The sequence below is a fragment of the Oryctolagus cuniculus genome, chromosome 8 (genome assembly GCF_051225735.1).
Source record: "Oryctolagus cuniculus isolate XC-2025 breed Fujian yellow rabbit chromosome 8, ASM5122573v1, whole genome shotgun sequence".
NCBI lineage: Eukaryota > Metazoa > Chordata > Mammalia > Lagomorpha > Leporidae > Oryctolagus > Oryctolagus cuniculus.
The window spans coordinates 141252007-141533499 of NC_142874.1; the positions used below are offsets into that span (position 1 = coordinate 141252007).

The window sequence follows — 281493 nt, forward strand, 5'->3', positions numbered from 1 at the left end:
TCCAACCCTTCTCCTCATTCATCTGCCATTCCCCGTCCCATTCTCCATTAAGATATATTTTCTTCTTTTTTAAATGGTTCTTTATTTATTGGAAAGTCAGAGTTACACAGAGCGAGGAGAGGCAGAGAGAGAGAGAGAAAGAGAGAGAAAGAGAGAGAGAGGGTTCCATCCGATTACTCACTCCCCTACTGGCCTAAAAAGCAAGAGTTGCACCAATCTGAAGCCAGGAGACAGAGGCTTCCTCCATGTCTCCCATGCAGGAACAGTCGGCCAAGGGCTTGGGCCATCTTGTCCTGCTCTCCAAGGCCATAACAGAGAGCTAGATTGCAAGTGGAGCAGCCGGGTCTCAAACCAGTGCCCATACGGGATGCTGGCATTTCAGGACAGGGCGTTAACCCACTGCACCACAACGATGGCCCCTATACTACTTTTCTAAGATTTCCATATGAATTTGAAAGGTGCTGTTATGTAGAGGCACAGGGAGGGACGCATGAAGGGAGAGAGACTGAGAGAGAGAGAGAGAGAGAGAGAGAGAGAGAGAGAGAGGTTGTCCTTCCAATGGTTCACTCCCCAAATTGCCACAACACATGATCTGTGCCTATCCACATCCTTGAGCCAGAAGCTTCTTCCAGGTCTGCCATGTGTGTGCAGAGGCCCAAGGTTGCAAGCCACCTTGTCCTGCTTTCCCAGGCCATAGCAGAGAGCTGGATCGGAAGTCAAGCAGCTGGGACTTGAACCGGCGCCCATATGGGATGCCAGCACGGCAGGCGGCGGCTTTCCCTGCTCTGCCACAGTGCCGGCCACTCCATGATGTGCCGGTATGTGCTTCCATTTCTGAAATGCAAACAAAGAAGAACGCTGGAAAGACTAAGAGTGGAAAATAGGTTTCTTTATTTGGTAAACCCTTAGAAAGGCATACTTTAATTTCCTTGGTTTAGTTTTACAGTTTTAATTTAGTTACTTTATTTCAAACAAGGTACACACACACACACACACACACACACACAACTGTTTGTAAACACATTTCACAGTTAACTCTCCTAATGCAATTCATTCAGGACAGAGGTCCTGTGTGGGAGGTTAGTACGCTGTGATTTCAGTTGTGAGTTTAACAAACACAAACTGTGGCGATTCTGGAGGATGAAGGGCTCCTGTTCAGGAGCTTGGGATGATCACACAATGTGGTTGATGCTTCAAGACAATGGTTGATTTCCAGAGGCTCCTAGTAGGTGCAACGAAACTCCCGGGGACTGTGACAACCTGAGGTCATACATTGTGGTAAGAGAGAGGGCCATGAGGTTCGCCCTCACGATTGACTTGGAGAAATCTGTCACCAAGACTTCCATGAGAGGTGATGGAGAGGAAAGCATGAAGCAGGATTGTTTGTAGCCAAAGGAGAAGGAGGCCATTATTCCCCATCTTTCTCAGCTGCTTCAGAATTCCTTCATGAAGCAGAGAGTTCTGTGCCTCCAATCTCAACAATTGCCTAGCGACATGACACGCTGGAAAGCACACATCTCGATCCAACATTGTGGCCTCACACAAAACACAGTCTCTCACCCCTTGCAAATGCAGAAGACATAGACATTTGGTTCCAACCTAAGCTTCCAATTCACACCTAGGACAGTTCATAAGGACAAACCCTTTGCCCTTGCAAATGCAAACACTTAACTCGTGCACTGTCACCCAACCACATAATCGTGAAGTCCTCTTGCACTAACGTCAGCGGAACAGCAACAACAGAGGCCTCTTTGCAGGTTTGTTCTTCCTCTTGGGAGGTTTGCTCCTTCCTCCCGGACAAGGGAGGTTGCCAGGATTCATGGCTACCTGCTGAGTGATGTGCCCAGCTGCCCCGTGCAGCAGGGCCCTTTCCTGGTCAGGATGGTGCTTCCTCATCCCTGCGGCAGATCTTGCCTGGTGAATTACGATCGCATTGCTGGGCAGCGTGGGCTCCACTGTCCTGAGGCTGAATGCACTCCTTGCTCTGTTCTGGGCTTGGAGGGCTTGCCACGCATCCAAGGTCAAGTCCTGAGTTGTTTGCTCCAAGTGCTCCTCTGACTCTCCAGCTTCAAGAGGGGAAGGCCTTTCAAGCTCTCCTGGTGTATGGCCACGTGTGTTTGCAGCCTCCAAGTCGGAGGGTCCCCTGCCTGGAGACACTGTCCCATGTTCTCCTCCAACTCCACTCTTGCGGACATAAAATAGCACGTAGGCACTTTGATTCAGGACACAAGTGGTGTCACAGGCAGTGACCTTCGCATCATCCATTTTATACCAGTGGCCACTGCCAGCTTTGACATAGCAGAAGTAGTGTCCTGATTGACACCTCAAGCCAACGTGGACGAGAACCGCATAGAGAACATAGTCCAGTGGCCTCCCGTTCTGCTGAGACATGTAAGGTCTCATGTCCAGGCACTCGGGATAGTGCACTTGTCCTCCAAGTTTCTCACCCGTGAACTCAGAAAACCGTTTCAATACAAAGAGAAGCACCTTGCCAGCCGATTGCAAGGTGAGTGTCTTGGAAGCAGCTGTCTTCTGTAGGCAGGTAGCACAGTGATAGGCGTTTTCTCCAGCTAGCTCTTCAGGTTGCACCAAGTGCTGCAAAGCTTGCTCCACACTGTCGGCTGTCTTGATATCCAATGCGATCTCCAGGTAAGGGTCCAAGGTTTCTGAAATGCCTTGGCACTGGAGACATTGGATTTGAGACCTCCAGTGTCCTCCCACTATCTTCTGGGATGGAGATTGGTCCTCTTGGGGACCCACCCCGTCCGTGAGCCCAGGCAGACCTGCTGCCTTCAGGACATCCAGAGCAAACATCAGAAATTCGTGGGCGTCTTCCTGCCTGTTTGTGTGAAAGCCAGCAGCCAGCACTTGACAGGGCTGGATCACGTCGCCAGGACTGTGGAGGGCCCAGAGAAAGTGCGTTTCCACGGCACACAGAATGCAGCGATCCGAACGACGACAGCTTTGAGAATGCACCTGGGACAGCATATAGTTGGCGAGGGGTGGGGTATACGTGAGACACTGCAGGGCTGCATTCAGGTAGCAGGTGTTTCCCGTATTCTGCAGACCGGCCCCAATGCCATAAGGTCTCTTCCAGCTGCAGCTCAGAGAAGCTCCTCCACTGGGAGCCAGATGGGTCGCCCCCGAAGCCAAATCACTTTGCAGCGGGAGCTCTTTCTGAGGTGAGGGTGGTGATTTCCCTGGGAGACAAACACCACCATGAGTATCATCCCCCTCTGAGCTAGAATGGGAAAGTTGGCGTGTTGGCAAGTCATTAAAGTGGAACTCACCTTCCTTGAGAGGTGAAGCAGCCATCATGTCTCCAGGAGCCACTGTCACAAGGCAGCAAGATGCTTCCACCTCTGAGACTGGCATCCAAGGACCACCTGTTCCTCTCCCCCCTCCTTTTATAGTCCACACTGCATGCCACACCCTGGACCTGCTACAGGACCCACCCATCCGCTTCCAGCCCTTGATGGGATTAGGGGCTTTAGGGTGTGGTTTCACGCCCTCACAGCCTCTGGGCCTTCACCGCTTGATTCCACTACCTGGGGAAGATGCATGTGAAGGATAAGGCTTTCATGTGCCTTGTGGAACTTGGTGATGTGCCATGATGTGCTTCTATGTGCCTTGGAGTTCTTCAAGGAAAACAAAGAAGAATGCTGGAGAGACTGATGGCTGAAAGCAGGTTTTGGGTTTTAGTTTGCTGAGCCCTTATAAAGGAACATTTTAACTTTTGTTTAGTTTTGCAATTCTGTACATATTCTCCAAAGAAGCTTTTTACGTATGGAATACAACCCTTCCAACCCTTCTCCTCATTCATCTGCCATTCCCCGTCCCATTCTCCATTAAGATATATTTTCTTCTTTTTTAAATGGTTCTTTATTTATTGGAAAGTCAGAGTTACACAGAGCGAGGAGAGGCAGAGAGAGAGAGAGAAAGAGAGAGAAAGAGAGAGAGAGGGTTCCATCCGATTACTCACTCGCCTACTGGCCTAAAAAGCAAGAGTTGCACCAATCTGAAGCCAGGAGACAGAGGCTTCCTCCATGTCTCCCATGCAGGAACAGTCGGCCAAGGGCTTGGGCCATCTTGTCCTGCTCTCCAAGGCCATAACAGAGAGCTAGATTGCAAGTGGAGCAGCCGGGTCTCAAACCAGTGCCCATACGGGATGCTGGCATTTCAGGACAGGGCGTTAACCCACTGCACCACAACGATGGCCCCTATACTACTTTTCTAAGATTTCCATATGAATTTGAAAGGTGCTGTTATGTAGAGGCACAGGGAGGGACGCATGAAGGGAGAGAGACTGAGAGAGAGAGAGAGAGAGAGAGTGAGAGAGAGAGAGAGAGAGGTTGTCCTTCCAATGGTTCACTCCCCAAATTGCCACAACACATGATCTGTGCCTATCCACATCCTTGAGCCAGAAGCTTCTTCCAGGTCTGCCATGTGTGTGCAGAGGCCCAAGGTTGCAAGCCACCTTGTCCTGCTTTCCCAGGCCATAGCAGAGAGCTGGATCGGAAGTCAAGCAGCTGGGACTTGAACCGGCGCCCATATGGGATGCCAGCACGGCAGGCGGCGGCTTTCCCTGCTCTGCCACAGTGCCGGCCCCTCCATGATGTGCCGGTATGTGCTTCCATTTCTGAAATGCAAACAAAGAAGAACGCTGGAAAGACTAAGAGTGGAAAATAGGTTTCTTTATTTGGTAAACCCTTAGAAAGGCATACTTTAATTTCCTTGGTTTAGTTTTACAGTTTTAATTTAGTTACTTTATTTCAAACAAGGTACACACACACACACACACACACACACAACTGTTTGAAAACACATTTCACAGTTAACTCTCCTAATGCAATTCATTCAGGACAGAGGTCCTGTGTGGGAGGTTAGTACGCTGTGATTTCAGTTGTGAGTTTAAGAAACACAAACTGTGGCGATTCTGGAGGTTGAAGGGCTCCTGTTCAGGAGCTTGGGATGATCACACAATGTGGTTGATGCTTCAAGACAATGGTTGATTTCCAGAGGCTCCTAGTAGGTGCAACGAAACTCCCAGGGACTGTGACAACCTGAGGTCATACATTGTGGTAAGAGAGAGGGCCATGAGGTTCGCCCTCACGATTGACTTGGAGAAATCTGTCACCAAGACTTCCATGAGAGGTGATGGAGAGGAAAGCATGAAGCAGGATTGTTTGTAGCCAAAGGAGAAGGAGGCCATTATTCCCCATCTTTCTCAGCTGCTTCAGAATTCCTTCATGAAGCAGAGAGTTCTGTGCCTCCAATCTCAACAATTGCCTAGCGACATGACACGCTGGAAAGCACACATCTCGATCCAACATTGTGGCCTCACACAAAACACAGTCTCTCACCCCTTGCAAATGCAGAAGACATAGACATTTGGTTCCAACCTAAGCTTCCAATTCACACCTAGGACAGTTCATAAGGACAAACCCTTTGCCCTTGCAAATGCAAACACTTAACTCGTGCACTGTCACCCAACCACATAATCGTGAAGTCCTCTTGCACTAACGTCAGCGGAACAGCAACAACAGAGGCCTCTTTGCAGGTTTGTTCTTCCTCTTGGGAGGTTTGCTCCTTCCTCCCGGACAAGGGAGGTTGCCAGGATTCATGGCTACCTGCTGAGTGATGTGCCCAGCTGCCCCGTGCAGCAGGGCCCTTTCCTGGTCAGGATGGTGCTTCCTCATCCCTGCGGCAGATCTTGCCTGGTGAATTACGATCGCATTGCTGGGCAGCGTGGGCTCCACTGTCCTGAGGCTGAATGCACTCCTTGCTCTGTTCTGGGCTTGGAGGGCTTGCCACGCATCCAAGGTCAAGTCCTGAGTTGTTTGCTCCAAGTGCTCCTCTGACTCTCCAGCTTCAAGAGGGGAAGGCCTTTCAAGCTCTCCTGGTGTATGGCCACGTGTGTTTGCAGCCTCCAAGTCGGAGGGTCCCCTGCCTGGAGACACTGTCCCATGTTCTCCTCCAACTCCACTCTTGCGGACATAAAATAGCACGTAGGCACTTTGATTCAGGACACAAGTGGTGTCACAGGCAGTGACCTTCGCATCATCCATTTTATACCAGTGGCCACTGCCAGCTTTGACATAGCAGAAGTAGTGTCCTGATTGACACCTCAAGCCAATGTGGACGAGAACCGCATAGAGAACATAGTCCAGTGGCCTCCCGTTCTGCTGAGACATGTAAGGTCTCATGTCCAGGCACTCGGGATAGTGCACTTGTCCTCCAAGTTTCTCACCCGTGAACTCAGAAAACCGTTTCAATACAAAGAGAAGCACCTTGCCAGCCGATTGCAAGGTGAGTGTCTTGGAAGCAGCTGTCTTCTGTAGGCAGGTAGCACAGTGATAGGCGTTTTCTCCAGCTAGCTCTTCAGGTTGCACCAAGTGCTGCAAAGCTTGCTCCACACTGTCGGCTGTCTTGATATCCAATGCGATCTCCAGGTAAGGGTCCAAGGTTTCTGAAATGCCTTGGCACTGGAGACATTGGATTTGAGACCTCCAGTGTCCTCCCACTATCTGCTGGGATGGAGATTGGTCCTCTTGGGGACCCACCCCGTCCGTGAGCCCAGGCAGACCTGCTGCCTTCAGGACATCCAGAGCAAACATCAGAAATTCGTGGGCGTCTTCCTGCCTGTTTGTGTGAAAGCCAGCAGCCAGCACTTGACAGGGCTGGATCACGTCGCCAGGACTGTGCAGGGCCCAGAGAAAGTGCGTTTCCACGGCACACAGAATGCAGCGATCCGAACGACGACAGCTTTGAGAATGCACCTGGGACAGCATATAGTTGGCGAGGGGTGGGGTATACGTGAGACACTGCAGGGCTGCATTCAGGTAGCAGGTGTTGCCCGTATTCTGCAGACCGGCCCCAATGCCATAAGGTCTCTTCCAGCTGCAGCTCAGAGAAGCTCCTCCACTGGGAGCCAGATGGGTCGCCCCCGAAGCCAAATCACTTTGCAGCGGGAGCTCTTTCTGAGGTGAGGGTGGTGATTTCCCTGGGAGACAAACACCACCATGAGTATCATCCCCCTCTGAGCTAGAATGGGAAAGTTGGCGTGTTGGCAAGTCATTAAAGTGGAACTCACCTTCCTTGAGAGGTGAAGCAGCCATCATGTCTCCAGGAGCCACTGTCACAAGGCAGCAAGATGCTTCCACCTCTGAGACTGGCATCCAAGGACCACCTGTTCCTCTCCCCCCTCCTTTTATAGTCCACACTGCATGCCACACCCTGGACCTGCTACAGGACCCACCCATCCGCTTCCAGCCCTTGATGGGATTAGGGGCTTTAGGGTGTGGTCTCACGCCCTCACAGCCTCTGGGCCTTCACCGCTTGATTCCACTACCTGGGGAAGATGCATGTGAAGGATAAGGCTTTCATGTGCCTTGTGGAACTTGGTGATGTGCCATGATGTGCTTCTATGTGCCTTGGAGTTCTTCAAGGAAAACAAAGAAGAATGCTGGAGAGACTGATGGCTGAAAGCAGGTTTTGGGTTTTAGTTTGCTGAGCCCTTATAAAGGAACATTTTAACTTTTGTTTAGTTTTGCAATTCTGTACATATTCTCCAAAGAAGCTTTTTACGTATGGAATACAACCCTTCCAACCCTTCTCCTCATTCATCTGCCATTCCCCGTCCCATTCTCCATTAAGATATATTTTCTTCTTTTCTAAATGGTTCTTTATTTATTGGAAAGTCAGAGTTACACAGAGCGAGGAGAGGCAGAGAGAGAGAGAGAAAGAGAGAGAAAGAGAGAGAGAGGGTTCCATCCGATTACTCACTCGCCTACTGGCCTAAAAAGCAAGAGTTGCACCAATCTGAAGCCAGGAGACAGAGGCTTCCTCCATGTCTCCCATGCAGGAACAGTCGGCCAAGGGCTTGGGCCATCTTGTCCTGCTCTCCAAGGCCATAACAGAGAGCTAGATTGCAAGTGGAGCAGCCGGGTCTCAAACCAGTGCCCATACGGGATGCTGGCATTTCAGGACAGGGCGTTAACCCACTGCACCACAACGATGGCCCCTATACTACTTTTCTAAGATTTCCATATGAATTTGAAAGGTGCTGTTATGTAGAGGCACAGGGAGGGACGCATGAAGGGAGAGAGACTGAGAGAGAGAGAGAGAGAGAGAGTGAGAGAGAGAGAGAGAGAGGTTGTCCTTCCAATGGTTCACTCCCCAAATTGCCACAACACATGATCTGTGCCTATCCACATCCTTGAGCCAGAAGCTTCTTCCAGGTCTGCCATGTGTGTGCAGAGGCCCAAGGTTGCAAGCCACCTTGTCCTGCTTTCCCAGGCCATAGCAGAGAGCTGGATCGGAAGTCAAGCAGCTGGGACTTGAACCCGCGCCCATATGGGATGCCAGCACGGCAGGCGGCGGCTTTCCCTGCTCTGCCACAGTGCCGGCCCCTCCATGATGTGCTGGTATGTGCTTCCATTTCTGAAATGCAAACAAAGAAGAACGCTGGAAAGACTAAGAGTGGAAAATAGGTTTCTTTATTTGGTAAACCCTTAGAAAGGCATACTTTAATTTCCTTGGTTTAGTTTTACAGTTTTAATTTAGTTACTTTATTTCAAACAAGGTACACACACACACACACACACACACAACTGTTTGAAAACACATTTCACAGTTAACTCTCCTAATGCAATTCATTCAGGACAGAGGTCCTGTGTGGGAGGTTAGTACGCTGTGATTTCAGTTGTGAGTTTAAGAAACACAAACTGTGGCGATTCTGGAGGATGAAGGGCTCCTGTTCAGGAGCTTGGGATGATCACACAATGTGGTTGATGCTTCAAGACAATGGTTGATTTCCAGAGGCTCCTAGTAGGTGCAACGAAACTCCCAGGGACTGTGACAACCTGAGGTCATACATTGTGGTAAGAGAGAGGGCCATGAGGTTCGCCCTCATGATTGACTTGGAGAAATCTGTCACCAAGACTTCCATGAGAGGTGATGGAGAGGAAAGCATGAAGCAGGATTGTTTGTAGCCAAAGGAGAAGGAGGCCATTATTCCCCATCTTTCTCAGCTGCTTCAGAATTCCTTCATGAAGCAGAGAGTTCTGTGCCTCCAATCTCAACAATTGCTTAGCGACATGACACGCTGGAAAGCACACATCTCGATCCAACATTGTGGCCTCACACAAAACACAGTCTCTCACCCCTTGCAAATGCAGAAGACATAGACATTTGGTTCCAACCTAAGCTTCCAATTCACACCTAGGACAGTTCATAAGGACAAACCCTTTGCCCTTGCAAATACAAACACTTAACTCGTGCACTGTCACCCAACCACATAATCGTGAAGTCCTCTTGCACTAACGTCAGCGGAACAGCAACAACAGAGGCCTCTTTGCAGGTTTGTTCTTCCTCTTGGGAGGTTTGCTCCTTCCTCCCGGACAAGGGAGGTTGCCAGGATTCATGGCTACCTGCTGAGTGATGTGCCCAGCTGCCCCGTGCAGCAGGGCCCTTTCCTGGTCAGGATGGTGCTTCCTCATCCCTGCGGCAGATCTTGCCTGGTGAATTACGATCGCATTGCTGGGCAGCGTGGGCTCCACTGTCCTGAGGCTGAATGCACTCCTTGGTGTGTTCTGGGCTTGGAGGGCTTGCCACGCATCCAAGGTCAAGTCCTGAGTTGTTTGCTCCAAGTGCTCCTCTGACTCTCCAGCTTCAAGAGGGGAAGGCCTTTCAAGCTCTCCTGGTGTATGGCCACGTGTGTTTGCAGCCTCCAAGTCGGAGGGTCCCCTGCCTGGAGACACTGTCCCATGTTCTCCTCCAACTCCACTCTTGCGGACATAAAATAGCACGTAGGCACTTTGATTCAGGACACAAGTGGTGTCACAGGCAGTGACCTTCGCATCATCCATTTTATACCAGTGGCCACTGCCAGCTTTGACATAGCAGAAGTAGTGTCCTGATTGACACCTCAAGCCAACGTGGACGAGAACCACATAGAGAACATAGTCCAGTGGCCGCCCGTTCTGCTGAGACATGTAAGGTCTCATGTCCAGGCACTCGGGATAGTGCACTTGTCCTCCAAGTTTCTCACCCGTGAACTCAGAAAACCGTTTCAATACAAAGAGAAGCACCTTGCCAGCCGATTGCAAGGTGAGTGTCTTGGAAGCAGCTGTCTTCTGTAGGCAGGTAGCACAGTGATAGGCGTTTTCTCCAGCTAGCTCTTCAGGTTGCACCAAGTGCTGCAAAGCTTGCTCCACACTGTCGGCTGTCTTGATATCCAACGCGATCTCCAGGTAAGGGTCCAAGGTTTCTGAAATGCCTTGGCACTGGAGACATTGGATTTGAGACCTCCAGTGTCCTCCCACTATCTGCTGGGATGGAGATTGGTCCTCTTGGGGACCCACCCCGTCCGTGAGCCCAGGCAGACCTGCTGCCTTCAGGACATCCAGAGCAAACATCAGAAATTCGTGGGCGTCTTCCTGCCTGTTTGTGTGAAAGCCAGCAGCCAGCACTTGACAGGGCTGGATCACGTCGCCAGGACTGTGCAGGGCCCAGAGAAAGTGCGTTTCCACGGCACACAGAATGCAGCGATCCGAACGACGACAGCTTTGAGAATGCACCTGGGACAGCATATAGTTGGCGAGGGGTGGGGTATACGTGAGACACTGCAGGGCTGCATTCAGGTAGCAGGTGTTGCCCGTATTCTGCAGACCGGCCCCAATGCCATAAGGTCTCTTCCAGCTGCAGCTCAGAGAAGCTCCTCCACTGGGAGCCAGATGGGTCGCCCCCGAAGCCAAATCACTTTGCAGCGGGAGCTCTTTCTGAGGTGAGGGTGGTGATTTCCCTGGGAGACAAACACCACCATGAGTATCATCCCCCTCTGAGCTAGAATGGGAAAGTTGGCGTGTTGGCAAGTCATTAAAGTGGAACTCACCTTCCTTGAGAGGTGAAGCAGCCATCATGTCTCCAGGAGCCACTGTCACAAGGCAGCAAGATGCTTCCACCTCTGAGACTGGCATCCAAGGACCACCTGTTCCTCTCCCCCCTCCTTTTATAGTCCACACTGCATGCCACACCCTGGACCTGCTACAGGACCCACCCATCCGCTTCCAGCCCTTGATGGGATTAGGGGCTTTAGGGTGTGGTCTCATGCCCTCACAGCCTCTGGGCCTTCACCGCTTGATTCCACTACCTGGGGAAGATGCATGTGAAGGATAAGGCTTTCATGTGCCTTGTGGAACTTGGTGATGTGCCATGATGTGCTTCTATGTGCCTTGGAGTTCTTCAAGGAAAACAAAGAAGAATGCTGGAGAGACTGATGGCTGAAAGCAGGTTTTGGGTTTTAGTTTGCTGAGCCCTTATAAAGGAACATTTTAACTTTTGTTTAGTTTTGCAATTCTGTACATATTCTCCAAAGAAGCTTTTTACGTATGGAATACAACCCTTCCAACCCTTCTCCTCATTCATCTGCCATTCCCCGTCCCATTCTCCATTAAGATATATTTTCTTCTTTTTTAAATGGTTCTTTATTTATTGGAAAGTCAGAGTTACACAGAGCGAGGAGAGGCAGAGAGAGAGAGAGAAAGAGAGAGAGAGGGTTCCATCCGATTACTCACTCCCCTACTGGCCTAAAAAGCAAGAGTTGCACCAATCTGAAGCCAGGAGACAGAGGCTTCCTCCATGTCTCCCATGCAGGAACAGTCGGCCAAGGGCTTGGGCCATCTTGTCCTGCTCTCCAAGGCCATAACAGAGAGCTAGATTGCAAGTGGAGCAGCCGGGTCTCAAACCAGTGCCCATACGGGATGCTGGCATTTCAGGACAGGGCGTTAACCCACTGCACCACAACGATGGCCCCTATACTACTTTTCTAAGATTTCCATATGAATTTGAAAGGTGCTGTTATGTAGAGGCACAGGGAGGGACGCATGAAGGGAGAGAGACTGAGAGAGAGAGAGAGAGAGAGAGTGAGAGAGAGAGAGAGAGAGGTTGTCCTTCCAATGGTTCACTCCCCAAATTGCCACAACACATGATCTGTGCCTATCCACATCCTTGAGCCAGAAGCTTCTTCCAGGTCTGCCATGTGTGTGCAGAGGCCCAAGGTTGCAAGCCACCTTGTCCTGCTTTCCCAGGCCATAGCAGAGAGCTGGATCGGAAGTCAAGCAGCTGGGACTTGAACCGGTGCCCATATGGGATGCCAGCACGGCAGGCGGCGGCTTTCCCTGCTCTGCCACAGTGCCGGCCCCTCCATGATGTGCTGGTATGTGCTTCCATTTCTGAAATGCAAACAAAGAAGAACGCTGGAAAGACTAAGAGTGGAAAATAGGTTTCTTTATTTGGTAAACCCTTAGAAAGGCATACTTTAATTTCCTTGGTTTAGTTTTACAGTTTTAATTTAGTTACTTTATTTCAAACAAGGTACACACACACACACACACACAAACACAACTGTTTGTAAACACATTTCACAGTTAACTCTCCTAATGCAATTCATTCAGGACAGAGGTCCTGTGTGGGAGGTTAGTACGCTGTGATTTCAGTTGTGAGTTTAAGAAACACAAACTGTGGCGATTCTGGAGGATGAAGGGCTCCTGTTCAGGAGCTTGGGATGATCACACAATGTGGTTGATGCTTCAAGACAATGGTTGATTTCCAGAGGCTCCTAGTAGGTGCAACGAAACTCCCAGGGACTGTGACAACCTGAGGTCATACATTGTGGTAAGAGAGAGGGCCATGAGGTTCGCCCTCACGATTGACTTGGAGAAATCTGTCACGGAACAGCAACAACAGAGGCCTCTTTGCAGGTTTGTTCTTCCTCTTGGGGGGTTTGCTCCTTCCTCCCGGACAAGGGAGGTTGCCAGGATTCATGGCTACCTGCTGAGTGATGTGCCCAGCTGCCCCGTGCAGCAGGGCCCTTTCCTGGTCAGGATGGTGCTTCCTCATCCCTGCGGCAGATCTTGCCTGGTGAATTACCATCGCATTGCTGGGCAGCGTGGGCTCCACTGTCCTGAGGCTGAATGCACTCCTTGCTCTGTTCTGGGCTTGGAGGGCTTGCCACGCATCCAAGGTCAAGTCCCATATTTTCTTTATCCAGTCTACCGTTGATGGGCATTTAGGTTGGTTCCAGGTCTTGGCTGTTGTGAATTGTGCTGCGATAAACATTAGGGTGCAGACCGCTTTTTTGTTTGTCAATTTAAACTCCTTTGGGTAAATTCCAAGGAGTGGGATGGCTGGGTCGAACGGTAGGGTTATATTCAGGTTTCTGAGGAATCTCCAGACTGATTTCCATAGTGGCTTGACGAGTTTGCATTCCCACCAACAGTGGGTTAGTGTCCCTTTTTCCCCACATCCTTGCCAGCATCTGTTGTTGGTAGATTTCTGTATGTGAGCCATTCTAACTGGGGTGAGGTGAAACCTCATTGTGGTTTTGATTTGCATTTCCCTGATTGCTAGTGACCTTGAACATTTTTTCACGTGCCTGTTGGCCATTTGGATTTCCTCTTTTGCGAAATGTCTATTGAAGTCCTTGGCCCATCTCTTAAGTGGGTTGTTGGTTTTGTTTTTGTGGAGTTTCTTGATCTCTTTGTAGATTCTGGTTATTAACCCTTTATCTGTTGCATAGGTTGCAAATATTTTTTCCCATTCTGTCGGTTGTCTCTTCACTCTCCTGACTGTTTCTTTTGCAGTACAGAAACTTCTCAATTTGATGCAATCCCAATAGTTGATTTTGGCTTTGACTGCCTGTGCCTCCCAGGTCTTTTCCAGAAATTCTTTGCCTGTGCCAATATCTTGAAGGGTTTCTTCAATGTTCTCTAATAACTTAATGGTGTCAGGACGTAGATTTAGGTCTTTAATCCACGTTGAGTTGATTTTTGTGTAAGGTGTAAGGTAGGGGTCTTGCTTCATGCTTCTGCACGTGGAAATCCAGTTTTCCCAGCACCATTTATTGAATAGACTGTCCTTGCTCCAGGGATTAGTTTTAGATCCTTGATCAAATATAAGTTGGCTGTAGATGTTTGGATTGATTTCTGGCGTTTCAATTCTGTTCCATTGGTCTATCCATCTGTTTCTGTACCAGTACCATGCTGTTTTGATTACAACTGCCCTGTAGTATGTCCTGAAATCTGGTATTGTGATGCCTCCGGCTTTGTTTTTGTTGTACAAGATTGCTTTAGCTATTCGAGGTCTCTTGTGCCTCCATATGAATTTCAGCATCATTTTTTCTAGATCTGAGAAGAATGTGTTTGGAATCTTGATTGGGATTGCATTGAATCTATAAATTGCTTTTGGGAGAATGGACATTTTGATGATGTTGATTCTTCCCATCCATGAGCATGGAAGATTTTTCCATTTTTTGGTATCCTCTTCTATTTCTTTCTTTAAGATTTTGTAATTCTCATCGTAGAGATCTTTAACGTCCTTGGTTACGTTTATTCCAAGGTATTTGATTGTTTTTGTAGCTATTGTGAATGGGATTGATCTTAGCAGTTCTTTCTCAGTCATGGCATTGCTTGTGTATACAAAGGCTGTTGATTTTTGTGCATTGATTTTATATCCTGCCACTTTGCCAAACTCCTCTATGAGTTCCAATAGTCTCTTAGTAGAGTTCTTTGGATCCTCTAAGTACAGAATCATATCGTCTGCAAAGAGGGATAGTTTGACTTCTTCCTTCTCGATTTGTATTCCTTTGATTTCTTTTTCTTGTCTGATGGCTCTGGCTAAAACTTCCAGAACTATGTTAAATAGCAGTGGTGAGAGTGGTCATCCCTGCCTGGTGCCAGATTTCAGTGGAAATGCTTCCAACTTTTCCCCATTCAATAGGATGCTGGCTGTGGGTTTTTTATAAATTGCTTTTACTATATTGAGGAATGTTCCTTCTACACCCAATTTGCTTAGAGTTTTCATCATGAAAGGGTGTTGAATTTTATCAAATGCTTTCTCTGCATCAATTGAGATAATCATATGGTTTTTGTTTTGCAGTCTGTTAATGTGGTGAATCACATTGATTGATTTGCGAATGTTGAACCATCCCTGCATACCAGGGATGAATCCCACTTGGTCTGGGTGGATGATTTTCCTGATGTGTTGTTGTACTCTATTGGCCAGAATTTTATTGAGGATTTTTGTGTCTATGTTCATCAGGGATATTGGTCTGTAATTTTCTTTCAGTGCTGCATCTTTCTCTGGCTTAGGGATTAAGGTGATGCTGGCTTCCTAAAAAGAATTTGGGAGGATTCCCTCTTTTTTGATTGTTCTGAATAGTTTGAGAAGAAATGGGATTAGTTCTTCTTTAAATGTCTGGTAGAATTCAGCAGTGAATCCATCTGGTCCTGGGCTTTTCTTTGTTGGGAGGGCCTTTATTACTGTTTCAATTTCTGTTTCAGTTATGGGTCTATTTAGGTTTTCTATGTCTTCATGGTTCAATTTTGGTAGATTGCATGTGTCCAGGAATCTATCCATTTCTGATAGGTTTTCCTGTTTGCTGGCATACAGGTCCTTGTAGTAATTTCTGATGACTCTTTTTATTTCTGTGGTGTCTGTTGTTACGTTTCCTTTTTCATCTCTGATTTTATTGATTTGGGTCTTTTCTCTTCTTTTTTTAGTTAGTTGGGCCAATGGGGTGTCAATTTTGTTTATTTTTTCAAAAAACCAGCTTCTCGCTTGGCTGATTTTTTGTAGTGTTTTTTTTGGATTCAATCCTGTTAATTTCTTCTCTGGTTTTAATTATTTCTCTTCTCCTACTAGATTTGGGTTTGGTTTGCTGCAGTTTTTCTAGGTCCTTGAGATAGGCTGAAAGCTCATTTATTTGGTACCTTTCCAATTTCTTGATATAGGCACCTATTGCTATAAATTTGCCTCTCAATACTGCTTTTGCTGTATCCCATAAGTTTTGATATGTTGTGTTGTTGTCTTCATTTACTTCCAGAAAGTTTTTGATATCTCTTTTGATTTCTTGAATGACCCAGTGTGCATTCAGGAGCATGTTGTTCAGTCTCCATGTGTTTGCATACTTTCTGGGGTTTCCTGAGTTGCTAATTTCCAGCTTCATTCCGCTGTGGTCTGAGAAGCTGCATGGTATGATTCTAATTCTTTTAAATTTGCTGAGACTTGCTTTATGGCCTAGTATGTGATCATTCCTGGAGAAGGTTCCATGCGCTGCTGAGAAGAATGTGAAGTCTGTAGATGTAGGGTTGAAAGTTCTGTAGATATCTGTTAGATCCATTTGGGCAATAGTGTCAATTAAATCTGCTGTTTCCTTGTTGATCTTCTGTCCGGATGATCTGTCTATTTCTGAGAGTGGAGTATTGAAGTCCCCCAGTACTATTGTATTGGAATCTAAATCTCCCTTTAAGTCCCTTAACATATCTTTTAAATAGACTGGTGCCCTGTAATTAGGTGCATATACATTTATAATAGTTACATCTTCCTGTTGAATTGAACCCTTAATCATTATATAGTGTCCCTCTTTGTCTCTCTTAACAGTTTTTGTATTAAAGTTTATTTTGTCTGATATTAATATGGCTACACCTGCTTTTTTTTTGGTTTCTGTTGGCATGGAATATCTTTTTCCAACCTTTCACTTTCAGTCTGCTTGCCTCTTTGTTAGAGAGATGTGTTTCTTGTAGGCAACAAATAGTTGGGTTGTGTTCTTTGAGCCAGTCAGCCAAACGGTGTCTTTTACCTGAAGAATTCAGACCATTAATGTTCAATGTGACTATTGATACGTAGTGACTTTGCCCTGCCATTTTCCCGGAAATATTTTCTAGTATATGCTTTGAGCTTCCCATGCTCTTTTACTGGTAGGTGTTCTTCCTTTCCCTTCTTTCATATTGATGGCCGTGTTTCTGTGTTTCTGAGTGTAGCACATCTTCAAGTATCTTTTGCAGGGCCGGACGAGTGGCCACAAAGTCCTCCAATTTCTGTTTGCTATGAAAGGTCTTTATTTCACCTTCATTCACAAATGAGAGCTTGGCAGGATATAATATTCTGGGCTGGCAATTTTTTTCTCTTAGCACCTGTGCTATGTCTCGCCATTCCCTCCTAGCCTGTAGTGTTTCTGATGAGAAGTCTGCTGTGAGTCTGATTGGAGATCCTCTGAGAGTAATCTGACGTTTCTCTCTTGCACATTTTAGGATCTTTTCTTTATGTTTCACTGTGGTAAGTTTAATTACCACGTGTCGTGGTGAGGATCTCTTTTGGTCATGTTTATTGGGGGTTCTATGAGCTTCCTGTACTAGGATGTCTCTGTCCTTCTCCAAACCTGGAAAGTTCTCTGCTAGTATCTCACTAAAAAGGCCTTCTAATCCTTTCTCCCTCTCCATGCCTTCAGGAACTCCTAGAAATCGAATGTTGGTTTTTTTAATAGTATCCTGTAGATTCCCAACAATATTTTTTAGATTTCTAATTTCCTCTTCTTTTCTTTGGTTTGACTGTATGTTTTCCTGTGCTCTATCTTCTAAGTCCGATATTCTCTCTTCTGCTTCACCCATTCTGTTTTTAAGGCTTTCTAATGTGTTTGTCATTTGATCTATTGAGCTCTTCATTTCATTTTGATTTCTCTTCACTATCACACTTTCCTGTTCTACTAGTTTCTGAGTTTCATTTTGACTCTTCCTTAAAATTTCATTTTCACGAGAGAGATTTTCAATCTTGTCCAATAAGGATTTCTGTAGTTCAAGGATTTGCTTTTGAAAACTTCTAAATGTTCTTATCATAAATTTTTTGAAATCCGTATCTTGCATTTCTTCTATCTCATCATCTTCATAATCTTGGCTTGGGGACTTTTGCTTATTTGGAGGCATCATAGTGTCATCGTTGATCTTGTTCCCTCTATTTCTGTGTTTGTTACTCGGCATAGTTAATTCTTCTTGCGTCACTGTGCGTTTTTTTTTTTTTTTTACTGTGTCCGTGTTAAGTGGACTGCCTGCTGATGGAGGAGCCTTGTAGGCTTGAGATGGGTGCTGCCTGAGAGCTCTGCCTGGTTCTTCCTGGTTAAGGGTGTGCAAAGGTGACACCCTCAGGTTATGCGTGGTAAATCTCTCTCTTTTTATTTATTTATGTATTTTATTTATTCAGGGGGTAAGTAACACCGCAGGGCTTCCAGTCTTTGGCTTCTACCCACAGAGTCCCAGAGTCCCTTAGGCTCCTCTGGAGTCCCACTGGGTTGCCTAGGCTACTGAATTGTAGTGACTCAGTTCCTTAGCTCTCCCCCATTGGTATGTAAATCCAGAGAGGGGGCCTGCTCTTTGTCTCTTGGGAATTCTTCAAGCCTTGCAGCCTTGTAACCTTTGCAAGGTTAGGGGGAAGAGAAACCTGGAAGCTTTTTTTCCTTCTTTCCGGTAGTGAGTTTGCTGCACTTTCCGGCCCCCCTCTAGATTCTGACCCCGTTTCCCCACCAATGTCTCGGGTTATTGAGCTCACCTCCCCTTCCAGCGCCGATGTGAGGACTCGGAGCCCTGAACATCCCAAGTCTCACCACTGTTGTGTGTGTGGCATGCACTCCCCTTTGAGCACTGGCGCGCAGACCCTGCTCGGTCCCGCGGCTTGGCTTCCACGCGGTGCGCGACCTTGTTCTCCCAGTAGATCCTCCGATTCACGGCCACTGGATCCAGAAGAGTTTCCCCTGCAACATTTTCCTGGTTCTTTTTTCTGAGGCTACCGTAACTCCCCTTTTATTAAACTAAATTTTCCCGGACTATCGGTGCGCGCCCTCACTATTCCGCCATCTTGGCTCCACCCCCTACTTGGTTTAGTTTAGCCTTGGCACTGGAGACATTGGATTTGAGACCTCCAGTGTCCTCCCACTATCTGCTGGGATGGAGATTGGTCCTCTTGGGGACCCACCCCGTCCGTGAGCCCAGGCAGACCTGCTGCCTTCAGGACATCCAGAGCAAACATCAGAAATTCGTGGGCGTCTTCCTGCCTGTTTGTGTGAAAGCCAGCAGCCAGCACTTGACAGGGCTGGATCACGTCGCCAGGACTGTGGAGGGCCAAGGGAAAGTGCGTTTCCACGGCACACAGAATGCAGTGATCCGAACGACGACAGCTTTGAGAATGCACCTGGGACAGCATATAGTTGGCGAGGGGTGGGGTATACGTGAGACACTGCAGGGCTGCATTCAGGTAGCAGGTGTTGCCCGTATTCTGCAGACCGGCCCCAATGCCATAAGGTCTCTTCCAGCTGCAGCTCAGAGAAGCTCCTCCACTGGGAGCCAGATGGGTCGCCCCCGAAGCCAAATCACTTTGCAGCGGGAGCTCTTTCTGAGGTGAGGGTGGTGATTTCCCTGGGAGACAAACACCACCATGAGTATCATCCCCCTCTGAGCTAGAATGGGAAAGTTGGCGTGTTGGCAAGTCATTAAAGTGGAACTCACCTTCCTTGAGAGGTGAAGCAGCCATCATGTCTCCAGGAGCCACTGTCACAAGGCAGCAAGATGCTTCCACCTCTGAGACTGGCATCCAAGGACCACCTACCTGTTCCTCTCCCCCCTCCTTTTATAGTCCACACTGCATGTCACACCCTGGACCTGCTACAGGACCCTCCCATCCGCTTCCAGCCCTTGATGGGATTAGGGGCTTTAGGGTGTGGTCTCATGCCCTCACAGCCTCTGGGCCTTCACCGCTTGATTCCACTACCTGGGGAAGATGCATGTGAAGGATAAGGCTTTCATGTGCCTTGTGGAACTTGGTGATGTGCCATGATGTGCTTCTATGTGCCTTGGAGTTCTTCAAGGAAAACAAAGAAGAATGCTGGAGAGACTGATGGCTGAAAGCAGGTTTTGGGTTTTAGTTTGCTGAGCCCTTATAAAGGAACATTTTAACTTTTGTTTAGTTTTGCAATTCTGTACATATTCTCCAAAGAAGCTTTTTACGTATGGAATACAACCCTTCCAACCCTTCTCCTCATTCATCTGCCATTCCCTGTCCCATTCTTCATTACGATACATTTTCTTCTTTTTTGAATGGTTCTTTATTTATTGGAAAGTCAGAGTTACACAGAGCGAGGAGAGGCAGAGAGAGAGAGAGAAAGAGAGAGAGAGGGTTCCATCCGATTACTCACTCCCCTACTGGCCTAAAAAGCAAGAGTTGCACCAATCTGAAGCCAGGAGACAGAGGCTTCCTCCATGTCTCCCATGCAGGAACAGTCGGCCAAGGGCTTGGGCCATCTTGTCCTGCTCTCCAAGGCCATAACAGAGAGCTAGATTGCAAGTGGAGCAGCCAGGTCTCAAACCAGTGCCCATACGGGATGCTGGCATTTCAGGACAGGGCGTTAACCCACTGTACCACAAAAATGGCCCCTATACTACTTTTCTAAGATTTCCATATGAATTTGAAAGGTGCTGTTATGTAGAGGCACAGGGAGGGACGCATGAAGGGAGAGAGACTGAGAGAGAGAGAGAGAGAGAGAGAGAGAGAGGTTGTCCTTCCAATGGTTCACTCCCCAAATTGCCACAACACATGATCTGTGCCTATCCACATCCTTGAGCCAGAAGCTTCTTCCAGGTCTGCCATGTGTGTGCAGAGGCCCAAGGTTGCAAGCCACCTTGTCCTGCTTTCCCAGGCCATAGCAGAGAGCTGGATCGGAAGTCAAGCAGCTGGGACTTGAACCCGCGCCCATATGGGATGCCAGCACGGCAGGCGGCGGCTTTCCCTGCTCTGCCACAGTGCCGGCCCCTCCATGATGTGCTGGTATGTGCTTCCATTTCTGAAATGCAAACAAAGAAGAACGCTGGAAAGACTAAGAGTGGAAAATAGGTTTCTTTATTTGGTAAACCCTTAGAAAGGCATACTTTAATTTCCTTGGTTTAGTTTTACAGTTTTAATTTAGTTACTTTATTTCAAACAAGGTAAACACACACACACACACACACACAACTGTTTGAAAACACATTTCACAGTTAACTCTCCTAATGCAATTCATTCAGGACAGAGGTCCTGTGTGGGAGGTTAGTACGCTGTGATTTCAGTTGTGAGTTTAACAAACACAAACTGTGGCGATTCTGGAGGATGAAGGGCTCCTGTTCAGGAGCTTGGGATGATCACACAATGTGGTTGATGCTTCAAGACAATGGTTGATTTCCAGAGGCTCCTAGTAGGTGCAACGAAACTCCCAGGGACTGTGACAACCTGAGGTCATACATTGTGGTAAGAGAGAGGGCCATGAGGTTCGCCCTCACGATTGACTTGGAGAAATCTGTCACCAAGACTTCCATGAGAGGTGATGGAGAGGAAAGCATGAAGCAGGATTGTTTGTAGCCAAAGGAGAAGGAGGCCATTATTCCCCATCTTTCTCAGCTGCTTCAGAATTCCTTCATGAAGCAGAGAGTTCTGTGCCTCCAATCTCAACAATTGCTTAGCGACATGACACGCTGGAAAGCACACATCTCGATCCAACATTGTGGCCTCACACAAAACACAGTCTCTCACCCCTTGCAAATGCAGAAGACATAGACATTTGGTTCCAACCTAAGCTTCCAATTCACACCTAGGACAGTTCATAAGGACAAACCCTTTGCCCTTGCAAATACAAACACTTAACTCGTGCACTGTCACCCAACCACATAATCGTGAAGTCCTCTTGCACTAACGTCAGCGGAACAGCAACAACAGAGGCCTCTTTGCAGGTTTGTTCTTCCTCTTGGGAGGTTTGCTCCTTCCTCCCGGACAAGGGAGGTTGCCAGGATTCATGGCTACCTGCTGAGTGATGTGCCCAGCTGCCCCGTGCAGCAGGGCCCTTTCCTGGTCAGGATGGTGCTTCCTCATCCCTGCGGCAGATCTTGCCTGGTGAATTACGATCGCATTGCTGGGCAGCGTGGGCTCCACTGTCCTGAGGCTGAATGCACTCCTTGGTCTGTTCTGGGCTTGGAGGGCTTGCCACGCATCCAAGGTCAAGTCCTGAGTTGTTTGCTCCAAGTGCTCCTCTGACTCTCCAGCTTCAAGAGGGGAAGGCCTTTCAAGCTCTCCTGGTGTATGGCCACGTGTGTTTGCAGCCTCCAAGTCGGAGGGTCCCCTGCCTGGAGACACTGTCCCATGTTCTCCTCCAACTCCACTCTTGCGGACATAAAATAGCACGTAGGCACTTTGATTCAGGACACAAGTGGTGTCACAGGCAGTGACCTTCGCATCATCCATTTTATACCAGTGGCCATTGCCAGCTTTGACATAGCAGAAGTAGTGTCCTGATTGACACCTCAAGCCAACGTGGACGAGAACCGCATAGAGAACATAGTCCAGTGGCCTCCCGTTCTGCTGAGACATGTAAGGTCTCATGTCCAGGCACTCGGGATAGTGCACTTGTCCTCCAAGTTTCTCACCCGTGAACTCAGAAAACCGTTTCAATACAAAGAGAAGCACCTTGCCAGCCGATTGCAAGGTGAGTGTCTTGGAAGCAGCTGTCTTCTGTCGGCAGGTAGCACAGTGATAGGCGTTTTCTCCAGCTAGCTCTTCAGGTTGCACCAAGTGCTGCAAAGCTTGCTCCACACTGTCGGCTGTCTTGATATCCAACGCGATCTCCAGGTAAGGGTCCAAGGTTTCTGAAATGCCTTGGCACTGGAGACATTGGATTTGAGACCTCCAGTGTCCTCCCACTATCTGCTGGGATGGAGATTGGTCCTCTTGGGGACCCACCCCGTCCGTGAGCCCAGGCAGACCTGCTGCCTTCAGGACATCCAGAGCAAACATCAGAAATTCGTGGGCGTCTTCCTGCCTGTTTGTGTGAAAGCCAGCAGCCAGCACTTGACAGGGCTGGATCACGTCGCCAGGACTGTGCAGGGCCCAGAGAAAGTGCGTTTCCACGGCACACAGAACGCAGCGATCCGAACGACGACAGCTTTGAGAATGCACCTGGGACAGCATATAGTTGGCGAGGGGTGGGGTATACGTGAGACACTGCAGGGCTGCATTCAGGTAGCAGGTGTTGCCCGTATTCTGCAGACCGGCCCCAATGCCATAAGGTCTCTTCCAGCTGCAGCTCAGAGAAGCTCCTCCACTGGGAGCCAGATGGGTCGCCCCCGAAGCCAAATCACTTTGCAGCGGGAGCTCTTTCTGAGGTGAGGGTGGTGATTTCCCTGGGAGACAAACACCACCATGAGTATCATCCCCCTCTGAGCTAGAATGGGAAAGTTGGCGTGTTGGCAAGTCATTAAAGTGGAACTCACCTTCCTTGAGAGGTGAAGCAGCCATCATGTCTCCAGGAGCCACTGTCACAAGGCAGCAAGATGCTTCCACCTCTGAGACTGGCATCCAAGGACCACCTGTTCCTCTCCCCCCTCCTTTTATAGTCCACACTGCATGCCACACCCTGGACCTGCTACAGGACCCACCCATCCGCTTCCAGCCCTTGATGGGATTAGGGGCTTTAGGGTGTGGTCTCACGCCCTCACAGCCTCTGGGCCTTCACCGCTTGATTCCACTACCTGGGGAAGATGCATGTGAAGGATAAGGCTTTCATGTGCCTTGTGGAACTTGGTGATGTGCCATGATGTGCTTCTATGTGCCTTGGAGTTCTTCAAGGAAAACAAAGAAGAATGCTGGAGAGACTGATGGCTGAAAGCAGGTTTTGGGTTTTAGTTTGCTGAGCCCTTATAAAGGAACATTTTAACTTTTGTTTAGTTTTGCAATTCTGTACATATTCTCCAAAGAAGCTTTTTACGTATGGAATACAACCCTTCCAACCCTTCTCCTCATTCATCTGCCATTCCCCGTCCCATTCTCCATTAAGATATATTTTCTTCTTTTTTAAATGGTTCTTTATTTATTGGAAAGTCAGAGTTACACAGAGCGAGGAGAGGCAGAGAGAGAGAGAGAGAAAGAGAGAGAAAGAGAGAGAGAGGGTTCCATCCGATTACTCACTCGCCTACTGGCCTAAAAAGCAAGAGTTGCACCAATCTGAAGCCAGGAGACAGAGGCTTCCTCCATGTCTCCCATGCAGGAACAGTCGGCCAAGGGCTTGGGCCATCTTGTCCTGCTCTCCAAGGCCATAACAGAGAGCTAGATTGCAAGTGGAGCAGCCGGGTCTCAAACCAGTGCCCATACGGGATGCTGGCATTTCAGGACAGGGCGTTAACCCACTGCACCACAACGATGGCCCCTATACTACTTTTCTAAGATTTCCATATGAATTTGAAAGGTGCTGTTATGTAGAGGCACAGGGAGGGACGCATGAAGGGAGAGAGACTGAGAGAGAGAGAGAGAGAGAGAGAGAGAGGTTGTCCTTCCAATGGTTCACTCCCCAAATTGCCACAACACATGATCTGTGCCTATCCACATCCTTGAGCCAGAAGCTTCTTCCAGGTCTGCCATGTGTGTGCAGAGGCCCAAGGTTGCAAGCCACCTTGTCCTGCTTTCCCAGGCCATAGCAGAGAGCTGGATCGGAAGTCAAGCAGCTGGGACTTGAACCCGCGCCCATATGGGATGCCAGCACGGCAGGCGGCGTCTTTCCCTGCTCTGCCACAGTGCTGGCCCCTCCATGATGTGCTGGTATGTGCTTCCATTTCTGAAATGCAAACAAAGAAGGACGCTGGAAAGACTAAGAGTGGAAAATAGGTTTCTTTATTTGGTAAACCCTTAGAAAGGCATACTTTAATTTCCTTGGTTTAGTTTTACAGTTTTAATTTAGTTACTTTATTTCAAACAAGGTACACACACACACACACACACACACACAACTGTTTGAAAACACATTTCACAGTTAACTCTCCTAATGCAATTCATTCAGGACAGAGGTCCTGTGTGGGAGGTTAGTACGCTGTGATTTCAGTTGTGAGTTTAAGAAACACAAACTGTGGCGATTCTGGAGGACGAAGGGCTCCTGTTCAGGAGCTTGGGATGATCACACAATGTGGTTGATGCTTCAAGACAATGGTTGATTTCCAGAGGCTCCTAGTAGGTGCAACGAAACTCCCAGGGACTGTGACAACCTGAGGTCATACATTGTGGTAAGAGAGAGGGCCATGAGGTTCGCCCTCACGATTGACTTGGAGAAATCTGTCACCAAGACTTCCATGAGAGGTGATGGAGAGGAAAGCATGAAGCAGGATTGTTTGTAGCCAAAGGAGAAGGAGGCCATTATTCCCCATCTTTCTCAGCTGCTTCAGAATTCCTTCATGAAGCAGAGAGTTCTGTGCCTCCAATCTCAACAATTGCTTAGCGACATGACACGCTGGAAAGCACACATCTCGATCCAACATTGTGGCCTCACACAAAACACAGTCTCTCACCCCTTGCAAATGCAGAAGACATAGACATTTGGTTCCAACCTAAGCTTCCAATTCACACCTAGGACAGTTCATAAGGACAAACCCTTTGCCCTTGCAAATACAAACACTTAACTCGTGCACTGTCACCCAACCACATAATCGTGAAGTCCTCTTGCACTAACGTCAGCGGAACAGCAACAACAGAGGCCTCTTTGCAGGTTTGTTCTTCCTCTTGGGAGGTTTGCTCCTTCCTCCCGGACAAGGGAGGTTGCCAGGATTCATGGCTACCTGCTGAGTGATGTGCCCAGCTGCCCCGTGCAGCAGGGCCCTTTCCTGGTCAGGATGGTGCTTCCTCATCCCTGCGGCAGATCTTGCCTGGTGAATTACGATCGCATTGCTGGGCAGCGTGGGCTCCACTGTCCTGAGGCTGAATGCACTCCTTGGTCTGCTCTGGGCTTGGAGGGCTTGCCACGCATCCAAGGTCAAGTCCTGAGTTGTTTGCTCCAAGTGCTCCTCTGACTCTCCAGCTTCAAGAGGGGAAGGCCTTTCAAGCTCTCCTGGTGTATGGCCACGTGTGTTTGCAGCCTCCAAGTCGGAGGGTCCCCTGCCTGGAGACACTGTCCCATGTTCTCCTCCAACTCCACTCTTGCGGACATAAAATAGCACGTAGGCACTTTGATTCAGGACACAAGTGGTGTCACAGGCAGTGACCTTCGCATCATCCATTTTATACCAGTGGCCATTGCCAGCTTTGACATAGCAGAAGTAGTGTCCTGATTGACACCTCAAGCCAACGTGGACGAGAACCGCATAGAGAACATAGTCCAGTGGCCTCCCGTTCTGCTGAGACATGTAAGGTCTCATGTCCAGGCACTCGGGATAGTGCACTTGTCCTCCAAGTTTCTCACCCGTGAACTCAGAAAACCGTTTCAATACAAAGAGAAGCACCTTGCCAGCCGATTGCAAGGTGAGTGTCTTGGAAGCAGCTGTCTTCTGTAGGCAGGTAGCACAGTGATAGGCGTTTTCTCCAGCTAGCTCTTCAGGTTGCACCAAGTGCTGCAAAGCTTGCTCCACACTGTCGGCTGTCTTGATATCCAACGCGATCTCCAGGTAAGGGTCCAAGGTTTCTGAAATGCCTTGGCACTGGAGACATTGGATTTGAGACCTCCAGTGTCCTCCCACTATCTGCTGGGATGGAGATTGGTCCTCTTGGGGACCCACCCCGTCCGTGAGCCCAGGCAGACCTGCTGCCTTCAGGACATCCAGAGCAAACATCAGAAATTCGTGGGCGTCTTCCTGCCTGTTTGTGTGAAAGCCAGCAGCCAGCACTTGACAGGGCTGGATCACGTCGCCAGGACTGTGCAGGGCCCAGAGAAAGTGCGTTTCCACGGCACACAGAATGCAGCGATCCGAACGACGACAGCTTTGAGAATGCACCTGGGACAGCATATAGTTGGCGAGGGGTGGGGTATACGTGAGACACTGCAGGGCTGCATTCAGGTAGCAGGTGTTGCCCGTATTCTGCAGACCGGCCCCAATGCCATAAGGTCTCTTCCAGCTGCAGCTCAGAGAAGCTCCTCCACTGGGAGCCAGATGGGTCGCCCCCGAAGCCAAATCACTTTGCAGCGGGAGCTCTTTCTGAGGTGAGGGTGGTGATTTCCCTGGGAGACAAACACCACCATGAGTATCATCCCCCTCTGAGCTAGAATGGGAAAGTTGGCGTGTTGGCAAGTCATTAAAGTGGAACTCACCTTCCTTGAGAGGTGAAGCAGCCATCATGTCTCCAGGAGCCACTGTCACAAGGCAGCAAGATGCTTCCACCTCTGAGACTGGCATCCAAGGACCACCTGTTCCTCTCCCCCCTCCTTTTATAGTCCACACTGCATGCCACACCCTGGACCTGCTACAGGACCCACCCATCCGCTTCCAGCCCTTGATGGGATTAGGGGCTTTAGGGTGTGGTCTCACGCCCTCACAGCCTCTGGGCCTTCACCGCTTGATTCCACTACCTGGGGAAGATGCATGTGAAGGATAAGGCTTTCATGTGCCTTGTGGAACTTGGTGATGTGCCATGATGTGCTTCTATGTGCCTTGGAGTTCTTCAAGGAAAACAAAGAAGAATGCTGGAGAGACTGATGGCTGAAAGCAGGTTTTGGGTTTTAGTTTGCTGAGCCCTTATAAAGGAACATTTTAACTTTTGTTTAGTTGTGCAATTCTGTACATATTCTCCAAAGAAGCTTTTTACGTATGGAATACAACCCTTCCAACCCTTCTCCTCATTCATCTGCCATTCCCCGTCCCATTCTCCATTAAGATATATTTTCTTCTTTTTTAAATGGTTCTTTATTTATTGGAAAGTCAGAGTTACACAGAGCGAGGAGAGGCAGAGAGAGAGAGAGAGAAAGAGAGAGAGAGGGTTCCATCCGATTACTCACTCCCCTACTGGCCTAAAAAGCAAGAGTTGCACCAATCTGAAGCCAGGAGACAGAGGCTTCCTCCATGTCTCCCATGCAGGAACAGTCGGCCAAGGGCTTGGGCCATCTTGTCCTGCTCTCCAAGGCCATAACAGAGAGCTAGATTGCAAGTGGAGCAGCCGGGTCTCAAACCAGTGCCCATACGGGATGCTGGCATTTCAGGACAGGGCGTTAACCCACTGCACCACAACGATGGCCCCTATACTACTTTTCTAAGATTTCCATATGAATTTGAAAGGTGCTGTTATGTAGAGGCACAGGGAGGGACGCATGAAGGGAGAGAGACTGAGAGAGAGAGAGAGAGAGAGAGAGAGAGAGAGAGAGGTTGTCCTTCCAATGGTTCACTCCCCAAATTGCCACAACACATGATCTGTGCCTATCCACATCCTTGAGCCAGAAGCTTCTTCCAGGTCTGCCATGTGTGTGCAGAGGCCCAAGGTTGCAAGCCACCTTGTCCTGCTTTCCCAGGCCATAGCAGAGAGCTGGATCGGAAGTCAAGCAGCTGGGACTTGAACCCGCGCCCATATGGGATGCCAGCACGGCAGGCGGCGTCTTCCCCTGCTCTGCCACAGTGCCGGCCCCTCCATGATGTGCTGGTATGTGCTTCCATTTCTGAAATGCAAACAAAGAAGAACGCTGGAAAGACTAAGAGTGGAAAATAGGTTTCTTTATTTGGTAAACCCTTAGAAAGGCATACTTTAATTTCCTTGGTTTAGTTTTACAGTTTTAATTTAGTTACTTTATTTCAAACAAGGTACACACACACACACACACACACACAACTGTTTGAAAACACATTTCACAGTTAACTCTCCTAATGCAATTCATTCAGGACAGAGGTCCTGTGTGGGAGGTTAGTACGCTGTGATTTCAGTTGTGAGTTTAAGAAACACAAACTGTGGCGATTCTGGAGGACGAAGGGCTCCTGTTCAGGAGCTTGGGATGATCACACAATGTGGTTGATGCTTCAAGACAATGGTTGATTTCCAGAGGCTCCTAGTAGGTGCAACGAAACTCCCAGGGACTGTGACAACCTGAGGTCATACATTGTGGTAAGAGAGAGGGCCATGAGGTTCGCCCTCACGATTGACTTGGAGAAATCTGTCACCAAGACTTCCATGAGAGGTGATGGAGAGGAAAGCATGAAGCAGGATTGTTTGTAGCCAAAGGAGAAGGAGGCCATTATTCCCCATCTTTCTCAGCTGCTTCAGAATTCCTTCATGAAGCAGAGAGTTCTGTGCCTCCAATCTCAACAATTGCTTAGCGACATGACACGCTGGAAAGCACACATCTCGATCCAACATTGTGGCCTCACACAAAACACAGTCTCTCACCCCTTGCAAATGCAGAAGACATAGACATTTGGTTCCAACCTAAGCTTCCAATTCACACCTAGGACAGTTCATAAGGACAAACCCTTTGCCCTTGCAAATACAAACACTTAACTCGTGCACTGTCACCCAACCACATAATCGTGAAGTCCTCTTGCACTAACGTCAGCGGAACAGCAACAACAGAGGCCTCTTTGCAGGTTTGTTCTTCCTCTTGGGAGGTTTGCTCCTTCCTCCCGGACAAGGGAGGTTGCCAGGATTCATGGCTACCTGCTGAGTGATGTGCCCAGCTGCCCCGTGCAGCAGGGCCCTTTCCTGGTCAGGATGGTGCTTCCTCATCCCTGCGGCAGATCTTGCCTGGTGAATTACGATCGCATTGCTGGGCAGCGTGGGCTCCACTGTCCTGAGGCTGAATGCACTCCTTGGTGTGTTCTGGGCTTGGAGGGATTGCCACGCATCCAAGGTCAAGTCCTGAGTTGTTTGCTCCAAGTGCTCCTCTGACTCTCCAGCTTCAAGAGGGGAAGGCCTTTCAAGCTCTCCTGGTGTATGGCCACGTGTGTTTGCAGCCTCCAAGTCGGAGGGTCCCCTGCCTGGAGACACTGTCCCATGTTCTCCTCCAACTCCACTCTTGCGGACATAAAATAGCACGTAGGCACTTTGATTCAGGACACAAGTGGTGTCACAGGCAGTGACCTTCGCATCATCCATTTTATACCAGTGGCCACTGCCAGCTTTGACATAGCAGAAGTAGTGTCCTGATTGACACCTCAAGCCAACGTGGACGAGAACCGCATAGAGAACATAGTCCAGTGGCCTCCCGTTCTGCTGAGACATGTAAGGTCTCATGTCCAGGCACTCGGGATAGTGCACTTGTCCTCCAAGTTTCTCACCCGTGAACTCAGAAAACCGTTTCAATACAAAGAGAAGCACCTTGCCAGCCGATTGCAAGGTGAGTGTCTTGGAAGCAGCTGTCTTCTGTCGGCAGGTAGCACAGTGATAGGCATTTTCTCCAGCCAGCTCTTCAGGTTGCACCAAGTGCTGCAAAGCTTGCTCCACACTGTCGGCTGTCTTGATATCCAACGCGATCTCCAGGTAAGGGTCCAAGGTTTCTGAAATGCCTTGGCACTGGAGACATTGGATTTGAGACCTCCAGTGTCCTCCCACTATCTGCTGGGATGGAGATTGGTCCTCTTGGGGACCCACCCCGTCCGTGAGCCCAGGCAGACCTGCTGCCTTCAGGACATCCAGAGCAAACATCAGAAATTCGTGGGCGTCTTCCTGCCTGTTTGTGTGAAAGCCAGCAGCCAGCACTTGACAGGGCTGGATCACGTCGCCAGGACTGTGCAGGGCCCAGAGAAAGTGCGTTTCCACGGCACACAGAATGCAGCGATCCGAACGACGACAGCTTTGAGAATGCACCTGGGACAGCATATAGTTGGCGAGGGGTGGGGTATACGTGAGACACTGCAGGGCTGCATTCAGGTAGCAGGTGTTGCCCGTATTCTGCAGACCGGCCCCAATGCCATAAGGTCTCTTCCAGCTGCAGCTCAGAGAAGCTCCTCCACTGGGAGCCAGATGGGTCGCCCCCGAAGCCAAATCACTTTGCAGCGGGAGCTCTTTCTGAGGTGAGGGTGGTGATTTCCCTGGGAGACAAACACCACCATGAGTATCATCCCCCTCTGAGCTAGAATGGGAAAGTTGGCGTGTTGGCAAGTCATTAAAGTGGAACTCACCTTCCTTGAGAGGTGAAGCAGCCATCATGTCTCCAGGAGCCACTGTCACAAGGCAGCAAGATGCTTCCACCTCTGAGACTGGCATCCAAGGACCACCTGTTCCTCTCCCCCCTCCTTTTATAGTCCACACTGCATGCCACACCCTGGACCTGCTACAGGACCCACCCATCCGCTTCCAGCCCTTGATGGGATTAGGGGCTTTAGGGTGTGGTCTCACGCCCTCACAGCCTCTGGGCCTTCACCGCTTGATTCCACTACCTGGGGAAGATGCATGTGAAGGATAAGGCTTTCATGTGCCTTGTGGAACTTGGTGATGTGCCATGATGTGCTTCTATGTGCCTTGGAGTTCTTCAAGGAAAACAAAGAAGAATGCTGGAGAGACTGATGGCTGAAAGCAGGTTTTGGGTTTTAGTTTGCTGAGCCCTTATAAAGGAACATTTTAACTTTTGTTTAGTTGTGCAATTCTGTACATATTCTCCAAAGAAGCTTTTTACGTATGGAATACAACCCTTCCAACCCTTCTCCTCATTCATCTGCCATTCCCCGTCCCATTCTCCATTAAGATATATTTTCTTCTTTTTTAAATGGTTCTTTATTTATTGGAAAGTCAGAGTTACACAGAGCGAGGAGAGGCAGAGAGAGAGAGAGAGAAAGAGAGAGAGAGGGTTCCATCCGATTACTCACTCCCCTACTGGCCTAAAAAGCAAGAGTTGCACCAATCTGAAGCCAGGAGACAGAGGCTTCCTCCATGTCTCCCATGCAGGAACAGTCGGCCAAGGGCTTGGGCCATCTTGTCCTGCTCTCCAAGGCCATAACAGAGAGCTAGATTGCAAGTGGAGCAGCCGGGTCTCAAACCAGTGCCCATACGGGATGCTGGCATTTCAGGACAGGGCGTTAACCCACTGCACCACAACGATGGCCCCTATACTACTTTTCTAAGATTTCCATATGAATTTGAAAGGTGCTGTTATGTAGAGGCACAGGGAGGGACGCATGAAGGGAGAGAGACTGAGAGAGAGAGAGAGAGAGAGAGAGAGGTTGTCCTTCCAATGGTTCACTCCCCAAATTGCCACAACACGTGATCTGTGCCTATCCACATCCTTGAGCCAGAAGCTTCTTCCAGGTCTGCCATGTGTGTGCAGAGGCCCAAGGTTGCAAGCCACCTTGTCCTGCTTTCCCAGGCCATAGCAGAGAGCTGGATCGGAAGTCAAGCAGCTGGGACTTGAACCCGCGCCCATATGGGATGCCAGCACGGCAGGCGGCGTCTTTCCCTGCTCTGCCACAGTGCTGGCCCCTCCATGATGTGCTGGTATGTGCTTCCATTTCTGAAATGCAAACAAAGAAGGACGCTGGAAAGACTAAGAGTGGAAAATAGGTTTCTTTATTTGGTAAACCCTTAGAAAGGCATACTTTAATTTCCTTGGTTTAGTTTTACAGTTTTAATTTAGTTACTTTATTTCAAACAAGGTACACACACACACACACACACACACAACTGTTTGAAAACACATTTCACAGTTAACTCTCCTAATGCAATTCATTCAGGACAGAGGTCCTGTGTGGGAGGTTAGTACGCTGTGATTTCAGTTGTGAGTTTAAGAAACACAAACTGTGGCGTTTCTGGAGGATGAAGGGCTCCTGTTCAGGAGCTTGGGATGATCACACAATGTGGTTGATGCTTCAAGACAATGGTTGATTTCCAGAGGCTCCTAGTAGGTGCAACGAAACTCCCAGGGACTGTGACAACCTGAGGTCATACATTGTGGTAAGAGAGAGGGCCATGAGGTTCGCCCTCACGATTGACTTGGAGAAATCTGTCACCAAGACTTCCATGAGAGGTGATGGAGAGGAAAGCATGAAGCAGGATTGTTTGTAGCCAAAGGAGAAGGAGGCCATTATTCCCCATCTTTCTCAGCTGCTTCAGAATTCCTTCATGAAGCAGAGAGTTCTGTGCCTCCAATCTCAACAATTGCTTAGCGACATGACACGCTGGAAAGCACACATCTCGATCCAACATTGTGGCCTCACACAAAACACAGTCTCTCACCCCTTGCAAATGCAGAAGACATAGACATTTGGTTCCAACCTAAGCTTCCAATTCACACCTAGGACAGTTCATAAGGACAAACCCTTTGCCCTTGCAAATACAAACACTTAACTCGTGCACTGTCACCCAACCACATAATCGTGAAGTCCTCTTGCACTAACGTCAGCGGAACAGCAACAACAGAGGCCTCTTTGCAGGTTTGTTCTTCCTCTTGGGAGGTTTGCTCCTTCCTCCCGGACAAGGGAGGTTGCCAGGATTCATGGCTACCTGCTGAGTGATGTGCCCAGCTGCCCCGTGCAGCAGGGCCCTTTCCTGGTCAGGATGGTGCTTCCTCATCCCTGCGGCAGATCTTGCCTGGTGAATTACGATCGCATTGCTGGGCAGCGTGGGCTCCACTGTCCTGAGGCTGAATGCACTCCTTGGTCTGCTCTGGGCTTGGAGGGCTTGCCACGCATCCAAGGTCAAGTCCTGAGTTGTTTGCTCCAAGTGCTCCTCTGACTCTCCAGCTTCAAGAGGGGAAGGCCTTTCAAGCTCTCCTGGTGTATGGCCACGTGTGTTTGCAGCCTCCAAGTCGGAGGGTCCCCTGCCTGGAGACACTGTCCCATGTTCTCCTCCAACTCCACTCTTGCGGACATAAAATAGCACGTAGGCACTTTGATTCAGGACACAAGTGGTGTCACAGGCAGTGACCTTCGCATCATCCATTTTATACCAGTGGCCACTGCCAGCTTTGACATAGCAGAAGTAGTGTCCTGATTGACACCTCAAGCCAACGTGGACGAGAACCGCATAGAGAACATAGTCCAGTGGCCTCCCGTTCTGCTGAGACATGTAAGGTCTCATGTCCAGGCACTCGGGATAGTGCACTTGTCCTCCAAGTTTCTCACCCGTGAACTCAGAAAACCGTTTCAATACAAAGAGAAGCACCTTGCCAGCCGATTGCAAGGTGAGTGTCTTGGAAGCAGCTGTCTTCTGTAGGCAGGTAGCACAGTGATAGGCGTTTTCTCCAGCCAGCTCTTCAGGTTGCACCAAGTGCTGCAAAGCTTGCTCCACACTGTCGGCTGTCTTGATATCCAACGCGATCTCCAGGTAAGGGTCCAAGGTTTCTGAAATGCCTTGGCACTGGAGACATTGGATTTGAGACCTCCAGTGTCCTCCCACTATCTGCTGGGATGGAGATTGGTCCTCTTGGGGACCCACCCCGTCCGTGAGCCCAGGCAGACCTGCTGCCTTCAGGACATCCAGAGCAAACATCAGAAATTCGTGGGCGTCTTCCTGCCTGTTTGTGTGAAAGCCAGCAGCCAGCACTTGACAGGGCTGGATCACGTCGCCAGGACTGTGCAGGGCCCAGAGAAAGTGCGTTTCCACGGCACACAGAATGCAGCGATCCGAACGACGACAGCTTTGAGAATGCACCTGGGACAGCATATAGTTGGCGAGGGGTGGGGTATACGTGAGACACTGCAGGGCTGCATTCAGGTAGCAGGTGTTGCCCGTATTCTGCAGACCGGCCCCAATGCCATAAGGTCTCTTCCAGCTGCAGCTCAGAGAAGCTCCTCCACTGGGAGCCAGATGGGTCGCCCCCGAAGCCAAATCACTTTGCAGCGGGAGCTCTTTCTGAGGTGAGGGTGGTGATTTCCCTGGGAGACAAACACCACCATGAGTATCATCCCCCTCTGAGCTAGAATGGGAAAGTTGGCGTGTTGGCAAGTCATTAAAGTGGAACTCACCTTCCTTGAGAGGTGAAGCAGCCATCATGTCTCCAGGAGCCACTGTCACAAGGCAGCAAGATGCTTCCACCTCTGAGACTGGCATCCAAGGACCACCTGTTCCTCTCCCCCCTCCTTTTATAGTCCACACTGCATGCCACACCCTGGACCTGCTACAGGACCCACCCATCCGCTTCCAGCCCTTGATGGGATTAGGGGCTTTAGGGTGTGGTCTCACGCCCTCACAGCCTCTGGGCCTTCACCGCTTGATTCCACTACCTGGGGAAGATGCATGTGAAGGATAAGGCTTTCATGTGCCTTGTGGAACTTGGTGATGTGCCATGATGTGCTTCTATGTGCCTTGGAGTTCTTCAAGGAAAACAAAGAAGAATGCTGGAGAGACTGATGGCTGAAAGCAGGTTTTGGGTTTTAGTTTGCTGAGCCCTTATAAAGGAACATTTTAACTTTTGTTTAGTTGTGCAATTCTGTACATATTCTCCAAAGAAGCTTTTTACGTATGGAATACAACCCTTCCAACCCTTCTCCTCATTCATCTGCCATTCCCCGTCCCATTCTCCATTAAGATATATTTTCTTCTTTTTTAAATGGTTCTTTATTTATTGGAAAGTCAGAGTTACACAGAGCGAGGAGAGGCAGAGAGAGAGAGAGAGAAAGAGAGAGAGAGGGTTCCATCCGATTACTCACTCCCCTACTGGCCTAAAAAGCAAGAGTTGCACCAATCTGAAGCCAGGAGACAGAGGCTTCCTCCATGTCTCCCATGCAGGAACAGTCGGCCAAGGGCTTGGGCCATCTTGTCCTGCTCTCCAAGGCCATAACAGAGAGCTAGATTGCAAGTGGAGCAGCCGGGTCTCAAACCAGTGCCCATACGGGATGCTGGCATTTCAGGACAGGGCGTTAACCCACTGCACCACAACGATGGCCCCTATACTACTTTTCTAAGATTTCCATATGAATTTGAAAGGTGCTGTTATGTAGAGGCACAGGGAGGGACGCATGAAGGGAGAGAGACTGAGAGAGAGAGAGAGAGAGAGAGAGAGAGAGAGAGGTTGTCCTTCCAATGGTTCACTCCCCAAATTGCCACAACACATGATCTGTGCCTATCCACATCCTTGAGCCAGAAGCTTCTTCCAGGTCTGCCATGTGTGTGCAGAGGCCCAAGGTTGCAAGCCACCTTGTCCTGCTTTCCCAGGCCATAGCAGAGAGCTGGATCGGAAGTCAAGCAGCTGGGACTTGAACCCGCGCCCATATGGGATGCCAGCACGGCAGGCGGCGTCTTCCCCTGCTCTGCCACAGTGCCGGCCCCTCCATGATGTGCTGGTATGTGCTTCCATTTCTGAAATGCAAACAAAGAAGAACGCTGGAAAGACTAAGAGTGGAAAATAGGTTTCTTTATTTGGTAAACCCTTAGAAAGGCATACTTTAATTTCCTTGGTTTAGTTTTACAGTTTTAATTTAGTTACTTTATTTCAAACAAGGTACACACACACACACACACACACACAACTGTTTGAAAACACATTTCACAGTTAACTCTCCTAATGCAATTCATTCAGGACAGAGGTCCTGTGTGGGAGGTTAGTACGCTGTGATTTCAGTTGTGAGTTTAAGAAACACAAACTGTGGCGATTCTGGAGGATGAAGGGCTCCTGTTCAGGAGCTTGGGATGATCACACAATGTGGTTGATGCTTCAAGACAATGGTTGATTTCCAGAGGCTCCTAGTAGGTGCAACGAAACTCCCAGGGACTGTGACAACCTGAGGTCATACATTGTGGTAAGAGAGAGGGCCATGAGGTTCGCCCTCACGATTGACTTGGAGAAATCTGTCACCAAGACTTCCATGAGAGGTGATGGAGAGGAAAGCATGAAGCAGGATTGTTTGTAGCCAAAGGAGAAGGAGGCCATTATTCCCCATCTTTCTCAGCTGCTTCAGAATTCCTTCATGAAGCAGAGAGTTCTGTGCCTCCAATCTCAACAATTGCTTAGCGACATGACACGCTGGAAAGCACACATCTCGATCCAACATTGTGGCCTCACACAAAACACAGTCTCTCACCCCTTGCAAATGCAGAAGACATAGACATTTGGTTCCAACCTAAGCTTCCAATTCACACCTAGGACAGTTCATAAGGACAAACCCTTTGCCCTTGCAAATACAAACACTTAACTCGTGCACTGTCACCCAACCACATAATCGTGAAGTCCTCTTGCACTAACGTCAGCGGAACAGCAACAACAGAGGCCTCTTTGCAGGTTTGTTCTTCCTCTTGGGAGGTTTGCTCCTTCCTCCCGGACAAGGGAGGTTGCCAGGATTCATGGCTACCTGCTGAGTGATGTGCCCAGCTGCCCCGTGCAGCAGGGCCCTTTCCTGGTCAGGATGGTGCTTCCTCATCCCTGCGGCAGATCTTGCCTGGTGAATTACGATCGCATTGCTGGGCAGCGTGGGCTCCACTGTCCTGAGGCTGAATGCACTCCTTGGTCTGCTCTGGGCTTGGAGGGCTTGCCACGCATCCAAGGTCAAGTCCTGAGTTGTTTGCTCCAAGTGCTCCTCTGACTCTCCAGCTTCAAGAGGGGAAGGCCTTTCAAGCTCTCCTGGTGTATGGCCACGTGTGTTTGCAGCCTCCAAGTCGGAGGGTCCCCTGCCTGGAGACACTGTCCCATGTTCTCCTCCAACTCCACTCTTGCGGACATAAAATAGCACGTAGGCACTTTGATTCAGGACACAAGTGGTGTCACAGGCAGTGACCTTCGCATCATCCATTTTATACCAGTGGCCACTGCCAGCTTTGACATAGCAGAAGTAGTGTCCTGATTGACACCTCAAGCCAACGTGGACGAGAACCGCATAGAGAACATAGTCCAGTGGCCTCCCGTTCTGCTGAGACATGTAAGGTCTCATGTCCAGGCACTCGGGATAGTGCACTTGTCCTCCAAGTTTCTCACCCGTGAACTCAGAAAACCGTTTCAATACAAAGAGAAGCACCTTGCCAGCCGATTGCAAGGTGAGTGTCTTGGAAGCAGCTGTCTTCTGTCGGCAGGTAGCACAGTGATAGGCATTTTCTCCAGCCAGCTCTTCAGGTTGCACCAAGTGCTGCAAAGCTTGCTCCACACTGTCGGCTGTCTTGATATCCAACGCGATCTCCAGGTAAGGGTCCAAGGTTTCTGAAATGCCTTGGCACTGGAGACATTGGATTTGAGACCTCCAGTGTCCTCCCACTATCTGCTGGGATGGAGATTGGTCCTCTTGGGGACCCACCCCGTCCGTGAGCCCAGGCAGACCTGCTGCCTTCAGGACATCCAGAGCAAACATCAGAAATTCGTGGGCGTCTTCCTGCCTGTTTGTGTGAAAGCCAGCAGCCAGCACTTGACAGGGCTGGATCACGTCGCCAGGACTGTGCAGGGCCCAGAGAAAGTGCGTTTCCACGGCACACAGAATGCAGCGATCCGAACGACGACAGCTTTGAGAATGCACCTGGGACAGCATATAGTTGGCGAGGGGTGGGGTATACGTGAGACACTGCAGGGCTGCATTCAGGTAGCAGGTGTTGCCCGTATTCTGCAGACCGGCCCCAATGCCATAAGGTCTCTTCCAGCTGCAGCTCAGAGAAGCTCCTCCACTGGGAGCCAGATGGGTCGCCCCCGAAGCCAAATCACTTTGCAGCGGGAGCTCTTTCTGAGGTGAGGGTGGTGATTTCCCTGGGAGACAAACACCACCATGAGTATCATCCCCCTCTGAGCTAGAATGGGAAAGTTGGCGTGTTGGCAAGTCATTAAAGTGGAACTCACCTTCCTTGAGAGGTGAAGCAGCCATCATGTCTCCAGGAGCCACTGTCACAAGGCAGCAAGATGCTTCCACCTCTGAGACTGGCATCCAAGGACCACCTGTTCCTCTCCCCCCTCCTTTTATAGTCCACACTGCATGCCACACCCTGGACCTGCTACAGGACCCACCCATCCGCTTCCAGCCCTTGATGGGATTAGGGGCTTTAGGGTGTGGTCTCACGCCCTCACAGCCTCTGGGCCTTCACCGCTTGATTCCACTACCTGGGGAAGATGCATGTGAAGGATAAGGCTTTCATGTGCCTTGTGGAACTTGGTGATGTGCCATGATGTGCTTCTATGTGCCTTGGAGTTCTTCAAGGAAAACAAAGAAGAATGCTGGAGAGACTGATGGCTGAAAGCAGGTTTTGGGTTTTAGTTTGCTGAGCCCTTATAAAGGAACATTTTAACTTTTGTTTAGTTGTGCAATTCTGTACATATTCTCCAAAGAAGCTTTTTACGTATGGAATACAACCCTTCCAACCCTTCTCCTCATTCATCTGCCATTCCCCGTCCCATTCTCCATTAAGATATATTTTCTTCTTTTTTAAATGGTTCTTTATTTATTGGAAAGTCAGAGTTACACAGAGCGAGGAGAGGCAGAGAGAGAGAGAGAGAAAGAGAGAGAGAGGGTTCCATCCGATTACTCACTCCCCTACTGGCCTAAAAAGCAAGAGTTGCACCAATCTGAAGCCAGGAGACAGAGGCTTCCTCCATGTCTCCCATGCAGGAACAGTCGGCCAAGGGCTTGGGCCATCTTGTCCTGCTCTCCAAGGCCATAACAGAGAGCTAGATTGCAAGTGGAGCAGCCGGGTCTCAAACCAGTGCCCATACGGGATGCTGGCATTTCAGGACAGGGCGTTAACCCACTGCACCACAACGATGGCCCCTATACTACTTTTCTAAGATTTCCATATGAATTTGAAAGGTGCTGTTATGTAGAGGCACAGGGAGGGACGCATGAAGGGAGAGAGACTGAGAGAGAGAGAGAGAGAGAGAGAGAGAGAGAGGTTGTCCTTCCAATGGTTCACTCCCCAAATTGCCACAACACATGATCTGTGCCTATCCACATCCTTGAGCCAGAAGCTTCTTCCAGGTCTGCCATGTGTGTGCAGAGGCCCAAGGTTGCAAGCCACCTTGTCCTGCTTTCCCAGGCCATAGCAGAGAGCTGGATCGGAAGTCAAGCAGCTGGGACTTGAACCCGCGCCCATATGGGATGCCAGCACGGCAGGCGGCGTCTTCCCCTGCTCTGCCACAGTGCCGGCCCCTCCATGATGTGCTGGTATGTGCTTCCATTTCTGAAATGCAAACAAAGAAGAACGCTGGAAAGACTAAGAGTGGAAAATAGGTTTCTTTATTTGGTAAACCCTTAGAAAGGCATACTTTAATTTCCTTGGTTTAGTTTTACAGTTTTAATTTAGTTACTTTATTTCAAACAAGGTACACACACACACACACACACACACAACTGTTTGAAAACACATTTCACAGTTAACTCTCCTAATGCAATTCATTCAGGACAGAGGTCCTGTGTGGGAGGTTAGTACGCTGTGATTTCAGTTGTGAGTTTAAGAAACACAAACTGTGGCGATTCTGGAGGACGAAGGGCTCCTGTTCAGGAGCTTGGGATGATCACACAATGTGGTTGATGCTTCAAGACAATGGTTGATTTCCAGAGGCTCCTAGTAGGTGCAACGAAACTCCCAGGGACTGTGACAACCTGAGGTCATACATTGTGGTAAGAGAGAGGGCCATGAGGTTCGCCCTCACGATTGACTTGGAGAAATCTGTCACCAAGACTTCCATGAGAGGTGATGGAGAGGAAAGCATGAAGCAGGATTGTTTGTAGCCAAAGGAGAAGGAGGCCATTATTCCCCATCTTTCTCAGCTGCTTCAGAATTCCTTCATGAAGCAGAGAGTTCTGTGCCTCCAATCTCAACAATTGCTTAGCGACATGACACGCTGGAAAGCACACATCTCGATCCAACATTGTGGCCTCACACAAAACACAGTCTCTCACCCCTTGCAAATGCAGAAGACATAGACATTTGGTTCCAACCTAAGCTTCCAATTCACACCTAGGACAGTTCATAAGGACAAACCCTTTGCCCTTGCAAATACAAACACTTAACTCGTGCACTGTCACCCAACCACATAATCGTGAAGTCCTCTTGCACTAACGTCAGCGGAACAGCAACAACAGAGGCCTCTTTGCAGGTTTGTTCTTCCTCTTGGGAGGTTTGCTCCTTCCTCCCGGACAAGGGAGGTTGCCAGGATTCATGGCTACCTGCTGAGTGATGTGCCCAGCTGCCCCGTGCAGCAGGGCCCTTTCCTGGTCAGGATGGTGCTTCCTCATCCCTGCGGCAGATCTTGCCTGGTGAATTACGATCGCATTGCTGGGCAGCGTGGGCTCCACTGTCCTGAGGCTGAATGCACTCCTTGGTCTGCTCTGGGCTTGGAGGGCTTGCCACGCATCCAAGGTCAAGTCCTGAGTTGTTTGCTCCAAGTGCTCCTCTGACTCTCCAGCTTCAAGAGGGGAAGGCCTTTCAAGCTCTCCTGGTGTATGGCCACGTGTGTTTGCAGCCTCCAAGTCGGAGGGTCCCCTGCCTGGAGACACTGTCCCATGTTCTCCTCCAACTCCACTCTTGCGGACATAAAATAGCACGTAGGCACTTTGATTCAGGACACAAGTGGTGTCACAGGCAGTGACCTTCGCATCATCCATTTTATACCAGTGGCCACTGCCAGCTTTGACATAGCAGAAGTAGTGTCCTGATTGACACCTCAAGCCAACGTGGACGAGAACCGCATAGAGAACATAGTCCAGTGGCCTCCCGTTCTGCTGAGACATGTAAGGTCTCATGTCCAGGCACTCGGGATAGTGCACTTGTCCTCCAAGTTTCTCACCCGTGAACTCAGAAAACCGTTTCAATACAAAGAGAAGCACCTTGCCAGCCGATTGCAAGGTGAGTGTCTTGGAAGCAGCTGTCTTCTGTCGGCAGGTAGCACAGTGATAGGCATTTTCTCCAGCCAGCTCTTCAGGTTGCACCAAGTGCTGCAAAGCTTGCTCCACACTGTCGGCTGTCTTGATATCCAACGCGATCTCCAGGTAAGGGTCCAAGGTTTCTGAAATGCCTTGGCACTGGAGACATTGGATTTGAGACCTCCAGTGTCCTCCCACTATCTGCTGGGATGGAGATTGGTCCTCTTGGGGACCCACCCCGTCCGTGAGCCCAGGCAGACCTGCTGCCTTCAGGACATCCAGAGCAAACATCAGAAATTCGTGGGCGTCTTCCTGCCTGTTTGTGTGAAAGCCAGCAGCCAGCACTTGACAGGGCTGGATCACGTCGCCAGGACTGTGCAGGGCCCAGAGAAAGTGCGTTTCCACGGCACACAGAATGCAGCGATCCGAACGACGACAGCTTTGAGAATGCACCTGGGACAGCATATAGTTGGCGAGGGGTGGGGTATACGTGAGACACTGCAGGGCTGCATTCAGGTAGCAGGTGTTGCCCGTATTCTGCAGACCGGCCCCAATGCCATAAGGTCTCTTCCAGCTGCAGCTCAGAGAAGCTCCTCCACTGGGAGCCAGATGGGTCGCCCCCGAAGCCAAATCACTTTGCAGCGGGAGCTCTTTCTGAGGTGAGGGTGGTGATTTCCCTGGGAGACAAACACCACCATGAGTATCATCCCCCTCTGAGCTAGAATGGGAAAGTTGGCGTGTTGGCAAGTCATTAAAGTGGAACTCACCTTCCTTGAGAGGTGAAGCAGCCATCATGTCTCCAGGAGCCACTGTCACAAGGCAGCAAGATGCTTCCACCTCTGAGACTGGCATCCAAGGACCACCTGTTCCTCTCCCCCCTCCTTTTATAGTCCACACTGCATGCCACACCCTGGACCTGCTACAGGACCCACCCATCCGCTTCCAGCCCTTGATGGGATTAGGGGCTTTAGGGTGTGGTCTCACGCCCTCACAGCCTCTGGGCCTTCACCGCTTGATTCCACTACCTGGGGAAGATGCATGTGAAGGATAAGGCTTTCATGTGCCTTGTGGAACTTGGTGATGTGCCATGATGTGCTTCTATGTGCCTTGGAGTTCTTCAAGGAAAACAAAGAAGAATGCTGGAGAGACTGATGGCTGAAAGCAGGTTTTGGGTTTTAGTTTGCTGAGCCCTTATAAAGGAACATTTTAACTTTTGTTTAGTTTTGCAATTCTGTACATATTCTCCAAAGAAGCTTTTTACGTATGGAATACAACCCTTCCAACCCTTCTCCTCATTCATCTGCCATTCCCCGTCCCATTCTCCATTAAGATATATTTTCTTCTTTTTTAAATGGTTCTTTATTTATTGGAAAGTCAGAGTTACACAGAGCGAGGAGAGGCAGAGAGAGAGAGAGAGAAAGAGAGAGAGAGGGTTCCATCCGATTACTCACTCCCCTACTGGCCTAAAAAGCAAGAGTTGCACCAATCTGAAGCCAGGAGACAGAGGCTTCCTCCATGTCTCCCATGCAGGAACAGTCGGCCAAGGGCTTGGGCCATCTTGTCCTGCTCTCCAAGGCCATAACAGAGAGCTAGATTGCAAGTGGAGCAGCCGGGTCTCAAACCAGTGCCCATACGGGATGCTGGCATTTCAGGACAGGGCGTTAACCCACTGCACCACAACGATGGCCCCTATACTACTTTTCTAAGATTTCCATATGAATTTGAAAGGTGCTGTTATGTAGAGGCACAGGGAGGGACGCATGAAGGGAGAGAGACTGAGAGAGAGAGAGAGAGAGAGAGAGAGAGAGAGAGGTTGTCCTTCCAATGGTTCACTCCCCAAATTGCCACAACACGTGATCTGTGCCTATCCACATCCTTGAGCCAGAAGCTTCTTCCAGGTCTGCCATGTGTGTGCAGAGGCCCAAGGTTGCAAGCCACCTTGTCCTGCTTTCCCAGGCCATAGCAGAGAGCTGGATCGGAAGTCAAGCAGCTGGGACTTGAACCCGCGCCCATATGGGATGCCAGCACGGCAGGCGGCGTCTTTCCCTGCTCTGCCACAGTGCTGGCCCCTCCATGATGTGCTGGTATGTGCTTCCATTTCTGAAATGCAAACAAAGAAGGACGCTGGAAAGACTAAGAGTGGAAAATAGGTTTCTTTATTTGGTAAACCCTTAGAAAGGCATACTTTAATTTCCTTGGTTTAGTTTTACAGTTTTAATTTAGTTACTTTATTTCAAACAAGGTACACACACACACACACACACACACAACTGTTTGAAAACACATTTCACAGTTAACTCTCCTAATGCAATTCATTCAGGACAGAGGTCCTGTGTGGGAGGTTAGTACGCTGTGATTTCAGTTGTGAGTTTAAGAAACACAAACTGTGGCGTTTCTGGAGGATGAAGGGCTCCTGTTCAGGAGCTTGGGATGATCACACAATGTGGTTGATGCTTCAAGACAATGGTTGATTTCCAGAGGCTCCTAGTAGGTGCAACGAAACTCCCAGGGACTGTGACAACCTGAGGTCATACATTGTGGTAAGAGAGAGGGCCATGAGGTTCGCCCTCACGATTGACTTGGAGAAATCTGTCACCAAGACTTCCATGAGAGGTGATGGAGAGGAAAGCATGAAGCAGGATTGTTTGTAGCCAAAGGAGAAGGAGGCCATTATTCCCCATCTTTCTCAGCTGCTTCAGAATTCCTTCATGAAGCAGAGAGTTCTGTGCCTCCAATCTCAACAATTGCTTAGCGACATGACACGCTGGAAAGCACACATCTCGATCCAACATTGTGGCCTCACACAAAACACAGTCTCTCACCCCTTGCAAATGCAGAAGACATAGACATTTGGTTCCAACCTAAGCTTCCAATTCACACCTAGGACACTTCATAAGGACAAACCCTTTGCCCTTGCAAATACAAACACTTAACTCGTGCACTGTCACCCAACCACATAATCGTGAAGTCCTCTTGCACTAACGTCAGCGGAACAGCAACAACAGAGGCCTCTTTGCAGGTTTGTTCTTCCTCTTGGGAGGTTTGCTCCTTCCTCCCGGACAAGGGAGGTTGCCAGGATTCATGGCTACCTGCTGAGTGATGTGCCCAGCTGCCCCGTGCAGCAGGGCCCTTTCCTGGTCAGGATGGTGCTTCCTCATCCCTGCGGCAGATCTTGCCTGGTGAATTACGATCGCATTGCTGGGCAGCGTGGGCTCCACTGTCCTGAGGCTGAATGCACTCCTTGGTCTGCTCTGGGCTTGGAGGGCTTGCCACGCATCCAAGGTCAAGTCCTGAGTTGTTTGCTCCAAGTGCTCCTCTGACTCTCCAGCTTCAAGAGGGGAAGGCCTTTCAAGCTCTCCTGGTGTATGGCCACGTGTGTTTGCAGCCTCCAAGTCGGAGGGTCCCCTGCCTGGAGACACTGTCCCATGTTCTCCTCCAACTCCACTCTTGCGGACATAAAATAGCACGTAGGCACTTTGATTCAGGACACAAGTGGTGTCACAGGCAGTGACCTTCGCATCATCCATTTTATACCAGTGGCCACTGCCAGCTTTGACATAGCAGAAGTAGTGTCCTGATTGACACCTCAAGCCAACGTGGACGAGAACCGCATAGAGAACATAGTCCAGTGGCCTCCCGTTCTGCTGAGACATGTAAGGTCTCATGTCCAGGCACTCGGGATAGTGCACTTGTCCTCCAAGTTTCTCACCCGTGAACTCAGAAAACCGTTTCAATACAAAGAGAAGCACCTTGCCAGCCGATTGCAAGGTGAGTGTCTTGGAAGCAGCTGTCTTCTGTAGGCAGGTAGCACAGTGATAGGCGTTTTCTCCAGCTAGCTCTTCAGGTTGCACCAAGTGCTGCAAAGCTTGCTCCACACTGTCGGCTGTCTTGATATCCAACGCGATCTCCAGGTAAGGGTCCAAGGTTTCTGAAATGCCTTGGCACTGGAGACATTGGATTTGAGACCTCCAGTGTCCTCCCACTATCTGCTGGGATGGAGATTGGTCCTCTTGGGGACCCACCCCGTCCGTGAGCCCAGGCAGACCTGCTGCCTTCAGGACATCCAGAGCAAACATCAGAAATTCGTGGGCGTCTTCCTGCCTGTTTGTGTGAAAGCCAGCAGCCAGCACTTGACAGGGCTGGATCACGTCGCCAGGACTGTGGAGGGCCCAGAGAAAGTGCGTTTCCACGGCACACAGAATGCAGCGATCCGAACGACGACAGCTTTGAGAATGCACCTGGGACAGCATATAGTTGGCGAGGGGTGGGGTATACGTGAGACACTGCAGGGCTGCATTCAGGTAGCAGGTGTTGCCCGTATTCTGCAGACCGGCCCCAATGCCATAAGGTCTCTTCCAGCTGCAGCTCAGAGAAGCTCCTCCACTGGGAGCCAGATGGGTCGCCCCCGAAGCCAAATCACTTTGCAGCGGGAGCTCTTTCTGAGGTGAGGGTGGTGATTTCCCTGGGAGACAAACACCACCATGAGTATCATCCCCCTCTGAGCTAGAATGGGAAAGTTGGCGTGTTGGCAAGTCATTAAAGTGGAACTCACCTTCCTTGAGAGGTGAAGCAGCCATCATGTCTCCAGGAGCCACTGTCACAAGGCAGCAAGATGCTTCCACCTCTGAGACTGGCATCCAAGGACCACCTGTTCCTCTCCCCCCTCCTTTTATAGTCCACACTGCATGCCACACCCTGGACCTGCTACAGGACCCACCCATCCGCTTCCAGCCCTTGATGGGATTAGGGGCTTTAGGGTGTGGTCTCACGCCCTCACAGCCTCTGGGCCTTCACCGCTTGATTCCACTACCTGGGGAAGATGCATGTGAAGGATAAGGCTTTCATGTGCCTTGTGGAACTTGGTGATGTGCCATGATGTGCTTCTATGTGCCTTGGAGTTCTTCAAGGAAAACAAAGAAGAATGCTGGAGAGACTGATGGCTGAAAGCAGGTTTTGGGTTTTAGTTTGCTGAGCCCTTATAAAGGAACATTTTAACTTTTGTTTAGTTTTGCAATTCTGTACATATTCTCCAAAGAAGCTTTTTACGTATGGAATACAACCCTTCCAACCCTTCTCCTCATTCATCTGCCATTCCCCGTCCCATTCTCCATTAAGATATATTTTCTTCTTTTTTAAATGGTTCTTTATTTATTGGAAAGTCAGAGTTACACAGAGCGAGGAGAGGCAGAGAGAGAGAGAGAGAAAGAGAGAGAAAGAGAGAGAAAGAGAGAGAGAGGGTTCCATCCGATTACTCACTCCCCTACTGGCCTAAAAAGCAAGAGTTGCACCAATCTGAAGCCAGGAGACAGAGGCTTCCTCCATGTCTCCCATGCAGGAACAGTCGGCCAAGGGCTTGGGCCATCTTGTCCTGCTCTCCAAGGCCATAACAGAGAGCTAGATTGCAAGTGGAGCAGCCGGGTCTCAAACCAGTGCCCATACGGGATGCTGGCATTTCAGGACAGGGCGTTAACCCACTGCACCACAACGATGGCCCCTATACTACTTTTCTAAGATTTCCATATGAATTTGAAAGGTGCTGTTATGTAGAGGCACAGGGAGGGACGCATGAAGGGAGAGAGACTGAGAGAGAGAGAGAGAGAGAGAGAGAGAGAGAGGTTGTCCTTCCAATGGTTCACTCCCCAAATTGCCACAACACATGATCTGTGCCTATCCACATCCTTGAGCCAGAAGCTTCTTCCAGGTCTGCCATGTGTGTGCAGAGGCCCAAGGTTGCAAGCCACCTTGTCCTGCTTTCCCAGGCCATAGCAGAGAGCTGGATCGGAAGTCAAGCAGCTGGGACTTGAACCGGCGCCCATATGGGATGCCAGCACGGCAGGCGGCGTCTTTCCCTGCTCTGCCACAGTGCCGGCCCCTCCATGATGTGCTGGTATGTGCTTCCATTTCTGAAATGCAAACAAAGAAGAACGCTGGAAAGACTAAGAGTGGAAAATAGGTTTCTTTATTTGGTAAACCCTTAGAAAGGCATACTTTAATTTCCTTGGTTTAGTTTTACAGTTTTAATTTAGTTACTTTATTTCAAACAAGGTACACACACACACACACACAACTGTTTGAAAACACATTTCACAGTTAACTCTCCTAATGCAATTCATTCAGGACAGAGGTCCTGTGTGGGAGGTTAGTACGCTGTGATTTCAGTTGTGAGTTTAAGAAACACAAACTGTGGCGATTCTGGAGGACGAAGGGCTCCTGTTCAGGAGCTTGGGATGATCACACAATGTGGTTGATGCTTCAAGACAATGGTTGATTTCCAGAGGCTCCTAGTAGGTGCAACGAAACTCCCAGGGACTGTGACAACCTGAGGTCATACATTGTGGTAAGAGAGAGGGCCATGAGGTTCGCCCTCACGATTGACTTGGAGAAATCTGTCACCAAGACTTCCATGAGAGGTGATGGAGAGGAAAGCATGAAGCAGGATTGTTTGTAGCCAAAGGAGAAGGAGGCCATTATTCCCCATCTTTCTCAGCTGCTTCAGAATTCCTTCATGAAGCAGAGAGTTCTGTGCCTCCAATCTCAACAATTGCTTAGCGACATGACACGCTGGAAAGCACACATCTCGATCCAACATTGTGGCCTCACACAAAACACAGTCTCTCACCCCTTGCAAATGCAGAAGACATAGACATTTGGTTCCAACCTAAGCTTCCAATTCACACCTAGGACAGTTCATAAGGACAAACCCTTTGCCCTTGCAAATGCAAACACTTAACTCGTGCACTGTCACCCAACCACATAATCGTGAAGTCCTCTTGCACTAACGTCAGCGGAACAGCAACAACAGAGGCCTCTTTGCAGGTTTGTTCTTCCTCTTGGGAGGTTTGCTCCTTCCTCCCGGACAAGGGAGGTTGCCAGGATTCATGGCTACCTGCTGAGTGATGTGCCCAGCTGCCCCGTGCAGCAGGGCCCTTTCCTGGTCAGGATGGTGCTTCCTCATCCCTGCGGCAGATCTTGCCTGGTGAATTACGATCGCATTGCTGGGCAGCGTGGGCTCCACTGTCCTGAGGCTGAATGCACTCCTTGGTCTGCTCTGGGCTTGGAGGGCTTGCCACGCATCCAAGGTCAAGTCCTGAGTTGTTTGCTCCAAGTGCTCCTCTGACTCTCCAGCTTCAAGAGGGGAAGGCCTTTCAAGCTCTCCTGGTGTATGGCCACGTGTGTTTGCAGCCTCCAAGTCGGAGGGTCCCCTGCCTGGAGACACTGTCCCATGTTCTCCTCCAACTCCACTCTTGCGGACATAAAATAGCACGTAGGCACTTTGATTCAGGACACAAGTGGTGTCACAGGCAGTGACCTTCGCATCATCCATTTTATACCAGTGGCCACTGCCAGCTTTGACATAGCAGAAGTAGTGTCCTGATTGACACCTCAAGCCAACGTGGACGAGAACCGCATAGAGAACATAGTCCAGTGGCCTCCCGTTCTGCTGAGACATGTAAGGTCTCATGTCCAGGCACTCGGGATAGTGCACTTGTCCTCCAAGTTTCTCACCCGTGAACTCAGAAAACCGTTTCAATACAAAGAGAAGCACCTTGCCAGCCGATTGCAAGGTGAGTGTCTTGGAAGCAGCTGTCTTCTGTCGGCAGGTAGCACAGTGATAGGCATTTTCTCCAGCCAGCTCTTCAGGTTGCACCAAGTGCTGCAAAGCTTGCTCCACACTGTCGGCTGTCTTGATATCCAACGCGATCTCCAGGTAAGGGTCCAAGGTTTCTGAAATGCCTTGGCACTGGAGACATTGGATTTGAGACCTCCAGTGTCCTCCCACTATCTGCTGGGATGGAGATTGGTCCTCTTGGGGACCCACCCCGTCCGTGAGCCCAGGCAGACCTGCTGCCTTCAGGACATCCAGAGCAAACATCAGAAATTCGTGGGCGTCTTCCTGCCTGTTTGTGTGAAAGCCAGCAGCCAGCACTTGACAGGGCTGGATCACGTCGCCAGGACTGTGCAGGGCCCAGAGAAAGTGCGTTTCCACGGCACACAGAATGCAGCGATCCGAACGACGACAGCTTTGAGAATGCACCTGGGACAGCATATAGTTGGCGAGGGGTGGGGTATACGTGAGACACTGCAGGGCTGCATTCAGGTAGCAGGTGTTGCCCGTATTCTGCAGACCGGCCCCAATGCCATAAGGTCTCTTCCAGCTGCAGCTCAGAGAAGCTCCTCCACTGGGAGCCAGATGGGTCGCCCCCGAAGCCAAATCACTTTGCAGCGGGAGCTCTTTCTGAGGTGAGGGTGGTGATTTCCCTGGGAGACAAACACCACCATGAGTATCATCCCCCTCTGAGCTAGAATGGGAAAGTTGGCGTGTTGGCAAGTCATTAAAGTGGAACTCACCTTCCTTGAGAGGTGAAGCAGCCATCATGTCTCCAGGAGCCACTGTCACAAGGCAGCAAGATGCTTCCACCTCTGAGACTGGCATCCAAGGACCACCTGTTCCTCTCCCCCCTCCTTTTATAGTCCACACTGCATGCCACACCCTGGACCTGCTACAGGACCCACCCATCCGCTTCCAGCCCTTGATGGGATTAGGGGCTTTAGGGTGTGGTCTCACGCCCTCACAGCCTCTGGGCCTTCACCGCTTGATTCCACTACCTGGGGAAGATGCATGTGAAGGATAAGGCTTTCATGTGCCTTGTGGAACTTGGTGATGTGCCATGATGTGCTTCTATGTGCCTTGGAGTTCTTCAAGGAAAACAAAGAAGAATGCTGGAGAGACTGATGGCTGAAAGCAGGTTTTGGGTTTTAGTTTGCTGAGCCCTTATAAAGGAACATTTTAACTTTTGTTTAGTTTTGCAATTCTGTACATATTCTCCAAAGAAGCTTTTTACGTATGGAATACAACCCTTCCAACCCTTCTCCTCATTCATCTGCCATTCCCCGTCCCATTCTCCATTAAGATATATTTTCTTCTTTTTTAAATGGTTCTTTATTTATTGGAAAGTCAGAGTTACACAGAGCGAGGAGAGGCAGAGAGAGAGAGAGAGAAAGAGAGAGAGAGGGTTCCATCCGATTACTCACTCCCCTACTGGCCTAAAAAGCAAGAGTTGCACCAATCTGAAGCCAGGAGACAGAGGCTTCCTCCATGTCTCCCATGCAGGAACAGTCGGCCAAGGGCTTGGGCCATCTTGTCCTGCTCTCCAAGGCCATAACAGAGAGCTAGATTGCAAGTGGAGCAGCCGGGTCTCAAACCAGTGCCCATACGGGATGCTGGCATTTCAGGACAGGGCGTTAACCCACTGCACCACAACGATGGCCCCTATACTACTTTTCTAAGATTTCCATATGAATTTGAAAGGTGCTGTTATGTAGAGGCACAGGGAGGGACGCATGAAGGGAGAGAGACTGAGAGAGAGAGAGAGAGAGAGAGAGAGAGGTTGTCCTTCCAATGGTTCACTCCCCAAATTGCCACAACACGTGATCTGTGCCTATCCACATCCTTGAGCCAGAAGCTTCTTCCAGGTCTGCCATGTGTGTGCAGAGGCCCAAGGTTGCAAGCCACCTTGTCCTGCTTTCCCAGGCCATAGCAGAGAGCTGGATCGGAAGTCAAGCAGCTGGGACTTGAACCCGCGCCCATATGGGATGCCAGCACGGCAGGCGGCGTCTTTCCCTGCTCTGCCACAGTGCTGGCCCCTCCATGATGTGCTGGTATGTGCTTCCATTTCTGAAATGCAAACAAAGAAGGACGCTGGAAAGACTAAGAGTGGAAAATAGGTTTCTTTATTTGGTAAACCCTTAGAAAGGCATACTTTAATTTCCTTGGTTTAGTTTTACAGTTTTAATTTAGTTACTTTATTTCAAACAAGGTACACACACACACACACACACACACAACTGTTTGAAAACACATTTCACAGTTAACTCTCCTAATGCAATTCATTCAGGACAGAGGTCCTGTGTGGGAGGTTAGTACGCTGTGATTTCAGTTGTGAGTTTAAGAAACACAAACTGTGGCGTTTCTGGAGGATGAAGGGCTCCTGTTCAGGAGCTTGGGATGATCACACAATGTGGTTGATGCTTCAAGACAATGGTTGATTTCCAGAGGCTCCTAGTAGGTGCAACGAAACTCCCAGGGACTGTGACAACCTGAGGTCATACATTGTGGTAAGAGAGAGGGCCATGAGGTTCGCCCTCACGATTGACTTGGAGAAATCTGTCACCAAGACTTCCATGAGAGGTGATGGAGAGGAAAGCATGAAGCAGGATTGTTTGTAGCCAAAGGAGAAGGAGGCCATTATTCCCCATCTTTCTCAGCTGCTTCAGAATTCCTTCATGAAGCAGAGAGTTCTGTGCCTCCAATCTCAACAATTGCTTAGCGACATGACACACTGGAAAGCACACATCTCGATCCAACATTGTGGCCTCACACAAAACACAGTCTCTCACCCCTTGCAAATGCAGAAGACATAGACATTTGGTTCCAACCTAAGCTTCCAATTCACACCTAGGACACTTCATAAGGACAAACCCTTTGCCCTTGCAAATGCAAACACTTAACTCGTGCACTGTCACCCAACCACATAATCGTGAAGTCCTCTTGCACTAACGTCAGCGGAACAGCAACAACAGAGGCCTCTTTGCAGGTTTGTTCTTCCTCTTGGGAGGTTTGCTCCTTCCTCCCGGACAAGGGAGGTTGCCAGGATTCATGGCTACCTGCTGAGTGATGTGCCCAGCTGCCCCGTGCAGCAGGGCCCTTTCCTGGTCAGGATGGTGCTTCCTCATCCCTGCGGCAGATCTTGCCTGGTGAATTACGATCGCATTGCTGGGCAGCGTGGGCTCCACTGTCCTGAGGCTGAATGCACTCCTTGGTCTGCTCTGGGCTTGGAGGGCTTGCCACGCATCCAAGGTCAAGTCCTGAGTTGTTTGCTCCAAGTGCTCCTCTGACTCTCCAGCTTCAAGAGGGGAAGGCCTTTCAAGCTCTCCTGGTGTATGGCCACGTGTGTTTGCAGCCTCCAAGTCGGAGGGTCCCCTGCCTGGAGACACTGTCCCATGTTCTCCTCCAACTCCACTCTTGCGGACATAAAATAGCACGTAGGCACTTTGATTCAGGACACAAGTGGTGTCACAGGCAGTGACCTTCGCATCATCCATTTTATACCAGTGGCCACTGCCAGCTTTGACATAGCAGAAGTAGTGTCCTGATTGACACCTCAAGCCAACGTGGACGAGAACCGCATAGAGAACATAGTCCAGTGGCCTCCCGTTCTGCTGAGACATGTAAGGTCTCATGTCCAGGCACTCGGGATAGTGCACTTGTCCTCCAAGTTTCTCACCCGTGAACTCAGAAAACCGTTTCAATACAAAGAGAAGCACCTTGCCAGCCGATTGCAAGGTGAGTGTCTTGGAAGCAGCTGTCTTCTGTAGGCAGGTAGCACAGTGATAGGCGTTTTCTCCAGCTAGCTCTTCAGGTTGCACCAAGTGCTGCAAAGCTTGCTCCACACTGTCGGCTGTCTTGATATCCAACGCGATCTCCAGGTAAGGGTCCAAGGTTTCTGAAATGCCTTGGCACTGGAGACATTGGATTTGAGACCTCCAGTGTCCTCCCACTATCTGCTGGGATGGAGATTGGTCCTCTTGGGGACCCACCCCGTCCGTGAGCCCAGGCAGACCTGCTGCCTTCAGGACATCCAGAGCAAACATCAGAAATTCGTGGGCGTCTTCCTGCCTGTTTGTGTGAAAGCCAGCAGCCAGCACTTGACAGGGCTGGATCACGTCGCCAGGACTGTGGAGGGCCCAGAGAAAGTGCGTTTCCACGGCACACAGAATGCAGCGATCCGAACGACGACAGCTTTGAGAATGCACCTGGGACAGCATATAGTTGGCGAGGGGTGGGGTATACGTGAGACACTGCAGGGCTGCATTCAGGTAGCAGGTGTTGCCCGTATTCTGCAGACCGGCCCCAATGCCATAAGGTCTCTTCCAGCTGCAGCTCAGAGAAGCTCCTCCACTGGGAGCCAGATGGGTCGCCCCCGAAGCCAAATCACTTTGCAGCGGGAGCTCTTTCTGAGGTGAGGGTGGTGATTTCCCTGGGAGACAAACACCACCATGAGTATCATCCCCCTCTGAGCTAGAATGGGAAAGTTGGCGTGTTGGCAAGTCATTAAAGTGGAACTCACCTTCCTTGAGAGGTGAAGCAGCCATCATGTCTCCAGGAGCCACTGTCACAAGGCAGCAAGATGCTTCCACCTCTGAGACTGGCATCCAAGGACCACCTGTTCCTCTCCCCCCTCCTTTTATAGTCCACACTGCATGCCACACCCTGGACCTGCTACAGGACCCACCCATCCGCTTCCAGCCCTTGATGGGATTAGGGGCTTTAGGGTGTGGTCTCACGCCCTCACAGCCTCTGGGCCTTCACCGCTTGATTCCACTACCTGGGGAAGATGCATGTGAAGGATAAGGCTTTCATGTGCCTTGTGGAACTTGGTGATGTGCCATGATGTGCTTCTATGTGCCTTGGAGTTCTTCAAGGAAAACAAAGAAGAATGCTGGAGAGACTGATGGCTGAAAGCAGGTTTTGGGTTTTAGTTTGCTGAGCCCTTATAAAGGAACATTTTAACTTTTGTTTAGTTTTGCAATTCTGTACATATTCTCCAAAGAAGCTTTTTACGTATGGAATACAACCCTTCCAACCCTTCTCCTCATTCATCTGCCATTCCCCGTCCCATTCTCCATTAAGATATATTTTCTTCTTTTTTAAATGGTTCTTTATTTATTGGAAAGTCAGAGTTACACAGAGCGAGGAGAGGCAGAGAGAGAGAGAGAGAAAGAGAGAGAAAGAGAGAGAAAGAGAGAGAGAGGGTTCCATCCGATTACTCACTCCCCTACTGGCCTAAAAAGCAAGAGTTGCACCAATCTGAAGCCAGGAGACAGAGGCTTCCTCCATGTCTCCCATGCAGGAACAGTCGGCCAAGGGCTTGGGCCATCTTGTCCTGCTCTCCAAGGCCATAACAGAGAGCTAGATTGCAAGTGGAGCAGCCGGGTCTCAAACCAGTGCCCATACGGGATGCTGGCATTTCAGGACAGGGCGTTAACCCACTGCACCACAACGATGGCCCCTATACTACTTTTCTAAGATTTCCATATGAATTTGAAAGGTGCTGTTATGTAGAGGCACAGGGAGGGACGCATGAAGGGAGAGAGACTGAGAGAGAGAGAGAGAGAGAGAGAGAGAGGTTGTCCTTCCAATGGTTCACTCCCCAAATTGCCACAACACATGATCTGTGCCTATCCACATCCTTGAGCCAGAAGCTTCTTCCAGGTCTGCCATGTGTGTGCAGAGGCCCAAGGTTGCAAGCCACCTTGTCCTGCTTTCCCAGGCCATAGCAGAGAGCTGGATCGGAAGTCAAGCAGCTGGGACTTGAACCGGCGCCCATATGGGATGCCAGCACGGCAGGCGGCGTCTTTCCCTGCTCTGCCACAGTGCCGGCCCCTCCATGATGTGCTGGTATGTGCTTCCATTTCTGAAATGCAAACAAAGAAGAACGCTGGAAAGACTAAGAGTGGAAAATAGGTTTCTTTATTTGGTAAACCCTTAGAAAGGCATACTTTAATTTCCTTGGTTTAGTTTTACAGTTTTAATTTAGTTACTTTATTTCAAACAAGGTACACACACACACACACACACACACAACTGTTTGAAAACACATTTCACAGTTAACTCTCCTAATGCAATTCATTCAGGACAGAGGTCCTGTGTGGGAGGTTAGTACGCTGTGATTTCAGTTGTGAGTTTAAGAAACACAAACTGTGGCGATTCTGGAGGACGAAGGGCTCCTGTTCAGGAGCTTGGGATGATCACACAATGTGGTTGATGCTTCAAGACAATGGTTGATTTCCAGAGGCTCCTAGTAGGTGCAACGAAACTCCCAGGGACTGTGACAACCTGAGGTCATACATTGTGGTAAGAGAGAGGGCCATGAGGTTCGCCCTCACGATTGACTTGGAGAAATCTGTCACCAAGACTTCCATGAGAGGTGATGGAGAGGAAAGCATGAAGCAGGATTGTTTGTAGCCAAAGGAGAAGGAGGCCATTATTCCCCATCTTTCTCAGCTGCTTCAGAATTCCTTCATGAAGCAGAGAGTTCTGTGCCTCCAATCTCAACAATTGCTTAGCGACATGACACGCTGGAAAGCACACATCTCGATCCAACATTGTGGCCTCACACAAAACACAGTCTCTCACCCCTTGCAAATGCAGAAGACATAGACATTTGGTTCCAACCTAAGCTTCCAATTCACACCTAGGACAGTTCATAAGGACAAACCCTTTGCCCTTGCAAATGCAAACACTTAACTCGTGCACTGTCACCCAACCACATAATCGTGAAGTCCTCTTGCACTAACGTCAGCGGAACAGCAACAACAGAGGCCTCTTTGCAGGTTTGTTCTTCCTCTTGGGAGGTTTGCTCCTTCCTCCCGGACAAGGGAGGTTGCCAGGATTCATGGCTACCTGCTGAGTGATGTGCCCAGCTGCCCCGTGCAGCAGGGCCCTTTCCTGGTCAGGATGGTGCTTCCTCATCCCTGCGGCAGATCTTGCCTGGTGAATTACGATCGCATTGCTGGGCAGCGTGGGCTCCACTGTCCTGAGGCTGAATGCACTCCTTGGTCTGTTCTGGGCTTGGAGGGCTTGCCACGCATCCAAGGTCAAGTCCTGAGTTGTTTGCTCCAAGTGCTCCTCTGACTCTCCAGCTTCAAGAGGGGAAGGCCTTTCAAGCTCTCCTGGTGTATGGCCACGTGTGTTTGCAGCCTCCAAGTCGGAGGGTCCCCTGCCTGGAGACACTGTCCCATGTTCTCCTCCAACTCCACTCTTGCGGACATAAAATAGCACGTAGGCACTTTGATTCAGGACACAAGTGGTGTCACAGGCAGTGACCTTCGCATCATCCATTTTATACCAGTGGCCACTGCCAGCTTTGACATAGCAGAAGTAGTGTCCTGATTGACACCTCAAGCCAACGTGGACGAGAACCGCATAGAGAACATAGTCCAGTGGCCTCCCGTTCTGCTGAGACATGTAAGGTCTCATGTCCAGGCACTCGGGATAGTGCACTTGTCCTCCAAGTTTCTCACCCGTGAACTCAGAAAACCGTTTCAATACAAAGAGAAGCACCTTGCCAGCCGATTGCAAGGTGAGTGTCTTGGAAGCAGCTGTCTTCTGTCGGCAGGTAGCACAGTGATAGGCATTTTCTCCAGCCAGCTCTTCAGGTTGCACCAAGTGCTGCAAAGCTTGCTCCACACTGTCGGCTGTCTTGATATCCAACGCGATCTCCAGGTAAGGGTCCAAGGTTTCTGAAATGCCTTGGCACTGGAGACATTGGATTTGAGACCTCCAGTGTCCTCCCACTATCTGCTGGGATGGAGATTGGTCCTCTTGGGGACCCACCCCGTCCGTGAGCCCAGGCAGACCTGCTGCCTTCAGGACATCCAGAGCAAACATCAGAAATTCGTGGGCGTCTTCCTGCCTGTTTGTGTGAAAGCCAGCAGCCAGCACTTGACAGGGCTGGATCACGTCGCCAGGACTGTGCAGGGCCCAGAGAAAGTGCGTTTCCACGGCACACAGAATGCAGCGATCCGAACGACGACAGCTTTGAGAATGCACCTGGGACAGCATATAGTTGGCGAGGGGTGGGGTATACGTGAGACACTGCAGGGCTGCATTCAGGTAGCAGGTGTTGCCCGTATTCTGCAGACCGGCCCCAATGCCATAAGGTCTCTTCCAGCTGCAGCTCAGAGAAGCTCCTCCACTGGGAGCCAGATGGGTCGCCCCCGAAGCCAAATCACTTTGCAGCGGGAGCTCTTTCTGAGGTGAGGGTGGTGATTTCCCTGGGAGACAAACACCACCATGAGTATCATCCCCCTCTGAGCTAGAATGGGAAAGTTGGCGTGTTGGCAAGTCATTAAAGTGGAACTCACCTTCCTTGAGAGGTGAAGCAGCCATCATGTCTCCAGGAGCCACTGTCACAAGGCAGCAAGATGCTTCCACCTCTGAGACTGGCATCCAAGGACCACCTGTTCCTCTCCCCCCTCCTTTTATAGTCCACACTGCATGCCACACCCTGGACCTGCTACAGGACCCACCCATCCGCTTCCAGCCCTTGATGGGATTAGGGGCTTTAGGGTGTGGTCTCACGCCCTCACAGCCTCTGGGCCTTCACCGCTTGATTCCACTACCTGGGGAAGATGCATGTGAAGGATAAGGCTTTCATGTGCCTTGTGGAACTTGGTGATGTGCCATGATGTGCTTCTATGTGCCTTGGAGTTCTTCAAGGAAAACAAAGAAGAATGCTGGAGAGACTGATGGCTGAAAGCAGGTTTTGGGTTTTAGTTTGCTGAGCCCTTATAAAGGAACATTTTAACTTTTGTTTAGTTGTGCAATTCTGTACATATTCTCCAAAGAAGCTTTTTACGTATGGAATACAACCCTTCCAACCCTTCTCCTCATTCATCTGCCATTCCCCGTCCCATTCTCCATTAAGATATATTTTCTTCTTTTCTAAATGGTTCTTTATTTATTGGAAAGTCAGAGTTACACAGAGCGAGGAGAGGCAGAGAGAGAGAGAGAAAGAGAGAGAAAGAGAGAGAGAGGGTTCCATCCGATTACTCACTCGCCTACTGGCCTAAAAAGCAAGAGTTGCACCAATCTGAAGCCAGGAGACAGAGGCTTCCTCCATGTCTCCCATGCAGGAACAGTCGGCCAAGGGCTTGGGCCATCTTGTCCTGCTCTCCAAGGCCATAACAGAGAGCTAGATTGCAAGTGGAGCAGCCGGGTCTCAAACCAGTGCCCATACGGGATGCTGGCATTTCAGGACAGGGCGTTAACCCACTGCACCACAACGATGGCCCCTATACTACTTTTCTAAGATTTCCATATGAATTTGAAAGGTGCTGTTATGTAGAGGCACAGGGAGGGACGCATGAAGGGAGAGAGACTGAGAGAGAGAGAGAGAGAGAGAGAGAGGTTGTCCTTCCAATGGTTCACTCCCCAAATTGCCACAACACATGATCTGTGCCTATCCACATCCTTGAGCCAGAAGCTTCTTCCAGGTCTGCCATGTGTGTGCAGAGGCCCAAGGTTGCAAGCCACCTTGTCCTGCTTTCCCAGGCCATAGCAGAGAGCTGGATCGGAAGTCAAGCAGCTGGGACTTGAACCCGCGCCCATATGGGATGCCAGCACGGCAGGCGGCAGCTTTCCCTGCTCTGCCACAGTGCCGGCCCCTCCATGATGTGCTGGTATGTGCTTCCATTTCTGAAATGCAAACAAAGAAGAACGCTGGAAAGACTAAGAGTGGAAAATAGGTTTCTTTATTTGGTAAACCCTTAGAAAGGCATACTTTAATTTCCTTGGTTTAGTTTTACAGTTTTAATTTAGTTACTTTATTTCAAACAAGGTACACACACACACACACACACACACACACAACTGTTTGAAAACACATTTCACAGTTAACTCTCCTAATGCAATTCATTCAGGACAGAGGTCCTGTGTGGGAGGTTAGTACGCTGTGATTTCAGTTGTGAGTTTAAGAAACACAAACTGTGGCGATTCTGGAGGATGAAGGGCTCCTGTTCAGGAGCTTGGGATGATCACACAATGTGGTTGATGCTTCAAGACAATGGTTGATTTCCAGAGGCTCCTAGTAGGTGCAACGAAACTCCCAGGGACTGTGACAACCTGAGGTCATACATTGTGGTAAGAGAGAGGGCCATGAGGTTCGCCCTCACGATTGACTTGGAGAAATCTGTCACCAAGACTTCCATGAGAGGTGATGGAGAGGAAAGCATGAAGCAGGATTGTGTGTAGCCAAAGGAGAAGGAGGCCATTATTCCCCATCTTTCTCAGCTGCTTCAGAATTCCTTCATGAAGCAGAGAGTTCTGTGCCTCCAATCTCAACAATTGCTTAGCGACATGACACGCTGGAAAGCACACATCTCGATCCAACATTGTGGCCTCACACAAAACACAGTCTCTCACCCCTTGCAAATGCAGAAGACATAGACATTTGGTTCCAACCTAAGCTTCCAATTCACACCTAGGACAGTTCATAAGGACAAACCCTTTGCCCTTGCAAATACAAACACTTAACTCGTGCACTGTCACCCAACCACATAATCGTGAAGTCCTCTTGCACTAACGTCAGCGGAACAGCAACAACAGAGGCCTCTTTGCAGGTTTGTTCTTCCTCTTGGGAGGTTTGCTCCTTCCTCCCGGACAAGGGAGGTTGCCAGGATTCATGGCTACCTGCTGAGTGATGTGCCCAGCTGCCCCGTGCAGCAGGGCCCTTTCCTGGTCAGGATGGTGCTTCCTCATCCCTGCGGCAGATCTTGCCTGGTGAATTACGATCGCATTGCTGGGCAGCGTGGGCTCCACTGTCCTGAGGCTGAATGCACTCCTTGCTCTGTTCTGGGCTTGGAGGGCTTGCCACGCATCCAAGGTCAAGTCCTGAGTTGTTTGCTCCAAGTGCTCCTCTGACTCTCCAGCTTCAAGAGGGGAAGGCCTTTCAAGCTCTCCTGGTGTATGGCCACGTGTGTTTGCAGCCTCCAAGTCGGAGGGTCCCCTGCCTGGAGACACTGTCCCATGTTCTCCTCCAACTCCACTCTTGCGGACATAAAATAGCACGTAGGCACTTTGATTCAGGACACAAGTGGTGTCACAGGCAGTGACCTTCGCATCATCCATTTTATACCAGTGGCCACTGCCAGCTTTGACATAGCAGAAGTAGTGTCCTGATTGACACCTCAAGCCAACGTGGACGAGAACCGCATAGAGAACATAGTCCAGTGGCCTCCCGTTCTGCTGAGACATGTAAGGTCTCATGTCCAGACACTCGGGATAGTGCACTTGTCCTCCAAGTTTCTCACCCGTGAACTCAGAAAACCGTTTCAATACAAAGAGAAGCACCTTGCCAGCCGATTGCAAGGTGAGTGTCTTGGAAGCAGCTGTCTTCTGTCGGCAGGTAGCACAGTGATAGGCATTTTCTCCAGCCAGCTCTTCAGGTTGCACCAAGTGCTGCAAAGCTTGCTCCACACTGTCGGCTGTCTTGATATCCAACGCGATCTCCAGGTAAGGGTCCAAGGTTTCTGAAATGCCTTGGCACTGGAGACATTGGATTTGAGACCTCCAGTGTCCTCCCACTATCTGCTGGGATGGAGATTGGTCCTCTTGGGGACCCACCCCGTCCGTGAGCCCAGGCAGACCTGCTGCCTTCAGGACATCCAGAGCAAACATCAGAAATTCGTGGGCGTCTTCCTGCCTGTTTGTGTGAAAGCCAGCAGCCAGCACTTGACAGGGCTGGATCACGTCGCCAGGACTGTGCAGGGCCCAGAGAAAGTGCGTTTCCACGGCACACAGAATGCAGCGATCCGAACGACGACAGCTTTGAGAATGCACCTGGGACAGCATATAGTTGGCAAGGGGTGGGGTATACGTGAGACACTGCAGGGCTGCATTCAGGTAGCAGGTGTTGCCCGTATTCTGCAGACCGGCCCCAATGCCATAAGGTCTCTTCCAGCTGCAGCTCAGAGAAGCTCCTCCACTGGGAGCCAGATGGGTCGCCCCCGAAGCCAAATCACTTTGCAGCGGGAGCTCTTTCTGAGGTGAGGGTGGTGATTTCCCTGGGAGACAAACACCACCATGAGTATCATCCCCCTCTGAGCTAGAATGGGAAAGTTGGCGTGTTGGCAAGTCATTAAAGTGGAACTCACCTTCCTTGAGAGGTGAAGCAGCCATCATGTCTCCAGGAGCCACTGTCACAAGGCAGCAAGATGCTTCCACCTCTGAGACTGGCATCCAAGGACCACCTACCTGTTCCTCTCCCCCCTCCTTTTATAGTCCACACTGCATGCCACACCCTGGACCTGCTACAGGACCCACCCATCCGCTTCCAGCCCTTGATGGGATTAGGGGCTTTAGGGTGTGGTCTCACGCCCTCACAGCCTCTGGGCCTTCACCGCTTGATTCCACTACCTGGGGAAGATGCATGTGAAGGATAAGGCTTTCATGTGCCTTGTGGAACTTGGTGATGTGCCATGATGTGCTTCTATGTGCCTTGGAGTTCTTCAAGGAAAACAAAGAAGAATGCTGGAGAGACTGATGGCTGAAAGCAGGTTTTGGGTTTTAGTTTGCTGAGCCCTTATAAAGGAACATTTTAACTTTTGTTTAGTTTTGCAATTCTGTACATATTCTCCAAAGAAGCTTTTTACGTATGGAATACAACCCTTCCAACCCTTCTCCTCATTCATCTGCCATTCCCCGTCCCATTCTCCATTAAGATATATTTTCTTCTTTTTTAAATGGTTCTTTATTTATTGGAAAGTCAGAGTTACACAGAGGGAGGAGAGGCAGAGAGAGAGAGAGAGAAAGAGAGAGAGAGGGTTCCATCCGATTACTCACTCCCCTACTGGCCTAAAAAGCAAGAGTTGCACCAATCTGAAGCCAGGAGACAGAGGCTTCCTCCATGTCTCCCATGCAGGAACAGTCGGCCAAGGGCTTGGGCCATCTTGTCCTGCTCTCCAAGGCCATAACAGAGAGCTAGATTGCAAGTGGAGCAGCCGGGTCTCAAACCAGTGCCCATACGGGATGCTGGCATTTCAGGACAGGGCGTTAACCCACTGCACCACAACGATGGCCCCTATACTACTTTTCTAAGATTTCCATATGAATTTGAAAGGTGCTGTTATGTAGAGGCACAGGGAGGGACGCATGAAGGGAGAGAGACTGAGAGAGAGAGAGAGAGAGAGAGAGAGAGAGAGAGAGAGGTTGTCCTTCCAATGGTTCACTCCCCAAATTGCCACAACACATGATCTGTGCCTATCCACATCCTTGAGCCAGAAGCTTCTTCCAGGTCTGCCATGTGTGTGCAGAGGCCCAAGGTTGCAAGCCACCTTGTCCTGCTTTCCCAGGCCATAGCAGAGAGCTGGATCGGAAGTCAAGCAGCTGGGACTTGAACCCGCGCCCATATGGGATGCCAGCACGGCAGGCGGCAGCTTTCCCTGCTCTGCCACAGTGCCGGCCCCTCCATGATGTGCTGGTATGTGCTTCCATTTCTGAAATGCAAACAAAGAAGAACGCTGGAAAGACTAAGAGTGGAAAATAGGTTTCTTTATTTGGTAAACCCTTAGAAAGGCATACTTTAATTTCCTTGGTTTAGTTTTACAGTTTTAATTTAGTTACTTTATTTCAAACAAGGTAAACACACACACACACACACACACAACTGTTTGAAAACACATTTCACAGTTAACTCTCCTAATGCAATTCATTCAGGACAGAGGTCCTGTGTGGGAGGTTAGTACGCTGTGATTTCAGTTGTGAGTTTAAGAAACACAAACTGTGGCGATTCTGGAGGACGAAGGGCTCCTGTTCAGGAGCTTGGGATGATCACACAATGTGGTTGATGCTTCAAGACAATGGTTGATTTCCAGAGGCTCCTAGTAGGTGCAACGAAACTCCCAGGGACTGTGACAACCTGAGGTCATACATTGTGGTAAGAGAGAGGGCCATGAGGTTCGCCCTCACGATTGACTTGGAGAAATCTGTCACCAAGACTTCCATGAGAGGTGATGGAGAGGAAAGCATGAAGCAGGATTGTGTGTAGCCAAAGGAGAAGGAGGCCATTATTCCCCATCTTTCTCAGCTGCTTCAGAATTCCTTCATGAAGCAGAGAGTTCTGTGCCTCCAATCTCAACAATTGCTTAGCGACATGACACGCTGGAAAGCACACATCTCGATCCAACATTGTGGCCTCACACAAAACACAGTCTCTCACCCCTTGCAAATGCAGAAGACATAGACATTTGGTTCCAACCTAAGCTTCCAATTCACACCTAGGACAGTTCATAAGGACAAACCCTTTGCCCTTGCAAATACAAACACTTAACTCGTGCACTGTCACCCAACCACATAATCGTGAAGTCCTCTTGCACTAACGTCAGCGGAACAGCAACAACAGAGGCCTCTTTGCAGGTTTGTTCTTCCTCTTGGGAGGTTTGCTCCTTCCTCCCGGACAAGGGAGGTTGCCAGGAGTCATGGCTACCTGCTGAGTGATGTGCCCAGCTGCCCCGTGCAGCAGGGCCCTTTCCTGGTCAGGATGGTGCTTCCTCATCCCTGCGGCAGATCTTGCCTGGTGAATTACGATCGCATTGCTGGGCAGCGTGGGCTCCACTGTCCTGAGGCTGAATGCACTCCTTGGTCTGTTCTGGGCTTGGAGGGATTGCCACGCATCCAAGGTCAAGTCCTGAGTTGTTTGCTCCAAGTGCTCCTCTGACTCTCCAGCTTCAAGAGGGGAAGGCCTTTCAAGCTCTCCTGGTGTATGGCCATGTGTGTTTGCAGCCTCCAAGTCGGAGGGTCCCCTGCCTGGAGACACTGTCCCATGTTCTCCTCCAACTCCACTCTTGCGGACATAAAATAGCACGTAGGCACTTTGATTCAGGACACAAGTGGTGTCACAGGCAGTGACCTTCGCATCATCCATTTTATACCAGGGGCCACTGCCAGCTTTGACATAGCAGAAGTAGTGTCCTGATTGACACCTCAAGCCAACGTGGACGAGAACCGCATAGAGAACATAGTCCAGTGGCCTCCCGTTCTGCTGAGACATGTAAGGTCTCATGTCCAGGCACTCGGGATAGTGCACTTGTCCTCCAATTTTCTCACCCGTGAACTCAGAAAACCGTTTCAATACAAAGAGAAGCACCTTGCCAGCCGATTGCAAGGTGAGTGTCTTGGAAGCAGCTGTCTTCTGTCGGCAGGTAGCACAGTGATAGGCGTTTTCTCCAGCCAGCTCTTCAGGGTGCACCAAGTGCTGCAAAGCTTGCTCCACACTGTCGGCTGTCTTGATATCCAACGCGATCTCCAGGTAAGGGTCCAAGGTTTCTGAAATGCCTTGGCATTGGAGACATTGGATTTGAGACCTCCAGTGTCCTCCCACTATCTGCTGGGATGGAGATTGGTCCTCTTGGGGACCCACCCCGTCCGTGAGCCCAGGCAGACCTGCTGCCTTCAGGACATCCAGAGCAAACATCAGAAATTCGTGGGCGTCTTCCTGCCTGTTTGTGTGAAAGCCAGCAGCCAGCACTTGACAGGGCTGGATCACGTCGCCAGGACTGTGCAGGGCCCAGAGAAAGTGCGTTTCCACGGCACACAGAATGCAGCGATCCGAACGACGACAGCTTTGAGAATGCACCTGGGACAGCATATAGTTGGCGAGGGGTGGGGTATACGTGAGACACTGCAGGGCTGCATTCAGGTAGCAGGTGTTGCCCGTATTCTGCAGACCGGCCCCAATGCCATAAGGTCTCTTCCAGCTGCAGCTCAGAGAAGCTCCTCCACTGGGAGCCAGATGGGTCGCCCCCGAAGCCAAATCACTTTGCAGCGGGAGCTCTTTCTGAGGTGAGGGTGGTGATTTCCCTGGGAGACAAACACCACCATGAGTATCATCCCCCTCTGAGCTAGAATGGGAAAGTTGGCGTGTTGGCAAGTCATTAAAGTGGAACTCACCTTCCTTGAGAGGTGAAGCAGCCATCATGTCTCCAGGAGCCACTGTCACAAGGCAGCAAGATGCTTCCACCTCTGAGACTGGCATCCAAGGACCACCTGTTCCTCTCCCCCCTCCTTTTATAGTCCACACTGTATGCCACACCCTGGACCTGCTACAGGACCCACCCATCCGCTTCCAGCCCTTGATGGGATTAGGGGCTTTAGGGTGTGGTCTCACGCCCTCACAGCCTCTGGGCCTTCACCGCTTGATTCCACTACCTGGGGAAGATGCATGTGAAGGATAAGGCTTTCATGTGCCTTGTGGAACTTGGTGATGTGCCATGATGTGCTTCTATGTGCCTTGGAGTTCTTCAAGGAAAACAAAGAAGAATGCTGGAGAGACTGATGGCTGAAAGCAGGTTTTGGGTTTTAGTTTGCTGAGCCCTTATAAAGGAACATTTTAACTTTTGTTTAGTTGTGCAATTCTGTACATATTCTCCAAAGAAGCTTTTTACGTATGGAATACAACCCTTCCAACCCTTCTCCTCATTCATCTGCCATTCCCCGTCCCATTCTCCATTAAGATATATTTTCTTCTTTTTTAAATGGTTCTTTATTTATTGGAAAGTCAGAGTTACACAGAGCGAGGAGAGGCAGAGAGAGAGAGAGAGAAAGAGAGAGAAAGAGAGAGAGAGGGTTCCATCCGATTACTCACTCCCCTACTGGCCTAAAAAGCAAGAGTTGCACCAATCTGAAGCCAGGAGACAGAGGCTTCCTCCATGTCTCCCATGCAGGAACAGTCGGCCAAGGGCTTGGGCCATCTTGTCCTGCTCTCCAAGGCCATAACAGAGAGCTAGATTGCAAGTGGAGCAGCCGGGTCTCAAACCAGTGCCCATACGGGATGCTGGCATTTCAGGACAGGGCGTTAACCCACTGCACCACAACGATGGCCCCTATACTACTTTTCTAAGATTTCCATATGAATTTGAAAGGTGCTGTTATGTAGAGGCACAGGGAGGGACGCATGAAGGGAGAGAGACTGAGAGAGAGAGAGAGAGAGAGAGAGAGAGAGAGAGAGAGAGAGAGAGAGGTTGTCCTTCCAATGGTTCACTCCCCAAATTGCCACAACACATGATCTGTGCCTATCCACATCCTTGAGCCAGAAGCTTCTTCCAGGTCTGCCATGTGTGTGCAGAGGCCCAAGGTTGCAAGCCACCTTGTCCTGCTTTCCCAGGCCATAGCAGAGAGCTGGATCGGAAGTCAAGCAGCTGGGACTTGAACCGGCGCCCATATGGGATGCCAGCACGGCAGGCGGCAGCTTTCCCTGCTCTGCCACAGTGCCGGCCCCTCCATGATGTGCTGGTATGTGCTTCCATTTCTGAAATGCAAACAAAGAAGAACGCTGGAAAGACTAAGAGTGGAAAATAGGTTTCTTTATTTGGTAAACCCTTAGAAAGGCATACTTTAATTTCCTTGGTTTAGTTTTACAGTTTTAATTTAGTTACTTTATTTCAAACAAGGTAAACACACACACACACACACACACAACTGTTTGAAAACACATTTCACAGTTAACTCTCCTAATGCAATTCATTCAGGACAGAGGTCCTGTGTGGGAGGTTAGTACGCTGTGATTTCAGTTGTGAGTTTAAGAAACACAAACTGTGGCGATTCTGGAGGATGAAGGGCTCCTGTTCAGGAGCTTGGGATGATCACACAATGTGGTTGATGCTTCAAGACAATGGTTGATTTCCAGAGGCTCCTAGTAGGTGCAATGAAACTCCCAGGGACTGTGACAACCTGAGGTCATACATTGTGGTAAGAGAGAGGGCCATGAGGTTCGCCCTCACGATTGACTTGGAGAAATCTGTCACCAAGACTTCCATGAGAGGTGATGGAGAGGAAAGCATGAAGCAGGATTGTGTGTAGCCAAAGGAGAAGGAGGCCATTATTCCCCATCTTTCTCAGCTGCTTCAGAATTCCTTCATGAAGCAGAGAGTTCTGTGCCTCCAATCTCAACAATTGCTTAGCGACATGACACGCTGGAAAGCACACATCTCGATCCAACATTGTGGCCTCACACAAAACACAGTCTCTCACCCCTTGCAAATGCAGAAGACATAGACATTTGGTTCCAACCTAAGCTTCCAATTCACACCTAGGACAGTTCATAAGGACAAACCCTTTGCCCTTGCAAATACAAACACTTAACTCGTGCACTGTCACCCAACCACATAATCGTGAAGTCCTCTTGCACTAACGTCAGCGGAACAGCAACAACAGAGGCCTCTTTGCAGGTTTGTTCTTCCTCTTGGGAGGTTTGCTCCTTCCTCCCGGACAAGGGAGGTTGCCAGGATTCATGGCTACCTGCTGAGTGATGTGCCCAGCTGCCCCGTGCAGCAGGGCCCTTTCCTGGTCAGGATGGTGCTTCCTCATCCCTGCGGCAGATCTTGCCTGGTGAATTACGATCGCATTGCTGGGCAGCGTGGGCTCCACTGTCCTGAGGCTGAATGCACTCCTTGGTCTGTTCTGGGCTTGGAGGGCTTGCCACGCATCCAAGGTCAAGTCCTGAGTTGTTTGCTCCAAGTGCTCCTCTGACTCTCCAGCTTCAAGAGGGGAAGGCCTTTCAAGCTCTCCTGGTGTATGGCCACGTGTGTTTGCAGCCTCCAAGTCGGAGGGTCCCCTGCCTGGAGACACTGTCCCATGTTCTCCTCCAACTCCACTCTTGCGGACATAAAATAGCACGTAGGCACTTTGATTCAGGACACAAGTGGTGTCACAGGCAGTGACCTTCGCATCATCCATTTTATACCAGTGGCCACTGCCAGCTTTGACATAGCAGAAGTAGTGTCCTGATTGACACCTCAAGCCAACGTGGACGAGAACCGCATAGAGAACATAGTCCAGTGGCCTCCCGTTCTGCTGAGACATGTAAGGTCTCATGTCCAGGCACTCGGGATAGTGCACTTGTCCTCCAAGTTTCTCACCCGTGAACTCAGAAAACCGTTTCAATACAAAGAGAAGCACCTTGCCAGCCGATTGCAAGGTGAGTGTCTTGGAAGCAGCTGTCTTCTGTCGGCAGGTAGCACAGTGATAGGCATTTTCTCCAGCCAGCTCTTCAGGTTGCACCAAGTGCTGCAAAGCTTGCTCCACACTGTCGGCTGTCTTGATATCCAACGCGATCTCCAGGTAAGGGTCCAAGGTTTCTGAAATGCCTTGGCACTGGAGACATTGGATTTGAGACCTCCAGTGTCCTCCCACTATCTGCTGGGATGGAGATTGGTCCTCTTGGGGACCCACCCCGTCCGTGAGCCCAGGCAGACCTGCTGCCTTCAGGACATCCAGAGCAAACATCAGAAATTCGTGGGCGTCTTCCTGCCTGTTTGTGTGAAAGCCAGCAGCCAGCACTTGACAGGGCTGGATCACGTCGCCAGGACTGTGCAGGGCCCAGAGAAAGTGCGTTTCCACGGCACACAGAATGCAGCGATCCGAACGACGACAGCTTTGAGAATGCACCTGGGACAGCATATAGTTGGCGAGGGGTGGGGTATACGTGAGACACTGCAGGGCTGCATTCAGGTAGCAGGTGTTGCCCGTATTCTGCAGACCGGCCCCAATGCCATAAGGTCTCTTCCAGCTGCAGCTCAGAGAAGCTCCTCCACTGGGAGCCAGATGGGTCGCCCCCGAAGCCAAATCACTTTGCAGCGGGAGCTCTTTCTGAGGTGAGGGTGGTGATTTCCCTGGGAGACAAACACCACCATGAGTATCATCCCCCTCTGAGCTAGAATGGGAAAGTTGGCGTGTTGGCAAGTCATTAAAGTGGAACTCACCTTCCTTGAGAGGTGAAGCAGCCATCATGTCTCCAGGAGCCACTGTCACAAGGCAGCAAGATGCTTCCACCTCTGAGACTGGCATCCAAGGACCACCTGTTCCTCTCCCCCCTCCTTTTATAGTCCACACTGCATGCCACACCCTGGACCTGCTACAGGACCCACCCATCCGCTTCCAGCCCTTGATGGGATTAGGGGCTTTAGGGTATGGTCTCACGCCCTCACAGCCTCTGGGCCTTCACCGCTTGATTCCACTACCTGGGGAAGATGCATGTGAAGGATAAGGCTTTCATGTGCCTTGTGGAACTTGGTGATGTGCCATGATGTGCTTCTATGTGCCTTGGAGTTCTTCAAGGAAAACAAAGAAGAATGCTGGAGAGACTGATGGCTGAAAGCAGGTTTTGGGTTTTAGTTTGCTGAGCCCTTATAAAGGAACATTTTAACTTTTGTTTAGTTGTGCAATTCTGTACATATTCTCCAAAGAAGCTTTTTACGTATGGAATACAACCCTTCCAACCCTTCTCCTCATTCATCTGCCATTCCCCGTCCCATTCTCCATTAAGATATATTTTCTTCTTTTTTAAATGGTTCTTTATTTATTGGAAAGTCAGAGTTACACAGAGCGAGGAGAGGCAGAGAGAGAGAGAGAGAAAGAGAGAGAAAGAGAGAGAGAGGGTTCCATCCGATTACTCACTCCCCTACTGGCCTAAAAAGCAAGAGTTGCACCAATCTGAAGCCAGGAGACAGAGGCTTCCTCCATGTCTCCCATGCAGGAACAGTCGACCAAGGGCTTGGGCCATCTTGTCCTGCTCTCCAAGGCCATAACAGAGAGCTAGATTGCAAGTGGAGCAGCCGGGTCTCAAACCAGTGCCCATACGGGATGCTGGCATTTCAGGACAGGGCGTTAACCCACTGCACCACAACGATGGCCCCTATACTACTTTTCTAAGATTTCCATATGAATTTGAAAGGTGCTGTTATGTAGAGGCACAGGGAGGGACGCATGAAGGGAGAGAGACTGAGAGAGAGAGAGAGAGAGAGAGAGAGAGGTTGTCCTTCCAATGGTTCACTCCCCAAATTGCCACAACACATGATCTGTGCCTATCCACATCCTTGAGCCAGAAGCTTCTTCCAGGTCTGCCATGTGTGTGCAGAGGCCCAAGGTTGCAAGCCACCTTGTCCTGCTTTCCCAGGCCATAGCAGAGAGCTGGATCGGAAGTCAAGCAGCTGGGACTTGAACCCGCGCCCATATGGGATGCCAGCACGGCAGGCGGCGGCTTTCCCTGCTCTGCCACAGTGCCGGCCCCTCCATGATGTGCTGGTATGTGCTTCCATTTCTGAAATGCAAACAAAGAAGAACGCTGGAAAGACTAAGAGTGGAAAATAGGTTTCTTTATTTGGTAAACCCTTAGAAAGGCATACTTTAATTTCCTTGGTTTAGTTTTACAGTTTTAATTTAGTTACTTTATTTCAAACAAGGTACACACACACACACACACACACACAACTGTTTGAAAACACATTTCACAGTTAACTCTCCTAATGCAATTCATTCAGGACAGAGGTCCTGTGTGGGAGGTTAGTACGCTGTGATTTCAGTTGTGAGTTTAAGAAACACAAACTGTGGCGATTCTGGAGGATGAAGGGCTCCTGTTCAGGAGCTTGGGATGATCACACAATGTGGTTGATGCTTCAAGACAATGGTTGATTTCCAGAGGCTCCTAGTAGGTGCAACGAAACTCCCAGGGACTGTGACAACCTGAGGTCATACATTGTGGTAAGAGAGAGGGCCATGAGGTTCGCCCTCACGATTGACTTGGAGAAATCTGTCACCAAGACTTCCATGAGAGGTGATGGAGAGGAAAGCATGAAGCAGGATTGTGTGTAGCCAAAGGAGAAGGAGGCCATTATTCCCCATCTTTCTCAGCTGCTTCAGAATTCCTTCATGAAGCAGAGAGTTCTGTGCCTCCAATCTCAACAATTGCTTAGCGACATGACACGCTGGAAAGCACACATCTCGATCCAACATTGTGGCCTCACACAAAACACAGTCTCTCACCCCTTGCAAATGCAGAAGACATAGACATTTGGTTCCAACCTAAGCTTCCAATTCACACCTAGGACAGTTCATAAGGACAAACCCTTTGCCCTTGCAAATACAAACACTTAACTCGTGCACTGTCACCCAACCACATAATCGTGAAGTCCTCTTGCACTAACGTCAGCGGAACAGCAACAACAGAGGCCTCTTTGCAGGTTTGTTCTTCCTCTTGGGAGGTTTGCTCCTTCCTCCCGGACAAGGGAGGTTGCCAGGATTCATGGCTACCTGCTGAGTGATGTGCCCAGCTGCCCCGTGCAGCAGGGCCCTTTCCTGGTCAGGATGGTGCTTCCTCATCCCTGCGGCAGATCTTGCCTGGTGAATTACGATCGCATTGCTGGGCAGCGTGGGCTCCACTGTCCTGAGGCTGAATGCACTCCTTGGTGTGTTCTGGGCTTGGAGGGATTGCCACGCATCCAAGGTCAAGTCCTGAGTTGTTTGCTCCAAGTGCTCCTCTGACTCTCCAGCTTCAAGAGGGGAAGGCCTTTCAAGCTCTCCTGGTGTATGGCCATGTGTGTTTGCAGCCTCCAAGTCGGAGGGTCCCCTGCCTGGAGACACTGTCCCATGTTCTCCTCCAACTCCACTCTTGCGGACATAAAATAGCACGTAGGCACTTTGATTCAGGACACAAGTGGTGTCACAGGCAGTGACCTTCGCATCATCCATTTTATACCAGTGGCCACTGCCAGCTTTGACATAGCAGAAGTAGTGTCCTGATTGACACCTCAAGCCAACGTGGACGAGAACCGCATAGAGAACATAGTCCAGTGGCCTCCCGTTCTGCTGAGACATGTAAGGTCTCATGTCCAGACACTCGGGATAGTGCACTTGTCCTCCAAGTTTCTCACCCGTGAACTCAGAAAACCGTTTCAATACAAAGAGAAGCACCTTGCCAGCCGATTGCAAGGTGAGTGTCTTGGAAGCAGCTGTCTTCTGTCGGCAGGTAGCACAGTGATAGGCATTTTCTCCAGCCAGCTCTTCAGGTTGCACCAAGTGCTGCAAAGCTTGCTCCACACTGTCGGCTGTCTTGATACCCAACGCGATCTCCAGGTAAGGGTCCAAGGTTTCTGAAATGCCTTGGCACTGGAGACATTGGATTTGAGACCTCCAGTGTCCTCCCACTATCTGCTGGGATGGAGATTGGTCCTCTTGGGGACCCACCCCGTCCGTGAGCCCAGGCAGACCTGCTGCCTTCAGGACATCCAGAGCAAACATCAGAAATTCGTGGGCGTCTTCCTGCCTGTTTGTGTGAAAGCCAGCAGCCAGCACTTGACAGGGCTGGATCACGTCGCCAGGACTGTGCAGGGCCCAGAGAAAGTGCGTTTCCACGGCACACAGAATGCAGCGATCCGAACGACGACAGCTTTGAGAATGCACCTGGGACAGCATATAGTTGGCGAGGGGTGGGGTATACGTGAGACACTGCAGGGCTGCATTCAGGTAGCAGGTGTTGCCCGTATTCTGCAGACCGGCCCCAATGCCATAAGGTCTCTTCCAGCTGCAGCTCAGAGAAGCTCCTCCACTGGGAGCCAGATGGGTCGCCCCCGAAGCCAAATCACTTTGCAGCGGGAGCTCTTTCTGAGGTGAGGGTGGTGATTTCCCTGGGAGACAAACACCACCATGAGTATCATCCCCCTCTGAGCTAGAATGGGAAAGTTGGCGTGTTGGCAAGTCATTAAAGTGGAACTCACCTTCCTTGAGAGGTGAAGCAGCCATCATGTCTCCAGGAGCCACTGTCACAAGGCAGCAAGATGCTTCCACCTCTGAGACTGGCATCCAAGGACCACCTGTTCCTCTCCCCCCTCCTTTTATAGTCCACACTGCATGCCACACCCTGGACCTGCTACAGGACCCACCCATCCGCTTCCAGCCCTTGATGGGATTAGGGGCTTTAGGGTATGGTCTCACGCCCTCACAGCCTCTGGGCCTTCACCGCTTGATTCCACTACCTGGGGAAGATGCATGTGAAGGATAAGGCTTTCATGTGCCTTGTGGAACTTGGTGATGTGCCATGATGTGCTTCTATGTGCCTTGGAGTTCTTCAAGGAAAACAAAGAAGAATGCTGGAGAGACTGATGGCTGAAAGCAGGTTTTGGGTTTTAGTTTGCTGAGCCCTTATAAAGGAACATTTTAACTTTTGTTTAGTTGTGCAATTCTGTACATATTCTCCAAAGAAGCTTTTTACGTATGGAATACAACCCTTCCAACCCTTCTCCTCATTCATCTGCCATTCCCCGTCCCATTCTCCATTAAGATATATTTTCTTCTTTTTTAAATGGTTCTTTATTTATTGGAAAGTCAGAGTTACACAGAGCGAGGAGAGGCAGAGAGAGAGAGAGAGAAAGAGAGAGAAAGAGAGAGAGAGGGTTCCATCCGATTACTCACTCCCCTACTGGCCTAAAAAGCAAGAGTTGCACCAATCTGAAGCCAGGAGACAGAGGCTTCCTCCATGTCTCCCATGCAGGAACAGTCGACCAAGGGCTTGGGCCATCTTGTCCTGCTCTCCAAGGCCATAACAGAGAGCTAGATTGCAAGTGGAGCAGCCGGGTCTCAAACCAGTGCCCATACGGGATGCTGGCATTTCAGGACAGGGCGTTAACCCACTGCACCACAACGATGGCCCCTATACTACTTTTCTAAGATTTCCATATGAATTTGAAAGGTGCTGTTATGTAGAGGCACAGGGAGGGACGCATGAAGGGAGAGAGACTGAGAGAGAGAGAGAGAGAGAGAGAGAGGTTGTCCTTCCAATGGTTCACTCCCCAAATTGCCACAACACATGATCTGTGCCTATCCACATCCTTGAGCCAGAAGCTTCTTCCAGGTCTGCCATGTGTGTGCAGAGGCCCAAGGTTGCAAGCCACCTTGTCCTGCTTTCCCAGGCCATAGCAGAGAGCTGGATCGGAAGTCAAGCAGCTGGGACTTGAACCCGCGCCCATATGGGATGCCAGCACGGCAGGCGGCAGCTTTCCCTGCTCTGCCACAGTGCCGGCCCCTCCATGATGTGCTGGTATGTGCTTCCATTTCTGAAATGCAAACAAAGAAGAACGCTGGAAAGACTAAGAGTGGAAAATAGGTTTCTTTATTTGGTAAACCCTTAGAAAGGCATACTTTAATTTCCTTGGTTTAGTTTTACAGTTTTAATTTAGTTACTTTATTTCAAACAAGGTACACACACACACACACACACACACACAACTGTTTGAAAACACATTTCACAGTTAACTCTCCTAATGCAATTCATTCAGGACAGAGGTCCTGTGTGGGAGGTTAGTACGCTGTGATTTCAGTTGTGAGTTTAAGAAACACAAACTGTGGCGATTCTGGAGGATGAAGGGCTCCTGTTCAGGAGCTTGGGATGATCACACAATGTGGTTGATGCTTCAAGACAATGGTTGATTTCCAGAGGCTCCTAGTAGGTGCAACGAAACTCCCAGGGACTGTGACAACCTGAGGTCATACATTGTGGTAAGAGAGAGGGCCATGAGGTTCGCCCTCACGATTGACTTGGAGAAATCTGTCACCAAGACTTCCATGAGAGGTGATGGAGAGGAAAGCATGAAGCAGGATTGTGTGTAGCCAAAGGAGAAGGAGGCCATTATTCCCCATCTTTCTCAGCTGCTTCAGAATTCCTTCATGAAGCAGAGAGTTCTGTGCCTCCAATCTCAACAATTGCTTAGCGACATGACACGCTGGAAAGCACACATCTCGATCCAACATTGTGGCCTCACACAAAACACAGTCTCTCACCCCTTGCAAATGCAGAAGACATAGACATTTGGTTCCAACCTAAGCTTCCAATTCACACCTAGGACAGTTCATAAGGACAAACCCTTTGCCCTTGCAAATACAAACACTTAACTCGTGCACTGTCACCCAACCACATAATCGTGAAGTCCTCTTGCACTAACGTCAGCGGAACAGCAACAACAGAGGCCTCTTTGCAAGTTTGTTCTTCCTCTTGGGAGGTTTGCTCCTTCCTCCCGGACAAGGGAGGTTGCCAGGATTCATGGCTACCTGCTGAGTGATGTGCCCAGCTGCCCCGTGCAGCAGGGCCCTTTCCTGGTCAGGATGGTGCTTCCTCATCCCTGCGGCAGATCTTGCCTGGTGAATTACGATCGCATTGCTGGGCAGCGTGGGCTCCACTGTCCTGAGGCTGAATGCACTCCTTGGTCTGTTCTGGGCTTGGAGGGATTGCCACGCATCCAAGGTCAAGTCCTGAGTTGTTTGCTCCAAGTGCTCCTCTGACTCTCCAGCTTCAAGAGGGGAAGGCCTTTCAAGCTCTCCTGGTGTATGGCCATGTGTGTTTGCAGCCTCCAAGTCGGAGGGTCCCCTGCCTGGAGACACTGTCCCATGTTCTCCTCCAACTCCACTCTTGCGGACATAAAATAGCACGTAGGCACTTTGATTCAGGACACAAGTGGTGTCACAGGCAGTGACCTTCGCATCATCCATTTTATACCAGTGGCCACTGCCAGCTTTGACATAGCAGAAGTAGTGTCCTGATTGACACCTCAAGCCAACGTGGACGAGAACCGCATAGAGAACATAGTCCAGTGGCCTCCCGTTCTGCTGAGACATGTAAGGTCTCATGTCCAGGCACTCGGGATAGTGCACTTGTCCTCCAAGTTTCTCACCCGTGAACTCAGAAAACCGTTTCAATACAAAGAGAAGCACCTTGCCAGCCGATTGCAAGGTGAGTGTCTTGGAAGCAGCTGTCTTCTGTCGGCAGGTAGCACAGTGATAGGCATTTTCTCCAGCCAGCTCTTCAGGGTGCACCAAGTGCTGCAAAGCTTGCTCCACACTGTCGGCTGTCTTGATATCCAACGCGATCTCCAGGTAAGGGTCCAAGGTTTCTGAAATGCCTTGGCACTGGAGACATTGGATTTGAGACCTCCAGTGTCCTCCCACTATCTGCTGGGATGGAGATTGGTCCTCTTGGGGACCCACCCCGTCCGTGAGCCCAGGCAGACCTGCTGCCTTCAGGACATCCAGAGCAAACATCAGAAATTCGTGGGCGTCTTCCTGCCTGTTTGTGTGAAAGCCAGCAGCCAGCACTTGACAGGGCTGGATCACGTCGCCAGGACTGTGCAGGGCCCAGAGAAAGTGCGTTTCCACGGCACACAGAATGCAGCGATCCGAACGACGACAGCTTTGAGAATGCACCTGGGACAGCATATAGTTGGCGAGGGGTGGGGTATACGTGAGACACTGCAGGGCTGCATTCAGGTAGCAGGTGTTGCCCGTATTCTGCAGACCGGCCCCAATGCCATAAGGTCTCTTCCAGCTGCAGCTCAGAGAAGCTCCTCCACTGGGAGCCAGATGGGTCGCCCCCGAAGCCAAATCACTTTGCAGCGGGAGCTCTTTCTGAGGTGAGGGTGGTGATTTCCCTGGGAGACAAACACCACCATGAGTATCATCCCCCTCTGAGCTAGAATGGGAAAGTTGGCGTGTTGGCAAGTCATTAAAGTGGAACTCACCTTCCTTGAGAGGTGAAGCAGCCATCATGTCTCCAGGAGCCACTGTCACAAGGCAGCAAGATGCTTCCACCTCTGAGACTGGCATCCAAGGACCACCTGTTCCTCTCCCCCCTCCTTTTATAGTCCACACTGTATGCCACACCCTGGACCTGCTACAGGACCCACCCATCCGCTTCCAGCCCTTGATGGGATTAGGGGCTTTAGGGTGTGGTCTCACGCCCTCACAGCCTCTGGGCCTTCACCGCTTGATTCCACTACCTGGGGAAGATGCATGTGAAGGATAAGGCTTTCATGTGCCTTGTGGAACTTGGTGATGTGCCATGATGTGCTTCTATGTGCCTTGGAGTTCTTCAAGGAAAACAAAGAAGAATGCTGGAGAGACTGATGGCTGAAAGCAGGTTTTGGGTTTTAGTTTGCTGAGCCCTTATAAAGGAACATTTTAACTTTTGTTTAGTTGTGCAATTCTGTACATATTCTCCAAAGAAGCTTTTTACGTATGGAATACAACCCTTCCAACCCTTCTCCTCATTCATCTGCCATTCCCCGTCCCATTCTCCATTAAGATATATTTTCTTCTTTTCTAAATGGTTCTTTATTTATTGGAAAGTCAGAGTTACACAGAGCGAGGAGAGGCAGAGAGAGAGAGAGAAAGAGAGAGAAAGAGAGAGAGAGGGTTCCATCCGATTACTCACTCCCCTACTGGCCTAAAAAGCAAGAGTTGCACCAATCTGAAGCCAGGAGACAGAGGCTTCCTCCATGTCTCCCATGCAGGAACAGTCGGCCAAGGGCTTGGGCCATCTTGTCCTGCTCTCCAAGGCCATAACAGAGAGCTAGATTGCAAGTGGAGCAGCCGGGTCTCAAACCAGTGCCCATAGGGGATGCTGGCATTTCAGGACAGGGCGTTAACCCACTGCACCACAACGATGGCCCCTATACTACTTTTCTAAGATTTCCATATGAATTTGAAAGGTGCTGTTATGTAGAGGCACAGGGAGGGACGCATGAAGGGAGAGAGACTGAGAGAGAGAGAGAGAGAGAGAGAGAGAGAGAGGTTGTCCTTCCAATGGTTCACTCCCCAAATTGCCACAACACATGATCTGTGCCTATCCACATCCTTGAGCCAGAAGCTTCTTCCAGGTCTGCCATGTGTGTGCAGAGGCCCAAGGTTGCAAGCCACCTTGTCCTGCTTTCCCAGGCCATAGCAGAGAGCTGGATCGGAAGTCAAGCAGCTGGGACTTGAACCCGCGCCCATATGGGATGCCAGCACGGCAGGAGGCGGCTTTCCCTGCTCTGCCACAGTGCCGGCCCCTCCATGATGTGCTGGTATGTGCTTCCATTTCTGAAATGCAAACAAAGAAGAACGCTGGAAAGACTAAGAGTGGAAAATAGGTTTCTTTATTTGGTAAACCCTTAGAAAGGCATACTTTAATTTCCTTGGTTTAGTTTTACAGTTTTAATTTAGTTACTTTATTTCAAACAAGGTACACACACACACACACACACACACAACTGTTTGAAAACACATTTCACAGTTAACTCTCCTAATGCAATTCATTCAGGACAGAGGTCCTGTGTGGGAGGTTAGTACGCTGTGATTTCAGTTGTGAGTTTAAGAAACACAAACTGTGGCGATTCTGGAGGATGAAGGGCTCCTGTTCAGGAGCTTGGGATGATCACACAATGTGGTTGATGCTTCAAGACAATGGTTGATTTCCAGAGGCTCCTAGTAGGTGCAACGAAACTCCCAGGGACTGTGACAACCTGAGGTCATACATTGTGGTAAGAGAGAGGGCCATGAGGTTCGCCCTCACGATTGACTTGGAGAAATCTGTCACCAAGACTTCCATGAGAGGTGATGGAGAGGAAAGCATGAAGCAGGATTGTTTGTAGCCAAAGGAGAAGGAGGCCATTATTCCCCATCTTTCTCAGCTGCTTCAGAATTCCTTCATGAAGCAGAGAGTTCTGTGCCTCCAATCTCAACAATTGCTTAGCGACATGACACGCTGGAAAGCACACATCTCGATCCAACATTGTGGCCTCACACAAAACACAGTCTCTCACCCCTTGCAAATGCAGAAGACATAGACATTTGGTTCCAACCTAAGCTTCCAATTCACACCTAGGACAGTTCATAAGGACAAACCCTTTGCCCTTGCAAATACAAACACTTAACTCGTGCACTGTCACCCAACCACATAATCGTGAAGTCCTCTTGCACTAACGTCAGCGGAACAGCAACAACAGAGGCCTCTTTGCAGGTTTGTTCTTCCTCTTGGGAGGTTTGCTCCTTCCTCCCGGACAAGGGAGGTTGCCAGGATTCATGGCTACCTGCTGAGTGATGTGCCCAGCTGCCCCGTGCAGCAGGGCCCTTTCCTGGTCAGGATGGTGCTTCCTCATCCCTGCGGCAGATCTTGCCTGGTGAATTACGATCGCATTGCTGGGCAGCGTGGGCTCCACTGTCCTGAGGCTGAATGCACTCCTTGGTGTGTTCTGGGCTTGGAGGGATTGCCACGCATCCAAGGTCAAGTCCTGAGTTGTTTGCTCCAAGTGCTCCTCTGACTCTCCAGCTTCAAGAGGGGAAGGCCTTTCAAGCTCTCCTGGTGTATGGCCATGTGTGTTTGCAGCCTCCAAGTCGGAGGGTCCCCTGCCTGGAGACACTGTCCCATGTTCTCCTCCAACTCCACTCTTGCGGACATAAAATAGCACGTAGGCACTTTGATTCAGGACACAAGTGGTGTCACAGGCAGTGACCTTCGCATCATCCATTTTATACCAGTGGCCACTGCCAGCTTTGACATAGCAGAAGTAGTGTCCTGATTGACACCTCAAGCCAACGTGGACGAGAACCGCATAGAGAACATAGTCCAGTGGCCTCCCGTTCTGCTGAGACATGTAAGGTCTCATGTCCAGACACTCGGGATAGTGCACTTGTCCTCCAAGTTTCTCACCCGTGAACTCAGAAAACCGTTTCAATACAAAGAGAAGCACCTTGCCAGCCGATTGCAAGGTGAGTGTCTTGGAAGCAGCTGTCTTCTGTCGGCAGGTAGCACAGTGATAGGCATTTTCTCCAGCCAGCTCTTCAGGTTGCACCAAGTGCTGCAAAGCTTGCTCCACACTGTCGGCTGTCTTGATATCCAACGCGATCTCCAGGTAAGGGTCCAAGGTTTCTGAAATGCCTTGGCACTGGAGACATTGGATTTGAGACCTCCAGTGTCCTCCCACTATCTGCTGGGATGGAGATTGGTCCTCTTGGGGACCCACCCCGTCCGTGAGCCCAGGCAGACCTGCTGCCTTCAGGACATCCAGAGCAAACATCAGAAATTCGTGGGCGTCTTCCTGCCTGTTTGTGTGAAAGCCAGCAGCCAGCACTTGACAGGGCTGGATCACGTCGCCAGGACTGTGCAGGGCCCAGAGAAAGTGCGTTTCCACGGCACACAGAATGCAGCGATCCGAACGACGACAGCTTTGAGAATGCACCTGGGACAGCATATAGTTGGCGAGGGGTGGGGTATACGTGAGACACTGCAGGGCTGCATTCAGGTAGCAGGTGTTGCCCGTATTCTGCAGACCGGCCCCAATGCCATAAGGTCTCTTCCAGCTGCAGCTCAGAGAAGCTCCTCCACTGGGAGCCAGATGGGTCGCCCCCGAAGCCAAATCACTTTGCAGCGGGAGCTCTTTCTGAGGTGAGGGTGGTGATTTCCCTGGGAGACAAACACCACCATGAGTATCATCCCCCTCTGAGCTAGAATGGGAAAGTTGGCGTGTTGGCAAGTCATTAAAGTGGAACTCACCTTCCTTGAGAGGTGAAGCAGCCATCATGTCTCCAGGAGCCACTGTCACAAGGCAGCAAGATGCTTCCACCTCTGAGACTGGCATCCAAGGACCACCTGTTCCTCTCCCCCCTCCTTTTATAGTCCACACTGTATGCCACACCCTGGACCTGCTACAGGACCCACCCATCCGCTTCCAGCCCTTGATGGGATTAGGGGCTTTAGGGTGTGGTCTCACGCCCTCACAGCCTCTGGGCCTTCACCGCTTGATTCCACTACCTGGGGAAGATGCATGTGAAGGATAAGGCTTTCATGTGCCTTGTGGAACTTGGTGATGTGCCATGATGTGCTTCTATGTGCCTTGGAGTTCTTCAAGGAAAACAAAGAAGAATGCTGGAGAGACTGATGGCTGAAAGCAGGTTTTGGGTTTTAGTTTGCTGAGCCCTTATAAAGGAACATTTTAACTTTTGTTTAGTTGTGCAATTCTGTACATATTCTCCAAAGAAGCTTTTTACGTATGGAATACAACCCTTCCAACCCTTCTCCTCATTCATCTGCCATTCCCCGTCCCATTCTCCATTAAGATATATTTTCTTCTTTTCTAAATGGTTCTTTATTTATTGGAAAGTCAGAGTTACACAGAGCGAGGAGAGGCAGAGAGAGAGAGAGAAAGAGAGAGAAAGAGAGAGAGAGGGTTCCATCCGATTACTCACTCCCCTACTGGCCTAAAAAGCAAGAGTTGCACCAATCTGAAGCCAGGAGACAGAGGCTTCCTCCATGTCTCCCATGCAGGAACAGTCGGCCAAGGGCTTGGGCCATCTTGTCCTGCTCTCCAAGGCCATAACAGAGAGCTAGATTGCAAGTGGAGCAGCCGGGTCTCAAACCAGTGCCCATAGGGGATGCTGGCATTTCAGGACAGGGCGTTAACCCACTGCACCACAACGATGGCCCCTATACTACTTTTCTAAGATTTCCATATGAATTTGAAAGGTGCTGTTATGTAGAGGCACAGGGAGGGACGCATGAAGGGAGAGAGACTGAGAGAGAGAGAGAGAGAGAGAGAGAGGTTGTCCTTCCAATGGTTCACTCCCCAAATTGCCACAACACATGATCTGTGCCTATCCACATCCTTGAGCCAGAAGCTTCTTCCAGGTCTGCCATGTGTGTGCAGAGGCCCAAGGTTGCAAGCCACCTTGTCCTGCTTTCCCAGGCCATAGCAGAGAGCTGGATCGGAAGTCAAGCAGCTGGGACTTGAACCCGCGCCCATATGGGATGCCAGCACGGCAGGCGGCAGCTTTCCCTGCTCTGCCACAGTGCCGGCCCCTCCATGATGTGCTGGTATGTGCTTCCATTTCTGAAATGCAAACAAAGAAGAACGCTGGAAAGACTAAGAGTGGAAAATAGGTTTCTTTATTTGGTAAACCCTTAGAAAGGCATACTTTAATTTCCTTGGTTTAGTTTTACAGTTTTAATTTAGTTACTTTATTTCAAACAAGGTACACACACACACACACACACACACAACTGTTTGAAAACACATTTCACAGTTAACTCTCCTAATGCAATTCATTCAGGACAGAGGTCCTGTGTGGGAGGTTAGTACGCTGTGATTTCAGTTGTGAGTTTAAGAAACACAAACTGTGGCGATTCTGGAGGATGAAGGGCTCCTGTTCAGGAGCTTGGGATGATCACACAATGTGGTTGATGCTTCAAGACAATGGTTGATTTCCAGAGGCTCCTAGTAGGTGCAACGAAACTCCCAGGGACTGTGACAACCTGAGGTCATACATTGTGGTAAGAGAGAGGGCCATGAGGTTCGCCCTCACGATTGACTTGGAGAAATCTGTCACCAAGACTTCCATGAGAGGTGATGGAGAGGAAAGCATGAAGCAGGATTGTGTGTAGCCAAAGGAGAAGGAGGCCATTATTCCCCATCTTTCTCAGCTGCTTCAGAATTCCTTCATGAAGCAGAGAGTTCTGTGCCTCCAATCTCAACAATTGCTTAGCGACATGACACGCTGGAAAGCACACATCTCGATCCAACATTGTGGCCTCACACAAAACACAGTCTCTCACCCCTTGCAAATGCAGAAGACATAGACATTTGGTTCCAACCTAAGCTTCCAATTCACACCTAGGACAGTTCATAAGGACAAACCCTTTGCCCTTGCAAATACAAACACTTAACTCGTGCACTGTCACCCAACCACATAATCGTGAAGTCCTCTTGCACTAACGTCAGCGGAACAGCAACAACAGAGGCCTCTTTGCAGGTTTGTTCTTCCTCTTGGGAGGTTTGCTCCTTCCTCCCGGACAAGGGAGGTTGCCAGGATTCATGGCTACCTGCTGAGTGATGTGCCCAGCTGCCCCGTGCAGCAGGGCCCTTTCCTGGTCAGGATGGTGCTTCCTCATCCCTGCGGCAGATCTTGCCTGGTGAATTACGATCGCATTGCTGGGCAGCGTGGGCTCCACTGTCCTGAGGCTGAATGCACTCCTTGGTGTGTTCTGGGCTTGGAGGGATTGCCACGCATCCAAGGTCAAGTCCTGAGTTGTTTGCTCCAAGTGCTCCTCTGACTCTCCAGCTTCAAGAGGGGAAGGCCTTTCAAGCTCTCCTGGTGTATGGCCATGTGTGTTTGCAGCCTCCAAGTCGGAGGGTCCCCTGCCTGGAGACACTGTCCCATGTTCTCCTCCAACTCCACTCTTGCGGACATAAAATAGCACGTAGGCACTTTGATTCAGGACACAAGTGGTGTCACAGGCAGTGACCTTCGCATCATCCATTTTATACCAGTGGCCACTGCCAGCTTTGACATAGCAGAAGTAGTGTCCTGATTGACACCTCAAGCCAACGTGGACGAGAACCGCATAGAGAACATAGTCCAGTGGCCTCCCGTTCTGCTGAGACATGTAAGGTCTCATGTCCAGGCACTCGGGATAGTGCACTTGTCCTCCAAGTTTCTCACCCGTGAACTCAGAAAACCGTTTCAATACAAAGAGAAGCACCTTGCCAGCCGATTGCAAGGTGAGTGTCTTGGAAGCAGCTGTCTTCTGTCGGCAGGTAGCACAGTGATAGGCATTTTCTCCAGCCAGCTCTTCAGGTTGCACCAAGTGCTGCAAAGCTTGCTCCACACTGTCGGCTGTCTTGATATCCAACGCGATCTCCAGGTAAGGGTCCAAGGTTTCTGAAATGCCTTGGCACTGGAGACATTGGATTTGAGACCTCCAGTGTCCTCCCACTATCTGCTGGGATGGAGATTGGTCCTCTTGGGGACCCACCCCGTCCGTGAGCCCAGGCAGACCTGCTGCCTTCAGGACATCCAGAGCAAACATCAGAAATTCGTGGGCGTCTTCCTGCCTGTTTGTGTGAAAGCCAGCAGCCAGCACTTGACAGGGCTGGATCACGTCGCCAGGACTGTGCAGGGCCCAGAGAAAGTGCGTTTCCACGGCACACAGAATGCAGCGATCCGAACGACGACAGCTTTGAGAATGCACCTGGGACAGCATATAGTTGGCGAGGGGTGGGGTATACGTGAGACACTGCAGGGCTGCATTCAGGTAGCAGGTGTTGCCCGTATTCTGCAGACCGGCCCCAATGCCATAAGGTCTCTTCCAGCTGCAGCTCAGAGAAGCTCCTCCACTGGGAGCCAGATGGGTCGCCCCCGAAGCCAAATCACTTTGCAGCGGGAGCTCTTTCTGAGGTGAGGGTGGTGATTTCCCTGGGAGACAAACACCACCATGAGTATCATCCCCCTCTGAGCTAGAATGGGAAAGTTGGCGTGTTGGCAAGTCATTAAAGTGGAACTCACCTTCCTTGAGAGGTGAAGCAGCCATCATGTCTCCAGGAGCCACTGTCACAAGGCAGCAAGATGCTTCCACCTCTGAGACTGGCATCCAAGGACCACCTGTTCCTCTCCCCCCTCCTTTTATAGTCCACACTGTATGCCACACCCTGGACCTGCTACAGGACCCACCCATCCGCTTCCAGCCCTTGATGGGATTAGGGGCTTTAGGGTGTGGTCTCACGCCCTCACAGCCTCTGGGCCTTCACCGCTTGATTCCACTACCTGGGGAAGATGCATGTGAAGGATAAGGCTTTCATGTGCCTTGTGGAACTTGGTGATGTGCCATGATGTGCTTCTATGTGCCTTGGAGTTCTTCAAGGAAAACAAAGAAGAATGCTGGAGAGACTGATGGCTGAAAGCAGGTTTTGGGTTTTAGTTTGCTGAGCCCTTATAAAGGAACATTTTAACTTTTGTTTAGTTGTGCAATTCTGTACATATTCTCCAAAGAAGCTTTTTACGTATGGAATACAACCCTTCCAACCCTTCTCCTCATTCATCTGCCATTCCCCGTCCCATTCTCCATTAAGATATATTTTCTTCTTTTCTAAATGGTTCTTTATTTATTGGAAAGTCAGAGTTACACAGAGCGAGGAGAGGCAGAGAGAGAGAGAGAAAGAGAGAGAAAGAGAGAGAGAGGGTTCCATCCGATTACTCACTCCCCTACTGGCCTAAAAAGCAAGAGTTGCACCAATCTGAAGCCAGGAGACAGAGGCTTCCTCCATGTCTCCCATGCAGGAACAGTCGGCCAAGGGCTTGGGCCATCTTGTCCTGCTCTCCAAGGCCATAACAGAGAGCTAGATTGCAAGTGGAGCAGCCGGGTCTCAAACCAGTGCCCATAGGGGATGCTGGCATTTCAGGACAGGGCGTTAACCCACTGCACCACAACGATGGCCCCTATACTACTTTTCTAAGATTTCCATATGAATTTGAAAGGTGCTGTTATGTAGAGGCACAGGGAGGGACGCATGAAGGGAGAGAGACTGAGAGAGAGAGAGAGAGAGAGAGAGAGAGGTTGTCCTTCCAATGGTTCACTCCCCAAATTGCCACAACACATGATCTGTGCCTATCCACATCCTTGAGCCAGAAGCTTCTTCCAGGTCTGCCATGTGTGTGCAGAGGCCCAAGGTTGCAAGCCACCTTGTCCTGCTTTCCCAGGCCATAGCAGAGAGCTGGATCGGAAGTCAAGCAGCTGGGACTTGAACCCGCGCCCATATGGGATGCCAGCACGGCAGGAGGCGGCTTTCCCTGCTCTGCCACAGTGCCGGCCCCTCCATGATGTGCTGGTATGTGCTTCCATTTCTGAAATGCAAACAAAGAAGAACGCTGGAAAGACTAAGAGTGGAAAATAGGTTTCTTTATTTGGTAAACCCTTAGAAAGGCATACTTTAATTTCCTTGGTTTAGTTTTACAGTTTTAATTTAGTTACTTTATTTCAAACAAGGTACACACACACACACACACACACACAACTGTTTGAAAACACATTTCACAGTTAACTCTCCTAATGCAATTCATTCAGGACAGAGGTCCTGTGTGGGAGGTTAGTACGCTGTGATTTCAGTTGTGAGTTTAAGAAACACAAACTGTGGCGATTCTGGAGGATGAAGGGCTCCTGTTCAGGAGCTTGGGATGATCACACAATGTGGTTGATGCTTCAAGACAATGGTTGATTTCCAGAGGCTCCTAGTAGGTGCAACGAAACTCCCAGGGACTGTGACAACCTGAGGTCATACATTGTGGTAAGAGAGAGGGCCATGAGGTTCGCCCTCACGATTGACTTGGAGAAATCTGTCACCAAGACTTCCATGAGAGGTGATGGAGAGGAAAGCATGAAGCAGGATTGTTTGTAGCCAAAGGAGAAGGAGGCCATTATTCCCCATCTTTCTCAGCTGCTTCAGAATTCCTTCATGAAGCAGAGAGTTCTGTGCCTCCAATCTCAACAATTGCTTAGCGACATGACACGCTGGAAAGCACACATCTCGATCCAACATTGTGGCCTCACACAAAACACAGTCTCTCACCCCTTGCAAATGCAGAAGACATAGACATTTGGTTCCAACCTAAGCTTCCAATTCACACCTAGGACAGTTCATAAGGACAAACCCTTTGCCCTTGCAAATACAAACACTTAACTCGTGCACTGTCACCCAACCACATAATCGTGAAGTCCTCTTGCACTAACGTCAGCGGAACAGCAACAACAGAGGCCTCTTTGCAGGTTTGTTCTTCCTCTTGGGAGGTTTGCTCCTTCCTCCCGGACAAGGGAGGTTGCCAGGAGTCATGGCTACCTGCTGAGTGATGTGCCCAGCTGCCCCGTGCAGCAGGGCCCTTTCCTGGTCAGGATGGTGCTTCCTCATCCCTGCGGCAGATCTTGCCTGGTGAATTACGATCGCATTGCTGGGCAGCGTGGGCTCCACTGTCCTGAGGCTGAATGCACTCCTTGGTGTGTTCTGGGCTTGGAGGGCTTGCCACGCATCCAAGGTCAAGTCCTGAGTTGTTTGCTCCAAGTGCTCCTCTGACTCTCCAGCTTCAAGAGGGGAAGGCCTTTCAAGCTCTCCTGGTGTATGGCCATGTGTGTTTGCAGCCTCCAAGTCGGAGGGTCCCCTGCCTGGAGACACTGTCCCATGTTCTCCTCCAACTCCACTCTTGCGGACATAAAATAGCACGTAGGCACTTTGATTCAGGACACAAGTGGTGTCACAGGCAGTGACCTTCGCATCATCCATTTTATACCAGTGGCCACTGCCAGCTTTGACATAGCAGAAGTAGTGTCCTGATTGACACCTCAAGCCAACGTGGACGAGAACCGCATAGAGAACATAGTCCAGTGGCCTCCCGTTCTGCTGAGACATGTAAGGTCTCATGTCCAGGCACTCGGGATAGTGCACTTGTCCTCCGAGTTTCTCACCCGTGAACTCAGAAAACCGTTTCAATACAAAGAGAAGCACCTTGCCAGCCGATTGCAAGGTGAGTGTCTTGGAAGCAGCTGTCTTCTGTCGGCAGGTAGCACAGTGATAGGCATTTTCTCCAGCCAGCTCTTCAGGTTGCACCAAGTGCTGCAAAGCTTGCTCCACACTGTCGGCTGTCTTGATATCCAACGCGATCTCCAGGTAAGGGTCCAAGGTTTCTGAAATGCCTTGGCACTGGAGACATTGGATTTGAGACCTCCAGTGTCCTCCCACTATCTGCTGGGATGGAGATTGGTCCTCTTGGGGACCCACCCCATCCGTGAGCCCAGGCAGACCTGCTGCCTTCAGGACATCCAGAGCAAACATCAGAAATTCGTGGGCGTCTTCCTGCCTGTTTGGGTGAAAGCCAGCAGCCAGCACTTGACAGGGCTGGATCACGTCGCCAGGACTGTGCAGGGCCCAGAGAAAGTGCGTTTCCACGGCACACAGAATGCAGCGATCCGAACGACGACAGCTTTGAGAATGCACCTGGGACAGCATATAGTTGGCGAGGGGTGGGGTATACGTGAGACACTGCAGGGCTGCATTCAGGTAGCAGGTGTTGCCCGTATTCTGCAGACCGGCCCCAATGCCATAAGGTCTCTTCCAGCTGCAGCTCAGAGAAGCTCCTCCACTGGGAGCCAGATGGGTCGCCCCCGAAGCCAAATCACTTTGCAGCGGGAGCTCTTTCTGAGGTGAGGGTGGTGATTTCCCTGGGAGACAAACACCACCATGAGTATCATCCCCCTCTGAGCTAGAATGGGAAAGTTGGCGTGTTGGCAAGTCATTAAAGTGGAACTCACCTTCCTTGAGAGGTGAAGCAGCCATCATGTCTCCAGGAGCCACTGTCACAAGGCAGCAAGATGCTTCCACCTCTGAGACTGGCATCCAAGGACCACCTGTTCCTCTCCCCCCTCCTTTTATAGTCCACACTGCATGCCACACCCTGGACCTGCTACAGGACCCACCCATCCGCTTCCAGCCCTTGATGGGATTAGGGGCTTTAGGGTGTGGTCTCACGCCCTCACAGCCTCTGGGCCTTCACCGCTTGATTCCACTACCTGGGGAAGATGCATGTGAAGGATAAGGCTTTCATGTGCCTTGTGGAACTTGGTGATGTGCCATGATGTGCTTCTATGTGCCTTGGAGTTCTTCAAGGAAAACAAAGAAGAATGCTGGAGAGACTGATGGCTGAAAGCAGGTTTTGGGTTTTAGTTTGCTGAGCCCTTATAAAGGAACATTTTAACTTTTGTTTAGTTGTGCAATTCTGTACATATTCTCCAAAGAAGCTTTTTACGTATGGAATACAACCCTTCCAACCCTTCTCCTCATTCATCTGCCATTCCCCGTCCCATTCTCCATTAAGATATATTTTCTTCTTTTTTAAATGGTTCTTTATTTATTGGAAAGTCAGAGTTACACAGAGCGAGGAGAGGCAGAGAGAGAGAGAGAGAAAGAGAGAGAAAGAGAGAGAGAGGGTTCCATCCGATTACTCACTCCCCTACTGGCCTAAAAAGCAAGAGTTGCACCAATCTGAAGCCAGGAGACAGAGGCTTCCTCCATGTCTCCCATGCAGGAACAGTTGGCCAAGGGCTTGGGCCATCTTGTCCTGCTCTCCAAGGCCATAACAGAGAGCTAGATTGCAAGTGGAGCAGCCGGGTCTCAAACCAGTGCCCATAGGGGATGCTGGCATTTCAGGACAGGGCGTTAACCCACTGCACCACAACGATGGCCCCTATACTACTTTTCTAAGATTTCCATATGAATTTGAAAGGTGCTGTTATGTAGAGGCACAGGGAGGGACGCATGAAGGGAGAGAGACTGAGAGAGAGAGAGAGAGAGAGAGAGAGAGAGAGAGAGGTTGTCCTTCCAATGGTTCACTCCCCAAATTGCCACAACACATGATCTGTGCCTATCCACATCCTTGAGCCAGAAGCTTCTTCCAGGTCTGCCATGTGTGTGCAGAGGCCCAAGGTTGCAAGCCACCTTGTCCTGCTTTCCCAGGCCATAGCAGAGAGCTGGATCGGAAGTCAAGCAGCTGGGACTTGAACCCGCGCCCATATGGGATGCCAGCACGGCAGGCGGCGGCTTTCCCTGCTCTGCCACAGTGCCGGCCCCTCCATGATGTGCTGGTATGTGCTTCCATTTCTGAAATGCAAACAAAGAAGAACGCTGGAAAGACTAAGAGTGGAAAATAGGTTTCTTTATTTGGTAAACCCTTAGAAAGGCATACTTTAATTTCCTTGGTTTAGTTTTACAGTTTTAATTTAGTTACTTTATTTCAAACAAGGTACACACACACACACACACACACACAACTGTTTGAAAACACATTTCACAGTTAACTCTCCTAATGCAATTCATTCAGGACAGAGGTCCTGTGTGGGAGGTTAGTACGCTGTGATTTCAGTTGTGAGTTTAAGAAACACAAACTGTGGCGATTCTGGAGGATGAAGGGCTCCTGTTCAGGAGCTTGGGATGATCACACAATGTGGTTGATGCTTCAAGACAATGGTTGATTTCCAGAGGCTCCTAGTAGGTGCAACGAAACTCCCAGGGACTGTGACAACCTGAGGTCATACATTGTGGTAAGAGAGAGGGCCATGAGGTTCGCCCTCACGATTGACTTGGAGAAATCTGTCACCAAGACTTCCATGAGAGGTGATGGAGAGGAAAGCATGAAGCAGGATTGTGTGTAGCCAAAGGAGAAGGAGGCCATTATTCCCCATCTTTCTCAGCTGCTTCAGAATTCCTTCATGAAGCAGAGAGTTCTGTGCCTCCAATCTCAACAATTGCTTAGCGACATGACACGCTGGAAAGCACACATCTCGATCCAACATTGTGGCCTCACACAAAACACAGTCTCTCACCCCTTGCAAATGCAGAAGACATAGACATTTGGTTCCAACCTAAGCTTCCAATTCACACCTAGGACAGTTCATAAGGACAAACCCTTTGCCCTTGCAAATACAAACACTTAACTCGTGCACTGTCACCCAACCACATAATCGTGAAGTCCTCTTGCACTAACGTCAGCGGAACAGCAACAACAGAGGCCTCTTTGCAGGTTTGTTCTTCCTCTTGGGAGGTTTGCTCCTTCCTCCCGGACAAGGGAGGTTGCCAGGATTCATGGCTACCTGCTGAGTGATGTGCCCAGCTGCCCCGTGCAGCAGGGCCCTTTCCTGGTCAGGATGGTGCTTCCTCATCCCTGCGGCAGATCTTGCCTGGTGAATTACGATCGCATTGCTGGGCAGCGTGGGCTCCACTGTCCTGAGGCTGAATGCACTCCTTGGTGTGTTCTGGGCTTGGAGGGCTTGCCACGCATCCAAGGTCAAGTCCTGAGTTGTTTGCTCCAAGTGCTCCTCTGACTCTCCAGCTTCAAGAGGGGAAGGCCTTTCAAGCTCTCCTGGTGTATGGCCATGTGTGTTTGCAGCCTCCAAGTCGGAGGGTCCCCTGCCTGGAGACACTGTCCCATGTTCTCCTCCAACTCCACTCTTGCGGACATAAAATAGCACGTAGGCACTTTGATTCAGGACACAAGTGGTGTCACAGGCAGTGACCTTCGCATCATCCATTTTATACCAGTGGCCACTGCCAGCTTTGACATAGCAGAAGTAGTGTCCTGATTGACACCTCAAGCCAACGTGGACGAGAACCGCATAGAGAACATAGTCCAGTGGCCTCCCGTTCTGCTGAGACATGTAAGGTCTCATGTCCAGGCACTCGGGATAGTGCACTTGTCCTCCGAGTTTCTCACCCGTGAACTCAGAAAACCGTTTCAATACAAAGAGAAGCACCTTGCCAGCCGATTGCAAGGTGAGTGTCTTGGAAGCAGCTGTCTTCTGTCGGCAGGTAGCACAGTGATAGGCATTTTCTCCAGCCAGCTCTTCAGGTTGCACCAAGTGCTGCAAAGCTTGCTCCACACTGTCGGCTGTCTTGATATCCAACGCGATCTCCAGGTAAGGGTCCAAGGTTTCTGAAATGCCTTGGCACTGGAGACATTGGATTTGAGACCTCCAGTGTCCTCCCACTATCTGCTGGGATGGAGATTGGTCCTCTTGGGGACCCACCCCGTCCGTGAGCCCAGGCAGACCTGCTGCCTTCAGGACATCCAGAGCAAACATCAGAAATTCGTGGGCATCTTCCTGCCTGTTTGGGTGAAAGCCAGCAGCCAGCACTTGACAGGGCTGGATCACGTCGCCAGGACTGTGCAGGGCCCAGAGAAAGTGCGTTTCCACGGCACACAGAATGCAGCGATCCGAACGACGACAGCTTTGAGAATGCACCTGGGACAGCATATAGTTGGCGAGGGGTGGGGTATACGTGAGACACTGCAGGGCTGCATTCAGGTAGCAGGTGTTGCCCGTATTCTGCAGACCGGCCCCAATGCCATAAGGTCTCTTCCAGCTGCAGCTCAGAGAAGCTCCTCCACTGGGAGCCAGATGGGTCGCCCCCGAAGCCAAATCACTTTGCAGCGGGAGCTCTTTCTGAGGTGAGGGTGGTGATTTCCCTGGGAGACAAACACCACCATGAGTATCATCCCCCTCTGAGCTAGAATGGGAAAGTTGGCGTGTTGGCAAGTCATTAAAGTGGAACTCACCTTCCTTGAGAGGTGAAGCAGCCATCATGTCTCCAGGAGCCACTGTCACAAGGCAGCAAGATGCTTCCACCTCTGAGACTGGCATCCAAGGACCACCTGTTCCTCTCCCCCCTCCTTTTATAGTCCACACTGCATGCCACACCCTGGACCTGCTACAGGACCCACCCATCCGCTTCCAGCCCTTGATGGGATTAGGGGCTTTAGGGTGTGGTCTCACGCCCTCACAGCCTCTGGGCCTTCACCGCTTGATTCCACTACCTGGGGAAGATGCATGTGAAGGATAAGGCTTTCATGTGCCTTGTGGAACTTGGTGATGTGCCATGATGTGCTTCTATGTGCCTTGGAGTTCTTCAAGGAAAACAAAGAAGAATGCTGGAGAGACTGATGGCTGAAAGCAGGTTTTGGGTTTTAGTTTGCTGAGCCCTTATAAAGGAACATTTTAACTTTTGTTTAGTTGTGCAATTCTGTACATATTCTCCAAAGAAGCTTTTTACGTATGGAATACAACCCTTCCAACCCTTCTCCTCATTCATCTGCCATTCCCCGTCCCATTCTCCATTAAGATATATTTTCTTCTTTTTTAAATGGTTCTTTATTTATTGGAAAGTCAGAGTTACACAGAGCGAGGAGAGGCAGAGAGAGAGAGAGAAAGAGAGAGAAAGAGAGAGAGAGGGTTCCATCCGATTACTCACTCCCCTACTGGCCTAAAAAGCAAGAGTTGCACCAATCTGAAGCCAGGAGACAGAGGCTTCCTCCATGTCTCCCATGCAGGAACAGTCGGCCAAGGGCTTGGGCCATCTTGTCCTGCTCTCCAAGGCCATAACAGAGAGCTAGATTGCAAGTGGAGCAGCCGGGTCTCAAACCAGTGCCCATACGGGATGCTGGCATTTCAGGACAGGGCGTTAACCCACTGCACCACAACGATGGCCCCTATACTACTTTTCTAAGATTTCCATATGAATTTGAAAGGTGCTGTTATGTAGAGGCACAGGGAGGGACGCATGAAGGGAGAGAGACTGAGAGAGAGAGAGAGAGAGAGAGAGAGAGAGAGAGGTTGTCCTTCCAATGGTTCACTCCCCAAATTGCCACAACACATGATCTGTGCCTATCCACATCCTTGAGCCAGAAGCTTCTTCCAGGTCTGCCATGTGTGTGCAGAGGCCCAAGGTTGCAAGCCACCTTGTCCTGCTTTCCCAGGCCATAGCAGAGAGCTGGATCGGAAGTCAAGCAGCTGGGACTTGAACCCGCGCCCATATGGGATGCCAGCACGGCAGGCGGCGGCTTTCCCTGCTCTGCCACAGTGCCGGCCCCTCCATGATGTGCTGGTATGTGCTTCCATTTCTGAAATGCAAACAAAGAAGAACGCTGGAAAGACTAAGAGTGGAAAATAGGTTTCTTTATTTGGTAAACCCTTAGAAAGGCATACTTTAATTTCCTTGGTTTAGTTTTACAGTTTTAATTTAGTTACTTTATTTCAAACAAGGTACACACACACACACACACACACACACAACTGTTTGAAAACACATTTCACAGTTAACTCTCCTAATGCAATTCATTCAGGACAGAGGTCCTGTGTGGGAGGTTAGTACGCTGTGATTTCAGTTGTGAGTTTAAGAAACACAAACTGTGGCGATTCTGGAGGATGAAGGGCTCCTGTTCAGGAGCTTGGGATGATCACACAATGTGGTTGATGCTTCAAGACAATGGTTGATTTCCAGAGGCTCCTAGTAGGTGCAACGAAACTCCCAGGGACTGTGACAACCTGAGGTCATACATTGTGGTAAGAGAGAGGGCCATGAGGTTCGCCCTCACGATTGACTTGGAGAAATCTGTCACCAAGACTTCCATGAGAGGTGATGGAGAGGAAAGCATGAAGCAGGATTGTGTGTAGCCAAAGGAGAAGGAGGCCATTATTCCCCATCTTTCTCAGCTGCTTCAGAATTCCTTCATGAAGCAGAGAGTTCTGTGCCTCCAATCTCAACAATTGCTTAGCGACATGACACGCTGGAAAGCACACATTTCGATCCAACATTGTGGCCTCACACAAAACACAGTCTCTCACCCCTTGCAAATGCAGAAGACATAGACATTTGGTTCCAACCTAAGCTTCCAATTCACACCTAGGACAGTTCATAAGGACAAACCCTTTGCCCTTGCAAATGCAAACACTTAACTCGTGCACTGTCACCCAACCACATAATCGTGAAGTCCTCTTGCACTAACGTCAGCGGAACAGCAACAACAGAGGCCTCTTTGCAGGTTTGTTCTTCCTCTTGGGAGGTTTGCTCCTTCCTCCCGGACAAGGGAGGTTGCCAGGATTCATGGCTACCTGCTGAGTGATGTGCCCAGCTGCCCCGTGCAGCAGGGCCCTTTCCTGGTCAGGATGGTGCTTCCTCATCCCTGCGGCAGATCTTGCCTGGTGAATTACGATCGCATTGCTGGGCAGCGTGGGCTCCACTGTCCTGAGGCTGAATGCACTCCTTGGTGTGTTCTGGGCTTGGAGGGCTTGCCACGCATCCAAGGTCAAGTCCTGAGTTGTTTGCTCCAAGTGCTCCTCTGACTCTCCAGCTTCAAGAGGGGAAGGCCTTTCAAGCTCTCCTGGTGTATGGCCACGTGTGTTTGCAGCCTCCAAGTCGGAGGGTCCCCTGCCTGGAGACACTGTCCCATGTTCTCCTCCAACTCCACTCTTGCGGACATAAAATAGCACGTAGGCACTTTGATTCAGGACACAAGTGGTGTCACAGGCAGTGACCTTCGCATCATCCATTTTATACCAGTGGCCACTGCCAGCTTTGACATAGCAGAAGTAGTGTCCTGATTGACACCTCAAGCCAACGTGGACGAGAACCGCATAGAGAACATAGTCCAGTGGCCTCCCGTTCTGCTGAGACATGTAAGGTCTCATGTCCAGGCACTCGGGATAGTGCACTTGTCCTCCAAGTTTCTCACCCGTGAACTCAGAAAACCGTTTCAATACAAAGAGAAGCACCTTGCCAGCCGATTGCAAGGTGAGTGTCTTGGAAGCAGCTGTCTTCTGTCGGCAGGTAGCACAGTGATAGGCATTTTCTCCAGCCAGCTCTTCAGGTTGCACCAAGTGCTGCAAAGCTTGCTCCACACTGTCGGCTGTCTTGATATCCAACGCGATCTCCAGGTAAGGGTCCAAGGTTTCTGAAATGCCTTGGCACTGGAGACATTGGATTTGAGACCTCCAGTGTCCTCCCACTATCTGCTGGGATGGAGATTGGTCCTCTTGGGGACCCACCCCGTCCGTGAGCCCAGGCAGACCTGCTGCCTTCAGGACATCCAGAGCAAACATCAGAAATTCGTGGGCGTCTTCCTGCCTGTTTGTGTGAAAGCCAGCAGCCAGCACTTGACAGGGCTGGATCACGTCGCCAGGACTGTGCAGGGCCCAGAGAAAGTGCGTTTCCACGGCACACAGAATGCAGCGATCCAAACGACGACAGCTTTGAGAATGCACCTGGGACAGCATATAGTTGGCGAGGGGTGGGGTATACGTGAGACACTGCAGGGCTGCATTCAGGTAGCAGGTGTTGCCCGTATTCTGCAGACCGGCCCCAATGCCATAAGGTCTCTTCCAGCTGCAGCTCAGAGAAGCTCCTCCACTGGGAGCCAGATGGGTCGCCCCCGAAGCCAAATCACTTTGCAGCGGGAGCTCTTTCTGAGGTGAGGGTGGTGATTTCCCTGGGAGACAAACACCACCATGAGTATCATCCCCCTCTGAGCTAGAATGGGAAAGTTGGCGTGTTGGCAAGTCATTAAAGTGGAACTCACCTTCCTTGAGAGGTGAAGCAGCCATCATGTCTCCAGGAGCCACTGTCACAAGGCAGCAAGATGCTTCCACCTCTGAGACTGGCATCCAAGGACCACCTGTTCCTCTCCCCCCTCCTTTTATAGTCCACACTGTATGCCACACCCTGGACCTGCTACAGGACCCACCCATCCGCTTCCAGCCCTTGATGGGATTAGGGGCTTTAGGGTGTGGTCTCACGCCCTCACAGCCTCTGGGCCTTCACCGCTTGATTCCACTACCTGGGGAAGATGCATGTGAAGGATAAGGCTTTCATGTGCCTTGTGGAACTTGGTGATGTGCCATGATGTGCTTCTATGTGCCTTGGAGTTCTTCAAGGAAAACAAAGAAGAATGCTGGAGAGACTGATGGCTGAAAGCAGGTTTTGGGTTTTAGTTTGCTGAGCCCTTATAAAGGAACATTTTAACTTTTGTTTAGTTTTGCAATTCTGTACATATTCTCCAAAGAAGCTTTTTACATATGGAATACAACCCTTCCAACCCTTCTCCTCATTCATCTGCCATTCCCCGTCCCATTCTCCATTAAGATATATTTTCTTCTTTTTTAAATGGTTCTTTATTTATTGGAAAGTCAGAGTTACACAGAGCGAGGAGAGGCAGAGAGAGAGAGAGAGAAAGAGAGAGAAAGAGAGAGAGAGGGTTCCATCCGATTACTCACTCCCCTACTGGCCTAAAAAGCAAGAGTTGCACCAATCTGAAGCCAGGAGACAGAGGCTTCCTCCATGTCTCCCATGCAGGAACAGTCGGCCAAGGGCTTGGGCCATCTTGTCCTGCTCTCCAAGGCCATAACAGAGAGCTAGATTGCAAGTGGAGCAGCCGGGTCTCAAACCAGTGCCCATACGGGATGCTGGCATTTCAGGACAGGGCGTTAACCCACTGCACCACAACGATGGCCCCTATACTACTTTTCTAAGATTTCCATATGAATTTGAAAGGTGCTGTTATGTAGAGGCACAGGGAGGGACGCATGAAGGGAGAGAGACTGAGAGAGAGAGAGAGAGAGAGAGAGAGAGAGAGGTTGTCCTTCCAATGGTTCACTCCCCAAATTGCCACAACACATGATCTGTGCCTATCCACATCCTTGAGCCAGAAGCTTCTTCCAGGTCTGCCATGTGTGTGCAGAGGCCCAAGGTTGCAAGCCACCTTGTCCTGCTTTCCCAGGCCATAGCAGAGAGCTGGATCGGAAGTCAAGCAGCTGGGACTTGAACCCGCGCCCATATGGGATGCCAGCACGGCAGGCGGCAGCTTTCCCTGCTCTGCCACAGTGCCGGCCCCTCCATGATGTGCTGGTATGTGCTTCCATTTCTGAAATGCAAACAAAGAAGAACGCTGGAAAGACTAAGAGTGGAAAATAGGTTTCTTTATTTGGTAAACCCTTAGAAAGGCATACTTTAATTTCCTTGGTTTAGTTTTACAGTTTTAATTTAGTTACTTTATTTCAAACAAGGTACACACACACACACACACACACACACAACTGTTTGAAAACACATTTCACAGTTAACTCTCCTAATGCAATTCATTCAGGACAGAGGTCCTGTGTGGGAGGTTAGTACGCTGTGATTTCAGTTGTGAGTTTAAGAAACACAAACTGTGGCGATTCTGGAGGATGAAGGGCTCCTGTTCAGGAGCTTGGGATGATCACACAATGTGGTTGATGCTTCAAGACAATGGTTGATTTCCAGAGGCTCCTAGTAGGTGCAACGAAACTCCCAGGGACTGTGACAACCTGAGGTCATACATTGTGGTAAGAGAGAGGGCCATGAGGTTCGCCCTCACGATTGACTTGGAGAAATCTGTCACCAAGACTTCCATGAGAGGTGATGGAGAGGAAAGCATGAAGCAGGATTGTGTGTAGCCAAAGGAGAAGGAGGCCATTATTCCCCATCTTTCTCAGCTGCTTCAGAATTCCTTCATGAAGCAGAGAGTTCTGTGCCTCCAATCTCAACAATTGCTTAGCGACATGACACGCTGGAAAGCACACATTTCGATCCAACATTGTGGCCTCACACAAAACACAGTCTCTCACCCCTTGCAAATGCAGAAGACATAGACATTTGGTTCCAACCTAAGCTTCCAATTCACACCTAGGACAGTTCATAAGGACAAACCCTTTGCCCTTGCAAATGCAAACACTTAACTCGTGCACTGTCACCCAACCACATAATCGTGAAGTCCTCTTGCACTAACGTCAGCGGAACAGCAACAACAGAGGCCTCTTTGCAGGTTTGTTCTTCCTCTTGGGAGGTTTGCTCCTTCCTCCCGGACAAGGGAGGTTGCCAGGATTCATGGCTACCTGCTGAGTGATGTGCCCAGCTGCCCCGTGCAGCAGGGCCCTTTCCTGGTCAGGATGGTGCTTCCTCATCCCTGCGGCAGATCTTGCCTGGTGAATTACGATCGCATTGCTGGGCAGCGTGGGCTCCACTGTCCTGAGGCTGAATGCACTCCTTGGTGTGTTCTGGGCTTGGAGGGCTTGCCACGCATCCAAGGTCAAGTCCTGAGTTGTTTGCTCCAAGTGCTCCTCTGACTCTCCAGCTTCAAGAGGGGAAGGCCTTTCAAGCTCTCCTGGTGTATGGCCACGTGTGTTTGCAGCCTCCAAGTCGGAGGGTCCCCTGCCTGGAGACACTGTCCCATGTTCTCCTCCAACTCCACTCTTGCGGACATAAAATAGCACGTAGGCACTTTGATTCAGGACACAAGTGGTGTCACAGGCAGTGACCTTCGCATCATCCATTTTATACCAGTGGCCACTGCCAGCTTTGACATAGCAGAAGTAGTGTCCTGATTGACACCTCAAGCCAACGTGGACGAGAACCGCATAGAGAACATAGTCCAGTGGCCTCCCGTTCTGCTGAGACATGTAAGGTCTCATGTCCAGGCACTCGGGATAGTGCACTTGTCCTCCAAGTTTCTCACCCGTGAACTCAGAAAACCGTTTCAATACAAAGAGAAGCACCTTGCCAGCCGATTGCAAGGTGAGTGTCTTGGAAGCAGCTGTCTTCTGTCGGCAGGTAGCACAGTGATAGGCATTTTCTCCAGCCAGCTCTTCAGGTTGCACCAAGTGCTGCAAAGCTTGCTCCACACTGTCGGCTGTCTTGATATCCAACGCGATCTCCAGGTAAGGGTCCAAGGTTTCTGAAATGCCTTGGCACTGGAGACATTGGATTTGAGACCTCCAGTGTCCTCCCACTATCTGCTGGGATGGAGATTGGTCCTCTTGGGGACCCACCCCGTCCGTGAGCCCAGGCAGACCTGCTGCCTTCAGGACATCCAGAGCAAACATCAGAAATTCGTGGGCGTCTTCCTGCCTGTTTGTGTGAAAGCCAGCAGCCAGCACTTGACAGGGCTGGATCACGTCGCCAGGACTGTGCAGGGCCCAGAGAAAGTGCGTTTCCACGGCACACAGAATGCAGCGATCCGAACGACGACAGCTTTGAGAATGCACCTGGGACAGCATATAGTTGGCGAGGGGTGGGGTATACGTGAGACACTGCAGGGCTGCATTCAGGTAGCAGGTGTTGCCCGTATTCTGCAGACCGGCCCCAATGCCATAAGGTCTCTTCCAGCTGCAGCTCAGAGAAGCTCCTCCACTGGGAGCCAGATGGGTCGCCCCCGAAGCCAAATCACTTTGCAGCGGGAGCTCTTTCTGAGGTGAGGGTGGTGATTTCCCTGGGAGACAAACACCACCATGAGTATCATCCCCCTCTGAGCTAGAATGGGAAAGTTGGCGTGTTGGCAAGTCATTAAAGTGGAACTCACCTTCCTTGAGAGGTGAAGCAGCCATCATGTCTCCAGGAGCCACTGTCACAAGGCAGCAAGATGCTTCCACCTCTGAGACTGGCATCCAAGGACCACCTGTTCCTCTCCCCCCTCCTTTTATAGTCCACACTGCATGCCACACCCTGGACCTGCTACAGGACCCACCCATCCGCTTCCAGCCCTTGATGGGATTAGGGGCTTTAGGGTATGGTCTCATGCCCTCACAGCCTCTGGGCCTTCACCGCTTGATTCCACTACCTGGGGAAGATGCATGTGAAGGATAAGGCTTTCATGTGCCTTGTGAAACTTGGTGATGTGCCATGATGTGCTTCTATGTGCCTTGGAGTTCTTCAAGGAAAACAAAGAAGAATGCTGGAGAGACTGATGGCTGAAAGCAGGTTTTGGGTTTTAGTTTGCTGAGCCCTTATAAAGGAACATTTTAACTTTTGTTTAGTTTTGCAATTCTGTACATATTCTCCAAAGAAGCTTTTTACGTATGGAATACAACCCTTCCAACCCTTCTCCTCATTCATCTGCCATTCCCCGTCCCATTCTCCATTAAGATATATTTTCTTCTTTTTTAAATGGTTCTTTATTTATTGGAAAGTCAGAGTTACACAGAGCGAGGAGAGGCAGAGAGAGAGAGAGAGAAAGAGAGAGAAAGAGAGAGAGAGGGTTCCATCCAATTACTCACTCCCCTACTGGCCTAAAAAGCAAGAGTTGCACCAATCTGAAGCCAGGAGACAGAGGCTTCCTCCATGTCTCCCATGCAGGAACAGTCGGCCAAGGGCTTGGGCCATCTTGTCCTGCTCTCCAAGGCCATAACAGAGAGCTAGATTGCAAGTGGAGCAGCCGGGTCTCAAACCAGTGCCCATACGGGATGCTGGCATTTCAGGACAGGGCGTTAACCCACTGCACCACAACGATGGCCCCTATACTACTTTTCTAAGATTTCCATATGAATTTGAAAGGTGCTGTTATGTAGAGGCACAGGGAGGGACGCATGAAGGGAGAGAGACTGAGAGAGAGAGAGAGAGAGAGAGAGAGAGAGAGAGGTTGTCCTTCCAATGGTTCACTCCCCAAATTGCCACAACACATGATCTGTGCCTATCCACATCCTTGAGCCAGAAGCTTCTTCCAGGTCTGCCATGTGTGTCCAGGGGCCCAAGGTTGCAAGCCACCTTGTCCTGCTTTCCCAGGCCATAGCAGAGAGCTGGATCGGAAGTCAAGCAGCTGGGACTTGAACCCGCGCCCATATGGGATGCCAGCACGGCAGGCGGCGGCTTTCCCTGCTCTGCCACAGTGCCGGCCCCTCCATGATGTGCTGGTATGTGCTTCCATTTCTGAAATGCAAACAAAGAAGAACGCTGGAAAGACTAAGAGTGGAAAATAGGTTTCTTTATTTGGTAAACCCTTAGAAAGGCATACTTTAATTTCCTTGGTTTAGTTTTTTTTTATCTTTTTATTTAATGAATATAAATTTCCAAAGTACGACTCATGGATTACAATGGCTTCCCCCCCCCCTACCGTCCCTCCCACCCACAACCCTCCCCTTTCACATTCCCTCTCCCCTTCCATTCACCTCAAGATTCATTTTCGATTATCTTAATATACAGAAGATCAGCTTAGTATACATTAAGTAATGATTTCAACAGTTTGCTCCCACTCAGTAACATAAAGTGAAAAATAATAGATGATATTTTTTTAAATGATGATGAAATCAGATCAGACCTATTGTCATGTTTAATCCCAGTGAGAGTCAAGTTGGGAATTGATTGTTTCTTTTTTTTTCTTTTTTTCTTTTTTTTACAGAAGATCAGTTTAGTGTACATTAAGTAAAGATTTCAACCGTTTGCACCCCCATAGAAACACAAAGTGAAATATACTATTTGAGTACTCATTATAGCATTAAGCCTCAGTGTACACACATTAAGGACAGAGATCCTACATGAGGAGTAAGTGCACAGTGACTCCTGTTGTTGACTTTACTAATTGACACTCCTGTTCATGGCATCAGTAATCTCCCTATGCACCAGTCATGAGTTTCCAAGGCTATGGAAGCCCCTTGAGTTCTCCGACTCTTATCTTGTTTAGACACGGTCATAGTCAAAGTGGAGGTTCTCTCCTCCCTTCAGAGAAAGGCACCTCCCTCTTTGAAGACCTGTTCTTTCCACTGGGATCTCACTCACAGAGATCTTTTTGCCAGAGTGTCTTGGCTTTCCATGCCTGAAATACTCTCATGGGCTTTTCAGCCAGATCAGAATGTCTTTAGGGCTGATTCTGAGGCCAGAGTGCTGTTTAGGACATCCGCCATTCTATGAGTCTGCTGAGTATCTCACTTCCCATGTTGGATCACTCTCCCCTTTATTTATTGTATTGGTTAGTGTTAGCAGGTACTAGACTTGTTTATGTGCTCCCTTTGACTCTTAGTCCTTTCATTATGATCAATTGTGAACTGAAATTGATCACTTGGACTAGTGAGATGGCATTGGCACATGCCACCTTGATGGGATTGAACTGGAATCCCCTTGTATGTTTCCAACTCTACCAATTGGGGCAAGTCAGCCCGAGCATGCCCCAAATTATACATCTCTTCCCTCTCTTATTCCCACTCTTATGTTTAACAGGGATCACATTTCAGTTAATTTTCAACACTTAAGAATAACTGTGTGATAATTACAGAATTAAACCAGTCATATTAAGTAGAACAGACAAAAAAATACTAAGAGGGATAATGTATTAAGTTGTCCCTTAACAGTCAGGGCTATGCTGATCAAGTCACCATTTCTCATAGTGTCCATTTCACTTCAGGAGGTTTCCTTTTTGGTGTTCAGTCAGTTGTCACCGATCAGGGAGAACATATGGTATTTGTCCCTTTGGGACTGGCTTAATTCACTCAGCATGATGTGTTCCAGATTCCTCCATTTTGTTGCAAATGACTGGATTTCGTTGTTTCTTACTGCGGTATAGTATTCTAAAGAGTACATATCCCATATTTTCTTTATCCAGTCTACCGTTGATGGGCATTTAGGTTGGTTCCAGGTCTTGGCTGTTGTGAATTGTGCTGCGATAAACATTAGGGTGCAGACCGCTTTTTTGTTTGTCAATTTAAACTCCTTTGGGTAAATTCCAAGGAGTGGGATGGCTGGGTCGAACGGTAGGGTTATATTCAGGTTTCTGAGGAATCTCCAGACTGATTTCCATAGTGGCTTGACCAGTTTGCATTCCCACCAACAGTGGGTTAGTGTCCCTTTTTCCCCACATCCTTGCCAGCATCTGTTGTTGGTAGATTTCTGTATGTGAGCCATTCTAACTGGGGTGAGGTGAAACCTCATCGTGGTTTTGATTTGCATTTCCCTGATTGCTAGTGACCTTGAACATTTTTTCACGTGCCTGTTGGCCATTTGGATTTCCTCTTTTGAGAAATGTCTATTGAAGTCCTTGGCCCATCTCTTAAGTGGGTTGTTGGTTTTGTTTTTGTGGAGTTTCTTGATCTCTTTGTAGATTCTGGTTATTAACTCTTTATCTGTTGCATAGTTTGCAAATATTTTTTCCCATTCTGACGGTTGTCTCTTCACTCTCCTGACTGTTTCTTTTGCAGTACAGAAACTTCTCAATTTGATGCAATCCCAATAGTTGATTTTGGCTTTGACTGCCTGTGCCTCCCAGGTCTTTTCCAGAAATTCTTTGCCTGTGCCAATATCTTGAAGGGTTTCTCCAATGTTCTCTAATAACTTAATGGTGTCAGGACGTAGATTTAGGTCTTTAATCCACGTTGAGTGGATTTTTGTGTAAGGTGTAAGGTAGGGGTCTTGCTTCATGCTTCTGCACGTGGAAATCCAGTTTTCCCAGCACCATTTATTGAATAGACTGTCCTTGCTCCAGGGATTAGTTTTAGATCCTTGATCAAATATAAGTTGGCTGTAGATGTTTGGATTGATTTCTGGCGTTTCAATTCTGTTCCATTGGTCTATCCATCTGTTTCTGTACCAGTACCATGCTGTTTTGATTACAACTGCCCTGTAGTATGTCCTGAAATCTGGTATTGTGATGCCTCCGGCTTTGTTTTTGTTGTACAAGATTGCTTTAGCTATTCGAGGTCTCTTGTGCCTCCATATGAATTTCAGCATCATTTTTTCTAGATCTGAGAAGAATGTGTTTGGAATCTTGATTGGGATTGCATTGAATCTATAAATTGCTTTTGGGAGAATGGACATTTTGATGATGTTGATTCTTCCAATCCATGAGCATGGAAGATTTTTCCATTTTTTGGTATCCTCTTCTATTTCTTTCTTTAAGATTTTGTAATTCTCATCGTAGAGATCTTTAACATCCTTGGTTACGTTTATTCCAAGGTATTTGATTGTTTTTGTAGCTATTGTGAATGGGATTGATCTTAGCAGTTCTTTCTCAGTCATGGCATTGCTTGTGTATACAAAGGCTGTTGATTTTTGTGCATTGATTTTATATCCTGCCACTTTGCCAAACTCCTCTATGAGTTCCAATAGTCTCTTAGTAGAGTTCTTTGGATCCTCTAAGTACAGAATCATATCGTCTGCAAAGAGGGATAGTTTGACTTCTTCCTTCTTGATTTGTATTCCTTTGATTTCTTTTTCTTGTCTGATGGCTCTGGCTAAAACTTCCAGAACTATGTTAAATAGCAGTGGTGAGAGTGGGCATCCCTGCCTGGTGCCAGATTTCAGTGGAAATGCTTCCAACTTTTCCCCATTCAATAGGATGCTGGCCGTGGGTTTTTTATAAATTGCTTTGATTATATTGAGGAATGTTCCTTCTACACCCAATTTGCTTAGAGTTTTCATCATGAAAGGGTGTTGAATTTTATCAAATGCTTTCTCTGCATCAATTGAGATAATCATATGGTTTTTGTTTTGCAGTCTGTTAATGTGGTGAATCACATTGATTGATTTGCGAATGTTGAACCATCCCTGCATACCAGGGATGAATCCCACTTGGTCTGGGTGGATGATTTTCCTGATGTGTTGTTGTACTCTATTGGCCAGAATTTTATTGAGGATTTTTGCGTCTATGTTCATCAGGGATATTGGTCTGTAATTTTCTTTCAGTGCTGCATCTTTCTCTGGCTTAGGGATTAAGGTGATGCTGGCTTCCTAGAAAGAATTTGGGAGGATTCCCTCTTTTTTGATTGTTCTGAATAGTTTGAGAAGAAATGGGATTAGTTCTTCTTTAAATGTCTGGTAGAATTCAGCAGTGAATCCATCTGGTCCTGGGCTTTTCTTTGTTGGGAGGGCCTTTATTACTGTTTCAATTTCTGTTTCAGTTATGGGTCTCTTTAGGTTTTCGATGTCTTCATGGTTCAATTTTGGTAGATTGCATGTGTCCAGGAATCTATCCATTTCTGATAGGTTTTCCTGTTTGCTGGCATACAGGTCCTTGTAGTAATTTCTGATGACTCTTTTTATTTCTGTGGTGTCTGTTGTTACGTTTCCTTTTTCATCTCTGATTTTATTGATTTGGGTCTTTTCTCTTCCTTTTTTAGTTAGTTGGGCCAATGGGGTGTCAATTTTGTTTATTTTTTCAAAAAACCAGCTTCTCGCTTGGCTGATTTTTTGTAGTGTTTTTTTTTTGGATTCAATCCTGTTAATTTCTTCTCTGGTTTTAATTATTTCTCTTCTCCTACTAGATTTGGGTTTGGTTTGCTGCAGTTTTTCTAGGTCCTTGAGATAGGCTGAAAGCTCATTTATTTGGTACCTTTCCAATTTCTTGATATAGGCACCTATTGCTATAAATTTGCCTCTCAATACTGCTTTTGCTGTATCCCATAAGTTTTGATATGTTGTGTTGTTGTCTTCATTTACTTCCAGAAAGTTTTTGATTTCTCTTTTGATTTCTTGAATGACCCAGTGTGCATTCAGGAGCATGTTGTTCAGTCTCCATGTGTTTGCATACTTTCTGGGGTTTCCTGAGTTGCTAATTTCCAGCTTCATTCCGCTGTGGTCTGAGAAGCTGCATGGTATGATTCTAATTCTTTTAAATTTGCTGAGACTTGCTTTATGGCCTAGTATGTGATCAATCCTGGAGAAGGTTCCATGCGCTGCTGAGAAGAATGTGAAGTCTGTAGATGTAGGGTTGAAAGTTCTGTAGATATCTGTTAGATCCATTTGGGCAATAGTGTCAATTAAATCTGCTGTTTCCTTGTTGATCTTCTGTCCGGATGATCTGTCTATTTCTGAGAGTGGAGTATTGAAGTCCCCCAGTACTATTGTATTGGAATCTAAATCTCCCTTTAAGTCCCTTAACATATCTTTTAAATAGACTGGTGCCCTGTAATTAGGTGCATATACATTTATAATAGTTACATCTTCCTGTTGAATTGAACCCTTAATCATTATATAGTGTCCCTCTTTGTCTCTCTTAACAGTTTTTGTATTAAAGTTTATTTTGTCTGATATTAATATGGCTACACCTGCTTTTTTTTTGGTTTCTGTTGGCATGGAATATCTTTTTCCAACCTTTCACTTTCAGTCTGCTTGCCTCTTTGTTAGAGAGATGTGTTTCTTGTAGGCAACAAATAGTTGGGTTGTGTTCTTTGAGCCAGTCAGCCAAACGGTGTCTTTTACCTGAAGAATTCAGACCATTAATGTTCAATGTGACTATTGATACGTAGTGACTTTGCCCTGCCATTTTCCCGGAAATATTTTCTAGTATATGCTTTGAGCTTCCCATGCTCTTTTACTGGTAGGTGTTCTTCCTTTCCCTTCTTTCATATTGATGGCCGTGTTTCTGTGTTTCTGAGTGTAGCACATCTTTAAGTATCTTTTGCAGGGCCGGACGAGTGGCCACAAAGTCCTCCAATTTCTGTTTGCTATGAAAGGTCTTTATTTCACCTTCATTCACAAATGAGAGCATGGCAGGATAGAATATTCTGGGCTGGCAATTTTTTTCTCTTAGCACCTGTGCTATGTCTCGCCATTCCCTCCTAGCCTGTAGTGTTTCTGATGAGAAGTCTGCTGTGAGTCTGATTGGAGATCCTCTGAGAGTAATCTGACGTTTCTCTCTTGCACATTTTAGGATCTTTTCTTTATGTTTCACTGTGGTAAGTTTAATTACCACGTGTCGTGGTGAGGATCTCTTTTGGTCATGTTTATTGGGGGTTCTATGAGCTTCCTGTACTAGGATGTCTCTGTCCTTCTCCAAACCTGGAAAGTTCTCTGCTAGTATCTCACTAAAAAGGCCTTCTAATCCTTTCTCTCTCTCCATGCCTTCAGGAACTCCTAGAACTCGAATGTTGGTTTTTTTAATAGTATCCTGTAGATTCCCAACAATATTTTTTAGATTTCTAATTTCCTCTTCTTTTCTTTGGTTTGACTGTATGTTTTCCTGTGCTCTATCTTCTAAGTCCGATATTATCTCTTCTGCTTCACCCATTCTGTTTTTAAGGCTTTCTAATGTGTTTGTCATTCGCTCTATTGAGCTCTTCATTTCATTTTGATTTCTCTTCACTATCACACTTTCCTGTTCTACTAGTTTCTGAGTTTCATTTTGACTCTTCCTTAAAATTTCATTTTCACGAGAGAGATTTTCAATCTTGTCCAATAAGCATTTCTGTAGTTCAAGGATTTGCTTTTGAAAACTTCTAAATGTTCTTATCATAAATTTTTTGAAATCCGTATCTTGCATTTCTTCTATCTCATCATCTTCATAATCTTGGCTTGGGGACTTTTGCTTATTTGGAGGCATCATAGTGTCATCGTTGATCTTGTTCCCTCTATTTCTGTGTTTGTTACTCGGCATAGTTAATTCTTCTTGCGTCACTGTGCGTTTTTTTTTTTTTTTACTGTGTCCGTGTTAAGTGGACTGCCTGCTGATGGAGGAGCCTTGTAGGCTTGAGATGGGTGCTGCCTGAGAGCTCTGCCTGGTTCTTCCTGGTTAAGGGTGTGCAAAGGTGACACCCTCAGGCTATGCGTGGTAATCTCTCTCTTTTTATTTATTTATGTATTTTATTTATTCAGGGGGTAAGTAACACCGCAGGGCTTCCAGTTTTGGCTTCTACCCGCAGAGTTCCAGAGTCCCTTAGGCTCCTCTGGAGTCCCACTGGGTTGCCTAGGCTACTGAATTGTAGTGACTCAGTTCCTTAGCTCTCCCCCATTGGTATGTAAATCCAGAGAGGGGGCCTGCTCTTTGTCTCTTGGGAATTCTTCAAGCCTTGCAGCCTTGTAACCTTTGCAAGGTTAGGGGGAAGAGAAACCCGGAAGCTTTTTTTCCTTCTTTCCGGTAGTGAGTTTGCTGCACTTTCCGGCCCCCCTCTAGATTCTGACCCCCCGTTTCCCCACCAATGTCTCGGGTTATTGAGCTCACCTCCCCTTCCAGCGCCGATGTGAGGACTCGGAGCCCTGAACATCCCAAGTCTCCCCGCTGTTGTGTGTGTGGCATGCACTCCCCTTCGAGCACTGGCGCGCAGACCCTGCTCGGTCCCGCGGCTTGGCTTCCACGCGGTGGGCGACCTTGTTCTCCCAGTAGATCCTCCGATTCACGGCCACTGGATCCAGAAGAGTTTCCCCTGCAACATTTTCCTGGTTCTTTTTTCTGAGGCTACCGTAACTCCCCTTTTATTAAACTAAATTTTCCCGGACTATCGATGCGCGCCCTCACTATTCCGCCATCTTGGCTCCACCCCCTACTTGGTTTAGTTTAGCCTTGGCACTGGAGACATTGGATTTGAGACCTCCAGTGTCCTCCCACTATCTGCTGGGATGGAGATTGGTCCTCTTGGGGACCCACCCCGTCCGTGAGCCCAGGCAGACCTGCTGCCTTCAGGACATCCAGAGCAAACATCAGAAATTCGTGGGCGTCTTCCTGCCTGTTTGTGTGAAAGCCAGCAGCCAGCACTTGACAGGGCTGGATCACGTCGCCAGGACTGTGGAGGGCCCAGAGAAAGTGCGTTTCCATGGCACACAGAATGCAGCGATCCGAACGACGACAGCTTTGAGAATGCACCTGGGACAGCATATAGTTGGCGAGGGGTGGGGTATACGTGAGACACTGCAGGGCTGCATTCAGGTAGCAGGTGTTGCCCGTATTCTGCAGACCGGCCCCAATGCCATAAGGTCTCTTCCAGCTGCAGCTCAGAGAAGCTCCTCCACTGGGAGCCAGATGGGTCGCCCCCGAAGCCAAATCACTTTGCAGCGGGAGCTCTTTCTGAGGTGAGGGTGGTGATTTCCCTGGGAGACAAACACCACCATGAGTATCATCCCCCTCTGAGCTAGAATGGGAAAGTTGGCGTGTTGGCAAGTCATTAAAGTGGAACTCACCTTCCTTGAGAGGTGAAGCAGCCATCATGTCTCCAGGAGCCACTGTCACAAGGCAGCAAGATGCTTCCACCTCTGAGACTGGCATCCAAGGACCACCTACCTGTTCCTCTCCCCCCTCCTTTTATATTCCACACTGCATGTCACACCCTGGACCTGCTACAGGACCCTCCCATCCGCTTCCAGCCCTTGATGGGATTAGGGGCTTTAGGGTGTGGTCTCACGCCCTCACAGCCTCTGGGCCTTCACCGCTTGATTCCACTACCTGGGGAAGATGCATGTGAAGGATAAGGCTTTCATGTGCCTTGTGGAACTTGGTGATGTGCCATGATGTGCTTCTATGTGCCTTGGAGTTCTTCAAGGAAAACAAAGAAGAATGCTGGAGAGACTGATGGCTGAAAGCAGGTTTTGGGTTTTAGTTTGCTGAGCCCTTATAAAGGAACATTTTAACTTTTGTTTAGTTTTGCAATTCTGTACATATTCTCCAAAGAAGCTTTTTACGTATGGAATACAACCCTTCCAACCCTTCTCCTCATTCATCTGCCATTCCCCGTCCCATTCTCCATTAAGATATATTTTCTTCTTTTTTAAATGGTTCTTTATTTATTGGAAAGTCAGAGTTACACAGAGCGAGGAGAGGCAGAGAGAGAGAGAGAGAAAGAGAGAGAAAGAGAGAGAGAGGGTTCCATCCGATTACTCACTCCCCTACTGGCCTAAAAAGCAAGAGTTGCACCAATCTGAAGCCAGGAGACAGAGGCTTCCTCCATGTCTCCCATGCAGGAACAGTCGGCCAAGGGCTTGGGCCATCTTGTCCTGCTCTCCAAGGCCATAACAGAGAGCTAGATTGCAAGTGGAGCAGCCGGGTCTCAAACCAGTGCCCATACGGGATGCTGGCATTTCAGGACAGGGCGTTAACCCACTGCACCACAACGATGGCCCCTATACTACTTTTCTAAGATTTCCATATGAATTTGAAAGGTGCTGTTATGTAGAGGCACAGGGAGGGACGCATGAAGGGAGAGAGACTGAGAGAGAGAGAGAGAGAGAGAGAGAGTGAGAGAGAGAGAGGTTGTCCTTCCAATGGTTCACTCCCCAAATTGCCACAACACGTGATCTGTGCCTATCCACATCCCTGAGCCAGAAGCTTCTTCCAGGTCTGCCATGTGTGTGCAGAGGCCCAAGGTTGCAAGCCACCTTGTCCTGCTTTCCCAGGCCATAGCAGAGAGCTGGATCGGAAGTCAAGCAGCTGGGACTTGAACCCGCGCCCATATGGGATGCCAGCACGGCAGGCGGCGGCTTTCCCTGCTCTGTCACAGTGCCGGCCCCTCCATGATGTGCTGGTATGTGCTTCCATTTCTGAAATGCAAACAAAGAAGAACGCTGGAAAGACTAAGAGTGGAAAATAGGTTTCTTTATTTGGTAAACCCTTAGAAAGGCATACTTTAATTTCCTTGGTTTAGTTTTACAGTTTTAATTTAGTTACTTTATTTCAAACAAGGTACACACACACACACACACACACACACAACTGTTTGAAAACACATTGTGGGGAGCAATCTGGACTGGACTAAGTTACTGGAATTAAGATTTATTCTATGCATCTGCTCTCCCACAATATGGCGCTGGGAGAGAAGTAAACAGCTTCCGCACAGCTGCCTCCAGTTCAACTAATAAACTGTAGGACTTGCTCCTGATTGGAGGAGAGCAGCGTACTCGGCGTGTGGGCAGCCGAGTTAGGATTGGCGGAGGAGGACTATAAAGGAGGAGAGAGACGGCATGCACCGGGGAACATCTATGGGGAACATCTAAGGGAACCCGTGCAGCCCCCGAGAGAACCGGCCGGCGGTGTGCCGCTCCCCTGCGGAAGTGGGGAATGTGGCCAGGGGGAACTGCCCTTCCACGGAGGTGGAAGGGATAGTAGCCAACCCGGGAAGAACCAGCAGCAAACCCGGGAAGGGCCGAGCAGACGAAAGAACAGCGCAGGGTCCTGTGTTGCTCCTCCACGAAGAGGGGGAGCGACATAATGGTGCCGTGACTCAGATATGAAGCCTAGGCAGGGTTTAGTGTTGCTCCTCCATGAAGAGGGGGAGCGACATAATGGTGCCGTGACTTGGATATGAAGCCTAGGCAGGGTTTAGTGTCGTTCCTCCACGAAGAGTGGGAGCGACATAATGGTGCCGTGACTCGGATAGGAAACCTAGGACGGATAGAAAACTTAGGAGGGAAGAAACGTGACTCGGATAGGAAACCTAGCTCGCATAGGAAACTTAGGACGGATATGAAACCTAGGATGGAAGAAACGGGAAGAAACGGGAAGAAATGGGAAATTACCGGAGAGAGAGACTAGCAAACAGCCTAGGGAAAAGCCGGACGAAAAAGGTGCCGGAGGAAGCTGTTGAAAGCCTAGGCATAGACTCGGATACGGACTACGGGGGGAAGCTGGGAGAAATCTCTAAGGTCGAAAGCGAAAGTGAAAGCTAGAACAAACAGACTCGGATGCGGACTGTGGGGAGAGGCCAGGAGAAATGAGGGAGGAGTATTGTTGGAGGAAAGTTTGGGGAAACATACCGGGTAGAGAAAAATGTTAGGGAAATTGAAGCCGCGGGGGGCAGGCTGAGGCGGAAACGGAAGCCACTTTGGGGTTCTCAAGTTAGCCCGGGAATAGGGGGCGAAAAGTTGAAACCAGAAGCTGAAACGTGAGCCAGGTTGGGATCCGTCTGATTAGCCCGGGGAGCAAAGGACGGGAAGCCAAACCGTGGGGCGGAGACGTACGCTGGGTTGAATTCGCCAAGCTAGCCCGGGGAACTTAGATTGAATGCTAGTGGCGGACACGTAAGCTACACGCTGTGTGACTCGCGGAGGCTGCCGTGCACAGAGAGAGCGTGCGGGGCACAAGTAGATAGGGAACGGGGCTGGCGTAGGCCGTGGTGCAGACGCGAAGGGCGTGGAGACCGCGGAGCGCACGAAGCCAAGCCGCGCAAAGCCGGGAAGCTGCGCAGATGAGAGAGGCGCGGGCTGAAGCGGCTTAGCCGGGAAGCCGCCGAGAAGTAGCCTCGGGGCGGGCAGCGGGAAGCTGCGGGGATAAGAGAAACAGAAGTTTGGAAGTGGAGTGAGAGAAATGGGAATGTTGGCAGATAGAAGTAAAATGGGAGAAATAGGAATGCCCGGAGATAGAGAAATAGAGAAATAGAAAGGCCTCCCTACAACACTGCAATGTGAGAGCTTGGATTCGGTCTGCCTGATTAAGTGAGGCGATGAGCACGATGAGCACCTGCGGCGGCTAGCAGCTTATGCGCCGCAGGTCACCGAAGACAGGCACGAATTAACATCAGTAAAGCTTCCCCACAATGCAACAATTAGGAGGCTTGGATTCGGTCTGCCTGATTTAAGGCGGTAAGCGCCAGCAAGCAGCTCGACCAGAGTATGAGCTGCAGGTCACCGAAGATAGGCACAAACCAACACTAATAAGTCTCCCCCACAATACGGCAATGAGAAGGCTTGGATTCGGTTTGCCTGATAGGTTTTGTAAACACCTGCAGGCAGTTCTAGCAGAGCAGAGCATGCGCTGCAGGGCACCGAACACAGGCACGCATCAGCGCCTAAAAACCTCCTCACAATGGCGAAGAGAGGACCCGGATTAGGTTTTCCTGATTGATAGGACTTGTAAGAGCCTGTGGCAACTCTAGCAAGTAGAGCAGAGTGTGTGCCGCGGGACACCGAAGACAGGCGCGTATCAACGCCAAAAAATAAAAAGAAAGGGGGATCTGTGGGGAGCAATCCGGACTGGACTAAGTTACTGGAATTAAGATTTATTCTATGCATCTGCTCTCCCACAATATGGCGCTGGGAGAGAAGTAAACAGCTTCCGCACAGCTGCCTCCAGTTCAACTAATAAACTGTAGGACTTGCTCCTGATTGGAGGAGAGCAGCGTACTCGGCGTGTGGGCAGCCGAGTTAGGATTGGCGGAGGAGGACTATAAAGGAGGAGAGAGACGGCATGCACCGGGGAACATCTATGGGGAACATCTAAGGGAACCCGTGCAGCCCCCGAGAGAACTGGCCGGCGGTGTGCCGCTCCCCTGCGGAAGTGGGGAATGTGGCCAGGGGGAACTGCCCTTCCACGGAGGTGGAAGGGATAGTAGCCAACCCGGGAAGAACCAGCAGCAAACCCGGGAAGGGCCGAGCAGACGAAAGAACAGCGCAGGGTCCTGTGTTGCTCCTCCACGAAGAGGGGGAGCGACATAATGGTGCCGTGACTCAGATATGAAGCCTAGGCAGGGTTTAGTGTTGCTCCTCCACGAAGAGGGGGAGCGACATAATGGTGCCGTGACTCGGATATGAAGCCTAGGCAGGGTTTAGTGTCGTTCCTCCATGAAGAGGGGGAGCGACATAATGGTGCCGTGACTCGGATATGAAGCCTAGGCAGGGTTTAGTGTCGTTCCTCCACGAAGAGGGGGAGCGACACACATTTCACAGTTAACTCTCCTAATGCCATTCATTCAGGACAGAGGTCCTGTGTGGGAGGTTAGTACGCTGTGATTTCAGTTGTGAGTTTAAGAAACACAAACTGTGGCGATTCTGGAGGATGAAGGGCTCCTGTTCAGGAGCTTGGGATGATCACACAATGTGGTTGATGCTTCAAGACAATGGTTGATTTCCAGAGGCTCCTAGTAGGTGCAACGAAACTCCCAGGGACTGTGACAACCTGAGGTCATACATTGTGGTAAGAGAGAGGGCCATGAGGTTCGCCCTCACGATTGACTTGGAGAAATCTGTCACCAAGACTTCCATGAGAGGTGATGGAGAGGAAAGCATGAAGCAGGATTGTTTGTAGCCAAAGGAGAAGGAGGCCATTATTCCCCATCTTTCTCAGCTGCTTCAGAATCCCTTCATGAGGCAGAGAGTTCTGTGCCTCCAATCTCAACAATTGCTTAGCGACATGACACGCTGGAAAGCACACATCTCGATCCAACATTGTGGCCTCACACAAAACACAGTCTCTCACCTCTTGCAAATGCAGAAGACATAGACATTTGGTTCCAACCTAAGCTTCCAATTCACACCTAGGACAGTTCATAAGGACAAACCCTTTGCCCTTGCAAATACAAACACTTAACTCGTGCACTGTCACCCAACCACATAATCGTGAAGTCCTCTTGCACTAACGTCAGCGGAACAGCAACAACAGAGGCCTCTTTGCAGGTTTGTTCAAGTCCTCTTGCACTAACGTCAGCGGAACAGCAACAACAGAGGCCTCTTTGCAGGTTTGTTCTTCCTCTTGGGAGGTTTGCTCCTTCCTCCCGGACAAGGGAGGTTGCCAGGATTCATGGCTACCTGCTGAGTGATGTGCCCAGCTGCCCCGTGCAGCAGGGCCCTTTCCTGGTCAGGATGGTGTTTCCTCATCCCTCCTGGAGATCTTGACTGGTGAGCTAAGATCGCATTGTAAGGTAGCGTTTGCTCCATGTTCCTGAGGTTGTATGCACTCTTTGGTCACCCATCCTTTTATGTTTTACACTTTCTGCCACATCCTTGAAGAGGTACAAAATCCACCAGTCAACTGCAAGCCCTTAATTGGATTGCGGGTCTTAGGGTTGGTCTCAATCCCTGATATCCTCCGGGTATGTAATGCTTTAGTACAACACCTGTGGAAGATGCATTGATCAGGATAAGGCTTACATCTACCTATTGTGGAACTTGGTTGGTATGATGCTTTTATGTGTGCCTTTGATTTCTCAAATGGAAATAAAGAAGAATGCTGGAAAGACTGAAGGCTGAAAATAGAGGATTTTATCTGGTAAAACCTTCTAAAGGCATACTTTATTTTTCTTTTTTTAGTTTTACAATTTTTTTATTTATTTTCCCCAAAGAAACCTCTTATTTAATGAATATAAATGTTACAAGTACAACTTTAGGAATAGTGTGATTATTCCTAATATACCCGCCCTCCTGCCCACACTTCCACCCCTTAACCTCCTCATTCTCTTCTTCCCAGTCTCATTCTCCATTAAGATTCATTTTCTATTTACTATGTATACAGAAGTCCAACTCTATACGCAGCAAAGATCTCAACACTTTGTACACGCACACACACACACACACACACACACACAAGCTCTTTGAAAACCAGTTTTACAGTTGACTCAAATAATACAATTCACTAAGGACAGAGGTCCTCTATGCAAAGGTAGTGCACAGTGATGTCTTTTGTTAATTAACAATTAACTCTCTTTTTTATTTTTTATTTATTTGAGAGTTAGAGATACAGACAGTGAGAGGGAAAACAGAGAGAAAGATCTTCCTTCCATTGGTTCACTCCCCAGATGACTACAATGGTGGGAGCTGGGCCAATCCAAAGCCAGGACCTGGGTGCTTCTTCCATGTCTACCATGTGGGTACAGGGGCCCCAGCACCTGGGCCATCTTCTATTGCTTTCCCAGTCCATAGCAGAGAGCTGGATTGGAAGAGGGGCAGCCAGGACAAGAACCAGAGCCCATATGGGATGCCGGTGCCGCAGCTGGAGGATAAACTCACTGTGCCACGGACCCAGCCCCAACAATTAATACACTCTTACTTATCATGTCAGTGACCACTCAAGGCTCTTGACAGGAGCTCCCTAGGCTACGGAAGCCTTTCAAATAAACAAATTGCATCAATATTTCGGCAACACATTTGAGTGTGTTCCTCTGTGAGTAAGTACGATGCTTCAGGCATGAACATTTCCAATGGTTTCTTGTAGCTCAAATAATGTCACTGGTAATTATTAAAATGTCCTTGCTAGTCAGATCCACTTTATTTCAAAATATTTTACTTATTTATTTGAGAAGTAGTTACAGTCAGAGAAAAAGTTCTTCCAGTGCCTTGTTCACTCCTGAGATGACCACAGGAGAACGAGCTGCAACCATCCCAAGCCAGGATCCAGGAACTTTTTCCAGGCCTCCCTCACTGCTGCAGGGTCTGAAATACTTGACCATCTTCCACTGCTTTCCCAGGCAATAGCAGAGAGCTAGATCAGCAGAGGAACTGCTGGGAAATAAGCTGCTGCCCATATGGGATTCCAGCACCCCAAGTCGGGGCTTAGCCCACGACTCCACATTACTGGCCTCCAGTCAGACCAAGTAAACAGGAATGAGAAACATTTTAATTCTTTCCTTCTTTTTATGATTTTTACTTTTTTGAAAATCAGAATTGAGGTAGAGAGAGATAAAGAAAGTGTAAAATTTTTGTTATAGCAAAAATATTCATAGTAACCCTTTAAAAACTTTCTCCCTAGAAAAGTAGGATTCTATTTTTTTAGAAAAAAATTTGTCTATTTATTTGGGAGGTAGTTACAGACAGAGTGAGTGAGAGGCAGAGAGCAAAGTTTCCATCTGCTGGTTCCCTCCTCAAATGGCCACAATGGCTGGAGCTTGGTGGATCTGAAGCCTGGACGCAGAATCTTCTTCTGGGCAATCTTCTACTGTATTCCCAGTCCACAGCAGAGAGCTGGATGGGAAGAGGAAGAACATGAAAATCTAAAGACTTATTAGAATTCCTAGTTCATAGCATGGTCTGTTGCAAAAATAGACCTTTGGTGCTCTGGTCTGCTACTAAGTAGAAACTGAGGTGGCCTTGTAGATGAGTTCACCAGCTGTCAGGTGCCATTCCAGAATGGCAGCACCTCCTTTTTCAAAGACGTAGGCAACTGAATACACTGGATAATGACACGGTGCAGAGTGAATTTTTTCCTTAGGGAAAAGAAATATTCTGAAGGCAATTAATTGGTAGACAGTAGAGTGCATGGCTTTACAGAGGTAACTGCATGAAGCCTGATTGGATTGGAGATGATCAGATTGGATGACAGGTGTAATCCTGCCTCCTAGAAGCCCTATAAAAGCCAGCCTGGAATCCCTCCTCCCTCCCTGCATTGCCTCAGTTGTCTTGGGAGCCTCATTCTCTCCAGTGTTCTTTCTGCAGCATCCACCCACCTGAGTCCCTGCAGACAGGCAGGAGGAGCACAGCTGGAGTGCAGGTGGGTTTCTTTTCAGAATTTTGTTCTACAGGTATCACTCAAGAAAAATAAAATGCAGGATAAGTGACACCTGGGGATAAGGCATTAGTTGTTTGGGATGGATTCTTTCCTGCATTTTTTAGTACAGAGAAGGATAAAATACATCAATGTAAATATTGTTTATTACCCGGAATTCTAAGGGTAATATACTCCAGTATCCTACTTTGTTTGTGGTAGTGAATGAGTAGTTATGGTAATTGACTAGCGTTTCATTATTTTAAGGTTAACACATTTCATATATTTTATATATACACATTCAAGAGCAGATACCTCCCACCCTAGCATCCATCTGCCTGCACCACCAACTTCATTCCACTTTTCTTCATTTTTCTTTCTTTAATTTCTTATAAGATTCATTTATTTATTTGAAAGTCAGATTTGCACATATAGAGGAGAATCAGAGAGAGCAAGTGAGAGAGAGAGAGAGAGAGAGAGAGGGAGAGAGAGGTCTTCCATCCTCTGGTTCACTCTCCAATCTGCTGCAAGGGCAGGAGCTGTACAGATCCAAAGCCAGGAGCCAGGAGACTCTTCTGCATCTCCCACATGGGTCTAGGGGCCCAAGGACTTGGGCCAGCCTCCACTGCTTTCTCAGAGGTCACAGCAGAGAGCTGGATTTGAAGAAGAGCAGCCAGGACTGCAGTAGCCGGCTTTACCAGCTATGCCACAGTGCTGGCTCCCTCCAGCCCCCTTTCTTTAATTCTTTTTTTTTTTGACAGGCAGAGTGGACAGTGAGAGAGAGAGACAGAGAGAAAGGTCTTCCTTTGCCATTGGTTCACCCTCCAATGGCTGCCGCGGCCGGCACGCTGCGGCTGGCACACCACGCTGATCCGATGGCAGGAGCCAGGTGCCTGCCTCCCCCTGGTCTCCCATGGGGTGCAGGGCCCAAGCACTCGGGCCATCCTCCACTGCACTCCCTGGCCACAGCAGAGAGCTGGCCTGGAAGAGGGACAACCGGCACAGAATCTGGCGCCCCAACCGGGACTAGAACCCGGTGTGCCGGCACCACAAGGCGGAGGATTAGCCTACTGAGCCGCGGTGCCGGCTGCCTTTCTTTAATTTTTAAAATCACCTCTTTTCAGGTTATTTATTTAGATGTGATTAACCATACATAAGTAAAGAACTCAACAAAGAGTGTGAAGAAAAAAAACAGAACAACTTTTTATCATGGGCCATTAACACTGAAATATTAAGGGTGTTTAAATATTTCATAGAAAACTACACTTTTTGGGAACCTTGTTGTGTGATTCCCTCAACACTCAGTACAGAGGTACATAAAGGAATTCTCTTTGTGTATAATTTTAAAATTCATTTAAAATTTTTTTTTTATTTGACAGGTAGAGTTAGACAGTGAGAGCGAGAGACAGAGAGAAAGGTCTTCCTTCCATTGGTTCACCCCCTAAATGGCCACCACAGCTAGAGCTATGCCGATCCGAAGCCAGGAGCCAGGTGCTTCCTCCTGGTCTCCCATGCAGGTACAGGCACCCAAGCACTTGGGCCATCCTCCACTGCCCTCCCAGGCCACAGCAGAGAGTTGGACTGGAAGAGGAGCAGCCAAGACCAGAACCTGGTGCCCACATGGGACACCAGCCCCGCAGGCAGAGGAATAATGAAGTGAGCCACTGCTCCAGCCCCTCAAAATTCATTTTTCTTCGAACAAAAAATCAACATCTGAGGAAAACTGATTTCCAAAACTTCCAGCTGAATGACAGATCACTATCCAGAGCATCTGACCCATGAGGTTCTTAAATCCCAGACATGAGAAAGCAACTAAGGGGACCAGTTTGTCTGAGGGTGCCCCCAAAAGGAGGAGAATCCCAAGGTACGCAGAGGTTGGGATCTGGTGGCACTCAAGTATCCTTCTTCATTCGCTCACTGGATAGGGACACGGAAAATTCTGCCTCTGTAACTTAAAGGACCATTTCCATCTTGTGTTATCCTGACCTGAGACATCCTCAGGAGATCTCTGTGCCATTCAGGATCATGGGGAGACCTTACGTCTCATTTACTGACATGTCCGAAAACATACTTCTGGTGAAACCTGGTCCTTTACCTTCTCTTGTGGAATCTCCTGTCCTTTAATCTAATATCCCTCCCTAATACAGGCTTTGGGTCCTAAGATATTTCTGAAATGTCTCACAAGTAATGAGATGCATTTCTAGGTTTGTATTCTAAGTGAACATTATATGAAGAATTAAAAATCAGTGTTTATATTTATCTGTAAAATATTACACATGCAAATTTGGTAATCAGATTAAAAAATCTTTTTTAAAAACTTTTATTTAGTAAATATAAATTTCCAACGTACAGTTTAAGGATTACAATGGCTTTATCCCCCCCATAACTTCCCTCCCACCCGCAACCCTCCCACCTCCTGCTCTCTCTCCCATTCCATTCACATCAAGATTCATTTTCAATTATCTTTATATACAGAAGATCGATTTAGTATACATTAAGTAAAGATTTCATCAATTTGCACCCACACAGAACATAAAGTGTAAAATACTGTTTCAGTACTAGCTATAGCATTAATTCACATTGGACAACACATTAAGGACAGAGATCCCACATAAGGAGTAAGTACACAGTGACTCCTGTTGTTGACTTAACAAATTGACACTCTTGTTTATGATATCAGAAATCTCCTTAGGCTCTAATCATGAGTTTCCAAGGCTATGGAAGCCTCTTGAGTTCGCTGATTTTGATCTTATTTAGACAAGGTCATAGTCAAAGTGGAAGTTCTCTCCTCCCTTCAGAGAAAGGTACCTCCTCCTTTGATGGCCTGTTCTTTCTACTGGGATCTCACTCACAGAGATCTTTCATTTAGGGTTTGTTTTTTTTTTTTTTTTTTGCCAGAGTGTCTTGGCTTTCCATGCCTAAAATACCCCCATGGCTCTTCAGCCAGACCCGAATGCCTTAAGGGCTGATTCAGAGGTCAGAGTGCTGTTCAGGACATCTGCAATTCTATGAGTCTGCTGTGTATCCCGCTTCCCATGTTGGATCCTTCTCTCCCTTTTTGATTCTTTTTGTTTGTTTGTTTGTTTTTTGACAGGCAGCGTGGACAGTGAGAGAGAGACAGAGAGAAAGGTCTTCCTTTGCCGTTGCTTCACCCTCCAATGGCTGCCGTGGCCAGCGCGCTGCAGCCAGCACACTGCGCTGATCCGAAGGCAGGAGATAGGTGCTTCTCCTGGTCTCCCATGGGGTGCAGGGCCCAAGTACTTGGGCCATCCTCCACTGCACTCCCTGGCCACAGCAGAGAGCTGGCCTGGAAGAGGAGCAACTGGGACAGAATCCGGCGCCCCAACCAGGACTAGAACCCAGTGTGCTGGCGCCGCAAGGCAGAGGATTAGCCTATTGAGCCGCGGTGCCGGCCCCTTTTTGATTCTATCAGTTAGTATTAGCAGACACTACTCTTGTTTGTGTGATCCCTTTGGCTCTTAGACATATCAGTGTGATCAATTGTGAACTGAAATTGATCACTTGGACTAGTGAGATGGCATTGGTACATGCCACCTTGATGCGATTGTATTGGAATGCCCTGGCACATTTCTAATTTCACCATTTCAGGCAAGTCAGCTTGAGCATGTCCCAAATTGTACCTCTCCTCTCTCTGTTATTCCCACTCTTATATTTAACAGGGATCACTTTTCAGTTAAATTTCAACACCTAAGAATAAATGTGTATTAATTATAGAGTTCAACCAACAGTATTAACTAGAACAAAAAAACTACTAAAAGGGATAAAGTATTAAATTGTACATCAACAGTCAGGACAAGAGCTGATCAAGTCACTGTTTCTCATAGTGTCCATTTCACTTCAACACGTTTCATTTTTTGTGGTTGGTTAGTTGTCACTGGTCAGGGAGAACACATGTTATTTGTCCCTTTGGGAATAGCTTAACTCACTCACCATGATGTTTTCCAGATTCCTCCATTTTGTTGCAAATGACTGGATTTCATTGGTTTTTACTGCTGTATAGTATTCTATAGAGTACAATAGAATGCACCAACACATCAGAAAGATCATCCACCCAGACCAAGTGAGATTTATCCCTGGTGTGCAGGGAGGGTTCAATATTCACAAAGAATCAATGTGATACACCACATTAACAGACTTCAGAAGAAAAACCATATGATTACCTCAATAGACGCCAAGAAAGCATTTGATAAAATACAACACCCTTTCATGATGAAAACTCTAAGCAAACTGGGTATGGAAGGAACATTCCTCAATACAATCAAAGCAATTTATGAAAAACCCATGGCCAGCATCGTATTGAATGGGGGAAAAGTTGGAAACATTTCCACTGAGATCTGGTACCAGACAGGGATGCCCACTCTCACCACTGCTATTCAATATAGTTCTGGAAGTTTTAGCCAGACCTATTAGGCAAGAAAAAGAAATTAAAGGGATACAAATTGGGAAGGAAGAAATCTCTTTTCTAATCACAGGTGAAGTGCAAGGATTGTGGGATCTTTGGTCACAAGACAAACAGCAGGAAGTGCCCAATCAGGTGCTGGGATGGGTCCCAGACTTTGCAGCCCTTGGGCCCAAATAAAGAGAACCTGGGTCCCCAGAACCCGCAGTATCCCATGAATCCAGGACTATTTAAGAAGACAGAGCAACAGAAGGAAGAGAATTAAAGGTGAGTCATGTGAAAGTCATTGAAAGTCATTCTGCGCACTGAAATGTAGAGAGGAGGGACCACAACTGTGGCCCACCAGGTTAATGCACTGGCCTGAGACGCAGACATCTCATATAGGCACTGGTTCTAGACTGGCTGCTCCACCTTAGATCCAGCTCTCTGCTTTGGCCTGGGAGAGCGGTGGAGGATGGCCCCAGTCCTTGGCTCCCTGTGCCCGCATGGGAGATCCAGTGGAATCTTCTGGCTCCTGGCTTTGGATCAGAGCAGCTCCAGCCATTGTGGACAATTTAGGAGTGAACCATCGATTGGAAGACCTCTCTTTCTGCCTCTCCTCTCTGTAACTCTGACATTCAAATAAATAAATAAATCTTAAAAAAAAAAAAAGAAAAAGAGGCTGCGCTCACTTGGCTATCCTCCGCCTGCAGTGCCGGCACCCTGGGTTCTAGTCCCATTTGGGGTGCCGGGTACTACTCTGGGTTGCTCCTCTTCCAGTCCAGCTCTCTGCTGTGGCCCAGGAGGGCAGAGGAGGATGGCCCAAGTGCTTGGGTCCCTGCACCCGCATGGGAGACCAGGAGGAAGCACCCGGCTCCTGGCTTCGGATTGGCACAGCACCAACCATAGCGGCCATTAGGGGAGTGAACCAACGGAAGGAAGACCTTTCTCTTTGCCTCTCTCTCACTGTCTATAACTCTATCTGTGTCTCTCTCTCTCACTAACTCTGCCTGTGAAAAAAATTTAAAAAATTTTTTTAAAAAGAAAAAGAATAAGAAATGTAGAGAGGAGATGAATCTTCACTTTTTTTTGACCTTTTTTTTTTTACTTTTATTTAATGAATATAAATTTCCAAAGTACAGCTTATGGATTACAATGGCTTCCCCCCTATAATGTCCCTCCCACCCGCAACCCTCCCCTTTCCCACTCCCTCTCCCCTTCCATTCACATCAAGATTCATTTTCAATTATCTTTATATACAGAAGATCAGTTTAGCATACATTAAGTAAAGATTTCAACAGTTTGCTGTCACACAGAAACACAAAGTGAAAAATACTGTTTCAGTACTAGTTACAGCATTAAACCACAATGTACAGCACATTAAGGACAAAGATCCTACATGAGGAGTAAGTGCACAGTGACTCCCGTTGTTGACTTAACAAATTGACACTCTTGTTTATGGCATCAGTAATCACCTTAGGCTCTTGTCATGAGCTGCCAAGGCTATGGAAGCCCCCTGGGTTCACTGACTCTGATAATACTTAGACAAGGCCATGGTCAAATTGGAAGTTCTCTCCTCCCTTCAGAGAAAGGTACCTCCTTCTTTGATGACCCATTCTTTCCACTGGGATCTCACTCGCGGAGATCTTTCATTTAGGTTTTTTTTTTTCCCCCAGAGTGTCTTAGCTTTCCATGCCTGAAATAGTCTCATGGGCTTTTCAGCCGGATCCACATGCCTTAAGGGCTGATTCTGAGGCCAGAGTGCTGTTTAGGACATCTGCCATTCTATGGGGCTGCTGTGTATCTCACTTCCCATGTTGGATCATTCTCTCCTTTTTTATTCTATCAGCTAGTATTTGCAGACACTATTCTTGTTTATGTGATCCCTTTGGTTCTTAGTCCTATGACTAAGAACTTATGATCAATTGTGAACAGAAATTGATCACTGGGACTAGTGAGATGGCATTGGTACATGCCACCTTGATGGGATTGAATTGGAATCCCCTGGTATGTTTCTAACTCTACCATTTGGGGCAAGTCAGCTTGAGCATGTCCCGAATTGCACATCTCTTCCCTCTCTTATTCCCACTCTTACATTTAACAGCGATCATTTTTCAGTTACGTTTCAGCACTTAAGAAGAATTGTGTATTGGAGAAACAGAAAGAGCCCCACTTCATACAGGTCTCCAGACCATGGAGCTCTGCCTATTTCTGACACATCACTAAGTTGTAGGAGCAGAGTACATCTTGGAATTTCATCATGACAGACAGAGAAGTAATGAAACCTAGAAGAAAGTAAGTAGTGGAAAATTTGCAGGGCAATCTGAATTTAGGGGAAAGCCTTGACTGGAAGAGAAGTTCAGAATCAGTGCAGCCCATGGTGCTGTTCAATGTGATTGGAGGTAGTGGTGGACAGGAAATGAACACAAGTAAACTTGCTATTTTTTTTTCTGCAGGCGAGATGAACTGCAAAGCAAGGCTGTCCTCCAGAGAATTCCTAGGAACCTCCAAGGGAGGCAGCAGCACAGCTGGAAGGATGTGACCGAGTCCTGTGAGGATCTGAGTGTGAGTTTCTTGGCTGCCCATGCTCTGCTTCTCTAGGATAGCCTTGGTTTTCTTGACTCTCATGGCCCCTAATGCATGATTTCCTTTGATTTGTTTTCATTTTCACTTCATGGAAAGAAATATTGTAGTTATTCTTATATATGTTCATCTCTTCCTATAGCAATCAAGTAGGCCTCTCTCTATCCACCTAGCCAAGAAGAAAACTGTCTTGGATCCTGTCCTCCCAAGTCAGCCACCTGTGCAGAGATCTGCCATGAGACCCAGTATCTCTTCACCTCCCAAAAAAACACTTGAACTGGGAAACTTCTTACGTTTTAGCCAAAGGATGGTCAGAACGAGGATATCCCTGACAATAGGCAGCCTGCAGTGAAGCACAATGTCTGGGAAGCAGACAGATCACAGGCCTGATGATAACACATTTATGGTTCCCCAGGAAGCTTTCAGAACACATGGCTGAGACAAAACCTTCAGATCTCAGAAACAATACACATTTTCTGATGTGCACCTACAGCCCAGTCTACAGCCTGAAACACCAAGAGTCGATCCAGACTCCAAACACATCAACAAGACTGCAGGCAAGAGATCTGCCCAGATCCCCTACTATGCTTGGCAGAATCAGCAAAGAGACCAAGACTCAGCCCTTTGCAAAACCTGCAGAAGACCTCTGAGACCTCTGGGCAGGGGACTCATGAGGCTCTGCAGGAACTGCCAACTACAACAGGACTAGGAAGAAAAATCTCACTTCATGTGACCTGGAGGATACCCGCTCCAAAGATCAGCACTGATCAGCAGCCACTAAACAACAGACCTCACCTGAATCCTGTCCAGGCCTGTACCACCTCTGATCACCTACCCCCTAGCTGTGTTCCAGGCCAGTCTCTCAGAGTGGTCTTCAAAATATTAGACAGTAACTGGTGGAGCTCTTAGGCTCATGACAGCCCCCTCATATCATTCTCCTGAGAAATCAAGTCCTCCTCCTCTGAAACCTCTGTCCCAGAGTCCACAGAAGGACTCTGTCCCCAGGTTCCACTGGGTGTCCTACAGGGAAATGTCAGCCTCTAGCCTCAGGTGACCTGGGGATGGTGGTTGGACTGTGGAGGGGAGAGATGCAGGGAGCAGGTTGTGCCTGTTTACTCAGAATGTCCTCAGGTGTTGAGCAAGAGCATCCTGGCAGCAAGAGATAATTCTAGGATAAGACATTTATATTACCTATTTGAATTATGTCAATTACATTTTATTTCCATTGGAATTTAATGGCTAATAATGGGTTTCACTTCATGGTTATTATATAATTGAGTTTACATTGAGGTGTGCTATGAATCTATAACACAAATATTAAACAGTTTATCTGCATTTATTGTTCAGATATCTGTATTTTGGGGTACTCTGGCTATTCCTTGGGTTTTGCATCTGAGAAGCAGTGCTCAGCCCTGGGAAGAGTTCATGGTTCTGGTCCTGTCTGAGGAAATCACTATGCTGAATGTCCTCCAGACCATGTATATTTCAGCTATTCTTTCTTCATATGTATTTATTTTTATTTTTTTGACAGAGTGGACAGTGAGAGAGACAGACAGACAGAAAGGTCTTCCTTTGCCATTGCTTCACCCTCCAATGGCTGCCGTGGCTGGTGTGCTGTGGCCAGCACACCGCGCTGATCCGAAGGCAGGAGCCAGGTGCTTCTCCTGGTCTCCCATGGGGTGCAGGGCCCAAGCACTTGGGCAATCCTCCACTGCACTCCCAGGCCACAACAGAGAGCTGGCCTGGAAGAGGGGCAACCGGGACAGAATCTGGCGCCCCAACCAGGACTAGAACCCAGTGTGCCGGCGCCGCAAGGTGGAGGATTAGCCTAGTGAGCCGCGGCACTGGCCGTGCACATGTATTTTTAAAACTTCTTTCAGTGTCAATGAAATTATCTGAACATTGCATCTTGTGTCCAGTTTTCACTACTTAGCAATGTAAAGCACTTTATAATGTTTTGTATTCCACACAGTTTATATAAGAGCATCAAAGTCCTTGGCCCATTTGGGTGCTGGTTTGAGTCCCAGCTGCTCCCCTTCCAATCCAGCTCTCTGCTGTGGCCTGGGAAAGCAGCAGAAGATGTCCAAAAGCCTTTGGGCCCCTGCACACATGTGGGAGACCTGGCTTGGGATCAGCACAGCTCTTATCATTGCAGCCAACTAGGGAGTGAACCATCATATGGAAGACATGTCTCTCTCTCTTTCTCTGTCTCTCCTCTCTATGTGTATCTGACATTCAAATAAATAAATAAAACTTAAAAAAAAAAGAATTGAATGTGGACTGATACTCAATTTGTGTCACATTGGAGTCACCTGTGTGTATAAAGATCATCTGTGCAGAATCAAGTTTATTCTCATTATTCTCTTTTTTAAAGTTTATTTGACAGGTAGAGTTATAGATAGTGAGAGAGAGAGACAGAGAGAAAGGTCCTCCTTCCATTGGTTCACTCCCAAAATTGCCACTATGGCCAGTGCTGCACTGATTCTAAGCCCACAGCCAGGTGCTTCTCCCTGGTCTCCTATGTGGGTGCATGGGCCCAAGCACCTGGGCCATCCTTCACTGCCCTCCTAGGCCACAGCAGAGCACTGGACTGGATGAGGGGAAACAGGGACTAGAAACCCATGCCCATATGGGATGCTGGCTCTTCAGGCAGATGATTAACCAAGTGAGCCACTGCACCACCCCCTCATTATTCTCTTTAAAACTCTCTCTTTGTGATTCTAATAGGCACCAAAAATTGGGAATCATGGAATTACTGGGCAAAGGGAACAAAGTGCTAATATGCTATTTCCATTTCACTACTTTGCGTAACCTCTTGTTAGGAACAACAAAAACAGTGTGGTTCCTTGGGTGAAGGGCATTTTGAGTACGAAAATATCTGCTTCCTAGCCTTGGTGTATAATTTCTGCTGTGATGGTACTCCTTGAAAGTACCCATCTATTCCAAAATGGGAAACTGGCCTGAGAACCATTTACCAAACATTTTGTCTGGAACCTCAATGTGCCTACCAACTTCTAGGAGATCCATGGTTCTAATCTTGAAAATAGTGTGCCTACAAATTTCAAACAATACATAAGTTTATTTATTTATTTTTCTGCTTCATGTCTTTATTGGGTCTGGCACTGTGGTGGAGTGTTCTAAACCTCTGCCTGCAGTGCCAGCATCCACTTTGTTCACGGGTTTGTATCCCACCTGTCATCTTTGGGTCCAGCTCTCTACTATGGCCTAGAAAAGCAATAGAAGATGGCCCATAGTGCTTGGTTCCCTGCACCCATGTGAGAGACCAGGAAGAAACTACAGGATTCTGGCTTTTGATCAGCCCAGCTCTGGTCATTGCAGCTATTTGAGGGAGTGAGCCAGCAGTTGAAAGACTTTCTCTCTCCTCCTCTCTCTGTACCTCTACCTCTCAAGTAAATAAGCTCTTCCCAAAACTGGGGGGACAGGGTGGACCTGCGAGGAGGACTCAGATGCCTGAGGTGCAGGACACCAGCAGGAGTGTGTACGCACCAGCACTGGAAGCTGAGGTGAGACGTGGTGCTCGTCCAGCACCACAGCAACAGCCGCCGCCGCCCCTCCCCCAACCCACCCTGGGATGGACACTGAGACACTCACGACTGAGTGGGGGAGGAAATAGAAAATGGAACAGAGTGAGTGGCACCTGCGGAAAGAGTGCGCGATTCAGGGGTACTAATTGAGAGACTGAGTAAGCCAGTATCTCTTGGCGCCTCCTCAGAGCTGCAGCAGGTGGGAAGCAGCCATTTTGTCTGTTTACATTTGGGCTTAAAGGAGAACTGTCTTTGCCTCGGCACTAACCTTCAGAGGCAGAGCCCAAAGGTGGAGCAGAGCAACAGGACACTTCTTGTGCAGGGGCAGACATCGAGGGAGGGCAGCTCAAAGCCCTGACACCCGTCTACTCAAGTTACAAGAAAAAAAAAATTGAATAGCGCCTGTGGGAAAAGGGCAGGATCCAGAACTTAGGGACCAACAGGAGCTGCCCAACCCATAATCAGAGCTGCAGCAGACAGAGAGCAGCCATCCTGTCTGTTTATGTTCGGGCTGTGTAGAGCAGCCTGCTTACACTGGATATTGGTACAGACTCACAGCAGCCTATAGCAGAGGGAAATCAACCTGAAAAACCACCCAGTTGGAATGCCAAAAAACAAAACAAAAACCCACAATAAGAATATAGAAGAACATATAAACTTGCCAATGGAGCAGGCTAAACCAACCATAACAGAGGTTGAAGAAGAAGTTGAAACCATGCCAGAAAAAGAATTCAGAAAATTAATAATCAGAATACTTAGAAATAATGAGAAACAGTGTCAAGGGCTGAATGAAAAACAAGCCCAAGGATTAGAGATCCTAAAGAGAAGCCAGAATGAAATACTAGAACTGAAAAACTCAATTGACCATATAAAAAACACCGTGGAATCCCTCGGAAATCGAACAGATGAAATAGAAGACCGAATATCAGAATTCGAAGACAAACTTCCAGAAATAATACAGTCAGTTCAAACGCAGGAAGAAGAAATTAAAAAATATGGTTGGAGACCTACAAGATTCAATCAAACGGTGTAATGTTCGGATAATAGGAGTCCCTGAGGGGGTGGAAAGAGAGAATGGATTGGAAGGTGTCTTCAACTAAATAATATCAGAAAAATTCAAACAAAGGCAGCTGGATAACAACACACAAATACAACAGATAGCCAGGACTCCAAACAGAGTAGACCAGAAGAGAAATTCACCATGACACATTGTGGCAACACTCAGCTCAGTGACACACAAAGAACAAATCCTAAAATGTGCCAGAGAAAAGCGACAAATCACATTCAAGGGTAAGTCAATCAGACTCACCCTAGACTTCTCATCATAAACACTACAGGCAAGGAGACAATGGCATGATATATTTCAAGTTTTAAAAGACAAACAATGCCAACCTAGAATACTATACCCTGCAAAGCTATCATTTATGAATGAAGGGGAGGCCGGCGCCGCGGCTCACTAGGCTAATCCTCCGCCTAGCGGCGCCGGCACCCCGGGTTCTAGTCCCGGTCGGGGCGCCAGATTCTGTCCCGGTTGCCCCTCTTCCAGGCCAGCTCTCTGCTGTGGCCAGAGAGTGCAGTGGAGGATGGCCCAGGTGCTTGGGCCCTGCACCCCATGGGAGACCAGGAAAAGCACCTGGCTCCTGGCTCCTGCCATCGGATCAGCGCGGTGCGCCGGCCGCAGCGCGCCAGCCGCGGCGGCCATTGGAGGGTGAACCAACGGCAAAGGAAGACCTTTCTCTCTGTCTCTCTCTCTCACTGTCCACTCTGCCTGTCAAAAAAAAAAAAAAAAGAATGAAGGGGAAATAAAGATCTTCCACGACAAACAGAAACTGAAAGAATTTGTATCCACGTGTCCAACCCTACAACACTTGCTCAAAGACGTGCTGCACACAGAAATACAAAAACAAGAACTTCACTACAAAAAAAAAAACGAATGTAGAGTAACCCACAAATAAAGTTCAAAATACATAAACAGCTCATTTCAGGAAACATGAATGGGAAAAGACAGTACTTAACAGTAATCACACTGAATGTGAATGGTCTTAATTCCACTACAAAGAGACATAGACTAGCTGATTGGATCAAGAAAGAGAATCCATCTATATGCTGCCTTCAGGAGACACACCTTATCAGCAAAGATGCATGCAGACTGAAAGTGAAAGGATGGAAAAAGACACTCCAAGTTAACGGAAATAAAAAAAGAGCTGGTGTAGCCATCCTAATATCAGACAAAATAGACTTTAACATAAAAACTATTAAAAGAGACAGAGAAGGGCACTATATAATGATTAAAGGATCTATCCAACAGGAAGACATTACTATTTTAAATGCATATGCACCTAATTACAGAGTGCCTGGCTACCTGAAAAAATTACTAAAGGATTTAAAGGGATATATAGACTCAAATACAATAGTAACAGGGGACTTCAACACCCCACTCTCACCAATGGACAGATCAACCAGACCAAAATTCAACAAGGAAACAACAGAGCTAATTGACGCCATAGACCAAATAGACCTAATAGATATCTTCAGAACCTTCCACCCCACAGACACAGAGTTCACGTATTTCTCCCCAGTACATGGAACATTCTCTAGGATTGAACATATGCTAGGCCATAAAGGGAGCCTCAACAAATTCAAAAAAATTGAAACTATACCATGCAGCTTCTCAGACCATAGCACAGTAAAACTCGAAATCAACAACCCAAGAATCTCTACAACATATGCAAATATATGGAGAATGGACAACATGATCCTAAATGAACAGTGGGTCATCAAAGAAATTAAAATAGAAATCAAAAGATTTCTAGAAACAAATGAAAATGATAACACAACCTATCAAAACCTGTGATACACAGCAAAAGCAGTGCTAAGAGGAAAGTTTATAGCAATTAGTGCCTACATCAAGAAGCTGGAAAGTAACCAAACAAATGAACTCTCCATGCACCTCAAGGACTTAGAAAAACAGCAGCAAATCAAGCCCAAATCCAAAAGGAGGAAAGAAATACTAAAGATCAGAGAAGAAATAAACAGAATTGAAACCAAAAAAAAAATACAAAAGATCAACAAAACCAGGAGCTGGTTCTTTAAAAAAATAAACAAAATCGACACACCATTGGCCCAACTAACCAAAAAAAAAAAAAAAGAGAGAGAAGAACCAAATCTGTAAAATCAAAGATAGTAATGGAAATGTAACAAAGACACAACAGAAATAAAAAGAATCATCAGAAACTACTACAAAGAGATGTATGCTAACAAACTGGAGAACCTGGAAAAAATGGATAGATTCCTGGACAAATACAACCTTCCTCAACTGAGCCGTGAAGATATAGAAAATCTAAACAGACCCATAACCATGGAAAAAATTGAATCAGTAATAAACACACTACCGAAAAAGAGCCCAGGACCGGATGGCTTCACTGCCAAATTTTACCAGACATTTAGAAAACAACTAACCCCAGTTCTTCTCAAATTATTCAAAACGATTGAAAGAGAGGGAATCCTTCCAAATTCTTTCTACGAAGCCAATATCACCTTAATTCCTAAGCCCCGGAAAAGACACAAATGAAAGAAAACTACAGACCTATCTCCCTGATGAACATAGATGCAAAAATACTCAACAAAATTCTGGCAAACCGAATCCAACTACACATCAGAAAGATCATTCACCCGGACCAAGTGGGATTTATCCCTGGTATGCAGGGATGGTTCAATATTCAAAAGTCAATCAATGTAATACATCACATTAATAAATTGAGAAACAAAAATCATATGGTTATCTCAATAGATGCAGAGAAAGCATTTGACAAAATACAACACCCTTTCATGATGAAAACCCTAAGCAAATTGGGGTTAGAAGGAACATTCCTCAACACAGTTAAGGCAGTCTATGATAAACCAAAGGCCAGCATCATATTGAATGGGGAAAAGTTGGAGGCATTTCCATTGAAAACTGGCACCAGACAGGGATGCCCACTCTCACCATTGCTATTCAATATAGTCCTAGAAGTCTTAGCCAGAGCCATCAGGCAAGAAAAAGAAATTAAAGGGATACAAATGGGAAAGGAGGAAGTTAAACTATCCCTATTTGCAGATGACATGATACTATATATAGGGGACCTGATAAACTCCTATAAGAGACTACTGGAACTCATAGAAGAGTTTGGTAAAGTAGCAGGATACAAAGTCAATGGTCAGAAATCAACAGCCTTTGTATACACAGACAATGCCAGGGCTGAGGAAGAACTACTAAGATGGATCAATTCCATTCATGATAGCCACAAAAACAATAAAGTACCTTGGAATAAATTTAACCAATGAGGTCAAAGACCTCTATGATGAAAATTACAAAACACTAAAGAAAGAAATAGAAGACGACACAAAAAAATGGAAAAACCTGCCCTGCTCATGGATTGGAAGAATCAATATCATCAAAATGTCCATTCTCCCAAAAGCAATTTACAAGTTCAATGCAATACCAATCAAAATACCGAAGTCATTCTTCAAAGACCTAGAAAAAACGATGCTGAAATTCATATGGAGAAACAGGAGACCTAGAATAGCTAAAGCAATCCTTTACAATAAAAACAAGACCGGAGGCATCACAAATCCAGACTTCAAGGCATACTACAGGGCAGTTATAATCAAAACAGCCTGGTACTGGTACAAAAACAGATGGATAGACCAATGGAACAGAATAGAAACACCGGAGATCAATCCAAACATCTATAACCAACTCATATTCAACAAAGGACCTAAAACCAACCCCTGGAACAAGGACAGCCTCTTCAACAAATGGTGCTGGGAAAACTGGATATCCACATGTTGCAGTATGAAGCAAGACCCCTATCTTACACCTTATACAAAAATCCACTCAACATGGATCAAAGAACTAGAGATGCACCACGACAGCATGGAACTAATTGAGAGCACAGGGGAAACCCTTCAAGATATCGGAATAGGCGAAGAATTCCTGGAGACGACCCCACAGGCATGGGTAATCAAAGATAAAATAAACAAGTGGGATTACCTCAAATTGAAGAGTTTCTTAACAGCAAAGGAAACAGTCAGGAAAGCGAAGAGGCAACCAACAGAATGGGAGCTGTTATTCGCAAACCACACAACAGATAAAGGATTAACAACTAGAATCTACACAATGATCAAACACCACAGAATCAAAACAAACAACCCAATAAAAAAATGGGCCAAGGACCTTAATAGACATTTTTCAAAAGAAGAAATCCAAATGGCCAACAGGCACATGAAAAAATGCTCAGGATCCCTAGCCATCAGGGAAACGTAGATCAAAACCACAATGAGATTCCACCTCACTCCGGTTAGATTGGCTTACATACAGAAATCAACCAACAACAGATGCTGGTGAGGATGTGGAGAAAAAGGGACACTAATCCACTGTTGGTGGGAATACAAACTGGTAAAGCCACTATGGAAGACAGTCTGGAGAATCCTCAGAAACCTGAATATAGTACTATCACAGGACCCAGCCATCCCACTCCTTGGAATTTACCCAAATGGAATTAAAGGGGAGAAAAAGCCATTTGCACCTCAATATTTGTTGCAGCTCAATTCACAATAGCTAAGACATGGAATCAACCTAAATGCCCATCAACGGATGACTGGATAAAGAAACTATGGGATATGTACTCTATGGAACACTATACAGCAGTAAAAAACAATGAAATCCGGGCATTTACAACAAAATGGAGGAAGCTGGAAAACATCATGCTGAGTGAAATAAGCCAGTCCAAAAGGGACAAATATCACATGTTCTCCCTGATTGATGGCAACTAAACGAGCACCTAAAATGATACCCATTGAAGTGAAATGGACACTATGAGAGACAATGACATGAGCAGCCCTTGTCTAGACTGTTGAGGAACAACTTACTATTTTTTTCCTTTAGTATTTTTGTTGTTGTTGTTGTTGTTGATCAGTTTGCTCTACACAAGACCACTGGTTGAACTCTGCAATCAATGCACGACCATTCTTAAGCGTTTAAAATTTAACAGAAAATTGATCGCTGTGAAACATAGGAGTGGGAATAAGAGAGGGAGGAGATATATAGGACAGCACATACTCACTCAGACCTACCTCCAATGTTGGAACTAGAAATGTGCCAGGGGATTTCAACTCAACCTTACCAAGGAGGCAGGTACCAATGCCAGCACACTTGGTAAAGTGATAGGTATAAATACACAACTGATCAAAAAGATAGGGTAAGTGTCGAAGAGATTACACAAATAAGACTAGTGTAAGCAAATAATGAAGGATAGAATCAAAAGGGAGAGAATGATCCTGCGGGGGAAGCAGGACACACAGCAGACTCATGGAATGGCAAATGCCCAAAACAGCACTCCTGCCTCAGAATCAACCCTTGGGACATTCAGATCTGACTAAAAGGTCCATGAGAGTCTCACAGGCGTGGAAAGACATGACACGGTGGCAAAAAAACAATCTAAATGAAAGATCCTGGTGAACAAGACCCCAGCAAAAGGATCAGGCCATCAAGGAGAGAGGCGCCTTTCTCTGAAGGGAGGAAGGAACCTCCACTGTGATATGGCCTTGACTAAACAAATTCAGAGTTGCTGAACTCAAGGGGCTTCCATAGCCTAGACAGATCATAGCAAGAGTCTCGGGTAATTGCTGACATCATAAATAAGAGTGCCAATTGTTAAATCAACAACGGGAGTCACTGGGTTCATGCTCCCCACACAGGATCTCTGTCCTTAATGTATTTAACTATGAAACTCAAAAACAACACTACTAGTTGAACAATACCCTATACCTGGTTCGGTTGTGTGAGTGCAGCCTGTTGAAATCCCTGCTTAGTATATACTAAGTTGATCTTCAGTATATGAAGGTAATTGAAAATGAAACGTGATGAAGGAGGGGATGGGAGAGAGAGTGGGTGAGGGGAGGGCCACGGGAGGGAGGGAGGTCGGGGGGGAAGCCACAACAATACAAAAGATACATTTTATATTCTACTTAAAACTATTGGTTGAACTCTGTAATTAATACACAATTGCTCTTAGGTGTTTAATTAATGCTATAACTAGTACTCAAATAGTATTTTACACTTTGTGTTTCTGTGTGGGAGCAAAATGTGGAAATCTTTACTTAATATACACTAAATTGATCTTCTGTATATAAAGATAATTGAAAATTAATAAAAAAAATTGATTAGTGTATCCAGTGGTGGGAATGGACCTAGTAAAGGTGGTAGGGTGGCTTTGGGGTTGATGCCTTTAAATTGATTGGCCGAAGCATAGGGTCCGAGCTGCTGGGGTGTACATGCAGAACTGTAGGGTCTTGGGAAGCTATCAATCGCCTTATCTGCCCTGAGAAGACACCAGGAACTCTAGGTGTTTCTCTGTTATCTGCTAATCTGCTGATGCTAGGAGAGTTCATCGCAAACGGAGTTCACTTATTTACTTTTAGGAGCTTCTGGATCAGGGTTTAGGGCCTGGTCAGGCCCAAGTTACAAGATGGAGGCCTAATTTAAAATAGTATCTGAACCCTCCTTCAGGCTCAGGTCTTACACTTAGTAGTGGGATTCCTGGATCACATGGACACTCTATTTTGAGTGTATTAAGGAATCTTCAAACTGCTTTCCACAGTGACTGTACATTCTCACCAACAGTGAGAAAATGTGTTAGGGGTACTGGTGCTACAGACCAGGGCTTTAACCTACTGTGCCACAGCATTGGTCCCAACATTGAAAAAAGTTTTAAAAATGTGTGTTCATGTGGCATAGAACAGTTGAAAATGTATGGCCTAGAGGCCCTATGGCAGAGTGATTTCCTCTGAAACATATCCAGAATCAAGAACTCTCAAGGCTGAGCACTACTTCACAGATACAGAACCAAAAAATAACCCAAGTGTCCTAAATACAATTATCTGAACAACAAATATAGATGAATTTCATAGTTCAACATTGATGTTACACATTCACACCTACTGCTCCATGTCAGCTCAATGTTGTAATAACATTCAGGTAAAAGCCAGTATTAGCAGGTTAAATTTCAATGGATATACAATTTCAATGGATACACTTCTAAGAAGTAATGGAATGTGTTCAAGAAGTACCTGGGGACCTCAGGCCAAGTGTGGCTAAACACCCTTTGATGAGCTGGACTTGTTTAAGCATAAGCAGACACGGCTGTGGGCACCACTTGGAGTCTCTCTCGAGGACATGGTTATGCAGGAGTAGTGAGATGTGACTTCCTCTGTGATCTATGTTCCTGAGTAAGGGAAACACTGATGCTCACAACTGCAGCAACAGCCATTAAGGACCTGGAGGGACCTGGAGACAAGTACACTTTTGGGTGAGGTCTAATCTTCCACCCACCACCAGAACTTTGCCAGAGTATCTGAACCCTCCTTCATGCCCATTCCCTTCCTCTTCAGATCCCGAGTCTCTTCCTTCCAGTCCTATTGCCACACTGCTTATCAGTGTGCTGAGCTGCTTCCACCTGTGAGTTAAAAGTGTCATGGATCACAAAGTAGAAGTAACCAAGGAGTACTGGTGCCTCTTTCATGGAATGGGGAGAGGTTCCTTCCCAATAGCATGAACACGGCTGAATGCATTCATCGTGCATGGCATCCCCTGCATCAATGGATATGTTTGTACCTTTTGATCTTAGCCAGAGTCAGCCAGGGTGGTGGGCAGATCAGGAATATCTGTGGAGTTCTCAGAAAGAACAGATTATGGTACAAACTACAAAGTTTGAAGAACAGGTTGGTTGTGTGGGACGGGTACTTTCACTCCAGTGACTGCAGCTCCCAGGTTCCACCTCCAATGCCCATTTTCAGATCAGCTCTCCCACAAAGTCACAAAGGAAAAGAGGGAGACACAGCAATGTGGGAATGAAAATGAGGAAGAGAGATGGAAAGGAAGAGGAAGGACAATGGAAAGCATATTGTGATTTGGGTGGATGCCCACTGGTAGATGGCTTTCATGTGCAAATGCAGACACCCTTTTCAGTCTACCAACCATTTCTAACAAAGGAACTTCAGATGACATCCATGCAGATTCTCATGCTGATGACTTGGCACAGTCACTACCTATGGCCCCTTGGGATTCCACACAAATAATTGGATAAATGGTCCTCAGATGAGTTCCTTTAAAGACTAGAACCATAGAAATTATACACCAAAGAGGAACAGTCATGTTTATTCAACATGATTTTCTCAGGAAGAGCCACACCATTTTTGGAGATTCTAATAAGAGATTATATCAATGATGGAATGGAAATAGCATATGGGCGCTAGTGGCATTAGCCCAGCAATTCAGTGATTCTCAATTTTTGGCCCCTATCAGACTCACTAGGAGAGTGTTTTAAAATCCCAGTGCCTATAGTTGAAGTATTAAATTATTTTCCTATGAAAAGGGACTCATATGTTAGAGTGGTTTACCTTTTCTGATGAATTATTTCATGAAATGAAATATATGTTAAATACATATGTGTCTGTTTAAAGAGATTAATGAGAATGAACATGAATGCACTAATAAAATATTTGACCATGCAGAGGAGTTCAGTGTAAGGCAAATTGAGTTCCAGTCTGCATTCAGTATTTATCAAACATTCATTTGCATGAAATATTCACTTGGATACATTACTATTATACACATTTTACTGCAGTGGAGCTGGTCTTAGCTTGAGAATCTATATTTCATTGTCTATATTTTAATTTATGTCTTTGAGAGGCACAGAGAAGGGAGAGATATAGAGACCTTCCATCCTCTACTTCAGTTCACAAAATTCCTTAAATTATTAGAGCTTGATCTCCACGATATCTGCTACATAGATGCTAGGAGCATGATCATGTGAGGGATCTTGGAAAATTCTCAGGCTCAGCATTAGCAGAAAGGTGCAGGCAGTGGTGAAACATTACTATCAAACCAAGCATGTAAAGTGAGCATCTTAATTCTTCAACTCAACCTTAAGCTTAGGATTCTGTGTTTTACATAAGTGTAAGATATGTTCAAGGGCTTCAATGGTCTAAGAAAAACTGTGGTGAATACAAATAATTATAAAGTGTTTACACTGCTAAGAAGTGAAAACAGCACAACATGTCATATTTGACATCACTTTTTGACACTGAAATTGCTTTTGTTAATACATGTTCTTGTGGAAATACAATAACTGAAAAATACAAGGTCTAGAGGACATTCAGCTTAGTGATTCCCTCTGAAACCTGTCGCTCCCCCTCTTCGTGGAGGAACGACACTAAGCCCTGCCTAGGCTTCATATCCGAGTCACGGCACCATTATGTCGCTCCCCCTCTTCGCGGAGGAACGACACAGGACCCTGCGCTGTTCTTTCGTCTGCTCGGCCCTCCCCGGGTTTGCTGCTGGTTCTTCCCGGGTTGGCTACTGTCCCTTCCACCTCCGTGGAAGGGCAGTTCCCCCTGGCCACATTCCCCACTTCCGCAGGGGAGTGGCACACCGCCGGCCGGCTCTTCTCGGGGGCTGCACAGGTGTTCCTTCAGCTAGATGTTCCCCTTAGATGTTCCTGGTGCATGCCGTCTCTCTCCTCCTTTATAGTCCTCCTCTGCCAATCCTAACTCGGCTGCCCACACGCCGAGTACGCTGCTCTCCTCCAATCAGGAGCAAGTCCTACAGTTTATTAGCTGAACTGGAGGCAGCTGTGTAGAAGCTGTTTACTTCTCTCCCAGCGCCATATTGTGGGAGAGCAGATGCATAGAATAAGTCTTAATTCCAGTAACTTAGTCCAGTCCGGGCTGCTCACCACAGATCCCCCTTTCTTTTTATTTTTGGCGTTGATACGCGCCTGTCTTCGGTGTCCCGTGGCACACACTCTGCTCTACTTGCTAGAGTTGCCACAGGTTCTTACAAGTCCTATCAATCAGGCAAACCGAATCTGGGTCCTCTCTTTGCCATGTTGTGAGGAGGTTTTTAGGCGCTGATGCATGCCTGTGTTCGGTGACCTGCGGCTCACACTCTGGTTGAGCCACTTGCTGGTGCTTACCGCCTTAATCAGGCAGACCGAATCCAAGCCTCCTAATTGTTGTATTGTGGGGAAGACTTATTAGTGTTGGTTCGTGCCTATCTTCGGTGACCTGCAGCTCATACTCTGGTCGAGCTGCTTGCTGGTGCTTACCGCCTTAATCAGGCAGACCGAATCCAAGCTTTCTCATTGCCGTATTGTGGGGGAGACTTATTAGTGTTTCGGGCAGACCGAATCCAAGCTTTCTCATTGCCATGTTGAGGGGAGGCCTTTCTATTTCTCTATTTCTCTATCTCCGGGCATTCCTATTTCTCCCATTTTACTTCTATCTTCCAGCATTCCTATTTCTCTCATTTTACTTCTAAACTTTTGTTTCTCTTATCCCTGCGGCTTTCCGGTGCCCGCCCCGAGGCTGCTTCCCGGCTCTGAGCCGCTTCAGCCCGTGCCTCTCTCATCTGCGCGGCTTCCCGGCTTTGCGCGGCTTGGCTTCATGCGCTCCGCGGTCTCCACGCCCTTCGCGTCTGCACCACGGCCTCGCGCCAGCCCCGTTCCCTATCTACTTGTGCCCCGCACGCTCTCTCTGTGCACGGCAGCCTCCGCGAGTCACACAGCATAGCTTACGTGTCTGCCACTAGCATTCAATCTAAGTTCCCCGGGCTAGCCTGGCGAATTCAACCCAGCTTACGTCTCCGCCCCACGGTTTGGCTTCCCATCCTTTGCTCCCCGGGCTAATCAGACGGATCCCAATCTGGCTTACGTTTCAGCTTCTGGTTTCAACTTTTTGCCCCCCTATTCCCGGGCTAACTTGAGAATCCCAAAGTGGCTTTCGTTTCCGCCTTGGCCTGTCCCCCGCGGCTTCAATTTCCCTAACATTTTTCTCTACCCGGTATGTTTCCCTAAGCTTTCTTCCAACAATATTCCTCCCTCATTTCTCCTGGCCTCTCCCCACAGTCCGCATCTGAGTCTGTTTGTTCTAGCTTTCGCTTTCGCTTTCGACCTTAGAGATTTCTCCCAGCTTCCCCCCGTAGTCCGTATCTAAGTCTATGCCTAGGCTTTTCAATAGCTTCTTCCGGCACCTTTTTCGTCCGGCTTTTCCCTAGGCTGTTTGCTAGTCTCTCTTTCCGATATTTTCCCTAGGCTGTTTGCTAGTCTCTCTCTCCGATATTTTCCCAGTTCTTCCCGTTTCTTCCCTCCTAGGTTTCCTATCCGAGTCACGGCACCATTATGTCGCTCCCCCTCTTCGTGGAGGAACGACACTAAGCCCTGCCTAGGCTTCGTATCCGAGTCACGGCACCATTATGTCGCTCCCCCTCTTCGCGGAGGAACGACACAGGACCCTGCGCTGTTCTTTCGTCTGCTCGGCCCTCCCCGGGTTTGCTGCTGGTTCTTCCCGGGTTGGCTACTGTCCCTTCCACCTCCGTGGAAGGGCAGTTCCCCCTGGCCACATTCCCCACTTCCGCAGGGGAGTGGCACACCGCCGGCCGGCTCTTCTCGGGGGCTGCACAGGTGTTCCTTCAGCTAGATGTTCCCCTTAGATGTTCCTGGTGCATGCCGTCTCTCTCCTCCTTTATAGTCCTCCTCTGCCAATCCTAACTCGGCTGCCCACACGCCGAGTACGCTGCTCTCCTCCAATCAGGAGCAAGTCCTACAGTTTATTAGCTGAACTGGAGGCAGCTGTGTAGAAGCTGTTTACTTCTCTCCCAGCGCCATATTGTGGGAGAGCAGATGCATAGAATAAGTCTTAATTCCAGTAACTTAGTCCAGTCCGGGCTGCTCCCCACAGATCCCCCTTTCTTTTTATTTTTTTCTCAGGGGCTGCACAGGTGTTCCTTCAGCTAGATGTTCCCCTTAGATGTTCCTGGTGCATGCCGTCTCTCTCCTCCTTTATAGTCCTCCTCTGCCAATCCTAACTCGGCTGCCCACACGCCGAGTACGCTGCTCTCCTCCAATCAGGAGCAAGTCCTACAGTTTATTAGCTGAACTGGAGGCAGCTGTGTAGAAGCTGTTTACTTCTCTCCCAGCGCCATATTGTGGGAGAGCAGATGCATAGAATAAGTCTTAATTCCAGTAACTTAGTCCAGTCCGGGCTGCTCCCCACAGAAACCCATTCAGAGTCAGTAGTTCTGCTCTCAGGGCTGAGCATTGCTTCAAAGATGCAAAACTCAAAGAATAACCAGCATGTCCCAAAATATAGTTATCTGAGCAACAAATGAACAATTTAATATTTAAAATAAAACTTCACACCTATTCTGCCACATCAACTCAATTATATAATAAACTTCATATAAAAGCCTTAATTATCCAGTTAAATTCCAATGGAAATACAGTATAACTGACATATTTCAAAGAGTAATAGGTGTTGGCTTCCAGCATGTTCTCTGGCTGCCAGGGTGCTCTTGCCGATCATCTGAGGACATTCTGAGTACACTGGCACAGCTGCTCCCTGAATCTTTCCCTTCTCGAATACAACCACCACCCACAAGTCATCTGAGGAGGGAAGGTGAGCATTTCCCTTCCAATGGACATCTCACTCCCAGTCACTGTCCTCAGAGGAGGAGGAGATCTGAAGGGACTCATAGAGCAGGCTCAGTGGAGATTTCAGACAGGGTTTCTCTGTCCCTTGAGGATAGGAGGTTTCAGAGAGGAGGAGTTGGCTTCTCATGGGGCTGAGACAAGGGAGTTGTCATGAAGCTGCCACTCATCCAGTTATTGCCTAATCCTCTGAAGACCATTCTGAGGGACCGGCCTGGAACAAAGCTAGGAGGTGGGTGACAGGAGGTAGTGGAGGCCTGGACAGTTTTCACGGGAGCTCTGTGACTTGTTGGCTGCAGGTCAGTGTTGCGCTCTGGAGCTGCTGGACTCTGGGTCATGTGGAGTGACATTTTTCTTCCTAGGCATGATATAGCTGGCAGTTCCTGTACAGTCATGTGATTCTCATGCATAGGTGTTTGAGTGGTATTCTGTAGGTTTTAGAATGATTTCTCTCTCTCTGCTGGATTCTTTGAGGAATGATGGTGCATCTGGACAGATCTCTTGCCTGGAGTTCCATTTTTGAATTTGGATTGGGGACCCATTCTCAAAGCCTCAGGGTGTTTACTGGGCTGAGGGTCCTCATCTGAAAATCTAAGGATTGGTCTAGGTCATGTGTTTTGGATGCCTTCTTGGGAAATTTAAAAGCAAACAAATCAGGCCTGCAGTGTCTCTGCTTCACAATGAAGATACAGTCCCAGCCATGACACTTGAATGAAGGCTAGGTGGTATCAGGGCTGTCCACTTCCTGACCTTTTTTTAACTAAAACTCAAGTAACCCAGTTCACATATTTTGATGGAAGGTGAAGAGATTTCTGTATGGGTGGCTGGCTTGTGAAGTCAGGATGCCTGTGTAGACTGGCATGGGTATACCTGGTTATAGTAGGAAAAGCAAGCACATATAATAACTTTAATAATTAATTACCATAAAATTAACATGAAAACAATCAAATAAAATTAGAAGAATCAGCTGGCACCGTGGCTTAATAGGCTAATCCTCTGCCTGCGGTGCCAGCACCCCGGGTTCTAGTCCCGGTCGGGGCGCCGGAATCTATTCAGGTTGCTCCTCTTCCAGTCCAGCTCTCTAGTCTGGCCTGGGAGTGCAGTGCAGGATGGCCCAAGTCTTTGGGCCCTGCACCCACATGGGAGACCAGGAGAAGAACCTGGCTTCTAGCTTTGGATCAGCGCAGTGCGACGGCCACAGTGGCCATTGGGGGTGAACCAACAGAAAAGGAAGACCTTTCTCTCTGTTTCTCTCTCACTGTCCAATCTGTCAAAAATAAAAAAATTAAAAGATTCAACACATTAAATTTTGTCACATTATAATGAGAAACAGCTGTTTGAAGTAAGAATCTTCATCTGACCTCTGTGATGATCAGAATAAACAAATTAAGCAATCAATTTGAATTCCCTGGGATATCAACAGCTCAAGGAAATATGGAACATGAATATATAGCAAATTTTGATGCAACTTCTTAAATTACTGCACATTTTTTCTAAATTGTCATTTCCATTTTATTGAAGGTATACTCATTTTGTGTCACCCTGAGAAATATAGTTCTTCAGATGAAAAAAAAATAGTGGTTAATGTGTTGCATGCTACAGGGAGAGGGAGAAGCAGAGAAGAGAGTAGTGGAGGAGACACTCTAGGTTGAGACTTGAAGAGAAAAACACCCAGGGAAGCCCCGCAGGAGGAGGGGTATCAGCGTTAACCTCCATGGTGAGTGCTGATGTGTAGCCAGAGAGTGTGGAGATTTGGAGTTGGCATTTTTTGAGATGGGGCAAGGGGCAGAGAAAGGCATGTGATCTTAGTGGAAGTGGAGGGGGACAGTCAATTCACAACAATCATATCAAAACAAAACCTGCGATTTGGCTGAGAAAGGGTGGTTACCATTTTAACACAGGGTAAAAGTATGCAAGCCTACAGGTGCCCACATACCAGCTCACTGGGATGGGATACCTGAAAGCTGCACTGGCATCAGCCAGTGACCCCAGTGTGTGTGATGCAGAGCTTTATGTGAAGGGAAAAGCCTGCAGCAGCAACTCCAGAGCTGGGAAGTGGCTGGGCAGCTAAGATGGGCAAATGATGCCTGCACCACCAGCAGCCTCTGGACTCAGTGACTGTGGGAGTCATATGCTGAGACCTTGGGGCCTCACTGGCTACATGAAAAGGTGTAGGGAGTAGCTAGGTATTGAGTTCTGCCAAGCCCAACTTGGGTGTTACACTGGAAACTCAACCCACCCTAGAGGGTTGACCAGAGGACCAAGTCACACCCACTACACACTTCCTGATATTAACTGAAAGGACCAACATTCCACAAAGCTATAGAAGCATAGCCCCAAAGATAAAAGCCAACAGAAGAAAAAAACTAAAAGCCTTGTCCAAAAATGCTGAAATATGAGAACATAAATTCCAGAAACAAACAGAAGAAAGTCACCATGAACCTCCCAGAGGTACATGACATTTCAATATTAGAATGCAAAGATGAGGAGATCAAGGAAATGCCAGGAATTGAATTTAGAAAATTAGTCAAAGTTTTACTTTAAACAAAATCAGAAGAAAATCCATGAACTAAAGAAACCCATACATAACATGATCACAATTTTTTCCCAGGAAATTGAGAATTTAAAGAGAAATCAAAATGAAATTTTTTAAAAATGAAGGGTTCAGTAGATCAAAATAAAAATGCACTGGAAAGCCTTAACAACAGATTTGATGAGGCAGAAGAAAGAGTATCTCAACCAGAAGAAAAATTTTTAGAAATCTTACAGTGAGAAAAAAAATAACAAGCAGAAAGCAGAAAACCTAAAACAGTGTTGGAGATCTCTGGGATACTATCAAATGATCCAACATATGGATCTTAGGAGTTAATGAAAGATTGGAAAGAGAGAAGGGAACAGAAAGCTTATTTAGGGAAATTATTACAGAAAAGTTCCCCAACATGGAGAAAGAAATGGAATTCAAGTATTTTTTTTTCTGTTGGGATTGCTAAGGTGGTAGAATTTATTTTTTTTAACTTTTATTTAATGAATATAAATTTCCAAAGTACGACTTATGGATTACAATGGCTTCCCCCCATACCGTCCCTCCCATCAACAACCCTCCCCTTTCCCACTCCCTCTCCCCTTCCATTCACATCAAGATTCATTTTCGATTATCTTAATATACAGAAGATCAGCTTAGTATACATTAAGTAAGGATTTCAACAGTTTGCTCCCACACAGAAACATAAAGTGAAAAATAATAGATGATTTTTTTTAAATGATGATGAAATCAGATCAGACCTATTGTCATGTTTAGCCCAATGAGAGTCAAGTTGGGAATTGATAATTTCTTTCTTTTTTTGTTACAGAAGATCAGTTTAGTATACATTAAGTAAAGATTTCAACAGTTTGCACCCCCATAGAAACACAAAGTGAAATATACTGTTTGAGTACTCGTTATAGCATTAAGCCTCAATGTACAGCACATTAAGGACAGAGATCCTACATGAGGAGTAAGTGCACCGTGACTCCTGTTGTTGACTTTACAAATTGACACTCTTGTTTATGGCCTCAGTAATCTCCCTATGCTCCAGTCATGAGTTTCCAAGGCTATGGAAGCCCTTTGAGTTCTCTGACTCTTATCTTGTTTAGACAAGGTCATAGTCAAAGTGGAGGTTCTCTCCTCCCTTCAGAGAAAGGTACCTCCCTCTTTGAAGATCTGTTCTTTCCACTGGGATCTCACTCACAGAGATCTTTTGCCAGAGTGTCTTGGCTTTCTATGCCTGAAATACTCTCATGGGCTTTTCAGCCAGATCCGAATGCCTTTAGGGCTGATTCTGAGGCCAGAGTGCTATTTAGGACATCCCCCATTCTATGAGTCTGCTGAGTATCTCACTTCCCATGTTGGATCACTCTCCCCTTTATTTATTCTATTGGTTAGTGTTAGCAGGTACTAGACTTGTTTATGTGCTCCCTTTGACTCTTAGTCCTTTCATTATGATCAATTGTGAACTGAAATTGATCACTTGGACTAGTGAGATGGCATTGGTACATGCCACCTTGATGGGATTGAATTGGAATCCCCTGGTATGTTTCTAACTCTACCATTTGGGGCAAGTCAGCTTGAGCATGTCCCAAATTGTACATCTCTTCCCTCTCTTATTCCCACTCTTATGTTTAACAGGGATCACATTTCAGTTAATTTTCAACACTTAAGAATAAATGTGTGATAATTACAGAATTAAACCAGTCATATTAAGTAGAACAGACAAAAATTACTAAGAGGGATAATGTATTAAGTTGTTCATTAACAGTCAGGGCTATGCTGATCAAGTCACCATTTCTCATAGTGTCCATTTCACTTCAGGAGGTTTCCTTTTTGGTGTTCAGTCAGTTGTCACCGATCAGGGAGAACATATGGTACTTGTCTTTTTGGGACTGGCTTACTTCACTCAGCATGATGTGTTCCAGATTCCTCCATTTTGTTGCAAATGACTGGATTTCGTTGTTTCTTACTGCGGTATAGTATTCTAAAGAGTACATATCCCATAATTTCTTTATCCAGTCTACCGTTGATGGGCATTTAGGTTGGTTCCAGGTCTTGGCTATTGTGAATTGTGCTGCGATAAACATTAGGGTGCAGACCGCTTTTTTGTTTGTCAATTTAAACTCCTTTGGGTAAATTCCAAGGAGTGGGATGGCTGGGTCGAACGGTAGGGTTATATTCAGGTTTCTGAGGAATCTCCAGACTGATTTCCATAGTGGCTTGACCAGTTTGCATTCCCACCAACAGTGGGTTAGTGTCCCTTTTTCCCCACATCCTCGCAAGCATCTGTTGTTGGTAGATTTCTGTATGTGAGCCATTCTAACCGGGGTGACGTGAAACCTCATTGTGGTATTGATTTGCATTTCCCTGATTGCTAGCGACCTTGAACATTTTTTCATGTGCCTGTTGGCCATTTGGATTTCCTCTTTGGAAAAATGTCTATTGAGGTCCTTGGCCCATCTCTGAAGTGGGTTGTTGGTTTTGTTTTTGTGGAGTTTCTTGATCTCTTTGTAGATTCTGGTTATTAACCCTTTATCTGTTGCATAGTTTGCAAATATTTTTTCCCATTCTGTCGGTTGTCTCTTCACTCTCCTGACTGTTTCTTTTGCAGTACAGAAACTTCTCAATTTGATGCAATCCCAATAGTTGATTTTGGCTTTGACTGCCTGTGCCTCCTGGGTCTTTTCCAGAAATTCTTTGCCTGTGCCAATATCTTGAAGGGTTTCTCTAATGTTCTCTAATAACTTGATGGTGTCAGGATGTAGATTTAGGTCTCTAATCCACGTTGCGTTGATTTTTGTGTAAGGTGTAAGGTAGTGGTCTTGCTTCATGCTTCTGCATGTGGAAATCCAGTTTTCCCAGCACCATTTATTGAATAGACTGTCCTTGCTCCAGGAATTGGTTTTAGATCCTTGATCAAATATAAGTTGGCTGTAGATGTTTGGGTTGATTTCTGGTGTTTCAATTCTGTTCCATTGGTCTATCCATCTGTTTCTGTACCAGTACCATGCTGTTTTGATAACAGCTGCCCTGTAGTATGTCCTGAAATCTGGTATTGTGATGCCTCCGGCTTTGTTTTTGTTGTACAAGATTGCTTTAGCTATTCGAGGTCTCTTGTGCCTCCATATGAATTTCAGCATCATTTTTTCTAGATCTGAGAAGAATGTCTTTGGTATCTTGATTGGGATTGCATTGAATCTATAAATTGCTTTTGGGAGAATGGACATTTTGATGATGTTGATTCTTCCAATCCATGAGCATGGAAGATTTTTCCGTTTTTTGGTATCCTCTTCTATTTCTTTCTTTAAGATTTTGTAATTCTCATCGTAGAGATCTTTAACGTCCTTGGTTACGTTTATTCCAAGGTATTTGATTGTTTTTGTAGCTATTGTGAATGGGATTGATCTTAGCAGTTCTTTCTCAGTCATGGCATTGCTTGTGTATACAAAGGCTGTTGACTTTTGTGTATTGATTTTATATCCTGCCACTTTGCCAAACTCCTCTATGAGTTCCAATAGTCTCTTAGTAGAGTTCTTTGGGTCCCCTAAATAAAGAATCATATCATCTGCAAAGAGGGATAGTTTGAGTTCTTCCTTCCCAATTTGTATCCCTTTAATTTCTTTTTCTTGCCTAATAGCTCTGGCTAGAACCTCCAGAACTATATTGAATAGCAGTGGTGAGAGTGGGCATCCCTGTCTGGTACCAGATCTCAGTGGAAATGCTTCCAACTTTTCCCCATTCAATAGAATGTTGGCTGTGGGTTTTTCATAGATTGCTTTGATTGTATTGAGGAATGTTCCTTCCAAACCCAATTTGCTTAGAGCTTTCATCATGAACGGGTGTTGTATTTTATCAAATGCTTTCTCGGCATCTATTGAGATAATCATATGGTTTTTCTTCTGCAGTCTATTAATGTGGTGTATCACATTGATTGTCTTGTGCACATTAAACCATCCCTGCATACCAGGGATAAATCCCACTTGGTCTGGGTGTATGATCTTTCTGATGCGTTGTTGCACTCTATTGGCCAGAATTTTATTGAGGATTTTTGCATCTATGTTCATCAGGGATATTGGTCTGTAATTTTCTTTCAGTGCTGCATCTTTCTTTGGCTTAGGGATTAAGGTGATGCTGGCTTCATAGAAAGAATTTGGGAGGATTCCCTCTTTCTCGATTGTTCTGAATAGTTTGAGAAGAAATGGGATTAGTTCTTCTTTAAATGTCTGGTAGAATTCAGCAGTGAATCCATCTGGTCCTGGGCTTTTCTTTGTTGGGAGGGCCTTTATTACTGTTTCAATTTCTGTTTCATTTATGGGTCTATTTAGGTTTTCTATGTCTTCATCGTTCAATTTTGGTAGATTGCATGTGTCCAGGAATCTATCCATTTCTGATAGGTTTTCCTGTTTGCTGGCATACAGGTCCTTGTAGTAATTTCTTATGATTCTTTTTATTTCTGTGGTGTCTGTTGTTATGTTTCCTTTTTCATCTCTGATTTTATTGATTTGGGTCTTTTCTCTTCTTTTTTTAGTTAGTTGGGTCAATGGGGTTGTCAATTTTGTTTATTTTTTCAAAAAACCAGCTTCTCGCTTGGCTGATTTTTTGTAGTGTTTTTTTGGATTCAATCCTGTTAATTTCTTCTCTGGTTTTAATTATTTCTCTTCTCCTACTAGATTTGGGTTTGGTTTACTGCAGTTTTTCTAGGTCCTTGAGATGCGCTGAAAGCTCATTTATTTGGTGTCTTTCCAATTTCTTGATATAGGCACCTATTGCTATAAATTTGCCTCTCAATACTGCTTTTGCTGTATCCCATAAGTTTTGATATGTTGTGTTGTTGTCTTCATTTACTTCCAGAAAGTTTTTGATTTCTCTTTTGATTTCTTGAATGACCCAGTGTCCATTCAGGAGCATGTTGTTCAGTCTCCATGTGTTTGCATACTTTCTGGGGTTTCCTGAGTTGCTAATTTCCAGCTTCATTCCGCTGTTGTCTGAGAAACTGCATGGTATGATTCTAATTCTTTTAAATTTGCTGAGACTTGCTTTATGGCCTAGAATGTGATCAATCCTAGAGAAGGTTCCATGCACTGCTGAGAAGAATGTGAAATCTGTAGATGTAGGGTTGAAAGTTCTGTAGATATCTGTTAGATCCATTTGGGCAATAGTGTCAATTAAATCTGCTGTTTCCTTGTTGATCTTCTGTCCGGATAATCTGTCTATTTCTGAGAGTGGAGTATTGAAGTCCCCCAGTACTATTGTATGGGAATCTAAATCTCCCTTTAAGTCCCTTAACATATCTTTTAAATAGACCGGTGCCCTGTAATTAGGTGCATATACATTTATAATAGTTACATCTTCCTGTTGAATTGAACCCTGAATCATTATATAGTGTCCCTCTTTGTCTCTCTTAACAGATTTGTATTACAGTTTATTTTGTCTGATATTAATATGGCTACACCTGCTTTTTTTTTGGTTTCTGTTGGCATGGAATATCTTTTTCCAACCTTTCACTTTCAGTCTGCTTGCCTCTTTGTTAGAGAGATGTGTTTCTTGTTCGCAACAAATAGTTGGGTTGTGTTCTTTGAGCCAGTCAGCTAAACGGTGTCTTTTAACTGAATAATTCAGACCATTAATGTTCAATGTGACTATTGATACGTAGTGACTTTGCCCTGCCATTTTCCCGGAAATATTTTCTAGTATATGCTTTGAGCTTCCCATGCTCTTTTACTGGTAGGTGTTCTTCCTTTCTCTTCTTTCATATTGATGGCCATGTTTCTGTGTTTCTGAGTGTAGCACATCTTTAAGTATCTTTTGCAGGGCCGGACGAGTGGCCACAAAGTCTTTCAATTTCTGTTTGCTATGAAAGGTCTTTATTTCACCTTCATTCACAAATGAGAGCTTGGCAGGATATAATATTCTGGGCTGGCAATTTTTCTCTCTTAGCACCTGTGCTATGTCTCGCCATTCCCTCCTAGCCTGTAGTGTTTCTGATGAGAAGTCTGCTGTGAGTCTGATTGGAGATCCTCTGAGAGTAATCTGACGTTTCTCTCTTGCACATTTTAGGATCTTTTCTTTATGTTTCACTGTGGTAAGTTTAATTACCACGTGTCGTGGTGAGGATCTCTTTTGGTCATGTTTATTGGGGGTTCTATGAGCTTCCTGTACTAGGATGTCTCTGTCCTTCTCCAAACCTGGAAAGTTCTCTGCTAGTATCCCACTTAAAAGGCCTTCTAATCCTTTCTCTCTCTCCATGCCTTCAGGGACTCCTAGAACTCGAATGTTGGTTTTTTTTAATAGTATCCTGTAGATTCCCAACAATATTTTTTAGATTTCTAATTTCCTCTTCTTTTCTTTGGTTTGACTGTATGTTTTCCTGTGCTCTATCTTCTAAGTCCGATATTCTCTCTTCTGCTTCACCCATTCTGTTTTTAAGGCTTTCTAATGTGTTTGTCATTTGATCTATTGAGCTCTTCATTTCATTTTGATTTCTCTTCACTATCACACTTTCCTGTTCTACTAGTTTCTGAGTTTCATTTTGATTCTTCCTTAAAATTTCATTTTCACGAGAGAGATTTTCAATCTTGTCCAATAAGGATTTCTGTAGTTCAAGGATTTGCTTTTGAAAACTTCTAAATGTTCTTATCATAAATTTTTTGAAATCCGTATCTTGCATTTCTTCTATCTCTTCATCTTCATAATCTTGTTTTTGGTGTTTTGTTTATTTGGAGGCATCATAGTGTCATCGTTGATCTTGTTCCCTCGATTTCTGTGTTTGTTACTTGGCATAGTTAATTCTTCTTGCGTCACTGTGCTTTTTTTTTTTATACTATGTCCATGTTAAGTGGACTGCCTGCTGTTGGAGGAGCCTTGGATGCTTGAGATGGGTGCGGCCTGAGAGCTCTGCTTGGTTCTTCCTGGTTAAGGGTGTGCAAAGGTGACACCCTCAGGTTATGCGTGGTAAATATCTCTCTTTTTATTTATTTATGTATTTTATTTATTCAGGGGGTAAGTAACACCGCATGGCAATGCTGTGCAGAATTGATGGTATTTAGCTTCCAGTCTGGCTTCTACCCACAGAGTCTGTTTAGGCTCCTCTGGACTCCCACTGGGTTGCCTAGGCTACTGAATTGTAATGACTCAGTTCCTTAGCTCTCCCCCATTGATGTGTAAATCCAGAGAGGGGGCCTGCTCTTTGTCTCTTGCAAATTCTTCAAGCCTTGCAGCTTTGCAACCTTTGCAAGGTTAGGGGGAAAGAGAAACCCCGAAGCTTTTTTTCCTTCTTTCTGGTAGTGAGTTTGCTGCACTTTCCAGCCCCCATCTAGATTCTGACCCCCGTTTCCCCACCAATGTCTCGGGTTATTGAGCTCACCTCCCCTTCCAGCTCCGATGTGTGGACTCGGAGCCCTGGACATCCCAAGTCTCCCCGCTGTTGTCTGTGTGGCATGCACTCCCCTTGGAGCACTGGCACGCAGACCCTGCGGCTTCCGTGGCTCGGTCCCGCGGCTCGGCTTCCACGTGGTGGGCGACCTTGTTCCGGAATTCAAGTATAAGAAGCACATAAAACTCCTAACAACATGACCAGAAAAGATCTTCACCATGAAAAATTGTAATCAATCTTGCCACAGGAAAACAAACAAAAGATTCTAAAATGTTCATGGCAGAAATACCAGATAAAAAAATGAAGATGACAACACATCATATCTAAACCTAAGGAATACAGCAAAAGCAGTGTTAACAGGAAAGTACAGGGGCTGGAGCTGTCGTATAGAGGGTAGCCTCCTGGCCTGAAGCACTGGCATCTCATATGGGTGTCAGTTCAAGACCCAGCTTCTCTACTTCCAATCCAGCTCTCTGCTCTGAACTTAGAAAGCAGTGGAAGATGGCCCAAGACTTGGGCCCCTGCACCCACATGGGAGACCCGTAAAAACCTCCTGATTGCTGGCTTCAGATTAGCACATCCCCGGCCGTTACAGACAACTGGGGAGTGAACCATCAGATGGAAGAACACCCCCCCTGCTCTCTCTGTTTCTCCTATCTCTGTGTAACTCTTTCAAATTAAAAAAGTATTAAAAAAAAACAGGGAGGTACACAGCAATCAATGCCTTCATAAAGAAACTGGAAAGGAACCACACAAATTATCTATTAGTGCATCTCACTGATCTATAATATCAATGACAAGCCAAATCCAAACCTAATAAGAGTTGGCTGGTGCCGCGGCTCACTAGGCTAATCCTCCACCTGCAGCGCGGATACCCCAGGTGCTGGTATCGGTTGGGGCACCAGATTCTGTCCTGGTTGCTCCTCTTCCAGTCCAGCTCTCTGCTGTGGCAAGGGAAGCAGTGGAGGATAGCCCAAGAGCTTGGGCCCTGCACCCAAATGGGAGACCAGGATGTAGCACCAGGCTCCAGTCTTCAGATCAGTGAAGTGTGGTGGCCATAGTGGCCATTTAGGGGGTGAAACAACATAAAATAAGACCTTTCTCTCTGTGTCTTTGTCACTGTATAACTCTGCTTGTCAAAAAAAAAAAAACTAAAAAGACAAGAAAATATTAAAATTAAGGAACAATAAACAAAATTGAAATCAAATTATAAAAAAGATCCTTTAAATGAAAACCTGGTCTTTTGAAAAATAAACAATATTGGCATACCATTTGAACAACTAACAAAAAAAGGGAAAAGAATAAATCAGTAAAATCAAATATGGAAAAGGACATGAAACAACAAATACCACAAATATAAAATTAATCATTAGAAATTATTAAAAATAGCTGCACACCAGCAAACTAGGAAACTAAAAGACATGAATAGATTCCTAGACACATAAAACTATCAAAATTGAGGCATTTAGGACACTTAAACAAACCTGTAACCTAAATAGTGTTTGAATCAGTAACAAAGACCCTCCCAACAAAGAAAACCACAGGAGCAGACGGCTTCACTGGTGAAATATAACAGACACATTGGCCCAACTAACTAAAAAAAAAAGAAGAGAAAAGACCCAAATCAATAAAATCAGAGATGAAAAAGGAAACATAACAACAGACACCACAGAAATAAAAAGAATCATAAGGAATTACTACAAGGACCTGTATGACAGCAAACAGGGAAACCTATCAGAAATGAATAGATTCCTGGACACATGCAAAACACCTAAATTGAACCAGGAAGACATAGAAAAGCTAAACAGACCCATAACTGACACAGAAATTGAAACAGTAATAAAGGCCCTCCCAACAAAGAAAAGCCCAGGACCAGATGGATTCACTCCTGAATTCTACCAGACATTTAAAGAAGAACTGACTCCAATTCTTCTCACACTATTCAGAACAATCGAAAAAGATAGAATCCTACCAAATTCTTTCTATGAAGCCAGCATCACCTGCATTCCTAAGCTGGGAAAAGATGCAGCATTGAAAGAGAATTACAGAGTAATTTCCCTCATGAACATAGATGCAAAAATCCTCAATAAAATTATCTCCAATAGAATGCAACAACACATCAGAAAGATCATACACCCAGACCAAGTGGGATTTATCCCTGGTATGCAAGGATGGTTCATTGTGCGAAAAACAATCAATGTGATACACCACATTAACAGACTGCAGAAGATAAACCAATGATTATCTCAATAGACGTCGAGAAGGCATTTGATAAAATACAACACCCTTTCATGATGAAAACTCTAAGCAAACTGGGTATGGAAGGAACATTCATCAATACAATCAAAGCAAATATGAAAAACCCACGGCCAACATCCTATTGAATGGGGAAAAGTTGGAAGCATTTCCACTGAGATCTGGAACCAGACAGGGATGCCCACTCTCACCAATGCTATTCAGTATAGTTCTGGAAGTTTTAACCAGACCTATTAGGCAAGAAAAAGAAATTAAAGGGATACAAATTGGTAAGGAAGAACTCAAACCATCCCTCTTTGCAGATGACATGATTCTTTATTTAGGGGACCCAAAGAACTCTACTAAGAGACTATTGGAAATCATAGAGGAGTTTGGCAAAGTGGAAGGAAATAAAATCAAAAAAAAAATAAAAATAAAATCAATGCACAAAAATCAACAACCTTTGTATACATAGGTATACCTTATGGCATTGGGCCCAGTCTGCAGAATACGGGCAACACCTGCTACCTGAATGCAGCCCTGCAGTGTCTCACGTATACCCCACCCCTCGCCAACTATATGCTGTCCCAGGTGCATTCTCAAAGCTGTGGTCATTCGGATCGCTGCATTCTGTGTGCCGTGGAAACGCACTTTCTCTGGGCCCTGCACAGTCCTGGCGACGTGATCCAGCCCTGTCAAGTGCTGGCTGCTGGCTTTCACCCAAACAGGCAGGAAGACGCCCACGAATTTCTGATGTTTGCTCTGGATGTCCTGAAGGCAGCAGGTCTGCCTGGGCTCACGGACGGGGTGGGTCCCCAAGAGGACCAATCTCCATCCCAGAAGATAGTGGGAGGACACTGGAGGTCTCAAATCCAATGTCTCCAGTGCCAAGGCATTTCAGAAACCTTGGACCCTTACCTGGAGATCGCGTTGGATATCAAGACAGCCGACAGTGTGGAGCAAGCTTTGCAGCACTTGGTGCAACCTGAAGAGCTGGCTGGAGAAAACGCCTATCACTGTGCTACCTGCCTACAGAAGACAGCTGCTTCCAAGACACTCACCTTGCAATCGGCTGGCAAGGTGCTTCTCTTTGTATTGAAACGGTTTTCTGAGTTCACGGGTGAGAAACTTGGTGTAAAAGTGCACTATCCCGATTGCCTGACATGAGACCTTACATGTCTCAGCAGAACGGGAGGCCACTGGACTATGTTCTCTATGCGGTTCTCGTCCACGTTGGCTTGAGGTGTCAATCAGGACACTACTTCTGCTATGTCAAAGCTGGCAGTGGCCACTGGTATAAAATGGATGATGCGAAAGTAACTGCCTGTGACACCACTTGTGTCCTGAATCAAAGTGCCTACGTGCTATTTTATGTCCGCAAGAGTGGAGTTGGAGGAGAACATGGGACAGTGTCTCCAGGCAGGGGACCCTCCGACTTGGAGGCTGCAAACACACGTGGCCATACACCAGGAGAGCTTGAAAGGCCTTCCCCTCTTGAAGCTGGAGAGTCAGAGGAGCACTTGGAGCAAACAACTCAGGACTTGACCTTGGATGCGTGGCAATCCCTCCAAGCCCAGAACACACCAAGGAGTGCATTCAGCCTCAGGACAGTGGAGCCCACGCTGCCCAGCAATGCGATCGTAATTCACCAGGCAAGATCTGCCGCAGGGATGAGGAAGCACCATCCTGACCAGGAAAGGGCCCTGCTGCACGGGGCAGCTGGGCACATCACTGAGCAGGTTGCCATGAATCCTGGCAACCTCCCTTGTCCGGGAGGAAGGAGCAAACCTCCCAAGAGGAAGAACAAACCTGCAAAGAGGCCTCTGTTGTTGCTGTTCCGCTGACGTTAGTGCAAGAGGACTTCACGATTATGTGGTTGGGTGACAGTGCACGAGTGAAGTGTTTGTATTTGCAAGGGCAAAGGGTTTGTCCTTATGAACTGTCCTAGGTGTGAATTGGAATCAGGTTGGAACCAAATGTCTACGTCGTCTGCATTTGCAAGGGGTGAGAGACTGTGTTTTGTGTGAGGCCACAATGTTGGATCGAGATGTGTGCTTTCCAGCGTGTCATGTCGCTAAGCAATTGTTGAGATTGGAGGCACAGAACTCTCTGCTTCATGAAGGGATTCTGAAGCAGCTGAGAAAGATGGGGAATAATGGCCTCCTTCTCCTTTGGCTACACACAATCCTGCTTCATGCTTTCCTCTCCATCACCTCTCATGGAAGTCTTGGTGACAGATTTCTCCAAGTCAATCGTGAGGGCGAGCCTCATGGCCCTCTCTCTTACCACAATGTATGACCTCAGGTTGTCACAGTCCCTGGGAGTTTCGTTGCACCTACTTGGAGCCTCTGGAAATTAACCATTGTCTTGAAGCATCAACCACATTGTGTGATCATCCCAAGCTCCTGAACAGGAGCCCTTCATCCTCCAGAATCGCCACAGTTTGTGTTTGTTAAACTCACAACTGAAATCACAGCGTACTAACCTCCCACACAGGACCTCTGTCCTGAATGAATTGCATTAGGAGAGTTAACTGTGAAATGTGTTTTCAAACAGTTGTGTGTGTGTGTGTGTGTGTGTATACCATGTTTGAAATAAAGTAATTAAATAAAAACTTTAAAACTAGACATAAGCAGGGCACTGGGTCAGAAGTGAGCAGCTGCGTTTCACACCAGCACCTATATGAAATACTAGCTTTGCAGGTGGTGGTCTTACCCAGTACACCACAACGCAGTCCCCAGAAAGAAAGTCTTCATGCTAATTTGGTTTGTGTATTATTTACAATTAATCAATATAAATGGAGCTGGATAAATGTAGCATTGTTAAAACATAATGAGACTAGAGGCAAGAAGACGGAATAGGAAGGGAGCACACTGATAGTCCAGGGAGACAGTTTAATAAAAGTGGAGATACTGCAGATTCAAGGAAGAGTAGGGGAGGAAACAGCAGAAGATACTCTTCCAGAATGCATGATTCACAGTGGACCTGCGTGGAGAGCATGGGAGCCCAAAGTTTGGGACACCAGCGGCAGACTGAACACACCAGCACTGGAATGCGAGGTGAGCCATACCTCAATAGCCCGAGACACCGGCAGGCAAGCGGAGAGAGGAGACTAGAGGGAACGACCCCTGGGGGGGAAAAGTTCACCAGGCTAACTAGAAGAGAGAGAGAGAGAAAAAAAGGTGACTGGTACGGACACGGGTTTCTCTCTCTCCGCTCACCTCTCAAGGGCGAGCAAGACAAAGAGCAGGTGCCATCTTGGACATACGTCATAAGCAGAGCGACCTCAGGTCTGCACCAGCCCTGAGCCTAGCAGAAAAACCTGACTCTGGGCGGGGCGAATTAACAGGAGGTTAGGACCTAGTAAATTTGTGGTGCTACTGAACTGAGACTGTGAAAAAAGAGATGGTGGGGGAGAGAACTCACAGAATTCAAGTGAGTACTCTCCAGAGACACTACAATTCCGTAACTTTGGCAACCAGTGGGAGACTAAAGGAGAATCTGAGCCCACCCTTAGGGCAGAACAGATTCCCTGTGTGGTCCTTGGGAAAGAGCTTCTGATCTCTGGATCCTGTGGGTATATCATTTGCCTGCTAACTACCTCCAATTTCGTTCAGCTGTGCGGATTTACTTCCCTTTTGAATCCAAAAAAGAGAGAGAGAGAGATCTACCACACCTAACCTGGGAGTGTCACCTTTGGCACACCAAACAGAGCTCTCAGGCCACACCCATCTCAAGCCTCTAAGGCTCCAAAAAAAAACAGAAGTCCACTTAATCTAGAGTCATAGTATAACAAGAAAAAGCACCACAGTGAAGAAACCAAATATCTCCAATATGCCAAATAACAAACGCAAAAACCAAGGTAATAAAAACAAGGAAGTCACCATGAAGCCCTCAAATGAAAAAGACACCCCAATTCAAGATTATGAAGATGATGACATAGAAGAAATGCAAGAAGCAGATCTCAAAAAATTGATAAGAACATTAAGAAGTTCTCAACAACAAATTCTTGAATTACAGAAATCCTTAATGGACAAGATAGAAAATCTCTCTCGTGAAAATGAAATATTAAGGAGGAATCAAAATGAAACAAAACAACTAGTACAACAGGAAACTGTGATAGTGACGAGAAATCATAATGAAGTAAAGAATTCAATAGATCAAATCAAAAACACAATAGAGAGCCTTACTAACAGAATGGGTGAAGCAGAAGAGAGAATATCGGACTTAGAAGACAGAGAACAGGAAAGGATACAGTCAGACCAAAGAAAAGAAGAGGAAATTAGAAATCTAAAACATATTGTCAGGAATCTGCAGGATACTATTAAAAAACCCAACATTCGGGTTCTAGGAGTTCCTGAAGCCATGGAGAGGGAGAAAGGATTAGAAGGCCTTTTAAGTGAGATACTAGCAGAAAATTTCCCAGGTTTGGAGAAGGACAGAGAAATCCTAGTACAGGAAGCTCACAGAACCCCTAATAAACATGACCAAAAGAGATCCTCACCACGACACGTGGTAATTAAATTCTCCACAGTGAAACATAAAGAAAAGATCCTAAAATGTGCAAGAGAGAAACATCAGATTACTCTCAGAGGATCTCCAATCAGACTCACAGCTGACCTCTCATCAGAAACCCTACAAGCTAGGAGGGAATGGAGAGATATAGCCCAGGTACTAAGAGAGAAAAACTGCCAGCCCAGAATATATCCTGCAAAGCTCTCATTTGTGAATGAAGGTGAAATAAAGACTTTTCATAGCAAACAGAAATTGAAAGAATTTGTTGCCACTTGTCCAGCCCTACAAAAGATGCTTAAAGATGGGTTACACACAGAAACACAGAAACACGGTCATCAATATGAAAGAAGGTAAAGGAAGGAAACCAAGGAAGGAAACCTCAGAGCAAAAGATCACAGGGAATTCAAAGCATATATTAGAACTTATCTTTGGCAAATGGCAGGGCAAATTACCACTTATCACTAGTCACATTGAACGTGAATGGCCTGAACTGTCCAGTTAAAAGACACCGATTGGCTGATTGGGTTAAGGAACAAAACCCATCTATTTGCTGCTTACGAGAAACACATCTTTCCAACAAAGATCCATACAGACTGAAAGTGAAAGGCTGGAAAAAGATATACCATGCCAACAGAAATGAAAAAAGAGCGGGCATAGCCATCTTAATATCGGACAACATAAACTTTACCAAAAAAACCGTTAAGAGAGACAAAGAGGGGCACTATATAATGATTAAGGGATCAATACAACAAGAAGATATAACAATTATCAATGTATATGCACCTAACTACAGGGCACCAGTTTATCTAAAAGATTTGTTAACGGACTTAAAGGGAGACTTAGTCCCCAATACAATAGTACTGGGGGACTTCAATACTCCACTCTCAGAAATAGACAGATCAACAGGACAGAAGACCAACAAGGATACAGTAGATTTAAACGACACTATAGCCCAAATGGATCTAACAGATATATACAGAACTTTCAATCCTACAGCTAAAGATTTTACATTCTTCTCAGCAGTACATGGAAGCTTCTCTAGGATTGACCACATACTAGGCCATAAAGCAAGCCTCAGCAAATTCAAAAGAATTAGAATCATACCATGCAGCTTCTCAGACCATAAAGGAATGAAGTTGGAAATTAGCAACTCAGGAATCCCTAGAGCATACGCAAACACATGGAGATTGAACAACATGCTCCTGAATGAACAATGGGTCATAGAAGAAATCCAAAGAGAAATCAAAAACTTTCTGGAAGTAAATGAGGATAACAGCACAACATACCAAAACTTATGGGATGCAGCAAAAGCAGTGTTAAGAGGAAAGTTTATATCAATAGGTGCCTACATCAAGAAATTGGAAAGGCACCAAATAGATGAGCTTTCAATTCACCTCAAGGATCTAGAAAACCTACAGCAAACCAGACCCAAATCTAGTAGGAGAAGAGAAATAATTAAAATCAGAGAAGAAATCAACAGGATTGAATCAAGAAAAACATTCCAAAAAATCAGCCAAACTAGGAGCTGGTTTTTTGAAAAAATAAACAAAATTGACACCCCATTGGCCCAACTAACTAAAAAAAGAAGAGAAAAGACCCAAATCAATAAAATCAGAGATGAAAAAGGAAACATAACAACAGACACCCCAGAAATAAAGAGAATCATCAGAAATTACTACAAGGAATTGTATGCCAGCAAACAGGGAAACCTATCAGAAATGGATAGATTCCTGGACACATGCAACCTACCTAAATTGAACCAGGAAGACATCGAAAACCTAAACAGACCCATAACTGAGACAGAAATTGAAACAGTAATAAAGGCCCTCCCAACAAAGAAAAGCCCAGGACCAGATGGATTCACTGCTGAATTCTACCAGACATTTAAAGAAGAACTAACTCCAATTCTTCTCAAACTATTCAGAACAATCGAAGAAGAGGGAATCCTCCCAAATTCTTTCTATGAAGCCAGCATCACCTTAATTCCTAAGCCGGAAAAAGATGCAGCACTGAAAGAGAATTACAGACCAATATCCCTGATGAACATAGATGCAAAAATCCTCAATAAAATTCTGGCCAATAGAATGCAACAACACATCAGAAAGATCATACACCCAGACCAAGTGGGATTTATCCCTGGTATGCAAGGATGGTTTAATGTGCGCAAGACAATCAATGTGATACACCACATTAACAGACTGCAGAAGAAAAACCATATGATTATCTCAATAGATGCCGAGAAAGCATTTGATAAAATACAACACCCGTTCATGATGAAAACTCTTAGCAAACTGGGATTGGAAGGAACATTCATCAATACAATCAAAGCAATCTATGAAAAACCCACAGCCAACATCCTATTGAATGGGGAAAAGTTGGAAGCATTTCCACTGAGATCTGGTACCAGACAGGGATGTCCACTCTCACCACTGCTATTCAATATAGTTCTGGAGGTTCTAGCTAGAGCTATTAGGCAACAAAAAGAAATTAAAGGGATACAAATTGGGAAGGAAGAACTCAAACTATCCCTCTTTGCAGATGACATGATTCTTTATTTAGGGGACCCAAAGAACTCTACCAAGAGAATATTGGAACTCATAGAAGAGTTTGGCAAAGTAGCAGGATATAAAATCAATGCACAAAAATCAACAGCCTTTGTATACACAGACAATGCCATGGCTGAGGAAGAACTTCTAAGATCAATCCCATTCACAATAGCTACAAAAACAATCAAATACCTTGGAATAAACTTAACCAAGGACGTTAAAGATCTCTACGATGAAAATTACAAAACCTTAAAGAAAGAAGTAGAAGAGGATACCAAGAAATGGAAAAATCTTCCATGCTCATGGATTGGAAGAATCAATATCATCAAAATGTCCATTCTCCCAAAAGCAATTTACAGATTCAATGCAATCCCAATCAAGATACCGAAGACCTTCTTCTCAGATCTGGAAAAATTGGTGCTGAAATTTATATGGAGGCACAAGAGACCTCGAGTAGATAAAGCAAGCTTGTACAACAAAAACAAAGCTGGAGACATCACAATACCAGATTTCAGGACATACTACAGGGCAGTTGTAATCAAAACAGCATGGTACTGGTACAGAAACAGATGCATAGACCAATGGAACAGAATTGAAATACCAGAAATCAATCCAAACATCTACAGCCAACTTATATTTGATCAAGGATCTAAAACTAATTCCTGGAGCAAGGACAGTCTATTCAATAAATGGTGTTGGGAAAATTGGATTTCCACGTGCAGAATCATGAAGCAAGACCCCTACCTTTCACCTTACACAAAAATCCACTCAACATGGATTAAAGACTTAAATCTACGACCTGACACCATCAAGTTACTAGAGAACATTGGAGAAAGCCTTCAAGATATTGGCACAGGCAAAGAGTTTCTGGAAAAGACCCGGGAGGCACAGGCAGTCAAAGCCAAAATTAACTATTTTTCAAATTGAGAAGTTTTTGTACTGCAAAAAAACAGTCAGGAGAGTGAAGAGACAACCGACAGAATGGGAAAAAATATTTGCAAACTATACAACAGATAAAGGGTTAATAACCAGAATCTACAAAGAGATCAAGAAACTCCACAAAAACAAAACCAACAACCCACTTCAGAGATGGGCCAAGGACCTCAATAGACATTTTTCCAAAGAGGAAATCCAAATGGCCAACAGACACATGAAAAAATGTTCAAGGTCATTAGCAATCAGGGAAATGCAAATCTAAACCACAATGAGGTTTCACCTCACCCTGGTTAGAATGGCTCACATGCAGAAATCTACCAACAACAGATGCTGGCGAGGATGTGGGGAAAAAGGGACACTAACCCACTGTTGGTGGGAATGCAAACTGGTCAAGCCACTATGGAAGTCAGTCTGGAGATTCCTCAGAAACCTGAAGATAACCCTACCATTTGACCCAGCCATCCCACTCCTTGGAATTTACCCAAAGGAATTTAAATTGGCAAACACAAAAGCGGTCTGCACCCTAATGTTTATTGCAGCTCAATTCACAATAGCTAAGACCTGGAACCGACCTAAATGCCCATCAACGGTAGACTGGATAAAGAAATTATGGGATATGTACTCTTTAGAATACTATACCGCAGTAAGAAACAACGAAATCCAGTCATTTGCAACAAAATGGAGGAATCTGGAACACATCATGCTGAGTGAAATAAACCAGTCCCAAAGGGACAAATACCATATGTTCTCCCTGATCAGTGACAACTGACTAAACACCAAAAAGGAAACCTCCTGAAGTGAAATGGACACTATGGGAAATGGTGACTTGATCAGCATAGCCCTGACTGTTAATGAACAACTTAATACATTATCCCTCTTAGTAGTTTTTTTGTCTGTTCTACTTAATATGACTGGTTTAATTCTGTAATTAATACACAGTTATTCTTATGTGTTAAAAATTAACTGAAATGTGATCCCTGTTAAACATAAGAGTGGGAATAAGAGAGGGAAGAGATGTATAATTTGGGACATGCTCAAGCTGACTTGCCCCAAATGGTAGAGTTAAAAACATACCAGGGGATTCCAATTCAATCCCATCAAGGTGGCATGTACCAATGCCATCTCACCAATCCAAGTGATCAATTTCAGTTCACAATTGATCATAATGAAAGGACTAAGAGTCAAAGGGAGCACATAAACAAGTCTAGTACCTGCTAACACTAACCAATAGAATAAATAAAGGGGAGAGTGATCCAACATGGGAAGTGAGATACTCAGCAGACTCATAGAATGGCAGATGTCCTAAGTAGCACTCTGGCCTCAGAATCAGCCCTAAAGGCATTCGGATCTGGCTGAAAAGCCCATGAGAGTATTTCAGGCATGGAAAGCCAAGACACTCTGGCAAAAGATCTCTGCGAGTGAAATCCCAGTAGAAAGAACAGGTCATAAAAGAAGGAGGTGCCTTTCTCGGAAGGGAGGAGAGAACCTCCACTTTGACTATGACCTTGTCTAAACAAGATAAGAGTTGGAGAACTCAGAGTGCTTCCATAGCCTTGGAAACTCATGCCTGGAGCCTAGGGAGACTACTGATGCCATAGACAGGAGTGTCAATTGGTAAAGTCAACAACAGGAGTCACTGTGCACTTATTCCTCATGTAGGATCTCTGTCCTTAATGTGCTGTGTATTGAGATTTAAAGCTATAAAGAGTACTCAAACAATATATTTCACTTTGTGTTTCGATGAGGGTACAAACTGTTGAAATCTTTACTTAATGTATACTAAACTAATCCTCTGTAAAAAAAAAAAAAAATGAAAAGAAAAGAAAAGAAATTATCACCTCCCAACTTGACTCTAACTGGGATTAAACATGACAATAGGTCTGATCTGATTTCATCATCATTTAAAAAAAATCATCTATTATTTTTCACTTTATGTTCTGTGTGGGAGCAAACTGTTGAAATCCTTACTTAATGTATACTAAGCTGATATTCTGTATATTAAGATAATCGAAAATGAATCTTGATGTGAATGGAAGGGGAGAGGGAGGGGGAAAGGGGAGGGTAGAGGGTGGGAGGGACGGTATGTGGGGGAAGCCATTGTAATCCATAAATCGTACTTTGGAAATTTATATTCATTAAATAAAAGTTAAAAAAAAACTGTACAACTAAACCAAGGAAATTAAATTATGCCTTTCTAAGGGTTTACCAAATAAAGAAACCTTTTTTCCACTATTAGTCTTTCCAGGGTTCTTCTTTGTTTGCATTTCAGAAATGGAAGCACATACCAGCACATCATGGAGGGGCCGGCACTGTGGCAGAGCAGGGAAAGCTGCCGCCTGCCGTGCTGGCATCCCATATGGGCGCGGGTTCAAGTCCCAGCTGCTTGACTTCCGATCCAGCTCTCTGCTATGGCCTGGGAAAGCAGGACAAGGTGGCTTGCAACCTTGGGCCTCTGCACACACATGGCAGACCTGGAAGAAGCTCCTGGCTCAAGGATGTGGATAGGCACAGATCACGTGTTGTGGCAATTTGGGGAGTGAACCATTGGAAGGACAACCTCTCTCTTCTCTCTCTCTCTCAGTCTCTCTCCCTTCATGCGTCCCTCCCTGTGCCTCTACATAACAGCACCTTTCAAATTCATATGGAAATCTTAGAAAAGTAGTATAGGGGCCATCGCTGTGGTGCAGTGGGTTAACGCCCTGTTCTGAAATGCCAGCATCCCCTATGGGCACTGGTTTGAGACCCGGCTGCTCCACTTGCAATCTAGCTCTCTGTTATGGCCTTGGAGAGCAGGACAAGATGGCCCAAGCCCTTGGCCGACTGTTCCTGCATGGGAGACATGGAGGAAGCCTCTGTCTCCTGGCTTCAGATTGGTGCAACTCTTGCTTTTTAGGCCAGTAGGGGAGTGAGTAATCGGATGGAACCCTCTCTCTCTCTTTCTCTCTCTCTCTCTCTCTCTCTCTCTCTCTCTCTGCCTCTCCTCGCTCTGTGTAACTCTGACTTTCCAATAAATAAAGAACCATTTAAAAAAGAAGAAAATATATCTTAATGGAGAATGGGACGGGGAATGGCAGATGAATGAGGAGAAGGGTTGAAAGGGTTGTATTCCATACGTAAAAAGCTTCTTTGGAGAATATGTACAGAATTGCAAAACTAAACAAAAGTTAAAGTGTTCCTTTATAAGGGCTCACCAAGCTAAAAACCAAAACCTGCTTTCAGCCATCAGTCTCTCCAGCATTCTTCTTTGTTTTCCTTGAAGAACTCCAAGGCACATAGAAGCACATCATGGCACATCACCAAGTTCCACAAGGCACATGAAAGCCTTATCCTTCACATGCATCTTCCCCAGGTAGTGGAATCAAGCGGTGAAGGCCCAGAGGCTGTGAGGGCGTGAGACTACACCCTGAAGCCCCTAATCCCATCAAGGGCTGGAAGGGGATGGGTGGGTCCTGTAGCAGGTCCAGGGTGTGGCGTGCAGTGTGGACTATAAAAGGAGGGGGGAGAGGAACAGGTGGTCCTTGGATGCCAGTCTCAGTGGTGGAAGCATCTTGCTGCCTTGTGACAGTGGCTCCTGGAGACATGATGGCTGCTTCACCTCTCAAGGAAGGTGAGTTCCACTTTAATGACTTGCCAACACGCCAACTTTCCCATTCTAGCTCAGAGGGGGAGGAAACTCATGGTGGTGTTTGTCTCCCAGGGAAATCACCACCCTCACCTCAGAAAGAGCTCCCGCTGCAAAGTGATTTGGCTTCGGGGGCGACCCATCTGGCTCCCAGTGGAGGAGCTTCTCTGAGCTGCAGCTGGAAGAGACCTTATGGCATTGGGGCCGGTCTGCAGAATACGGGCAACACCTGCTACCTGAATGCAGCCCTGCAGTGTCTCACGTATACCCCTCGCCAACTATATGCTGTCCCAGGTGCATTCTCAAAGCTGTCGTCGTTCGGATCGCTGCATTCTGTGTGCCGTGGAAACGCACTTTCTCTGGGCCCTGCACAGTCCTGGCGACGTGATCCAGCCCTGTCAAGTGCTGGCTGCTGGCTTTCACACAAACAGGCAGGAAGACGCCCACGAATTTCTGATGTTTGCTCTGGATGTCCTGAAGGCAGCAGGTCTGCCTGGGCTCACGGACGGGGTGGGTCCCCAAGAGGACCAATCTCCATCCCAGAAGATAGTGGGAGGACACTGGAGGGCTCAAATCCAATGTCTCCAGTGCCAAGGCATTTCAGAAACCTTGGACCCTTACCTGGAGATCGCGTTGGATATCAAGACAGCCGACAGTGTGGAGCAAGCTTTGCAGCACTTGGTGCACCCTGAAGAGCTGGCTGGAGAAAACGCCTATCACTGTGCTACCTGCCTACAGAAGACAGCTGCTTCCAAGACACTCACCTTGCAATCGGCTGGCAAGGTGCTTCTCTTTGTATTGAAACGGTTTTCTGAGTTCACGGGTGAGAAACTTGGAGGACAAGTGCACTATCCCGAGTGCCTGGACATGAGACCTTACATGTCTCAGCAGAACGGGAGGCCACTGGACTATGTTCTCTATGCGGTTCTCGTCCACGTTGGCTTGAGGTGTCAATCAGGACACTACTTCTGCTATGTCAAAGCTGGCAGTGGCCACTGGTATAAAATGGATGATGCGAAGGTCACTGCCTGTGACACCACTTGTGTCCTGAATCAAAGTGCCTACGTGCTATTTTATGTCCGCAAGTGTGGAGTTGGAGGAGAATATGGGACAATGTCTCCAGGCAGGGGACCCTCCGACTTGGAGGCTGCAAACACACGTGGCCATACACCAGGAGAGCTTGAAAGGCCTTCCCCTCTTGAAGCTGGAGAGTCAGAGGAGCACTTGGAGCAAACAACTCAGGACTTGACCTTGGATGCGTGGCAATCCCTCCAAGCCCAGAACACACCAAGGAGTGCATTCAGCCTCAGGACAGTGGAGCCCACGCTGCCCAGCAATGTGATCGTAATTCACCAGGCAAGATCTGCCGCAGGGATGAGGAAGCACCATCCTGACCAGGAAAGGGCCCTGCTGCACGGGGCAGCTGGGCACATCACTCAGCAGGTAGCCATGAATCCTGGCAACCTCCCTTGTCCGGGAGGAAGGAGCAAACCTCCCAAGAGGAAGAACAAACCTGCAAAGAGGCCTCTGTTGTTGCTGTTCCGCTGACGTTAGTGCAAGAGGACTTCACGATTATGTGGTTGGGTGACAGTGCACGAGTTAAGTGTTTGTATTTGCAAGGGCAAAGGGTTTGTCCTTATGAACTGTCCTAGGTGTGAATTGGAAGCTTAGGTTGGAACCAAATGTCTATGTCTTCTGCATTTGCAAGGGGTGAGAGACTGTGTTTTGTGTGAGGCCACAATGTTGGATCGAGATGTGTGCTTTCCAGCGTGTCATGTCGCTAAGCAATTGTTGAGATTGGAGGCACAGAACTCTCTGCTTCATGAAGGGATTCTGAAGCAGCTGAGAAAGATGGGGAATAATGGCCTCCTTCTCCTTTGGCTACAAACAATCCTGCTTCATGCTTTCCTCTCCATCACCTCTCATGGAAGTCTTGGTGACAGATTTCTCCAAGTCAATCGTGAGGGCGAACCTCATGGCCCTCTCTCTTACCACAATGTATGACCTCAGGTTGTCACAGTCCCTGGGAGTTTCGTTGCACCTACTAGGAGCCTCTGGAAATCAACCATTGTCTTGAAGCATCAACCACATTGTGTGATCATCCCAAGCTCCTGAACAGGAGCCCTTCATCCTCCAGAATCGCCACAGTTTGTGTTTCTTAAACTCACAACTGAAATCACAGCGTACTAACCTCCCACACAGGACCTCTGTCCTGAATGAATTGCATTAGGAGAGTTAACTGTGAAATGTGTTTTCAAACAGTTGTGTGTGTGTGTGTGTGGGTGTACAAAGTTTTAAAATCGTTACTTCATATAGAGTTGGACTTATATGCACAAAGTTAATAGAAAATAAATCATATGTTCTCCCTGTTCGGTGACAACTAACCGAGCACCAAAAAGGAAATCTGTTAAAGTGAAATGAACAGTATGAGAAATGGTGACTTGATCAGCCCTTGCCCTGACTGTTGATGAACAACTTAATACGTTATCCCTCTAAGTATTTTTTGTTTGTTCTACTAATACTATTGGTTTAATTCTGTAATTAATACACATTTATTCTTAAGTGTTGAAACTTAACTGAAAAGTGATCCCTGTTAAATATAAGAGTGGGAATAAGAGAGGGAAGAGATGTACAATTTGAGACATGCTAAAATTGACTTGCCCCAAATGGTAGAGTTAGAAACATACCAGGGAATTCCAATTCAATCCCATCAAGGTGGCATGTACCAATGCCATCTCACTAGTCCAAGTGATCAATTTCTGTTCACAATTAGTCATAATGATAGGACTAAGTGTCAAAGGGATCACATAAACAAGACTTGTGTCTGCAAATATTAACTGATAGAATAAAAAAGGGAGAGAACTATCCAACATGGGAAGCGGGATACACAGCAGACTCATAGAATGGCAGATGTCCTAAACAGCACTCTGTCCTCAGGCAGAGGCCCTTAAGGCATGTGGATCTGGCTGAAAAGCACATGAGAGTATTTCAGTCATGGAAAGTGAAGACCCTCTGGCCAAAAAAAAAGTGACCTAAATGAAAGATCTCTGCGAGTGAGATCCCAGTGGAAAGAATGGGTCATCAAAGAAGGAGGTACCTTTCTCTGAAGGGAGGAGAGAACTTCCACTTTGACTATGACCCTGTCTAAATATGATCAGCGTCGGTGAACTCAAAAGGCTTCTATAGCCTTGGCAACTCATGACAAGAACCTAGGGAGATTACTGATACCATAAACAAGAGTGTCAATTTATTAAGTCAACAACAGGAGTCACTGTGCACTTACTCCTCATGTAGGATCTCTGTCCTTAATGTGCTGTACATTGTGGTTTAATGCTGTAACTAGTACTGAAACAGTATTTTTCACTTTGTGTTTCTGTGTGCAAACTGTTGAAATCTTTACTTAATATATACTAAACTGATCTTCTGTATATAAAGATAATAAAGATCCTAAAATGTGCAAGAGAGAAACGTCAGATTACTCTCAGAGGATCTCCAATCAGACTCACAGCTGACTTCTCATCAGAAACTCTAAAACCTAGGAGGGAATGGCGAGATATAGCCCAGGTACTAAGAGAGAACAACTGCCAGCCCAGAATATTATATCCTGCAAAGCTATCATTTGTGAATGAAGGTGAAATAAAGACTTTTCATTGCAAACAGAAATTGAAAGAATTTGTTGCCACTCGTCCAGCCCTGCAAAAGATGCTTAAAGATGTGTTAAACACAGAAACACAGAAACACGGTCATCAATATGAAAGAAGGTAAAGGAAGGAAACCAAGGAAGGAAACCTCACAGCAAAAGATCACAGGGAATTCAAAGCATATATTAGAACTTATCTTTGGCAAATGGCAGGGCAAAGTTACCACTTATCATTAGTCACTTTGAACGTGAATGGCCTGAACTGTCCAGTTAAAAGACACCAATTGGCTGATTGGGTTAAGGAACAAAACCCATCTATTTGCTGCTTACAAGAAACACATCTTTCCAACAAAGATCCATACAGACTGAAAGTGAAAGGCTGGAAAAAGATATACCATGCCAACAGAAATGAAAAAAGAGCGGGCATAGCCATCTTAATATCGGACAACATAAACTTTACCACAAAAACTGTTAAGAGAGACAAAGAGGGACACTATATCATGATTAAGGGATCAATTCAACAGGAAGATATAACAATTATCAATGTATATGCACCTAACTACAGGGCACCAGTTTATCTAAAAGATTTATTAACGGACTTAAAGGGAGACTTAGACCCCAATACAGTAGTACTGGGGGACTTCAATACTCCACTCTCAGAAATAGACAGATCATCTGGTCAGAAGACCAACAAGGATACAGTAGATTTAAACGACACTATAGCCCAAATGGATCTAACAGATATATACAGAACTTTCAATCCTACAGCTAAAGATTTTACATTCTTCTCAGCAGTACATGGAAGCTTCTCTAGGATTGACCACATACTAGGCCATAAAGCAAGCCTCAGCAAATTCAAAAGAATTAGAATCATACCATGCAGCTTCTCAGACCATAAAGGAATGAAGTTGGAAATTAGTAACTCAGGAATCCCTAGAGCATACGCAAACACATGGAGATTGAACAACATGCTCCTGAATGAACAATGGGTCATAGAAGAAATCAAAAGAGAAATCAAAAACTTTCTGGAAGTAAATGAGGATAACAGCACAACATACCAAAACTTATGGGACACAGCAAAAGCAGTGTTAAGAGGAAAGTTTATATCAATAGGTGCCTACATCAAGAAATTGGAAAGACACCAAATAGATGAGCTTTCAATTCACCTCAAGGATCTAGAAAACCTACAGCAAATCAGACCCAAATCTAGTAGGAGAAGAGAAATAATTAAAATCAGAGAAGAAATTAACAGGATTGAATCAAGAAAAACATTACAAAAAATCAGCCAAACGAAGAGCTGGTTTTTTGAAAAAATAAACAAAATTGACACCCCATTGGCCCAACTAACTAAAAAAAGAAGAGAAAAGACCCAAATCAATAAAATCAGAGATGAAAACGGAAATGTAACAACAGACACCACAGAAATAAAAAGAATCATCAGAAATTACTACAAGGACTTGTATGCCAGCAAACAGGGAAACCTATCAGAAATGGATAGATTCCTGGACACATGCAACCTACCTAAATTGAACCAGGAAGACATCGAAAACCTAAACAGACCCATAACTGAGACAGAAATTGAAACAGTAATAAAGGCCCTCCCAACAAAGAAAAGCCCAGGACCAGATGGATTCACTGCTGAATTCTACCAGACGTTTAAAGAAGAACTAACTCCAATTCTTCTCAAACTATTCAGAACAATCGAAGAAGAGGGAGTCCTCCCAAATTCTTTCTATGAAGCCAGCATCACCTTAATTCCTAAGCCGGAAAAAGATGCAGCACTGAAAGAGAATTACAGACCAATATCCCTGATGAACATAGATGCAAAAATCCTCAATAAAATTCTCGCCAATAGAATGCAACAACACATCAGAAAGATCATCCACCCAGACCAAGTGGGATTTATCCCTGGTATGCAGGGATGGTTTAATGTGCGCAAGACAATCAATGTGATACACCACATTAACAGACTGCAGAAGAAAAACCATATGATTATCTCAATAGATGCCGAGAAAGCATTTGATAAAATACAACACCCATTCATGATGAAAACTCTAAGCAAACTGGGTTTGGAAGGAACATTCCTCAATACAATCAAAGCAATCTATGAAAAACCCACAGCCAACATCCTATTGAATGGGGAAAAGTTGGAAGCATTTCCACTGAGATCTGGAACCAGACAGGGATGCCCACTCTCACCACTGCTATTCAATATAGTTCTGGAGGTTCTAGCCAGAGCTATTAGGCAAGAAAAAGAAATTAAAGGGATACAAATTGGGAAGGAAGAACTCAAACTATCCCTCTTTGCAGATGACATGATTCTGTATTTAGGGGACCCAAAGAACTCTACTAAGAGACTATTGGAACTCATAGAAGAGTTTGGCAAAGTAGCAGGGTATAAAATCAATGCACAAAAATCAACAGCCTTTGTATACACAGACAACGCCATGGCTGAGGAAGAACTTCTAAGATCAATCCCATTCACAATAGCTACAAAAACAATCAAATACCTTGGAGTAAACTTAACCAAAGACGTTAAAGATCTCTACGATGAAAATTACAAAACCTTAAAGAAAGAAATAGAAGAGGATACCAAGAAATGGAAAAATCTTCCATGCTCATGGATTGGAAGAATCAATATCATCAAAATGTCCATTCTCCCAAAAGCAATTTACAGATTCAATGCAATCCCAATCAAGATACCGAAGACCTTCTTCTCAGATCTGGAAAAAATGGTGCTGAAATTTATATGGAGGCACAAGAGACCTCGAATAGCTAAAGCAATCTTGTACAACAAAAACAAAGCCGGAGGCATCACAATACCAGATTTCAGGACATACTACAGGGCAGTTGTAATTAAAACAACATGGTACTGGTACAGAAACAGATGGATAGACCAATGGAACAGAATTGAAACACCAGAAATCAACCCAAACATCTACAGCCAACTTATATTTGATCAAGGATCTAAAACTAATCCCTGGAGTAAGGACAGTCTATTCAATAAATGGTGCTGGGAAAATTGGATTTCCACGTGCAGAAGCATGAAGCAAGACCCCTACCTTACACCTTACACAAAAATCCACTCAACATGGATTAAAGACCTAAATCTACGACCTGACACCATCAAGTTACTAGAGAACATTGGAGAAACCCTTCAAGATATTGGCACAGGCAAAGAATTTCTGGAAAAGACCCGAGAGGCACAGGCAGTCAAAGCCAAAATCAACTATTGGGATTGCATCAAATTGAGAAGTTTCTGTACTGCAAAAGAAACAGTCAGGAGAGTGAAAAGACAACCGACAGAATGAAAATGAATCTTGATGTGAATGTAAGAGGAAAGGGAGTGTGAAAGGGGAGGGTTGCGGGTGGGAGGGAAGTTATCGTGGGGGGGAAGCCATTGTACTCCATAAGCTGTACTTTGGAAATTTATATTCATTAAATAGAAGTTAAAAAAAAAGATTTATTTATTTCCTTGAAAGCAGAGTTATAGAGAGCCAGAGAGAGAGAGAGAGAGAGACAGAGAGAGAGAGAGAGTCTCTGGCCTCAGAATCAGCCTTTAATGTACTCAGATCTGGCTAAAAAGACCATAAGAATATTCCAGTCATGGAAAGCCAAGACACTGTGGCAAAAAAATGACCTAAATGAAAAATCTCTGTGAGTGAGATTCTGGTGGAAAGAAGGGGTCATCACAAATGGAGATACCTTTCTCTGAAGGGAGGAGTGAATCTCCACTTTTATTATGGCCCTGCCTAAATTATGTCGAGGTTTGTGGAATCAAGAGGCTTCCACAGCTTTGGTAGCTTAGGACAAGAGCCTCGGGTGATTACTGATGTCACAAACAAGAATGTCAATTGATAAATCAACAGCAGGAGTCACTATGTAATTACTCCCCATGTAGGACTTCTGTCCTTAATGAGTTACACTATGAGAATTAACGGTAAAACTAGTCTTCAGATGGTACTTTATACTTTGTGTGTCTGTGTCAGTAGCAACTGTTAAAATCTTTATTTAGTATAGAATTGATCTTCTGTGTATAAAGATAATTGAAAAGGAAACTTAATGAAGAATGGGATAGGAGAGGGAGTAGGAGATGGGATGGTTTTGGCGTGGGCAGGAGGGTATGGGGGGAAGAACCACTGTAATCCCATGTTGTACTTATAAAATTTATATTTAATAAATAAAAGCTTTCTATAAAAGAGAGAGAGTGTGTGTGTGTGTCTTCCATCCGTCATGTCTGTGTTCTCCCTAGGAGGTGGGTTCTCAGTTCTCGTGGGCAATGTCAGCCTGGTATACCCTGCACCTGCCTTGGGGTCTTGCAGACCCTAATGCTCTCTTCCGCGCTGATTAACTCGAGATGCCAAGACTCGAACAGATGCTCAGAATGGATGCCAGCATGGCAGGCTGTAGCTTAACCTGCTGTATCATGAAGCCAGATAGCAAAGGGGTTTGTAGTGTAACTCATCTGCAATCTTAGAGACCTATGTCCTGATCTCTCATTTCCATAAGCTCTTCCCAGACTGAAAGTAATCATAATGAAATTAAATACACATTAAATATAAATAAGTAATTTCCCTGGGAGACAAACACCACAATGAGCATCATCCCCATCTGGGTTAGAATGTGAAAGTTGGAGTTTTTGAAAGACATTAAAGTGAAACTCACCTTCCTTGGGAAGTGAAGCAGCCATCATGTCTCCAGGAGCCAGTGTCGCAAAGCTTCTCTCCTTGGAAGCAAAATGCTTCGGTCTCTGAGACTGCCATTATATGTAGGATTTATTCCTTCCTCTGCAAACCTTCTTGTTCCTCGAATACCCGGGGGAGGTGTTCTTTGAACAGGAAGTGATTCTTAGAAAGCAGTTAACCTGAAATATTGAGTGTGTTCTCCCTTCATTAGGAGATAAGTGTTCTGGTAATTTCTCAGAGGAATCTGGACAGCAACCTGGCAATGCACACTACAGCCCCCTACGTCTGCGGTGCTTGCACCCTGTCTGCTGCACGGGAGTCTGGCGTGAGGTCACTTGATATTCGCTCAGTGGAGAGTGCTGGCGCCCTGAAGACGGTATCTAATTTGGCATATGAGGCCATCTGCCAGCGGCTGTCCACCCCAAGCACAATGTGGTGTTGCGCTGCCTTCCTCACCTTTCACTCCTGCATTGCTGTGTCTCCTCATTTCCTCTGTGGCTTTGTAGGAGAATTGGTCTGCAAGTGGGGATTGGACCTGGAACCTGGGTGTGTGAAAGTGCACGTTCTGCATGGCCAGCTTGTGGTTCTCACTTCACAGTGTTCTCCATAAATAACCTATTCTTTCTGTGAGCCCAACATGTTGCCCACCACCATGGCTGACTAAAGTCATGAGGTAGAACCAAGTCTGCTGGACTTAAGGGTCACAGTGCAAGTTGGGTTCAGCCATTCTCATGTTACTGGGAAGGGACCATCTCCATTTCATGCAGAGGCCAGAACACCATCATTATTTATTTATTTATTTATTTATTTTTGACAGGCAGAGTGGACAGTGAGAGAGAGACAGAGAGAAAGGTCTTCCTTTGCTGTTGGTTCACCCTGCAATGGCCGGCTGGTGCACTGCGGCCGGCTCACCGTGCTGATCTGATGGCAGGAGCCAGGTACTTCTCCTGGTCTCCCATGGGGTGCAGGGCCCAAGTACTTGGGCCATCCTCCACTGCATTCCCTGGCCACAGCAGAGAGCTGGCCTGGAAGAGGGGCAACCGGGACAGAATCCAGTGCCCCGACCGGGACTAGAACCCGGTGTGCCGGCACCGCAAGGTGGAAGATTAGCCCAGTGAGCCACGGCACCGGCCACTTTCTTATTGCTTGAAGTACCTGACATCTTTAACTCACATTTTGTAGCTGCTCAACCCCACTGCCAAGCAGTGTGGCCAGGGGACTGGAAAGAAAATTCTTGGGATCTGAAGATGAAGTGAATGGGGATGGGGGGATGGTTCAGACACTGGTGAAAAGCTCTGTGGGCTGGAATAATTCAGGGTCTTACCACAGATGAATCCCTGCCTGCAGGACCCTCCAGAGTTTGAAGCTTCTGGCCAAATGGGAAAGTGGATGTTGGTGCTGGAGTGAGCATCAGTATTTCCTGGCAACACCGAATTTCTCTGCCTCCCTCGTCCTGTGCTGCTTACTCGGGGACAGGGATTACAGCAGACGTCACGTCCTGCAACTCTTGCACAACTTAGGCTTGCAATCTCCCCAAGCAGGGCTCCATGGAACGTCTGACTCCATCTCTTCATCTCATCTCATCCACCGGACATCCTGTCATGACCTTCCTCGTGTCCAATTCCTTTTAAGATCTCTGCACCGGGAGATCTCCACTGTCAAACTATGTGACTCCATCTTTACACCTTCTCTCCATCCACAAAGCCCTCTTGTGCCTTTCCCACTTGGAGTAGACTATCACCCTCACGGTGTTCATGGGCAGTGCGGGGACTCCTTACCTTGCACATGGCCTTGGTGATAGTTGCAGACTTGGTTGTGGTTCAAGGTGTACACTGCACTCCTGAATTCCAACATTATCTTTATGCAGGGAAAGGAAGACAGACGGGTTGTGATAGATATATGCAGATGGGGCCCTGAGAAACTTGGCAGGGTGGATCATTCTGTGACTATAATGGTGTGGATGGAGATACATGATAAGATGTTGGAGAGAAGACAGAATTAAGAGATGCATATATATGGAAAGTGCTTTGGGAGAAAGGGGAGACGCACATAGAGGGACCTAGTCTCATACACGTGACCAAGAAGGCAGACTAAAATCTATCTATGCATTTAAGACAGCATGAGAAAACATAAACTTAGTCAACATATTAGGTTTTCAGGAGCATGTTCTACTATTTAAACTACTGAAATTACTAAACTATTGCTGTTTTGTGTAATGTTGTATGAAAGTCGACAATCAATGTATCCATATATAACATATCTATTTCCAATTATATATTCCATAGATTTTTTCAAGAATAGTTATTTTTTCAAAGTTTCAAATTACTCATTGAATTGTGTATTTATTTACATGAATTTTCTTTTTCTTTGTTTTGTGTTTTTTTTTAAAGTTTTATTTATTTGAAAGACAAAAAAATATAGAGGTAGAACCAGAGAGAGAGGGAGGTCTTCCATCCACTGATTCACTCCATACATGACCACAGTAGTCAGAATTGAGCTGAACCAAATCCAGGAGTCAGGAGCTTCCTCTGGGTCTCCTCCTCAGGTGTAGGGGCCCAGGCACTTGGACCATATTCCACCGCTTTCCCAGGCCATAACAGAGAGCCGATTGGAAGTGGAGCAGCCGGGAATTAAATCACAGCCCATATGCAATGCTGGCACTATAAGCTTGGGCTTTAAAACTGAGCCACAGTGCCGGCCCCAATGAATTTTTTTTCTAAACTCAATATTGTGATATGAAATGTAAAGTCACTGCATGTGGTTTTAGCTTGTCTTCAATGAGAGATACATTTGTGTTGATTAAGAAATGAATGATCCTTAAGACTTTCCTTTGTTCAAAACATTTATTCAATCATTGCTTCATGATGAATTATTGATTTGCATCCAAGGCAAATTCTTCTTATTCACAGCTTATTTTTCCAATGTATTTTCTTTTATATTTGAAAACTTTATTTATTTATTTATTTGAAAGTCAGAGTTACACAGAGAAAGAAGAAGAGGCAGAGAGAGCGAGAGAGAGGTCTTCCAGCCACTGGTTCATTCCCCAGTTGGCTGCAACAGCCAGAGCTGCGCTGATCCGAAGCCAGGAGCTGCTTCTAGGTCTCCCACACGGGTGCAGGGGCCCAAGGATTTGGGCCATCTTCTACTTCTTTCCCAGGCCACAGCAGAGAGCTGGTTTGAAGTGGAGCAGCCGGGACTTAAACCAGCGCCCATACGGGATGCCAACACTGCAGGTGATGGCTTTACCTGCTATGCCATAGCGCTGGTGCCACAATGGATTTTGTTACAGACACTTAACTTAGTGCTTGACTGAATAGTTGTTCATAATGTTTCCCAACCCAGGAGATCTCCCAAGCGAAATTTACTCAAGCCATTTGTCATCACTTATAAATTAAATTGAAATCACATATCTTGTGATTCTCCCCTGTGCAAGCCTGCTAATGTGTGTAGATTTGTGAGCTGTGGCTGAAGACTTTTATGTTAATTATATTGACAGTTTGAATTCTATGTTCAGTACACTGGCTGCAGGTGTACCTCATAGATATGAAACACAGATATTGTATTCCATATAAATATATGTACTAACTGAGATGCAATGGTGATGGGAATCCTCCACACTGCTTCAATGTGTAAATTCTACTCTGTGTTTAAGTATATTTATTTATGTGAATTTTATTTTTTATGTTTTGTTTTCTTAAAGTTTTTTTTATTTATTTGAAAGAGAGAGTTATGTACAAAGGTAGAGCCAGAGAGAGAGAGAAGTCTTGCATCGGCTTGTTCACTTCCTAAATGATCACAATGGTCAGAGATGAGCTGATCTGAAGCCAGAGTCAACAGTTTCCTCTGTGTCTCCTCTTCAGCTGCAAGAGCCCAAGCACTTGGGCCATCATCTACTGCTTTCCCAGGCCATAGCAGGGAGCTGGATCATAAGTGGAGTAGCCGAGACATGAACCAGAGCCCATATAGGATACCAGCACTGCAGTCTGGGGTTTAACCTGCTGTGCCACAAAGCCAGCATCAATGAATTTTCATTTACTAAGCTCAATATTGTGATATAAAATGTAAAGTTAATGCATTTGGTTTTAGGATGTCTTCAATGAGAGATACATTTGTGTTGACCAAAAATAAATGATCCTCAAGTCTTTCCTTTGTTCACAACACTTATTAAATCATTGGTTCACTATTAATTATTTGATTTGTATCCAAGGAAAATTCTTATTTCTTCTTTACAGCTTATTCTTCCAATGGATTTTCTTACAGACACTTAACTTAGTGCTTGACTGAATGGTTGTTCATGGTGTTTCCAAACCCAGGAGATCTCCCAAGTGAAATTTACTCATGCCACTTGGCATTATTGTAAATTAAATTGAACTCAACTGCATTATAAATATTGGGAGTCTCCCCTGAGCAAGCCTACTAATGTGTGTAGATTTGTGAGCTGTGGCTGAAGACTTTTATGTTATTTATATTGACAGTTTGAATTCACTGTTGTTTCCTATGTTCAGCACACTGGCTTCAGGTGTTGCCACATAGAAATGATACACATATATTGTATTCTGTATAAAATATGTATACTAACTGAGATTTAATGGTGGCAAGAATCCTCTGCATTGCTTCAATGTGCGAATTCTACTCTGTGTTTAAGTATAGTACAGTTTAAGTCTCTTCCACATTGATTGTATTCAATATTACCATGACATATCAGATTAGAATATTTATTGAAGGCTTCTAAAATATTTTACTTTGTATGGGATCCCCCATGCCATATAAGGGAAGAATTGTGACTGTAAGCTTTTCCACACAGATGGCCCCTATAAGGTTGCTCATAACTGTGGGTTCCCTGATGCTGTTTAATGGCATTTATATGGTTGCTCTCTGGTGTGAATTCCCTTATGCTTATTAGGGGAAGAACTTTGACTGAAGGCTTTCTCACAGAGAAAACATGCATGTGGCTTATCTCCAGCGTGGATTTTCTCTTGCTGGCTGAGGCCTGAGCTCTGATTGAATGCCTTCCCACATTGCTGACATTTATCAAGTTTCTCTTCATCGTGTATTCTCTCATTTTTTCTAAGCTTAGTAGTTTGACTAAAGGTTCTCCCTCATAGGTGGCATCCATAAAGTTCCTCTCTAGTGTGAACTGTTTTGTGTTGTCTAAGCTTCAAACAATTATTAGATGCTTCCTCACACATGTAGTATTCATCTGATTTGTGTTTTTTGCAACTTTCCTTATGTTGATTAGTGGATGGCTGATGACTGATTGATTTTTCCACTGATTCCTTACATTGGTGTTCTTTCCCAAGTGACATAACAAATGTTTAGTCAATGTAGGCCTATACACGAAGTCTTTTCTAAAACCATTCCATTCAAGGGATTCTTTTTGAGTGTGAGATTTCTGCAAGGGGCAAGGAGTTGAAAGACTGTTAATTATTTATTCACATACAAACAAACATTAATTTCTCTGAATCATCCTAAGAGATGATTGGCTGGGTTTTCCAGGTTCTTGTCTTCAAAAAGAAGTATTCAAAGAGGAGACATAGATAAAAGTGAGCAGCAAAGTTCAACATGGGGGAACAGACTCAGACATACTGGATATTTGTATTGGGCACAGATTCTAAATAGCAAAACCCAGGCTGTTGTTACATTCACAGCAGGGAGTGGGGTTTTCATGGGGCCCAGAGAACTGCAGCTCCTCTATAACAGCTGCATCCCTACATACATCAAGGAATATGAGATTAATATCGAAGACCTCAATATGTTTCAAAGATCAGGCAGATAAATAGTGCTTATCAAATTCTCCTTATTTTAAGATCTCAGATGTGGTTTTCAGATCATATTAATTTCTACACTAAATGCAAAGTCTCCAAAAGTTTTTGCTTAGAAAGTATCTAATTAAAACTTAATTACAGTCTGAATACTGAGTTACATTACTGACTTATCCACTGCCATGTCTTTAATTTGGGTGCCCAGGGTTCACACCTATGAAACTCATCACAGCATTGAGGGTGGATGGTTGCTTCCTTCTGATATGTTGTATGGATGTCACTTTCAGGTTTTTAAGGCCACTTGACTTACCCATAGTGATTCAAACGATTGCATTGTCATAATGGCATTGGCAGAATGAAAATATTAAAAAGTTTCACAGACCATATGGATATGTTACTTTTTGTCTATTAGCACTTGGATGAGAACGTGCATCAGATAAAAGGATACCCCCAGTAAGGACAGTTACACTACAGAGTATCACCAAAGGATACTCTATAGTGAATGTGAAAAAAATAAATGGATAACATGTTGTGTTGGTAAAGAGTGAGAAAATCTTCAAAGGAAAAGATCTGAACAGCAATAATTATGTAAAAATTTACTACCAGCAAATATACTAATATATTTTTCTTTAAAGCGAAAGACAGTTTCAGAGACTCATAAACTGTAACCAGGATGTCCTTATCTCCATTTAAAAATGCTCACTTAATGGCGTCCTCACTTGATATTTCCAATGACACAGTTATTCACTAAGCAGGCTCTGTTCTATGGTGAAGCAGGGTTCCTTATGCTCACCTCCACTTTTATTTTGGAGAAATCTTCTTTCCTTCCACAACTCTTCTCCTTGCTGCAACTGGGAAATCACATCTGATTTGCAGAGCTGGTTTGTGAAGAAAACAGCTACATAGACATTACGTTTTGTGCTACTAACTTGTTTCATCATATTCCATGTCAGGCTACTGAGAGAGATTAAGAATGATGAGTATCAACACAGAGAACAACACATTGAACTGAGTAAGCATTAGCTGTCCATCACCAGATCAGGAAGAAAAACAGACTATGTCCCATCCATAAATTGAATACAAACATATTTAATCAAGTTTTTAAAAATCGAAGATTTTTTTTAAAAAAAAGTGAAGATCTTTTCTGTTTGCAGATTGGAAGAATTACTATTGTTAAACTGTACATACTAGCTAAAGTGATTTATGGATTCATTGCACTCTATTTCAAACTACCAACAACATTGTTCACTGCTGATTCAGCTCCAAATGTCTGCAGTAGGTGGGCCAGTGCTGGGCCATTCTAATATTACAAGCAGGAATGCAGTTCAGGTATCCCGATCTGTGGCTGGTACCCAATTACTTGCATATGCACTAGCAGAGAGTTGGAGTCAGGCACCAGAGCCAGGCTAAACCTAGCTATTCCACTGTAGGATGAAGGGTTTTAAAGGCTTAGCAAACAATTTTTCCCTTAAAAGATATTGTCAGCAAATAAAACTTAATTAATACATCCTTTTTCCACTATATACATTTCACATGCCCTTTGCATATCCAACTAAGGAGTTTCTACACAGCAGAGGAAACAGTCATCTGAGTGAAGAGAAAGCCGACAAAGTAGAAAGAAGTTATTCATCTTATAAAAGATTAACTTCCAGGAAAATATGTAAATCAAAGACCTCAGTAACAAAGAAAAAATAATCCAGTTTGAAAATGCAAATGAGAAGATGTTTGGTGTTGTAGTTAAGTTGCCACTTGGGATGCCTATACCCCACATCAGAATGCCCATCTCATGGTCTAGCCACTCAACTTATGCTGGTGTACTTCCTAGGAGGTGGCAGATAATGGCTCAAGTACTTGAGTCTCTGCCAACCACATGGGCAACCTGGCTTCTGTCTGGCCCTGTCTTGGATGATGCATATATTTGGGGAGTAAATCAGGGAATAGAAGATTGCTCCTCCCTATCTCTCACTCTCCCTCTCTCTCTCCCTCCTCCCCTAAGTCCCTGTCTCTCTTTTTCTCACTGTCTTTCAAATAAGAAAGTGGAAAAAATAAAATGGGGAAATTATATGAACAAACTTCACAAAAAAAGAAATGCAAATGGTAATCCTTGTACAATTTAAGAAGCTCTTCCTAGAATCTTCTTTCTGAGGCTCTGGAGTCAGGTCTCCCTCTTCCTTAGGAGCAGCACATGTATTCTGCCCTTGGATGTTGCATGTACCTACCACTGCAGTAGCTACTCGTATTTCCTTTGAATAAAAATTAAATTCTCAGGTAAACACACAGGATAATATCTCCAATAAGTATTAGCAGTTGATATATTTTCAAAAAAAAATTTGGAATACTCATAGTAATTAATTTAAATACTACAATAGAATTTAAACAGTGATCCAAATGAGCAATAAGCATAATGAGTATCTGTAAAAAGATATTCAACATCATTTGCCAGTAGGGAAATACAAATCAAAACTACAATGACATATTATCTCAGTGCAGTGTGAATGCGTATTATCAAAATAAATAGTATAAAATGTTGATGAGGATTTAAAGAAAAGGGAACACTTACAAACTGCTTCTAAGAGTTTAAAATAATACAGCCAATATTGAGAACTGGATACAATTCTTCAAATCATCATTCTACTGTGCAGATATTTAATTTCTCCTTCTCCACAGTGGAATAATGATTTTCAAATGGCATCCAGTAGTTAGTGAGTAAATATTTTTTTTTTAATTCTATTATTTTTCCATTACAATTTCAACCACAAGATGGTTACTAAAGCAAAGTAATTATTTAGAGATAATGAATCGGTTTATGGGCTGAAAATATTTATTGATTTCCAGTTCTTGTTTGAATGTTATAGACTGAGTTGCCAGAGATGAAATTGTGGTCAGGATTACAGTACAAAGACCTGACAAACTAAATGTAGGTAAAATGCACAATGACTTGCAACAGCCAGAGCTGAGCCGATTTGAATCCAGGAGCTGCAAACTTCTCCCACGTCACCCACTTGCTGGCAGGGGCCCAAGTGCTTGGGCCATCTTCTACTGCTTTCCCAGGCCATTCCAGAGAGCTGGATTGGAAGTAAAGCAGCCATGACTTGAATGGACACGTATATGGGATGACAGCACTGCAGGTGGTGGCTTTACCTGCTATGCCACAGCACTTGCCCAAGATCTGTCTTTTTGTTTTAGATATTTTTTTATCTATTTGAAAGGCAGAGTTACAGATAGAGGAAAGGAGAGGCAGAGAGAGAGAGAGGTCTTCCATCTGCTGCTTCACTCCCCAACTGGCTGCAATGCCTGGAGCTGCACCGATCTGAAGTCAGGAGCCAAGAGCTTCCTTCAGGTCTTCCCACGAGGGTTCAGGGGCCCAAGGACTCTGGCCATTTTCCACTGCTTTCCCAGGCCATAGCTGAAAGCTGGATCAGAAGTGGAGCAGCTGGGACTCGAACTGGCATCCATAGGGGATGCCGGCACTGCAGATGACTGCTTCACCCATTATGACACAGTGTTGGCCCCATGATCTGCTTTTAAAGTTCAAGATGGAGGGGCCAGTGCTGTGGCATAGTTGGCCCCATATGGGCACCAGTTCGTGTTCCAGCAGCTCTACTACGGATCCAACTCTCTGCTAAGGCCTGGGAGAGTAATAGAAGATGGTCCAAAAGCTTGAGCCCCTGCACTCACATTGGAGTCCCAGAAGAGGCTCCTGGCTTCAGATTCGCTCAATCCTGGCCGTTGCAACCATTTGGGGGGTGAACCAGTGGATGGACGACCTTTTTTTCTGACTCTCCCTCTCTCTGTCTGTAATTCTACCTCTCAAATAAATAATAAATTATTTTTAGAAAGTTCAAATGGACCCTGAATACAAATGATTTCTGTATTAGGGTAGAGTGAGATACCATTTTTTAAAAAGAGCAATCTAGGTACTGGCACTGTGGCTTAGAGGTTAAAGCCGTCAGCTGTGGTGGCGACATCCCATATGTTCACTGCTTCAAGTCATGGATGCTCCACTTCCAATCAGGTTCTCTGCTGTGGCCTGTGAAAACGGTAGAAGATGGCCCCAGCTTGGGCCCCTGAACTCTCCTGAAACACCCAGAAGAAGTCTCTGGTGCTTGGCTTTGGTTTGGTGCAACTCTGGTCATTGCAGCCATCTGCTGAGTGAACCAGCAAATGGAAGACCTCTCTCTCTCTCTCTTCCTCTCTCTCTTTCTCTCTACCTCTGCCTCTCTGTAACTCTGCCTTTCAAGCAACTAAATAAATCTTTAAAACAGTAAAAACATAAAAATAAAAGAGAAATCTAAAACATCCTTATACACAATGACAAATAATAGAAAATAATGACAACCAAAGAAGATACCAACAGAGGATGGGAATATGGGGAGATTCTCTCCTTAAAATATTTGGCAGATTTTTAATGTATCTCATAGTATGTACTTATACTTGAATAAACTATATGAAATCCCTTGGAAGAAAGCTAAAACAATATTCAAAGAAAAATTATTTTCTTACTTTAAAAATAATATAAGAATGACATAAACAACACCAAGACGTAAATGTAATAAAACTTTAAAAGCATACATAATGAAAATGAAATTAATAGACAACTAGAAAATAGATTTATAAAGCCACAGACAAGTATAATGTGATGTAAGATGTCCAACAGAGTGCCCCTGTGCACCTTCAGTGATGTGGGAAAAGCTCTGTATCTGTGTCATCCAGCAGAACAGCTGTCAGATATGCTTGCCTACAAAACCTCAACATTTGGCTGTTGCCACTGTGAACCAAGTTTGCTCATTTAATTCTATTAAATAAATGGTATTTACTTACATTGATGATAGTGGAATTTAGCTTGTCTACACACTAGTCACTAGCAGTCATTAGCTGAACACATCTAGAATCATTGAAGATGAATTCACATTAATAAAACAAATGTAAAACAAAATGTAAAAGGTACAATCGTGATTGAAATAGGAAATTATCAAGGTGAAATAACTATTGATAACAATACAATTTGAAAATTATAATATGCATCTTTAACATGGTGAACATTACGAGATAGATTCTATTCATATAGCTGTAAGGCAAGGAAGAAGGTTGACATCTGGTTTTTGGGTAGAACTCACCAGACACAAAATGTTGGTGGTGAGAGCGAAGGCAACTAGATTCTGAGCAGATTGTTGAGCCACACCGCAGGTTGTCTTTTCAACATCCTGAACTCTGAAGTTCTTTCTGTCACAAATGCATTCTTATACTTGGCCCATTTATATAGGCCAATCAATAAACCTAATCATGGCTATAGCCTAGGAGACACACGCTAATCAGGGATTTGTAGGACATACACAGTGCTGTTTGATGAGATTTTCCAGGCAACTACAAACTCTTAACAGTGGTGGGGAATAAAGAGGTAAAACCGTTTTAGAGCTGGGAACTGATGCAATAGTGATCTAAGTACAGAATTGTTGCCCTGCAGGGAAACAGGATTTGTGAAAAATTAACTAGAAATGGGGGCCAGCGCTGTGGTGCAGTGGGTTAAAGCCCTGGCCTGAAGCACCAGCATCCCATATGGTTCAAGTCCCGGCTACTCCTCTTCCAGTTCAGCTCTCTGCTATGGCCTGGGATAGCAATGGAAGATGGCCCAAGTCCTTGGGCCCCTGCACCCATGTGGAAGACCTGAAAGAAGCTCCTGGCTTAGGATCACCGCAGCTCCGGCCACTGCAGCCATCTGGGAGTTAACCAGCTGATGGAAGACCTCTCTCTCTGTCTTTATATCTCTCTGTAATTCTGTCCTTCTAAGAAATATAAAAAAAAAACTAACTTGAAGATTATTTAAAAAACTATTTCTGATCCCAACTGGAGACATAAGGGTCCTTCTTGTTGTTAGGGAAAAGCCTAAGTCTCTGTCCCTCCTAAGACTGCATACATTTTTCTAAGCTACCTGAGGGCCAGTAATCTCAATGTTTCTTGAAAGGTTGGAGAGGGCTTGCTGCTGACACATTCTATGGCAGAATGTGCTATTTCCAATCAGGAAATCAGGAACCCACAGTGTTCAAACATGTACCAGGACAACTTCACCCAGGTTTGCAGAGATAAAGGGAGTGTATAAAACTATCTTGCGTGATTATGTTAAATAATCCCTCTTCTAATTTATGTGAGCCTTCATTCTTTTATAGGTTGAAGATAGATGTTAGTTCTCTTTTTTTAAAAAAGTATTTATTTATTTGCAAGTCAGTTACACAGAGAGAGAAGGAGAGGCAGAGTGATATAATATAAAGTTTTAGTCTTATGGAGAAGAAATATTCTGAAAGCAATTAATTGGTAGACAACAGAGTGCATTGTTTCCCAGAGATAACTGCATGAAGCCTGATTGGATTGGAGATTATCAGATTGGATGACAGGTGTGATCTCACTTCCCAGAAGCCCTATAAAGCCAGCTTGGAATCCATCCCTCCCTGCATTGCCTCAGGTGTCCTGAGAGCCTCCTCCTTTCCAGTGTTCTTTGTGCAGCATCTGCCCACTCGAGCACCTGCAGACAGTCAGAAGGAGCACAGAGAGCATTCTGTCTGCCTTTCCATCTCTCTGTCTGTAACTAACTTGCAAATAAATAAATAAAATATTTAGAAATAAAGTTGGTCTGACTGGGAAGAACATTTAATAACTACCAGTGACGGTATTTATTTGCTTGAGGTTCTGTATTCCATTTTCTATACTTTAATTTAAGCCTTTGTGAGGCACAGAGAAGGGAGATAATAAATAGAGACCTCCCATCCTCTAGCTGACTTCACAAATTCCCTGCATTACCAGGGGATGGGATCTTAACCAGGTCAGGTAGACATAGAATAGCTGAAAAATACATTCAGCATAGTGTTTTCCTCTAAAACACGTCTAGAGTCAAGAGCTCTGCTCTCAGGGCTGAACATTGCTTCACAGTTTCAGAAACCAAAGAACAGCCAGAATGTTCTGAAACAGTTGTCTGAACAACAAATATGGAATGGACAGTTTAATATCCATATTATACTTTCATATCTACTCCTTGCACCTTGAAATGTGTTCCCTAGAGGGGTAGACCAAGTCACAGGAGTGAAAAGGAAACCACCAGAAGTTGGTTTGGGGAATGTTCCACATCCACCCTTATCTCTATGCATAGACATCTCTTTGGTAAGTAGTCTCCCTGGAAGGTGGGGCTGCTGATCCAAATCTCACTATTGGCACTCTGAAGCCCCTCTCAGAATGAACACTGAGGATGAAGATGAAGCACTCTCTGAGCTTTGAAGCCTGGTTGCTCTTTATGCCATCACCTCTAAGAGGCCGTATTCAGTTATGATTCCTGAGTTTGTGCTTCTCTGTTCTTAATTCAGTACCTTTAAATTTACACAATAATAATGCATGTTAATATACTATTGGTAATATAGAAGTATATAATTATGCTACATATAATATATTATGTGTTTTCTAGAGATTATATTAAACTACCATATAAGGGTATATAAAATGTAATAACTAAGACTGAGGGGATGTAAGGATCAAGTGCAAAACCCTGAGTGAATGGCCAAGTGCCTATATTGGGAAGCCTGAGGTGGTTTGGAGTCAGAATCTTAGTTATACACCTTGAAATGTGTTCAGAGAAGGCAAGGACAACAGAAGAATGGGAAAGACAGCCAAATACAGCTTTCCTTGGAAAAAATATGGAAACTAAAGGCATTTTCAGAAAATACATTTTAGAAGCTTTTCTGGTGAATGGACACTGTGACAGAGTGGAAGCCTAGGAGTGATTGCATGTGTGTGTGTGTGTGTGTTGGTGGGCGGTGTTTAAATCATCTTCACTGAGTCAGAATACCCTCCCTAAAATAGAAACTCTATTTAGCATTATATATAACAGTAGCTACTAAAATAATCTGTTGACAAATGAAGATAATGATGATGATGATGATGATGATGATAACATAAATACAAGCAATTATAATGGAAATAATATTAAACCTAAGGAGTGGAAGATTAGATTGCAGATTTTTTGAAGTGAGTGGCAAGATACCTACTGATATAGGGCCTCTTGGAGTAGTTGGCCTAGCGTTGCACCATGGACTGTGTTCCTGGAAGGCCAAGAACAATAGCAGGAAGGATTAGATCACCAGCCGTAAGGAGGACTTCAGTGAACTTGGGTAGACATGCATTTGCCCTGGTAGGAGAAGCCCACATGTTGGGGCTTCAGGCTCCTAACCCCACATTTCAAGCCACAACTTCTACTTATTTGGAAGTTTGGCAACTAGCAAAATGTACAGGACACCCAGCAAAGTATACAGGACTGTAGATGCATTCTTGACCTTCTGCCAAAGGTCACAGGATCCTACCTGAAATGTTCATCACCCACATCATCCCATCACTCACTGTCTATATCCCCTTCTTCCATTTGTTGCTTCCAGAAGTTGTAGTTTGCATGCCAAGTCCTTCAGTGGGTATCACGCTTGGTGCTTCCTGTACAGATAGAGTGGCACAGGTGCACATTGTTGGTTCCCAGATTCCACTGAGGACACAGGAAAATCTGTGGTAACCTGAATAACTGTGTCACTATCTCCATTCCTACAAACCTAAAGATGCGTCTAACTCACACCAGTTTTTCAAGACTGAGGTAGGTCAAGGGTAGTTCAATTTACTGCGATGTTGGTTCCCTAGACTCTGGCTTGAGACAACCAATTCTGGAGAAGTTTCTGCAGGTGTATATGTCCACAGTCTTTCCATTAAATCTAACATGGATACTGGTGCTACCAATAGAATTAGAAAAACTATCTGTGGCTTTTCCCTGGCCAATAGTGCCTTCCCTGGGTCTTATAAGCAATTATGAGAGTATACTGGGCACTTAAGGTTGCATGCAAATTTTTCCAAATGCTCAGGCAGCCCAAGGTTATCACATTCTTGTTGTTGTTCTTGGCTTCTAGGAGGTGACTGAGAGTGTTGCAAGAATCTCTTTCCAGAGGGAGTACACTGATAGTCTGGGAAAAGACAGTTTAATAAAAGTGGAGATATTGTAGGTTCAGGGAAGAGTTAGGGAAAAAACAGCAGAAGAAACTCCTCTAGAACTAGTGGGACATGGTGGACCTACGTGGAGGGCACAGAAGCCCATGGCTAGGGACCCCAGCCACCAAATCTACACACCAGCACTGGAAAGGGAGGTGAGGTGAAACCTCAGTAGCCTGAGACACTGGCAGGAAAGTGGAAGGAAGAGCCTAGAGGGAACAAGGCTTGAAGCCCCGTGGGGGAAAGATCACCAGCCTAACTAGAGGAGAGAAAAAATATATATGTATATGTATGGGATATATATATGTATATGTATATATATATGGGACCGGTATGGACACGATTCTCTTTCTCCACTCACCTTACAAAGGTGAGCAGGACAAAGAGCAGGTGCCATTTTGGACATACATAAAAGCTGCACCCGCCATCAGCCAAGCAGAAAAACCTGACTCTGGTGGGAAGAAATAACAGGAGGTCAGGACCTAGTGAATGTGTGGAGCTAATGAACTGAGACTGTGAAAAAAAAAGGGGGTGTGTAAGAGGACTTACGGAGTACTGAAGACATGAGTACTCTCCAGAGACACCACAATCTCAGTAACCTTGGCAACCCAGTGGAAGATTGCAAGGGAATTTGAGCTTACATTGAAGACTGTACAGATCCTTTGTGTGGTCTTTGGGACAGGGTAGATGAATATTATACCCACAGGGGCTAGAGCTCAGACACTGACTACCTTCAATGCTGCTCAACTGTGCAGATTTACTTCCCCTTCTGAATAAAAAAAAAAAAAAACAGAGAGAGAGAAAGAGAGAGAGAAGATTTACCATGCCTAACCTGGGTGTGTCACCTTTGGCACAACATTAACCCTGAAGAACCCAACAGAGCTCGCTGGCCACACCCATCACAAGCCTCTAAGGATCCATCAAAATCAGACAGTCCACTTAATCTAGGGAAATAGTATACTGAGAAAAACCACTACAGCGAGGGGAAAGAAAGAAAACAAGAAACCAAAGAATATCTCCACAGTGCTCAAGCAACAAACGCAGAAACCAAGGAAACAAGAACAAGGAAGACATTATGACGCCTCCAAATGAACAAGACACCCCAATTCAAGATTATGAAGATGATTAGATAGAAGAAATGCAAGATACATATTTCCAAAAATGTATAAAAACATTAAGAAGTTCTCAAAAACAAATTCTTGAACTACAGAAATCCTTACTGGACAGAATAGAAAATCTCTCTTGTGAAAATGCAATCTTAAGGAGGAATCAAAATGAAATGAAGAAACTAGTAGAACATGAAATTGTGATAGTGAAGAGAAATAAAAATGAAATGAAGAACTCAGTAAATCATATGACAAACACATTAGAGAGCCTTAAAAACAGAGTCAGTGAAGCAGAAGAGAGAATATCAGACTTAGAAGACAGAGCACAGGAAAACATACAGTCAAACCAAAGAAAAGAAGAGGAAATTAGAAATCTAAAAAAATATTGTTGGGAATCTACAGGATGCTGTTATAGGAGTTCCTGAAGGCATGGAGAGAGAGAAAGGATTAGAAGGCCTTTTTAGTGAGATACTAGCAGAGAACTTTCCGGGTTTGGAGATGGACAGAGACATCCTAGTACAGAAAGCTCATAGAACCCCTAGTAAACATGATCAAAAGAGATCCTCACCATGACACGTTGTAATCAAACTCACCACAGTGAAACAAAAAGAAAAGATTCTAAAATGTGCAAGAGAGAAATGTCAGATTACTCTCAGAGGATCTCCAATTAGACTCATGGCAGACTTCTCATCAGAAACACTACAGGCTAGGAGGGAATGGCGAGATATAGCCCAGGTACTAAGATAGATAAACTGCCAGCCCAGAATATTATATCCTGCAAAGCTCTCATTTGTGAATGAAGGTGAAATAAAGACCTTTCATAGCAAACAGAAATTGAAAGAATTTGTCACCACTCATCCAGCCCTGCAAAAGATGGTTAAAGATGTGTTACATGCAGAAACACAGAAACATGGACATCAATACAAAAGAAGGTAAAGGAAGAAAATCTCACAGTAAAAGATCACAGGAAGTTCAAGGCATATTTTAGAAAATATCTTTGGGAAAATGGCAGAGCAGAGTCCCTACTTATCAATAGTCATATTGAATGTTAATGGCATCAACTCTCCAGTTAAAAAACACAGACTGGTTGAATGGATTAAATAAACAAAACCCATCTATTTGCTGCTTATAAGAAACATACCTCTCTAACAAAGATGCATGCAGACTGAAAGTGAAAGGTTTGAAAAAGATATTCCATGCCAACAGAAACCAAACAAAGCAGGTGTAGCCATATTAATATCAGACAAAATAAACTTTAATACAAAAACTGTTAAGAGAGACAAAGAGGGGCACTATATAATATTAAGGGATCAATTCAATAGGAAGATGTAACTATTATAAATGTATATGCACCTAATTACAGGGCACCAGTCTATTTAAAAGATATGTTAAGGGACTTAAAGGGAGACTTAGACCCCAATACAATAGTACTGGGGGACTTCAATACTCCACTCTCAGAAATAGACAGATCATCCGGACAGAAGATCAACAAGGAAACAGCAGATTTAATGAACACTATTGCCCAAATGGATCTAACAGATATCTACAGAACTTTCAATCCTACATCTAAAGACTTTACATTCTTATCAGCAGTGCATGGAACCTTCTCTAGGATTGATCACATACTAGGTCATAAGGCAAGTCTCAGCAAATTTAAAAGAATTAGAATCATACCATTCAGCTTCTCAGACCACAGTGGAATAAAGTGGGAAATTAGCAACTCAGAAATCCTGAAAGCATATGCAAACACATGGAGACTGAACAACATGCTCCTGAATGAACACTGGGTCATAGAAGAAATCAAAAGAGAAATCAAAAACTTTCTGGAAGTAAATGAAGACAACAACACAACATAATAAAACTTATGGGATACAGCAAAAGCAGTATTGAGAGGCAAATTTATAGCAATAGGTGCATATATCAAGAAATTGGAAAGGTACCAAATAAATGAGCTTTCAGCGCATCTCAAGGACCTAGAAAAACTGCAGCAAACCAAAACCAAATATAGTAAGTCATTACAAAAAAATCAGCCAAAAGAAGAGCTGTTTTTTTAAAAAATTAAAAAAAATTCACACACCATTGGCCCAAGTAACTAAAAAAGAAGAGAAAAGACCCAAATTAATAAAATCAGAGATGAAAAAGAAAATATAACAACAGACACCACAGAAATAAAAAGAATCATCAGAAATTACTACAAGGACTTGTGTTACAGCAAAGAGGGAAATCTATCAGAAATGGATAGATTCCTGGAAACATACAACCTACCTAAATTGAACCATGAACACAGAAAACCTAAACAGACCCATAACTGAGACAGAAATTGAAACAGTAATAAAGGCCCACCCAACAAAGAAAATGGCTACACCACATTAGCAAACTGCAGAAGAAAAAACATATGATTATCTCAATAGATGCAGAGAAAGCATTTGATAAAATACAACACCCTTTCGTGAAGAAAACTCTAAGCAAATTGGGTATAGAAGGAACATTCCTCAATACAATCAAAGCAATTTGTAAAAAAACCATGGCCAGCATGCTATTGATGGGGAAAAGTTGGAAGCATTAAAACTGAGATCTGGTACCAGACAGGGATTCCCACTCTAAACACTGCTATTCAGCATAGTTCTGGAAGTTTTAATCAGAGCCATTAGTCAAGACAAAGAAATTAAAGGGATACAAATTGGGAAGGAAGAACTCAAACTATCTCTCTTTGCAGATGATATGATTCTTTATTTAAGGGATCCAGAGAACTCTACTAAGAGACTACTGGAACTCATAGAAGTGTTTGGCAAAGTAGCAGGATATAAAAACATGCACAAAAATCAACAACCTTTGTATACACAGGCAATGCCATGGCTGAGAAAGAACTGCTAAAAATCAATCCAATTCACAATAGCTGCAAAAATGATTAAATACCTGGGTATAAACTTAACCCAGGATGTCAAAGATCTCTACGATGAGAATTACAATATCTTAAAGAAAGAAATAGAAGAGGATACCAAAAAATGGAAAAAATCTTCCATGCTCATGGATTGGAAGAATCAATATCATCAAAATGTCCATTCTCCCAAAAGTTTATAGATTCAGTGTGATAACAATCAAAATACCAAACACATGCTTCTCAGATCTGCAAAAATTATGCTGAAATTCATATGGAGACACAGGAGGTGTCAAATTGCTAAAGCAAATTTGTACAACAAAAACAAAGCTGGAGACATCACAATACCAGATTTCAGGACATACTACAGGGCAGTTGTTATCAAAATAGCATGGTACTGATACCGAAACAGATGGATAGACCAATGGAACAGAATAGAAACACCAGAAATCAATCCAAACATCTACAGCCAACTCATATTTGATCAAGGATCCAAAACCAATCCCTGGAGTAAGGACAGTCTATTCAATAAATGGTGCTGGGAAAATTGGATTTCCACATGCAGAATCATGAGGCAAGACCCCTACCTTTCACCTTACACAAAAGTCCACTCAACATGGATTAAAGCTTTAAATCTATGACCCGACACCATCAAATTATTAGAGAACATTGGAGAAACACTGAAAGATATAGCCATCAGCAAAGACTTCTTGGAAAGAACCCCGGAAGCACAAGCAGTCAAAGCCAAAATTAACATTTGGGATTGCATCAAACTGAGAAGTTTCTGTACTTCAAAAGAAACAGTCAGGAAAGTGAAGAGACAACTGACAGAATGGGAAAACATATTTGCAAACTATGAAACCAATAAAGCATTAATAATCAGAATCTAGAAAGAAATCAAGAAACTCCACATCAAAACAAGCAACCCACTTAAGAGATGGGCCAAGGACCTCAATAGACATTTTTCAAAAGAGGAAATCCAAATGGCCAACAGACACATGAAAAAATGTTCAGGATCACTAGTCATCAGGGAAATCAAATCAAAACCACAACGAGGTTTCACCTTACCCGGTGAGAATGGTTCACATACAGAAATCTACCAACAATAGATGCTGGCGAGCATGTGGTGAAAAAGGGACACTAACCCACTGTTGGTCGGAATGCAAACTGGTTAAGCCACTATGGAAGTCAGTCTGGAGATTCCTCAGAAACCAGAATATAACTCTACCATACAACCCAGCCATCGCACTCCTTGGAATTTACCCAGAGGAAATTAAATTGGCAAACTAAAAAGCTGTCTTCACCTTCATGTTTATTGCAGCTCAATTCACAATAGCTAAGACCTGGAATCAACCTAAATGCCCATCAACAGTAAACTGGATAAAGAAATTATGGGACATGTACTCTATAGAATACTATACAGCAGTAAAAAGCAATGAAATCCGGTCATTTACAACAAAATGGAGGAATCGTAAACATCATGGGCATTGACTTAAGCCAGTCCCAAAGGGACAAATATCGTATGTTCTCCCTGATCAGTGACAACTAACTGGGCACCAAAGGGGAAACCTGTTGAAGTGAAATGGACACTATGAGAAACAGTGACTTGATCAGCCCTTGTTCTGACTGTTGATGAATAACTTAATACTTTATCCATTTTAGTAATTTTTGTTCTACTTAATACTATTGGTTGAACTCTGTAGTTAACACACAATTATTCTTAGGTATTTAAAGTTAACTGAAAAGTTATCCATGTTAAATATATTAGTGTGAATAAGAGAGGGAGGAGAGGTACAATTTGGTACATGCTCAATTGTACTTGTCCCAAACAGAAGAGTTAGAAATGTGCCTGGCCGGTGCCACGGCTCACTAGGCTAATCCTCCACCTTGCGGCATCGGCACACTGGGGTCTAGTCCTTGTCGGGGCGCTGGATTCTGTCCAGGTTGCCCCTCTTCCAGGCCAGCTCTCTGCTGTGGCCAGGGAGTGCAGTGGAGGATGGCCCAAGTGCTTGGGCCCTGCACCCCATGGGAGACCAGGAGAAGTACCTGGCTCCTGCCATCGGATCCACGTGGTGTGCCAGCTGCAGCGCCCTGGCCACGGCGGCCACTGGAGGGTGAACCAACGGCAAAGGAAGACCTTTCTCTCTGTCTCTCTCTCTCACTGTCCACTCTGCCTTTCAAAAAGAAAAAAAAAAAAAGAAAAGAAAAAGAAAAGAAATGTGCCAGGGGATTGCAATACAATCCCATCAAGTTTGCATGTACCAGTGCCATCTCACTAGTCCAAGTGATCCATTTCTGTTCACAATTGATCACACTGATATGTCTAAGAGTCAAAGGGATCACACAAAAAAGACTAGTGTCTGCGAATACTAACCAATATAATCAAAAAGGGAGAGAATGATCCAACTTGGGAAGCAGGATACACAGCAGACTCATAGAAGGACATATGTCCTAAACAGCACTCTGGCCTCAGAATCAGCCCTTATGGCATCTGGATCTGGCTGAAGATTCCATGTTAGTATTTTAGGCATAGAAAGCCAAGACACTCTGTCAAAAAAAAAGACCTAAATGAAAAATCTCTGCTAGTGAGATCCCAGTTGAAAGAACGGGCCATCAAAGAAGGAGGTACCTTTCTCTGAAGGGAGGAGAGAACTTCCACTTTGACTATGACCTTGTCTAAATAAGATGGAAGTCAGCGAACTCAAAAGGCTTCCTTAGCCTTGGCAATTCATGACATAGCCTAGGGTGATTACTGACGCCATAAACAAGAGTGTCAATTTGTTAAGTCAACAACAGGAGTCACTGTGCACTTACTCCTCATGAAGGATCTCTGTCCTTAATGTGTTGTTCAATGTGAATAAATGCTATGACTAGTACTCTAACAGTATTTTACACTTTGTGTTTCTGTGTGGGTGCAAACTGTTGAAATCTTTACTGAATATATACTAAATTGATCTTCTGTATATAAAGAGATTTGAAAATGAATCTTGATGTGAATGGAATGGGAGAGGGAGCGGGAGATGGGAGGGTTGTGGGTGGGAAGGAAGTTATGCTGGGGAAAAGCCACTGTAATCCATAAGCTGTATTTTGGAAATTTATATTTACTAAATAAAGTTAAAAAAGAGAGTTTCCAACCAACTGCAAAAAAAATAAATGGATCTCTTTCCAGCAGAGAGGACTAAACAGCACAGCTGAAGACTTCTTATTTATGTAAGACTTTTGAAAAACTTTCTGTAATGGTACCCAAGAAATCACACACATTATTAAAAGAGGAATGCCAATCAATATTTTATAATCACAACCACAAAAATAACTTATCAAATATCTTACACAGCTTGTTGAGAGGAGTGTGATTTCAGTTATTGGATGAATGTAATTTATGTGGGGAAATGTCTATAGTTATATTTAGAAAGTATGCTAAGAATATTAGTTACACACTTTGTTTTGAACAGAATCATTTCAGTGAATAGATGTGATTTATGTAGTGAAGCTATTGCAGGCTCATGTGTGAAAAGAAGTTAATGAAGAATGTTTCTTACGTAAAAAGTAATTCATAACAATGATTAATAACATCAAGAGTAATAGTTACACTATCCTAATGGCATTAACACTTATATTATTGCTAGTGACAATGAAAGACCTGAAAATTTTACATAGAAGAATACTCTTCAGAGGAAAAGAACTAGGTTTGCAGAAAGAAAATTGTTCCCTAAGGCATACACAAGCATGGAATACAAACCCAACCAAAAGGAGGATATGATTGAGTGGTGGATGTGTACAAATACCAGGAAGACAGAATTGACTGGTGGAGGTCTTAGGATCCTGCTCCAGGGAACACTGACCATACAACACTGATTAGATTTCAGATGTTTGGCCAGTTGGCTTCCTGGGTTGCTCTGGAAATAAGAAAGGAGCCAAGTCCACAGCAATCATGCAGAAGTTGCACCCAAGCATATAATAAGCCCCCAGCACTTTCTCAGACATCATCTCCTGCCAGCTGCTCCGCTGGCAACAGCTTCAATGAGACCCATAAAAGTCTAAGTATCTATATGCATATCACCTCCTCTGGCTCTTGAAGGAAGATATCCTCCTAATCCAGCAGGGAGCAACAGAGGATAGCAGTTTTTCATTGCCTATTGCAGAACTTGGAAATTCTGAGGTTGCAGGGTGAGTGAGTGAGTAGCCATTGTGTTTTCCTGGGCATCATCAACATTTCCTGAGACAATGAGAAGACTTGGAAAATTTCTACTGCACCGTCTCAGCCTTCGCCTCTTGACTGACTATCTGTCATTGCTCTGCAAAGACATCTGGAAGTTCAAACTTCTAGAGTTCTGTATTTCAGTGTGGGTCTATTGGAGACATCATGTTGTGTGTCTCTGGACCAGAAGGTGTAACAGGTGTCAGCAGGGGTGAATCAGAAGTTTGGATTGTAATCCTAAAAAACACAATTCCAAATGCACATTTACTGATGATGTAGTAAAGTGTAAAACATTGATGGTAGGAATATAAAAATGCCAGAAACCTTTATGCTTATCAAATTATTTTTTAAAGTTAATAAAAATAAGAAAATACCACTAGATACCTATTAAAATGACCAAAATCCAAAATATTGATAGTAAAACATCAGCTCCCATTCACTGCTGTTGGGAAAAAAAATGGCACAGTCACTTTGAAAGACAGTTTATCCCCTACAAAACTAAACACACATGCTCTTACCATATAACCCTGCAAATATCTTCCTTGGTATTTATTCAAATGAGTTATAACTCTGTGACACAAAAACCTAACTATATTTTTTAAAGATTTATTTACTTATTTGAAAGACAGTTACAGAGAAGCAGAGGCAGAGGGAGAGGGAGAGGGAGAGAGAGAAAGAGAGAAAGAGAGAGAGACAGAGAGAGAGAGGGAGAGAGAGAGAGAGTCTTCCATCCAGTGGTTCACTCCCCAAATGGCTGTTATGCCCAGAGCTGGGCTGATCTGAAGCTAGGAGCCAGGAGTTTCCTCCAGGTCTTCCACATGGGTGCAGGGGCCCAAGGTCTTGGACCATCTTCCACTGCTTTCCCAGGCCACAGCAGAGAGCTGGATTGGAAGAGGAACAGCTAAAACTCGAACCAGTGCCCATATAGGATGCTGGCACTACAGGCAGCAGCTTTATGCACTATGCTACAGCACTGGCCCCTAAATATAGTGTTAATAATAGATTTATTCATATTTCCCAAAATTTGAGAGCAACTAAGATGTTCTTCAATAGTTGAGAAGATAAACAAACTGTTGTATGTATAAACAATGAAATATTGGATAGCGGAATGATCTTTTAGGCAGTAAGAAAACAGAAATCTTGAATGAATGCTGCTAAGTAAAAGTAGCACTGTGAGAAGGATACAAAGTGGATGATTCTGGCTAGATGAAATTCTGGAAAATGCATAACTATTGAGACAGTGGAATGATAAGAGATTTTCAAGGGCTTCAGTGAGGTAGAGGTGGGTGAATAGCAACAATTAAGATTTTCTTCTTGTCGCTCCCCCAATCATGGATGAATGACACTAAACCCTGAGCTGTTCTTTTGTCTGCTCGGCCCTTCCCGGGTTTGCTGCTGGTCCTTCCCGGGTTGGCTGCTGACCCCTCCACCTCCGTGGAGGGGCGGCTCCCCCTGCCACTTTCCCCTCTTCCGCGGGGGAGCGGCACACCACCGGCCGGCTCTCTCGGGGGCTGCTCAGATGTTATCCGGATGTTCCTGGTGCATGTTGTCTCTCTCCTCCTTTATAGTCCTCTTCCACCAATCCCAACTCTGCTACCCACACACCGAGCACGCTGCTCTCCTCCAATCAGGAGCAGCTCCTGCAGTTTATTGGTTGAACTGGGGGCAGCTGCGTAGAAGCTGTTTACTCCTCTCCCAGTGCCATATTGTGGGAAAGCAGATGCATAGAATAAGTCTTAATTCCAGTAACTTAGTCTAGTCCGAGTTGCTCCCCACACTTCTCATTCACCAGCTCTTCCACCAGACGCAATCATACTTTCCATTCTTATCTCTCCAGTACCTTGGCATACATAATATTTCAGGGCTTACATTATAATGACTATGATGCTTTTCATAGGTGAGCCACATAGTTCCTTTCCTGCTTGATTTTGTATATTTCAAGACCCAATGGGACTCAGTCAGTGGGTTAGAAGCAGCTCCCTAGGTAGAAGCCACTGAAGTTGGGGGAGCTTTAAAGGATGAAATGAGGACCTGGTTTTATTGCCAGAGGGAATTGGGGAAAAGTCAGAGAAGCCCAAATTCCCTGTCAAGCTCCAATTTGACCTATTATCACCATGCTTAAAAGAGGTCTTCAAAAGTTCATGAAAACACACATTATGAAAAAATATTTTTGGTATTTCAAAATGTTTTAGAAGAAAATACATATCATTTAATTCCACTTTCTATGAACTTTTCAAGTACCCTTATCTGCTTGTCCCTTTAACTAAGTTTACCTTTTATCCAAGATATGCTTGCCTGCCTGTTTTCACTTATTACACCTCTTATTTTCTTTTTTCCCAGAGTTTAACTGTTGCTAATAGGAATTTGGTTCTGTGAGGTACTTACTACACTTTACGGGAAATCAAATCAGTCACCCAAGGTTTGGTCTCTAAGTTAGTTCCCCTATTTATAACTTTCAATGATTTTCTTTTGATTTTAGAATACAATTCAAATTTATAGTAACAGATAACTGTAGTATAAGTCCACATGATACATGTTTGTTTAATGAATGTTATTTCCATGAAGTATAAAATAAAATAGCATTTAATGATAATGTTATGATTTTAGTAATATATTGGTATAAACTTAAAACATTTAGTAAAATTCTCATTTAATCACTTGACCACTCATGAATGCTCCTAACAGGATAGTTTTCAAGTAATAAATGAAGCAACACATATATTTTGAGGACTTATTTTTGCAATGCAGTGTCATAGGAATGGGTAAGAAAAAGAATAAGAGGAAATTATTTTCCTCTATTACACTTATAATCTAATACAGGAGATCATTTCTTTATGCTTTTCAAAAAAGAATTATAGCAGTCATCAGTTAATAATTGCTGAATAAATGTTGCAAAAAAGTAAATTGCACATGAAGTCTTAGAAAAAGAATGCTGGCTACAGATCTTACAGAAGAGGTGGTATTTGAGATGGAGCTTAAAGGAAAATTGAGAGAAGTCAAGGCAGTGACAGAAAATATCAAGTACTCTGGACAGGAAGGCAGTGTTCTCTGCCTTAATCTCCCACAACTGTGATTTAGATAAAATCTGATCATCAGCCTACACATTACTCACTGGAGCATGGAAAAAGTACATTATAATGAACATGAGACAACAAGGTCAAGTCCCAGTCCTTTCAGAGGAGTGGAACATATTTTAATCAACTTCCCTTAATAAAGAAATGGAGTCCAACTACTGCACTTCTTTCATCACCTTTCCACTGGTTTCAGGAGCCATGAGAATCCATTTCTTAATTTTTCTTGCCCTCATTCTTCTTGCTCAGATTTCCCCAGGTAAGAGAGAAATCCTTATAGATGTAGGAATGGCAATTGGTTCAGGATCTAACTCTTGAGAAGAAAGTTCAACTTTTATGAATGTTCATGATTCAATTCTGTGTCCTATAAACATCCCAGCTACTGAATCCAATCAGTTATTGAAAATGTTTTCCTGAACATAGACATGAAACAATGGGACCTAAATGACCCATGCTATCTCCAAAGAGAAAAATATTTCATTAATTTACCACAGAATGTAGGACCTTCTATCCTTCTAGTACTTCTGGCTCTCACATATTTATCTAAAACTGTATAATTGAAACCACTGACATCTTGATTGGTTTGCTCATAAGTTCAAAGTTCCTTTGAACTGGTCTCTCTTGTTCAATACAGACAACTCTATTCCTATGAGACTTTGTGTCCATCCTTCCACAACTGTCCTTAATTCCTTCTGTTATGAAGCCTTTCCCAGTGCAGGTTTTCCAAGCACCTGCCTGCATCTTTTCCATGGCTCTTATTTGAATATCTTCAGTTCTTTATTATCCCTTCTGGCTTCATTGGTCCTGGAAAACTAATAAATATTGAATGTGTACAATGAGAAATTGTGCTGGATCCTATATTGAAGTTAGGTAAAACAAAGAAGTAAAAATATAATTAAAATATGTCTTTTGCCCTTAATTTGCTTAAATTTCGTAGTCTATTATTTTTGTTGATCAAAAAATAGATTGCTTGTAAGAGTACATAAGCATTAAGTACATCTAAAATAGTCAAGTAAGTGAATGGGTGAGATGAACAAATCACTTTTCTTCAAAAGAGTTTTCAAAAATTCTATAGAAGATTCACAGTACAAAGAGAAGACATAAAAGAGGAAGCGTGAGTCTAAGAGATCCAAAAGGGCTTCCTTGACAGTAGTAATTGTATTTAAATTTTGAAAACAAGTAAGACTGGAACGACAGAGCAGAACCAAGGAAAATGACCACATATTTGAAAGCCTGTCTTGTAAAACCATTCCCTCAGTTTATGTTCTCAGTCTCTACCCATAGTTATCAGAAAATAGACCCAGGCCAGAGAGACGTATTAGAAGCAGTTCTCTTCATGCCACTTTATCAGGACTGAATGTATAAAAGTAGGTGCCTAATAGTTCACTGCTTCCATAACTCATCCCAAACGTGTTAGAATCTCAACCATGAGCGCCACTGTGTCATAAATCAGGATCACCACTACCATAGTAATCACATAGAATCTCAGAGGTAGAGATCAATATAAGAGGTAATGAATACAGATTATTAGGCCAAATTAGCTGAAATTGAATCTCAGTTCCACCCCTCATTAGCTGAACAAACTCTGTGCTTCAATTTCCTTTATCTAGATCATAATGATAATAGGATTGTTTTGATGATCAATAACCTTATTATATTAATTAGGGTAGAATTGAATTTGTAATAGTAAAGTTAAAATAGAGTAACTGAAAAAATATACTTAATTTCTCTTTTGTGCGAAAAGTCCAAAATAAGTGAGCTGACTGGTTATACAGAAGGTTCTTCCACACCAAGTCATATTGGGATTATGGTTGGCGGTCAATCTTTCTATCCCAAACATGTGGCCATTTTATGTGCTTCCAAGAATGCTTTAAAAGGCACAGTTAAAACCAGAAGTACAGGGAACAGTTAAAAAGAATACACATATAGAAGTAGCTCATCATTCAGTCCTATTTCATTGGTCCAAATATATTCATGTGGCTATATAGAAACAAAAAGGAAGAAGTTAAGATCTTTACTAAGGATCCATGTGTTTACCTAAACCCTGAGCTTCTTTTACAAAATGTCTTGAGGGAAAAATGGCATCTTAATGACATCTTAACAATCTATATTACTATTCAAGCAGGATCAAATATATTCCTTGTGCTACATTAAAGTGAACTATTATTATTGTTTTGTTGTCATTTGCTCCTATCATTATTATTTTCTGTATTGTCTGTCCTAATTCAGTATTTTAAGAACTTACACATATTCCACATCAATTAATTGCCCTGGTTCAATAGCAAATTTCAGTTACCTGCAACTCATAAAATCCTAAATTCAATTTTGAACCACATCGAATTTCCTATAATTGAAACAGAAGTCCAAGTTCCTACAATTTCTGGGCACTGTGAGTTCAATATCTCTTCAACATAGCAATGTTTCATGTATATAGTAGCTAACATAGGGCCTTTCCCCTTCAAAGTTGTTATTTTTGAGGATATGCACTACTGTTTTACAGGATGATTGCCAATTCTTTCAACTGTTTGTTCTGAAAATGCATATCACCAAATTTTCAGAATTTCATTTCTTGGGCCGGTGCCATGGCTCAATAGGCTAATCCTCTGCCTGAGGCACTGGCACCCTGGGTTCTATTCCCTTTCAGGGTGCCTGATTCTGTCCCAGTTGCTTCTCTTCCAGTCCAGCTCTCTGCTTTGGCCCCGGAGTGCAGTAGAGGATGGCCCAAGTCCTTGGGCCCTGCACCTGCATGGGAGACCAGGAGAGGCATCTGGCTCCTGGCTTCGGATCAGCGTGGTGCGCTGGCTGCAGCACGTCAGCCATGGTGGCCATTGGGGGGTGATCCAACGGAAAAAGGAAGACCTTTCTGTCTGTCTCTCTCTCTCACTGTCCACTCTGCCTGTCAAAAAAAAATTCCATTTCTTTATTGAGCAGTTTTCACTCTCTTCAGCTTAGTCTCTTTTCTGAATGAGCACATGTTGCCTGTGCCCCTCTAAATTTTCTTGCCATAGCTGAATGCAAGACTCCATTGAAGTTCTTTACAGGAGTCAGTTCTCTCTGGACTAATCCCATTCTTTTGTTTATACCTAAAGCTTTGAAACTTCAACACCATATGCAGATGATCTATCATTGATACACCTAAAATGCCAATATCATCATCTTTAATTTTTGTCATATATCAGGCATTATTAATTTGAAGACATTAATAAAACCATTTGTTGGAAAGAAATGTTTATTGAAATTAGAAAGTATATTGCCAGCATCTCAAGATGAAACTCTGATTCTGTGTAACCCAGAAATGTTTAGAAGAGAAGGACTTTGCATATCCTGTACACTAAGGGTTTGAATTCAGACACTGTTGTTAACATCTGCTTTTTATCAGATCTCCAGATTCATATTCTCTATCTCCAGGAGATTTGATAATGAGCAATTCTGAATTTTACCTTCTGGTAACTAATGACTAGATAACTGAAGACTGTTTGTTTTCCTCTCAGCCAGAGGAGCAATTCAAAGAAGAAAATCTTGTGTGAGAATGAATGGCCGCTGTGAAGCTGAATGCCTTACCTTTGAAGTAAAGCTTGGGGGCTGTAGAGCTGAACTGACACCATATTGCTGCAAAAAAATGAGGAAGAACTAAAAGCTGAGCATCAACAACAGAAACGAAAGAGATGAAGCTACTCTGACTGTAATATCAGTGGTGTAACCTTTCTGTATCTCATCTCTGACCTCCAAACTCTGGATTCTCTGAAGCTGTGTCAGCCTCGTTGCTAATGGTTCCAGTAAATGCCCTCCCTAGGCTGTGAGCCTGTTTAGAGCAGGCACTGTGTCCTGTTTATCTTTGCATACAAAATTCAGCTAATTGTTTTATCAGCTATTAGAGCAGACAATTAAATAAACAGAGAAGACCAGTAGAAAAGGGAAAGTAGGCCGGCGCCGCGGCTCAATAGGCTAATCCTCCACCTAGCGGCTCCGGCACACCAGGTTCTAGTCCTGGTCGGGGCGCTGGATTCTGTCCCGGTTGCCCCTCTTCCATGCCAGCTCTCTGCTTTGGCCCAGGAGTGCAGTGGAGGATGGCCCAAGTCCTTGGGCCCTGCACCCCATAGGAGACCAGGAGAAGCACCTGGCTCCTGCCTTCGGATCAGCGCGGTGCACCGACCGCAGCGCGCCAGCCATGGCGGCCATTGGAAGGTGAACCAACGGCAAAAAGGAAGACCTTTCTCTCTGTCTCTCTCTCTCTCACTATCCACTCTGCCTGTCAAAAAAGAAAAAAAAAAGAAAAGGGAAAGTTAGACTGGGACCCAGGAGAACAGAGTTCTGTAGACATAGCCCTAGCTTTGAGCAGATGCATGACCCTGGGCCTTCTGTGCCAAGATTCTGCATTCCGTAATGTGAGCAGACAGAACATTGTAATAAATGGATTACCTGCTAGATACTAACTTGGTCACTTTGGCAGTACTGTTGTCACACATGGCTCCATCTTTTACAGGTAGGATTTGTTGATAATGTCTGCCCTTCCATGTCTGACCTAAAACATCAAGTTTCACAGAGAAATGGGCCTATAACCAGATTCAGACTGGCTGTAGATTGAGAAGCATTCATCATTCTGGCCACTTGCAGTAAGCATTTTCCAAACTATGGCTCATTTCTGCAGTAAGGTCTCCACAGGTCTTCTGATTCAACAATCTCACTACAGATGAGGACACTTCGGAACAAGAATTCCACAATCACTGGCGTAGGTACACATGGTACAGATGTTAACTTCTGACTTCCTGGTCTTGTGTTTGTATCATGTCTGCAAGACAGAAGAGCTGATGATGAAAGAACAAAAACAACAAATAAAAAGTCAATCCTAAAGATGGAATATTTCTGTAGAACTCAAGTTAACAGTTGCATGGAAGACGTTAAAACCAGTTGCCAGGAAAATGAACAAGTTTCAAAATCTCTCCTGTGATCCTATGATCCTTGCCCTTTCAGGGCAATGTCAGTGACAAACTGAGGCTTTATTTTGCCCTAATTTACCAAAATGTGAATTTTAAGCTTCCAGTGACAAATATATTTTATAGATAATTTTAATCATAGATTTTTGTACATTATCAAAGACAGTAAATAATGAATACATATTATACAATAAAATAGATCACAAAATTATAAAGGAAATATTTTAATTATAGAGATATACAGAGAATTAAAATAAACAAATAGAAGAACAATAACTTTGAAAATATATACCATAAGGAGACTGGAGTGATGATATAAACTTCAGATAAAATAGAGTGCTATCAGATAAAGCTGTTCTACATAAGGAAAAAAGATGACATCATCAAGAAGACATCAAAATCATTCATATATTTTCATGTATTTTGTTGTATTTTGAGCTCATCAAGAGAGAAACACAACTTCACAATTATAACAGAAAAATTTTACACTATTCTCTCAGCAATTGATAAGAAGGAAAATTTTAGTCAAGATATAGATATTCTGAAAGCATTATCACCATATTGACCAAATTGATATTTTTAAAACATGTAACAAGTAACTAAAAAGCATATGTTCTCTTCCAATCCATATGACACATTCATCTAAATAGATCATATGCTAGGTCATAAAATAAATGCATGTTTAAAACATTTATATTTTGTAGAGTATATTTCTTATTACAAAGAGAGCAATTCAAAATCAAAAACAATAAGTTATTTAGGAAATTTCCAAATATGGGGAAAAATACATAATTGCATAATTCCATAACCTTGGTTAAATTTATCCCAAAATATTTAAATCGTAGTTAATGTACATTGGATTCCTATTTTCATTTATTCCTAAATAAGATCATTACTGGGATATAAAAATTCTACTGATTTTTTTTGTTATTTGTGTCCTGCAACTTTATTGAATTCATTTATTAATTCTAATAGTCTTCTGGTGGCATCTTTTTGTTCCTTTGTATACAGAATCATGTCATCTGTAAACAGTGATTATTTGATGTCTCCTCTCTTATTTGTATGTATTTAGTTTTTTCTTTTGCATAATGACTCTAGCTAAAACTCTCAGAATTATATTAAATAAGAGTAATGAGAGTGGAAATCCTTGTCCAGTCCCATATATTGGTGAGAATGCATCTAGCATTTCCTAATGCTTGAGAGGTTGCAGAGAAAAGGAAACACAAATCCACTGTTGATGGAGATGCAAATATGTACAGCAATTTTTGAAAACAGTATGGAGATCCCTCAAAAAAGATCTACTATGTGACCCAGAATTCCCATTTCTGGGAATATGTCCAAAGGGAATAAGGTCAGTGCATAGAAAAGATATCTGCAATTTCATGTTTATTACAACACTATGAGCCAAGATATGGAATCAATCTAGATGTCCAACAACACATGACTGGATAAAGAAAATGTATTGGTCAATCTTTCTATCCCAACATGTCACCATTTTATCTGCTTCCAAGAATGCTTTAAAAGGTACAGTTTAAAACAGAAGTACAGGCCGGCCCTGTGGCTCACTAGGCTAATCCTCTTCCTGCAGCACCAGCACCCCAGGTTCTAGTCCCAGTCAGGACAACGAATTCTGTCCCAGTTGCTTCTCTTCTGGTCCAGCTCTCTGCTGTGGCCCGGGAGTGCAGTGGAGGATGGCCCAGGTCCTTGGGACCTGCACCCACATGGGAGACCAGGAGGAAGCGCCTGGTTCCTGGCTTCGGATCAACTCAGCACGCCGGCCATAGCGGCCACTTTGTGGATGAACCAATGGAAGAAGGAAGACCTTTCTCTCTGTCTCCCCTTCTCTCACTGTCTAACTCTGCCTGTCAAAAAAAAATGTGTTATATATAAATTTGGAATGTTACACATCCCTAAAAATGTGAAATCCTGACACTTGTATCAAAGTAGGTAGACATGGAGGTCATAAACTAAATGAAAGAAACCAGTCACAGAAAGACATATATCATATTTTCTTTCATATGTGGAAATATGTATACATAATCCTATCATTATGATCAATTATAAACTGAAACTGATCACTTTGACTAGTGAGATGGCATTGGTACATGCTACCTTGATGGGATTCAATTGGAATCCCCTGGCATGTTTCTAACTCTACAATTAGGGGTAAGTCTGAGTGAGCATATGCCGAACTGTACAACTCCTCCCTCTCTTATTCCCACTCTTACATTTAACAGGAATCATTTTTCAGTTAAATTTAAATACCTAAGAATAATTCTGTGTTAATTAAAGAGTACAACCAATGGTATTAACTAGAACCAAAAAAGCACTAAAAGGAATAAAATAGTAAGTTGTTTCTCGACAGTCAGGACAAGGGCTGATCAAGACATTGTTTCTCCTAGTGTCCATTTCACTTCAACAGATTTCCTTTTAGGTTCTCAGTTAGTTGTCACCAATCAGGGAGAATATATGATATTTGTCCCTTTGTGACGGCTTATTTTACTCAGCATGATGTTTTCCATATTCCTCCATTTTGTTGCAAATGATTTTTTTATTTCATTTATTTTTTACTGCTGTACAGTACATGTCCCATAATTTCTTTATCCAGTCTACTGTTGATTGGCATTTAGGTTGATTCCAGGTCTTAGCTATTGTGAATTGAGCTGCAATAAACATTAAGGTGCAGACAGCTCTTTTACTTGCCAATTTAATTTCCCTTTGCTAAATTCCAAGGAATGAGATGGCTGGGTTGTGTGGTAGGGTTATATTCAGGTTTTTGAGGAATCTCCAGACTGACTTCCATAGTGGCTTAACCAGTTTGCATTCCCACCAACAGTGGGTTAGTGTCCCTTTTTCACCACATCCTTGCCCACATCTGTTGTTGGTAGATTTCTGAATGTGAGCCATTCTCACCGGGTAAGGTGAAATCTCATTGTGGTTTGTTTTGCATTTCCCTGATGGCTAGTGATCCTGAACATTTTTTCATGTGTCTGTTGGCCATTTGGATTTCCTTTTTTGAAAAATGTCTATTGAGGTCCTTGGCCCATCTCTTAAGTGGGTTGTTCGTTTTGTTGTTGTGGAGTTTTTTGATCTCATTGTAGATTCTGGTTATCAACCCTTTATCTGTAGCATAGTTGGCAAATATTTTTTCCCAATCAGTGTGTTGCCTCTTCACTTTCCTGACTGTTTCTTTTGCAGTACAGAAACTTCTCAGTTTGATGCAATCCCAAATGTTAATTTTGGCTTTGACTGCCTGTGCCTCCGGGGTCTTTTCCAAGAAGTCTTTGCTGGTGGCTGTATCTTGCAGTATTTCTCCAATGTTCTCTAATAATTTGATGGTGTCGGGTCATAGATTGAGATCTTTAATCCATGTTGAGTGGATTTTTGTGTAAGGTGAAAGGTAGGGGTCTTGCTTCATGCTTCTGCACATGGAAATCCAGTTTTCCCAGCACCATTTATTGAGTAGACTGTCCTTACACCAGGAATTGGTTTTGGATCCTTGATCAAATATAAGTTGTCTGTAGATGTTTGGATTGATTTCTGGTGTTTCTATTCTGTTCCATTGGTCTACCCATCTGTTTCTGTACCAGTACCATGCTGTTTTGAATACAACTGCCCTGTAGTATGTCCTGAAATCTGGTATTGTGATGCCTCCGGCTTTGTTTTTGTTGTACAAGATTGCTTTAGCTATTCGAGGTCTCCTGTGTCTCCATATGAATTTCAGCATCATTTTTTCCAGGTCTGAGAAGAATGTCTTCGGTATTTTCATTGATATTGCATTGAATCTATAAAACTTTTGGGAGAATGGACATTTTGATGATATTGATTCTTCCAATCCATGAGCATGGAAGATTTTTTCCATTTTTTGGTATCCTCTTCTGTTTCTTTCTTTAAGATATTGTAATTCTCATCATAGAGGTCTTTGACGTCCTTGGTTAAGTTTATACCAAGGTATTTAATCATTTTTGCAGCTATTGTCAATGGGATTGATCTTTAGCAGTTCTTTCTCAGCCATGGCATTGCCTGTGTATACAAAGGCTGTTGATTTTTGTGCATTGATTCTATATCCTGCTACTTTGCCAAACTCTTCTATGAGTTCCAATAGTCTCTTAGTAGAGTTCTTTGGATCCCCTAAATAAAGAATCATATCATCTGCAAAGAGGGAAAGTTTGAGTTCTTCCTTCCCAATTTGTATCCCTTTAATTTCTTTGTCTTGCCTAATGGCTCTGACTAAAACTTCCAGAACTATATTGAATAACAATGGTGAGAGTGGGCATCCCTGTCTGGTACCAGATCTCAGTGGAAATGCTTCCAACTTTTCCCCATTCAATAGGATGTTGGCTGTGGGTTTTTCATAGATTGCTTTGATTATATTGAGGAATGTTCCTTCTATACCCAATTTGCTTAGAGTTTTCATCACGAAAGGGTGTTGTATTTTATCAAATGCTTTCTCTGCATCTATTTCTTCTGCAGTTTGTTAATTTGGTGTACCACATTGATTGCTTTGCAAACATTGAGCCGTCCCTGCACACCAGGGATAAATCTCACTTGGTTTGGATGGATGATTTTTCTGATGGGTTGTTGCATTCTATTGGCCAGAATTTTATTGAGGATTTTTGCATATATTTTCATCAAGGAAATTGATCTGTAATTCTCTTTCTCTGCAGCATCTCTTTAAGATTTAGGAATTAAGGTGATGCTGGCTTCATAGAAAGAATTTGAGAGGATTCCCTCTTTTTCGATTGTTCTGAATATTTTGAGAAAAATTGGAGTTAGTTCTTCTTTAAATGTCTGGTAGAATTCAGCAGTGAATCCATCTGGTACTGGTCTTTCTTTGTTAGGAGGGCCTTTATTACTGATTCAATTTCTGACTTGGTTATGGGTCTGTTTCAGTTTTCTATGTCTTCATGGTTCAATTTAGGTAGGTTGTATGTTTCCAGGTATCTATCCATTTCTGATAGAGTTCCCTGTTTGCTGGCATACAACTCTTTGTAGTAATTTCATTTTAATGACATATAAAATATATTTATAGGTATTAAAAGATGGAGTGGAATATTATTTGGGGTAGAGATATTTGTAAATATTGTCTTCATCAAATTAAATCCCTTACATAATGATATACCCTTCTTTACTCATTTTCTACTGTTTATCATGAATTCCACATTATGTAATATTAATATATCCTCTTGTACCTTCAAAAACAAGTAGTACATTTATAATTTTAACATTTTCCATATTTAATGCATATGCAAAATGTTAAAATATAATAGATAAATAATAATAAAACTGTAAAAATCGTAACTATATATATTTACTTAAAAGTTACATTTTCTTGTTGAACTGGTTCATTGTCATGCTAACTCAGATGATAAATTTCAAGCAAAACATGCAACACTGAATCCCTTACTCTAAGGCCAACAGTTGATCAACTAGCATCTAGGTTTAGAATTAGATATAAGATCAGCTTTGTCAGAAGATGGGATGATGGCAGTTCAATGTGAGGCACAAAGCATTTGCTGTTTCCACTAAACAGGAAGTGTGGTAAATGGCAATAGTCTTCATGCTCCCAAGAATCATTTATTGTCTTCTATCTTCAATGACTCAAAGCTGTATGATAGCAGTCACAGCTGACAATATTATAACTTGCGTGATTTTATTGAAAATATCCGGGCTGTCTCATTTGAACTCTCATTACAGTGAAATTTTATAAGTCAATTGTCTTTTTGGAAATTATCTCAGTTTTGGAGAAGATCATTAGATATAGTTTGAGTCCATTATAATATTATGAAAGCAAGTATTTTTGAAATTCTCCTTTTTGCTAATAATAAGCACACTAAAACAAAGAAATTGCAAGTCTTTTTTTATTTCCATGTATTTGCATCTTTCCTAAATCTCCTTTTCTTCTTCCACTCTGATCATAGACTATGCCTTGCGTAATTTCTATACTTCCAAACTTATTTTTTGGACATAAAATAGTTCATGCAAACTTGAGAATGCATTTTTTGTGTTATTGAGTAGAGTGTTCCATATATATCTGTGAATCTTAATTGATTTACAGTATTGTCCAAATCTTATATTTCCCTGATAATATTTCTCCTAGTTGTCCTGCTCATTATCAAAAATGGGATATTGAAATCTTCTACTGAAATTATTTAATTATCTATTGCTCCCTTCAAATCTCTCAGCTGTCCTTTCATTTGTTTGGGGACTTTCTAGTTGATGCACCAGAAGTTTATGGTGCTTTTTTGTACAGTAAAATAAGTATAGCAGTATTCTAATATGTATCTCTTTTGGAAGGAAAATTTATGTATTCTCAAAATGCTCGTGTGTAGCCCACACCGTTGTACAGTTTCCCAAATGGCTAATATTTCTTTTAGTATACCTCTTATGAATAAATCTCAAATCCTTTCTTCCTAGAGTGTACCCTAAAGCCACTTTCTGAGGCTTCTACCAGTTCTAACAGATCACATTATATTTTACCTGTAGGATGGTTTCAGCTCAGTGATCTTGTGTAACTTTCTTGCTTGGCATTGCAGGCTAATTGCAGCTACTCCTACTGTTGCTCTCATTTTTCCCTGTCAGCATGCACAGCTCCAGCCATGGTTTTTTTTTTTTTTAATTTAAGATATTATTTATTCAAAAGTTCTCAAAAGAAATGAATCAGAAAAAAGTAACAATCTGATCAAATGTGCAGTTCAAAATGTCTTTTGGCATTTAACAAGTCCTAGGAAAGAAAACTACAGCGTTATCTTGAACTGGACAAATAAGTTACCACTGGCAAGTCTGTGGCACTAGTAAAACAAAAGTAAAAAATTAACTCTTAATCATATAGATATTTCTATGAAAATCTTTTTTTCAATCTGCATAAAAGGTCGTTCTCCATAAATTAATTTTTATAATTTAATGGCAGTCTATTATGTGATGCTTAACTGATTTTTTTATGTACAGAGGTTATGTTTCTGAAATCTTACCCAGACAAGTATGGCACTTAATTCAGATGATTCTAGCTGTGGATATCCACTCCCCTCTAACTCAGCTATCAGATTTCTGTCTTAACTAATGCAAAAATATCAAGTGGTGAGAGACCCAGGCTTGTAAATGTACTAAGTACACAGAAGGTGCTGCATTCAGCCTGGACTTTGACTAAGCAACAATATTCCAGGGAGCATAGAACCAATAATATCACAACTTTAAAAAAGGAAACAAAAACAAAAATGCATTTCTCTTATGATTATGTAATTTTCACTAGAATCTACACTTCTCAGAGCAGCAAGGACTTTTGAAACCAGGAAATGTCACTGACATCTATAATCAAATACCAGCATAAAATTTCAGAACTAAAAAATACTTGAAAGAAATAACTGCTTAGCCCAAGCTCCTGAGCTAAGAGGATTTGGTCTGTGAAACAGGGAATGCCAAATCCCTGTCCCATCACAAAAAATAGACTCTGAGGTAGATAACTGATCACACACTGCTGACCAAACAAAGTACACAGCTTTGGAAGACACCTTAATTGACCATTGCTTTGAAAACATATGCAATTGCCTTAATAAAAGAGCTTTAATAACAATGAAATATCTTATATGTAGTAAAGTAGAAAGAACTCTGTATTTATGAATCAGGAATTTTGTAGTTTCAAAATTGATTTTCTTTACACTTGAGAACTTGTAGTGATGATATAAAGTGTGGCACTGCTTTGATCCAAATCTTCCTTCATGCTTTTGTGTGTGTGTGTGTGTGTGTGTGTCCATACATGAATTCAAATTATAAAACCTAAATGTAAAGGTACAAAAGAGGCACATATGGCAAACTGGCCTGGCAAAAAATGCAGAGCACAGAAGATGTGATTCTTAGACGAGCTAGAGCTACTGGTTACTGGCTCCTCAGTCTTTGGTGAAGTTACCTTTAAAAATGCAAAGTCATTTTGAGTTTTCAAATTTAGAGAGAGAGAGAGCTAGTAGCAATTGTTTTGCTTCGATTCATGTCTCAGCTTACGTTTGAAGATCAATTCTTACTTTTAGCTTTCGCCATGTAGTTGCAATTACAACCTCTTTTTTTTTTTTTTCCTTTTTTTGGTTTGTCAGATCTCAGGAATACTTCTCATTCTAAAGCACTATCATTAGTATAAAGAAGAACAACACATTCGGAGACTCCCCCTTCCTGCCCCCGGGCCCCCAGCCCCGACGTAACCTAAACTAAATCTAGAACATCGTTGGGATATTTTTTCCTGAACAAAAGGCAAAAAAGACTTTACATTACATCAAATGGCAGATATCCTAAATCAGTCAAACTCAGAGGGAACTGTTGGCATACAGCCTTGCAATCTACTCTAAGTTCCTCAGTAGAAAATGTGTGATTCACACAAAACATATTTCCCTTCTTGCATTTCACTACCTTACACATTATGTGAAAAATCATTAAAAACACCTACTACATATTTAAAAAGCCAAATTTTCGGTAACTTTTATTGACTACTTTTTAAAAGCCCTATGCTGCTGTTTTACAAGTCATGATAGACCAGCTCATTTGGTCAAGGCACTCTACATCATTAGACTAAACTAACTTTTGCTGAAACAGCTACAACCTCAAAAGAGTTAAGCAAATAGGAATTCATAGAAAAGGATAAGACACTTCACTTGTATAAGTCTTCATGGTCTTTGTGCATACCAGAAAATTGGAGTTTCCTTTTTTCTGTTCTTTTCCATGTTTTCTTTTTTTCTGCATCATGTCATTTGTTTTTTTTTCCTTCTCTCTCTCTCTCTCTCTCTCTCTCTCTCTCTCTTTACTAAAATAAATGTGTTTGGGGGAATAGCTACTGGATGAACTTAAGGGTTTTATGCACCTTGTAGAACTTATAGCAAAATAGTTTCAGTTGATTTCATTATAAATAATGTTTTCAAGAACCTATGCACACTGTCAATAATTTCCTAAAGCCCAATTCATCAGAAAAATCCATGATTATTCAGCCTTCACACCCTCCTTCATGTAGAGAACACCCTTCTGTACATCTCAAAGTTACTTATCGGGTTGAACAGAAAGTGGAGAATGGTCATTAGACATCTCTACAGCCACCTGCTGCTGACCACTGCCTCCTCAACAGGAACTGCTGTCATCTGCATGTGTGGATACTGCAGCAAATAGGCTCCTTGCATAGCTGATGTTGTGGGCATGTATGTTCCATTGCTACCAAGTGACAGGTGACTCATCCACTGGGCAGGGGGCTGATCATAGACGCAGGCTGTAATGACATGTTGTGCTCCACTGTGGGAGTCAACACGGCACTGGAGGGCTGTAGAATATACATTTGAGGTTGCATCCAAGAAGGACTTTGCACCTGGTAGGCAGATACAGGAGATGCAATATAGGCTATAATAGAGGTTTGTGTGAACATTTGGTTTGTAGCAATGTTGTATGGTGAAGGGTAAAATCTGTCTGTATAGCAGCTATAGTTGGGCCCTAAGTAAGTGTCATTGAAGTCTCTCCTCTATGCCATGGGTCTTCCATTAGAAATGTATTTATTTGGGTTCTGTCTCTTCTTTTGTCCTCCATCCACAAACTTACACACTAACAGATCTGTAGGAGCCACCAATGAAAAACAACACAGAATAGCATACGGTCATTATTTCAAGACCAGAGTTTAATGAAATCATTTAAAGAACTATTCTGAGGAAGCGAGGGAATCCAATTCACTTCTGTGCTTTTTTATGTGCAGACACACTTCCTTTCACATTGAGCCCTCTCAGCCATGGACTTTTGTCTGTAGATATTTTCATGTGTAAGTCAGAGATGCTGAGTTCTCCATTTAGCTTTACTGAAGCCTATTTCACCAGACCTGCTGTGTAGGTAAGCTTTTCCTGATGGTTTCTTTTGGAGGTATAGAGTGAAATCACCATCAGAACACATCAGCACATTGCCAAAGGAATTTGACCCCAGCTTGTTTAGATTTCTATCTTTCTTTTTTCCCTTTATTTATATTTATCTATATAAAAAGAACACATTCCATGAACTCCATTTAAGTGCATACTGATACTGCCTACCCTATATGCCTCTCTCCTCTTTCTTTTTTTAATCTATTAATTTTTATTAAAACATATTTTCTTTTTAAAGTATTTATTTATTTGAAAGAGAGTCATAGAGAGAAAAGGATAGACAGATAGACAGACAGAGAGATCATCCATCTGCTGGTTCATTCCTCAGATGGCCTCAATGGTCTGGGCTAGGCCAGGCCTAAACCAGGAGCCTGTAGCTTCATGTAGGTCTCCCACATAGGTGCAGGCCCAACAACTTGTACCATGTTCTGCTGGTTTTCCCAGGCCATTAGCAGCGAGCTGGAGCAGAAGTACAACAGCCAGGACATGAACCACTACCTTATGGAATGCTGAGATCACAGGCAGTAGCTTTATCCAGTACGCCACAACGCCAGCCCCAGTATAATTTCAATTTACTTTATAGCCAAAGGTTTAATCTTCTTCTAAATAAAGAATTTAACAGGTAGAAGGTAGAAAGAGCACTGTTCTGCAGGGATATAGACACCTTCAAGAAAATGCCCTCCACACCCTCTTCTGCATCTTCAGATAGGTGTGAGCCTTTTTTAGGACTCATGTGAAGATCAACTCGTTGCTAATCCTGAATTTATGTTCAATACCTCAACCAAGAAATTGGTATTTGATGATGTTAATATCTTCTCCTTTATTTTGAAACTTGAGCCCAAACTGATCAATCTTCCTCTACAGAAAAGTTTGGGAATCTTTCGGGTTTTGTGATGGGAACGTGAAATGGAATCCTAAACAAAAAAGGAGTCATATTTGGTTAATATAACAGTTTCATAGATATATTTTTTTAAATTAATGGTGTTAAGGCCATTGTAAACATGGAAGTTATGTGGACTGAACAAAGTAGAATTACTTAAAGAGAAAACCAAATGCACCAGTGTCTCTTCTTCTCTGTTGTTTCCCTCTAACCCACCCACCAAAGAGAAGAACTTCTCCTTCAGCATCCCCAACAGAAATTGACACCAGAAAAATTCCTAAGTGCCCACAGAATTAAAGAAACAGGCTGGGAAATCATTGGCATGCCGTTAACACCAAAAATGAAAATTCCAAATATGAATAAATTAACATGGGTCAAAAGTTTACTTTGGGGGGAGACTAGATGCCTCAAGGAAGAGGGTGGTGGGCATTGGTTACAAAATATCTAAAAGCAGGCCAATTGCAGAAGAGAGGAGAGAGTAAGAAAAAGGAGGATAATGTGTGAGTTCCTGAGCACCAACGAGAGTTGCCTCCTACAATTCTAAGTCTCTGGATTCTATACAAGATAACTACAGGGCACAACTACTGGCTCCCCACTCTGTATTGACACCAGCATAGGAGTCTTTCTCTAAAAGAAACTCCAATGAGGGACCTCAGTAGTCTGATTAATTCTTTTAAATCAAACAGTGCAAACTCTGCAACAAGTAGGGAGTATCCCACGTGCTGTACACTCACTGTTGAGAATTGGATAGGAGGAGCACCCATCAGCAGATGACTGCTAAGCTGTAGATTCATAAGAACAGTTCCCCGAGGGAAAGCATTCATGTAAATGAAAGAAACACTTTAGCTTTTGCAAGGATTATGTTTCAGATCTCTTTCTGAGAACTATCAATTAAATGCAAATAGATTTGATAAGAGAGTGAAACTAGGAGTTGAATCAATCAGTGTCAAGGCATGAAAAGGGTTTCCACCCCAGTTGTTTCCAAAGAAAAATTTTTTTATTTAAAGAGTGGATGATAAAATGACAGCAAATGAGTCTTCTGTGTATCCTGCTTCCCATTTTGGATCATTCTCTACTTTTTAATTCTATCAATTACTATTAGCAGGCACTAGTCTTGTTTATGTGATCCCTTTGGCACTTAATCCTATCATTATGATTAATTAAGAATTGAAACTGATCACTTTGACTAGTGAGATGGCATTGGTACATGCCACCTTGATGGGATTGAGTTGGATTTCCCTGGCACGTTTCTAACTCTACCATTAGGGGTAAGTCCAAGTGAATACACAGCAGACTCATAGAATGGCAGATGTCCTAAACAGCACTCTGGCCTCAGAATCAGCCCTTAAGGCATTCGGATCTGGTAAAAAAGCCCATGAGAGTATTTCAGGCATGGAAAGCCAAAACACTGTGGCCAAAAAAAGGCCTAAATGAAAGATCTCTGTGAGTGAGGTCCCAACGGAAAGAATGGGCCATCAAAGAAGGAGGTACCTTTCTCTGAAGGGAGGAAAGAACTTCCAGGTTGACTATGGCCTTGTCTAAATAAAATTGGAGTTGGTGAACTCAAGAGGCTTCCGTAGCCTTTGCAGCTCATGTTAAGAGCCTCGGGTGGTTACTGCCGTCATAAATAAGAGTGTCAATTGTTAAATCAACAATGGAAGTCACTCTGCACCTACTCCCCATGTAGGATCTCTGTCCTTAATGTGTTGTACTTTGCGAATTAATGGTAAAACTACTACTCAAACAGTACTCTATACTCTGTGTGTCTGTGTGGGCGCAAAGTGTTGAAATCTTTACTTAGTAAATACTAAGTAGATCTTCTGCATATAAAGATAATTGAAAATGAATCTTTATGGAGAATGGGATGGGAGAGGGAGTGAGAGATGGGATGGTTGCAGGTGGGAGGGAGGTAATGGGGGGAAAAAGCCACTATAATCCAAAAGTTTTACTTTGGAAATTTATATTTATTAAGTAAAAGTTAGATAAAATAAAATGACAGCAAAGCTGGAAATGCAAAGCTATGCTGCAACAATGAGGTAACTCTGAAATACACAGTTGAACTCCTCACTTACCTTGTGACTTAAGTAATCACAGAAAGATTGGTATGAGCCCAGGAGCCAGGACAGACTGGCAGGAGCTGGCCTGGAGTGAACCACCAAGTGACATTAAGCAGGGGCTTTATACGGTGGAACATGGAGCTAATTCAGGGAAGACAGAAGGGGAGAAGTCCCCTGAATTTTCCCTTTATCTCATGAACCCTTCTCTCACAAGACAATTGCATTGACTGAAAACAGGCAGAAGGATGAAGGCTGGGGACTGTTGTGTTTACAGCGAATAGTTCTGTTTTTATACAACAAGGCAGGGAAAAGATAAGGAATGGATCAGAGCATGGAGAGAAAAATGACAGACTGAAATGTGAAGCAAAATGCTGTTCAGTCTTATATGTTAAGTTGAGTGATCATTTTTGAGTCACTGAACATAAGACTAATAATTTGATTTTTATTTTGAAATGACACAAATGTTATATCACAAGGCAAACATTACAGCCAACCATTTGCATGAATTCTGAACAAATCATTATAAACTAATCTCTAATCATTTTCTTTCATAGGCAAGAAGAGACATGTAAAATTGGTGCAAAAGGCATTAGTTAGTAGATGTGAATTGTTTTAAATATAAACCATAACTTCTAGAGTTGATGAATGACAACATATTGGCATACCAAAAAGTGACGTGCATAAAATATCTTAGAACATGCAGAATTATAACTCCATTGATGTAATGTAGATGACACTTCCATCTATCTGTGAGAATTAGTACATACAAATATATTCACAAAACAGCAATGTTTATATTGTTTACTGGTTTCTAACTATAGTTCCTAGGAAATTACAGCCTCCCTAATTTGCAATCTCTTTACATATAAAAAAACTCTTTACATAAAAATCCTGCCTCATAAGATAACAATATGTCATATAAGGTATATTATGGAAGAGAAATTCAGAAATAATAAGCTACTCCAGTTCTAATACACAAGTAAGTGAGTAGTTATTAGGTATAGCTCATGTCTTAATTTTTTTACAGATAAATTTTAAAAATAAGTAAAGTTACAAAACAAAGAGAGAAGGAATGAGAGCAACCCTGAACTCACTCAAGATATGACTTGATTAAGCCAATAATTTCTCTTGACTTTCTTTGAATAACCAGACCTGCTTCCAAGCCAGACGGGTGAGGGTCAGTTTATCAGATCCTGTGCCGGCAGCAGAAGTAGTTCAGCTTGCAATTTCCAGAAATCTTCTCATTCTCCAAACAAACCTTCCTGCATTTGCCCCGACCGAGCCTGCATGGCTCACAAACAGCAAACTCACCTGTGTTGAGAAGGAAATGCTGAGAAGGCTTTCCAGAGGCTCTATGGAAAAGTGGGGCCTGACAGGAGCCACCACAAAGGGAAGGCTTGCAAGGATGATTCCTGAGGATATTTCCAAGAATCATCGCAGATTTTTCAGAGCTCCTTCTTTTTGCAGTATGAAGCTGGAAAGAGTTAATTCCTGTTTTCGAGGTGTTTGTAACCTTGCATGGGTTGAAAGTAAATCACTGGGTAACCAAATGGCTTATATATTACAGAATGATAAGAACACATACCTGATACTACTGTAAAGTTTGCTTGGTGAAAATGGAAAGATATCTTGTGTTTTTGGAAGGATCTTTAAGGATGGAGTTAAGAGACTTAGGTTTGATTCTTGTTTGGAACTACCATTGGCCGTGTGTGCTCAGTAAACTGCTTATCCTAGCTTTTTCATTTGTCTGGTGGACATTCTAGAAGTACTTATCTGCATTGTTAATTTGTTTGTGACCAAAAGGAATATTTTATGTGTGGATATTTTAGTATAATAATACCAATCTGATAAGGATGTTGGTTCAAGAATACAATCTGGGAAAAGTTGTTAATAGTGCCTCGTTTGTAATAAACATTCAGGGAATAGTGGCAATCTTAATGTTTCTCACCCCAAAACTCTGTCCAAATATTTTTGGTTTTGTTCATAATGATCTGGGAATATGTCTTTTGGTTCTGTTTACAGTGTCCTTTGTTTCTCTGTAAGATGACCCCACAGAAAATGATAGTGGCATATTCATCATACACAGATGTTCTGCAATAGCAACGAGTTTACACCAACAAATTCCCTCATTTGATCAGCCTTAATTCAGTGACAAGCTTTTATCACACATCTTATTATATTCAGAAGCAGAGCTTGTAAGGGATGGAAACAACTTTTATTAGAGCAGTCCTAATTAACTGGTATAAGATTGTAGCTATGACCTCGATGTAATTAACACTATATACTAATGGAAGAAGTGACTGGGTCAAAATCTCTATGGCAAAAATTAAAGTGCAGTAAGAAAGATAGTTTTCTCTGAAATGGAAAAATCAAAATATCATGCTAGAAACAAGAGGAAGAGAACAGAGATTTAGGGTACTGGGATTTAACACAGCTCTGTCTTCCATGCGCTCTCTATTTCGTGATTGCCTCCAGAAGATAAAGAAAGCTAAGAGAGCTGGATTCCTAGGAGACAAGTGAGAAAACATATACATGGGATTTAACTTACCTCCTGGAAATGACTGGGAATAATCGAGTCCTGCCTGGCCCTCTAAATTCAAAACAAAATGCATTTTAGAAATTAATTTCAATACAGGAAATGACACTGTAGACACAGTATTCCCAGCCCTATATGCTACATACTCATCAAGGGCCTGAAGGGACTGAAGAGTTGGAATCTTTATTTTATTTCTCAAAGTCAGAACTGACCTATAAGAACAAGTTAAAATAAAAAAAGTAAGATCCCTATATGCAGTTGACCCTGAGAAAATTCCACTGCAGGTCCAATAAGTGCCCATGACTAACACTGTGGGGTTTACTTCACTCTTGATTTTGGGTTGATTCATAGGGAATCATCTAGCTTCAAGGCTGGCCTCATCAAAATCCCATCCATTTCATATACCTGATGTAAGCTGAGCCAAAATGAAGAGCAAAACAAAAAAAAAAGAAAATGTTTTCCTGCTCAAGGCCATCTTTCAAGGGTGACAATTCTCTGAAAAGAAGCTTGGAGTTTCTTTGACAGGACGTGGAGACTCGTTTATATGTGAAAGTAGTGAGACATGCTTTTGTTCAGTGAAGTGAAGCAATAAAAAAGCACAATTGCATGCACTATTTACCAGGATCAAGGGCTTATATCATAGATCCTAACCCTTGGCACCCATTAAGCCTTATATCTGGGCGAGTCTGTCTGCTGTAGCAGAAAGAACACCAGAAGTTTGAAGACCTGATGTCATGTTCGGCTCTGCCATAGTTATGCAGACATGAAGAGCTAGTTATTCCCTTCATCTCTTCCAGCTTCAGTTTTCTGGGGAAAAACAAGGACAAACTCATGCAATTTGCATGCCTCTCAAGGCTGTTGTCATAATGTAGTCTGATTTTGGGCAAAAGCTTTTTAGCATATAAAATGTTTTAGGAGGGATTTTGGTGATACTCTATAAGAGAATAAACATACTTTATTTTTTTATTTTATTAAACTTTTATTTAGTAAATATAATTTTCCAAAATACAGTTTATGGATTACAATGGCTTCCCCCCCCCATAACTTCCCTCCCACCCACAACCCTCCCATCTCCCGCTCCCTCTCCCATTCCATTCACATCAAGATTGATTTTCAATTCTCTTTATATACAGAAGATGGATTTAGTATATATTAAGTAAAGATTTCATCAGTTTGCACCCACACAGAACATAAAGTGTAAAATACTATTTCAGTACTAGTTATAGCATTAATTCACATTGAACTACACATTAAGGACAGAGATCCTACATGGGGAGTAAGTGCACGGTGACTCCTCTTGTTGACTTAACAAATTGCCACCCTTGTTTAAGGCGTCAGAAATCTCCTTAGGCTCTAGTCATGAGTTTCCAAGGCTATAGAAGCCTCTTGAGTTTGCTGACTTTGAACTTACTTAGACAAGGTCATAGTCAAAGTGGAGGTTCTCTCCTCCCTTCAGAGAAAGGTACCTCCTTCTTTGATGGCCCGTTCTTTCTACTGGGATCTCACTCACAGAGATCTTTCATTTAGGTTTTTTTTTTTTCCAGTTTCTTGGCTTTCCATGCCTAAAATACTCTCATGGGCTCTTCAGCAACATCCGAGTGCCTTAAGGGCTGATTCTGAGGCCAGAGTGCTGTTTAGGACATCTGCCATTCTATGAGTCTGCTGTGTATCCCACTTCCCATGTTGGATCATTCTCTCCCTTTTTTGATTCTATCAGTTAGTATTCGCAGACACTAGTCTTGTTTGTGTGATCCCTTCGACTCTTAGACCTATCAGTGTGATCAATTATGAATTGAAATTGATCACTTGGACTAGTGAGATGGAATTGGCACATGCAATCTTGATGGGATTGTATTGCAATCACCTGGCACATTTCTAACTCCACCATTTGGGGCAAGTCCGATTGAGCATGTCCCAAATTGTACATCTCCTCCCTCTCTTAGTCCCATTCTTATATTTAACAGGAATCACTTTTCAGTTAAAATTCAACACCTAAGAATAAATGTGTGTTGATTACAGAGTTCAACCAATAATATTAACTAGAACAAAAAAATACTAAAAGGGATAAAGTATTAAATTGTACATCAACAGTCAGGACAAGGGCTGATCAAGTCACTGTTTCTCATAGTGTCCCTTTCACTTCAACAGGTTTCCTTTTTTGTGGTTGGTTAGTTGTCACCGATCAGGGAGAACGTATGATATTTGTCCCTTTGGGACTGGCTTAGTTCACTCAGCATTATGTTTTCCAGATTCCTCCATTTTGTTGCAAATGACCAGATTTCATTGTTTTTGACTGCTGTATAGTATTCTATACAGTACATGTCCCATAATTTCTTTATCCAGTCTACTGTTGATTGGCATTTAGGTTGATTCCAGGTCTTAGCTATTGTGAATTGAGCTGCAATAAGCATTAAGGTGCAGACAGCTTTTTTGTTTGCCAATTTAATATCCTTTGGGTAAATTCCAAGGAGTGGGATGGCTGGGTTGTATGGTAGCGTTATATTCAGGTTTCTGAGGAATCTCCAGACTGACTTCCACAGAGGCTTAACCAGTTTGCATTCCCACCAACAGTGGGTTAGTGTCCCTTTTTCCCCACATCCTCTCCAGCATCTATTGTTGGTAGATTTCTGTATGTGAGCCATTCTAACCGGGGTGAGGTGAAACCTCATTGTGGTTTTGTTTTGCATTGCCCTGATGGTTAGTGATGCTGAACATTTTCTCATGTGTCTGTTGGCCATTTGGAATTCCTCTTTTGAAAAATGTCTATTGAGGTCCTTGGCCTATCTCTTAAGTGGGTTGTTTGTTTTGATGTTGTAGAGTTTCTTGATCTCATTGTAGATTCTGGTTATTAACCCTTTATCTGTTGCATAATTTGCAAATATTTTTTCCCAATCAGTGTGTTGCCTCTTCACTTTCCTGACTGTTTCTTTTGCAGTACAGAAACTGCTCAATTTGATTCAATCTCAAATGTTAATTTTGGCTTTGACTGCCTGTGCTTCCGGGGTCTTTTCCAAGAAGTCTTTGCTGGTACCTACATCTTGCAGGGTTTCTCCAATATTCTCTAATGATTTGATGGTGTCGGGTCATAGATTTAAGGCTTTAATCCATGTTGAGTGGACTTTTGTGTAAGGTGAAAGGTAGGGGTCTTGCTTCATGCTTCTGCACGTGGAAATCCAGTTTTCCCAGCACCATTTATTGAATAGACTGTCCTTGCTCCAGGAATTGGTTTTAGATCCTTGATCAAATATAAGTTGTCTGTAGATGTTTGGGTTGATTTCTGGTGTTTCAATTCTGTTCCATTGGTCTATCCATCTGTTTCTGTACCAGTACCACACTGTTTTGATAACAACTGCCCTGTAGTATGTTCTGAAATCTGGTAATGTGATGCCTCTGGCTTTGTTTCTGTTGTACAAGATTGCTTTAGCTATTCGAGGTTTCCTGTGCCTCCATATGAATTTCAGCATCATTTTTTCCAGATCTGTGAAGAACGCCTTTGATATTTTGATTGGTATCGCATTGAATTTATGAATTGTTTTTGAGAGAATGAACATTTTGATGAAACATACTTTCATTTGTTTGTCTGTAAATATCTCAGGGAGAAAGGGGTGGGTAGTAATCATTGTGCAAAGTTAGTTCTGGATCCCTATGCCTATAACTATTTATGTAATTAATGTAAGTGAGAACTACTGTGGTTTTGCATCATTAACAATATGAGTACTGGGTCCAGCATTGTGACACAGTGAGTTAAGCCAATGCCTTTGATACCAACATCCCATATGAGTGCTGGGTTGAGTCTCAGTTGCACCATTTCTGATCCATTTCCTTGCTAATGTACCCAGTGCCACCATTTAAGGAGTGGACCAGCAGATGGAAGATTTCTCTCTCTCTCTCTCTCTCTCTCTCTCTCCCCTCAATTGACCTCCTGCCTCTTGCTGTAAATTTGCCTTTCAAATAAATACACATTTTTTGAAGATTTATTTAATTCATTTCAAAGCAGAGTTACAGAGATGCAGAGGCAGAGAGAGAGAGGTCTTCCATCTGCTCATTCACTCCCCAAATAGCCACAATGGCTGGAGCCATGCCAATCCAAATCCAGGAGCCTGGAGCCTCCTCTGGGTCTCCCATGTGGGTGCAGGGGCCAAAGTACTTGGGCCATCCTCTGCTGCCTACCCAGGCTATAGTAGAGAGCTGGATCAGAAGTGGAACTACCAGGGCTTGAACCCATATGTGCCCATATAGAATGACAACACTGCAGGTGGTAGCCTTACTCACCATGCTATAGTGCTGGCCCCCCATAAATACATATTTTTTAAAAAGCATGACTATTAACTGTAGTATTTTATCACTGTCTTACCAAAATAAGTCCTGCTCATTCTCACCCTTCTGCCTGTATTTAGATAATATTATCTAAATTATCCTCTTAGAATACAAGACATGGTGAGAAATTGTAGACTCTGAAATCAGACAGATACAATTACTAAGGATATGCCCTTGGCTTGATGACTTACGTTTTTGAACTTCAATTTTCTTATCATTAAAATGAAGACATAGTAATTGTACATACTTCACAGAGTATTTGAGAGGATTAACTGACCTAAGGCACATAAAGTGCTCAATAGAGGGCCTGTCCATTATTGTTAGGACTGTGTTTGTATTTCTCTATATGCAGCTTTGAGCACGTCTTTTCTATAAACTTGTCTTCAAGTCCATTAATTCATAACAAGCATTCCCAGAGCTACTAAAGGCACATGTACTGATTTTTTTTTAATATTTGCTGCTCTGGCTTGCAAACAATTCAGCTTTAGGAGCCAGGCCAGGGACACAGGGCTGAGCCTAAGGACATCCAGATTTTTGACATTATTAATAAGCTGGAGCAGGCCTGGCTCCATGAGCATATGACAAGTGATGTCACATAGCCCCCTGCTCTCCTTGAAGTGTAATGCTCTACACCCACTGTATTGAAGCCCTGAATATTGTTCTTCAGCAATTAAGCTGGATGGGACATGGAGCATGCTCAACCTCAGTTTACATATGCTCTAGGCTTACTTCCTCTCCATGCCTGCCTGCCAACTGCACCCTGCCCCAACGTCCTGGGTACCAGCTGACTTCTGCACTCCATTCCCTCCCATAAAATCTACCCAACAAAGATGTTGTGGTAGATGTGCAGAGGGTTGGTGTATTGGTCAGTGTTTTTGTTAGTATTAAAAAATAACTTAGGGCCGGCACCGTGGCTCACTTGGTTAGTCCTCCACCTGTGGCGCCGGCATCCTATATGGGTGCCGGGTTCTAATCCCGGTTGCTCCTCTTCCAGTCCAACTCTCTGCTGTGGCCCGGGAGGGCAGTGGAGGATGACTCAAGTGCTTGGGCCCCTGCACCCGCATGGGAGACCAGGAGGAGGCACCTGGCTCCTGGCTTAGATCGGCACAGCACGCTGGCCGTAGCTGCCATTTGAGGGGTGAACCAATGGAAAGAAGACCTTTCTCTCTGTCTCTCTCTCTCTCACTGTCTATCTCTGCCTGTAAAATAAAAAAATAACTTAGACAAGCTACTTTATGAAGAAACTGGATTTTTTTGCCTCACGATTCTAGTGGATCAAAGCACAAAGAATAATAATGCAAGCTCTGGAAGGGGCAGCACTTGTCTGCACCAAGTCATGGCAGGAGCAGGTGACCATTTCTGTGTTTCTGTCTGTGTAGTCTCTCTCCATCTCCTTATAAAGTCACCAGGATTCAATCATGAGGGCTCCATTCTAATGTCTTAATGTAATCATTTTCCAAAAGTCCCTCGTCTAAATGCCAACATGGGGTTAGGTTTCTACACTCCTGGTACCATTAAAATGACTTCAGGGAATAAACTCTCGCATAAATTTTAAGGAGACAAATCATATTCAAATCATATAAACTGTATTGACTATCTGAACCCTTAGTATCTTAGATGAGGCAGAATTAAATTGGGTAATTTGGGGCCGGCGCCGTGGCTCACTTGGTTAATCCTCCACCTGCAGCACCAGCATCCCATATGGGCACAGGGTTCTAGTCCCAGCTGCTTCTCTTCTAGTCTAGCTCTCTGCTGTGGCCTGGGAGGGCAGTGGAGGATGACCCAAGTGCTTGGGCCACTGTGTGCTCATAGGAGACCAAGAAGAAGCACCTGGCTCCTGGCTTCAGATTGGCGCAGCGCCGGCCATAGTGGCCATCTGGGGAGTGAGCCAATGGAAGGAAGACCTTTCTCTCTGTCTCTATCTCACTCTCTGTAACTCTACCTGTCAAATAAATAAATAAAAATAAAAAGGAAATTGTGTAAATTATCTCTTTTTCTGCACACACGTAACTATCTACATACTAGGGAAAAGTGTTGATTAAGTTGGTGGAGCCTGTCAAAACTCACATTTTGACCACTTAACACCATGGGGGCAGAGGTCATACTGTTCTTGATTAAGATACCTAAGAGCATTTAATTTTCTACTTATATTTTCACAATTAAAATACTACACAAAAACACACACTTAATGAAACAGCCAATATTTTAACAATTAAAACTATAGAAACTCACATGCATGTTAATGAAATAGCCAATAATCTCATAACTATATAGGAAGATACTTAGAATTAAATGAGATGATATGTGTAACATTTAACGTGTGCAGCATGCAAAATTCACACTTCTAAGTAAATAGTAAAATACATGTTTAGTTCAAGCATTTTGTCAAGTATATAAAGCTTAACAAGCGTGGATCAGGAATTCAAACTCCATCTAGCTAGAGTACACTAGCTCTTAATGACAACAGTGCAGTGTTATAAATTCTATAACTACCCTCATTCTACATATCAGTGAACTAAAGCTAGTAAGGAGTATAGCCAGGATTAGAAATCCAAACTGCTCTCTAATAATTTGATGGCGTCAGGTCATAGATTTAAGTCTTTAATCCATGTTGAGTGGACTTTTGTGTAAGGTGAAAGGTAGGGGTCTTGCTTCATGCTTCTGCACGTGGAAATCCAGTTTTCCCAGCACCATTTATTGAATAGACTGTCCTTGCTCCAGGAATTGGTTTTAGATCCTTGATCAAATATAAGTTGTCTGTAGATGTTTGGGTTGATTTCTGGTGTTTCAATTCTGTTCCATTGGTCTATCCATCTGTTTCTGTACCAGTACCACACTGTTTTGATAACAACTGCCCTGTAGTATGTTCTGAAATCTGGTAATGTGATGCCTCTGGCTTTGTTTCTGTTGTACAAGATTGCTTTAGCTATTCGAGGTTTCCTGTGCCTCCATATGAATTTCAGCATCATTTTTTCCAGATCTGTGAAGAACGCCTTTGATATTTTGATTGGTATCGCATTGAATTTATGAATTGTTTTTGAGAGAATGAACATTTTGATGAAACATACTTTCATTTGTTTGTCTGTAAATATCTCAGGGAGAAAGGGGTGGGTAGTAATCATTGTGCAAAGTTAGTTCTGGATCCCTATGCCTATAACTATTTATGTAATTAATGTAAGTGAGAACTACTGTGGTTTTGCATCATTAACAATATGAGTACTGGGTCCAGCATTGTGACACAGTGAGTTAAGCCAATGCCTTTGATACCAACATCCCATATGAGTGCTGGGTTGAGTCTCAGTTGCACCATTTCTGATCCATTTCCTTGCTAATGTACCCAGTGCCACCATTTAAGGAGTGGACCAGCAGATGGAAGATTTCTCTCTCTCTCTCTCTCTCTCTCTCTCTCTCTCCCCTCAATTGACCTCCTGCCTCTTGCTGTAAATTTGCCTTTCAAATAAATACACATTTTTTGAAGATTTATTTAATTCATTTCAAAGCAGAGTTACAGAGATGCAGAGGCAGAGAGAGAGAGGTCTTCCATCTGCTCATTCACTCCCCAAATAGCCACAATGGCTGGAGCCATGCCAATCCAAATCCAGGAGCCTGGAGCCTCCTCTGGGTCTCCCATGTGGGTGCAGGGGCCAAAGTACTTGGGCCATCCTCTGCTGCCTACCCAGGCTATAGTAGAGAGCTGGATCAGAAGTGGAACTACCAGGGCTTGAACCCATATGTGCCCATATAGAATGACAACACTGCAGGTGGTAGCCTTACTCACCATGCTATAGTGCTGGCCCCCCATAAATACATATTTTTTAAAAAGCATGACTATTAACTGTAGTATTTTATCACTGTCTTACCAAAATAAGTCCTGCTCATTCTCACCCTTCTGCCTGTATTTAGATAATATTATCTAAATTATCCTCTTAGAATACAAGACATGGTGAGAAATTGTAGACTCTGAAATCAGACAGATACAATTACTAAGGATATGCCCTTGGCTTGATGACTTACGTTTTTGAACTTCAATTTTCTTATCATTAAAATGAAGACATAGTAATTGTACATACTTCACAGAGTATTTGAGAGGATTAACTGACCTAAGGCACATAAAGTGCTCAATAGAGGGCCTGTCCATTATTGTTAGGACTGTGTTTGTATTTCTCTATATGCAGCTTTGAGCACGTCTTTTCTATAAACTTGTCTTCAAGTCCATTAATTCATAACAAGCATTCCCAGAGCTACTAAAGGCACATGTACTGATTTTTTTTTAATATTTGCTGCTCTGGCTTGCAAACAATTCAGCTTTAGGAGCCAGGCCAGGGACACAGGGCTGAGCCTAAGGACATCCAGATTTTTGACATTATTAATAAGCTGGAGCAGGCCTGGCTCCATGAGCATATGACAAGTGATGTCACATAGCCCCCTGCTCTCCTTGAAGTGTAATGCTCTACACCCACTGTATTGAAGCCCTGAATATTGTTCTTCAGCAATTAAGCTGGATGGGACATGGAGCATGCTCAACCTCAGTTTACATATGCTCTAGGCTTACTTCCTCTCCATGCCTGCCTGCCAACTGCACCCTGCCCCAACGTCCTGGGTACCAGCTGACTTCTGCACTCCATTCCCTCCCATAAAATCTACCCAACAAAGATGTTGTGGTAGATGTGCAGAGGGTTGGTGTATTGGTCAGTGTTTTTGTTAGTATTAAAAAATAACTTAGGGCCGGCACCGTGGCTCACTTGGTTAGTCCTCCACCTGTGGCGCCGGCATCCTATATGGGTGCCGGGTTCTAATCCCGGTTGCTCCTCTTCCAGTCCAACTCTCTGCTGTGGCCCGGGAGGGCAGTGGAGGATGACTCAAGTGCTTGGGCCCCTGCACCCGCATGGGAGACCAGGAGGAGGCACCTGGCTCCTGGCTTAGATCGGCACAGCACGCTGGCCGTAGCTGCCATTTGAGGGGTGAACCAATGGAAAGAAGACCTTTCTCTCTGTCTCTCTCTCTCTCACTGTCTATCTCTGCCTGTAAAATAAAAAAATAACTTAGACAAGCTACTTTATGAAGAAACTGGATTTTTTTGCCTCACGATTCTAGTGGATCAAAGCACAAAGAATAATAATGCAAGCTCTGGAAGGGGCAGCACTTGTCTGCACCAAGTCATGGCAGGAGCAGGTGACCATTTCTGTGTTTCTGTCTGTGTAGTCTCTCTCCATCTCCTTATAAAGTCACCAGGATTCAATCATGAGGGCTCCATTCTAATGTCTTAATGTAATCATTTTCCAAAAGTCCCTCGTCTAAATGCCAACATGGGGTTAGGTTTCTACACTCCTGGTACCATTAAAATGACTTCAGGGAATAAACTCTCGCATAAATTTTAAGGAGACAAATCATATTCAAATCATATAAACTGTATTGACTATCTGAACCCTTAGTATCTTAGATGAGGCAGAATTAAATTGGGTAATTTGGGGCCGGCGCCGTGGCTCACTTGGTTAATCCTCCACCTGCAGCACCAGCATCCCATATGGGCACAGGGTTCTAGTCCCAGCTGCTTCTCTTCTAGTCTAGCTCTCTGCTGTGGCCTGGGAGGGCAGTGGAGGATGACCCAAGTGCTTGGGCCACTGTGTGCTCATAGGAGACCAAGAAGAAGCACCTGGCTCCTGGCTTCAGATTGGCGCAGCGCCGGCCATAGTGGCCATCTGGGGAGTGAGCCAATGGAAGGAAGACCTTTCTCTCTGTCTCTATCTCACTCTCTGTAACTCTACCTGTCAAATAAATAAATAAAAATAAAAAGGAAATTGTGTAAATTATCTCTTTTTCTGCACACACGTAACTATCTACATACTAGGGAAAAGTGTTGATTAAGTTGGTGGAGCCTGTCAAAACTCACATTTTGACCACTTAACACCATGGGGGCAGAGGTCATACTGTTCTTGATTAAGATACCTAAGAGCATTTAATTTTCTACTTATATTTTCACAATTAAAATACTACACAAAAACACACACTTAATGAAACAGCCAATATTTTAACAATTAAAACTATAGAAACTCACATGCATGTTAATGAAATAGCCAATAATCTCATAACTATATAGGAAGATACTTAGAATTAAATGAGATGATATGTGTAACATTTAACGTGTGCAGCATGCAAAATTCACACTTCTAAGTAAATAGTAAAATACATGTTTAGTTCAAGCATTTTGTCAAGTATATAAAGCTTAACAAGCGTGGATCAGGAATTCAAACTCCATCTAGCTAGAGTACACTAGCTCTTAATGACAACAGTGCAGTGTTATAAATTCTATAACTACCCTCATTCTACATATCAGTGAACTAAAGCTAGTAAGGAGTATAGCCAGGATTAGAAATCCAAACTGCTCTCTAATAATTTGATGGCGTCAGGTCATAGATTTAAGTCTTTAATCCATTTGAGTGAATTTTTGTGTAAGGTGAAAGGTAGGGGTATTCCTTCATGGTTCTGCACGTGGAAATCCAATTTTCCCAGCACCATTTATTGAATAGACTGTCCTTACTCCAGGGATTGGTTTTGGATCCTTGATCAAATATAAGTTGGCTGTAGATGTTTGGATTGATTTCTGGTGTTTCTATTCTGTTCCATTGGCCTATCCATCTGTTTCTTTACCAGTACCACGCTGTTTTGATTACAACTGCCCTGTAGTATGTTCTGAAATCTGGTAATGTGATGCCTCTGGTTTTGTTTTTGTTGTACAAGATTGCTTTAGCTATTCGAGGTCTCCTGTGCCTCCATATGAATTTCAGCATCATTTTTTCCAGGTCTGAGAAGAATGTCGTCAGTATTTTGATTGGTATTGCATTGAATCTGTAAATTGCTTTTGGGAGAATGGACATTTTGATGATATTGATTCTTCCAATCCATGAGCATGGAAGATTTTTCCATTTTTTTGGTATCCTCTTCTATTTCTTTTTTAAAGGTTTTGTAATTCTCATCGTAGAGATCCTTAACATCCTTAGTTAAGTTTATTCCAAGGTATTTGATTGTTTTTGTAGCTATTGTGAATGGGATTGATCTTAGAAGTTCTCCCTCAGCCATGGCATTGCCTGTGAATCTGATAAAAGAAAGCTGAACACTGAGTGACGCCTACGGAGGCTTGTGGGCTCCACTCAGCAGAGCATAAAAACACACCCCTTTCTGACAAGGCTCACTGATCAAGACCTGGACCAAGGTGCTCTTTGGCCTGGAGAGATATATAAATGTGAGTTTCTGCCAGCAATTTTCATGGACATTGTGCTGATCACCCAAGATTCTGCAAATCATGAGGATGCTCCTCTTTCTCTTTGCTGTTTTCTTCTTTCTGGCCCCAGGTAAAATCAACATCTGTGCAGGGACGGTGATTGGAAGTGGTGACTCAGAGACAAGGTCCACATCTGGTAGTGATCAATCCTAAGTAACAAGGGGACCCTGAGTGGCCCTGTGGGGGAACATTTCTATAGGGGGGGGCAGCCTTCCTCTAATGCATCTTCAGTATATCTTTTCCACCACTCACTAATATATAGAAGGATCTGTCCCAGGGTTGAATAAATAAAGAGCTGGCAGGAAAGATGCCTCTTGATACCTGATATCATGCTTACCAACAAAAATTGGAAAAAAGTAAAAATCAAGGAAAACAATCCATGGAACTTTTTAAATGGTTTTGTGGAGGATAATACAGGTAAGGAAGACTGACAGAGAAAGGAAGAAATGGAATAGGAAACAAATTAAGTTCAGAGACGTCTACGTACTCATTCCAGTCATGGCACTGCGTAAAATAACGGAACTTAGATCATTCCTTCATCACGTGCTACTATGCTGGATTGTGTAATAAAGCTTCACATAATATAATGAATTTCATTCTCTAAAGCTGGTGCCTTTAAAGAAAAAGATTACCTGCCTCAAATTTAATGGCATTCAGAGCCACTGTTTTGAATTACAAGGTCCATTTTACATAGATGCTACAGATGCAGACACTGAGATGTGTTAAGCAGCCCCTCACAGTCACACAAACATGCAGGAGAAAACCCAGGTGTGGGTCTTGGCTATGTCTTGGGACAGTGAGAGTTCTGTGAGATACCCTTTCGATGACAGAGCTCTCTTCACTTTCTCCTGATTCTAACAACTCCGTTGTCCCCATTTGTACCCTTCTGAAAATTGATGTGCAAGACTAGGCTCCTACCATGTCCTAAAGATCTAAAGGCAGGGCTTACAGGATCCCTACTGAGTCTAAAGTTGTGTCAAACGCAGGTGATAGATTACCTCATGTGGAAGCTCGGAATTTCCACACTGGTTGTTTATATCTCTGGTCTGGTTTATAGCAAGTTTGTGTGAATAGATTCTGTGTCAGGATATGCGGTTCTGGGACCTATAGTGAACCATACTATATTCATTCTACTGGGTTTGTTGTTCACATTGCAAGCTAGCCATAGGTATCCTCAAATCACCCATATGCCTTATATAATTAGTCAAAGCAATAAAATATTATCTAATACAAAATAATCAAATATATCTAACTGAAACCAACCAGTTAATGTACCACACACACATAGATGCACACAGTCTCCGTGTTGGCTGTCTGTGATGATCCTTTAGAAGCCTTGTAGGTACAGCTGCCCCTTTTTCCTTTTCAGGAGCTGCCTAAGTCATCAGTCTACATAAGATTCAGTACAAAGACTTGTCTGAGTTAGGTTCTGAACCTGAAGAATGGTGAGGTTTTGTAGTATTGGCAAAGAGAGAGCACAGGAACTTATAGTAAGATTCAGAAGTCATGGATCTTGAAGCAATGGGATAATTATACTTCTGAACTAATTTGCTGAGGCTGCATGGTGGTTATTGTATATTATTAGTCCATTCTTTTATAAATGTTACATAAATATTAATATGCATATTTATATGTTGATATTAATTGAACTCTGTGTACATTTGATGTCTCATTAAATAGATATATAAGTTAGGCAACTATGAAATGATGTTCCTGATAGGATGCACTTGTCCTTAACTTGAGGAAAACTGTGTTATGAATGCTACTGATAAAGTTCTAAAGAATGGAATTCTATGCAAAATGACATGCGAAAAATATTGGGCAATAAATCCCAGCATATGTTCTTTTTCTACTCTGGAGCCCAAGCTTTCTACAGTTGGAATTGTGATGGAATATGGAGAGAAATCAGACTGATACTTTCTAAGCACTTCTTTACTATCTACTATAATAATTTTTTTTCTTTCTATATATTTATCCCCTGTTTAACCAACTCTCAAATTCTCTTCTATGTATCAGGCCTTATTCTACTTTCAGTAAGTAGAAATCTTTAAGAGTGCATAGAGGTGTCTATAGGAATATGTTAATATTTATACCCAATGAATTTTGATTTTAAAATGATAAATTCCATTTCTCAAAGCCCTCATACAGCCTAATTAAAAGTGCTGAAAGAAAAATTCTTCCTGGTCTTTTAGTCTGTGTGGCAAAAAGAGAAATACCAGACAGAAAACATTTCATCTGCCATCTTGCTTAGTGACAGATATTGCTATATGACAGCTTGCAGAGAAACCTTTACTAACCACATATATGACCTCACCTACTAACATGAACAAATTTGAAAGATAATTAATCCAGGTGACTCCTTCCCTTGTGTAGCCAAGAATGAATTTTTTGATGAAAGATGCAACAAGCTTCATGGGAAATGCATGAGAACTTGTTATAAAAATGAAGAAATTGTTGCTCTCTGTGGAAGCTCGAAGAGATGCTGCCTGAAACTTCAGCCATGTGGGAGAGAGTAAAAACAGTGGTGAAGTCTGAAGACTGAGGCTTCCCAGAAAAGCGTGCATGACATAGTTGTGTTTTACACTCTTGTCTCTGCAGTGAGCACACATTTACTTCATTAAAAATAAATGGCTGATCAGTTTTTCAAGTGCTTCATTTAGAAGGAAGAACATGACTAGCTAATTCTGATTATCCCTGCCTCCTTGGCTTATATTTGTAAAATTTGTGTTAAGAGAATTGTCCCAAAGCTATCTGATATTTCTCTCTTTTTTAAAAGATTTATTTATTTATCTGAAAGTCAGAGTTACACAGAGAGAGGAGAGGCGGGGGGGGGGGGGTCATCCATCCAACGGTTCGCTCTCCAGATGGCCGCAACGGCCAGAGTTGTGCTGATCCAAAGCCAGGAGCCAGGTGCTTCTTCCAGGTCTCCCACGTGGGTGCAGGGGCCCAAGGACTTGGGCCATCTTCTACTGCTTTCCCAGGCCATAGCAGAAAGCTGGATTGGAAGTGGAGCAGCCAGGACTAGAACCGGTGCCCATATGGGATGCCAGTATTTCAGGCCAGGGCATTAACCTGCTGCGCCACAGCACTGGCCCCTGATATTTCTTTTGAAAGGGGACTATAAATCAACAAACCACTGGCATGTATTCAGCTCTAACATAGTAACTGAGAATAAAGATGAAGGAAGGAAGAAAACAAGGAAGGAAGAAAAGGGAGGGAGGGAGGGTGGGTGAAGGAAGGAAGAGAAGAAGGGAGGGAGGAACATGAAGGGGAGGGAGGCTGGCTAGATAGAGAAACCAACGTTTGGATAATAATATTATTAATAATAATAATAATAACAGTTGCAGATGGCGAGGTGGTAATAACAGTTGCAGATGGCGAGGTGGTAGATTGAAGATACTTAGAAGTTCTTGCTGAGTGAAATAAGCCAGTCCCAAAGGGACAAATATCATATGTTCTCCCTGATCGGTGACAACTAACCGAGCACCAAAAAGGAAACCTGTTAAAGTGAAATGAACACTATGAGAAACGGTGACTTGATCAGCCCTTGCCCTGACTGTTGATGAACAACTTAATACGTTATCCCTCTTAGTATTTTTTATGTTTGTTCTACTTAATACTTTTGGTTGAATACTGTAATCAATACACAGTTATTCTTAAATGTTGAAACTTAACTGAAAAGTGATTGCTGGTAAATACAAGAGTGGGAATAAGAGAGAGAAGAGATGTGCAAGTTGGGACATGCTTAAGTTGACTTGCCCCAAACGATAGAGTTAGAAACATACCAGGGGATACCAATACCATCCCATCAAGTTTGCATGTACCAATGCCATCTCACTAGTCCAAATGATCAATTTCTGTTCACAATTGATTATAATGATAGGACTAAGAGCCAAAGGGATCACATAAACAAGACTAGTGTCTGCAAATATTAACTGATAGAATAAAAAAGGGAGAGAATGATCCAACATGGGAAGCGGGATACACAGCAGACTCATAGAAAGGCAGATGTCCTAAACAGTACTCTGGCCTCAGAATCAGCCCGTAAGGCATTGGATCTGGCTGAAGAGCCCATGAGAGTATTTCAGGCATGGAAAGCCAAGACACTCTGGCAAAAAAAAAAAAAAAAAAGACCTAAATGAAAGATCTCCGCGAGTGAGATCCCAGTGGAAAGAACAGGTCATCAAAGAGGGAGGTACCTTTCTCTGAAGGGAGGAGAGAACTTCCATTCTGACTACGACCTTGCCTAAATATGATCAGAGTCGGTGAACTCAAAGGGCTTCCATGGCCTTGGCAGCTCATGTCAACGGCCTAGGGTGATTACTGATGCCATAAACAAGAGTGTCAATTTGTTAAGTCAACAACAGGAGTCACTGTGCACTTACTCCTCATGCAGGATCTCTGTCCTTAATGTGCTGTACAGTGTGATTTAATGCTATAACGAGTACTCAAACAGTATTTTTCACTTTGTGTTTCTATGTGGGTGCAAACTGTTGAAATCTTTACTTAATATATGTTAAACTGATCTGTATATAAAGAGAATTGAAAATGAATCTTGATGTGAATGGAAGGGGAGAGGGAGCGGGAAAGGGGAGGGTTGTGGGTGGGAGGGAAGGTATGGGGGGGAAGCCATTGTAATCCATAAGCTGTACTTTGGAAATTTATATTAATTAAATAAAAGTTAAAAAAAGAAGTTCATGCAAAATGCTTGTTATTAAAAACCTATGAATGAATTTCAAATATTATTGTGCCAAAATAAATTTATATTTTAATTTCTTTCCCAAAGAGAATATTCAAAAATGGAACTTTTTGATGTTTGCTTGTAGATAGCTTTTCTATTTGTTTCATGTGTCATACACTTGTCTGATCATCTTGACACCATGCTTTCAATTGGCATGGTGAAACATCTCCTGTAGATTGCCTCCCCACCTAAGTCTGAGGTTAAATTTGCTGATGCTAAATACTGCTGTGATTACCAGCATCTCTAGTGACCTACATCCTGTTCTCAAATTCACTTTCAATTCTTTCGATAAGAACTGTAGGGGCCAGTGCCGTGGCTCACTTGGTTAATCCTCCGCCTGCGGCACCAGCATCCCATATGGGCGCTGGGTTTTAGTCCCAGCTGCTCCTCTTCCAGTCCAGCTCTCTGCTGTGGCCCAGGAAGGCAATGGAGGATGGCCAAAGTGTTTGGCCCCTGCACGCTCATGGGAGACCAGGAGAAGCACCTGGCTCCTGGCTTCGGATCGGCACAGCACTGGCCGTAGTGGCCATTTGGGTTGTGAACCAATGGAAGGGAGATCTCTCTCTCTCTCTCTCTCTCTCTCTCTCTCACTGTCTATAACTCTACCTGTCAAATAAATAAATAAATAGAACTGGATATCTAGGAAATTGTCTTTGACCCTAAGCCTTAATGTCACTGCTGTGGTCTGCATGTGCTACTCCAGGACTCGTGTTGAAGTCTAATCCCCATTGTGGTAATACCAAGAGAAGAGATGTGTTGAGAATGTATTAATCTGAGAGGATGCACCCTCATGAACGGCATCATTGCCCCTACTGAAGAGGTTTAAGGGAGGGGCCTTGCCCCTTTCATCATCTGTGGACACTGCAATAAGGAACCATCTTGAAAGCTGAGACTGGGCCTTCAACAAACACCAAATCTTCTGGTACCTGTCTTGGACGTTCCAGACTCCAGAACAGTGAACAATACATTATTCATAAGTTAGCAAGCTAAAGTATTTTGTTGCAGCAGCAAAACCTAAGACAATTATCCAGTTTAAATAAGGATTCCCTGTCATGCTCCCTAGAATGAAGCTCAGATTTCATTCTTTGCTGGATCAGAAATCTTGCCTTACCTCCCACTTAATCTGTCAAGGTCAATATAATTAATCCTATTGGAATCAATAACTTTTATGACAAGGCCTATTAAATTTCATTTATTTTGATAATAATATGAAAAATAATACAGCATGATCCCCTGTACCCTTTACCCAATTCCCCCTGTAATGTTCTGCAGAATCAAATGAAATATCAGAACCAGGATATCAACATTGATACAGACAGTCCTTTCACCACAAGGACACCTGACACCCTTTTAGAGTCACAGCCTTATCCCTCCCACTACCCTCCTCCTAATTTGTTCTACTAATTTGTTCTCTATTTCTATACTTTTGTCCTTTTGGAAAGGTCAAATAAATGGAATCTTGCAGTATATAATTTTTTTTGGATTGGCTCATAATTCTATGGTGTTTCTTCCAAATAGTTGTATTTATCAAAAATTCTTTCTTTTTCACTGCTGTACCTTATTCCATGTTACAGATCTACCAAGATCCACATACATAACAAGATCCATCCATCACAGGGCTTCTAGGTTGTTTCCAGTCTCATGCAAATAAAGCTGCTATGAACACTCATGTTTATAGCTTTTGTGTAAACATAAATTTTCACAGAACTGAGATTAATGCAAAGGACTGCAATTGCTGAGTAATATGGTAGTGGAAATTAAGTATTTTTTAATATTTTTAATTACTTTTGGCTTTTTGAGGTAAACAGACTTCATGTATTTCATATATACAGATTTAGGAACTTAGTGATACTTCCCACCCTACCCTCCCTTCTTCCTTTCTTATTCTTTTTTTGTTTAATTTTTAAAATTTTTGCAATGATCTACTTTCATTTTAAGAAAATGCCAAACTGTTCCCCAGAATGCATGTACTATTTTACACCATCACGAACAGTGTTAGAATGATATGATGACTGCTAAGGGTACAAAAAAATGTAATGTAATATATATGAGTAAAATTGACATTTTGAGATTTGATTATTATTTATAGCCTTAGTCTTTACTGTTGAAGAAAAGTGTTTCTTCTTCTTCTTATTATTATTATTATTTGTTAAATTCATTACTTAGTGGAGGGTTAAATTTATGATTAGAAAATAAGCTGAAAGTATGTCATTGTAAAATTAAAAGAAATAATAAGAAAGGAAGGAGGAGAGAGGGTGGGAGCATGTGTGGAGGTAGGGTAGGGTGGGAAGTATCACTAGGCTCCTACATCTGTATGTAGGAAATACATGAAATTTGTGCACCTTATGTAAATTTTTAAGAATGGAAAAAGAATAATACAGTGGCAAAACAGACTATACTACAAATGTGTAAAATAATTATGCTGCCGGGTGTGGGGTTAACCTCAGTGTTAACCTAAGCAACTTTGGAAATGAATGTCATCTGTAATTCTAAAGTGAAGAAAACCACTCAAAAGCATTGTACTCTAAATGACTAAGATGTTGCATCAAGTTTTAGTAAGTTGTTAAACAAATTTTGATAAGTTGAACTATTTTCACATAACAAATGAGTTGTTTTCACTTAATTAAAATATTTTTTAATTTCACTTAAGACTTATTAATAAATCCATAGGTTATTTAGAACCTTGTTACTTAGTTTCTAACTATTTGGGGGGCTTTTCTCAGGATGGAATTCCTTGCTCCTGGATTCAGACAGGGATCTTTCTCTGTCTCTCTCCCTCTGTGTGTCTCTACATCTCTCTCACTCTCTTTCTTTCTCTCAATCTCTCTCTCTCTCTCTTTCTCTCCTCCTCCCTCTCTCTCTCTCTCTCTCTCTTGCTCTGACTCAAATAAATGTAACAAAAGAGAAAAACTAAATTTATTTTAAAAATAAAACCAAAGATGATACTTTATGATGATACTCCTTGACAATAGTACTACTGGAATCAAATGAGACATGCTCACCTAAGACACCTCTGAATTAAGCTATTATTTTCCAGCTAGAGTTGTTTTATCAAAAAAAAAAAAGGAACATAAGTTACAGAAAATTCCATATGTATATAAAGTGTTATGGTATTATATCAAAGGAACTAATATAAAGAAAAATGAAACATACCTAGCAAAATGGTTAAGAAAAATTAAGTTAATCCAAATGGCACCTAATTCACATGACTTACGAAATTTTTGGTAAATAAGCTGCTTTAAATTTAGTTAAAAAGACAAACAGGGTAATAATCTTTTTAGAACTGTTAGCATACATTTGTGCCTGGGTCTTCTAGCCAGTAAAATTAGTACTTAAGTTTGTCAGACATTTAAAACAATAAAATTATGATTTTGATCCAATAACAAATAATATAGATAAAGCTACAAAACAGGTTTCATTGTGTCCTGTATATTGAGTACACTTTAGAGTCAAGAATTTTTCTTTGACAAGAAAATGATGTAAAATGACAATAAAGATTGTCCAATATCTCCATTTCTTAAGTAATCAAAGAATGCTTATTAAAAATAAATTGAAGAAAATATAAAAGAAATAAATGCTTGTAAATATAAATTCAAATAATCCTGGTTCCTTAAATTCTGCTACTTTCCCAGTTGCATTAGCAAGGAGCTGGAGTGGAAGCAGAGCAGACAGGACTCAAACAGATGCTCTGAGACGGCACGCTGGCATCACGAGTGGCAGCTTAATCCACTGCACCACAATGTCAGTCCTCATTCCATACTGTATTTTTCAAAAAACCAATTGTTCCTTGGGTTGGATATTTAATTTTGAATATTTTCTAAATCTGAGATAATTGTGTGATAAATCAACTTTTCTTACTGCACTTATGCAAATAGTCACCACAAAATTACAATGTGCCTGGTATTAGATTACGACTCTTGATTTCTCTTAAGATGCAAAATCAGTTTGCTATGTTTCTGTTGGTTTTGTTTGTATTTTCCTTTTTGAGATTCCTACCTGTTACCTGCTTGAGTTCTACTGAAATACAATTTCTAATAAAGTAATGCTGGCCCAGCATTTCAGATGATGCCTCTCACGCACAAAACACATAAAATTAAATTTAATAACATCTTAGCCCAAGAACAACACCTTCTAAGACCCATTTGCTGCTGAAAAGTATCTAAAAGTGATTTTCTTTTTTACCCTGACTCCTGGTTTTCAGTCACTTGCCCTCTGATGTGGGAACAGATCAGGCCAACAGCAGGGTCAAGTCCATCCTGGAACAATGGAGAAACAAAACCTAACTACAGAACCATTGATCATCTGAGATTTTAGAAAAAACATTTGATCACTAAGAAGGCAGTTGGATATAAAAGTTGTCAAAATCAAAATGGAGTCCATGAAGTCAACCCTAAGCAAAAGTAGATAAAACTGGAGGTTATAAACAAAGGGTTTGTAGGCATCCTTGCTTAATAGCAACTTTTACAAGATACACTGCCATAACTGCAGCCTGTAGAGAGGACCACCATTCCACAAGAAAGATGCTAACTATGTATGATGACTGGGATTTTTACACTAGTGCTAGAGTCTATGTCAATTCAGACATGATTGAAAATGTGTCGTGGAATGCTGGCTCACCTCCGTACTGTCTTCACTGCCTTCCACTCTGGCCACAAGGGCTTGTCTTTGAATGAAGAATATTGCAAAGCAGCTTTCCTCTTCACCCACCACTGAGCACATCCCCACTGTGAGCCTTTTCAATGCTCCATCAGACACATGGTTCACTCCAATCACTTTTTATTCCTCACTCTTTCTCTAACCAAAGGACTCTTATACATAAACTTTAGAAACAGGAGGCTTCTTTTTACTAGAACCAAAGACAAAATGTAAAACCTAGCACAACAACATAACAGCAATCCATCTGGGTTATCCTTGCCCTCTGATTTGTGAAAAATGGACATATGGGGGGAGGGTTCAAGGTAAACAAAGGTCCTTGAGGACTACAGGCAGCCTTGAATCAACACACAAAATCCGTCTCTGCCGAGTGTTCTGATACCATCCTCCAAGTCTAGCTCCTGCCAAGTGTGGGGCAGTGCCTCTCCAGAGAATCCTAAATGCAAAAATTTCCGTATGCAAAACCTTTCAATCCACTTGGTATTTCCATCTCTACAGTCAAATCTTCCTTCTAGGCTCTACTAGTCCTGATGTAAGATGCTATCTGTTTGGTGGGTGAGGTACCCAGGATTGAAAAGCTGCTGTCAGTCCCAGGGAGCACAGCCTGGGCTTGAGTAACAAAGTCTACATCATCTGCAACATCTGCAGGAGCTGCCTAGTGACCAGGACGGTGCTATGTTCTAGTCTCTTCCAGTGTAGTCAACACAGCCATTCATGCAGCAGATTGTGCTTGTAATGTGCCTGGTTCTGGATATTTGATGGTTAGTAAGTCACACTCGGAGAGCTAACAGTTCAATACAGAAGAGCAAATAATGAAAATAATGTGCAACTTCAACTTGGGACAGGTGATATTAAAGAGTAAGCAATGCATATGGAGAAAAATACCTTGGGGGGACCTAGTTACATAGAAAGGTCAGCATCATGACGTTTGTATTGAGAGATGAAGGTTCAAGGAGATTATTCGTGGTATATGGAGAAAAGTTCTCCAGGCCAAGAAATACCCTGAGCAAAAGCACTGAGAGAAAAGAGCTAGTACATGAGAAACAAGAATGGAAGAGAGGCCGTGTGTCTGAACCAGGAAGAATGAGGCCACAATGGGGCAGGTGGCCCTGGATCACATCAGTATAGCTTTGTAGACCTGGAAAGGGGTTCAGATGTATTTTATCCAAATGCCACAATCAGTTATCATGAGGACTTTAAGTAGCGGTGTGACAAAAAAAAAGTAATGTGCTTTTTAAAAATATCATGACCTCTGGGGACAGAGGGTGAAGTCAATCAGTTGGTAGAGTAGAAGAGGGTGGGTTTCTGGGGGAGACTGCTGTCATGTGCACCCTCTGCCACCATCCCCAAGAGTCTCTACAGTTAGCTGCAGCCATCTCCCCTCCAAAACACCTCTAGCCACCGTCTATGGCACCATTAATCACAGTGACTTATTCTGTTGTCTAGTGAGAAGTAAGCTTGAAGTGGATGGAATCTGTGGTTATGGAACTGCTCGTTGCAGAAAGAAATGTAAAAAAATGGAATACAGAATTGAAAGATGCCCCAACAGCTATGCATGCTGTTTGAAGAAGTGGAATGATGGCTCAGTGAAACCCCATATCACTGGTCCTGGAGTCAACAACAGCAGGTCACCAATGCCTTTCTTTCCACGGGCCTTACATCCTAAGAGGGATGGATGCAGTTATCCAACAAAGTCCTTTGGACTACACAATGCAAAGCCAGTGTAGGGCATTGCATCAAAACATAGGTGTGAAATCTTTGGAGGTCCAAGGCAGTCTTCTCTGATTGTCATGGGGAGGATAAAAATGCAGATTAAGCTAGAGTGTCAACACTTAAAAAGCCAAACACAATTATATCAAAAAGATACCTGCACCACCATGTTCACAACAGCCAAAATATGGAATCCATCATCAGGCGGACATCAGAATGTGTTCACCAACATATAAATGGATAAAGGAAATGTGAGATATATGTATAAATATATATAATATACATTTTGCATATATATATAGCTATAGATACATGCATACATACATATACTCACATACATACACACACACATACAATAAAATTTGTTAATCTGTAGAAAAGAATGAAATTCTGTAACTTGTTTCAAAATGGTTACAACTGGAGGGCATTATGTTGACTGAAATAAGCCAGATACAGAAAGACAAATACTGGATGTTCTCCCTTACATGTGGAAGCTCAAGCTTTAAAAACTCAGAAAAAAAAAAAGAAGAGTTTGTATGTATCAGTTTTGCTGCAAATATAGTGTTTTGTCAAACTTTGTATTAAATATTAATCAAATAAATTGTTAAGAATAATATACTACTATAGTTTTAATGATCTCTGAATCTTAAAATTTACCTGTATATGAGTGAAATTGACTTTTTTTGCTTGATTATTGTTCATAGCTCCTGCTGAACTATGGTCTCTGCTTTTTACTTGTTGAACTATTTGGTGAAGTGTTTGGCTTTTACTATAATGTAAGTTGAAAATATATTGTCTCAAAAATAAATTTTAAAAATTCTATATTACAAATAAAAATAAAAGCTGAACAAATGCATCATGTCAATTTATCTTTTAGCATTGGCTTGATTTTATGATCAGAAGTTCTGCTCAGAAACTAAATATTTTTGTTAATTTAAGTATAAAATAAATTCCAAGCACAAACTGTTGACAATACAGTACATTTCAAAACATAAATCCCTGCGAAGGACAACAAAGAGACTTTATGGCATGAAAAGATTGGGAGATCTCTTAACAACTTCGGGAGTTGTCCAAGTGGCTGTTTGTGGAGCATTGCATACAGCAGAGGGCAGCAGAGAGCAAATCTGTAGTTGGGCAGTGTTAAGGCAGCTGCTTCCCAGCCAGACACCCGGAAAACTGGTCAAAAAAGGAAGTCAAAAACATTTGACTCGCTCTTCTATACAAGCCATCAAAGTAACTATACAGTGTGTAAGGAAAAGCTTCTCTCTAGAAAAACAGTCCAACAAATGAGCTGTGTCACCATTTTGCAAACATCTAGAAAAATGATTTAACTAATGAGTGTCAATGGCCACTGAAATAAGCAAGAAAAACAATCTGCTGTCTTGGACTCCATGACCAGCATACACCAAGCCCCACTTGAGCAAGTTGTCATGGTCAGTGCCATAATCCTCATCTTTTAGGTTTGGAAAGAAAGGCTGGGTTGTTACCTTTGTGCTAAAAACAATGTCATGAGCATTCACATACCCACTAGCGAGCTTCAGTATATGATTATTCCTATTTGCAACTGTTGATAAGCTCTCTGCTCCCAAATTATTTCAAATATGCCTGTCTGAAAATACTTTGGATTGCATAACTCAAGGAAAGGACTCTTTTTAAAAAATACAGCCACAATGCTATCATCACACTTGGGAAAAAAAATCAACACTAATTTCTTGATACAATGTAATAGGCTCTCAGTGTTCAGATGACCCTGAATGTTTCATAATTTCCTTTGTAAGAGTCAGTTTTTAGAATCAGAAACCTAAAAAGTCCATGTTCTGCATGTGTTTGCTGGTTCCCAAGCCTCTTGCACAGGCATCATGGTATTCTTGTTATTTCACCCATAAAATACTGTGCCTAAAATCAGTGATAAGCTAGGCAAGACCTTCTCACTGCTATTACAGAAAAGAGGGGCCTGTTAACTTTCAAACAAGGTTGAACACCCATCTAATATGCAGCACTTCTGGTACTGTACATGAAATATGTGACAGGACCGTGTAAAAGAAGTGTTTCTTTTATTGTGTTCATAAACCCTGCTCATTACTCTTGAACTTTACAAAACACTTACCCATACGTAACTTCACTTAAAATAGTTATTTGTTTAGAAAGAATTAACAGAGAGAGAGGGAGAGACAGAGAGAATCTCCCAGAGTGCTTGAAATGCACTCTTCAGATGGTTGCAACGTCCAACATTGGATCAGACCAAAGCCAGGCGCTTCATCTGTGTCTCCCATGTGGGTGGCAGGGGCCCAGACACTTGGACTATATTCTGATGCTTTTCCTATGCAATTAGCAGGGAGCTGGATCAGAAAGTGGAGCAGCAGGGACACAAACTGGGGCCCATATTGGACGCTGGCATCTCAGGCAGAGGCTTAACCTGAGACATCACAATGCCAGAACCATAACATCTTTGGATCCTACAATAAGCTCCTGAATTAGGCACGGTCAGTTGCATGTTCCTCACCTTCCACCTGTGAAATTAACATTCAGAGGTTTTCCTATAGTCAGCCTCCAGGCAAGACAGGATATAAATGCCACATCTCCAGTGCAAAACAGAGGTAGCATAGTGAGTTGCAGAAACCTGAATTCCCAGCTCCACCTTGTGTCAGATAACCTTAGAAAAGTTCCTTAACTAATTTGCATCTAATTTTCCACATGTGCAATACATAGCTATTCTACTAATATCACTTAAAGGCACAGAGAAACCCAATTTCTGTCCCTATATGAAAATCATGCTGTATCCTTTCTTAATTTCAATTTTATGCTTTTCCAGGAGAAAGACAACCTGATACTTGCCAATATAACAATAAAGCAAAACAAGGGGGTTCATCAAACTTTATCAGTGACTCCAGAAGGTGAAGTCAGGGTGGCCTTAAATCCTGAAGACTTTTTCTTACAGTCTTGGTGTCCTATTCTTTCACTTTGGCTGGAGAGTGTCCCGCATGTGTTGGAACACTAATCCCCAAGATCTTATGTTAATGGCGTTTGGGGGAAGGACCTTTGCAAATAATGAAGATTAGATGAGGTCATGAGGATGAGGTTCTCTTACAAAAGAAGGAAGAAAGATCCGGGTTTGCGTGCTTGCTTTTTTGAACCTGCAATGCCCTCACAGTGAGGCAAGAGGACCCTCACTGCTGCCAGCTCTATGTTCTTGGCCTTTCCAGTCTCTGGGATTATAAGCTAAATAAATTTCTATTCTTCACAAATTGCCCATAATTTTGTTATAGCAACAAAAACACAGACTAAGACAACCCCTTCTGTATAATTCACATAGTCATCTTAGTGAACTACTACCATTAGTTTAAAATGAATTTAAAAATCATACTTTTGGGGCCTGTCTAGGGTGTCGGCATCCCATATGGGCTCCAGTTCATGTCCAGGCTGCTTCACCTCTGAACCACTTCTACGCTATAGCCTGGGAAAGCAGTGGAAGATGGCCCAAGTGCCTGGGACTTGCACCCAAGTGGAAGACCTAGAAGCAGCTCCAGGCTCCTAGATTCAGATCCTCCCAGCTTCAGCCATTGCAGCCATTAAGAAAGGAGACAACATGATTTTCATATAGGGACAGAAATTGGGCCAGACGAAAGCCAGGAGTTTCCTCTGGATCTTCCATGTGGATGCAGGGGACCAAGGATTTGTGCCATCTTCTGCTACTTTCCCAGGCACATTAGCAGGGATCTGGATCAGAAGTAGAGTAGCCAGGGCTCAAATTGGTGCCTATATAGATGCCAGCTCTGCAGATAGCAGGTTAACCCATTGTGCCATAATGCCAGCCCAGCCAATCATATTCTTCCTCCAAAGAACAGTGCTCTGAGGGCTACAGTTCAAAATGGAAGAAATTATTCAAATGAGAAAAAACAAAAAGGCAGACTGAGTTTCCACATTTTTCCATATTATAATTTGTGTATTTTGGAGAGAGAGAATTGACAGCAAATGTCCACCACGCAAGTCCTTACTAGAAAATGCAAATGCTCAGGGTGAGATTTTCAACTCTGAACTTTCAGATTGCAATGTACTAACACATGTGCAAAGATCTTTAGGGCCTACTCACACAGGCACAGATGCCCCTCCAGGAAAAAAAAAAAAGGTGGTGGGGAGACTGTTTTCCCAACAGCACAAAATCCAAGACACTTGTGGACTCAGAAACAGCAGTCATGGGACAAGTAGAACTGCTTCATGGTTGAAACAGGAAAAAAATATGATCAACTTATGGGGACTGGCATGGGGTCAAATGCTTATCACTTATGAGAAATTAAGTTAAGAGAATAAAAACAGGAGAAAGGATATCATTCCTGTGAAAATTTACATTTGTTCCTATCTATAACCAGCAAGAATTATATTTTTCTTTGTTATTTCTTTTTTGTCTTTTTCAGTGAACCCTAATGATTGTACATATTTATGGAATACAGTGTGATAATTCATCTCATGTTTATAACTTGTATTGATCCTTCAGGGCAATTAGCATTTACATCTCCTTCAACATTGATCATGTCTTTGTACTGAGGACCTAGTTGATTACAAAAATAAGTTGCTATAAACCTGTGAGCCACAGCCTCCCTCCTGCTTTGCAGGACACCAGCACTGTCCTCCGATCCAGCTGTGCTTGAGCACCGGCCATACAACCTCCCTGTACCCACCCATCTCCTTGTTCCCCCTAGCCTCTTGTGACCCCTGTTCCACTCTGCTTCCTCAAGTATGGAACCCAACTGCTTTCCAGGCAACACTCCTTCCTTCCCCTTGCATCCTGAGCAAATTTTCACCCATTCAGAGTCCACTCAGTTATCACAATGTGTGTCCTGCACAGCTGGGTGCAGATCTCTAGTCTTTAATCCACATAGATGGACACATCACATATTCACTTATCCTCTATTCTACGATCTTATGATCATTTCACCACAATTGTCAACCTTAATAGAACTGTTCAAAATTATGCCTGTGTTGGGTTTATATCATCCAGGAAAAAAAAAATCCGTTTATCACTTAGAACTCAAGAGCACCTGCAGGATGCTTGAAATACCTACAGATCAATTGACTTCTGAAAATACAACCCATTCTGTGATTCCTTGCGTGAAAAAGAAACAAAAAAAAGCTAATAATAATTTTTTCCAGCAAAATGTGCTAACTTCTGCTCAGTTCTCTAAGCCAATCCCTTTACTGTTATCCAAAAGTACTTTTCTCTCATATCATATAATTTTTCCTGATTTTTCTGAGGGCTTTGATATTTATCTCAATCTTTCCCATTTATTCAGTTCTTTTTCCTAGAGAAGTACCTGTGCCTGTGTAATGAGACCCTAGAAATTTTTGCAGATTTGTTAGTACATTGCAGTCTAAGAGTTGAGAGTAATAAAGCCACACAGGAACCTACTTCACTCCTCCTTGAACCTCATCCAGATATGAAATTCATGTGAGGCATTTGATAATGCAATAGATGAGCCCAACTTTGATTCCACGAGAAACTCAGCCCAAACTAGGCTACCCTGTGGCTTCCCTTCTCACATTCATATTTTCTAGAATTTCACTGGATGGCACTTGAGAGGCAGTGAAGAGGATGTGAATGTTGAAATTCCGACACTACATGTTTACATTTTCCAACAAAGTCCTTCAGGGACAAGCATCCGAAACATTTCTCTTGGCAATGAAGTATTTACCATTTCAGCTAAGTACACCTCCTTGGTTGAAATGAATGAATATCTTACATACTAGGCAGCCTTTAAAAACAATAGTAGGGGGCCAGCACTGTGGCATAGAGGGTGAGGGCCACCGCCTGTAGTGCCAGTATCCTATATGGGCATCAATTCAAGACCAGCTGCTGCACTTCCCATCCAGATCACTACTGTGGCCTAGGAAAGCAGTGGAAGATGGCCCAGGTCCTTGGGCCCCTGCACCTGTGTGGGAGACCCAGAGGGAGCTCCTGGCTTCAGATCGGCACAACTCCAGCCATTGTGGCCATCTGGGGAGTGAACCAGCGGATGGAAGACTTTCTCTCTCTCTCTCTCTCTCTCTCTCTCTCTCGCTGCCTCTACCTCTCTGTGATTCTGCCTTTCAAAATAAATAAATAAATCTTCTAAAAATTAGCATTTATTGAACAAAAGAAAAGGAGTGTATACTCATGATTAGAATATTCAACAGTATGAGTTTCACTATCCCCCCACTCAGGTTGGTTGTGCCCCTTCAGTAGGCAACTTGTTACTTGTTGTTCTAGGACGTAAAATTGAAGCTGAAGAGGACATTGCTATGTAGGGACTGACACAGCCAACATCAACTGCATTTTGTAGGATTTCTCCTGTGGGAGAGGGAGGCTACTTTATCCAAGATCTAATCAGAGGAAGTGAAATCTAGCTTTTGTCTCAATTTTTTCACGTAAATTAAGCCAAATGATTTTAATACGTTAGAAAATTTACTTAACTGGATGATGGATTAGACAAATGCCATTGCATTTTAACTCATTTCAATTCATGATTCATCATTGCTAATACATGAATAGTAAAATGAACTTGCTTTATTTTCTTTTTTTATAGGGAAGTGTGGGGAGCCATTGCACCACGCCTTAAAGATGGCGCCGGCTCCTTTCCCCCGGAAGGACTGGCGAGAAACAAACAACTCCTAATAAGGAGATGGCTGAGCTCCCTTCTGGCTTCCACATTGCTGTACCTATCAATCCTTGCCACTTGGCTGCTTTTGATTGGTGTGCTGATGGCTATAAGAGGGATGGGAGAGGGAAGGAGGCAGAAGAAGAAGCTTGTTCAAGGTTCCTGAATAAACTGCTTGAAGAAGAGTTCGGGTTGTGTCTTCCTTGCTGGTTGAGGGACACGACAACTGGTGGCCCGTACGGGGAACCATCTCAAACGTGAACTCAGAACTTCCTGCAGTCAGGGCAGCGCTGGTAAGTCCCCCAGGAAAATAAGGTGGGGATCCGCGATAAGAGCGGGCAGTCCTGCGACAATAGCGGGAGGATAGCTCTGCGATTAAAGCAGAGGAAGTTCTGCGACAAAAGCAGAAGGAGCTCTGACCCGTGGCCAGGGAAAGAGTACAATTTTTGACGATGGGTAATTCACAGTCCCATCAAATTTTTCTGGCGCTGAATGCGCTGCTTTGAGAAAATGGTTTGAAACTTAAGCCTAGTACATTGCATAGGTTTTTATGGAACTGCGATACCATTGCACCCTGGTATGGGGTTTCGGGAAGCCTTACTATCCCCTCATGGGACAAACTAGGCAGGGATTTGGATTTTGCATTCGAACAGGGTAATCTCGAAAAGGGAGTGAGACCAATATGGAAGTTAGTGCGAGCATGCCTCGAGGATGAGCGGTATAGTGAAACTATTCTGAGCGGTCAAGCTGCCTTGGAGGAGCTTCAGGAAGAGCACTCCGAGAGAGCTGCCAGTGAAAAAGGGAAAACTTTGTAGGAGAGTCAGAAAAGAACTAGGAAAAAACTGTACCCCGATCTTTCCGAGTTGCTCAGCCCCTCCTTAGTAAGTAGTACTAGTGCAGAAAGTAGCTCAGAAAGCAGCAGTGAGTCTGAAGAGTGTGGCGATAACAAAGAGTCTGGTATAAAGCAAGTACGGGAATTGAATCGGCAAATGAGGATTTCCAAAAATTACAGCCGCTGAGCCATTACCAGGTGCTCCAAATATATTTACGGATGGGTCAAAAACAGGCTGTGGGGTTTATATGGTAGAGGGTAATGACCCGGTATTTCATCAGTTTCAGCCAGGCTCACCTCAAGTTGTGGAATTAAAAATAGTTATTGAAGTCCTTAAGCAGTGCTCTTTTGCCTTTAACTTGTTGTCAGATTCCTTATATGTGGTGAATGCATTAAAGATATTGGAAACCGCAGGACCGATTAAACCTTCTAGCCCAATTGCATGCCTAACGTCAGGTGATTGCTCATTGTCTGGATGCATGGGCCGCCTGGGGGAGACCCCAGGTGCTAAAAACTGATAATGGCCCAGCTTATACATCTCAAACCTTTACCACCTTTTGCCAAAAAATGGAGGTTCAACTTGTCCATGGATTGCCATACAATCCTCAGGGCCAGGGCATAATTGAGCGAGCACACCGCACACTGAAAGAATATCTTTTAAAACAAAAAGGGGGACGCGACAGGCCAGGAGAAAGAGGAAAAATTCCACAGGTATCTTGACCTAGAGAAAAGTCTTAATTCGATAACCCTTTCCAACTTGATGGGTTTTTCTCTTTACAGTTAATAAAAACTTAAGCAATGGGCTCATACGCTGATAATCATTTCTTTTCTGTGCTGCTGTAGCTAACTTATCTAATGAGAGTTTTCATGTGTCTTGAAGGTTTCACATTTTTCTATTGCCAGTATGAGTCTTGATTGGAAAAACTGCACCATGAAGCTGTTTACGTTATATCTTTAATGTTTGAGTGATTACCTAACTCTGATTAGATCTAGTCCACAGCCTTGGTTAAACGTACTAATTTTTGACTAAAATGGTTTGACTCTCTGATAGTTTAAATTCTAAACCGAGTCTTTCAACTTTGGGGCTTCCAGTCAGATCCCTGGAACTCTCAAAGGATGGGACTCTAAATTTGTTAAAGAGCTGTTTGAGTCAATTCAAATTATACAAAGTGTATTAAAATGTAGTAAATGATGTCAAATCTATGTTGTATTCATGTTTTTGCTTTTCAGCTAGAGTAGTCTTATAAAAATGAGAGTAAATTCTGTGTATACAAGCCTTTATGTTGTTAACTCAAGTAAGCCAATACAGATTGGTTCAGAAAATTGGGTTAATGCAAACGCCCTTTGGTTCACTTGCTCAGTTTTACATTTACATGTCTTTGATATGCTTTAAACTTGTTTCTCTTAAGGATGAAGATCTTTTCAAAGTTGTAAATATGCACTAGTGACTGTTGCTGCCCAAGTGGTGTTATCCTTATGTTACTTAAAAGCATGGAAATGTAATTTTGACTTTTAATTCAGATAATGGTGTGGTATTCATTAATAGCTCAGTGTTTTAAGTTATCCAGGCATCGATGCTAAGTAAAATATGGAAAATGTATTATGTGTACTTTTAACATCTTAAATTTGATAAGAGAGACTTTTAAGTTTGCCAGCATGTATTCTCATAGGTTGTCCATACATGATAATTCAAGACTGTAAAAGTAACTACAGGTATAAAGTTTCAGAAGGTGTGAGCAAGTCATGAAAAGTTGTAAAAAGTTTACGATTTTAAAACATTGTTTACAGAGTTTTCTATAAGTTAAATGTTAATGCCAAAATTACACTAACCTAAAGTTGAAGTCTGATCTTCTGTTATAACAATGGGATTTTTTAAAATGTGTACTAATGTTAGTAATTATCTGGAAATGGTCTCAATTGTAAATCTTAAAATCTGTTGTTGCAAAAACTGTAACGTCTCTTTTTAACACTACTGTCTGTTAAGTTATGATTGATAAAAAGTATTAAGTCTTAAAAAGTTATGTTAAATATATTATTATGATCAGATCTGGTCTAAAAGTGTTAAAATCACCCTGACTAAATGTTAAGGAATTCTATTTTGACCAGATACTCTAAGTTCTCTTGGCACCTTTAACAGACTTTCTGAAAATCAAAGTTCTAAATTCTCTGGACTTTTGGTATCTCCAGAGGGCCCCTGGAGATGTCAAAAGATATATCTCTCATCTTGCAGAGATAATAACCAATCGGGCTGTTTAGATTAAAAGTGGTGCCAAGATGTGAAATGATGCTAAACTTCAGTTATAAACGTGTTTCTTTCTAGCTGCTCCAGTCTCTGGCTCAGAAGCCAGATCCTTTAAAGAAAGACTGACAAAGTCTAAGAAGCATCCCATGGTCATGATTTGCATCACCTCAATGTCCAAACCTTATGATTAAGATACGGAATCACCCGGGAACAGGCAAGGCAAATTGTAAAATCCTGCCCTTCCTGTGTCACATTTCTCCCGGTCCCTTATTATGGTGTAAATCCTAGAGGTTTTATGCCTAATCAGCTTTGGCAGATGGATGTTACCCATTTTTCTGAATTTGGTAAACTAAAATACATACATGTTTCTTTAGATACATGTTCAGGTTTTGTTTTTGCCACCCCGCAATGCGGCGAGGCTGCCAAACATCTCTCATTGCCTTCAGGCCTTTGCTGTTCTAGGAACCCCTATACAGATAAAAACTAATAATGGCCCAGCATATACTTCCAACTCTTTTAAGCACTTCTGTACTAACTTCCACATCTCTCATCACCGGGATTCCTTATAATCCCCAGGGACAAGGTATTGTGGAACGAGCACATGCCACATTAAAAAATTATTTACAAAAAATAAAAAAGGGGGAATATGGGACCATGGCATATTCCCCACAAAAATGGCTATCACATGCTCTTTTCATTTTAAATTTTCTAATACTGGATAATCAAGGGAAAACAGCAGCTGATCGTCACTGGCATCCTGAAACCAAAAGACAACAAGTCTATGTGAAGTGGAAAGACCTTCTAACTGCTCAATGGTATGGACCTGACCCTGTTTTAATATGGGGACGTGGACATGTTTCTATAATCTCGATGGTTACCTGAGCGACTGGTGGGCAAACAGACAATGTCACAAAGCAGCCCCTCGATCTTCATTATGATAATATTGCTGATTGGGATCGTTACTGCAGCCGTTATAACCGCCATTTCCATTGCAGCTGTGGGCGCTACAACAGCTGCTATAGCGCTCACAGGGACAGTTCAAACTGCTAATACCCTGAATAATTTAACGGCCTCCGTGGCTGCTGCTTTGGATACTCAGACATCCTTAAATGCACAAATAAAGGGAGGCTTGATGATTGTTAATCAACGTGTGGATTTGGTACAGGAGCAGGTGGATACTCTCTGGCAGCTTGCTCAGCTAGGATGTGAGTGGAAATTTTCAGGGTTGTGTGTGACCTCTGTTCAGTACGATAACATGACTCAGGCAGCAAATTACTCTAAACAGTTGTCTCAGATGCTCTTGCAGAATTGGTCCGCGGAATTTGACTACACCTTGAAGCAACTGTGCCTTGCCGTGGTCACCATCAACTCCACATGTGTGGATGTCTCCTTCACATCTGGATTGTCATCCTGGATCCGCACAGCCGTCTCCAACCTGAAGGAGTGGGCGGGACTTGGAGCTTTGACGGGGTTGCTGTTACTTGTTGTGTTATTTTGCCTGTGGTGTTTGTGCAGGATGAGGACAGCTCATTGGTGGGAATTGGCCATGATAGCTCAAGTCTTTTATGCCCTTGAGGCTGGACAATCGCCGCAAGCATGGCTGGCCTTCCTTGAATGCTAGGCATGGGTGCAGGGTGCGAGGCAAAGCACTGCAGAGAGAACAAGCCATTACGTTCTCTGGAAGGCAAGTCTGTCTGCATGTGGGTTGGCATCCCAGATCCCACCCCCGCGAAAAGGATGCTGTTCCAGGTGGATGCCTGGCAGTGGGGGACAGACCCCTACCTTCTCCTGTAATCCTTAGATGCCTGGTTCTAAAACAAAAAGGGGGAACTGTGGGGAGCCATTGCACCACGCCCTAAAGATGGCGCCGGCTCCTTTCTCCCAGAAGGACTGGCAAGAAACAAACAACTCCTAATAAGGAGATGGCTGAGCTCCCTTCTGGCTTCCGCATTGCTGTACCTATCAATCCTTGCCACTTGGCTGCTTTTGATTGGTGTGCTGATGGCTATAAGAGGGTTGGGAGAGGGAAGGAGGCAGAAGAAGAAGCTTGTTCAAGGTTCCTGAATAAACTGCTTGAAGAAGAGTTCGGGTTGTGTCTTCCTTGCTGGTCGAGGGACACGACAGGGAAGATTATAATATGTAGAAATATATTCGCTGTACACTCTAAAGTTTGTGTGACTTTTATCAAGGATCCAGATCCTAAGCTTAAAACAATTATAAGCATAATTGTAAGAGAAATAGCTACTGGTCCAGAATATAAAACTATAAAGCATATGTAAGTGAGCCAACAAGAGAAATTATCATTATAGTGGAGACAGCAGCAGCTGCACACATCATTTCACTACCCAGCTTCTGCTAACACCTAAATGGCAGAAACTGTTGAAATCAATAATTCACAGAAACCATGAGCCAGCTGTTCCCAGAGCTACCAGTGTTCTCAGTGTCTTCTTTGAACTGGCAGATTTCCCAATTGCTTCAAACAAAAGAACAAGAATGATGCTTATGATAGTCCTTTTTATTACATCAATTTATTTAATTAAGAGGCAAAGAGATAGACAGAGAGTTAGTGTTTGCTGGTTTACTACCCAAATGCTTGCAACAACTGAAAGGGTCAAAGCCAGCAGCCAGGAACTCAGTTGAGGTCTCCCATGTGAGTGGCAAGAACCCAACAACTTGAGGCATCTGCTGCCTTCCAGACTCTACAGTACTGGAGAGCCAGGCTGAGAAGCTGCAGATCGATACTGATCCCAGGAATCCCAATGGGAGAGATACAGGTGTCCTAACTGGTGGTCAAATACTGACCCTGTTAATGCTATTCTTGATTGGTATCCCTGTCTGAGATATAAAAAGAAGTAATCGCTGCATCTCCTGCTGGGATGCATTTTGTGCACACAGGTCCATAGCTCCAAACTTTCTGCACACATGTGCCGATAATTCCAAACCTTCTGTTCACACATGCCTGTAGCTTCAAACCTTCCATGCACATATGCCTATACCTTCAAACCTTCTGCACACATGTTCCCATACCTCCAAATTTTCTGTGCACACGTATCTGTAGTTCCAATATTGCACACACGCATACCTACAACTCCAAATCTTCTAGACTTTGTTGTTACTTCCCAAGATGCCCAAGTGTCTGCTGCTATAGCTGCTGTTTCTCCATCTATTTATGTCTTTCTCTGGATAGAGTACAAATGCTTCCATTTACATCAGTTGTCTACAATATTATCTCTCTTTGAACCAAAATGCACATACAAATGAGACAAGCACTACACTTGTCAGAAGTCATTGATGTTACACTGAGCATTATATATAAAACTCTTGTGCTAGTTTGATTCAAGTCAAGAATAGGCACTGGTTTGTGTGTGCCTGAGATAATGCAGCAAAACAAAACCTTGTGCCTGCAGGATTGAAGAGGAAAAGGAAGCAGAAGCCTGTGCTTAGTTATCACTACACAAGAACATTCAAACCCAGTTACAATGATTTTCAAGCAGAATTGAGTTGGATCCAATGACATAGACAGAAGTTGTCTGGGGGAAGAGAAGACTAGAAGGGAGAGAGCAAAATGTAGATGGATGGAATAATTAAAATAGAAACAGTGAATTCAAAGAAATAAAGGATAAGTGAAAGAGACAGGGAAGCAAAAAGCTAGTCTCAGGGTGGGTAATGAAGGAGGATGAATATTTGAATGGCTTTGAAATTACCTGTAGAGCATCACTAAATGACAGCTTCCAAAACCAAGGCATGTCTTTTATACTTCATATCATTGTGCATATTTTTTTACATTGAAATAAATGTGTTCAGCAGACTGGATAGAACCAATAAGACAGCTTTGTTTATGTCAATGTTTTAATTAAATGTAGAGAGCTATTGCAAAGCAATTGAGAAATAGGTGATTGTTATGATAATGACATATTGATTGTGCTCCTCCATGCCTTTCATCTTTTTTCTGTTCTTTCTTCTTCATTAAGCCCACGAAAGGCATTCAGGCACATTATTTACTTCCTGAAAAATGTGGCTCAAGTTGTTTGTTCCAATGAGTATGGGAAAAGGATATGTCCCCCTGGGTTCTTTGCGACTGGGAAATCATTCTTCCAATGCTCCCAGCCCACTCACCCAGCCCAGTTCTATAAAGGAATCTGCTGCTGCCCACCCATCATGGAATCTTCCCAGGTTGCAGCTCCCTCAGGAGACATGGAGCCAGGATTCTTCCCTTCCATTGCTATCTTTCTCCTTGTGGCCCTGCTGTTTCCAGGTAAACCAAGCTGGCCTGAACCTACATGCCAGGGTTTCTACAATGATCAGTTTGGGTGCGGAAATCCAAGATAAGTCCTGGGAACACATTTTCTTTTCCTTTTTTTTTCTTTGTAGAGAGAGAGATTTTATTTTAAAGGCAGAGTGTCAGAGGAAATGGGGAGTTGCAGAGGGAGAGGGAGTAGGAGAGAGAGAGGAAGACAGAGTGGGAGAGGGAGAGGGAGTGGCAGAGAGGGAGAGAAAGAGAGAGACCTTTTATCTGCTGGTTCACTCCTCAAATGGCAGTAATGGCCAGGGCTGGGCCAGGCCAAAGCCAGGAGCCTGAAACTCTATTGTGTCTCCCACATTGTGGCAGGGTCTCAAGTACTTGGGTCATTCTCTGTTGCCTTCCCAGACGCATTAGCAGGGAGATGGATTGGAAACAGAGCAGCCAGGACTCAACTGAGCACTCTGATTTGGGATGCCAGTGTGGCAGGTGCCAGCTTAACCTATTGGGCCACAACGCTGGCTTTGGGAGTACATTTTGTTTTTGACAGGCAGAGTGGACAGTGAGAGAGAGAGAGACAGACAGAAAGGTCTTCCTTTTCCATTGGTTCACCCCAATGTCCGCTGCGGCCGGTGCGCTGCGGCTGGCGCACTGCACTGATCCGAAGCCAGGAGCCAGGTGCTTCTCCTGCTCTCCCATGCAGGTGAACGCGCCCAAGCACCTGGGACATCCTCCACTGCATTCCCAGGTCATAGCAGAAAGCTGGGCTGCAAGAGGAGCAACTGGGACAGAACCAGTGCCATGACCAGGACTAGAACCTGGTGTGCCTATGGAGCTGCGGCGCCGGCCGGGAGTACATTTTCTTAATGAGGCTTGTGGGAAGCAGACTCTGGGCTGTGTTTGCAAATGAAATTTTGAATATGTTGGTGGCACTAGCTTCCCAGAGAGCACATCCATCCACTGACTCCACTTTCTCAGCCTTCACGTGTTTCCCTTCCCTTTGTGGAGAAGGACATTCAATTTTAGGAACTCTTCAACAGGTACACTGGTGGTATCCATGGCAAATGATCCTCTTGGCTTGAGGAGTTGCCCAAGCTCATGTTCTTCCACACAGTGCTGTTGGCACATCACACAGCTTCTTGTGCACAGACGTGCACACTCACAACTCCCATTTCACCTCTTTCAACTCACCTCATCCCATCACCCACTTGGCCTTGCCTCTGGGATTGTAGGTGCCTCCTCCTCACAAGTCTGCTGAGAACCTTATGCTGTGCATTTATGCTCCCACAGAATTGCCCAGTGCCCAGCACACTAGCTTCCCAAGTCCTGAGTTTTACACAGAACCCTGGCAACCACCTGCTGAACAAAGGTATCCCTTGTCAGAACGCCAAGAAAACGACTATGGCATATTGCCACGCACCCCTCCTTTTTATGGTAAGTAAGACTGTAGCAGGTTCATCTACTCAAGAAATGCTTAATTAGCAAACATATGGGAAAGGTATTGTATAGGAAGAGGGGTGTGTCTGGGGAAGACACGGTATGGATGCCTTGGTCTTCCCTGTCTTTCAGGAAGACCATGGGGATCTTACAGTTTCCCTTGGAACTGGATTGCTGGGGACCCCATGAAACATGGGGGTCTTTAGGAGCCAAGAAAAACTTATCTGAAGCCACATTTGTAATCCTGACATCAGCCAAACACAGTAGCCAGAGGAAACAATATTGGTGTAACATTCTTCTACTGTCACCTAACAGCCCTATTTCCTTGGCCTTGGAAGCCATTCCCTCTACAGCATTTTACTGAATATTTGTTAAGTACCAGGTGCCCAGAGAGGTAGGCAATAGTTTCTGGGAATAAGGAGGATAGGATATCATTTGGAATGTGTTTATTTCATTTCTTGTTTTTATAAGGAATATTTAACTAACAATATTCAGCATAAAAGGGCAACTTCTCTGGCAATCTACTTAGGTGAGGAGAGGGACAGAATGATGATAAGGAGCAATGAGCCCATAGACCCTCTTCTGGACTCTTCCAGCTGGTCCAGGCTCCTGGTTTGTCCCCAGACTCCTGAAATTGCTAGCTTCAAATCTATCAGGGCCTGGAGAAAACAGCAAGAAACAAGATTTTTTGTTAACCCCAATTTCATCGCTGCCCTGAAACAGAGTAAACCGGTCACAAGTTCAGCAGATAATAGCAAGGAAGACAAGAGAGTGTTGGTTGGTGAATTACCAGTAAAATCCATCAAGTAAAATCCTACTAACTCTAATCTCTGCTTTATCCCACCCTATCTTCAATTCCTTTGATTTGGCCTTTGTTCCAAAGAACTGTCTAGTCTGGTCTTCCTAAGGTAAAGGAAAGGTAAAATGCACTTACCTCATTCCAAATGCACAGAGACCAGCAGAAATCAGGGGTCACTGAATCTCCCAACATGCCCATGAGCCATGATTATCAGCCCCAGGAGGTTATTGAGGAGATGGCCAAGATTGGAAGGAACAGAATCACATGTAAGCAGTAGGTGTTGTCGTTTAGAACACAAAGCTTTGAACTGTAGAAAGGTGTTTCATATGCATTTGCCATCCCTCACCATATCCCCAAAGTATTAAAATGGCCACTGTTTAATTGTTGAGATACTCCTAAAAGGGTAATGTTGAATTTCTTTATATAGAACCTGAAGAAAGCTTCAAGGTTGTCAACTGCAAGAGAAACGAAGGCTACTGTCAAGAATTTTGTAATTATTTGGAAACACAAATAGGCTACTGCTCCAGAAAAAAAGATGCATGCTGCTTACGTAGGAACTGATGCTGCTTATCTAGAAGCCCCAGCCCTACTGGCCTGCCTGCTCTTCTGGGCCACATTGGAGCAGTGGCTGTTCAGGACTCCCTGAACACCTGAGGTGATGCTTCCTCTGCCAGTCTTAGTAGTGTATTCTGCAGAAATAAAATTTAGAAACTGGTTACACATAATCTTAAGGAAAGTAACTTACCTTGAGATATAGAAAATCTTCAAAATTACATGATTTGTACTATTAGATGTGGATATAATAAATTCTCATAGGCTAACATTCAAATGAGTATTTCTTTTATTTCACAATTTGTTTGAATACTGGCTTTTGTTGTAGGCACAGAAACTGAGTGGATTAGAAACATGATTAGGATTTGTGGGGCAATGTCTATCCAAACAAATAAAAACTAAAATTCTTTGTATGCTATAATATGGGCACCCTTTAGGGTACTGTGTACGTAGCAGAGAAATATAGGAGAATTAAAAAAGGGCTCCAAGGGAAAATTTGAGAATGACTAGTTTAGATGGGGGCAGGGTAGGTTTCCAAGCATTTGAGGAACAGTAAAAGGAGGCTAGCGTGGCTGGAACAATGGGAGGTAGGAGCATTGGGTGTATGCAAAGTCAGGGTGGTCAGAGTAAGGTCATGAAGCTTAAAACAGTAAGGTTTGAGCTCTTACACTGAGGAAGGTATGGTGCCTTTTAGGATGCATCTATTTGATATTTTGCATTTATTAAGAAGTATTTATTAACAATAAGCATTTATTAACAATCCTCTGGGTAGAAGTTGACCCATACCTGAATCATGCTGGGAAGTGAACTTGAGTCTTGCTTCGTGAAGCTTCATTCTTTCAAAACTGCTGAGATGAAATACAATGCAATGTCACTTGGTAAGGGGCAGGTATCTGCTCTGCTCTCTGTGAAGCCCAGGATGAAGAAGCAGCTGGACTGGCCTTGGGCATGTGTGACCAGTATGGCATAAAGACAGCAGGTGGGACCAGCACTGTGGCCCCCCTGGTTAATCTTCCACCTGCGACACCGGCATCCCATATGGGTGCCAGGTTCTAGTCCCGGTTGCTGCTCTTCCAGTCCAGCTCTCTGCTGTGGCCAAGGAAGGCAGTGGAGGATGGCCCAGGTGCTTGGGTGCCTTCAACCACTTGGGAGACCAGGAGGAAGCACCTGGCTCCTAGATTTGGATCGGCACAGTGCACCAGCCTCAGTGGCCAATTGGGGGGTGAACCAATGGAAGGGAGATCTTTTTCTCTGTCTCTCTCACTATCGAACTCTGCCTGTCAAATAAAAAAAAAAGTTATAAAAAAAGACAGAAGGGAAAGCAAGACTGCAGCATCCAGATGTTAAGGCACTTCAGGCACCTGTGATCTCAGCAGCACACGGCATATATGGGTGAAGGGGTACGGATCCTGGTTCATGTTTAGCTTCTGGCTTTCCTAATGAGTTTGAAACACCAGACCTGCTGCATCTTCTGTCCCTTTAAGCTAAGTAAAAGTCAAATTGGGGATTGGACATTTTGTGTAACAGGTAAGAATGTCTCTTGAGACACCTATATCCCATATCAGAGCCTGCATGTTCTTTTTTTTTATTTTTTTAACTTTTATTTAATGAATATAAATTTCCAAAGTACAATTTATGGATTACAATGGCTTCCCCCCAATACCGTCCCTCCCACCCACAACCCTCCCCTTTCCCACTCCCTCTCCCCTTCCATTCACATCAAGATTCATTTTCGATTATCTTAATATACAGAAGATCAGCTTAGTATATATTAAGTAAAGATTTCAACAGTTTGCTCCCACACAGAAACATAAAGTGAAAAATAATAGATGATTTTTTTAAATGATGATGAAATCAGATCAGACCTATTGTCATGTTTAATCCCAGTGAGAGTCAAGTTGGGAGTTGGGAGTTGATAATTTTTTTTTTTTTTTTTACAGAGGATCAGTTTAGTATGCATTAAGTAAAGATTTCAACAGTTTAGAGCCTGCATGTTCTAGCAGCACTCCTGATCCCAGCTTCCTACTAATTTGTCCCCTTGCAGACAGCAGGTATGGCTCAAGGGATTGGGTCCCTGCCCTCACATGGGAGACCTGGCATGGCCCAGCCTCACCTGTTCTAGGCACTTGGGGATTGAACCAGCAAATGATGGATAAATGATGGATGTAACTGTCCTTCTCTCTCTCTCTCTCTCCCCCTCCCCCCACCCCGCTCCTTTGTGCTTGTTGCGCTCAGCACAAGTCTTGTACACAACTGTCCCTCAAAAATACTGTTGAATGAATGACAGCCGCCACAATCATTGAACAATCATCTGCAGAGATGAATTTACCTCTTTCTGTCAACTTGGATAACTTTAATCTTTTATTTTTATTTTACCTGAAAGTGGGGATATTAACGTTACATAATGTGTAATTCATGACAATTATCATAAAGTGAGGAAAGAATATATTATTTTGTAGAGTATACAATTCAGTGAAAATGACATTTATAAATGACATTTACATGCCAAATAATATATCTTCACATTGTATACTCCCTATATGTTAACTTCCATATATGAGAGAAAATATATGGCATCTCCTTTTCATGTATGAAAGTCATGTCTGAGTTATTTCACTTTGCATAATAATCTTCAGTTCCATCCATTTTGCTGCAAGTGTCAGGATTTCATTATTTTTATGCAGTCAACCAAGGTGTCTGTCATCAGATGAATGGATAAATAATGGATAAAGAACATTTATTTATACACAATCAAATACTATTCAGCTATAAAAATGATGAAATCCTGTCATTTACAGTGAACAGATGGAATTGGAAGACATCATGTCAAGTGAAATAAACCAGACAGAAAAGACAAATACTGCATGTTCTCCCTCTTTGTGGGAGCTGAAATCAAATCAAAACAAAACAAAACAAAAACTCAATCAGAGCGAAGAATGGTGATTGTTAGAGGTGTGGGGAGGGAGAATAGAGGGAGTATGGATAATAGATACTAAATCAGAGTTACATTGACAGAATAAGTTCCTAGTGTTACACAGCACAGTGTGAAGACTATAGCTCACAACAGCCTAGTGTGTATAGTATGAATAAATAGAAGAAGGAAGTTCAAAACCCCCAGTTAACCAAATGAGTGGAAAAGGAAACTTTTGCACTTTAGTATTTAGGACACATCTGGTGAAGGAGAACTCCCTCAGTCTTTGCTTCTCTGAGAAAAATCATTTTCTCCTCTGTATTTTTGATGATAGATCAATTTTCTAAATAAAATATTCTTGGTGGTCAATCTTTTTCTTTCAACATTTTGAATATATCACCCAACTCACTTCTGGCCTGCAAGGATTCTGCTAAAAGATCCTCCAATAGCCTTATTGAGGTTTCCATGTGTGTAACAAGTCACATTTTTTAGCTGCCTTCAAATGTTTTTAACTGTGGATCATTTGATTGCATGTGTCTCAGGTGGGCTTCCTTCGAATTTCTCCTGTAGACTGCACACTCTTTCCTCCTGTGTCTTTTCTTTGTCACCCTCAAGATCCTGTGTGCACAAGCTTTGATAGCACTCATATACAAGGCAGCCATCTCTGGAGTGAGTCAGCAGCAAGAACGCTGGGAAAAGTTCACAGCTTGCCTTGGTTTCCAAAACACTTCTGAGTACTTTATCAGCTCCCAGAGGCAGACTAATGAAAGCTCTGCTCCACTGGGAGCAGCTAGGAAAGTCAGGATGTTAAGTCAAAACCCTCCCAGGGAGAAACTCAATGTTGGCCATTTTTACCCAATTGCTCTGCACAGAACCTTGGGGAGTAGCCACTGGAGTGCCCATGAAGTTTTTTTTTTAAAACTTCTCCTTTACTGGGGACATGGTGGTTAAATATGGGATTCTTGCATCCTATACTGATGTGCTTGTATTTGAGCCCTGCCACCTCTTCTGATCCAGATTCCTGCTCATACATGCCCAGGGAGGGAGCACATGATGGTTTATGAACTTGGGTCCCTGCCACCGATGTGGGAGATCCTGATAGTGTGCCTAGCTCCTTGATTTGAACTAGTCCAGCCCCAGTTGTTACATTTGAAGAGAAAACCAACAAACAGAAGAACTCTTTTTCTCTCTCTCTCCCTCTGCATTTCCTCTCCCTTTCCCTTTCAAATTAAATAAAAATAAATAAACTTTAAACATATAAATATATAAATATAAATATATATATATATATATAGTAGAAATAAAACTGCTTCTTTGTTCCTTGTGTTTAGGGGGACTTGCAAATGAAGAGCCCAGTCGACTCCCAGAGCAAAGCCATTTGAGTGCCAGCCCTTCAAGTAGGAGCTGTAAAAATTGAGATGTTCAATCTTTGGAAGAATTCCTTCCAGGGAGAAGTTGGAGAGTGGATTTTAATCACTGAAGCAAGCCAGATGGAAGACAGAGGAAGTAACCCAGTGCCCATTAAGGCTCCCACAAGATAGGTGTTCACTTGGCCCTTCAGCTGATAGATGCAGACTGGTTACCCAACTCTCTAACATCTGGGAGGGCAGACAAACATCTTCTGGGAAGGACCACGAGTCGAGAGTTATTGTCTGTTCTGTGCTAAACCTGGGAAGCACCAGTGGGATTATTTGCAGGCCCCTTTAAGACCACCTCTCTAGTCTCAGTGGTCTCAGGAGACTTAAAAATGCAGTTCCCAGGCCCTTCCAGGTTCATTGATTTAGGAGCCAGTCTCTCAGGTCAGAGCTGTGAAAACTGGATATTCAGTACAGGTGGACAAACTCCCTTGATGCAGAGGATGGAGACCTGATTTTATTTCTGGAGAAAGCAAGGGAAAAAGACACAGGGGGTCTCTAAAATCCCATGCAGGCTCCGGTAGTCCCACTGTTCCCCTGCCCCTGTGGTTCCAAAGGTCTCTTGTTTTCCTCTCCTTTTGCCTGACCCTCAGGCAGCACATGGAAGTCTGCAGGCAGCAAACTTCCTCTCAGAAGAACCTGGTAGCAGGGCACTTTGCCTGTTCCCTTTGCACTGATGCCAGGAGTAACTACTGGAGATGCTTCTAAGCCTATTTAGCACCACCTCTTTCATCTCTGTGCTGTTTGGAGATTGTGAATGCCTAGTCTCATCCACTCCCGGAGCCAGTAACTGAGGAGTCAAACTCTCAGGGTGGGGGGCCCATAAAGGCCTGAATTCTATATAATTATATGCAAAACCTTCACTGGGAGTTGGGAATCCTTTCTCAATTGTAAGACATTGAGTATATGGTGGGTTTGGTTGTTATTGTTGCTATTTTGTTTTCTGGTTTTTTTGACAAAGTTGTGTCTGACCTTTATCTATCTGATTGGGTGTAGATATTTTCTTATTTGCGTGTGTCAGAGTTTCTCCGGCTACATGTGGATGTTTATTCAATGTCCATGGGAGAAGGGAAACTCAGAGCCTCTTATTCTATTACCCTGCTGATGTCAATCTGGCTCATCCAAGATGACTGTGTAGTTGAGCATCTTCACACTTGTTTAGTGACCAGCATTTTTTTCTCTTCTGTCAGCTTTAATAATTTGGGAAACAAACACTCTATTCCCATGTGTATCTTTTCATTTCCACCCAACCTTGCGTATTATATCCATCATCAATGCCCTTCTCTTTCTGGATTACTGCTTTCTAAACTCAACGCTCCTGGAAATACCCCCCTCTGCATTATTTTTCACTCATAATTCCATGCCCTTTCCCTTTTCTCTCTACTTTGTAAATATTTCTTTGAAGATCACCAATTTATCCTTTCTTTAATGCCTATCTATATCTTTCCAATGTTGGATTTTTATCCATGCTTAAAGGTTCTTTTTTTTTTTTCAAATAATCCTTTTCTGTCTTAGGGAGTGCTTTTCTCATGATATGTAGTTCTCATTTTATTAACCAAACCATAGCTTCCCAAATGTCATTAAGAATAAATACATATAACTTCAAAGTTCTTAAAAATCTGAATTTTCTCCATAACAGCTATTCCAGTTTACTTCAGTGTCTTCCACTTGTCCACAGTACAGTTCACACATACTCTCCACTTAAGCTTCTAGCTTTTTTAAAATTTTTTTAATTATCCCATCCTACCCTCCCTCCCACCCACATTCCCACCCTTCTACCTCTTCCCAGTCCTAATCCCATTCCTATTTTTTTACTAAGATATATTTTCTATTAACTTTACACACATAAGATTAACCCTACACTAAGAGCTCAACAAATAATCTGAAAAAAGAACTATTCCTCAACAGTTGAGACAAGGGCTGTTCAAAGTTATCACATCTCAAAAGGTCAATTTCACTTCTACACACTACCTTTTAGGTACTCCACTAAGAACATATGATATTTTTCTTTTGGGGACTGGCTTATTTCAGTAAGTATAATGTTTTCCAGTTGCATCCATTGTGTTGCAAATGACAGGATTTCATTTTTTTACTGCTGTTTAGTATTCATGGTGTGCATATATCATAATTTCTTTATCCAGTTTTCAGTTGATGGGTATCTGGGTTTATACTTGCTTCTAGCTATTACATTTCCAGGCAGATCTGTGATGGAAGACTTCTTGGTGGGATAGAGGAGCAAGTGAAAGGTGGGAAAGGGTGAGTGGATGAGTGTACCAAGGGCAGAGGTCATCTCTTGGCTTTCTTGTAATTGTGTGTATAGTGCCTATTCACAAAAGGAATTTAATGGATATCTCTAGTAGAATCATAGTGAGGAAATAAAGGGGTTTTCATAACTTTTCTATGAAATATGTATATTTGTTAATTGCTTCAGGATTAAATCAATTCTGTTTCTGAAGATTTATTTATTTATTTGAAAGTCAGAGTTACACAGAGAGATGAGAGGCAGAGAGAAAGAGAGAGAGCTCTTCCATCCAATGTTTCACTCCTCAATTGGCTGCAACAGCTGGAGCTGCACCAATCTGAAGCCAGGCTTCTTCCAGGTCTCCCGCATGGGTGCAGGGGCCAAAGGACTTGGGCCTTCTACTGCTTTCCCAGTTCATAGCATTGAGCTGGATCAGAAGTGGAGCAGCTGGGTCTTGAATCGGCGCGCATGTGGGATGCTGGCACTGCAGGCCAGGGCATTAACCCGCTGTGTCACAGTGCCAGCCCCTTACATCAGTGATTAATAAACAATCTCTAACATTGCAAAGTGTTGAGCTTATCCCATGATTTATGTCTTTCTTTAATTCTCATGTGTCCAGAATCCTTCTAAATGTTATTATGTATAGCAATCTGGGTTGCAATCAGTGTCCCGGGCCTCAATATAAGCGAGACTATGTACACAGACTCCTCCACACAAGGCCATCTATCCAGGCTTCATTCGAAGTAAGGGTGATCTTTACCCAACTGCGCTCTCTGACACACACACAGGAACCTGATAGCCAGGAATAGTGAACACAATAATATACCAGGTGCTTACATCCAAGCCCAGAAGCACAGGAAATTGGTGTAACATCTGTGAAGTGATCTGCTAATATGCATAGAAAACATCAAACACTTGCCCTTATTGCATAACTTTTTCTGCATCTCGCAAGTTCCTTAGTAAATGAAAAGTTATATATCTTGAGAAACATTTTTGGGAAAAATCTATTTTTATTTTCAATTTTTATTTATATAAGGTGAACCAAATTTCAGGAATTCCTTTTTTTAGTATTTTTTTAAACTTTTATTTAATGAATACAAATTTCCAAAGTACAGCTTATGGAGTACAATGGCTTACCCCGCATACCTTCCCTCCCACCCGCAACCCTCCCCTTTCCCGCTCCCTCTCCCCTTCCATTCACATCAAGATTCATTTTCAATTCTCTTTATATACAGAAGATATGTTTAGCATATATTAAGTAAAGATTTCAACAGTTTGCACATAGAAACACAAAGTGAAAAATACTGTTTGAGTACTAGTTATAGCATTAAATCACACTGTACAGCACATTAAGGACAGAGATCCTACATGAGGAGTAAGTGCACAGTGACTCCTGTTGTTGACTTAACAAATTGACACTCTTATTTATGGCATCAGTAATCACCCTAGGCTCTTCTCATGAGTTGCCAAGGCTATGGAAGCCTTTTGAGTTCACCGACTCTGATCATATTTAGGCAAGTCGTAGTCAGAATGGAAGTCCTCTCCTCCCTTCAGAGAAAGGTACCTCCTTCTTTGATGACCTGTTCTTTCCACTGGGATCTCACTCACGGAGATCTTTCATTTAGGTCATTTTTTTTTTTTTTTTTGCCAGAGTGTCTTGGCTTTCCATGCCTGAAATACTCTCATGGGCTCTTCAGCCAGATCCACATGCCTTACGGGCTGATTCTAAGGCCAGAGTGCTGTATAGGACATCTGCCATTCTATGGGTCTGCTGTGTATCCCGCTTCCCATGTTGGATCGTTCTCTCCCTTTTTTATTCTATCAGTTAATATTTGCAGACACTAGTCTTGTTTATGTGATCCCTTTGGCTCTTAGTCCTATCATTATGATCAATTATGAACAGAAATGGATCACTTGGACTAGTGAGATGGCATTGGTACATGCCACCTTGATGGGACTGAATTGGAATCCCCTGGTATGTTTCTAACTCTATCGTTTGGGGCAAGTCAGCTTGAGCATGTCCCAAATTGCACATCTCTTCCCTCTCTTATTCCCACTCTTATATTTACCAGCAATCACTTTTCAGTTAAGTTTCAACACTTAAGAATAACTGTGTATTGATTACAGTATTCAACTAAAAGTGTTAAGTAGAACAAACATAAAACTACTAAGAGGGATAATGTATTAAGTTTTTCATCAACAGTCAGGGCAAGGGCTGATCAAGTCACTGTTTCTCATAGTGTTCATTTCACTTTAACAGGTTTCCTTTTTGGTGCTCTGTTAGTTGTCACTGAACAGGGAGAACATATGATATTTGTCCCTTTGGGACTGGCTTATTTTACTCAGCATAATGTTTTCCAAATTCCTAACAGGGATCACTTTTTCAGTTAAAATTTAAACACCTAAGAATAATTGTGTGTCAATTACAGAGTTCAACCAATAGTACTAGAACAAAAAAAATACTAATATGGATAAAGTATTACATTGTACATCAACCGTCAGGACAAGAGCTGATCAAGTCACTGTTTCTCATAGTGTCCATTTCACTTCAACAGGTTTCCCCTTTGGTGCTCAGTTAGTTGTCGCCGATCAGGGAGAACATATATTTGTCCCTTTGGGACTGGCTTAATTCACTCAGCATGATGTTTGCCAGACTCCTCCATCTTGTTGCAAATGACAGGGTTTCATTGTTTTTGACTGCTGTATAGTATTCTGTAGAGTACATGATCCATAATTTCTTTATCCAGTCTACTGTTGATGGGCATTTGGGTTGGTTCCAGGTCTTAGCTATTGTGAATTGAGCTGCAATAAACATTAATGTGCAGACAGCTTTTTTGTTTGACAATTTAATATCCTTTGGGTAAATTCCAAGGAGTGGGATGGCTGGGTTGAATGGTAGGGTTATATTCAAGTTACTGAGGAATCTCCAGACTGACTTCCATAGTGGCTTAACCAGTTTGCATTCCCACCAACAGTGGGTTAGTGTCTCTTTTCCCCACATCCTCGCCAGCATCTGTTGTTGGTAGATTTCTGAATGTGAGCCATTCTAACCGGGGTGAGGTGAAACCTCATTGTGGTTTTGATTTGCATTTCCCTGATTGCTACTTTCCACCCTATGCTCCCACCTTCTCTCATCCTTCTTTTCTTATATTTTTTTAATTTTTACAATGATATGCTTTCTGTTTATTTTATAGTAACAAGATTAACTCTCCACTAAGTAAATAATTCAACATATTGTAAGGGAACGAACACTGTTTAAAATAGAGAAATACTTTAGAGAATCACAGTACATCAACTTAAAAGGGATATTACATATTCTTTAGGTATAATAAATGTAATAGCAATGAAAAAACCATGGAATTGCTTAAAATAAAGTTTTAAGATAGTTTTCTGCCCTACAAATTGCAGGATACAAATGTTCTTATATTTGCTATAAAATTAATAGTGAAAACTCTGCTCAAAAGCAATAGATGTCCAAATGCTAACATCATTGGTGGTTTTGAAATATTTTGTCTCATAAACACCCTATTTAGTTACAGTATTACACTTCAATTTTAAACATAGAATTTTAGAAAACAAAAGCAATGTACCTAAGGATAAAAACCATAAGGACAGTCTTTGATTATAGGCAAAGACATTCTGTAGTAGACTTAAATTACATCAAGAAAGTCATAAATTTATTATAAGAAGTTCATGGACATTAAAATATAAGAAGTTCAAATACGTTATCATGGAAAGTTTAGAACGTATGCTGGAATTCACAAAAAACAGGCAAAAATTGATTTTCTTTTTACCAGTCTGTACTAGTTTTTGAATTTCTGCGTGGAGATTGGAATGGGCCTAACAGCCTTTCCAGGCAATTCTGAGGCAGTCATTCTGTTATGCTTTTTGGTTCATTTCACAATGGACTTGATGGGCACTGGATGTACTCCATGTGGGAAGAGTTCTCTCAGCAAGGAAGTTTCCACGGGCCACCCCAGAGTCACCTGTGACACAGCTGGGTGCCTTGTCTTCTGCTCCCCACTCCCACTTTCCACACACAATGTCCTCCCTCCCACCCTGCCCCATGAAGCCTTCCATGGCTTTGATCCCTCTACCTCATCCATCCCCCAGAGTTTCTCTGTGATCTAGAAGTCTGTTTCCTCCTCAGCGTCCAAGGTACGCTGGTGTAGGGCATGAGGTGGGCAAGTTTGGTGAACGTCATCTCCAGTTAGCCACATCAGTACTTTCATTCCTCTGCAAAGCTTGCAGATCACAGAAGCCCCTCACTTTCAGCCTACTCTGACCTGGCTCACTCTCATCTCTTGGCTCATGGCAATGACCCTACAGTACACAATGACTCTTCCTTAATAGTGAAAACAAGAGTTCCCAAGTCCCAGTGAAGAAAATCTATGCTTTAGCATAGAATCTGCTTCTTTCTGAAAAGAAAATAAAAGTTTTCTGGAGCATTAATTTCTTCCACGAAGACAACAAGGGAACCTGCCTAGCTTCAGGAAACAACAGATAGTCCCATGATGAGGCGGGGGTGCTCCCCTCTGAGGGGTCTGAAAAATGGCTCTGTTTTGTCTAAGTGTTTGAGTACAGGATTGAACCATATGACCAGTCTCTTTAAGCTTTCAAGAGAGTAGGAAATTCTTCCAGAGAATCTGTCCTCTCTCCTCCACATGCTTCCCATGGATGTCCCTGTTTTGCCCCATTCTCCCAACCTCTGAGCGCTGAAAAGTCCCTCCAAGAATTCTAGTCATTTCCTCGTAACTGTCCAGGCATCTGTAATGGGCCAGTTATCATCTCCATTTCAATGTAAGTCAAATAAGGACTAAGAGTTACAGATCCAAACTACAGGGGGCATATTACCCTGTCAGTCAAATAGCTGTGCATTTGAGTACATAAGCAGGGAAAATGCAGAAGTCTTGGATTCTAGTCCCAATGCCAGTAATATTCACATTGATGTTGTACTCCTGATGAGCACAATGAATAAAAAAAAGTCCTTTAATCACAAGCTGTTGTGACAATCACTTAGTTCTGTTTGTGTGACTGAGAAACATGCCAGGAAACAGAATGAACCCATTGCCAGTGAAGACAATTTAAACAGAGGTGTGTCTACTGGACCTAAGTTACTTAGGTAACTCTCTAGGCAAAAGCTAACAGACGGAAGGGGCTTGCCATGCTCTTCTGTGCTGAATTATTCAGAGCCTGGACAAGCAGGGTAAGAATTTGGCATTGGGCTATGGAAAAATCAGTAACTGCTCCAAGTGAATGCTCAGGATCACTAGCCTGCAGGGAAATGCAAATCAAAACCACAGTGAGGTTTCACCTCACCCCAGTTAGAATGGCTCTCACAGAAATCAACAAACAACAAATGCTGGTGAGGATGTGGGGGGAAAGTGCCTTAATTCAACTGTTGGTGGAAATGTAAACTGGTACAGGCACTGTGAAAGACAGTATGGAGATATCTTAGAAATATGAATATGGACCTACCATAGGATCCACCAGACCTACTCCTGGGAATTTATTCAAATGAAAATAAATCAACATATGAACTTTATAGCAGCTCAATTCATAATAGCTGAGATATGGGATCAACACAGATGTCCATCCACTGATGACTGGATAAAGAAATTATGGTATAATACATGAGGAAGTATGACTCATCTGTAAAAAAAATGAAATAATTCCTTTAGCAATAAAATGGATGCAACTAGAAGCCATTATATTTAGTAAAATAAGACAGTCCCAAAAAGACAGCTACTAAATGTTTTCCCTGATCTGTGTTAACTAATAGAGTATCTAAAATGTAATGTATTGTAGTGGAAAGGACATTTTGATAGCTGTTTACAGCCCTTGCCTCAACTGTTGAGGAACAGTGTTTTTTTTTTTCTTCATACTACTTATTGAACTCTTAATTCAGGGTTAATCTTATGAATACAAAGTAAACTGACATTAGATCTTTGTAAAAATTAAGAGTGGGAATAGAAAGAGGAAGAAAGGTTGGAGTACGGGTGGGATAGAGGACAGGGTGGAAAGTATCACTATGTTCCTAAATCTGTATATATGCTATAAATAAAACTTGTATATCTTAAATAAAATTTAAAAAATAATTGTCCCGGGGCCGGCACTATGGCACAGCAGGTTAACGCCCTGGCCTGAAGCGCCGGCATCCCATATGGGCTCTGGTTCTAGTCCCGGCTGCTCCTCTTCCAATCCAGCTCTCTGCTATGGCCTGGGAAAGCAGTAGAAGATAGCCCAAGTCCTTGGGCCCCTGCACCCACGTGGGAGACCTGGAAGAAGCTCCTGGCTCCTGGCTTTGGGTCGGCACAGCTCTGGCCGTTGCGGCCATCTGGGGAGTGAACCATCGGAAAGAAGACTTCTCTCTCTCTCTGCCTCTCCTCTCTCTGTGTAACTCTGACTTTCAAATAAATAAATAAATCTTTAAAAAAATAATTGTCCCAGCCTTCTCTCTTGTTTGCCCAAATATCTTGTGAAAGATTGTTAGTAGCATGGAGATCATGCTATGGAGAATCATAGGAGGGAATTGAAGAACTATGATTAGGTTGTGAAAAGAAAGACCCTAAGGAGTTTCAAGGCTAAAGAAATCAAAAGTCATGCTTATTCCTGTTTTTTTTTTTTTTTTCCCAATAACTACAAGAATAAAGACCCAACAAGAAAGAACCAAAGGAAATAAATTATGTGGATTCTGGAACTCTGGGATATGAAAAACTCGGTGGGAAGATCACTTCAAAGGGATATTGTAACCTGAATTCTTAGCCAAAAAAATCCTTCCATCAACCAAGTCTGCTTGTTCTATCGTTTCATTTGATTTAAACTCATAGACTGTGTTGACATCAGGTATTTGATAAGAGATTCTGATGGACAAAGAAAGTGTTAGACAATAAAGATACACTCCTGTAGTTTAATTAGACTTTGAGATAATTTTGCAAAATAATGAAAGTTGAAAATTCTATTTTTATCTCCAAGACAGAAAGTGATGAAGTAAGAGACATTCCAAAAAAGGCGAGGAGACAGTTGGACTGCTGAAATGTGTGACAAGACTTTGAGAAAGGATGGGTTCACTTAGCGAATCACTTTATGCTTTTGGCTGCTAGATGTGACTTCAGGAATCAGCAAAACCTCAAACCTGTACAGATTTAGCATTAAAAGACAGGGCTGTGCTTTCCATTCCCAGAACACTGTGTAACCTCTTAATGGGAACACAGGTTTGAGCATGGCAGATGAAAGGAATAAATTAACTGGCTTGCTTTTCTCAAAAAAAAAAAAAAGGCAGTGTACTATTTTTAAAAGTGAATTTTATGAAATTTTCAAATATGGCACTTGAATGAAATTATGTTCTGATGTCTTGAATATATTTGACAATGATTTTTTTTTTTTTGCCTGTGAAAGAGAATCAAACCCTTGCAGCACAGTTTTCCTCCTCAAAACTCAAATGCACCACATTTAGCATTTCATGTAGTATAAAAGAAACATAAGTCAGAGCTGCTTCTATTGCTTTATAGGACACTGGAGTTTTATAAATGTCTTCATTTTCTTCTTGTTTTTGCTTCAGGGGTTTTATTAAGGCATGTCTAGTTGCAATATTCATTTTATTGGTTGTATATGAAAATTATTAAGCTGCTAGCTAGGCTATTCTGATCATTCGGTAACTCATAAAATTTTAACCATTGTATTGTGACACAAGTTTTTCCTTTTAGTATTTCTGCTATTGGCTCAGGAAGAGCAAAGTCTTCTGGTTGACTCACCTTCCTCTGACTGTCACATCTCACCTTTTCCAGAAACTCCATATGTGTCTTTTTCTTCCTTTGTAATGTCAGCTCAAGTTTGGTTCTCACCTAACTAATTAACTTCCAAAGTGTGATCTTCTCCTTGCTCTCATAAACTTTACTTTCCAAATTCCTTTTACTTTGGCCTGCTATTGTTTTAAATTACTTTGTTTAGTCCCTATGGATACTTGCTTCTAATTCTCAGGTGCTATTTTGTTTGTTTTTTGTTGTTGTTGTTTTTTTAAAGTCAAAGAATAAGTTTATTCAAGACTCTCAAGCTTGGAGGTGAGGTTGCAATAGGTGGGCCCTAGACATTGTCTAGGTTAACTGTGAAAGTCAAAATCAACACAAGAGGAAAAGTACTAATAACAGTCTCCTTTTTCTGCTCCTTCTTGCTACAAATATTTCTCAAATTCCTCTGTCTGCAGAAAGCCATGAAAATATTATTTGTCAGAGTTCCACTTCTCTTTTCCCACTACTCTTCCAAAGGGACAGCACAGAGGAAAGCAGGTATATCAATAAATTTTTTTTCACAAAAGGTTTTCTTTTTTATTTTAATTTTGCTAGTTTTTTTTAACAGATTCAATGTGATTTGAAGATACAGTTCTAAGAATGTAATGATATTCCTTGCCTCACTCCCTCCATTCCTTCCTCCTCCTCTCTCCCTCCCATCTTCTTTCCTTCTTTCCTTTTTTTGTTTTTTTTTTTGAGATAACATCTTTTAAAATTACATTACAGTAAAAATGCTTAATACTTCACCAAATGAGAAATTTAAGAAATATAAAGCAAAAAGACCCTAGTTTAATGAGAATATAGACAATGGCTATAAACAATTGAATGGAAAGAAAAACACCATTTCATCATCCAAACACAGTAGATATTAAAGTATTTGATCATTAAAACTTTGGTAGTATAGCACTCTTAACCATTAGCTTGACAAAGTTATAAAACAATGTTTTTTTGTTTTGATTATTTTTTATTTGTTCGTTTTTGACGTGTGAGATAATATCATCTTCTGATGCCTGCAGGGGATATTTTTCACAACACAGTTGTCTTACAGAGTCTTTGCAAACTGTTTTGGGGTGTTTATTCACACCCTCTGTTGCCAGGGAGTTATCAGATGTTCAATCATAATAGTAGGTCTACGACTTAATTGCAGCATTGAGTTACAAAGTCATGATTAGCACTAATACAGAGATATACACTTTAGATTATGATCAAAATACATGGAGAACAGTAATATTGCACAAGGAACGAGAAGAGCTCATGCTAGAACTTAGAAGTGTATGGCACTTGCAACCTCAGATTACTCAATACTTCTACTTCTTTGATTCTTTTTTTAAAAATATTTATTTATTTGAAAGGCAGAGTTACAGAGAGGAAGAGCCAGAGAAAGAGAGAGGAGAGAGAGAGAGAGGTTTTCCATCCAATGGTTCACTCCCGAAATTGCCACAACACGCGAGCTGTGCCTATCCACATCCTTGAGCCAGGAGCTTCTTCCAGGTCTCCCATGAGCGTGCAGGGACCCAAGGACTTGGGCCATCTTCCACTGCTTTCCCAGGCCATAGCAGAGAGCTGGATCAGAAGTGGAGGAGCCAGGACTCCGGCGGGCGCCCATATGGGATACTGGCACTGCAGGCGGAGGCTTTACCTGCTGTGTTACAGCTTCCTCCTTAAATCTTAAAACCAGAATAACTGTCGTGCTAGAGGAGAGTGGGAGGAAGGGAGGAAGGGAGGATAGAGTGGGAAGTACCATTACACTCTTAAAACTGTATATATGAAATAGATTAAATTTGTTACTTTTACATAAATAAAAATGAAATGAAGACAAAATTTATGAAAGCTAATTCTTAACTGTAAAAATTGTGTGAAAGACATTGTTTTTAAATGATTCTGCAATAAAATAAAGATCCCTCCAATTGATCATCATCCTCTAACTTCTCATTTCTGTTGCCTCACATTTTCTAGGAAGTCCACTAACAGGACCCAAAGCACAGATGTGTGCACCATCTTTGCCTCCACAGAAAATTACACTGGGATGGTCTTTTTCCAACAGTAGTTTCTCTGGCAGCTAATTCATGGGTCATTTCCATGTTTGAATCAGTATCATTGTTATTAAAGAGTTTGATAGAATTAAATAGTTGCATAATTTTGAGACTGAAGTGTCTTAAAATCACTGTGATTCATTCTAGACATAAAAGAATTGAACCCATAAAGATTTGAAGAATCTGGGCTCAGAGTCTGTCCAAAGTTTCTTTTTCTTTTGTTTTAATTTTGAGGGGTGCACACACTTGACATTACAGAAAATATTTTTTTCATTCTGTTGGGAAGTAATATGGCTGAAGCAAATCTTTCCCCTAATTAATTTCAAGCAACTGTCTCAAGGAATAAATTGTTTAATAACAGTTATAGGGTTCCGGCCATAGCTATAAGGTAAAACTGAAGGAATTTTTCATTAGATTTCACAAATTAAATCAAAGCACATACTATTTTATACGAGAGTGAGTACAGTGGTGTGTGTGTGTGTGTGTGTGTGTGTACTTAGCATTACATCTCACTCTTATTGGTAGGACAAAGAATATTTGCTAACTGTTAAACATTTGCTTCCTGGAACTATGACAATTCCTATGTCAACTTCCCTATAATGAGGGAGATTTTCATAACACACTCTTTAATGGTTAATTCTCACACTGATGGTTTATAATTTCAAAAGGAGAAAATACTGGCAAATGATAAAACTGATAAAGGATCCATAACCAGAGTATATAAAAAGCTCAAGAAACTCAACAAAAACAAAACAAACAATCCAGTTAAGAAATGAGGCAAAGGACTTGAACTGGCATTTTTAAAAAGATGAAATTTAAATGGCCACAGATACATGAAAAAATACTCACGATCACTAGCCATCAGGGAAATGGAAATCAAAACCACAATGAGGTTTCACCTCACCCCAGTTAGAATAGCTCTCATACAGAAATCAACAAACAAAAAATACTGATGAGGATGTGGGAGAAAAGGTACCTTAATACACTGTTGGTGGGAATATAAACTAGTACAGCCATTGTGGAAGACAGTATTGTGATTCCTCAGAAATCTGAAAATAGATACATCATATCACTCCTGGGAACTTACCCAAGCAAATTAAAATCACCATATGAAAGAGTTATCTGTACTCCCTTGTCTATTGCAGATCAATTCACAATAGCTAAGATTTGGAATCAACACAGATGTCAACCAACTGATGACTGAATAAAGAAAATGTGGTATATATCCACTATAGAATATTACTCAGTCATAAAAAAGAATGAAATCCTATCTTTGCAACAAAATGAATGAAACTGGAAACCATTATACTTAGTGAAATAAGCCAGTCCCAAAAGAAAAAATACTGTATGTTTCCCCTAAACTCTGGATAAATAATGGAGTACAAAATGTAATGTATATGAGTGATATTGACATTTTGAGATGATTTTATTATTGTTTACAGCCCTAGTCTCTACTGTTGAGGAACAGTGTTTTTTTTTTTTCATTGTTACTATTTGTTGGATTATTTAATTAGTGGATGGTTAATCTTAGGATTCTAAAATAAACAAAGTATGTCATTGTAAAAATTAAAAGAAAGAAGAAGAAAGGAAGGAGGAGGAAGGGTGGGAGTGTGGGCTGGAGGGAGGGTAGTGTGGGAAGTATCACTACACTCCTAAATCTGTATATAAGAAATACATGAAATTTATTCACCTTACATAAATAAAAATATAAAAATCTCCTCAATGTTGGTTTTCTTTTTGTGGTAAACCACATAATAAGTAATTGACAAACTTAAAATCCATTCAGTGGCATTAAGGACATTAACAATGCTGTATAAGCATGATCAGTGGTTAGTGCAGGACTTTTACACCCGCCCAAGAGGAAATACACACCTGTACAGCAGGCATTCCCATTTTTCCTTCTCCCTGTTCAGTCACTACCAACCACGAATTTACTTTATGTTCCCATAGATTTACCAGGTCTGCACATTTCATGAAAGTGAACTCATACAATGTGGAACATTTTATTCCTGGACTATTTCACTGAATCATAACTTCTCAAGTTTTATTCACTTGTAACATGGGTTAACACTGAATTCCATTTTAAAGCTGAATAATATTTATTATATGGATCTGCTATAATTTGTTGATTATCTATTCACCAAGTGATCCACATTTTCATTTCTACCTTCTAGCTATTGTAAATAATGCTGCTATCAATGTCCACATATACACTTTTTTTTTTAAATACAGAAGATCGATTTAGTATATATTAAGTAAAGATTTCATCACTTTGCACCCACACAGAAACAAAAAGTGTAAAATATTGTTTCAGGACTAGTTATAGCATTAATTCACATTGGACAACACATTAAGGACAGATCCCACATGAGAAGTAAAAACACAGTTACTCCTGTTGTTGACTTAACAATTTGACACTCTTGTTTATGGCGTCAGTAATCTCCCTAGGCTCTAGTCATGAGCTGCCTAGCCTATGGAAGCCTTTAGAGTTTGCTGACTTCGATGTTATTCTGACAGGGTCATAGTCAAAGTGAAGTTCTCTCCTCCCTTCAGAGAAAGGCACCTCCTTCTTTGTAGGCCCCATCCTTTCCACTGGGATCTCACTCACAGAGATCTTTCATTTAGGTCTTCTTTTTTTTTTTTTCCAGAGTGTCTTGGCTTTCCATGCCTAAAATACCCCCATGGCTTTTCAGACAGATCTGAATGCCTTAAGGGCTGATTCTGAGGCCAGAGTACTATTCAGGACATCTGCCATTCTATGAGTCTGCTGTGTATCCCACTTCCCATGTTTGATCGTTCTCTCCATTTTTTATTCTATCAGTTAGTATTAGCAGACACTAGTCTTGCTTATGTGATCCCTTTGACACTTAGTCCTATCATTATGATCAATTGTGAACAGAAATTGGACTAGTGAGATGGCATTGGTACATGCCACCTTAATGGGATTGTATTGGAATCCCCTGGCACGATTCTAACTCCACCATTTGGGGCAAGTCAGCTTGAGCATGTCCCAAATTGTACATCTCTTCCCTCTCTTATTTCCACTCTTATATTTAACAAGGATCACTTTTCAGTTAAATTTAAACACCTAAGAATAAATGTGTGGTAATTACAGAGTTCAACCAATAGTGCTAGAACAAAAAGAAATACTAAAAGGGATAAAGTATTACATTGTACATCAACAGTCAGGACAAGTCATTGTTTCTCATAGTGTTCATTTCACTTCAACAGATTTCCCTTTTGGTGCTCAGTTAGTTGTCACCGATCAGGGAGAACATATGATATTTGTGCCACATTTGTGTTTCTTAATTTCTGCATTAGACTTATTCTAATTTGGGTGAGGTGAAACCTCATTGTGGTTTTGATTTGCATTTCCCTGATGGCTAGTGATCCTGAGTATTTTTTCATCTCTCTGCTGGACATTTGAATTTCCTCTTTGAAAAACTCCTGTTCAAATCCTTTGCCAATTTCTTAACTGGATTGTTTATTTTGTTTTTGTTGAGTTCCTTGAGCTCTTTATAGATTCTGGATATTAATCCTTTATCAGTTGCATAGTTTGAAAATACTTTCTCCCATTCTATCTGTTGACTCTTAACTTTGAAGAGTGTTTCTTTTGCAGTGCAGAAGTTTCTCAGCTTGATATAATCCCATTTGTCAATTTTGGCTTTGATATTCTGTGCTTCTCTGGCTTTTCCAAAAAGTCTTTGCCTATGCCAATGTCTTGCAGAATTTCCCCAGTGTTCTCTACTAATTTCAACGTATCAGGTCATAGATTTAGATCATTGATCCATTTTGAGTGGATTTTTGTATAAGGTGTAAGGGAGGGGTCTTGCATCATATTTCTGGATGTAGAGATCCAGTTTTCCAGCACCATTTGTTGAAAAGACTGTCCTTGCTCCAGGGATTGATTTTAGCTCCTTTTTCAAAGTTCAGTTGATTGTACATTCATGGATTGATTCCTGGAATTTCTATTCTCTTCCATTGGTATACCCATTTGTTTTGTACCTGTACCAGGCTTCTGTGATTATAACTGCCCTGTAGTACATCTTGAAATCTGGTATTGTGATGCCTCCAGCTCTGTTTTTGTTGTATAAGATCACTTTAGCTATTGGGAGTCTCTTGTGTTTCAATATGAATTTCAGAATCATCTTTTCTATATCTGAGAAGAATGCTGTTGGTATTTTGATTGGGCTCACATTGAATCTTTCATAGTATGAGCATTTTGATGATATTGATTCTTCCAATCCATGAACATGAAGGTTTTTTCTAGTTTTTGAGTCTTCTATTTATTTCTTTAACATTTTGTAATTTTTTTAACTTTTATTTAGTAAATATAAATTTCCAAAGTATACTTTATGGATTACAATGGCTTTTCCCCCCCATAACTTCCCTCCCACCCACAACCCTCCCATCTCCTGCTCCCTCTCCCATTCCATGCACATCAAGATTCATTTTCAATTCTCTTTATATACAGAAGATCAATTTAGTATGTATTAAGCAAAGATTTCATCAGTTTGCACCCACATTGGTAAAGTCAACAACAGGAGTCACTGTGCACTTACTCCTCATGTAGGATCTCTGTCCTTAATGTGCTGTGCATTGAGATTTAATGCTATAATGAGTACTCAAACAATATATTTCACTTTGTGTTTCTATGGGGGTGCAAACTGTTGAAATCTTTACTTAATGCATACTTAACTGATCTTCTGTAAAAAAAAAAAAAAAAGAAATTATCAACTCCCAACTTGACTCTCACTGGGATTAAACATGACAATAGGTCTGATCTGATTTCATCATCATTTAAAAAAATCATCTATTATTTTTCACTTTATGTTTCTGTGTGGGAGCAAACTGTTGAAATCCTTACTTAATGTATACTAAGCTGATCTTCTGTATATTAAGATAATCGAAAATGAATCTTGATGTGAATGGAAGGGGAGAGGGAGTGGGAAAGGGGAGGGTTGTGGATGGGAGGGATGGTATGGGGGGGAAGCCATTGTAATCCATAAGTCGTACTTTGGAAATTTATATTCATTAAATAAAAGTTAAAAAAATGGAAAAAAAAAGAAAAGAAAAAAACAAAAAACAAACAAAAAAAAGTGTAAACTACTGTTTCAGGAATAGTTATAGCATTAATTCACATTGAACAACACATTAAGGACAGAGATCCTACATGAGGAGTAAGTACACAGTGACACCTGTTGTTGACTTAACAATTTGACACTCTTGTTTATGGCGTCAGTAATCTCCCTAGGCTCTAGTCATCAGTTTCCAAGGCTATGGAAGCCTTTTGAGTTCACCGACTTCATCTTATTTAGACAAGGTCATAGTCAAAGTGGAAGTTCTCTCCTCCCTTTGGAGAAAGGTACCTCCTTCTTTGATGGCCCGTTCTTTCTACTGGGATCTCACTCACAGAGATCTTTCATTTTGGTGGTGGGTTTTTTTTGTTTGTTTGTTTGTTTTTGTTTTTGTTTTTGTTTTTTGCCAGAGTGTCTTGGCTTTCCATGCCTGAAATACTCTCATGGGCTCTTCAGCCAGATCCTAATGCCTTAAGGGCTGATTCTGAGGCCAGAGTGCTGTTTAGGACATCTGCCATTCTATGAGTCTGCTGTGTATCCCACTTCTCATGTTGGATCGTTCTCTCCTTTTTTTTATTCTATCAGTTAGTATTCGCAGACACTAGTCTTGTTTATGTGATCCCTTTGGCTCTTAGACCTATCAGTATGATCAATTGTGAACTGAAATTGATCACTTTGATTAGTGAGATGGCATTGGTACATGCAATCTTGATGCGATTGTATTGAAATCCCCTGGCACATTTCTAACTCCACCATTAGGGACAAGTCCTATTGAGCATATCCCAAATTATACATCTCCTCCCTCTCTTATTCCCACTCTTATATTTAACAGGGATCACTTTTCAGTTAAATTTAAACACCTAAGAATAATTTTGTGTTAATTACAGGGTTCAACCAATAGTATTAAGTAGAACAAAAGAAATAGCAAAAGGGATAAAGTATTAAATTGTACATCAACAGTCAGGGCAAGGGCTGATCAAGTCACTGTTTCTCATAGTGTCCCTTTCACTTCAACAGGTTTCCTTTTTTGTGGTTGGTTAGTTGTCACTGATCAGGGAGAACATACTATATTTGTCCCTTTGGGATTTAATTCACTCAGCATGATGTTTTCCAGATTCCTCCATTTTGTTGCAAATGATAGGATTTCATTGTTTTTGATTGCTGTGTGGTATTCTATAGAGTACATGTCTCATAATTTCTTTATCCAATCTGCTGTTGATGGGCATTTAAGTTAGTTTGGAGATTCCTCAGATACCTGTATATAATACTACCATACAACCCAGCCATCCCACTCCTTGGAATTTACCCAAGGGAAATTAAATTGGCAAACAAAAAAGCTGTTTGCACCTTAATATTTATTGCAGTTCAATTCACAGTAGCTAAGACCTGGAATCATCCTAAATGTTTTGTAATTTTTATCATGAAGATCTTTGTCCTGCTTGGCTAAATTTATTCAAGGTATTTAATTGGAGGGGGGCTATTGTGAATATGATTGATCTTCAAAGTTCTTTCTCAGCTATGGAATTGTCTGTGCATACAAAGGCTATTGACTTTTAGGTGTTAATTTTATATCCTGCCACTTTACAAAACTCTTTTATGAGTTCCAATAGTTTCTTAGTGGAATCTTTTGGATCCCCTGTTTAAAGGATCATGCTATCTGCAAATAGGGATAATTTGATTTCTTCCTTTCCAATTTGAATTCCTTTGATTTCTTTTTGTTGCCTAATGATTCTGACTTAAACTTCCAGGACTATATTTAATAACAATGGTGAGAGTGGATATCCTTCTTTGGTTCCAGATCTTAGTGAGAAAGCTTCCAACTTTTCCCTGTTCAATAAGATGCTGGCTGTCGATTTGTCATGAATTGCCTTATTTGTATTGAGGAAAATTCCTTTTATACCCCATTTGCTTTAGGTTTTTATCATGAAAGAATGTTGTGTTTTATCAAATGCTTTCTCTACATCTA

At 44.3% G+C, this 281493-nt stretch overlaps 28 protein-coding genes and 1 pseudogene across 29 annotated transcripts; 4 read left to right on the forward strand and 25 right to left on the reverse strand.

Moving 5' to 3' along the window:
* Positions 1-1722: 1722 nt before the first annotated feature.
* On the reverse strand, positions 1723-3315 carry LOC138843328 (ubiquitin carboxyl-terminal hydrolase 17-like protein 13). The gene is made up of 2 exons (XM_070047134.2): positions 3291-3315; positions 1723-3200 (listed from the first exon to the last, which is right to left on the reverse strand). The coding sequence occupies exons 1-2, from the start codon at positions 3313-3315 to the stop codon at positions 1723-1725; spliced, it is 1503 nt and encodes a 500-aa protein (XP_069903235.2).
* A 2210-nt stretch (positions 3316-5525) lies between these two features.
* On the reverse strand, positions 5526-7118 carry LOC138843329 (ubiquitin carboxyl-terminal hydrolase 17-like protein 13). Its single transcript, XM_070047135.2, has 2 exons — positions 7094-7118; positions 5526-7003 (listed from the first exon to the last, which is right to left on the reverse strand). Exons 1-2 carry the CDS (start codon positions 7116-7118, stop codon positions 5526-5528), a joined length of 1503 nt encoding a protein of 500 aa, XP_069903236.2.
* Positions 7119-9326: 2208 nt separating this feature from the next.
* LOC138843330 (ubiquitin carboxyl-terminal hydrolase 17-like protein 13) lies at positions 9327-10919 on the reverse strand. The gene is made up of 2 exons (XM_070047136.2): positions 10895-10919; positions 9327-10804 (listed from the first exon to the last, which is right to left on the reverse strand). Exons 1-2 carry the CDS (start codon positions 10917-10919, stop codon positions 9327-9329), a joined length of 1503 nt encoding a protein of 500 aa, XP_069903237.2.
* Positions 10920-21546: 10627 nt separating this feature from the next.
* Positions 21547-23139, reverse strand: LOC138843331 (ubiquitin carboxyl-terminal hydrolase 17-like protein 13). The gene is made up of 2 exons (XM_070047137.2): positions 23115-23139; positions 21547-23024 (listed from the first exon to the last, which is right to left on the reverse strand). Exons 1-2 carry the CDS (start codon positions 23137-23139, stop codon positions 21547-21549), a joined length of 1503 nt encoding a protein of 500 aa, XP_069903238.2.
* A 2198-nt stretch (positions 23140-25337) lies between these two features.
* Positions 25338-26930, reverse strand: LOC138843332 (ubiquitin carboxyl-terminal hydrolase 17-like protein 6). Its single transcript, XM_070047138.2, has 2 exons — positions 26906-26930; positions 25338-26815 (listed from the first exon to the last, which is right to left on the reverse strand). Exons 1-2 carry the CDS (start codon positions 26928-26930, stop codon positions 25338-25340), a joined length of 1503 nt encoding a protein of 500 aa, XP_069903239.1.
* A 2194-nt stretch (positions 26931-29124) lies between these two features.
* LOC138843333 (ubiquitin carboxyl-terminal hydrolase 17-like protein 13) lies at positions 29125-30717 on the reverse strand. The gene is made up of 2 exons (XM_070047139.2): positions 30693-30717; positions 29125-30602 (listed from the first exon to the last, which is right to left on the reverse strand). Exons 1-2 carry the CDS (start codon positions 30715-30717, stop codon positions 29125-29127), a joined length of 1503 nt encoding a protein of 500 aa, XP_069903240.2.
* Positions 30718-32901: 2184 nt separating this feature from the next.
* On the reverse strand, positions 32902-34494 carry LOC138843334 (ubiquitin carboxyl-terminal hydrolase 17-like protein 6). Its single transcript, XM_070047140.2, has 2 exons — positions 34470-34494; positions 32902-34379 (listed from the first exon to the last, which is right to left on the reverse strand). Exons 1-2 carry the CDS (start codon positions 34492-34494, stop codon positions 32902-32904), a joined length of 1503 nt encoding a protein of 500 aa, XP_069903241.1.
* Positions 34495-36686: 2192 nt separating this feature from the next.
* On the reverse strand, positions 36687-38279 carry LOC138843335 (ubiquitin carboxyl-terminal hydrolase 17-like protein 13). Its single transcript, XM_070047141.1, has 2 exons — positions 38255-38279; positions 36687-38164 (listed from the first exon to the last, which is right to left on the reverse strand). Exons 1-2 carry the CDS (start codon positions 38277-38279, stop codon positions 36687-36689), a joined length of 1503 nt encoding a protein of 500 aa, XP_069903242.1.
* Positions 38280-40469: 2190 nt separating this feature from the next.
* Positions 40470-42062, reverse strand: LOC138843336 (ubiquitin carboxyl-terminal hydrolase 17-like protein 13). The gene is made up of 2 exons (XM_070047142.2): positions 42038-42062; positions 40470-41947 (listed from the first exon to the last, which is right to left on the reverse strand). The coding sequence occupies exons 1-2, from the start codon at positions 42060-42062 to the stop codon at positions 40470-40472; spliced, it is 1503 nt and encodes a 500-aa protein (XP_069903243.2).
* Positions 42063-44254: 2192 nt separating this feature from the next.
* Positions 44255-45847, reverse strand: LOC149125188 (ubiquitin carboxyl-terminal hydrolase 17-like protein 6). Its single transcript, XM_089301798.1, has 2 exons — positions 45823-45847; positions 44255-45732 (listed from the first exon to the last, which is right to left on the reverse strand). The coding sequence occupies exons 1-2, from the start codon at positions 45845-45847 to the stop codon at positions 44255-44257; spliced, it is 1503 nt and encodes a 500-aa protein (XP_089157924.1).
* Positions 45848-48051: 2204 nt separating this feature from the next.
* LOC149125189 (ubiquitin carboxyl-terminal hydrolase 17-like protein 13) lies at positions 48052-49644 on the reverse strand. Its single transcript, XM_089301799.1, has 2 exons — positions 49620-49644; positions 48052-49529 (listed from the first exon to the last, which is right to left on the reverse strand). Exons 1-2 carry the CDS (start codon positions 49642-49644, stop codon positions 48052-48054), a joined length of 1503 nt encoding a protein of 500 aa, XP_089157925.1.
* Positions 49645-51830: 2186 nt separating this feature from the next.
* LOC149125190 (ubiquitin carboxyl-terminal hydrolase 17-like protein 6) lies at positions 51831-53423 on the reverse strand. Its single transcript, XM_089301800.1, has 2 exons — positions 53399-53423; positions 51831-53308 (listed from the first exon to the last, which is right to left on the reverse strand). The coding sequence occupies exons 1-2, from the start codon at positions 53421-53423 to the stop codon at positions 51831-51833; spliced, it is 1503 nt and encodes a 500-aa protein (XP_089157926.1).
* A 2206-nt stretch (positions 53424-55629) lies between these two features.
* Positions 55630-57222, reverse strand: LOC149125191 (ubiquitin carboxyl-terminal hydrolase 17-like protein 13). Its single transcript, XM_089301801.1, has 2 exons — positions 57198-57222; positions 55630-57107 (listed from the first exon to the last, which is right to left on the reverse strand). The coding sequence occupies exons 1-2, from the start codon at positions 57220-57222 to the stop codon at positions 55630-55632; spliced, it is 1503 nt and encodes a 500-aa protein (XP_089157927.1).
* A 2196-nt stretch (positions 57223-59418) lies between these two features.
* Positions 59419-61011, reverse strand: LOC138843339 (ubiquitin carboxyl-terminal hydrolase 17-like protein 13). The gene is made up of 2 exons (XM_070047145.2): positions 60987-61011; positions 59419-60896 (listed from the first exon to the last, which is right to left on the reverse strand). The coding sequence occupies exons 1-2, from the start codon at positions 61009-61011 to the stop codon at positions 59419-59421; spliced, it is 1503 nt and encodes a 500-aa protein (XP_069903246.2).
* A 2200-nt stretch (positions 61012-63211) lies between these two features.
* On the reverse strand, positions 63212-64804 carry LOC149125192 (ubiquitin carboxyl-terminal hydrolase 17-like protein 6). Its single transcript, XM_089301802.1, has 2 exons — positions 64780-64804; positions 63212-64689 (listed from the first exon to the last, which is right to left on the reverse strand). The coding sequence occupies exons 1-2, from the start codon at positions 64802-64804 to the stop codon at positions 63212-63214; spliced, it is 1503 nt and encodes a 500-aa protein (XP_089157928.1).
* Positions 64805-67020: 2216 nt separating this feature from the next.
* On the reverse strand, positions 67021-68613 carry LOC138843343 (ubiquitin carboxyl-terminal hydrolase 17-like protein 13). The gene is made up of 2 exons (XM_070047149.2): positions 68589-68613; positions 67021-68498 (listed from the first exon to the last, which is right to left on the reverse strand). Exons 1-2 carry the CDS (start codon positions 68611-68613, stop codon positions 67021-67023), a joined length of 1503 nt encoding a protein of 500 aa, XP_069903250.2.
* Positions 68614-70809: 2196 nt separating this feature from the next.
* LOC138843344 (ubiquitin carboxyl-terminal hydrolase 17-like protein 6) lies at positions 70810-72402 on the reverse strand. Its single transcript, XM_070047150.2, has 2 exons — positions 72378-72402; positions 70810-72287 (listed from the first exon to the last, which is right to left on the reverse strand). The coding sequence occupies exons 1-2, from the start codon at positions 72400-72402 to the stop codon at positions 70810-70812; spliced, it is 1503 nt and encodes a 500-aa protein (XP_069903251.2).
* A 2196-nt stretch (positions 72403-74598) lies between these two features.
* On the reverse strand, positions 74599-76191 carry LOC149125193 (ubiquitin carboxyl-terminal hydrolase 17-like protein 6). The gene is made up of 2 exons (XM_089301803.1): positions 76167-76191; positions 74599-76076 (listed from the first exon to the last, which is right to left on the reverse strand). The coding sequence occupies exons 1-2, from the start codon at positions 76189-76191 to the stop codon at positions 74599-74601; spliced, it is 1503 nt and encodes a 500-aa protein (XP_089157929.1).
* A 2198-nt stretch (positions 76192-78389) lies between these two features.
* LOC149125194 (ubiquitin carboxyl-terminal hydrolase 17-like protein 6) lies at positions 78390-79982 on the reverse strand. The gene is made up of 2 exons (XM_089301804.1): positions 79958-79982; positions 78390-79867 (listed from the first exon to the last, which is right to left on the reverse strand). The coding sequence occupies exons 1-2, from the start codon at positions 79980-79982 to the stop codon at positions 78390-78392; spliced, it is 1503 nt and encodes a 500-aa protein (XP_089157930.1).
* Positions 79983-82174: 2192 nt separating this feature from the next.
* On the reverse strand, positions 82175-83767 carry LOC149125195 (ubiquitin carboxyl-terminal hydrolase 17-like protein 6). The gene is made up of 2 exons (XM_089301805.1): positions 83743-83767; positions 82175-83652 (listed from the first exon to the last, which is right to left on the reverse strand). Exons 1-2 carry the CDS (start codon positions 83765-83767, stop codon positions 82175-82177), a joined length of 1503 nt encoding a protein of 500 aa, XP_089157931.1.
* A 2194-nt stretch (positions 83768-85961) lies between these two features.
* LOC138843341 (ubiquitin carboxyl-terminal hydrolase 17-like protein 6) lies at positions 85962-87554 on the reverse strand. The gene has a single exon (XM_089301806.1). It carries the CDS (start codon positions 87552-87554, stop codon positions 85962-85964), a length of 1593 nt encoding a protein of 530 aa, XP_089157932.1.
* A 2204-nt stretch (positions 87555-89758) lies between these two features.
* On the reverse strand, positions 89759-91351 carry LOC149125196 (ubiquitin carboxyl-terminal hydrolase 17-like protein 6). The gene has a single exon (XM_089301807.1). It carries the CDS (start codon positions 91349-91351, stop codon positions 89759-89761), a length of 1593 nt encoding a protein of 530 aa, XP_089157933.1.
* Positions 91352-93553: 2202 nt separating this feature from the next.
* LOC138849885 (ubiquitin carboxyl-terminal hydrolase 17-like protein 6) lies at positions 93554-95146 on the reverse strand. Its single transcript, XM_070074938.2, has one exon. It carries the CDS (start codon positions 95144-95146, stop codon positions 93554-93556), a length of 1593 nt encoding a protein of 530 aa, XP_069931039.2.
* A 2202-nt stretch (positions 95147-97348) lies between these two features.
* LOC138849886 (ubiquitin carboxyl-terminal hydrolase 17-like protein 6) lies at positions 97349-108231 on the reverse strand. The gene is made up of 4 exons (XM_089301809.1): positions 108207-108231; positions 107722-108116; positions 99159-99264; positions 97349-98826 (listed from the first exon to the last, which is right to left on the reverse strand). Exons 1-4 carry the CDS (start codon positions 108229-108231, stop codon positions 97349-97351), a joined length of 2004 nt encoding a protein of 667 aa, XP_089157935.1.
* A 4710-nt stretch (positions 108232-112941) lies between these two features.
* Positions 112942-154236, forward strand: LOC149125197 (ubiquitin carboxyl-terminal hydrolase 17-like protein 13; annotated as a pseudogene).
* Positions 154237-163971: 9735 nt separating this feature from the next.
* Positions 163972-165559, forward strand: LOC100338199 (ubiquitin carboxyl-terminal hydrolase 17-like protein 6). Its single transcript, XM_070047151.2, is given in 2 exon segments — positions 163972-164276; positions 164278-165559. Coding segments are annotated over 2 exon segments (1587 nt in total).
* Positions 165560-198472: 32913 nt separating this feature from the next.
* LOC149125198 (beta-defensin 107A-like) lies at positions 198473-203944 on the forward strand. Its single transcript, XM_089303244.1, has 2 exons — positions 198473-198613; positions 201846-203944. The coding sequence occupies exons 1-2, from the start codon at positions 198502-198504 to the stop codon at positions 201986-201988; spliced, it is 255 nt and encodes an 84-aa protein (XP_089159370.1). The 5' UTR covers positions 198473-198501; the 3' UTR covers positions 201989-203944.
* A 12572-nt stretch (positions 203945-216516) lies between these two features.
* On the reverse strand, positions 216517-219192 carry LOC103346079 (beta-defensin 12). 2 transcript variants are annotated; one of them, XM_089303245.1, is made up of 3 exons: positions 219036-219192; positions 218643-218684; positions 216517-217405 (listed from the first exon to the last, which is right to left on the reverse strand). In XM_089303245.1, exons 1-3 carry the CDS (start codon positions 219103-219105, stop codon positions 217281-217283), a joined length of 237 nt encoding a protein of 78 aa, XP_089159371.1. In that variant the 5' UTR covers positions 219106-219192; the 3' UTR covers positions 216517-217280. The 2 variants fall into 2 exon arrangements, with proteins under 2 accessions (XP_089159371.1, XP_089159372.1); XM_089303246.1 differs by lacking the exon at positions 219036-219192 and adding an exon at positions 218777-218996.
* Positions 219193-255129: 35937 nt separating this feature from the next.
* LOC127486008 (sperm-associated antigen 11B-like) lies at positions 255130-258338 on the forward strand. The gene is made up of 3 exons (XM_051829685.3): positions 255130-255288; positions 256564-256707; positions 257937-258338. Exons 1-3 carry the CDS (start codon positions 255192-255194, stop codon positions 258068-258070), a joined length of 375 nt encoding a protein of 124 aa, XP_051685645.3. The 5' UTR covers positions 255130-255191; the 3' UTR covers positions 258071-258338.
* Positions 258339-281493: the final 23155 nt, after the last annotated feature.

Coding starts and splice junctions, on each gene's coding strand:
- LOC138843344 (XM_070047150.2), bottom strand. CDS start 72,402: ATGGCTGCTTCACCTCTCAAGGAAG. Junction 72,288..72,377: donor TGCTTCACCTCTCAAGGAAG/GTGAGTTCCACT, acceptor TTTGTCTCCCAG/GGAAATCACCACCCTCACCT.
- LOC149125190 (XM_089301800.1), bottom strand. CDS start 53,423: ATGGCTGCTTCACCTCTCAAGGAAG. Junction 53,309..53,398: donor TGCTTCACCTCTCAAGGAAG/GTGAGTTCCACT, acceptor TTTGTCTCCCAG/GGAAATCACCACCCTCACCT.
- LOC149125196 (XM_089301807.1), bottom strand. CDS start 91,351: ATGGCTGCTTCACCTCTCAAGGAAGGTGAGTTCCACTTTAATGACTTG.
- LOC149125191 (XM_089301801.1), bottom strand. CDS start 57,222: ATGGCTGCTTCACCTCTCAAGGAAG. Junction 57,108..57,197: donor TGCTTCACCTCTCAAGGAAG/GTGAGTTCCACT, acceptor TTTGTCTCCCAG/GGAAATCACCACCCTCACCT.
- LOC149125189 (XM_089301799.1), bottom strand. CDS start 49,644: ATGGCTGCTTCACCTCTCAAGGAAG. Junction 49,530..49,619: donor TGCTTCACCTCTCAAGGAAG/GTGAGTTCCACT, acceptor TTTGTCTCCCAG/GGAAATCACCACCCTCACCT.
- LOC149125194 (XM_089301804.1), bottom strand. CDS start 79,982: ATGGCTGCTTCACCTCTCAAGGAAG. Junction 79,868..79,957: donor TGCTTCACCTCTCAAGGAAG/GTGAGTTCCACT, acceptor TTTGTCTCCCAG/GGAAATCACCACCCTCACCT.
- LOC138843331 (XM_070047137.2), bottom strand. CDS start 23,139: ATGGCTGCTTCACCTCTCAAGGAAG. Junction 23,025..23,114: donor TGCTTCACCTCTCAAGGAAG/GTGAGTTCCACT, acceptor TTTGTCTCCCAG/GGAAATCACCACCCTCACCT.
- LOC138843339 (XM_070047145.2), bottom strand. CDS start 61,011: ATGGCTGCTTCACCTCTCAAGGAAG. Junction 60,897..60,986: donor TGCTTCACCTCTCAAGGAAG/GTGAGTTCCACT, acceptor TTTGTCTCCCAG/GGAAATCACCACCCTCACCT.
- LOC138849885 (XM_070074938.2), bottom strand. CDS start 95,146: ATGGCTGCTTCACCTCTCAAGGAAGGTGAGTTCCACTTTAATGACTTG.
- LOC138843335 (XM_070047141.1), bottom strand. CDS start 38,279: ATGGCTGCTTCACCTCTCAAGGAAG. Junction 38,165..38,254: donor TGCTTCACCTCTCAAGGAAG/GTGAGTTCCACT, acceptor TTTGTCTCCCAG/GGAAATCACCACCCTCACCT.
- LOC138843334 (XM_070047140.2), bottom strand. CDS start 34,494: ATGGCTGCTTCACCTCTCAAGGAAG. Junction 34,380..34,469: donor TGCTTCACCTCTCAAGGAAG/GTGAGTTCCACT, acceptor TTTGTCTCCCAG/GGAAATCACCACCCTCACCT.
- LOC138843328 (XM_070047134.2), bottom strand. CDS start 3,315: ATGGCTGCTTCACCTCTCAAGGAAG. Junction 3,201..3,290: donor TGCTTCACCTCTCAAGGAAG/GTGAGTTCCACT, acceptor TTTGTCTCCCAG/GGAAATCACCACCCTCACCT.
- LOC138843332 (XM_070047138.2), bottom strand. CDS start 26,930: ATGGCTGCTTCACCTCTCAAGGAAG. Junction 26,816..26,905: donor TGCTTCACCTCTCAAGGAAG/GTGAGTTCCACT, acceptor TTTGTCTCCCAG/GGAAATCACCACCCTCACCT.
- LOC138843341 (XM_089301806.1), bottom strand. CDS start 87,554: ATGGCTGCTTCACCTCTCAAGGAAGGTGAGTTCCACTTTAATGACTTG.
- LOC138849886 (XM_089301809.1), bottom strand. CDS start 108,231: ATGGCTGCTTCACCTCTCAAGGAAG. Junction 99,265..107,721: donor ACGAATTTCTGATGTTTGCT/CTGGATGTCCTG, acceptor TTTTCCTTGAAG/AACTCCAAGGCACATAGAAG. Junction 98,827..99,158: donor CCAGGTAGTGGAATCAAGCG/GTGAAGGCCCAG, acceptor TTTGTCTCCCAG/GGAAATCACCACCCTCACCT.
- LOC138843336 (XM_070047142.2), bottom strand. CDS start 42,062: ATGGCTGCTTCACCTCTCAAGGAAG. Junction 41,948..42,037: donor TGCTTCACCTCTCAAGGAAG/GTGAGTTCCACT, acceptor TTTGTCTCCCAG/GGAAATCACCACCCTCACCT.
- LOC149125195 (XM_089301805.1), bottom strand. CDS start 83,767: ATGGCTGCTTCACCTCTCAAGGAAG. Junction 83,653..83,742: donor TGCTTCACCTCTCAAGGAAG/GTGAGTTCCACT, acceptor TTTGTCTCCCAG/GGAAATCACCACCCTCACCT.
- LOC138843329 (XM_070047135.2), bottom strand. CDS start 7,118: ATGGCTGCTTCACCTCTCAAGGAAG. Junction 7,004..7,093: donor TGCTTCACCTCTCAAGGAAG/GTGAGTTCCACT, acceptor TTTGTCTCCCAG/GGAAATCACCACCCTCACCT.
- LOC138843330 (XM_070047136.2), bottom strand. CDS start 10,919: ATGGCTGCTTCACCTCTCAAGGAAG. Junction 10,805..10,894: donor TGCTTCACCTCTCAAGGAAG/GTGAGTTCCACT, acceptor TTTGTCTCCCAG/GGAAATCACCACCCTCACCT.
- LOC149125193 (XM_089301803.1), bottom strand. CDS start 76,191: ATGGCTGCTTCACCTCTCAAGGAAG. Junction 76,077..76,166: donor TGCTTCACCTCTCAAGGAAG/GTGAGTTCCACT, acceptor TTTGTCTCCCAG/GGAAATCACCACCCTCACCT.
- LOC138843333 (XM_070047139.2), bottom strand. CDS start 30,717: ATGGCTGCTTCACCTCTCAAGGAAG. Junction 30,603..30,692: donor TGCTTCACCTCTCAAGGAAG/GTGAGTTCCACT, acceptor TTTGTCTCCCAG/GGAAATCACCACCCTCACCT.
- LOC127486008 (XM_051829685.3), top strand. CDS start 255,192: ATGGAATCTTCCCAGGTTGCAGCTCCCTCAGGAGACATGGAGCCAGGA. Junction 255,289..256,563: donor TGTGGCCCTGCTGTTTCCAG/GTAAACCAAGCT, acceptor ATGCTCCCACAG/AATTGCCCAGTGCCCAGCAC. Junction 256,708..257,936: donor ACGCACCCCTCCTTTTTATG/GTAAGTAAGACT, acceptor TTCTTTATATAG/AACCTGAAGAAAGCTTCAAG.
- LOC149125192 (XM_089301802.1), bottom strand. CDS start 64,804: ATGGCTGCTTCACCTCTCAAGGAAG. Junction 64,690..64,779: donor TGCTTCACCTCTCAAGGAAG/GTGAGTTCCACT, acceptor TTTGTCTCCCAG/GGAAATCACCACCCTCACCT.
- LOC149125188 (XM_089301798.1), bottom strand. CDS start 45,847: ATGGCTGCTTCACCTCTCAAGGAAG. Junction 45,733..45,822: donor TGCTTCACCTCTCAAGGAAG/GTGAGTTCCACT, acceptor TTTGTCTCCCAG/GGAAATCACCACCCTCACCT.
- LOC149125198 (XM_089303244.1), top strand. CDS start 198,502: ATGGAGTCCAACTACTGCACTTCTTTCATCACCTTTCCACTGGTTTCA. Junction 198,614..201,845: donor TCTTGCTCAGATTTCCCCAG/GTAAGAGAGAAA, acceptor TTTTCCTCTCAG/CCAGAGGAGCAATTCAAAGA.
- LOC138843343 (XM_070047149.2), bottom strand. CDS start 68,613: ATGGCTGCTTCACCTCTCAAGGAAG. Junction 68,499..68,588: donor TGCTTCACCTCTCAAGGAAG/GTGAGTTCCACT, acceptor TTTGTCTCCCAG/GGAAATCACCACCCTCACCT.
- LOC103346079 (XM_089303245.1), bottom strand. CDS start 219,105: ATGGCCTTGAGCAGGAAAACATTTTCTTTTTTTTTTGTTTTGCTCTTC. Junction 218,685..219,035: donor TTTGGCTCAGCTTACATCAG/GTATATGAAATG, acceptor TTTTGAATTTAG/AGGGCCAGGCAGGACTCGAT. Junction 217,406..218,642: donor TTCCCAGTCATTTCCAGGAG/GTAAGTTAAATC, acceptor TTCTCAACACAG/GTGAGTTTGCTGTTTGTGAG.